Source organism: Lynx rufus, unplaced genomic scaffold (genome assembly GCF_022079265.1).
Source record: "Lynx rufus isolate CCGP_SWC_20201006 ecotype Redwood Valley unplaced genomic scaffold, mLynRuf1.p SCAF_5, whole genome shotgun sequence".
NCBI classification, from domain to species: Eukaryota; Metazoa; Chordata; class Mammalia; order Carnivora; family Felidae; genus Lynx; species Lynx rufus.
This window is the reverse complement of record NW_025814867.1, coordinates 60,568,730-60,857,087: the sequence shown is the minus strand read 5'-3', so window position 1 is coordinate 60,857,087 and position 288,358 is coordinate 60,568,730. Positions and strand designations below refer to the sequence as shown.

The 288,358-nt window shown below is 38.1% G+C and overlaps 3 protein-coding genes, 1 non-coding gene and 1 pseudogene across 8 annotated transcripts; 3 read left to right on the top strand and 2 right to left on the bottom strand.

The window, feature by feature from the left end:
- Positions 1-1,780: 1,780 nt before the first annotated feature.
- SERPINI1 (serpin family I member 1) lies at positions 1,781-74,266 on the bottom strand. 3 transcript variants are annotated; one of them, XM_047098720.1, is made up of 10 exons: positions 73,779-74,266; positions 31,558-31,625; positions 28,445-28,711; positions 26,943-27,173; positions 24,799-24,993; positions 22,672-22,876; positions 16,841-16,938; positions 3,815-3,901; positions 2,334-2,423; positions 1,781-2,099 (listed from the first exon to the last, which is right to left on the bottom strand). In XM_047098720.1, the coding sequence occupies exons 3-10, from the start codon at positions 28,692-28,694 to the stop codon at positions 2,023-2,025; spliced, it is 1,233 nt and encodes a 410-aa protein (XP_046954676.1). In that variant the 5' UTR covers positions 28,695-28,711; positions 31,558-31,625; positions 73,779-74,266; the 3' UTR covers positions 1,781-2,022. The 3 variants fall into 3 exon arrangements, with proteins under 3 accessions (XP_046954676.1, XP_046954675.1, XP_046954677.1); XM_047098719.1 differs by lacking the exon at positions 31,558-31,625; XM_047098721.1 differs by lacking the exons at positions 31,558-31,625; positions 73,779-74,266 and adding an exon at positions 31,669-31,690.
- Positions 37,284-37,434, top strand: LOC124527459 (uncharacterized; annotated as a pseudogene).
- Positions 74,267-74,700: 434 nt separating the features above from the next.
- PDCD10 (programmed cell death 10) lies at positions 74,701-122,133 on the top strand. Its single transcript, XM_047098722.1, has 8 exons — positions 74,701-74,803; positions 94,481-94,689; positions 104,107-104,160; positions 110,113-110,230; positions 110,865-110,991; positions 118,590-118,668; positions 118,975-119,057; positions 121,652-122,133. The coding sequence occupies exons 2-8, from the start codon at positions 94,594-94,596 to the stop codon at positions 121,731-121,733; spliced, it is 639 nt and encodes a 212-aa protein (XP_046954678.1). The 5' UTR covers positions 74,701-74,803; positions 94,481-94,593; the 3' UTR covers positions 121,734-122,133.
- A 21,659-nt stretch (positions 122,134-143,792) lies between these two features.
- Positions 143,793-283,145, top strand: WDR49 (WD repeat domain 49). Of its 3 annotated transcripts, XM_047100105.1 has the most exons (19): positions 143,793-144,536; positions 165,699-166,139; positions 172,071-172,247; positions 173,078-173,252; positions 183,992-184,159; positions 186,962-187,110; positions 203,886-204,119; positions 224,091-224,255; positions 227,901-228,022; positions 235,102-235,128; positions 239,506-239,636; positions 241,764-241,862; positions 243,724-243,888; positions 245,891-246,078; positions 246,872-247,069; positions 251,480-251,661; positions 260,667-260,776; positions 263,233-263,379; positions 282,991-283,145. In XM_047100105.1, exons 1-19 carry the CDS (start codon positions 144,375-144,377, stop codon positions 283,119-283,121), a joined length of 3,171 nt encoding a protein of 1,056 aa, XP_046956061.1. In that variant the 5' UTR covers positions 143,793-144,374; the 3' UTR covers positions 283,122-283,145. The 3 variants fall into 3 exon arrangements, 2 of the variants coding, with proteins under 2 accessions (XP_046956061.1, XP_046956062.1); XM_047100106.1 differs by lacking the exon at positions 235,102-235,128 and having other exon boundaries at positions 227,901-228,016; XR_006965763.1 differs by lacking the exons at positions 143,793-144,536; positions 165,699-166,139; positions 172,071-172,247; ... (13 more) ...; positions 260,667-260,776; positions 263,233-263,379 and adding an exon at positions 281,077-281,117.
- Positions 275,057-275,163, bottom strand: LOC124527346 (U6 spliceosomal RNA). The gene has a single exon (XR_006965810.1). It is a non-coding gene; the product is annotated as a U6 spliceosomal RNA (small nuclear RNA).
- Positions 283,146-288,358: the final 5,213 nt, after the last annotated feature.

Genomic DNA, 288,358 nt, shown 5'->3' with positions numbered 1-288,358 from the left:
CATAAGCTGTAAAAGATTCAGTGTTAAGCATTGTATCCTTGGGTATTCATAAATTTTTTGTGGGCACTGCCTATAAATGTCTCCATATTGTTAAAGAATATATTTCAAGTGTTCTAATATGCAGAGGAGGCCTGCATTTTTCCATTGTATGTACATGAAAAAAGAAGCTTTAGAGTAAAACCATTGTTTTCTCTTTTTGTGTAAGTGCATTGCATTTTTAATGGAGACTACTATCCCACCCCCTGAATCTCTCCAAGCTGTATGAATATTACACAGTTTTTGTGTTTCCATATATAAAAGTACGAAACGTGCAAACCTTATGTTAAGTGGAGTTTTGATACTAATCTGAGTCCATGTACCAAAAGCAGTCACATCACCTGGGAGCTTGTCAGAAATGCAGAATGTCAGGTCACACCCCAGACCTTCTAAATGAGAATCTGCATTTTTAATAAGATCCCCAGGTTACTCCCTTACACATAAAGTTTGAAAAGCACTAATACTTTAGGATACTTAATTGATTGATCTAATTTTCTATAAATATACTGTCTCTAAATTACTATGTAAGTATTCCATGTGTATCCTTTTTTTTTTTTTTTTGAGGGGGGGCGCAATATTTAAGATCTGGTGTATAACAAAATCACCACGGGGAATCTGTTAAAAACAGATTTTCAAGTTTTTCCCCAGAGTTTAGAACTCGGTAGGTCTAGGGTCAAGCCTGGTTTCCCCAAACCATTACTTCCTTGAACAGAATTAAAGTTAATGATAATATCAATTCTTGTTGATGGCTCCAAATCATAGCAAAATACCTAACACACAAGTAAGTCACATGCCAATTGTTTCTGTGAAGTTTGGAAACTGTTTAAAACTTTTTCTACAACCATTAATCACAGAATCAAAAATTTGGTGTTCCATTCATGGAACGTGATGAAATCATCTCCCCCAGCTCCTTCCCCCACCCATCCAAGGAATACCATTATCTCAGTCAAAGGATAACTAAGTAATTTACTGGAGACATAAGAAGTGGGCATAGCCCCCACTGGAATCTTCTTGTACTAGAAAATAAGACCAATATACTCTGCTAATATATTCTGCTAAAATAAGGCTAATATATTCTGCTAAGCACTTACCATGACTCTCCAGAGGTCCCAAATACCAATGCATCCAAGAGCCATGAGAGAAACCCAGAATGTGATACCCCAATTATAGACATTCAAGTTCAAAACATAAAATCCTTCCACATAGAATACACAAGAACATCTCTGTGGGCAGCATTCAGCCCTTGACCTACCAGTTTCCAGTATCTATACTAGCGTGGTTTTTCTAGTTAATTTTCTGGTGACCTACCAAAGGGAACATTTTTATTATTAATATGCCCATGTGGTTTATTTTGGGAACTTTGTTGAAATTTGGATGTGACTTGCAGCAGCAAAACATGGTGATATACCAGGTTTCTGACATAGTAAATACACTATAGCTATAATCTGGGGGTTTGCATAGCCCTATTTTTTTCCACCAAATTTTGTCATAGAGCCTACAGAAGATATTCAGTTTATACTCTTTTATACTACACTATGCACCATCTTCAGAGAAATAACAATTAGAATTTTTGTGGAGAACCTGTCTTCATCTGACTTGTTATCGCTTATTATGGTGGTGTTAATTTACTTTGGCTCTTTGCTTTTGCATGATTATGAAAGATTTCAGATGTCCACAAAATCAGTTCCCAAGTTTTACCTAGAAGTATCCTTATACTACAATTTATAAAATGAAAACAGAGCTGTTCACATGATCAATATGTACTTTTATTTTAAATAACAGCACAACAAACACAGTGACACCACAGGACCATCACCTCAATGAGACTGATAACATTCCTTGACAAGTTGGCTTATAATTTACATACACTGTTTTTATCTGGAGCTATTTTTAAATAGTATCATAAGATATACTGTAAAACACGAATCTTAACTGTACCAGTTGCACACATAATGTGTTTGGTTACTATTTTACATATGAAATGATTCAAAGTTCCTCAAAATCATGTCCACTGGTGTTCATTGTTTCAGGATGCATGACCCGGCCCATGAATAGGACTGTACCTGCATTGGGTTGGAAGTGAACAGAACAGGGTGTGAACAAAAGAGTGGGATATTTACTTTCCTTCTTGCTTATAATTAGCAGTGTTCTCAAAATAAAAATATAAATAATTCTCTTTAAAACAAATTGAACATGAGAAATTATCTGATACATAATGTGGTAAAAATGCTCTCAATTTTTTAAAAATTATCTCTCTTTGGCCTATAGATACAATTCGGTGCTCATAACAGACTTACCTGTTCTCCTGTTCCTGATAAGAAAGAAAAATGGATGGTCGACAATAACTTGAGGATACAGCACAGCCATCCTACTAATTGCAATCATTCCTACAGTGCAGGGAGAAAGTAATTACATGTCTGTGGATGTGCAGAGACTAATGAGTAATTTCTCCAAACCATCTATGTTTAATGCAAAGGCAACAATTTACAGGAAAACAAGATTTTAAAGACTTAGAGGAAAAATTGTAAAGGTGCTAACATTTCTATTTGATCTTTAAACACACCATACACACACATACAGTTTCCTATCTCCACTCCACCAAAATACCAGAAAAAGTTATTCTGCCTGTTATTCTGTTTCAGATGAAGACACATAGCTTTATTAAAATGACCTTTGAATTAAGGAAAGGGGGAGAATTAACAAACACCCCAGACAAAAAAACCAAGTTTCTTTATATCCTCGAATCATTATTTCTTTTGTCTAAAATGGGGATTTTCACGTGGGAAGTCATCAGGCTTTTAGTAAGTGGCTAGAACGGCAGTGATTAAATGGAATATACAGCAGGAAGGGAGGCATGATGTTTCCTACAGCTGGGAAACCGAATTCCCCTGAGATCCTTATTATGGGATAATCGCGTTATACTTGCTACAGGGTGATTGGTTGTCAGGAAAAGGTCAAGATCAAACTGTGTAAGATCTTAAACTTTCTTGATGCCTAAGACTACCGTGTTTCTATTTCTTCCTGAAAACAGTTTTAACTGGTGATATCCTTTAGGTGGACAAATTTACGGAGAAGTTAAAAAATGATATATTACATTTTGCCAAAGGAAGGCAAAATCCTACTAAAATTTGAACATAGCTATTGAACATGAGATTGAAACAAATCCAAAAACAAAAAAACAAAAACAAAAACAAATGGGAAAAAATTCAATGGAGAAATCATTCTCCTTTAACTAGGGAAATCAGAACATTGAAAACAATCAAGGACATTTAACATTTCGCTGGGAACACATGATGTAGGTCTACATTTTCAAATTATTTATATAGAAGTATTTTATGAACATCATTGAGTTACAATTACTTAAAATAATTTATTACACCTTGTTTATGGATGTGCTTTTAAAAAATCAAGGCTGTTAACAAAATGAAGAACTAGTTTCCACAAATGTTTAGGTAGGAAGAAAAGTGTTTAAATGGGCAGCAAGAAAATATTTAAAATATCGAAAGAGGCAGCACAGCAGGGAAATGTCTTCTACAGAGCTGTCAATGTCCCCCTGCCTCTCCTTAGAGGTGGGAGTTCTCCAGTATCAGGGCAATGGAGGACGTGTGTACTTCATACTCTGTTTAGAAAACTCAGCATTAGCTTGACTTCTGAGTTAGAGCAGAGTCAGTTTTTTTTAGCTTGGGTCTAAAAATGACCCCCACCCCCTACCCAAGATGATTTTAAAAATACACATCTAAAAAAGACAAGAAGATTTTAGAAAACTCTATCTTGGCACCTGAGGCAGCAGCAGCTTCTGAGCCTTCTTCATTAACCTCTATGAAGGACTTGTGAATTGCTTTGGAAAGAAAAATCTCTTTGTTATCTGCAAAACAAAAAACAAAAAAAAAAAAAAAAAGAGAGAAGAGAAGCATTTCTTCAGTATCAGAAAGAGGGAAGCATCTTACCCTTTATTTAAACAGATCTGGGAAATATAAGTGACTTAAGATACTGATGTAAAACATAAGAGATCATGTTGTAAGATTATATTATGATTTCAGAGAAGCCTTTTCAGATTTGTCCTTATTTTATATTCTCTTGTTCGTGCTTCCCTTCATTTATTTGTATTGGTAATTTCCCCAATGTTTATGTCTTATATTGCCAGAGGAAGCAGGAATGTGGCTCTGTTTTTAATAGCAACTTCAAATTAGTTCATAATTCAAGATAAAACATCTCACACATTACACTCTAATCTGAAATTTTAAAGCACAAAATGAAAACAGGTAGAAATCCAGATATAGCTAGAATAATAAATGTTTAAAAATCTAATCTCTAATTATGGTGATAATAGAAATATCCTTGGCAAAGAAAAGCAAAATTGACTTCTAGATTGTACAAACATGAATATGTAAAAAAGTTACTTCCCATTCCAGTTAATTGGTTTATCTGAGGATTCACAAACATGCTTTATCCTAAAGTCAGAGGAAACAACACATTTTCAGCATTAAGAGGGCTGTTTTTCCCTTTAGGTTGTATTTCTAGTTATGCTTACTTTTAAATTAATGGCTGTTATGCGCTCAGTTGTGTTCTCTCAAAATTCATCTGTTGAAGTTCTAGCCCCTAAGACTTCAGACTAGAGTGTATTTAGAGATGGAGTCTTAAATGAAAATGAGTTTATTAGGGTGGGCCCTAATCCAATATGACTTATGTCCTTGTAAGAAGAGGAAATTTGGACACAGATAGAGAAGACCATGCATGATGGCTAATTTTATGTGTCAACTCAGCTGGGCCAAGGTATTGGGTCAAACATTATTCTGGATGTTTCTGTACAGATGTGGGGTTTTGTTTTGGTTTGTTTTTTTGTGGATGAGATTAACATTTGAATTGGTGGACTTTGAGTAAAGCAGGTTGTCCTTGTGATGTGGGTGGCCTCTTCCAATCAGCTGAAGGCTTTAGAAGAACAAAGACGAAGTCTTGGGACTTTTCGCTGAATCTCTAGCCTGCCAGTCCACCCTGAAGATTTTAAATTTCCAAAGTCACCACAAGTATACAAGCCAATTCCTTAGTGAATCTCTCAGTTTCTGTCTCTTTCTCTGTATAGATACAGATAGTTCTCTCTCCACACACACACACACACACACACACACACACACATCCTGTTGGTCCTATTTATCTGGAGAACATTAATACAATATGAGAAGACAGCCACCTATAAGCCAAGGAGAGAGGCCTGAGAAGAAACCAACCCTGAAGACATCTTGATCTCAGATGTCCAGCCTCCAGAACTGTGAGAACACAAAGGTCTGTTTGAACCCATGCAGTCTGTGGGACTTTGTTATGGCAGTCCCAGCTTTCAGACTTGGGTTTCCAACTTTTGTCCCCAAAGTTAAAACAAAATGAACGAAACATAGCTCAAATACATAAAAAGGAAAGTAGCATAAGGAAGCAAGATAAAAGATTACTCAAGTTTCTGCCACTCCCCTCACCCCCTTTTTCCATTCTGAGAGGTCTAATTCAAATTTAAGATAACCTTGTTGCTGATGCAGTAAAAGCACAGGGGATTTCCCATTAGGCTGTTTAGTAAGACTTTGTAAGTGACCAAGTCCTACCTACAACAGACATTTTCCTTTCTAGTTTTCAAAAACCCATAATTATCTTACACTGATAGGGAATAATGTTCAACAATATTTTTGGTACATCTTTCACACAGCACCTGCTTATTTTGAATCAGCCCCAAGACAACTGAGTGCCAACTCTGAATATATTTTTAATAGGGATATTACTTCCTCAGCTCATATTTAGTATTAAGATATAAACACTGCATTATGAAATAGTCTCACATATTATGATATTTTCTCCTAGAATGCACTTGGTAACTAGAAGAAAAATAAAAAGCAATAGACTTTTACATTAAACAATTAAGTATAATTAGCTCCCTCAAATCCAGAAGACTCATTTTTTTCCCCAACAAATAGAAAGAACAATACAAACTGCATTAAGCAACTAGTCAGATATATTTAGCTGACAAAACAAATACATGAATTCCAAGAGAGTAAAACCTATTAACTATTTACTAGTTAACTGATGCTATATTATTTTCAGATTCTGCTGCCCATTTTCTTCAGTTTGCCAGTTAAGGTAGGGTCATGCATCAAGAGGCGGTATGATGGCCCTGGATGTAAAAGTGAGACAACGTAGTTCCTAAAGGGTGATGGGTGTTCACACTGCCAGCTAAGCCCTCTTTAAATATTCGGAGGGGCATTTTCAACAACACCAAATGATACGGTAGCCGCATCAATTTGCACAGAGGAAACTGCCTCCTAGCTCTTGAGTCTGATCTTTTGACTGCACTAGATACCTTGAAAGAAGGAATTTCATCCCTTTCACTCTGGTTTCTGCCACAAGGGTCTTCTCCTCCAGTCACCTAACCTCTTATATGCCCTCATTTACCCACCCAGAATGGTAGGGAGATGGAGAGGAGGCACCATGGCAGAAAGATCAAGAAGGCAAGGATGCTGAGGGTTCTTCCTACAGAGTGAGTCACTTAAAAGATAATGAAGTGGACAGACCTTTAACAAGATTCACAAAGAAGAGAGATTACCCAAATGAACAATATTAAGGCAAAAAAGAACACGTCCTAAGATAGAGAAGAGAATTTTTAAAAATCACAAAAAATAGTTTGTACAATTTTCTGCAGATAAATGTGAATCAACTTTATGAGGTGTAATTTATTTACCATGAACTATATATATTAACAACACAATAATTACAATACAGGAAAACAAAAATATATTTTACGAAACAACACCATATTTGGTAAGTTTTGATATATCTTTGAACCCCTCTCCACAAATAAGATACAGAATATTTCTATCTCCCCTAAAAGATTCTTGTGCTTCTTTATGCAGATAGTTTTGAAAATAAAGAGACTTGTCAGCAACTGGACAATTTTATAGGAATATATAAATTATAAAACTGAACAAAGAAAAAAATAGAATATCTGAATAATCCAGTAACCATTAAGATAGTTGAATAAGTAGACAAAAATTTCTCCCTCCTCAAAATTAAAGACTCCAAGCCTGGATGGTTTTCTAAGTGATTTTACCAATCCTCCAAAGAACAGATAGGCTTCTCTGTTATAAAACCATTTGAAACTCTAGAAAGAGAATAAAAGCAATCTAAGTCATCTATGGATAGTTTTACCTTGATATAAAAATTGAACCAGGGCAGTCTAAGGAAAGAAAATCATGGGCCAAACTCACCTGTTAACATAGAGATAAACGTTTTTTTGCTTGTTTGTTTTTTTAATCAGAACATTAAACCCAGCAACATATGCAAATACTTTTTTCAAATGAGGTTTCAAGGGATGTCCTAGTGTGTAATGACACAGTGGTTGAGAACTGCCCTAACTGACCCCATTTCACATTAGGGCTTCCTCCAGGATGATCTTATCAAATAGAAACCAGTTTATGCCACTACTACCCGACTGAAAACCCTTTCTCCCCACTCCTGCTCGCTCTGCCTCCTGCCTTGCCTTTGGCATATTGTGTACCCACGAACCTCGGGGTGCAATATGAGGGTCTCCAGGAGATTGCCTTTGTGCCGTTCATTTAGCATGCTTCTCGCCATGCTCTGTGCTCCAGATTATTTGCATAGCAATAATCTAAACATACCATACTTGATCCCTTCTGTGTCTTTGTTTCCCCAGAAACTCCCTTACCCCTGTATAGTCAGATACCTAATCTACTTCTAAAGCTCAGCTTTGAGCCCTGTTGGGCTTTTCTGCTCTCCTCTGACTGCTATTCATCACTAAGGTAGAACTAACCACTCTTTCCCACTGAACCCAGCGTCTTATTCTACTGAAGCCTTTATATTTGCAATATTTCTCTCTTCCTGAACTGTCAAATCCCTTAAGGCAAGGATTGTGTCATTGCTCTTGATGTCCCTGGCTTCTGACGTTTCGTGGGCCTAGTGACTGAACTAACGTTAAGAAAAGAGAGTTTCCTGGTAATGTGTGAGTTTCCAGTACTTAACCTAGCACTAACAGGAATTTAGTAATCGTTGAATGAAAGGGACTAGCTATTTCCTACTATAATAAGACTTTGGATACGTCACTCTATGGCCGTCATGGCCACAATTCTGTTCACAAGCATGGCTATAAAGTTTATTCTTTTTTTTTTTTTTTTTTTTTTTTTTAGCGTTTTATTTATTTTTGAGACAGAGAGAGACAGAGCATGAACAGGGGAGGGTCAGCGAGAGGGAGACACAGAATCTGAAACAGGCTCCAGGCTCTGAGCTGTCAGCACAGAGCCCGACGCGGGGCTCAAACTCACGGACCGCGAGATCATGACCTGAGCCGAAGTCGGCCGCTCAACCGACTGAGCCACCCAGGCGCCCCTAAAGTTTATTCTTGTAATAGATAAAACATATGACATTCATCCAAAGTGGATGCTCTAGGAAAATTGATGGACAACAGCACTAGACAGGGAGAGAATGCAAGGACCACACGCAGACTAAAAACTTAAAAATCCAGTCGTGGAGAAGGAGCTAAGGGAACGGGATCCAACAGGCCGGTGGCCTCATATATATTTCAAAGACAGCAAAATAAAGATTGAATCCCATGTTCCAACTCCAAAGGACAGCAAATGTCTGCAGATGTACGTGAGACCTCAGGACACTTAACTTTCAGAAACACACTGCCTCATGAGATATACCAGTGGGAGAAAAAGTAACAGATAAATCACAGCACAAATAGCGGGGGGGGGGGGGGGGGAATAAAATGAAACTTTCTTCTCTCGGGACACACTGCAAGCAGCCACCTTAAAATATAAGCCGAAAGTGGTTTCAACAAGAATGGGACTTGCCACCACCCTGTCTGGTCATGCAGGCACCTACTAGGCAAGTTCATGGCTTCTTATGCTTGCCTCCAATATTGCTCATCCTCATGTAATGAGGTGTCAATCAAGGCCGTCTTTCTCGCTAGGCCATATGCCATACACCTATTCCTTCAGGGCCTAGACCTCGCTGTCCAATTTATCTCCTACTTGCCATGCTTTGCACACTGCCAGGCACCAAGTAGGCACTCGGATATTTGGTGAATCAAAATGTGAGGGGGATTAAGGAGATTTACACTGATGAGCCCGTCTTACTGACTAGAGAAAGTTCACTGTTCTCCAGAAAAGGAAAATAAATAAATCAAAGGCAAACAAAGCTACACGCAAAAAAACATTGCGTGTGCTGGCCCCAAGCAGTCCTCCCCTTCTGGCCGCAGCAGACATTGCTGCCAAATAACTAGTCCTGCTTTCCTCTGGGCAGCGTGGAGCCGGGCTTTTCACAAAGGAGAAGATGGGAAAGGGGCCAGCAAGCCCTAGGTTTACCAGAGAAAAGCTGGGCAATAATTCAAGTTCTTCTGCAGAAAGCAGGGCAAAATACTAAGGCATTCATTCAGTCACTGAGCAAATATTTATCAAGTACTCTGTTCATAGGAGATATTGTGCAGGAAACCAAAGCTCTAAGTATCTGTGATTAACATAATGTTGGCAGGATGGCCATCATGCGAGTGGATGCCACTAGCTCCCTTGTGGCACTGTTCCTAAACACAGCCAATTTAAATAGCTTTCTGCGTCACCAAGGACATGCTTAAAATAACAAAATGAAGAGCGTTCCATAACAGAACCCGAGAATATCAAAAGCGTCTCTGTACTTGAGTCGCTAAAATATTTTTAGCTTCAGCCCCACCTATGAACTTTAGAAAGGTTCGTAGAATTTGAGTTCCTCCAAGGTAGGAAGAGTGTTTGTTTTTCTGGAGAAGTTTTGTTATAGACCAGCAAATATTCATTCATCTGTCCATTCGTTCGTTCATTCAGGTATTAAGCACCTCCCATGTGCCATTGTGGATACGCTGGATATACTATAGTAAACTAAAAAGTTCCTTCCTAATGGGAGGAAAGCAGACATGAAATAACAATGACAATAAAAAAGCAAATCAATAAATGGCCACAATTTCAGGGTGTGGTGAGTGTTCCTAAGAAACAAGATGAGGTGAAGTGTTGGCTGGTGACGGGGGCAGGCAAGGGGAGCTACTTGACTCAAGGTGTTGGGAAAGGCCATCTGAGAAGGTGGATTTGACTGAGACCTAAAGTATACAAAGGAGCCTGCCACGGGAACACCTGAAGGCAGTTTTCGGCCGAGGGAAAAGCTAGCGCAGAGGCAGATAGGAGCCAGGTGTGTTCAAGGACCCAGAAGAAGGCCTGTGTGGCTGGAGCACAGAGAGTGAGGAGGGCCAGACGTTTGAGAGAAGCCTCTACGCCTGGAGTGAGGCGGGCCCATCATCACTTCCTACCCAGCCAGCATCTGTCCTGCTCTCCACACCATGCTGGGCTCTGAGGACAGAAAGTCATCTATGCCACAGTCCTTGCTTCTGAGGAGCTCCGAGGACAGAGACAGGTATGTGAACAGACAATCTAAGGAAAAGGTAGAACCTGTGATAGCACATTGCACGATGACAGGCCAGATGAGGGAAAGTGAACCATTTGGAAGGGAGAGACGTCAGGGAAAGCTTCTTGGAGGCGGCGCCATTTGGGCTGGTTCTTGAAGGTAAGCAGAAAAGAGCCAGAGAATGGGGCAAGGACATCCCTAGCAGAGGATTATATCGCAAATGAGACAAGCCTCGGCAAAGACTTGAAGTCCAATTGGATCCTGGGCAATGAGGAGGCGGGGCATGGCAGGGGATGCGCCTGATTTTAAGAGCTTGAACCACGAGTCTGGAGAGCCTGGGCTTCATCCAGAAGTAACAGGGCACTACTGCTTTGATTTTAGGAGATAATCTACGGCAGGAGCTGTAAAGCGTGAATCAGATGAGCAAACAGCTACGGGCAGAAGTTCAAGTTAGCTAGCTGTTACAACAGTTCAGGCAAAAAAGTAGGAGGCAGAGTGGAGGTAGGGCACCGGAAGACAGTTGCAGCCCTCTGGCTTACAGGTGCAAGGAGAAGAAGAACAAACAAGGGCAGGATGTAAGAGTCAGTCCCGCATAAATCTCAGCACTTGAGTCTGACCGGAATGTGGCTTTTGCTGTGTCTTCTTAATTCCTTTACTTTATTGGCTCCTTTATTAAAGCTCGTACTTTGTGCTGAAGGATTTAGTACTCTCTTTCTCCTTCCCCTTCCACCTTCCAAGAGGATTATCTATTAATCCAAATGCTGACAGTCATTCATTTCCATTACAAAAATAGCCCTACTCTATAACAGGATCCTCACTGCCACTAGATGAGCATTTTAAATCGAGCCTGAGAAGAAAATGATTCTCAGCACTCTCTAGATTCCATGTTTATTGTATGAGTCTTTACTGTGTTTTATGTTAATGGAGTTTAGCGTCAAAAGCAATGGACATCAAATTGAGATTAAAAAAAAATAAGCACAGTAAATACACAGCATTTCATCTTATTCATTTCTTCTTTCAGTGAGTACTAGCCAGAAAGCACAGAACTGCGTGCTTCCTAAACACACACAAGGATCAATTTGGAGAGGTTTAAATTCTAGCAGAGGATATCCAATGCATAAGTAATGATAATCTGAGATCGGGTATGTTATGCAGCATAAGGAAAAGTGCAGAATACTGTAGAATTTATGAAGGAGCAATTACTTCTGGTTGGTGCAATCACGTGGCTTGATGAAGTTGGCGATATCGAAGCTAAAGATCCGTTCGAGATCTATTTCAGGTGGGAGAGACGTTACAATGATGGGGCCCTGGGGAGATGTGAGGTGCAGAGCCAGCGGTCAGTTTGGCTGGCGAAAGCTGTATGTAAGGACTCCGTCGGAGTTAAGGTTGGAGGGAGCTGAGGTCTGAATGCCTTGCCAAGCAGCGGACAGTGCACTGCAGACTGAACAAGGAAGGCTCCGAACAGGAGCTGAGATGATCTGAGAGCGGGCTTTAAGGTGATTAATCCTGGCAGTGGTAGATAAGACAGATTAGAAGGAAGAGATTGCAAATCGTTTAGGAGGCTATTGAAATAGTCTGGGGCAGTGGTCATGAGAGTCTGAAATAAAGGTGGATGCCATGGAATAGAAAATGAAAGAGTGGATTCAAGAGGTCTTAGCAAAGGACTCTCAAGTCACTGCATCTTTCCAGAAGGAAGAGAATGTGGAGCAGGGGTTTTTGTTTTGTTTTTGTTTTTTTGTTCCACTGCTAAATCATATTTGCTATCTTTAAAGAAAGATACAATTTCATTGCATAAGTTAAGAATTGGTAGTATCACAATAGTACTGAATTGTTTTCTGGGTGCTTTTGAACTTACGAATTCTACTAATAATGCTATTTTTAAAAGTTTTCCCCAGTTTTCAATATAGCATTTTAATTGAAGATGTTGTGCATACACAAGGCAAAATCCTAAATGGTATACAGTGGTACATGAAACAACATCTCCTTTTTCATCTAAGAGCCTCTGTCCTGTATTCCAGAGGTAACCATTGCTATCATCTTCTAAGACATTATTAAAAAATGTTCAACGCAGGGCGCCTGGGTGGCGCAGTCGGTTAAGCGTCCGACTTCAGCCAGGTCACGATCTCACGGTTCGGGAGTTCGAGCCCCGCGTCGGGCTCTGGGCTGATGGCTCAGAGCCTGGAGCCTGTTTCCGATTCTGTGTCTCCCTCTCTCTCTGCCCCTCGCCCGTTCATGCTCTGTCTCTCTCTGTCCCAAAAATAAATAAACGTTGAAAAAAAAAATTAAAAAAAAAATAAATAAAAAATGTTCAACGCATTTAAAAACTGAAATACATACCTATATTCTCCTCCTCCATTTTTTTTTTAAATTATTATTTTAGAGGGAATGCACAGACATAAGAGTGAGAGCAGGAGAGAGGGGCCGAGGGAGAGAGAGCCTGTTGCAGGGCTTGATCCCATGACCCCAGCACCTTGACCTGAGCCAAAAATCAAGAGATAGTCACTCAACCATCTGAGCCACCCAGGCACCCCATCCTCCTCCATCTTTTGAACCAATATGCTCCCAGTCTGCCCATTGACTTTCTTTTCCCTCTCTGCTTTCCCAATGGTTTCTCTGCTATGGGGTTTCTTGACATTTGGGACTGGATTATTCTTTGTTGTGGGTCTGTCCTGTGCAGCATAGATCACTGGGATGTAGATGCATCCCTGGCCATCTATTGGATAGATGCCAATAGCACTGCCCAGGTGTAACAATCCACAAGGTCTCCGGTTATCGCCAAATGTTCCCTGGGGGACAGAATTGTCCTGGCTGAGAACCAGTGCTCCAATAAAGCATTTCTACCACTCTTCCTTTTATTAAATCCACTCTTTATGTCTTTCTCCCCACAAGTCTGCATCCGTTTTCAGAGTAGGTATTTCTTAATCATTGTTTCATTTTTATGACATAGTACCGTGCTCACACCATCTACCTCACAAAGAGTTATTAAATGAAATGAATAGACATGGCATTGAATGTAATTAATGTTGTATATCTTAAACACCATGAAATTCTCACCATGAAATTCATTAAGGCAGAAAGTAATAATCAAATACACGTTAATAATTTTCCTGGGTATGTGCAGGGGTTACTGTCACAGACACTTTAATTTTTTTTTTTTTTTTTTTAATTTGAGAGAGAGAGAGCATGTGCACATGTGCAATAGTGGGGAAGGGGCAGAGGGAGAAGGAAAGAGAATCTCAAGCAGACTCCATGCCCAGCAGGGAGCCTGACATGGGGCTCCATTTCACCAACCACAAGATCACAACCTGAGCCAAAACCAAGTGTCAGACGCTCAACCAACTGAGCCACCCAGGTGCCCTGTCATAGACACTTTAATCATCAGGGTTTTCATGTCATTTGGAGAGGAAAAAAACTGGACACCTGAAAAGGACACCAACCATGTAGGGCAGAGCATATGGCGCCCAAGTGAACAAAGCAGGGAATAAACACTATCAAATTCAGTAAAAGCGGAGGGACAAGTTTTATAGTTGTGTCAGTAAATAGTTTTTGAAAGAATGATTCATAAATTGATGTGGATGTGTGTGAGAAAGAGAATGAGAGAGAGGGAGAGGGAGAGAAAGAGAAAGGATATATTGGTTGGGGTGGGTTGACATGCTGAGTCTACCAAGGTTCTGGCAAAACTAAGGAGTTAAGAATAAAGAGTTCCCACTGAAAGCTTGAGAAGTTGACTTTAGACCTTTCATCACGTTATCCTGAAGACTCGAACGGGGTAGTGTTTGAGGATGGCCAATCCTGGATTTCTTACTGATGTTTTAAGGAGTTAAGTGTTCCGAGAAATGTAATATGTAAGGTGGCCCTGAAGAAACCTCTTCTCTCCTTCCCTCCCTTGTTTTATCCTTTAGTGGACATCTGCTGTGTGCCAACTGTGTGTCAGCCATGTGCCAGGTAGTGGGAATGCAGCCTCTGTTAAATTCTGACTGAGGTTTGGTCAAAGGAACAGAGACTTCACATAGAAACTATGTGAACTCCGAGAGATCCGAGTGTGATTTCAAATTTCTGAACCATCTGCATTCATAATACATATTTATTCTCTATTGTCTCTGTACATACTAAAGGCAATTAAATATTACATCATAAACCTCCCAGATTTGCCAACATTTTAAGCTACACTGACCACAATAATTAATTTGCCACTGCAGTGCTACTCCCTCAGGACCGAGAAGCAGCAGATACTCTTATGTGTGTGAAGTAACTGCCTTGATGTTTGGGTGAGACAGTGAGGAATCTCTAATAAAACAGAAAATAGAGCCATGGTAGGAAAGCGGAATGTAATTATCCAGCTGGAATTTGGCCAGTGTGTTGTACAGATTCTCTCAATTCCTAAGGAAGGGAGCACAAGAAGTTTAAATGATACTATGCTTGAGCCACAGATATATTTCTGACTCAAACACAAAAGTGTCCATTAGCTTGTGAGTCTCCCCCAGTCCTACCTCATTCACAATCCCACTGAAGAGTTCAGAGCCCTAGGAGCGTGAATGTAAGCCAAGAAAACCTTTACTCGGGCAAAATTCACATTTCTCTGATGTGGACAGGAACATTTATATAGTAGACAGCTAGAAAAGCTCTACTGGTGTTTTGAGATGTAGGCTCTCTAATCGGGTAGAAGTTGTGGTATCAGATACGTCAACATCATCTCATTGCTGAGTGCTGCTTAGAAAACAATCCGTCCAATTCTAAATCTGGGAGGCAAGGCCTTTTTGACTATAAACTCTTTGAGAATTTCCTGAAATCTATGAACCTATCTCCACTCTCTCTTTTTCTGCATGTGTGTGTGTACACACTTATATGCAATTTCAGGGGTAGAGGCATCCACTTCACTGAATTCAATCCATGGATCCTCATACTCCTCATAGAAGCTCTTATTTGGTCGGCTTGATTTTCTATAGGATGCTACTTCAGGAGAGGAAAACTAAATTCTCTCCCGAACACATAAACTGCTAAGGAAACTTCTATTGTCTCAGCTCTCTCTGGTTGGAGAATTGGGTCCAATAGATTACATATAAAGAGGACTTACACACTGAGGTTTTTTGTTTGTTTTTTTTTTAATCTTGATTATGTCCCTATCTATCTATCTATCTATCTATCTATCTATGATAGTTTCCATATTCCACAGAAATGATAGAACAACGTTATACAAACTAAGTCTTAAACTCACAGGTACCTTATTTCAATGATAAGTGTCTTGGGGTTAGCTGCTTAAAATATTTCCAAAAGGATTTTACATGTTCTAAGTAGTTAATGTTGCTAATATGTTAATGATTTTTACCTTGAACAAATTAGGGCATCTGCATCAAATAATTCAACTGGGTTTTCCCCCACCTTGGGATACTTAAAATAAATTACCCGATATGCCAGGTATATTTTGAAGCTACTACAAAACCACTGGTTTCTTATTGAAGACTAAAGATAATCTTTACATCATCCCACTAGGTGTTCTTTTAAAAAGCGTTGGGGCACCTGGGTGGCTCAGCTGGTTAAGCATCTGACTTCAGCTCAGGTCATGTTCTCACGGTTTGTGGGTTTGAGCCCCACATCGGGCTCTGTGCCGACAGCTCAGAGCCTGCAGTCAGCTTCAGATTCTGCGTCTCCCTCTCTCTCTGTTCCTCCCCCGTTCATGCTCTGTCTCTCAAAAAAAAATAAACACTAAAAACAATTTTTTAAAGTGTTTAGTTCTTGTTTAGTTCTTACAGCAGGCATGGGTTTGTCCTTTCTTCCTTCTTTCTTTTCTATATGATTTACTGTAACTGAACATATTGAGATACTAAATCACCATGTTTATTGATTATCTACTTTACAGGGCATTGTGACAGGTAGGATGGGGAATTTAAAGATATATAAGACAGGTCTTCTGGAGAATATCCATTATTGAATATAAGACACGGACCAGAATAATATAAACAATGTTATGACCATGATTTATAGTTTAGGGTATCGAAGGTAAATGTATTCGTTACATTTATTTGGCAAACGATAACTTTATTTTACTTCAGAACTCCATAGTAAATAGAGGGTTCAACATCATCACTTTTTTTTTTTTTTCAACGTTTTTTATTTATTTTTGGGACAGAGAGAGACAGAGCATGAACGGGGGAGGGGCACAGAGAGAGGGAGACACAGAATCTTAAACAGGCTCCAGGCTCCGAGCCATCAGCCCAGAGCCCGACGCGGGCTCGAACTCACGGACCGCGAGATCGTGACCTGGCTGAAGTCGGACGCTTAACCGACTGCGCCACCCAGGCGCCCCTTCATCATCACTTTTTAAAGCTTTTATGAAATAATGACATTAAAAAACAAACAACAAAAAAAAAAACTGGTGTTTATTTCCTACCAGACAGAGCTGTCAAATTTGCATTTTTGATGAAAACCTCAGTTATTCCAAGGGCCTTCAAAACATCTTTTAAGTCAATTTCCTGTTCCACGGTGAACCTGGAGGACAAACACATAGGGGGAAAAGCATTTAGTTACAGCATTTTTAAAGTATTTAGTTACAGTATCCTGTTAATCTGGCCCAAGAGCAAAATGTTAGATATGTTGATTTGAACAGCAAATTATGCTAAAACTGGCTTTTGACTGCAAGTATTGACTGTGCTTCAGTCAAAATACTTTCAGTATTTGACTGTGCTTATAAAAAGAGGAGTTATCAGAATAGTATTAAATTATTAAGTAGGAAAACTATTTGATGAGGACTGTAATAGATACGGTGGAATAAATGTTTTGAGATCAAGAATGTAAAACTTGTAAATGAGTAGCTTTCAAAATCCTTTGACCTAGTAATATATTTGACTTTTTTAAGCTGTCAATGGCTAACCAAACATTTGCCCAAGGCATTTGATTCTCTTTTTAGCATCCTGCTCAATTCCCTGTGTGTGGAGACAGCCAATCGCAGTACAATGGATACATTTAGCATTTCAACTCCATACACTCAGAGAAAGGAAATATAAAAGCTATTGTGTTAAAAATATATATCCTCATGGTTATATTATCCTCTAGGACATAAGCCTGTTTTTCCTGGTAGCATCACAGAAAGACGTTCATCAATGAAAGTAAGCTAAATATTACATTTTAAAAACTATATACTTTAAAAATTATATTAGAGATTTTTTAAGCAAAATAATTTTAATCTTAATTTTCTGTTCTGATGGACTTTATGAATTCTTATACGTAGAAGTGCGTCACATTTGCGAGAAGAAATAAAACATCTCTTAAAACTGAAATAAAAATGAGTACCGTGGTCATGAATAGAATATTAATTTAAAAAATGGTTTCCATAGAAAGTTTGATTGGTCCTAATGTGGAGTCTCTCCCCAAACGATGAAATGTGTCACCCATCTTTCTAGCATAAAACAAGGCTGCATTAACACATGAATGCAGTTCTTGGAAAGCAAAGGTTTTTATTACTTTTTTAGAACAAGTGAAAACGACTAGTTAGAACCAAACGTTTCTTTTTTTTCTAAGGTGTTGGCTCTTGATCAGTAAAGATCATAAATGTCAGTTTTTGTCCTTTAAAAAGCCAAGTCTGTGACAGTCACCAAACGTTACATTAGCATCACTTCTGATGTCTGGTGACAAGGGAATGACTGCTGTCAACAAGACTCAGACATCAAGAGGTATCATCAGGGGAAAATAGTTTTAGCGGGTTCATGTTTATGGGGAAAATATGACAAATAGACAAATAAATGTATAGCAAACATATTAAACCAAGTACTGAATTTTATCTGTATCTTATACTCTAACTTGGACTTAACATTGTTCCTTTTGTTTCCTTCAAAGAGCAGGTGTTGGTTGTGAAAGTAGAGAAGGGGGATGAGTTGGGAAATACGAAATGGCTCAAAGAATACATTCAATTGCTTGATTAAGATGTTTTGTGTGTCTGCTTTACTTTTATTATTCATTGATTGATTGCTTATATGAAGATTATTACCAAGAACTATTCCAAGATTATAACAGATTAATTTAAATATCACCAAAGCCCTTGGAGGCAGGTATTATTATCATCCTCAGCTAATAGAAGAAGAAACTGAGGAGCAGAAAGATGAGATAATGTGACCAGGGTCATCCAGCTAACAAATGGCAGAGCAGGGATCTGGGCGGTACTCTGTGTGTCCTGATGCACCTAAAATAGGAAAGTGAAGGAAGAGATCAGGAGAGGATTCTTTGTACTTCTTAAAAGCAACCTGGTTTTTGTCACATTTCTGAGGTTTGCTGTTTCGGGTGAGGATGGTAATTCAGCCAGATTGAATTCGGGCAAGCTCCTTAATTTCTGAGCCTCGGTTTTGCAGTGTAGGAAATGGCCTTAGTAATTCCTGCATCATAGTATTGTTGAGGGGACTGAATGAGGTCTCTGGAAGTCTTAGCATGGTGCTGGCACGTAGGAGGCATGCAATAAAGGGCAGATAGTGTTGATAGCACTTGTGATAATGCCATTATGTATAACATTCACATTATTATAGACGTTAAGGTGTTTATATTTGCACTTCAGTAGTGGTGGAGTAATTTCATCAAATAGCTGTTGAATCCATGCTGCTTTAACTGTAAATTAGTCAAGTCTCTGTATCTAGTATCTTTTTTATTTTAATATCTGTAGTATCTGGCATAGGGCAATACACACAGGGTGAAGTGAAAAAAGTTTAGGTGCATTGAGTGTTCCAAGTTGAAGACAGGATGTAAACAATTTCCATTTCTCATCTTTGTTTCCTTATCAAGCTATTGAAACATAGCTATTATCCATTTACTATCCCTTTCTTCTTAATATAGACCAATATTCATATAAATAATCATTGTCATCTCCCATACACTGAGGGCTCCCAGACACTATGCAAATCCTGTTATTTATGGTATCTCATTTAATCATCCTAATGATAATCTCACAGAATCCCATGAGATTATGCATTGTTGTCTCTTTTCTACAGAAGAACAAACTGAAGTTTAGCCCTAATCACACAGCTAGTAGGTGGTAGAATGAGGATATGAGCTAAATTCTGTTTGACCGCAAGGCCCCCTACCACTAATAACTAGAATTCCAACAATGGCTATTTAAAAACAATCAACCTACAGACAGATTTTTATATTTCACCCACTGAATTTAAAAAGAAAAAGCCACAACATTGCTCTTTTAAACCCAAAAGGCATGCGCATTTTAATAACGTAATCATGCATTTGCAAATTTCTGAGTAAGTTGAAGAGGTATGTAGGAGGCAGAAGCATTGGAGACTGAGCTGTGTAGAGCTAGTGTTAGGAAAGAATAAATATATGTTACATATAATGAGATTTAGAAAATTTATAGGCCATTAAGAAACTAATCAAGAAAACTTCTGTAGAAAAACCTATAAAAAGCACTCGCATTAAAGAACAAAATCAGATGGGTTATATATGAGTTTTCTTTTACAAACATCAAACTAAAGTGCTGTATTTCTAAGGCAATCATTTCAAAATAACAGGATGGTCTCTGTTGACAAAATAGAAAACCACTTCATGTCCATTGATTTCAAGCACTCTGATCAAAAATGACAAATCTGAGGGGCGCCGGGATGGCTCAGTCAGTTGAGCCTCAGACTCTTGGTTTTGGCTCAGGTCCCGATCTCATAGTTTGGGGGATCAAGCCCCATGCTGGGCCCTGTGCTGACAGCGTGCAGCCTGCTTGGGATTCTCTCTCTCCCTGTGTCCTTGCCCCTCGTCCACTCACACACGCACTCTCTCTCTCTCCCTTTCTCTCTCTCAAAATAAATAAATAAACTTTTAAAAAATGACAAATCTGAGACTACAAAAGAGTGGAAAGATATGACAGCCAGGTACATCTGCATTCCAAGTATTCCAAGATATTTGAATTTCATTTTATTTTTTTTTTTTTAATTTTTTTTTCCAACGTTTTTATTTATTTTTGGGACAGAGAGAGACAGAGCATGAACGGGGGAGGGGCAGAGAGAGAGGGAGACACAGAATCGGAAACAGGCTCCAGGCTCCGAGCCATCAGCCCAGAGCCTGACGCGGGGCTCGAACCCACGGACCGCGAGATCGTGACCTGGCTGAAGTCGGACGCTTAACCGACTGCGCCACCCAGGCGCCCCTTGAATTTCATTTTAGAAAAATCTTTTGTACCTTATATAATGAAGAAGGTAATGTTCATCAGAGCAAGGTTTTTAAAAAATCCTACTGAAAGAAAAGTATATATAAAGCTACCTATAGATTAACACAAGGTGAATACTAGGAGTTAAAATGTACACTGAAAAATAAATAATAATAGTGATAATAGATAATAATTATATGATGCTTAGAATATAAGCATCTGTGCCAGGCATTATTCTCAAGTGCTTATTAGATATCTTACATATAATATATATATATATAAATATATATATATATATTAGCCAAACTATTTTTGCTAGCATGAATAAATTGCAAGAATATTTGGTAATCTCATTTAAATCTTAGAAATGTATGACCATGCATAAACCTTTTGGTATTTCACTAGATTTGGTTATATCATATAGGTGGAAAATTTTTACCCTCTCCTGAATAGGGTTTTGTATTTTCGATAAAAACACAATTTCAATTCAGCATTTGATTCCTGTAGGACTTATTGTTAAGGGGGGAAAATAATAAAAATGCAAAAGTAGTTGCCCATTCTCCTCTTTAAAATACCATACACCTTTATACCCTTTAAGAAAAGCATTTAAAACCTGTAAGTATGCAATCTAATATAATGGAAAATAAAAGTACCTGTCAAGCAGGACAAGAATATGGTCAAATTACAGAAATGCAAAGTTGTGTTTTCAAAGTAATATCTCCACGTGAATAAAACTATACAAACGATTTAAAACAGACACTTGAGTAAACCTAGAAAATGGCTACCAGAAAATTTTTACGTTTGCTAAAATGAGGGCACAAAAATCATCACCTTCATTGAACATTTGATGGATCATTTCCCATTGATTATTACCTACATATAAGTATTTGAAAACCGTCAATTTCTTAAAAAAGGAAACCACATTCATCTTATCTAGCGATTTAACCTCTCTCTCTATGCATTAACCATGCAGAGGAAGAGTTCATAGAACTTCTGGAGAAATGGATGCATGGTAATTAACTGTGCCTAGTTTAGTATCAGGCATTAATATGAGCAAGCAAGCTAAAGTATTCCATAATTGAAGAGTATCTCTTAGAAAATGAAAATTTAATTTTCTTCTGCCACGTTCAATTTCTCAGTGGACAGGACCTGGAGGCCACATTTTCTAGTGAATATGGCTGAATTAGGATTTGTGATAGTTATTAAGCATTCATTTAGAATTCTGTTAAAATACCCCTAAATAACTTTGCATCCTCACAGAATTGAAGCATTTGGAGATGCTGCACTTAATTCATGGAATTTAATAAGGGAAGCATTAACACTGTCCTGAATTTCTCATATTATCAAGAAGAAGTTCTTTAAAAATATAAGGAAAAATACACATCAATATCAGGCAAAGAAGCATGGGAAGGGCATTTTAGGCCAATGCAAAAACATGCAAAGAGACCCAGAGGCAGGCCAAGAGCAGGTTATCTGTAGCCTAACGACAACCACGTGGATAGTACATGCCACAAAACGTTTGTTGTGGTGTGTGGCCAGAGGCAGCATTGAGAAGAACATCGGGGCCCTGCATAGATTTTATTATTTAAGCCACAGGGAGAATTTTAAGCCTCTTCTTGCTTATTTATGGTTGCATCTTGGCACCCAGCACGGCAACGTGCTTGTGCTTCTCCCAACAATGTCGGAGATTATTTTCTCTCCAGCTATAATCAACTTTAAATATTAATGAAATACAGAAGACTGCCAATGCAAATGATATTCAGAGACAATCTATTGAGAAATCTTCTAAAATGAAGCTAAGAATATTGACCAGGATCTGAAACTAGGTCTTGGTAAACAGCACTGAATGAATCACTAAGTGAGCTTGTGTCTGGGGGCAGGACCTCCTGAATACAAAAGAATAGTTTAAAGAAAAAAAAGGAGAAGGAAGCGCAGGTGAGGAGGGGAAGAGGAGGGAAGAGTGAAGGGGTGTTGAAGAGAGTAGCTAAGACTTAAAATTCAAAAAAAAGTGGCAAGGGTTTTTTTCTGATTCAGAACCTCCATTGCTATCTCTCCCTCTGAGATGTATCAGAGGGGGTCACACAGAAGCCTCTCACCTGGGCAGGTACACTTCCACTTTCTGCTTCTTCACAGAGTTTGCCCATTCTTCAATCAGCTGTGCTTTGACCAATGGCTCCAGAGTGGCCAGTGGAACTTCCTGTCTGGACAACACCAACATCATACTGATCTCCTCTCCCTCATATGGTATTTCTAGGACTTGGTAGATACCACCAGCTTCATTGGAGCCATCACTAAATTCTCCTAAAAGGAAAAGAAAGGTGATTAAAGGCCCATATCAAAGTTCAAATAGGGGTGCCTGGGTGGCGCAGTCGGTTAAGCCTCCGACTTCAGCCAGGTCACGACCTCGCGGTCCGTGAGTTCGAGCCCCGCGTCAGGCTCTGGGCTGATGGCTCGGAGCCTGGAGCCTGTTTCCGATTCTGTGTCTCCCTCTCTCTCTGCCCCTCCCCCGTTCATGCTCTGTCTCTCTCTGTCCCAAAAATAAATAAAAAACGTTGAAAAAAAAATTAAAAAAAAAAAAAAAAGTTCAAATAAAAGTTTTAATTTGTAATAACTTTCTTCCAAAATAGTATATAGAATATAAGAAACGCAGACATCTGAGGAAAGGACGGTTTAAAAAAAAGAAAAAAATAGGCCCTGAAGTTCAAGTGACTCTTCGGCCCTGAAGAAATTATTTTATTTTAGAATCCCCAGAATTACATCACATTTGTCATAATATGTTCTCTAGACTTACTTTTTATTTTTAAATGAGACACTTCAAATGAATATATACTTAAGGGATATTTTTAGAAACAACAATAAGTCCTGGGTAAAAAAATGAAGCCCAGGATCCAAGTTAGATGAAATCCACCTGATTTCTAAGAAGGGAAAAATTAACCATATAATGCCTGGGACTGTATTATCACCATAGCTAAAAGTCTTGGGGCCAGAGTAGCATAGTCCAGATGAAATCTATTACATTCTACAGTAGTTATCTAGTGTATTTGTAGTGCTTAAGACCTCCAAACTAGGTAATTAGGTTAATTAGGTAATTGCCTTTGTGTTCTAATAACTCAGCTAAATTCACCAGGCTTCCATAAAAAAATAAAGAAATCTTTAAAACAAATAGTCCCACCACCACCTTAAAATTTCCCTCATTTTCAAAAAGAAAATGTAATGCTTTTGTTATAAATATTTTCCTATAACTGATCTAGGTCCTTTAGACATCCCGTTAAACACTTTGGTTAAATGTTTGGTTCTTATTTTGACTGTTAATTTGATTAACTATGATTATAGTCTTTTAATTTTACACCATACTTTTAAATAGCATGAACTATTAGTTCCAATATGTACTTGGCTTACAATTACATTTCTGCTATGATAACAAATTATTACAGTTCAATATAGTGTGTAAGAAGGATTAACATCCTAACCTTCTGAAAAGTCCAATGAAATATCTTTTTTTTCTAACTTATTTTCTTAACATTTATTTATTTGAGACAGAGACAGAGAGCATGAGCGAGGGAGGGGCAGAGAGAGAGGGAGACACAGAATCCTAAGCAGGCTCTAGGCTCTGAGCCATCAGCACAGAGCCCAATGTGGGGCTCAAACTCATAAACCATGAGATCATGACCTGAGCCGAAGTCAGATGCCCAACTGGCTGAGCCACCCAGGCGCTCCAGTCCAATGAAATATCTTTGAAAATAATGCCAAGGATATTGAGTTGTATCACATTTCATAGACTCACAATAAATGAAACTATAAATGAATAATTATGTCATACACAAGTCTGAAAGCAAAATTTTAAAGAAATGTTTATAATTCAAATAGTGGTGAGGAATCCAAAGCAAGAGCAGAGTGGAACATATGAGTCACTGACAACCACCCCAAAGCCAATGGCTTTTTGGAGTAACTCAGAATGTTCTTACACAGGTCAGGTGTCTGCATATGAATAAAGCCACTCTGTGGGTGTAATCAACTTTATAAGTTAAAGAAACATATTGGAAAACTGTCAGTGCATATAATATTCACTCAGGATCTAATTAGAGAGGTTTGAAAATGGAGCCAAGGAAATTGAATTGTAGTCCAAATAAGATTGACATTTGTGTAATAAATATTTCATGTTCTTTCTTAAAAAGCTGTTAATATACAGAAAGACAAGAAAAATAAAAGCCAAAAGATCTTACCATAATAAAATTCTCCTTGTTGATACATCATTGGAATTTGGACTTCACTTTCATCATCTTTAGTGAAGGAAAAGGTTCTAGTATTTTCAGGTCTAAATTGTGACTTCCAGTTCCCCTTGAAATAGACAGCATTGATGAGTGCCAAATGAGTGCCAGCATCAAAATCCCTTGGGGATACCAAATCTTTCAAGAGATCTGTGCAGGAAAAAGTGGAGAGATGAAAATTCATATTAAATCTGAAGGTGAAAGGAGACCAAAAGATTACCAAACTACCGTCTGATAGAGTAATCCAGAAAAACTGTATACCATTACCAAATTTATAATAAAAATTGAAAGTGTCTTGCATTTGGGATGCGTGGGTGGCTCAGTCAGTTAAGCATCTGACTCTTGATTTCCGCTCAGGTGATGATCTCATGGTTCATGAGTTTGAGCCCCTCGTCAGAATCTGCACTGCCAGCAGAGCCTGGGACTCTTTCTGTCTCTCTCTGCCCCTCCCCTGCTCTCTCTCTCTTTCTCAAAATAAATAAATAAACATTAAAAAAAGAAGGAAGTATCTTGCTTTCAAAGGAAAAATGTTAAGCAAGCAAACGAGCGCGCGTGCATGCGCGCACACACACAGCGCGCGCGCACACACACACACACACACACAGTTACAGATTAAGGGATCTAAAACATTCACACCACCTAAAATAAAACTGGTAGGATCCTGACACTTGAAGAAACTATGGAACCACATACAACAGAATCTCAGGTTTTACCACTTTCTAGTTGCAGTGATGCATGTAAAACTCTTAACATAGAGTAAGCACTCAATGATCATTTCAGAGTTCATTCTTAAATAACATACACGATTAAAATGTCATCCAATTCAAAATTTCCCCCCATAAACACTGGATATCTTTCTACCAAATATAACAACTGCATTCAACTAGGTGAAAACAGATGAGTGAAAACCTATCATTTCTATCATTTGAAATGTTCCTTTAGAAATCTATTTGCAAAAACATTGGGTTTTTGTTGATAGCTGAAAATGTTTAAAAAGAGTTTGGAAATAGCTTTTAATAATCCGATCTATTCCAAATGTATTATTATTCTTGACTTATTCTTTGAATGTTAAAATACAAACATAAGTTTCTTTTATCCTACATTTTAATGTCATAGTTGAAAAAGATAGGACCAAAATTTATATTCTCTCATTTTATTAATCATAGAACTTCTTTAGGTCCTTACAAAGGTGCCTCCGAATTTTGGGCATAATAGGACATAGGGCACATGGTCAGGGTTTTTGTTGTTCCCACATAAAATTTATTAGATTGATATTATTTGGGGGGTTTTGACAGTAGGAATTAATCTAATGAACATCTGTAATCTCCTTTCAGTTTGGTCTCATTTTTTTAAATTCTAATTTCAATTATGTTGGTGGTAAAATTAGAAAATAAAATGACAAAATATGAAACATTTGGAAAGCTTAAATACATTTTTAAAGTATAGATTAGAAATATTATGTTATTATTTTGAAGATTATTTTTCAAGTAATCTGTACACCCAACGTGGGGCTCAAACTCACAACCCCAAGATCAAGAGTCACATGCTCTACCAGCTGAGCCAGCCAGATGCTCTAAGATTAGAAACAAATATTAAAATAAACTTATCGCTTTCTACTTCTCCATTTATTTGGGTTTAAAATGGGCCGCTCTTTTAAAAAGAAATCCTATAGTTCTGTCATTTAAAAGCCAAACCCTGATTTTTAGCTCTCTCTTATTTTCTATTTTAAATATATTGTTAAGAGGGCCACCAACTGCCATCCTAACTGCTCTCTAACTCATTAAATAAGTTAGCTCAAACAAAGTTCCACACAGTGGTTAAGATTACCACACAGAGGAAACCCGTTATTGGGGAACACAGATTTCAGACTGATATATCAATAGTGCCAAAATTCTTTACATGCCAAAAGATTTAAGTTCTTTCATAAAAGCTTATTCATATGTAATGCTTCTAAAAAGACTATAATCTATACGAAATAATCATCAGATACTCAACTAAATGCTATCCTTCAAAAATTCAAATGGAGTGAGGGGGCAAGTAATTTCAGAAGTAAAAGACAGTTTAAACTATTAGACAAAGAAAGGAACCAAATGACATACTATTTGTGTTATTCTCCACCCACTTATTGATATGGTTGGCCACAGCTATATTTTGACTGAAGTCCACATGATTTACTTCTGCATGAAAATACTTTTTCAGCATTTGCAAAAATTCCTCATTGACATGAAATCCATTTTGCACAAAGAGGGAATTGGCAATTTTCATCACATACTGGCTCTCTTTAGCAGTTACCATGTTAGAAAAATCCTTCAAGAAGGAAAATTCGTCACCTGAAAAATGACAAAGGATAAGTTTATTAGTGGAACAAACACAGTGAACGATCACGGGGAGTGGAGAAGCACTGAAACACAGCAAGGGAGATTGATGGAACTTGGAGCCCAAGGGAAGAGCACTAACTTGTTCCCTACAGACATGATTAGAAGACTCCGGTATTTGTGCTACTTCCAGATTTTCAAATTAACTTTTAGTATTATCAACTGGCATTAGTTTTCACTTTCATTGATACCTTGGTAGAATCTATAGATTTTTGGGGGTTATTTCCTTTCAAAGTACTTAGGTTTATTTTCATTACATTGGTCTTCATTTTATAATTGTCAGGAAAAAGGATTAAGTTTAATTACCTAGTTTAAAAATTAAAATAGTCCTTGAAACTTTACTTTCACTAGACTTTTTTTTACCTAATAACGAGAAAAATCTATTCGAAATTAGTGAGTTCTCAACTTTTTAATGAGTCAGTTCTCATGCATATTAAAAACATTAAAATAAAAATCATACATCCTGTCAAAGTGATTTCAAAACAGCTTTTGGCTAAGAACTTTCCCCAATACATAACATTTTCATAACAATAAAACATTTCAAGGAATTCTTGATGCTCCTTTAAAAATGAAGACGCAATTGGTTTTAAGCAAAAATTTCTTTTAAATTTTTTTTTTTTTTAACGTTTATTTATTTTTGAGACAGAGAGAGACACAGCATGAACGGGGGAGGGTCAGAGAGAGAGGGAGACACAGAATCGGAAGCAGGCTCCAGGCTCTGAGCCATCAGCCCAGAGCCCGATGCGGGGCTCGAACTCGCTGACCGCGAGATCGTGACCTGAGCTGAAGTCGGACGCTCAACGGACTGAGCCACCCAGGCGCCCCTAAGCAAAAATTTCTGATATTCTTAGAGAATGATGTTGCTTTTCTTTATAGCAGTTCTCATAGTTATAAATTTTCACTTATTCAGGTGATAATTGATTAATATACGTCTCTCCCTCTGGACTGGAAACTCATTAAGAATCATGTGTGCTTTTATTTATCACAATGAGGCTTATTGAAATAATACTAATAAAATATACAATTTCCTTAGATTAACTCAGCTAAAGGTGGAGCCAGGAATTAATACTTTTCTTGGGTTCCCTAATGGTTCTCCTAGCCATATCGTCTCAGTGACATCACTTTCTCACATCATGTAAATACTGCAGCCTGTAGCATAAGACAGCATAACTGAGTTGACAGTTAAAGTCAAACCACCTTGAAAATGTAAACCTAAGCACACTCACCATCTTTCAGGCTGTCATATCCCATCGAATGACGGATTTCTTTCAGGGTAGATCCTTGGGCCCCAAGTTCCATCATTCCCATAGCGAAGGTAACACTCAGTGGAGAGAAAAGAATATTTTCATCTTCCCCAGTGGCTCGAAGATGGTTATACATATTCACTGACAACTCGGCAATGGTTTCATCAGGGAAAGTGGCCCCTAAAGCCAAACTTTGCAGAACCAGCAAAGACAAGAGTCCGAGGAAAGCCATGATGGGAGAGTTCAAACCTGAAAAACAGTAGTTTGTGTATTAATCATTAATTATCTCTGAGAAATGGAGTGAAAGGTAAAATAAGTAATAATTATTTCTTGGCAAAGCTATAAAGCAAACCAGGTTTTTAAATGTACACAGTATTAATATCTCATAACAAAACCCCCTTAAAGGATATGCTGGAAGATGCTATTTTTAAAAAGGCAATTCATAGTCAAATGAATAAATAATATTGCTAAGTTCTGAGGATTTTCTAGGAACAAGGTATTTCCTGGTCCCCACTGTGTACAAGAGTGTATACAGATGCATATATAACAAGGTATTATAGACCATGTTTGATGAGGCTGATTTATCAATTTTTCATATCTTCACCATATATATTTTGGTCATGATTTTGAAACAGTTTACTCTAGCTTACACTAAACTACACAGGTCCAGAAAAAAACTAATGAAAACCAAAAGATATGTACAAGGTTTAAGATGAACTAGTGAAGTCAGGTATTTGAAAATAACGCTTTACCCATTTACTTACTACAATTTATAAAATTAATGCACCATGCAACTGGGTTGTCAACCGGCAGGAAAAGATCAGACACACACCTGCCACGGGCCCCAGTTTATTCAGCCCAGGCTGCAGAGCCCACAGGAAGTGGTAACCCAGAGAAAAAGCAGGGTCAGCACATCCTTATGCACTTTCCCTTTGTACATTGGCTTCTATGAGGCGGCTACGCCCAGTGACAGTCTCGGGGCAGAGGAGCCTTCTACAATACTGTCCTTTTGTACTCAGGTTGATATTACCATTTCAACTTATACAAACTGATGCTTCTATTTAAATGAGTATTTCTAAATATGAGGCTTCTCTGGTTCTTGAACCATATTCTCTCTGGAAGAGAGAGTGTCAGTGCCCAGACAGCTCTAGATAATATTTCTGCCCCTTGGCACTCCAGTATTCCAGCAGCCCTGTCTCTCCACAAACAGCACACAGTGACAAGCACACACTGGGGACAGAATTTCCTCCTTCCTTGTGTTCTCCCGCTTTGTCACTGCAGGCATCTAAAAGCCGAACTGCCTACTCGGACAATCAAGTAGCTTCCTTGTTCACGATCTTAAAAAAAAAAAAAAAAAAAAAAAAAATCACTAAAACAGCATGTAAAGTGATACTGAGCAAACACATTTAGAAAATTGTGTTTCAGTTCGCATGGAGCATTAACAGTCCCCTTTACTCAGTTAACGGATGCGCACACATTCACCTAAGACTGGTGTGCTTCTGCCAAGCTTCCGAGTCACAACGACCTCATCCCTCCTGCGGTGTTTGAATTCCAACTTCAGAGAACTGCCTACTTAGTTTGTAAGTCCTTCACGTTTCAGGGCTCAGTTTTAGGTATCAGTTTTTTGTCTGAGAAATCCCGAGCACTGCCGCCACCCCTCCACTTTTGTGTGAAGGTTTAGATCACTCTCCTTTGCTTAGGAAGGTAAGGTTCAGCCTGTATGTAAATATGGACTCTCAAAACCCACGCTGTGGGAGACACGATGGCTGCCCGTGGGAGACACGATGGCTGCCCGTGGGAGATCAAGTGCACTGCTGTAGAACAGCGGCCAGGGGTGCGTGTGGTGCAGGGACTGAAGCCAGGGGCAGAGAACGCAGCTCCCCTGCTAGCCTACGAACTTGGGCCATCAACGGCAGGCTGCTGTGGCATCCTTTCTTCCTTCTGTACTCTAGGGAACTCAAAGAAAAGGTGGAAGTAGAATAGGGGAGCTTGAAGCTCTAGATCTGGATGGAAATTTAGCAGGTACCTCTCTTAGTTGAAAGAGACCTTAAGACATATATGGTATTTAATACGTGGGAGGTATTACCATTCAGTAGAACTTGGAAATATAAGTCAGACTCAAAGGTCTGCTCTTAAACCTAACACTATACTGCTGTCTGATATACCCTGCAAAGACCCAAACCTGGGCCTCATTACTCTCATTGAATGTTATCGAGTATAAGGCCAAGAAGTTGAAGTCACTATACGGTAGTGGTATCTGTCATCCAATAGCACAGCTATTTGGAAACCAATGCATTTAACATGAGTATCAAATTTTAGGTTAATAAACATTTTTCTTCATATAAAACAAAACCAACCTATTGCCAACCAACAAGCATTCCAGCAAACAAGGCCACGTCTATTATGTTCATAAGCATTTTTATTTCCAAGTGAATGTACCATGAGATAAATAAGCTAACACATGATGTATGATCTTTGGCAAATCACATGCCTTCTCTCAGTCTTAGCTTCCTCTTTCATGAAATTAAGATGCCAATCCCTACTCCACACTAGTATTGAAGAAATAAATGAGATAGTGTGTGTTTGAAGCACTCATTTTAAGCTACAAGTTATATTAATAATAGCATTATCATTAGAGAATATGTTTCCTAGGTTTGTATATTTGCTAAGTCAAGGAAAAGGCTTTAGAGCCAAAATGAGTATTTTATCATTCCTGCTCGCCCATCTAATGCAGCACAATTAGCCATTCATTCAGCCAAGATCAAAAGAGCACCATGAAGTTACCAAAATTTATAAGCACGGGATCTTGTCCTCAAGGAACTCCCATCATTGTACAAAAGCATATAATCAGTTATAGTCCTTACCTTTTTTTTTTTTTTTTTCAACGTTTATTTATTTTTGGGACAGAGAGAGACAGAGCATGAACGGGGGAGGGGCAGAGAGAGAGGGAGACACAGAATCGGAAACAGGCTCCAGGCTCTGAGCCATCAGCCCAGAGCCCGACGCGGGGCTCGAACTCACAGACCGTGAGATCGTGACCTGGCTGAAGTCGGACGCTTAACCGACTGCGCCACCCAGGCGCCCCAAGTCCTTACCTTTTTAATGAAAGAGATTCTTTTAAGAATCAGGAGAAGGGTAAATAACCTCTTCAGAAAATGCACACCTGTGGATAACAGAACATTATTTTCACTGACCAGGATACTCACTGGCCTCAGGAACCCCTGGTCTACATGGCAGATGGGCCAGATGCAGAAAGAAGCAGTGTTTGGTGGACCTGTGGCTCTGCGGTGTATCCTTATGGGGGGAAAGAGATGTCAAAACCACTAATGTATCTCTAGGCTTCTGGAGGTGTCCTGGAAAGAACAACCATATGTCTGTGAGAGAGGGCTCTTCCCAGGGCAGTGAGCGGCAGCCACTGATTTACATGCGGCTTAAATCAGGAAACTCTTTAGTAAATATTTAAAGAACTCTGTTCTGGAAACACACATTTTATCTATAGTTAAGTGATCTTTCCTTCTTTTAAAGGCAAAATTTCCAGGGTGCAAGAAAAATGACGTCTGTTAGACTGGCCCAGTCTTTCTGATCCTACTTACCCTAACCCTGGTCACTGGCCCTTTCCTGTCTGGTGCCTCTGAACTACTCTTTCTGAGGATTTTTTTTTTTTTTTCTGGGGAGAAGGGAAGATTTTCTTCCCTTCTTCTACCTTCTCAGTGGGGAGTGTTCTCCATGGATCTATTCTTGGCTCTCTTCTCTTCTGTGTAACGTTCTTCTCCTGTCTGCTGGTGAACTTCTCTCAAAGCAAAGATATTTCAACTATTATCCCTATTCATATTATTCCCAAGTAAGTAAAAGTCTAGCCCTGGCTTTATTTTTAATCTTAATTTGTGATGTGCATTGCAAATTATCTTGGGATTGTCTTAGCCTTTGACTCTGGCAGGCACTTCTAATTCAAGGTGGCTCAAACAGGACTCTGTCTTATCAACCAAAACCATTCTTTTCTTTTCTTTCTTTCTTCCTTCCTTTTTTTAATTTTTTAAAAAAATTTTAATGTTTATTTACTTTTGAGAGAGAGAGAGAGAGCATGAACAGAGGAGGGGCAGAGATAGAGAGAGGGAGACATAGAATCTGAAGCAGGCTCCAGGCCCCGAGCTGTCAGCACAGAGCCCAGTGCAGGTCAAACCCAAGAACCATGAGATCATACCTCAGCCAAAGTCGGCCGCTTAACCAACTGAGTCACCCAGGTCCCTTTCTTCCTTCTTTCCTTCTTTCCTTCTTTCCTTCCTTCCTTCCTTCCTTCCTTCCTTCCTCCCTCCCTCCCTCCCTCCCTCCCTCCCTCCCTCCCTCTCTCTCTCTCTTTCTTTCTTTCTTTCTTTCTTTCTTTCTTTCTACATCAAAGTCTTTGACTCCTTTCAATCTCCCTTTTCCTTATGTTCAATGAGCTGTCAATACTTACTCCATACTGCATTCCCGACACTTCTATCCATTATCCCATAACCATTCCCATGGCCATGGTGGCAGTTCCTCTTAATGCATTCTCAAGGACCCACCATTTTCAGCCATTCTCTGAAGTCTAGGTTACTGCCCTCTTTAATCCAACGTATGCATTGCCTCCAGATGAATTGTTTTGATTGTACCATTATGAACAGGTATACTTACAAAATTTTACAAAATCTTACGCTCTTCCTCACGCCCATTAGAGTAAAGCCCAAAATCTTTAGTCTCACTGTAGTGTGATCCAACATGTTTCTACCCACTATTCCCCTTTCAGGGATCCTGCAATTCTTGCCAGACTCCCTTTTGCAATACATATCCCAGAATTTCTCCCTCCTGTTGCTGGCTTGTGTAGTTCTTTCTGGAACTACTTCAACCTGGTTCCATATGTTCATATCCTAACCACTCCTCAAGGTTCTGCTCTACTTCCATTTCCTTCATGAACACCCTCCTGATTCTTAAGTTACAACAACAATTTCCCCCTCCTCTGAAATGTTGGCACATTTCATCTCTACCTCTCCAATAGCACATACCACTGCTTCCTTCCATTACAGATAATTCTGTACACGAGCCATCTCTTTTCCTGGGTTTTCTGAAGGCACAGATGTCAGTGCATTCATCTTTGTATATCTTAAAAGAATCAGAATAAGTACTTAATGATTTACACATAGTAGGTACCAAATATTTGTTGAACTAACATAGCTTGAGATGTAAAGGCTCACAAATGCTGCACGAGAAGGAAAAGCAGGAGTAGCTGCTGCTTCTAAATTCTCAAAGCTAATTTAATCTTAGTCCACAGGTAGTAGCTCATTTCCATTTTTTATTCCCTTTGATAAAGTGTTTCCTTATTGAGTCGGAGACGGTCTTTCCAGACTGACAAAGTGGCACTGTCACCAATGCTGGCATAATGCAATGGCTGGACACGGGATGCATTAACAAACAAGTGCACCACCTTGAAAAATCACCAAAGGTGCTACCCAAATGTTACTGTATTAACATTAGTCTACAAAATGCCGGGGCCCCACCATTAATCATAATAATCAACACATTCTAAAACAAATTACTCTTACATGGAGCATTACTTCATAGATTCATTATTTTCAAGCTACTGAATAAAATGCCTTTACATAAAAACAAGGGGCTGCAGTGCCGGAATAGTAGTTGATTGTGCTGTTGCTAGAAAAGGCAGAAGTAGTTGAGCTATGAATAAATTACCATTAACTCTTGCATCTCTCCTTTATGGTACTAGTGGCCGGATAGGTTGTGGCCCATGCATGTGTGCATTTTGCTTTAGAAAACACTGCGTTCGAACAGGTCAGGGAATTAAATCTTATAATTGAGGGATGAGTGATCACAGAGCTGAAAGCTAGCACAGTAAGAAAGACTTAAAAAAAATCTTTCTTAGTAGTTAATGGTATTTATAGAAAGATGGATTATTCATAAATACAACTTGTTGCCTTTTTTGGATAACCCAATTATTTGAAATAAAAAAAATGGTTTCATAATTGCGAACTGAGAAAAACTGAAAGTATTCTTTAGATGGTGAAAAGAATTGCTGAGGAAGATCCTTTCTCCAACAAAAAAACAGCCACAGAAAATAACTAAGGAAGGGGTGCCTGGGTGGCTCAGTTGGTTAAGTGTCCGACTTAGGCTTAGGTCATGATTTCACGGTTTCTGGGTTTGAGCCCCACGTTGGCTCTGTGCTGACAGCTCAGAGCCTGGAGCCTGCTTCAGATCCTGTGTCTTCCTCTTTCTGACCCTCCCCCACTCACACTCTATTTCTCTCTCTCCAAAATAAACATTTAAAAAAAAGGAAGAAGAGAAAGAAAGAAAGAAAGAAAGAAAGGAAGAAAAGAACTAAGGAAAAAATATCTAAAGCAAAGAACACGATCTTGAAGCACTCTGGCCTATTAATTCTCATATTTTTGCATGTAGTTATTTTTTAAATGTTTTTATTTATTTATTTTGAGAGGGAGAGAGAGAGAGAGAGCATGAGCAGGGGAGGGGCAGAGAGAGAGAGAGGGAGAGAGAGAATCCCAAGCAGGCTCCATGCCCAGAGTTGGCGCTGGATGTGTGGAGATTGATCCTACAACCATGAGATCATGACCTGAGCAGAAATCAAGAGTAGGATGCTTAACCAATGAGCCATCCAGGCACCCCACATGTAGTTATATTACACTGGGATAGGGGCAAAACAGTTTTATAAAAATAATGCCTCTTACAATTACATAAAAGAATGAATGTATCAGTCACATATAAGAATAAATATTTCATCATGAAAAGAAGACCGTTCTTCAAAGTGGATATGTTTGAATTCATGGTTTCACTAATTTTTTTTTTTCTTTTCTCCCCCCTCCCACCATCCCCCCCGGCAGGGTTAGCACTGGGTGTTTGGAAACCACTGCTCTAAGTTTGGTTAGTTCTAGTTCACTTGGTGGAATTTGGAACGGAAATTTGGAATTGTTCTCTGATTCACTAAGAGAAAGGGCTGACCTAGATCAGCAGCAATGAAGCTGGAAAATTTGTCAAAGAATTTGTCACACACAAAAAAAGGAGTCATTACCTTGTGAAACAATCCATATTTTACCAACCTATAATGTAGCAAATTTCCTCAACTGTAACATGCGTAATGTTCGTCTCCACCCCCAATGTTAACTCTTCTGAAATTAGAATAAATCTTATAATCAATGTCCAAAGAAACCAGCCAGTCCTCAGATGCAAAGCTGTGCCACTGTGGTCATTTCCTGCCTAAGTGTCATCGCCTGAATAAGTGTAAACTTTCAGCTACTTTTTTATCCTTGTTTTCTCAGTCGACATGTTTTCTTTGGTGGTGCCTCCCACAGTTGAGTTTTTGCTTAAACCTGGAGGCAGAATTATCTTCAGTAGCACTGTACTGTATGGCAGAAAAGGAGCCACGGAGGCAGAGAACAGAGAAGAGGATGTAGATTTACTATAAGTGATGCAAGCATTTACCACTCGAGAAATGAACTGACTGATTTTCTTGTGAAACAGCAGCCAAACGTTTTACAAAGGATTCACGAATATAAGACCCATGTAAGTAAATGATTTGTGCAAGTGGATATATCTCTTGTCCTCGGGATATGTACAAAAGAACAGTCTGTCGGATGCCAAGCAGCACAATTAGAGGCAGAAGAATGTGCCAAATCTCTCAATATAAATCATAGTATTTTCAAAGCCAGGAAAGGTTAATGACACATGCATACTTTGTGGAGGACTGTTGCTCAAGTGCTAGGCTGTCAATAGCTTCCTGATAACTTTCAAATTAGTTGTATAGATGTGTGGAGGGGTGTGGGGTAGACTAGTCAAATAATCAAAAGGAAATGGAGAGAGCACACCAGCAATTTTTGAAATGCCTTAAGATTATATTTTCAATCACAAAGGTCTACAAGTTTTGATCAGAAAATGCATTATGAAGAGTATCATCTCATGTGCCTCATAAATGATGGCCAGAAGTGATTCAGAACAATGAAAAGAAGGCTCTGACTGAAAAATCTTGCTTATTAAGGGCATAATATGCTAGGGTATAAATAAACATACTTCATTGTGCTATTTTTAAAAAAGAACTGTATAATTTTCTCCTTAAAATGTTCTTTCTCCCAAGAAAGATGTTATTAAAGATGTATTTTAAAACCAAGAGATCAGAACCAAGGAAATAAAGGAATGCAGGAGGTTTAATTCTTTAATCACAACATTTATGAAATTATGATCCTTCCATCCTTTTCTTTCTTTTGCTTCTCACCCCAGCTATCTAGCCCACCGTGATTCTTTCCATACTCTCTTACATTTTGCCAAAAAAAAAAAATCACATCTTTATGTTTTTTCCTGTTCTACTGAATCAAGCAAAAAGGAAAGCTTATCAGGTATCTCAGAAATAAGGAGAAAATGGCCAGGTAAAATCAAAGGGGCAGAACTATGGAGAGAGTAAGCTACAGATACATAATTTACCAGAAAAAAATTATGAAAGACTTGAAAATGGACCAACATGATTACTGGATGTCTTCAGTGAAAAACTATGGATTATCTAGAACATACCTTCCAGGGTATCTGACTATGAGTTTGGAACCCTTCATCTTCTTTGAACAATGTTACAGCTCTCTAAGATAAAGATAATTGATAGGGATGCAAAGAATTCTTATCTATAAAAAATACTTAGTGTACATGTATGATTGAATGCAATTGATTATTGCCCTGTGGATATTGACTAGTTTTGTATCTACAATGCAAATGTGTTTCAGTATTCCTCATGAGTTTATATATTCATCTGCCTTTTGGATTCTCTAATGAATTGGTTATAATAGCCTCCTGAGTCATCGCTTCTCGGCCTTGTGGCTAAGATCAAGTGTAGTATCTGTTCTTATCAGTTTAATAGCTTCCTGAGTCTCTCATTAGTTAATGAGCTACAGAAAATCTGTGATATTTTTTCATTTTACATTTGTTTGAGAGTCAAGATTATAACCCTTAAAAAATAATGATAATTTTACTAATTTTAAAAATCCTTGCAGTTGGAAATTTTTCTTTCCAAAAATATTTATTTTCACGGGATACTCCAACAATCAAAGTGGGAAGGAACTGGAACATTAGTCTTTTATTATTGAATATTCCATAATTATTGGTTGAATTAGTACTATATCAGTGGTACCCCAGAATGATTTAGTAGAACTCTGTGGCTTGGAATTACTGATCACATAGCAGCTGGCACTGAGCGGCTGTGCAACAGGCCTAAAGTTCTTGGGTATTTTGCATGCATCCAAATAGAAGGTTAGGCCTGGAAGAGTCTATGGTGGCCTGCTCATTTAGGGACTAACTAACCCTGGAAATGTTGAGAAACAACCAAGGGAAAATGTGCTAAAACTCCCCAGAATTTGTAAAGTGCTTTGGTATATATGAACATATTAAGTCTGAATTCCTCGGCATCAGGAGGAGGCTAACTGGAATGAAGATGAACTGTGACTTAGAAGATTTCCTTTCCTTAAAGAAGATGTGGTATATACATATATATTGGAGTATTACGTGGCAATCAAAAAGAATGAAATCTTGCCATTTGCAACTATGTGGATGGAACTGGAGGGTATTATGTTAAGTGAAATTGGTCAGTCAAAGACAAATATCATATGACTTTATTTACGCATATGAGGAATTTAAGATACAAAACAGATGAAAATAAGGGAAGGGAAGCAAAAATAATATAAAAACAGGGAGGGGACAAAACGTAAGAGACTCTTAAATATAGAGAACAAATAGAGGGTTGCTGGAGGGGTTGTGGGAGGGGGGATGGGCTAAATGCGTAAGGGGCATTAAGGAATCTATTCCTGAAATCATTGTTGCACCATGTACTAACTAACTTGGATGTAAATTAAAAAATAAATAAATTAAAACAAAACAAAACAAAAGAAAAAGAAAAAGTGTCCACACAAAAACTTTAAAAATAAATAAATAAATAGCGAGCAGATATTTTGAGGAAAAAAAAAAAAAATTCCTTTCTTTGCGGATGCCCAAGGCTTCCAAAGAGTTTTGGAGTTTTTTGGTGCCAAACATCCTCTAACTAGTAGGAGGTAAGGGTTATAAACTTTCAAGAACACTTCACAACAAAGATAACCTCTTGGGAAACTGTTTAGCTCCATAAATCAATGATGAGTAAATGAGACTCTGGTCAAATATTTTCCCATGTTAGGCCATAAGAAATTTCTAAAATCCAAAAACCAAAATACTCAATTACTCTGTGTCCTTCAGAAAGTTAGAAAAATGCAGTCCAGCAGAACTTTCTGCAATGACATAAATGTTACATATGTGTACTTGTTCAATGAGGTAGCCATTTGCTACCTGTGGCTATTGGGTACTTGTAGTGTGGCCAATACAACTGAAAACCAAGTATTTTAAGTTTAATTTTAATTTCAATAGCCACATACGGCTAGTGGGTATCATATTTGACAACGCAGAGCTAGAGGTAGGCCAAATAGATTTACTCTTCATAACATGGGTTCTTGACCAAATAGCCTATAACACAAGTGCTTAAAACAAACAGAAAAATTAGTAGAATGAACTCCAAAAACCATGTCTCCTTACATAAGATATTTTGTTTATAAACATACTCCTTTTCTTCAAGAGATCTCAATTAATAAAGAGGCTCCATTGAGAATTCCAAAGGCTTTTGATTAAAGTGGGTGACTACTGGGACAAGCAAAGTCGATGCCAACAAGCACCAGTGAGCTGGCAGATCCCAGCCCTCCTGGAAATGTGACTTGGGCTTTCCATAAAGTGGTAATGAATAATTCTGTTTGGCACAAGCAGGGAGACTTTGTCCTTGCCAGTGAATGACTTCCTTTGGAATATTGTCAGGAGAGCTAGACAAGTGACACACAAGCCCTAAGGCAAGATTCAGGCAGTCGTTTCAGAGAGATGGGTTAAAACGTCATCATCAATCAAGGTCATGTGTGGCTCAAGGCCATTTTGAAACTAAGCCAGGCATTAATGGTCTTAGCTTACCCATTAATACTTTAAGAAATCCCTACTGATTGCTCTCCCCCAGCCTATGGGCTTAGCTGTTTAAAAGACTGCAGAATGTTCCTGCTGGAAACACCTTGACCAGACCCTCATTTTATAGGTGAGGAAATGGGGTTATTTGTACTGAACAACTTCTTACATACAAAGGATGTTTAATGAGCTATGAGAGAGGCTAAAAAACATACAAATTTGAAATGTGAATGCAATCTCTAGAATTCAATTCACTCATTCATTCAGTCAGTGGTTCAAAAAATACTTATTCTTGATAACTGCATGCCAGGTCCTGTGCAAAATGCTAGGGATACAGAAGATAACAGGAAGATACAAAATATATGCTTTTGTGGTATTTCCCTTCATGTATTAGGTATACATTCTTTAAAGAGATCTCCAGCTTTTAATTCAGAGCTTTAAAAATATTGGATTTTCTAATTCCCCCTATGAAAATGTTGCTTATGTAATAAAGTTTTTACAAGCGGGCTATGCCCCTGAAAATCTGAAAATACTCAGCTGTAAGGGTGCTTCTCAACTGTTTTGCTAATGGAGGGAGTATGAGCCTCACTCACCCTCCAATCATTCACTAATGCTTGAGTGTATCCTGAAGGGCTGGGAAATGAGGTAAAACATCTGGAGAAATTATGTCAAGAAAAAATTCTCACAGAAAGACTTTCAGAGTGTTTAAAGCCAGTTTTAAACTGGTCTGGATAATGCACAGTCAGAACTATAAATACAGTATGGTAATGCGATGACACCCTAATAGAGGACAGTAGTTAGGGCTGTTAGCCACACCCACCACAGTATCCCAGATACAAGGTATTTACATTTGTATTTATACCAAATTATATTTGGGTTATATTTAGCGTTCCTGCCTTGTCTTTCTTTTACACATTCTCTGTCTCTCCCCTTTATTTTACTATTTTAGCTTGAAGAGCCCTCACAGCTGGTGTTGGGTTTCACCTTCGGCTTTTACCTCTTGCCTTATTTCATAAGATCATGTGTGAGGGTTTGAGGACATCCCTAAATTCTTCTGAGGTGAAATGCTTAGGTTCACTTTGCCTCAGGTCTGTTGAGACCACACAAAGCTGTTTTCTTATCTTGGCTAATAAGTATAATATTCTCAAGACCCGAGTGCTCTGGTAGTAAAATGGCATAAGTTCATGGGTTTCTGACACCGAGATGATTGCAGAAGGATATTAATATTAGGTTGAATTTTGTGAAATTGCCATTTTTATAAGTCAAAGTGGTCAAATAATGGCACCTTCATATGCTTCAACCTACTATCTCGTGAGAATTTGCTGTGCTGCAGGCTGAAGGTTAGAACTTTCATTTGCTGTTTCACTACTTTTTATTTCATGCAGTTATTTCAGTATTTTGAAAAGTCACAATATCTCACACTTTTAAAATGCATACTAGTTGAGAAGCTGGAAAATATTTATTATAATCTTTCTCTTAGAATTCTTTCACCTTGTGTTAGAAATGCTAGAAACTGACACAAACACCAACCTAAATTAGGTGACTCTTTCTTGAAAAGAAAAAACAAACAAACAAAAAATACTTGTGGCTTACTTACTGTACCCTGGGGAAATTAAGTTACAGGCATTGTTTTCTAGACAGTCTTTTGCAGGACTACAGAGCATGGGGAAAATGAAAGTGAGAATGTGTCAAAAACTAATTTTACTGCTTTGTTTTTTAATACTCCTATAAACTAAAAATACAAAATTACTCTGATATTGATGAATGTATTAATGCTGCCTGAAAATATCCACCTGTTAACTCTATTTATAAACCTGTCACACACACTGTGTGTGGGGGATTTCTAAAAGAAAGTTTGGTTTCCTCTTCCTGTTCATCACTGTCAGTGTCTGAAAAAGCAACTTGTAATTTTTGTTGCCTGGGCCAACAAGGGAAACATTAAGTAGATATAAAAAGGCTCCATGAAAGTATTCTGGTTACATCTCCCTGTAAATTTCAGAACCACATTTACAATATAGTAATAGCTGTAGGAAGTGTGTAGAAAGATGATTAAGGAAATCAGCCAATGTTAATGTTGAATAGGCAAAAAAAAAAAAAAAAAAAAAGATAAGCAAATGAGAGAGAGAGGAGAAGAAGAAGTTTGGGGTGACAGTGTACTTCTCCTCCACAAAGCAGAGTTTAAAGCAATCTAAATAACAATCAACCCTTATCATTTTCAGAGATCTGGAGAGACATGGATTTGTTTTCTTCTGCATCTTCTAAGTTTCACGGTTCTCACTGACTGGAAATGGTCCTTTTTATCAAACTCCTTCCTTATACAGCAGCTCAAGGCTTTCCCCATGGTTGGGCAGGTCAAATGGGAGGGATATTTTTTGGATCTTATATTGGTCACCAGTGCCCACTGCCCTGGCACACCGTGAGAGCATGTTGCTCTCCTCAGTCAACCACTGAACGAAAGATCGCACAAGAGTCATGGTGAAATGCAGGCAGGGATGTCTACTTTTCATTTTCCTAACTAGGGAGCTGCTTCTTACATATCCTAAACATTATTGAAAGTTAAAGCCAGTTGTGTCAGAGAAATTTCAGAGAATATTTTTAGGACTCCAAGATATGTGTCAGGGTCTATCTTGCAGACAACTTGCCTATACATAAATTAGAATAAAATGAAATTGTTCTCTTAAGTTAACTTTTTAAAAAATACATACAGATAATTGGCCCTGCAGAGAATGAATGAACGATGGGCATCAGGTTGGTTTGAGCCTCACAGATTTTACAGTGGAATAGATCTACAGATCTATATTTTAAATATACAGTTATAGTCCCAGTAAGAAAAACAATGAGAGTCAAAGTTCAACTTGAGTTAAGCTCAAGAGAATCTACTCAGATAGGAGGGATATGCTGTCATATTTTCTCATTTCTAGTGTTGCTTGAGAGTCTACATGTGAGTGTCTGGGATCTTGAAGGCTAGGGAATTGTTAATACGCTTTAAGAATATGATAGGAATATCTCAGTTTCAAATTAAAAGAGAAATTCTTCCTATAAAACAGATCATCTGACATCAGTTTTCTCCCCAGAGACCAATTACTTCATGGAATTCTAGAGCTGAAATAATGTAACGGGCTAGTCATCTATACATAATAAACAAATCATGGCTAATCCTCATAATAAGCTGGAAGGTAACCCCATTTTACAGATTAAAAAGCTCAAATTCAGTGAGTTTAAGATATTTTACCATGTTCACATGGCTTACTAAGGAGTGAAAAGGGGATCTGAGCTTTCATCTGAAGGCTTCAAATCTCATGCTATTTTTACTGTGCCACGCTGCCCCAGGTGGATAGGACTTAGAGGTCACTTGGTCCACTTCTCATATTGAATGCAGGAATTCCACAAAACCAACTCTGCTTAAATTCCTTGTGTGTGTGTGAGCTTTGTGTTTGTGTGTGTATGGGTGTGGAGGGGGGAGGAGGGACCTCTGAGTTTTTTATTGGATTCCATGCTAGCAAGGTATCTTGTAGTTTAGATGAAATCTCACCGCCTTTAACATACAGATCCTATGTTTGCCTATTTGCCTATTGCTACATTTAACATACATTGCTATGTTTGCCTATTGCCTGTTGCTACAACAGGCTTTAAGTAAAAAATATATTAATTAGGGTCTTACCCTGCTATAGAGTACATTATAATACTTTAACTTTTTTAACTAGAGAAAGTTAAATTGGTAAAACCTTCACAGACAACAAAATTCAAAAGTTATGAAAAGGCTTATAGTGAAGATCTTCTATCTCCTATCCCCTCGTTTGCCAATTTCTCTTGGTGGAACCAACAAATGTCATCATCCAGAGATATCTTATATATGTACAGTATATACATTTCATCTTTTGTTATAGAAGTAATAACATAATATGCATCATATACACAGTGGTGTGCAACCTCACTTTTTCATTTAGCAATACATTTTGCAAACTATTTGCTATCATTACATAAAAGGCTTCCTCATTGTTTTTTTGTTTTGTTTTGTTTTTTAGCAGCTGCACAGCATTTTACTGTATGGATTGCCATAAAATACTTAATTAGTCTCCTACCAATGGGAATTTAGATTATTATAATCTTTTGCTATTACAAATAATGAGATAATGAGTAATCTCAGAAATATATCATTTCACAGGTGTGCAATGATCTCTGCAGGGTAAATTCCTCGAAGTTAAGCTGCTAGGTCAAAAAACACAAGTACTTGTAATTTTGATAAATATTGCCTACTGACCCTACATTGAAATTACACCATTAAAAGCCCTAGAAAGAAATAAGGAAGACCTATACAGAAGAAAAATTGAAATATTGCTAAAAACTAGACACAAAAAAGACTAGAATGTTTCATCTCCTATGTAATCTTCCTAAAATAAGGACAGGTGAACATGTTGAATGACACCATAGGGGTACAGTCAACAAGATCCAGGTGGTAGGAAACTCCACAGGACAACTTCAGTTTCAACAAATAAAATGCAGGAATAAAGGCCAGTGAGAGCTGGGGAGGCAGGAAGCCAGTGGCTTCAAAGAGTCTTGAGAGACATAGCCACAGGTTGCTATGCCTGACCTTTATTTGGATGCTGGGTGAAACAAGCAAACTTTAAAAATCACGTATGGTATTATGAGACAATGTGGGAAATGACTAAGATCAATGGAAATGGACATCTTCTCCATAGATAGCAATATTCAATACCATAAAGATTTCAGTTCTCCCTACACTACTGTATGCATTTAGTGTAATTTCAGTAAAAATAGCAACCTTTAAAAATTAGACAAGCCATTCTAAAGTTCACATAGAAAAAACTAAGCAAGAATAGCAAAAGAAAAAAAATTCTGGGGAAAAAATAATACCGATGAAATACTAAAATGCATTTAAAAACTATAATAATTAGAAGAGGGTGGTGAGAAATATAATTTGGTATATGATAAAACTTGGCATGTCCAATCGGTGGGGTAGGAGATTATTGAGTACATGCTAAGAACAGAATATCCATATATTAAAAAATAAAGAAGATGAGTACTTTGTACTTTAAATTAAAATAAATTTCAGATGGGTCAAACTTTAAAAGTGAAAATTGAAGCTTTAAAATTCCAGGGAGAAATCCTGGGAACACAGAAACGACCCAGGAGCCATTAAAGAAATGATTAATATGACTGTAGGGAAAATTAAAAAATCTGTACAGCAAAAACCACAGAGTAAAGTCAAAGGGAAGTGACAAACTGAAAAATCTTAAATTACAGATAAAAAGATAATTTTCCTACCTTATACAAGACCTCTATAAATCTAGAAAATCAACAAAAATCCTATAGGAAATTAGGCAAAGGACATGAATAGATCTTTCACTAAAATGATACTTAAAAAGCTCTTAACCACATAATAATGTGGTCAAACTTTTTGATAATTATTAAAACTACACCAAGGTACCATTAGTTACATATCAGAATGATGAAAGTAATATTAAGGCCTAAATTCTTAATTATTTAAGAATGACTCTAAGGCCATCTGACTTGTAGAAAAAAAATGACTGGGGCAAAAAAGCAATAACGTCTTAGAAGTTATAGAACACTCCTGTAATCTTTAGGCTTGTGTTATGGTTCTAACTTATGCAAAGGTCACAACATCAGATGATCTCTCTAATCCAGAATGTAATGGAAAAACTAGAACAAATAAAATCTTTAAGTTTTAAAAAAGAGTCAAAAATAAAAATCCATAAAGATACACATTTTGTATTAAAACTTGTACACTTGACTCAGAGGGGCATGCCGTGGACCCTACTTCAGAATATTTACTTTGATTTTATATACAGTCCCAACATAAATTTTTGTTTTGATTTGGTTTCCCATCTTTAGCAATTACAAGAAAGAAAAAAAAAAAAAGAGGGAGAGAGAAAGGTTGCTGGAGACAGGCATACTGACTTTAGGAAGAAGCCACAAAAAATGTTGGTCTACAGCAAATGAAAAACTATGTAGATCTGATATAAAGACTTAAAGCCTAGGACGACTTACTATAGGCACATTTCCTATGAGAATCATGGTATTACTGCAGCATCCAGTGTTAGATATTCATGAGGATGCCCTTCAGCCGTCTCAAAAATAATTCTTACTCTGCTCAGGACATATGGAAGGATGCATGTAATATATGTTAGATAAACTACCCATAAGCCATTGGAAACAAAATATTGGGATATTTACCAAGATATGTTTCATTTGTCTAGAAAGCTCAATTGTGCAAATTCCTCCTTGGACACAGCTAAGTGTGATCACTCTAGTTTAAAAGACAAGTAATAAATTGTCACTGGTATGCTTTTGTGCTTTTGTTTTTTACCCACAAGTCAGCTTTTCCAAGCCTCCATAATTCTGAATTGAATAATACCTAACTTACCTTGTAATTACTTAAGGAATAGTTTTGTGGGTTTATGACCTTACTGCAGAACATGTCATATTTCAAAATTACTTGCCTTAATGTAATTATGTTAATGAAGTGAGATTATGTTCATATTTGAATCTGCATGGCTTCATAATGGCAGCAGTCGGCATCATCTGTTGACAGCTCTCCTCAGTGTCTGAGGCAGGGAGGCTCTCTGGTCAATTTTCTTTTTGGTTGTGGTTTTCTTTGATGTTCTTCACTTTTTAGCAATGAACACGGATGGCATTTTAAAACTCAATTTTTTGACGATGAAGTGACTAGGCAACAAAAGGTGTCCTCAGAGGGGTGAGTTACTTTAAGATTGAGAATCTAGTATGATTAGATAGTGTGTGCGTAGCCTCTAAGGATCATTAATATCATTAATGTGAGGCAAAAGTCCCAGACTAAATGGCTTCTTGGGAAGTGTAATTTATTCAGAATGACATGACTTTAAAATGTTTTTATAACCCAATATTTAAAAAAAGGATAATTAAACTATTTCTCTAAATCAGCACTTCTCAGTGTGTGGTCTGGGGACTTCTACCATCATAATTTCCTAGGACATGATGAAAACACAGGGTAGGGGCCACATCACCAACCTCTTGAATCAGAAATTCTAGACCCGGGCCCTAGTATTTTTAAGAGATCTGTCAGGGGATTGTTTGATGTACTCAAGGGTAGATACCAACTAGGATATACCTGTAGGTAGAACTGAGGTAAAAACAATGCAATGGTGGTGTGAGAGAACAGGGGAGGAGGAAATAGTGAGTGCTAATTAAAACGAGGCACTTCACAAACCAGCTCATTTATTCCTTTACAGTGTGGTGGGCAGTGATGTTTACATTTGTTTCTAGGATGATGGCTGAATGTTGACCTGTTTCCCAGATTGTAAGCTCGATGAGGACACAATCACATCTGTCTCCCTCAGGACTATCTGGGCCTAGAGCATGGCTTGGCCTGTCTGACCTCCATATATGCTGAATGAATGATTTACGTATATTACCTGTATTCACGGATGAACAAATTGAGACTTGGAGACGGTAGGTAGCCTAAGACCACCCAGTTGGTAGTGAGCAGAGACTCAGGGCTGGTACCAGAGCCCAGGCTGCTTTCCCTAGACAGCCCGCCTTGTCATAAGGCATTCGTAAATATCCTGGGCATGGGCGGGGGGGGGGGGGGGTGGGGACCACTCAGCAAAAGGGAATAAGAGAGAGAGAGGGTGACAGGGAGTATTGCAGTTTGAAGGAAAAAGATTAGGCAGGTTTCCCTGAGTAGGTGATTTCTGGACATGGGCTTTAAGGAAGAGCCATGCCCCTGATAACTGGAGTCCGAGGCCAGGGATTATTAGCAAGAGCCTGAAGAAGGAGTGTGTCTTTAGTTCCAAGATCAGCCAACCCCGATGGAATAGAGAGAGTGAAGCGGGGAGTGGGTGAAAGCCTAATCAGAGTGGGGAGGAATGCAAAAAGACAGCCCCTTTGAAGAACAGAGAAATCTGGCAGTAGCTGGATGGAGACCACAGTTGGAAGAGGGTCTTCTTTGTTTGCCTGTTTGAAGTACCAAACAGGACGCTTGTCTCCTAGTAGACATGCACTGAGAGAAGGCGGATTGATGATTCAGGAGAGGGCATTTCAGGAGTTAGGTATTGTGAGGAGAGAGGATGAGAACCTGTGCACAGGAAGGGGGTGGCCTTACATCGAAGCACAGATAATTCATCTATAGATACAGGAGAAAAGGCAAAGTATGTGGGTACAGATGCTTTCAGGTGCGGAGCTGTGGTAGCAGGAGAATGTGAATTTTTTTTTTTAAGTTTATTTACTTAGAGAGACAGAGAGAGAGAGAGCACGTGAGAGAGAAAGAGGGGGAATGCAGAGAGAGAGGGAGAGAGAATCCCAAGCAGACGCTACAATGTCAGCACAGAGCCTGACGCAGGATGAGATCGCACAAACCGTGAGTTCAAGACCCGCGCAGAGATCAAGAGTGAGATGCATAACGGACTGAGCCACCCAGGTGCCCAGACTGTGAAAGTTTTTTTAATGGGTTCCCTTTTCTCCACGAAATAGGATGCAAGGTCATTAGCTAAGAACAAGCCAGGGAGCAGGTGCCAGAGAACCTGCCTGCAGTACATTTTTCACTGCATTTACTCGTGTGTAAGCACTGTACTTGGTAGATCTGCTTAAACATATGGAAATATCTTACGCACGTACTCTTGCCAAAGCAGTGTTACTCATCTTTGGTTAGAATTAGCTTGGAAAGTAAACCGTGCAAGTAATGAATTTTGAAAAATAAATTAATACAGATTGAAAACCTTCTTCTCTGCTCCCACTTGTACTGTAAATTTATTCTCTCAAAATTATTTCGTGTTCTGAATGTCATTGAGGAATTTAGTAGATTGCTGAGCTGCACCCCAGAAGTGGGTTTCCAACCGTAATTTAATTGGAAGGGTTGTAACTAACTTTCACCATATGGGACTGCCAGATGTAATCAATGCAATACAAGTTTGAAGAAAACATTATTGAGTGTGTCTAAGCACATTTTATAAGCAATGAAAGCTATCATTTATGCAACAGAAATCACTCTAATGTCTTATGAAATTAGGGCATCAGTAGAATGCATAACTGTTAGAGGGTTAATGTAGATCAAGTAATTTCGGCTGAAAGCACACTATTTAAAGACAAACATAAGTCGGATAATACAGGTACTACTCACCACTCCTCCAATCTACCAAGTCAACTAATTTATAAGGCTAGCATGGCCTAAAGTTTTTATACTAATACAAATGATGATACAGGTGGAAGCTGATTCAGCTGGGAACTTAATTTTTTTTTTTTTTTTTAATGGAGAATCTGGGCAAATTCCTCCCCATTAAGTAGAGGCCCGCAAAGATTTTAATCTGGGGCCAAGGTATGGTTTAACAAACTGAAAGTGCCACCACTGAACTTGTAGCTTATTATTTGGACTCTTCAAGACTTACAGGTGTTGCAACCCTTGGGGCACCTGGGCGGCTGAGTTGGTTGAGCTTGTGACTTTGGCTCAGGTCATGATCTCGTGTTCCTTGAGTTTGATCCCCAGGCAGGGCTCTCTGCTGTCAGCACACAACCTGCTCCAGACCCTCCCTGCCCCTCCCTGCCTTTCTCCATGCCCCTCCCTGGCTTTCATTCTCTCTCTCAAAAATGAAATAAACATTGAAAGAAAAAAAAAGTTGTTGCAACTCAGTGGCTAATCGTGCAATGAATAAACTTATAACAAAACTGTGATCCCGAAAGTCTATTGTTCGCATATCTGAAGGCAGGCTTAGAACAAAAATATCACACCTGAGTAAACCATTTAGGCAGCATTGTTTTCTCCCCCTCCAGGTTAGGCTGAAGAGGGCTCTTGTACAACCAAAGAGTTCATCTGCACTAATTGTGTATCAGGAGTAACTATTGTACTAGCATTAAATCTTGCTCAAATACAGATGCGTATATCCCATATGCTACCAAAACAATGGCATTCCAAAGCTAAGGATTCAAGACTACCCACATTCAGAGAATAATCATCTGGTCTTATTCTCCCTGGACTTGGCCACTGTTATTGGCAGAATTGTTATGAATAAAACTTAAGAGTTAACACCTTAAATCATCCTGATGTTGAACTCGTCCCCTGCACAGGCTGATAAAAACACATGTGTGAAACCAACAAAGGAAAGGCAAATTCAGATCCTTTGAACTGTGTAATCTTTGGTCAGATTAGATAAATTCAGAAGAGATGTTCCATTTCAATAATCCATAGACTTTAAGCAGATTAAGGATTATGAAGCAGTCAAGATCACACCTGAGCATATAAGCGTACACGCACACACACGTGCGCACACGCACACACACACCACACCTGCACCATTTGGAGCAAGGCTACCAGAACTGAAGAATCTCCTGCTGCCAGCTTATGAATTTGAGCTGAGGCAGTATGTTCAACCCAGGGGCACAGTGTGGGAGGATTGGAGGCTGGCTTCTTCTCTGGCCGGTTGCCTTCCACCGCCCTGGTGCCAGGACAAGTTGTGATGAGTTCCGAAGCCAGGTTGGAGCATCTTCTCTTGACTTCAGTTATCTAGCTGGTGGCTGGCCCTTCTCCTACCAGACCCATTATGACTTTAGTAAGACATGATTGATGGCACCACAAAGAGGAAATGATGAGGCTAGCCAGCTGGACCACAGAGATATTCGGGCAGCAAGATTAATTTAAGCTTGCCAGTTGAAGCAGGATGTAAGTAGATTCTAAAACAATTCCCAGAGCACAGTTAATATGAAGAAAATAAAGTTTACTTTTAAACAGTCTGTAAGTGGCCTTTCACTGGTGGATGTGCACTGAATGTTTGCAGAGAAATAATAAACAGGACCTCAAGGATGCTGGACTTCAAGGCCAATTCTGTTGTCCTTGCTGCGATCTTTGGCGGCTGAGTTACTACCGTTCCTGCTTAGAATGCTATTCCTAGCCCTTTTCACCTGGTTAACTTCCATTTCTCTTTCATAACTCACTGCAATGAAGTCAGCCCCCAAAAGTTATTTACACATTTGTGTGTACGGTTCTCAGTGCAGTGTTTTGACTGGAAGATTCTAAACAAATGTTTGTCGAATGAAAGACGGTAATAGAGAAATAGCCACATTTATGGAATATGAATAAAAAGAAACTGGATGGAGCGTGAGAAGACTTGAACTTGAGTTCTAACTCCACCACTCACTAAGCAGCAAATCTTTTACTCTTGCTGTTTCCAAGTCTATTAAGTGGGAATACTAATGCCTTCTCCATCTTCTTTGTTAAGCAGTTATGAGAACAAAGGGGCTATAGTGAGAAAAACCAGATCTAACAGAACACCTGGCTCCATAATGGGTAGCCTTGGGCAAATCACTGAAATGGGTGGCATGTATTTCCTATGTCAAGTGTGGATCAAAAAACTTCCCTATCTTAGGCTTCTTTTATAAAGGGACATTCAAATACCAGAAAGTGCTGTGGCCTTTTTAAAATTTATTTTTTTAATGTATTTTTTAAAATGTTTACTCATTTTTGAGAGACAGAGAGAGAACACAAGCAGGGGAGAAGCAGAGAGAGAGGGAGACACAGAATATGAAGCAGGCTCCAGGCTCTGAGCTGTCAGTCAGCACAGAGCCTGATATGGGGCTCAAACTCACTGACCGTGAGATCATGACCTGAGCTGAAGTGGGACACAGCTGACTGAGCCACCCAGATGCCTCTTTAAAATTTATGTTTAAAAATATTTTTTAATTTTGAAATAATTTTAGACTTACCAAAGACATTGGAAAAAAAGAGTTCCCATGTACCCTTTACCTACTTTCCCCGGATGTTACCATCTTACTTATAACTGATGCATGATCACCAAAACCAGGAAAATAACTTTGATATGTTACTTTTAGCTGATGTATAGACCTTATTCAAACTTTTTTCCAATTATTCCACTAATCTTCCCAGTCCTGGATTCTATCCAGGGTTTCACACTGCATTTAGCTGTCATGTCTCCTTTGTCTCCTTCAATTTTTTCAAACGTATCTTATGGGTAGATATAGTAAGACTGAAAATATCCTATTTCTCATCATGTTTTTGGCCACTAATTTTAATATCCACTGATTAACCTTATCTGCTACAATTAACACAGTGTTTGCCAAATGGTGGTTTTTCTACTTCCATTATTGTTTGTACATTCATTCCTTAATAGGAATTCTACTGCAAGAAAGAGGTATCCCTTTTCTCTCATTTACTTATTTATCCAAATTATTTATTTGTATCAGTATGGATCCATAGGTATTTATTTTATTCCATGGGTTATACAGTCCATTACTATCAGTACTGATTTGCTTTTCAAATTGTCCTAGATGTGCTATGGCCTTTTTTGATGGTTCAACTCACACAAATCAATGCCTTGCCGAAAATCAATCTACCCCAAGAAACGCCTGTTTGGAGACGTGGCATATGAGAAAAAATTAAAATGTATAGCTGTAAAAAAATGTCTGGAGTATCAAGGACACAGTGACCCAGACACCACCAGTTCCAAAAATGAAGACAAAAGACCTATAAGGATATAAGAAGTTCAGGGTACTGAATACCCTTTACATTTATACTCTGGCTGGAGATTTACCCATCTGGCAATTGGTAAGGGTGTTTAGGGACATTTATATCCCTCGTTCATCTGAATATACAGAGGCTGGAAAGAAGTATTACTTAGGAGTGTTTGGGTGGTTCAGTCGGTTAGGCATCTGACTCAGTTTCAGCTCAGGTCACCATCTCATGGTTTCATGAGTTGAAGCCCTGCATCAGGCTCCGTGCTGACAGTGCAGAGCCTGCTTGGGATTCTCTCTCTCCTCTCTCTCTGCCCCTCACCACTCATGCGGTCTCTCTCTCCAAAATAAATAAACTTAAAAAAAATTAATTAAAAGTTCAATAGCTATATCTTATGGTGTGTGTGTGTGAGAAAGAGAGAGAGAGAGAGAGAGAGAGAGATTGATTATAACCTATTTAGACTACTCTAATGAGAACTTTTTGAAAACAGCTAAAGCCAACCTTGAGTATGATTTATATAACATAAATCGCTGTGCAACAGACAGGTGATTGTTTGTTCATAAAATCAATTACTAATTCATCACACAGACTTATACTTTGAATGTTTAATATGTTCCTAACACTGTGCAAACACCACGGATATAAGCAACAATTAAATACTGTCTTCAGTGACCTTGAGTTCAGTGGAACTGAGGTCCTTTCAAAAAGCTGAAATGTTTCAGGTGGTCATAGAAAAAGCTTTTGGCTTCATTAGTAAAATGGGAGGGCTGGTCTTTGATCTTTAAGATTCTTTTCAGCATTAAATTCATTTGATACTGTGATTCACTAACTTGATTATTTAAAAATTGCGGTTTAATGTGCCTTTCTCTCAAAATATCCTAATCAGTAATAGATGCACTTTTCTATTTAATAAATCCTTTGTAGCTGTTTAAATACTTACTGAATCTCACAGAGCTGATCCCCTATGGGTGGAAAACCTCATTTACATACAGTCCCTGACTCTATTTTTCACACACAGGCTTAGACTTGTGACATAATGAAGAGTCAGCGGAGACTCAGAATACATTATTTTTAAAGTCAGAGGCAGACAGTTAGTTGCATATTGTGGTTACTTAGTTTTCTTCTTTTGATTAATGGAAATCAAATAGCTAATCTAAATAATTATAGTGGAAGGCTAGAAATTGCTTCCATGGCTATGACTGCCATATTAATTTGGGGCATTTGCTTATCTATCTCTTCCCAAATCAGAAAGACGCCTTATCTTATGACTGATGACCAGATACACTTATTTGGATGTTTAATTTAAAAACCATTAGAGGGGCATCTGGGTGGCTCAGTTGGTTAAGCATCCGACTTTGGCTCAGGTCATTGATCTCACAGTTCATGGGTTCAAGCCCCACATCGGACTCTGTGCTGACAGCTCAGAGCCTGGAGCCTGCTTTGGATTCTGTGCCTTTCTCGCTGCCCCTCCCCTGCTCAGGCTCTGTCTCTCACTCTCATAAAAATAAATAAACATGAAAAAAAATTCGAAAAACAGCAACACCTACTTCCTTTAATAGCTAATAATAGCTGGTACTATAATCTCAGAGGTTACAGAACAGAAAAGTAAAAAAACAGATAAAGACCAAGATATTTTCTAAAAAGTCACTTATGCCATCTCGAATTCACATTTTGTATTTACAATTTCAAATATGAACAGTGATATTGGTGTGCATTGTACAAGGTTCCAGTGCTAACCACAGGCTTCTCATAGTCCCTCTCTGCCAACATCTTAAACTAAAATAACAGCTCTTTCTACAAAGCATAGCAATATCACAACGAGCGCATTTGAAGGAATCTAAGGCTGTCATCTAATTTTTTTAAAACAAGAACTTATGTTCACATGTAAATTGATTTTAAAATATTGAATCTACCAGAGTCCTTGGTTACTTGCCTACTCCAAGACACAGGTGAAGATGTGCTGTAGATAAAAAAAATCTTAACTGCCTCTAAAAGGAGTTCAGCTTAGAGACATGGTCACAATGCCACATTCTTTCTTTCAGTGTCTTAATTAGGAAGTGCTTCCAAACTACTGTCCTGAAATATACCACGGATTAGAATGTATCATTTTCCCCTTTACAGATACACTTACGACATGTGGATGTGTGTGTTGGGGTGGGGGGGAGGCTATATGTGTAATGCTCATAGTGAGAGGTATGACCTAGTAACCTGCTAGACTTGGAAGATTAAAGTAAAAGTGGACGGAGGATTAGATTTGCTGATGGAATGTATTTTGAAAATATCAGCTCAGACAACAGAATGGCTCATTGTGCAGCCTGAGGCTACAGGGAAGTTATCAAAGATGTTTGTGGACCGCAGGAAAAGAAGAAAAGAAGTAACTCAGGAAGGCCAAGTCAAGTGGTCAGTCACAGGGAAAGAAAACATGCTAGGGGGCATCTAGGAAGCACACAACTACTGGGGCCTGGGGGTGGAGGCTGGGGACAGGACAAGGTCAGTTTAACCTTGAAGTCCATGGGTGGGCATGCACACAAGCAATGAAAGACTGAGAAATCCTAAAGTGGAAGGAAATGAAAGGATTTAGCTCTTCAAATCTGGGAGCACTATAAAGCAGCAGCAGGAAAATGACAGATGCTACAGCTTGTTCCAACTAAGCCAAATCATGAGGGTATGTTCAATTAACTTTGCTTCTCTATATAGAGGATAGCTTACCAGAAGTAGTTTGACTTCTAATGGGTTAATCTGGTCAGGGACACTCCCAGTGTGTCCCAAAGATGTGTAAATTCAGTTTTGCACTGTGGATTTTCTTTGTTTTACTTTTTATTTTTTAATGTTTATTTAGTTTTGAGAGACACAGAGAGAGCATGGGTGGGGGGAGGGGCAGAGAGAGGGGGAGACACAGAATCCAAAGCAGGCTCCAGGCTCTGCGCTGTCAGCACACAGCCCAACACAGGGCTTGAACCAACAAACCGTGAAATCATGACCTGAGCCGAAGTCGGATGCACAACCAACTGAGCCACCCAGGCGTCCCTGAACTGCGGATCTTAAAGCCAGGTCATAAACCTTAATGTTATTCTATGTTGACATTTAAAATATTCCAATTTGAACAGCCTCCATATAGTAAGGAGAGAACAGATTTATGCTAGAAACTGCAACTTATGAAAATATATGCTTCACAGAAGTAGGGCACTTTGAATTGGTTAAATATTTCAATTGCATAAATAATCCAAATGCTTGTAAACATTTTACAATTACAGACCAGTAGAGGGCTTTAAGAGGCACTTCTATCTATTCCAATTGCTGAAGTTGTGTCTCCGTAGCCGGGAGTCCGGCCGGGATGTGTGGTTCGTTGGTTGATGAATTCCCACTGTCCCAATTTCTGGGATTTGTGGACATCCTGTGGTGATTCTAACCTTCATCCCTCTCTTTTGCCTGGATTTCATGCCTAATTAACTGATATAAAAATGATTGCAGAGCTCACAAATGCTTAAACCGACATAAAACAAAGGTAAATGTGGCATAACGGAGTCTCTTCCGATCACTGTCATTGAAAGTATAAATAGTTCCCTTGAAAAAGGAGCTTTAAGGTTAATACATGATTTCCGAGAGAAAGAAATCTACTCTCCTGCCCTCCTACCCTCCCTCCCTTTTTAAAAAAAGTTATGGGTTAGCAACTGTCTTTAGAATTAAATCCAAGGTAATAGACCCAGAGGCATGCTCTATCAAGCACACATTCTGGTATTTCTCTCCAACAGAAAGACAGTAGCACCACTATAAAATCATTGCCATTCCATATATATGTGGTTCCACACATATGCAGTTATACACGTGCACGCACGCGCGCACACACACACACACACTTTTGACTAACGACGTAAACAGTCTTCTGACATACAGCCCTCATTTATCAGATATTATTCCAGTGACGTTGGTTCTAGGCAGGTGTTTCTTAATCTTTGCTTCAGCACATCTGAGGAATGGAATATATTCAAGAATAGCCAGTCTGTAATAGGCAATGGAGGCGAGGAGAGTGAAGTTTAGGTAGTTTGAAAAAAGCCTCGGAGGGTATTCTAATGCACCCACCTCACTGCCCCTCATTCTCAATCTTCATGTCATGAGAAAAGAACTTTGCAAAAGAGGAAACAGTTCATTCATTGAATCAATATTTATTAATTTTTACCAAGCACTTTTCTAGGTGTTGGGGATACAATAGTGAACAAAATAGACAAAGTATCTGCTTTCAGAAACTTACAATTTAGGAGCTCAGAATAGTTGTGTAAACTCACACCAAATGAAGATGAGATCTGGGAACAACCCATGTCGTATACCGTATTTCCAGAGGACTCTCCTATCACAACCTCGTCTGAACAATCTGGTTTTCTTCAAGCACAAACATCCAAAATAGACCGTTTTTCACTTTAAGCAGGTAGCATCTACTACGTTCTGGGCCCTCACAATGGTAAGCAGAGCAGACAAGGGCCCTGTGTCACGGAGTTTACACCAAACAAGTATATGTGCAAATATCTAATTGCAAACTGTCTTAAGTGCAATGAATAAAACATAATGTGCTATATGAAAGATTCATGGGGCCCACTTCATATTGGAGAGGGAATCAGGGGAGGCCTCTCTGGGCAAGGATCACTTAGGCTGAGGACTGAAGGATAAGTAAGAGTTAAAGAGAGAAGCAGTATTACAGACAGAGGGAAAATATGAAAGCCTGACGGCAGGAAAGAGCTTTGTGACTGTGAAGAATTAAAAGATATCGTGAACAAAAGGGAAAGAGGGGGCCGGCCTTAGTAGGCAGGGGCCAGATCATATAGGGCCCTGTTGGCAGCAAGGAAGCTGTATTTTCTCCTCAATGTAGAACCATTTAAGAAGCTAATATTTACAGAATGGATTATAGGGAGCACAGAGTAGAAGCCTAAGGACAAATTGAGTGGCTATTACAACAATGAATAGGTGAATCTGGGTGAAAGGAGATAGTAGCTGCATTGATGTAGGTAGAAAAGGAGCAGACAGATTCTGGATATTCTTATTAAGAGGGAGACTGGATAGGACATAGGTAACAGAAAGGAAGAATGACTACCAGGTTCTCCTAGACCAACTGGGTGGGTGAAGGTGCCCTTCTCCAGATGGAGAAGTTTGGATCAAAAACAGAGAGGGGTAAGAGAAGGTCATCAGGAATTTTGCTTTGGATAGATAAATCTGAAATACCCTCATGACATCCACTTTGGGAGTTAAGGAAGCTGTTAAATAAATAAGGTTAGAGTTCAGAGTACAGGTCAGGGACAGAGATATATTTGGGAATTGTCAGCATAGTTAAGACTGTCAAAATGGATGAGATTTCCTGAGGAGTGTGGGGGAGATGGCCTATGGCCAAGCTCTAGGAAAGTCTAATACATGTAAGGCGTGGGAGGATAAAGGGAGAAAATGATCATCCATGTGGGCCTGGCAGAAAAAAAGGGACACAAGGCATGTTTATTACTCACCTAGAAACAAAATTATATTTCAGTTTCTGTTGAAAAACACTTTCCCAGTTTGGAACAATACTATGTAGGTAGGCTGGCAGAGCCGCTGAATTCATTTGAATCATGTGAAGTGCCTCTGTCTCTCTCTGTCTCTCTCTCTGTCTCTCTCTCTCTCTCTCTCTTTTTTTTTCTGGTAGGTCAAAAAGAGTCAAATCTTGGCAATTTCATGAAGTTCAGCCTAGTACAAACACAATTTAGAACAAAATTTAAATCATGGGACAGTATACGGTACTAAAATGTTGCCCTTTCACATATGAAAAGTAATCTTTTGTTAACATTAGAGGCTCCTCTATTACCTTATATATGCTAAAGGTATTAAAACAAATCACACACACTAATGCTACATACCCTTTACCAATTAGTTCTACCCTGACAATCAAGCTGACAGCCCGAAAATACCATTGACAACCTATCACCATATTCTGACTGTTGATAACCCCAGTAATACCATTTCCTGGTAAGCACATTCAGCAGGAAAAGCACTTGCAATTTCACACATCTCCAATTTTCTGTCTGGCTTAAGCAAAATCTCTTCACTGAGTTGTCAAGACATGTGCCCTTCTCACAACGATGCTTTTTTTTTTTTTTTTTTTAGTTTTATATTTTTCCTCCCATTTGTATCACTGAGACAGCTTACGTCATTGAATTCTTTTTAATTTGTCTATACATACAAATTAAATAGTCAACAATTAAACAGTTTATTAAAAGTAAACAGGCTCTGAGTAGGGCATAAGGGCCTAACAAATAAAGTGACTTTCAGAGCAACAAATTTGGCTGAGTTGTGAAGCTTACTTCCTGGGTTCTAAGGTTTGCTGTTTTGGTAGGAATTCTGGATCCATTTGATAAATGAGATCTTCCTGTTAAAGGTTTTCATTTACAAGTTATTCTAAAGGGGAAAAAGAAGAAAACGTTTCTTAAAATATCAGCTGGTGTACTATTAAACAATACATACAGTGAAATAAACTTGTGGTTTTAAGCTGTCAGCCTTACAATCAAGTGCTTGTCTTCACTTGTATCAAGACAGCAATTACTCTGGTTTGTCAAATATGGTTACTGATTCTCAGCGATGGATTATTCATGCTAGTTAGCTAGCTGAACGTTATGTTTCTATGAGGGTAAAATACGTAATTATTATGTTTTGTGGCACTTAAGAATCAGATAGCAAACCAAAAACTAAAATTTTCCAATTAGGGTGACATAAAATGAAGGTGATATGAGCATAAACTAGAGCAACAACAAAAATTTCAAGACCGAAAAGAGAGGAAATGAGACAGTATTTTAAAGTTGACTTCTTCACTCTAAAAGCTAAAGGAAATTTTTACATAGTGATGTATCAACGTCTCAGTAAGCCATTACTTATAATATGAACCAAACTGAACGCAGATGAATAAATACAATCCCTTTAAGACAAACAGATTTAAATGCTTCCGTAGATTCCTAATTGTTACTATTTCTTTTAAAAATTTTTTTTTAATGTTTATTTATTTCTGAGGCAGAGAGAGACAGAGCATGAGTAGGGGAGGGGCAGAGAGACAGGGAGACACAGAATCCGAAGCAGGCTCCAGGCTCCCAGCTCCAAGCTGTCAGCACAGAGCCCGACACGGGGCTCGAACCCACAGCGAGATCACGACTGGAGCCAAAGTCGGTCGCTCAACTGACTAAGCCACCCAGGCGCCCCAATTGTTACTCTTTCTTTTAGGTTTCTAAACTCATATTTTAACGTGGTAAAAAAACATATTAAGAATTTTCCGTTGTAACCTTTTTTAAGTATATACAATTATTACTTTTTGAACTACAATTATTCTCTTATTGCTCGGACTCACAACCTTCACAGTCACTCTTCCTTAACCTCATTTCCCTAACCTTCACCATTTCCCTAACCTCATGCCAGGGTCACAAATTGAAATGTCTACAGAGGCCAGGGCACAATGTAAAGGACCCCAAGTAGCTCCACAGAAGACAAAAGAGATGGTGGGGATTGTGGAAAACTGGTATTCAAATACAGTAAACAGACACACACACAACTTACCTGTGGGCTGACCTCTGACTTGTTTCATCAACTCTGCACCTTAGCTAACACAGGGACAAAAACTGTTGATGGTGTACCCCAAATTTTCCCTGAAAATTTGATGTAGATCATCATTACTGCCACTCTGAGCCAGCATATTGCCTCCGCCTCTGCCTCTTCCCAAGTCCATTTTTCTTCTTTCCTTATTCTTCACTTTGTATGTTTATTTACTTGTTTCCCTTGAATCCACATTTGATACCAAGGCCATATTTTCTTTTCCAGATTGTTTTATGTAATTTAATTCTACACAATCAATACAAATAAGCTCATGGCTGTTAAATGTTCAGGGCGGATTACACCTTTGGCAATATAAATTACCCTTTTTCACCAGATTAAAGCCTTTGCCTTGAATTTGGTCTTGTTTTAAAAATATGGCCACCCTATATTTTTAAACTAATTTTTGTTTATTATTGCTTTACCATATTTTTACTTTAAACTGGTATCATTTTGTTTAGCTTTGTCTTTTTAAAAAACTAAATGGTTTGATTTTGTTTTTCACCCAGCATGGTAATTTCTACCTTTCAACAAAAGTCTAAATCCATTGGTAATTGTAATATATTTGTTTAACATTTTGTCATGCTTATCTTTTTTTTTTTTTTGCATTGATCACATTTCTTTCCTATGTTCTGAAATATATATTTTCTAGGAGTGTGAAGAATAAAACATTTACTGAATCCATGATTTATACAGTAAAGCATTTAATATGCTTTCTTATACAGCTTCCTCTGTGTTTTTGATTTGAGTATTTGATGCAGAATATTATTAACTTTTTTCTACCATAGGCAGAATCTTATAAAAATTTTAACATCTGGTCTTAAGACAATAGCAGCAACTATATACATGTCATTTATTCCATGATTTCATAGTCCTGGTCTTGAACTCTTGATTCTCATTATGTTGCAAGGAAATATGCACTTTTTTGTTGTTGGAGGTGATGGTGGTGGTGGTATAATTCTGTAGAAGTCTATTACCTTCCATTACTAAGTGTTGCAGAAAAGTCTGATGATAAGCTGATTTCCACTCCCTTCATTTTTGTTTGTTGTTCCTTAGGTTCCCTCTGCCCTTCATTTTAAAATAAAAACAAGCAACTTGAACAAAGTGTGGCCAGATCGTGGTCTCTGTTCATTAATTTCACCTGGTGTTCTGAGACAAAATTATATAAAATGAGGAGGATATTTCCTTCGATTTCATCTGCTAGTCTGGATTCCTTACAGTTCAATCTTCTGTAACTCTTCCCTTTTTTTTTTTTTCGATTTTATAATACATAGTTCACCTTTGAACAATGCGAGAGTTAGGGGCTCTGACCTTGGTGCAGTTGAAAATCTGTGTATAACTTTTGACTCCTCCAAAACTTACCTACTAATAGTCCACTGTTGACTGAAAGCCTTACTGATAAAGCCTTGCTGCTTTTTTGCAGCACTTCATAATTAATAATGGAAGGTAACAGATGAATGTATACAGAATTGTATATGTTCATGACTCAAAACTGGTTATCCAGCTAAGGTACGATTCAGTGTGCAGAAGAAAAAGCAATCTTCTCAGTCATACGTACCACCACCACCATCACCTCCAACAACAAAAAAGTGCATATTTCCTTGCAACATAATGAGAATCAAGAGTTCAAGACCAGGACTATGAAATCATGGAATAAATGACATGTATATAGTTGCTGCTATTGTCTTAAAACCAGATGTTAAAATTTTTATAAGATTCTGCCTATGGTAGAAAAAAGTTAATAATATTCTGCATCAAATACTCAAATCAAAAACACAGAGGGAAGGTCAATTAATACATACTGTGTGTGTGTGTGTGTGTGTGTGTGTATCATACTATATTCTTTCCATAAAGTAAGCTAGAGAAACTATTAAGAAAATCATAAGGAAAATAGATTTATGGTACAATACCAAAAAATTGGCACATAAGTACACCTATGCAGTTCAAACCTGTGTTGTTCAAGGCTCAACTGTATTCACTTACACTTTTATATGTACACTTTTAAAGTATACAATTTAGTGGTTTTTAATGTACTCATTAAGCTGTACCATCACCACTATTTAATTTTAGAACATTTCATTATCCCAGGAAGAAACCCCATAACCATTAGAAGTCACTCTACATTTCCCATGTCTCTTGGCATTAACCTATTCTCTGTCTTTATCGATTTGCCTATTCTGAATGTTTTATACAAAACATACCTTGTTGTGTCTTCCTTTTTCTGTATAGCCTACTGTTTTTAAGAGACATTCATGTTGTAGCATTTGTTATTCAATCCGTTTTATGGTCAAATAATATTCTACGTATGGCTATACATTTTGTTTATCCATTCATTGAGGGACAGTGGGCTGTTTCTGCTTTTTGACATTTTTTTTTTCTAAAGTAGGCTCCACACCCAATGTGGGGCTTGAACTCATGACCCTGAGATAAAGAGTCCCCATGCTCTATTAAGCCAGCCAGCTGCCCCTGCTTTCTGACTATTAATAACGCTGCTATGAACATTTGTGTACAAGTTTTTGTGTGGATTTTTTTTTTGTTCAATTTTATTAGGCATATGCCTAGAGTAGAATTACTAGGTCATAGGCTAGCTATATGGTTAACATTTTGAGTACTAGCCAAATTGTTTTCCAATGTGGCTGCACTATTTTATAATGCCAACATTATAAAGGTACAATTTTCTCCACATCCTAATACTTGTTATTGTCTTTTTTATTTTAGCTGTCTAATGGATGTGAAGTAATATCTCATTGTGGTTTTGATTTGCCTTTTTCTAGTGACCACTATTCTGTATCTTCCTGTGCTTATTAGGCATTTGTGTATCTTGTTTGGAGAAAGAAATTTCTACTCAATTCCTTTGCTTATTTTAATTGGGTTGTCTTTTATTTTTGAATTATAAAAAAGTGCTTTATGCCCTTTGGCTAGAAGTCTCTTCCCAAGTATTTGATTTGCAAATATTTAATCCCCTTCTATGATTTGTGTTCTCATTTTCTTGACTGTGTCCTTTGAAACACAAAAGTTTTTTTTTTTTAACTTTTTTTTTGAAACACAAAAGTTTTAAATTTGATGAAGTCTATATTTTCTTTTGTCACTTGTACTTTTGGTGTCATATCTAAGAAAACTAATACAAGGTGGTGACAATCTACTTCTATATTTTCTTGTAAGCATTTTATAATTTTAGCTCATTTGTTTAGGTCTGTGATCCATTTTGTGTCACATATTTTGTATATGGTGTGAGGTAGGGTCCAATTTCATTCTTTTGCATATGGATGTCCACTTGTTTCAGTATCATTTGTTGAAGACTGTCCTTACTCTTATCAAAAATCAATTGGCCATACATGTCAGGTTTGTTTCTGAACTCTCAATGCTACTCCACTAATAAATGTATGTTTAGGTACACTGCATTTTCACATAAGTTTTTTTTTTTTTTTCAACGTTTATTTATTTTTTTTGGGACAGAGAGAGACAGAGCATGAACGGGGGAGGGGCAGAGAGAGAGGGAGACACAGAATCGGAAACAGGCTCCAGGCTCTGAGCCATCAGCCCAGAGCCTGACGCGGGGCTCGAACTCACGGACCGCGAGATCGTGACCTGGCTGAAGTCGGACGCTTAATGGACTGCGCCACCCAGGCGCCCCTTCACATAAGTTTTAAGATCACCTTGTCAATTTTTCCAAGAAGATCTATTTTGATGCACTGGATTGGCAGATACATTTAGGAAATAAGCACCATCTTAACAATGTTTCAATCCATAAACATGAGATATCTTTCAATTTATTTAGGTCTTCTTTACTCTCTTTTAGTGATTTTTTTACATCGTTTTATGTTCTTGGTGTACAAGTCTTGTACTTCCTAAGTATTAGATTTTTTTGATGCTATTTTAATTGTATTATTTTTCTTAATTTTGTTTTTGGATGTTCATTGCTAGTATATAAACATACAATTGATATCTTTATCTTGGTCTTATATCATGCAACCTTGCTGAACTTATTTAGTTCTAATAGTTGTGTGTGTGTGTGTGTGTGTGTGTGTGTGTATTTCTTTGGGTTGTCTATATACAAGATCATTTCATCTGTGAATAGATAGATTTACTTCTTCCTTTCCAATCTGGAGGTTTTTTATTTTTCTCTTTCTTTGCCTGACTACCCTGGCTAGAACCTCTACACAATGTTGAATAGAAGGTGAGGGCAAACATCCTTATTATTCCTGATCTTGAAGTAATATTGAGTCTTTCGCCATTAAGAATGATGTTAGCTGTTGGGTTTTTGTATGTCTCTTACCAGGTTAGGAGATTCTTTTATTTTTTTACATTTATTTATTTTTGAGAGACAGAGACAGAGCACAAGTGGGGAAGGGGCAGAGAAAGGAGACACAGAACCTGAAGCAGGCTCCAGGCTCCAAGCCCTCAGCACAGAGCCTGATGTGGGGCTTGAACTCACAAACCGTGAGATCATGACTTGAGCCGAAGTCAGACGCCTAACCGACTGAGCCACCCAGGCACCCCAGGAGATTCTTTTCTATTCCTCGTTTGTTGAATGTTTTCAACATGAAAATGTGTTGGATTTTGTGAAATGTTTTTCTGTGTCTATTGGGATGATCATGTGCCTTTTATTCTATTGATATGGTGTATTATACTGGTTGATTTTCATGTTAAACTAACCTAGAATGAATTCCTAGAATAAATCCCACTTGATCATGGTGTATAATTTTTATTTGTTGCCAGATTTGATTTGCTAGTATTTTGTTGGGGGGATTTCTGAGTATATATTCACATTCTCTATTTATTCTTCTGCTTTGGTAGTTTGTCTTCTGGTAGCAATTTGCCCATTTCATCTAACTGTACCATATGATTGTTCATAGTATTCCTTAATAATCTTTTATTTCTATAAGATTGGTAGTGATGTCTCTTCTGTAGTATATTCCCTTTTAAATCTCATTTTCTTCTAAATTTCAATTAAGTATCTTAATTTCTTTCTTAATTGACTGGCATGGCTTCCTACAATATCCAATATGCTGTTCAGTCTTAATTGTATTTTAAAGTCTGGGCTTTACTTTTCCGTACATCAAGGTTGTTTCAGTTCTATATCAATCTTATTATCCCTATACAATATTTTGTGCAACACTTGAAAATTTGTTTACAATTAGATGACATCCTTCCCAGTTTCCTGAACATTTATTTTAGCATTAAGGAGTAGAGTTTAAAGTTCCTATTTGAATTACAAGTTATTGTTCACTTAATAAATCATAACAATATAAATCTAACATTTAATAAAATAACATTTATGAGCATGCCAGGTATTCTGCGATGCACTTTGTGTGAAATCTCATTATAGCAACATAAACAGCACTTGAGTCAAGTTACAGATTACAAAACCAAATTTGAACTCAGTTTTGACTGCAGAGTCCACTTTTTTTTTTTTTTTTAATTTTAGAAACAGCAGGGGAGAAAGGCAGAGGGAGAGAGAGAATCTTAAGCAGGCTTTACACTTAGTGTGGAGCCAGATGTGTGGCTCGATCCCACAATCCTGGGACCATGACCTGAGCTGAAATCAGGAGTCACTCAGACTAAGCTACCCAGGTGCCCCTGCAGAGCCCACATTCTTAACCAGTGGTTGACAGACTTTTTTTTTTTTTTTTTTTAAAGGGCCTGATAGGATATAGTTTAGGCTTTGGGCCATATGGTCTTTATCACAATGACTCAACTCTGCTGGTGTAGCAAGAAAGCAATCTTCATAATATGTAAATGATGGGCATAACTGTGTTTCATTTACCAAAATTTCATTTACCAAAAAGGTAGTGTGCCTATAGGCTGTAGTGTGCCACTCTGTGCTCTTAACCAACACACCACACTACCCTACGTCTTTCTCAAAGCCTTCCTTGACCGCCACATTAGCTCAATTTCCTCTTCTTCTGGACTTCTACCATAGTAGCTGTTGTAGTACCAGTCCTAAGTCCCATATCTTTGTTTTTATGTAAATGTGTCTCACGTCTTCTTTTGTTAACTTTATTGACAAAAGATCATGCCAAGGAAAAAGTGACTTTATACATTTTGTTGTATCTCTGTGAGGCACCAACCCCATGCTACAGATTGTGAAAGTAGCTTAGAAATTTACATATGACTGTATCTGAAGAGTTTTTTTTTTTAATGTTTATTTATTTATTTTGAGAGAAAGAGTGAGCACGAGCGGTGGGGAAGGGCAGAGAGAAAGGGAGGGAGAATCCCAAGTTGGTTCCGCCTCAGAGCAGAGCCTGATGTGCAGGGCTCAATCCCACGAACCGAACCGTGAGATCATGACCTGAGCCAAAATCAAGAATCAGATGCTTAACCGACACAGCCACCAGGTGCCCCGATGTGGAGAATTTTGACACAATAAAGCCACTCACCTGAAATCAAATGACAGAAATGTAAAAATTGAAAAATAAAGATATTGATAGAGAAATTCAGACAACTGCTATATAAGACTCTACAGTCAACATCTTTCCTTATGAGTTTTTTTAATGTAGAAAAACTATATATTTGTTTCCATTTTCTCAGTTTCAGTTCTTTCCTCAGACTTTCCTAACCTCAAGGAATCACAGTTTATGAAAACCATAAATCAAAGATGTGTCACTGTAAGAATTAGTCAAAATTTAGATAATAATTACTGTATGGATGTTGATGATATGTTTCACATTTTAGCAATGAGTAATAACATCATTTCCAGGATTAAAATCTTTTTTTTTTTAATGTTTATTTTTTTGAGAAAGAGAGAGAGAGTGTGTGCAAGCCCAGGAGGGGCAGAGAGAGAGGGAGACACAGAATCTGAAACAGGCTGCAGGCTCTGAGCTGTCAGCACAGAGCCTGATGCGGGCCTCAAACTTGGGAATGGCAAGATCATGACCTAGGCCATAGCTGAACGCTTAACCAACTGAGCCACCCAGACGCCTCCAGGATTAAAATCTTTTAGAGTGAGTTCCTCTCTATGAAACTGGCTTATTTTACTTTTTCAGGCAGCTAAACAAATCTTAAAAAAGAATCTAATATTTAATTGTTCTTTCATTTGTATTATATCTATATTCTCAAATACAGTCTATATGGAGGTTCATTGTTACCTTGAAATTTAAAGTAGATTTATAAGAGAATCATCCTTTCAGGTGTTATTACATCTGTGATAAAAAGTATAGGACAAGTATTAAGTGTTGTATGGGCCAGATGACCTTTTAACCAGAGATACCATCAGTCTGTGAGGAATGCCTTGGCCCAGAGACTTGAAGTTTGGTAGCTACAGAAATGAAAACGTGGTATAAGATGGTTAGCTTTTTCTAACCCAGGTGAAACAACAAATAAACAGTCGGCAGAGTTAGAATGAGAAGAAATACAATTTAAAGTTAACATGGTCTTAATTATGAGGCTACAGCTGAAACTATTGACTCATTACCCCCAAATTATTCTCAAGCTACTGTTTCCCTGCTTTATCCACCGCAAAGGCCAAAAGTCCTTGATACCTAAGCTTCTCTTAAAGCTAGAGGCATCCAGGGGCGCCTGGGTGGCTCGGTCGGTTAAGCATCTGACTTTGGCTCAGGTCATGATTTCACGGTCTGTGAGATGGAGCCCCACGTCGGGCTCTGTGCTGACAGCTCAGAGCCTGGAGCCCGCTTCGGATTCTGTGTCTCCCTCTCTCTGCCCCTCCCCTGTTCATGGTCTGTCTCTCTCTGTCTCAAAAATAAATAAACTTTAAAAAAAAAAGCTAGAGGCATCCACATGCCATATGCCAGTAGGTCCACATTGGACATTTGCAGGAACAGGTTGTTGGGAAAGCTTTTATTTCCTGACTAAAAGAGAAACACTCAATAGGTACAGCCATTCCTTATTCTTCCTGCCTTGAAGTAGAAGATGACATCTGGATCAGGAGGAACACCCTACGTGCAGCAAGTACGAGAAAAAGCATGAGCACAAAACTTTGACGACACTGAGTTTCTAAACAAAAAAGTGAACAACTACTTCCAGACCTCTTGTTCTAGAATAATAAATCCCTATTGTTTTATATTAATTGTACATAAAACTTGAAGCTGAAAGCATTTCTAGTCGATACGTACTGTAAAACTATTTTTTAAATTGTCAATTACTTTTGGGCCATATGAGTAAGAATTTGCTTTTTAATAATCTTGAAAATAAGATTTCTTTCTCCTTCAAAATACTTAACTTTATATTAGTAATTATTAACTAAATCTGTTCTTATAATTAAAAAACAAATAATTATGATTAGGCTTTTATAATTTTGGATTATTGGCATTTTATTTTATTATTTAATGTTTATTTTTGAGACAGAGAGAGAGAGACAGAGCATGAGTGGGGGAGGGGCAGAGAGAGAGGAGACACAGAATCCAAAGCAGGCTCCAAGGCTCTGAGCTGTCAGCACAGAGCCCTATGTGGGGCTCGAACCCACAAACCGCGAGATCATGACTTGAGCTGAAGTCGGACGCTTGACCAACTGAGCCACCCAGGCTCTCCAGCATTTTATTTTTAATACAATTTGTAAAAAGTTCCCTGACTTAGCAAAAACAAAAATTATACCATTGTTATGTGGCTGTCAGGATACTGGTATTATTAAAAGTTTATCCAGTATTAGATGTCAAGTGACTTATAAAATACAGTTTAACTTAGTTTGACCATAGAACAAGTGATTTGATATCTGTAAGCAATTTAAGATGCTTTGTACAGGTTTAACTGGAAGGCTGACTGTATCTTAAAAAACACTGATTGCTTCAATGATTTTTGATGGCTTTTTGAAGTACCCAACAATTAAAATTATACATTATAATAAAGTGTTTACAGCGCACTATTAAAAGATGGAAAAAGTAAAGTTAACTAACACTTCAAGTTACATACGGTTAAAGACCTCAAATAAAACTAGTTAGTTTTTCTTTTTTTTTTCAATATATGAAATTTATTGTCAAATTGGTTTCCATACTAGTTAGTTTCTCAAAGCAAATTTAAGTTATCAAGAAAATGACAGAAGCAATCCAATGTGGGTAACATATCAAAAGTATTCCAGTGAACTGTTGTGGGCCCACTCAAAAGAAGCCAAGACGGTGGGAGGGAAATGGACTTCAAGTTGTTAGGTACTCACTGAATTGCTAGATTGTGCCATAGAAATCACTTTGTGACCCTTCAGTTACTGTTATTGAGAACTCTGGTGTGAGATTTATCGGGGAAAAACAGTACACTTAGGAAAATGAGATTATTAAATCAAAGTAAATTCTAACTGCCTTCCTTCCCACACTAAATTAGAAGCTGGGAGGAGCTCAGAAGGCTCCTTTCCTAGGCTGAACCAGAAGGGGGTCTTGAAGCAGTGGCTGGAGTTGGAGGTACCATGTACATTTCAGTAGCTATGATGTACAGAAGGCTAGCATAGAGCCCTGTGAATGCCAAATTCAACCCTTCCCCTTGCTGGCTCAAAATGACAAATATCTATATAATTTAGGTTTAATAAGCCTGAATAAGGCCTCCCAATGCAACCATTTCACTAAAAATTGAACATTCAAGACCAGTTAAATTTGTTACGACAAAGCTTCATGTAACATTTATCTGTTTTTCTCTAAGTCTCTGTTTTTATGTATCAAGAAGAAAAGCCATAGACGGTGTGTGTATGAATGTGTGGGGAATGTTACTTAAAAGTACATCTTTAAGTCAGCAAAATTTTAGAGGCAAAGAGAGACAATGCCAAAAGGCATCCAATTAATAAATTTATATCTGAAGTACACGCCTATGCAATGTTGCAATTAATAGCAATGTTTGCTCTGTTCATTCACAATGTCACAATAGACATCAGTATTTATATTTAACTCTATATAAGCAACAGTTGTGGGCAAAGGGCTGCATTTGGTGCTAAAAGAGAGGTCCAAGAAACAATCCCTTTTTTAGTTGTATTTGTTTGTGAAAAATGTAAAATTATGTTTCTCTATAGGTAATCAAACATTTAAATAAATTGTTACCAAGGATAGACTTTACATAAGGCTCTTAAATAGAAAGGTAAATGAAACAGTTCTGAAGTTACTCAGCATCTGGTGAGGAAGTCAGTTACGAACTCAGCTAATTCTACACAAGGCACAATGTTAAGCATGAAGAGTCATGCCAAAGGAACATGAAGAAGGAAGGTTAATCATCAGTTCTAAGCAATTTGTATCTATTTGCATGCTAGCAAAGCTATGTTAAAAAGCAAATAAAAGGCAGTTAAATATGTTACTATTAAATTTACTACTAAAGAACTATTGACAACTAACTCAAATTCTCCAGGTTTTGGAGTAATAGAAGAAAAATCACATTTGAATTCTTCATTCTTACATTAATCAGATTAATCTGTTTCTGGAAGCTTAAATGCAAAAGACAACAAATGCCCAATTCCACATGTACTTAAACACAGTCTGACTTCCTTTCTTCTTGCTCCTTTTCTTGTTTTTTAACAAATGATTATAAAAATGGAAGAATAAATTCAGGTTTTATGGAATGAAATGTGTGTTTCATGGGTAAGCTTCAGCAAAGGTATTTTACTTAGGTCAAATTGCGTTGATCCATAGACTGACCTGGCTGGAAATGCAAACTTGGTTGTCACCAGTGGGAGAGCCCTTTCCCCTCATCCACATTCCCTATCTCTGGGATGAATTTAGAAATGGTACCACACAAAGTTGTACATCAGTCTTTGCAGCCCACACTGTCTGAATGAAATTGGGCTCAATGGACACTTCTGCAAAGGCCAACCAGCACAAAGACATTCTTAGAAAGGCTAATGTATAGTAATTATTCTGCGAGGTCAACTTAACCCTTGTCTATCAAAATGCAAAATGTCTCACTGTGTACATTAAAAAGTCTTAGCCAGTAGTTCTAATTCAGTAAGCGATTATAGGGCCACTACTTTATGCTGAGCATGACACAAGATGCTCAGAATGAGCAGGAGATAGAAAAGAAGTATGTGGTCTCTAGAAGCTAATAACCTACTTGGTTCAAACACACTTACCAAAATTTAAGGACTAAATTTTGAAGACGTTAGATTGAAAACAAAACAAAAACAAATTGTTACCATTGTATAATTAATCCTGATCCCCCAAAGCAGTAATTAACCTTTGAAGTTTGATGGAAGAAGGGGGAGGGGGATGCTCTTGCTCATCTTTAGTATCTGGTTCAAGTATCTCTGTTACTAAGGGGGAAAACACCTTTTGGGTTTTTACTTCTTTTTAATATTATGTCCAAATAATTCATTCACTTCAAAGTGAATATATACATAGTGGATCTTTTTTTGCTCTGCGTTAATAACCCACGATCACTCAATATCTAATGAATTATTGCCAGTCTGACTCCAGTTTAAAATGCAATATAGGAAACAAGGCTCTGTATCTCAGGGGTTAGAGCACTGGTCTTGTAAAATGCAATATAGGAAAGTATTGTCTCCCACAATGGGTATAGGCTTCCAGCAATGATTGGGGGGGAGAAAAGGCCATTAAATCACTTCTAGGCATTTAACAATACAGATCAAATCTCTTTTCTCTCTTGCTAAGGGCAGTTTCTCAAGCTGTTTATCAAACAGCATTTTTCATATCTACCTCCTTCTATAAATCAGCCTCCCAACACACCAAAACCATTTGATCTTGAACCTTTAAGTCTCGCTCTTTTGTGCTGCATGCATCAGTGAATCCTCCTGTTAGAGAAATCTATGCTACTCAATTATTTTCACTCAATAAACTTAGAGTCAGAATCCTGTATTTAAAAAAAGTTCAAAATATATTGCAATTCGAAATTAACCAAGTCTTTTGGCTAAAAAAAACAGTGATTTCCAGAGCACTATCCATTCCAGAGAGACATTCTGCACTCTGTTGGTTTTTCTTTCTCATCATATGCTCACTAATAGCCATATACAAATAGTAAAAATCAAGAGCAGAACAAATAATATGCTTTTTACCTAGGTAGTACTTTACATAAAATTATAAACTGTGACATGAACAATCATCTCAACACCAGTAACATACAGTCAAGAAGACTTCATATTATATGAGATTTAATGTGAACACCAATTTAAAATCTCTTGACACAAGTTCAAGGTAACAAATACCTAAGTACTATATATTGCTAACGATTTCTCCCTTATAAAAACATGGTCTTACTCCCAAATGATACAGGAACCCAATCTCTTTCACTGACATAATAAAAAGGATCCAAATCTTGGAAGCAGGAGAAAAATCCAGTACTTTAATACTACAAACTCAGCCATTCCTAATGAGACTCTATCCTTTATGATACCTCACAGCAGAAGACCTAGAAATAGTTGGGATTCAGAGTACATCTGAATTCCAACTGTTTCGATATTTTTTTTTCTATCCCATTTACTTGACTATTAACTGATTCCCAACCAAACTCTTTCAAAAGATCTTTTAATATAGGCTTTGAAAGAACTTCATTGCCAATATTACTATTAATTGTTATTATTACATGGAGTAAATATATCAGTGACAGCGGGTGTTCAGTTTCACAAAATCAATTAGTAGCAGAGACTAAGATTCTAAGACTAATTCAGAACAATCCACAGAATGACAAATAACAAGGGTAAAAACAATCTTTTCAAAGCCTCACTATATTCTAGTACTCATTTTTTTCTCCTAAAATCAGTTACGTAGTGTCTTTTCAGCTACGTGGATTAATAAACTCGCCTGTGATATATAGCAAAGATAAACTCAGATCCTTACCACGACTGCTAAGTTTAGTGGCTACTGTTGCTTTTTCTTTTTTCTAAGCTCTTTGCTGCTTCTAATACCTGATTTGCTTGGAGACAATCTAAAAGCGGCTGTTTTTCTAAGATCTGTCCGTGTATATATTTCTCTGGTGTATAAGAATGTGGCAGGGGGTGCTGGAGGGGAGGAGTAAATATACTGATAAGTCATTTAGGCTTATCAGTAGTAGCACTCAGTAGGATAGAACTTTAATCTATAAAGAGAATTCCTTCTGGCCATTTTTTTTTTTTTTTGAAAAAGGAACTGTGTGTGCTTTACAAAAATAAAATCCTGAAATACTAAGTAAATGAGGAAAGCATCAAAACCAGAAAACAGAAGATAATTACCCCACTGTATTGGCCCTAGTTAAAAAAAAAAAAAAAATCCAAATTATTCACCCAGACCCTGGAATACACAACTGTCACAATGAAAGCATTTCTAAGGAAAACGTGCTGCAATATGCTACTATGATTAAAAGCCGTGTAATCTGGAGAACCTTGGAAACAAAAAGAAAATGACTAGGAAAATAGCTATTTACATACTTTCTAAAAAGAAAGCCTGCAATTTTATCATAGTTGCACAAAGGTAGGTATGACTTTCACCTTTACCTAGTATTAAAACATATTTTCATCCACAGGTATTTAATAACAATCAGAGAAATTGTACATGGTTTAATACCAAGAATAAACTATTTTTTTTATGATACTATTACATGTGTTTTAAGCCTGAACCCATCACGACACACACTAAGGGTAACCATTTAGCACATACCCCCTTAACAGAAAAGATCCTCGTACAGCTTTTCTTGTACTTTAGTTTTTCAAATGCATAAATATTACCAGACCCAAATGAGAGAATAAGAAGCAGCAACGAAATACACCATATGTTCCCACTGTAGGCTGAGTCCTGGTCTTTGTTCCAATATTCTAGAGCCACTGGAAGGAAAGCTAAGTATCCATCCATTAAAACATTTTTACATTATCGCTGGCAAAGTTATACTTCTGATAGGTTTAGTCATCTTGATTATTCTGCCTGCATTCGCTTCCTTAATACAGATCTCTCTCAATTTTAGGAACCTGCAGTAAACCACCCTGGAAAACAGGTCGGTAGTAGGACAATCTGATAAAACGTAAGGGGTAGACACTGAAGAAGAATGCAAAGTTATTTTCCTAGTGAAAGAGTTCTGAAGTAATTCTATATCAATGACATTTTTTTTTTAACCAGCTACGCACCTACCCAGATACCATCAACCTCATCTTCAATTATCCGGGTTTCCCTAAATCCTAAGATCTCCCAAAACAGTTTTAATGGTGTAACTCACGCCAAAAACACTTAACCACGCCCTTTATACCCACAATCAAGCCACCTTTTGCTTTTTCCCCCCTTCAAAGTCCAAAATGTACGTATTTCATCTAAAAGGGTTCGCACCCGTTCCCTAACCCGAGTCAGAGACTACCTGTGCCTTGACAGAATTCCTATTGGAAGACGCTTTCTCCTGGGCAGTATGAGGACGCCCAGAAGAGGCACCCACGCTTACCTCCCACACACCTGCAACCCCTGGTGGGATGCTGGAGCTGATGCTCGGAGGACTGCGCTCCGCTCTGCTCGTGTTCCTGCTCTCGTCTCTCCCGGGAAACTACAGTCCAGACTGCGCCTCCGGCTGCTACAGTGAACTAAGCTCCGCCTCCCCCTCCTCTAGTTGGTGAATTCGGCAGCTGTTGCTCCTCCCCCTGCTGTTCCTGCTGCTGCCCCGGCTGGTGGCGGCGGGAAGCTGCTGCCCTAGTACCTTCCCGCTCCCTGCACTTCTGCAGCTGTTCTGCCCCTTCCCTTTCCCTGGGGACCCCTCTCTCCTCAGTCAGTGGCTTCACACCTGGAGCTGCCTCCCTGGCCCGGAAGCCTCCTCGAGGAGCCCAGGCTCACTCTACCCCTCCGCGACCCGCAGGTCTGGCCGCCTGGTGTCTTTGGGGCTCTACCGCTTTCGGGGAAGCTGCCCCTCCGGCCTGAGCGCATCCCCACAGAGCCCCCTCCCTGTCTGCCGGCGATTCCCGCGTTGCTTCCTCTCCCCCCGATGCAGCGCCCACAGCTCAGCCACCCCTCGTCCCCCACCTCAAGCTCTCTCCCCAACCCCCTTCCTTCCTCTGCTCCGCTAGCCCGCCCCCACAATGGGTGAGTCGCTGGCAGGGCCGACCCAGCACCCTGATTGGCGCAGGTGAGAGCTGACCCCTCCCTTCCCCCCGCTTTTCAAGCACCCTCTCTATCCGTCTCACCTCCTCCCGCAAAAGCAGGGAACTGTCCTTTTATTGGGTAGAAGTGTCCCCACCCATCGCCTTAGGCTCTACCGCACGGCCTGCCGGGAGTTGTAGTCTTGCTTGTGCAGGAATTGCAAGCGACGCCGGCGAGTGGGACTACGAGTCCCCATAGGCCCCTGCGCGACTCCGGCTGGGCAGGATTCCGGACAACGCCTGGTTCCTCTCGGGTCCTTCCGGCGTCGCCGGAGTGAATTGATCCGGGAGTTGAAGAGGGCTCCAAAGGTGGGAAGTGAAGTCAGTGCCTCAGTTGCCGGTAAGGTGTGGCTGTTCTTTCCCAGTCTCTGTAGCCCCGAGCGGAGCAGAAGAGGTCTGGGGTCACACAGGGGCCGTGGCTGAGGCACTTGGGCTTGGTTCTGGCAGGCGGAGCGGACGGGGCTGGGAACGGGGCCCTATGGGCGTAAGCGAGGTTACCCTACGCGAGTGGCGTAAAGCGGGTTTGTAAATGCTGCCTGCCCTGCTCGGGCCTTGAACGCCTCCAGGAAGTCTCCTCTAGGTGGGGGCGGGAGGGGAAGGGCGAGGTTGGCCTTTGGTGCCCCCGGAGAAGGGAGAAGGCGGATGTGTCTGGGGTGGGGTCCTCTGAAGGTGTGGCTTGGGGCGGGGACATGTGGCTGCTGTTTTCCCCCTGCTTTAGAAGTAGGATAGGGAAGGAGTGGAGGAGGGAAGGGGCGCTTGGGAGTCTGCTCTTGAGGTGACTCAGGTTATGCCCTTTGAAAGAAGAGAACTGTAGAAGGAAGAGTCAAATGTTGACAGAGACCTACGGATTCAGTTCTAGTTTCATGATGTGACCCCTCTAAGGAGGCAGTTTTGCCTCTGAGCAGAAAACCTTAACCCTCCTAGATATAAGTCCCAAGGTATCTTTACACCCGTTCTGTTTTCAAAGATACCGTTTCAAAGATGCAAATGAGAAACTGAAGGGATAAATGACGTGCCCAAGGTCACACACGTAGGGACAGATCTGATCTAATCCAGTTGTAATCCCGCTTCTGAATAGAGCTGCCGCACCAGAAAGAAAAGGGGTAGAGAGGTTGGTGGTCTTTTGAAATGAGTGGGGAAAATCGCAAAGTAATGCATTTTGTGCATTCTTAAGAAGCCCTTTGCGAAGTGAAGAGTTTTTTGAGTTGGAGCAATTCCTCAATAAAAGAAGGACACATTCTAACTTTTGGAAAAATAATGTTGAGTTTCAACTTACTTATTAGAAGTATATTAAGTGATGAACTGTACCGCCATTTTATTTTATTTTTTTAATGTTTACTTATTTTTAAGAGAGACAGAGCGAGTGGGGGAGGTGCAGAGAGAGGGGTACAGAATCCCAAGCAAGCTCTGAGCTGTGAACACAGAGCCCAACTGGAGGCTTGAACCTACGAACCCTGAGATCATGACCTTAGCTGAAACCAAGTCTGTCACTTAACCCACTGAGCCACCCAGGTGCCCCTGTACCACCATTTTAAACAGATAATGAGATAGGAGAATGTCGAAAAAATATATCCCACCCTTATAGTTACAAGGCATTCCTTTCCCTTCCTACTGTAGGACTGACTGTTTTTACTCTCATTTTGTAAAACTGACAACAGTAGTGTAGGAATTCTTTCAAAAAACTTATTTTACACTTTTTTTTCAAATAATAACAGCAACAAGAGAGTATAGTGTGCACATTATTAGAAAAGAATATACGTTGCATTTTTTGGAAGTAACATCACATTTTTGTTGATCTCCATTCCCCTTGATTTTCTTGACCCTGGTGTGTGTATGTGCACGTGCACGTGTGTAAAAACGTCAGGCACTTATTTTTCTTAGCATTACTTACGACTTTTAATTCATTCTATTTTATGTTAAAGAATGGGAAAATCTGACGTTTATATTTTGTATTAAGCAGAAAGCAGTATGCTTGTAACAGTCTTCTCCTTTATAATTGTTAGTGTGACCATGTATGAATGTTATTATTGGATAGTTCCTTAATAGACTTTTAGGTGTATGTTTTTTGACATCAGAATTTCTTTGTGATAAGTTTATATACAATACTTAGGTATCTAGCTAATAGTTAATCATGGTTTACTACTGTATATGTTAACCATTGAAACTGCTGATTTTTGAATGTACTTTGAAAATATTATCAACAGTGTTTGACTTTTGAATGCAGAAACATTTTATAGGATTAGAGGTATATTGTTCCCCGTATGACTGAAGTTAAGATGGTCTAGAAGTTAACATAACGTTTAAAATAAAGTGGAGGTTTGATACTATAGAATGAAGTTGGAAGTATAGGAATAACGTAGCACCATGAGTAATGCAGGACACAAGGAAAGGAAGATCAACTAAACAAGTAGAAAATTTATGTGGGGATAACTATGCTATATTGGAAGGATATGGTGGTAGTTTACATAGACTGTAAACTGAACATGAGTTAGTGATAGTAAAGCAAGAGTGTTAATATATTTTCTAGATGGCAGTGTAGATGTTTGTTTTTTGTTGGGGGAAGTGTGAAGTGAGTTCTCTAACTTTTGGCATGCAGCTATGAGGTTGGGGAATGAGCTTTTGACCCAAAAGTCAGAAAAATTTGGAAATAAGTAAAATTAATTTAATGCATTTGTTCAGTATGTGTTAATTTTTCTCCTTGTTTCAGTTCTGTCATTACTCGTCGTCTCTGACGTCCATTACAGTTTTGATATTTCATCTATATTGCAGTGATGGAATAATGTTTTTATTGCATTTATCCTCTTTCAGTCACGTGCTAAAATACTGTGGTCCTTTTGGATCTCTGCACATTGAAGTAGTTAGGGTTCACAGAGTTATGCGTTCACTTATGTTTTCATCGTAGTTTATAGTTCACAAGTGTCCACATTTGTTCTTATTTTTGTTTTCAAGAGCCTTGGTGTCAGCTTTTGGACATCATCTCTTACAGGACTTAGGATGTCTCCATGTGCATCTATTTTTAAGTATAGAAAGTCATGAGAACAGGACTCTGTATTATTCTATCCCCAGTAGGTAAAATAATTGAGTACCTGTTTATACAGAGAACGAAGAGTTTCAGATTGGTTACGTGAAAGGTCATTTAACTAGTGACTGGTGGGACTAAGGCATAATCCAGGTCTTTTGATTGTAGACCTTTATATTATAGAATAAAGACTCAGTGCCTGAAATTATTTATTTTACGTGATAAAGGGACTTAAAATTACTTAAATATTCAAATACCCTTATTCTCTTACTCTGTTTAATGCTGCAGTTTATCCTTTGCCTCCTTCCTAACTCTCCATCCTTGTATCCAGCCTTTCTTACTTATTGCACCTTTCAGTTTTTACATGTGTAAGTTCTTTCCTGACTTGGGAGCCTTTATACGTATGCCATCTCCCTGCTGGACTGCTCTTCCTCCCCTTCCCAGGTCTGGCCAACTCCTAGTTAATTTGCAGATCTCAGTTTAAATGTCATTCCTCTGGGGAACCTTTCCCAACCTTCTTTGACTCCTCCTTCCTAAAATTAGAACTTAACTATAGTAAGTTCCCACTGTATCTTCATCATACTCCATACTTCCCCTTTGTAGCATCATCACAGTAGGAACTCCATCGTTTCTGTAATTCATGTGATACATGTCTGTCTCCCTCATTAGACTATAAGCTACCTGGGTAGGGTCCTGTCATTTGTCACGTGCCTTACCTCACTACTTACACAGTATCTGGCACAAAGTAAGTTTTCGGTAAATACTCACTGAATGAACGCATAAATGATTGAATGAACGAGTGCATCCATGGACAGTGCCTCCAGCACTCTGCTGGGGACAAAAATACAGAAATAAGTAAAACAGACTTGCTTTCTACCTTTAGATGAAAGGACTTATGACAGAAGTTTTATAATACAAATTGTAGAAAGGGGCACCTGGATGGCTCAGTCAGTTAAGTGTCCGACTTCTGCTCAGGTCATGTCTCCCCGGTTCGGTTCGTGAGTTTGAGCTGAGCCCCGCGTCAGGCTCTGTGCTCACAGCTCAGAACCTGGAGCCTGCTTCAGATTCTGTGACTCCCTCTCTTTCTGCCCCACCCCCACTCGTGCTCTGTGTCTTTCTCTCTCAAAAATAAACATTAAAAAAATAAATTGTAGAAAGATGTTTGGTTTTTTTGGAGATCTCTAAAATCAGAATAGATCGTTTTCTATAGCAAAATGACAAAGGAGTCATATTCTGTTACAGCAAACTTTCTGTACAACAGAGCATTTTGGAGACCTTATCACTGTCCTGCTTTTTGCAGGCAACATTCATTATAACAAAATACAGACGTGGAGGAAACTAACTGACTTTTAATGGATTCTATGCTTCCCTAATGTGATCTCATTTTGTCCTCAGCAGAATCCATGCTGCTTTTTCCTTTGTTGTTTCATTTTGTTTTTTAACCATGGCATTTTCTTTTGAATTTTACTTTTAATATCACCTGCTTTAGACATGGTGACTTTGTAAAACTGAGTAGTGCTTGTTTCAAAGAAGTTTATATATTTTGGGCTTCTTGAAAATTTTCATATTTCCCTGGGTCTTAAGGTAATACCTTATTTACTTTAAACCTATATACTTATGAGAGTAAAAAGATCATTATTTTAAAAACATGCAAACTAAATTTCAGGGATAAATTTGTGTTAGGTTTTGGTCGTGAAAACAAATTTCCTAATCCTTTCAATACTATAATAATCTCAGAATAAATTCAGCAGCTCTGAGTTGCTGTAACCTTATATGCTTTTATGAATTTGCCAATTCCCTGTCCCACAAGATATTGTCAAAAAATGATTGCTGGTATTTGGCTTTAAAATTTGATGATGCTCTCAGTTTTTATTAATAAATATAAGTCTTTGATAAGTCCTGAACTGACTTTTTTAAAAAAGTCAGTTTTTATGTTATTTGAATCTTGGATTTAAAAACAATCATAATGGGGTGCCTGAGTGGCTCAGTTAGTTAAGCGTCCGACTTCGGCTCAGGTCATGATCTCATGGTTGGGGAGTTTGAGCCCCACATCAGGCTCTGGGCTGACAGCTCAGAGCCTGGAGCCCACTTCAGATTCTGTGTTTCCCTCTGTCTGCCCCTCCACTGCTTGCACTCTGTGTCTTGCATTGTCTCAAAAATAAATAACATTTAAAAAAATTTTTTTTAAATCATATTTACCTAGCATAACCAATATGTGGAGGATAAATCTGAAGTACTGCTTCTTACATGTTTTTAGATTGTTAAGGTCATGATAATAGGTAATGTTATGAAGAATATTAAGCTAGGGGTACTTGGGTGACTCAGCTGGTTAAGCATTCGCCTCTTGGTTCTGGCTCAGTTTGGTGAGTTCAGGGGCCATGTCGGGCTCTGCACTGGCAGCATAGAGCCTGCTTGGGATTCTCTCTCCCTCTCTCTGCCCTTCTCCCACTCCTATTGTCTCTGTTTCTCTCAAAATAAATAAACAGACTTAAAAAATTTTAAAAACAAAGAATAGTAAGCTAATTTCACAGTAAATAAGCTGTAAACGGGATTTAGAAGTTAAAGAGTGCGATTGTTAGTGTATATGGCTGCATTTGAAATGTTAATAGAAAGTTACAGTCTTAGGTACTGAATTTTTAGGGCACATCACAGTGTAACCAATGAAAGCACTTTTATTGCAGCAAGTAGAAATAATTTATTTGCAGAAAGGTAAACAATGTAGTTGATGGTCCATTTTTTTTTTTGTGGGAAGATGGAAAAATTTAGTTTTATAATTTTAGCTACAAAATTAATTTCATCTTCAATGTAATACAGCATTACAATCTTACAAGATCATTCATATTTTTGGTTTGAGTAACTTTACTACCCAAAGAGCGAGTTGAATCTATTCAGTCTCAGTCTCATTCTTTACTATAGTTGTTTAGAATCAAGTGTTACTATTTAAAAGGAAAAAGGGTGATTTTATCAGCAAGCTTATGAATTATTGGGAAACAACAGTAGAACATATTAAATGGTAGTCACTATTGTTTGCTGAGGCCAGTGCCTTGGAAATAAGTTTACCAGAAGTAAGTATGGATTACATAATAATACTTTGGTTCATTCATTTATCAAATATTTATTGAGTATATATTACATGTGAAATTGCTCTAAGTGTTTAGAATAAGCTGGAATATAATCTGATAGCACCATTTATTGAGCAGTAACTCAGTGCCAGGCATCAGACTAAGCATTTCACATGATATCACATAATCCTTGCAACAGTAGAAGTAGATGCGCTATTATCCCCAATATAAATGGGAAAACTAAAGTACAGAGAGGTTAAGCAACTTGCCCAAGGTTATATAATCAGTAACTGCTTAGAATTAGGATTTGAATCCAAGCTGCCTCACTCAAGAGACCCTATTTTAAATCATTGCCATAAAAATTATGTCAATGATTGAGCTCTATTGGAAGGCAGTTAGATTTAGAGTTGCAGTTACAGAGAACTTTTATATTAGATGGTAAGGTCAGTATGGCAGGCAAAAATTACTTATATTCAAACTTACTCTAAAAAAAATCTCTTAGGGAGTTACTTACACCTTGGAGACTAACATAACTTAAAGCAGCCAGTTTTATTTAGCCATGGAATAGATTTACTTTTTCCTTTGAGTAGTAGGTGAAGTATTTGACTAGTTATTCAGAGCCATGTTGGAAAAGTAGTATGTATAATATGGGCATCACAGTGTGGTGAGCTGCTCATTGTGAGAGGTACTGCAGCTGGGAGTCTGGCAGGGGAAATAGCAGATCCTTGTCTTTTCTGTCTTTCATTCTGGGGCTTATGTGTATGGAATGGAATTATGAACATCTATGTATTTCAATAGTTGTTTTTCTCTATTGTCTTCTTCAAAAAATGTTAAGCATGCACGTGGTGTTGAACTTGCTCGGTGAGTATGTGTATAACATGAGGCAGGTATACTCACGGAGGTTTGCAGAGCGGCAGCTCTACATGACGTATTTCTTTATTGTTCCTCTTCCCTGCCAGACACCACCCTCAAGGGCACAGACTTTTTCTGACTTCATCACCACATCTCCAACTAGCACTTGCTGACTTAGCCTGACTATGCCAAAGTACTGTACTAGCTGCTAGGAGATAGAGAAAGTAATAAATCTTCTCTTTAGGGGAAAGGGATGGAAAAACTGTTACGTGGGCATTTAGCCTTTCTAATATATATATTTTTTCTAATTTTTCCTTTTTATCTTTCACCCTTTCTTACCCCTTTTCTTATGTACTTTTTGCATGCATTAATTTGTTTGGTAATTTTGGGCCAGAGCTGATACAAAGGAGAAACAATTACACCTTCTCTAACTTAGCCATGTGGTCCCTGGTACTGAAACATGCCTTACTACCTTATTCAACCACCCTGTGTTCAGGATGAACCGGAACTCCAGTGGAGATGGGAGTTAAGGAATGACCAAACCCTAAGATGTCACACCCCTGCTGCCTCCTTAGACTTATATAAGGTTGCTACAACAAAAGCCAGTTGGGAGGGATAAATGAGTCAGACCTGACCTCTAGGCTGCAACTGCTCCCTATACTAGTTCATAGTGTTGCAGGGTTTAATTAATTTAATTCCAAAGCACTTTGAATTTTGCTGTGATCTTTTTGTTCAGAAATATATATGCTTTCTGGATGTCTTTGCCAATGGCAGTGTTGTCAAAACACCAGATTTCTGACGTCCTACCTTAAATTTGGTGTCCCTCCTTAAAAAATTAATTAATTTGGCAAAGGAAGGGTACAAGAGGAAGTATATATACAAGCAGATATCTTCGTTTCTTTTTGTGACTCCTAGCATTTGTATTGGAGATGAGTTAGGAGCTAAAAGTGAAGTTAAGTGTTATAAAGATAGAACCTTGTCTTTATTAGCTCCTAGTTTTAAGCACATGACCTACTCAGTTTGTTATCTGCAGCTAACAATTTTATCAACATGTGAGTGCCTTGTGGCAGTGTTTTGGTGGAAAGAAATTTGGTAAGGTAAGGTAAAGAAAATACACAATGTATTTGGTAGAGCCCCATAGGCAATTAAGAGTCTGTAAGATAAATCTTAGATAACTAAGATTATAAGTGATACAGAGCAGATAGGCCTAGCCCCTGTGGTACAGACTCCTTAAATTATACCTTCAAGCATAGAGAACATAGGAACAGTATGAGCATTTGAGTTTAGTTGAATTTCTAAGGTATTTTAAATGCATATTGGAGAAATTAAAATAGGAGATCACAAATACTGATAAAAAGGAAAATAGAAAGCTGTCCCTCAGACACTTGATGGCTACTCTGGGATTGTTTGATTCATGAGCCACTAGATTAAGAGCTTTATAAGCAAAAGATGAACATATTCAAGGGGACAACTTTGTTTCCTGCCCTACAACAAATGTTTCATTTATATTCAGACCAGGATTTAACGGAAACTTAGGCATTGGGATAGGAAAAAAATTGAGGATTGTCACAACTAAAGAGATGTGTATTTTTTCCCCCTAAATTAGTTTTGTAGAAATATCTTAGAAGCCAGTTGTTGCTACTTATATTGTTGTTCCCATTTCCCATTAGGTAACTCAAAGGTAACTAGCCCTTTGATTTTGTTGTCAGCTATTCATTATCCCATATAGGTTATGCCCTTTTATGAATTATCCTGAAGTCTTTGACTGCGTCTTAATTTTATTCCATTACCCAGTCCGCTTCAGTTTTCTTTTCTTTTTTTTTTTTAAATTTTTTTTTTAACTTTTATTTATTTTTGAGACAGAGAGAGACAGAGCATGAACGGGGGAGGGGCAGAGAGAGAGGGAGACACAGAATCGGAAGCAGGCTCCAGGCTCTGGGTCATCAGCCCAGAGCCCGACGCGGGGCTCGAACTCACGGACCGTGAGATCGTGACCTGAGCTGAAGTCGGACGCTTAACCGACTGAGCCACCCAGGCACCCCAGTTTTCTTTTATTAAGTTGGGCCACAGTTTTTATTAAGTTGGGCCACAGTTTTCTTTTATTAAGTTGATCTATTTACATTAAGAGAATGAAAAGTAATTTTAATGTAGGCTTGACAAGTAATGTTAAAATTTATTTATTGACCAAATTCTCTTAAGTGTTCTAATACTGTAACTTGCTTTGGATGACATGTAACCTTTTTTTCTGGTGGCCCAAGTAATTTATTTATGTCTCCGTTTTGGCAAATGAGGGAGAAAAAGTTTTAAAAATATGCTATGTAAAGTGGGCTGTATAACATTGTGATATCAATATGAGGTTGTCATTGTGTGTGCTATGCAGGTGTGGACTAGGCTGAGGTAAATGAGGGGCCTCGGGTACAAAATTTGAGGCACTTACTCTGTCATGCAAGTCAGAAGTAAATTTTGTGCTCTTAGGTGTGAGTTTGCCTCACCTTAGTTCCAGTCCACAGGACATGTCAGGTGCGTGAATTTTATCTAAGATACCAATCACAATATGAATTGAATGCATATTGTGTGTCAGCTACTGTATTAAGTGCTTCATATGCATTTAGTACTCTTAATAACCAGGAAGCTGAGTAGTTCAGTCAATATTTTCATTAATTTCTCACTGAATATAGAGAGATTAGTAAACAATAACACTCAGATCTTTGTTTTGAATTTGAGAGCTTTACCTACTGCTCTGTACTGTCCATCTGTGTGTAGAAATACGTAATTCTTGTCCATATAGATTTCTATATTAAACAATACTTCCCACACAAAAGAGACGATACTCTCGAAAATCTACAAGTGCTTTCACTGACACGAAACGGTTTAACTTGTAAGGTGAGTGAGTCAGAAGTCTCAGCAGCACCAAATTGAAGATCTCAAACTTCTGCTGCTTTGTACCACTTGGAGCGACTTTGAATCAGAGCCCCATTCCTGCTGGCTTCAGTCTTCACTCAGCGTGGAGTCTGGGGGTCTTGGCTGTAAGCAGATTGACCCATGGATGACATATGGAGCAGGGCAGGTTAGTCTAGAAGTAGTTCATTTGGCAGACTAACATAACCTGTATGATAAGCTGGAGTAGCTCAGTAGCATATTTGTTTAAAATGTCTGTCACTGTTTTGTTTCTTAATTAATGTTAACCTCTAAGGGCATTTCTTTCTAAGTTGTAAAATATAAAAATTGGACTAGATAATATATAATGGCTGGTATAGCTTTAAAATTTGAGGGTCTTAATATTTAAGTTTCTTAAATGCATAAGCATATGACAAGAGTAAGAGTAAATTTACTGGTGAGAGATTGAGAACTGAATTATGGGAAAATGTGGGCTTAGAAAGGCTTTTGCCAACACCTAACCCTTACTTCTGGGACCATTCCCCTTTGTTCTTCATAATGCCTTGTTTACCGTGCTTGTGTCCTGATAGTCTAGAGCAGTGGTTTTCCAACTGTGGAGAGTTGTTAAAGAGCTCCTCTGAGAGGGAGAGGCTGAGGGGTAGGAAGCTAGTTACTTCATATGTTTATTGGATGAATGAACAGTTTAGTGTGTTTTACCTCTCTTGATAAAATATTTTATTTGAAAAACAACAGTTCTGCTGTTGTTTTAAAGAGGCTTAGAATCACTTATCCTTCACTATTTATCTGGCTTTCAGGAGTCCTTGATTCTCCTGGCTAGATGATTGTGCAGGAGACCTGATTTCTAGAAAGAGATCTGTTATTTCATCTGAGATAAAAATGTAATAGTAATAGCTAATATTGAATAATTGCTATGTGCCATGCACTGTTCTAAACACTGTATCTAATAACTTGTTGAATCTTCACATCAGCCTTAACAGAGGGAGACTGTTATATTATCCCCTATCACAGATGAGAAAACTGTAGCTCAGACTAGTTAGATAACTTGCCCCAGGTCACTCCATCTAGTAAGTGGTAGATCCAGGAATGAATCTAAGCAAGTCTGGTTTCTAGAGTCACTGTGCTTATTACCCACCTCTCTAATGACAGTGCTATTAATGTTACCTAAGTATAATGGAAACAGTCCTAATCCTGTTTTCCTTTAGGTAGCATTGTGGATTTTGAAGTGTTTCTTAGAACCCCAATCCTCTATAGAAAAATAAATTGTAAGCTTTAAGGGACTGATTTTTAAGTGTATGTTTAGAACCAAGTCTGCTTATTAGTTATGGAACACCTCTGTATGACAGACATATAAGAATTAACAAAGAATGATAAAGGTAATAGAGTTAAATTTAGAGCACTTTTACATTTTGCATTTTTCCTTCATGGGTCATTGTATTCTAATTTGCCAGTGTTACCTGTTTTCAAAGACATCTTAGCTTTCAGGTGGTGTTTTAGTTGGAACCTCTCTTCTCAATTAATAGCTCATCAAATGCTTGTTTGGTCAGTCATGTTTACAGAGATATGAACACTTACCTTTTTGATCTTATTTTTAAGAAAACTGTAGCTGGAGTCCTTCAACTAGGTAGTGGTATCAGATACCTGGAAATTGTGTTATGATAGAGAGGGTGCCTTTAAAAATTTGATTGAAGTGATAATTCATTGTGGAATGCGTACTTTCTTTGAATAGTTATTTAAAAGTGCAAAAATATAGTATTTAGTAAATTACAGGTATTTATTATAGAGACTTTATGGTTTGATTTAGAAATTAATTCATCTTTTATTCTAACTATATCTCTTTCAAGTGTGCAGCTCAGCTTTTTTTTTTAAATTTTTTAATGTTCATTTATTTTTGGGAGAGAGACAGACAGACCATGAGTGGGGGAGGGGCAGAGAGCGAGGGAGACACAGAATCCAAAGTAGGCTCCAGGCTTTGAGCTGTCAGCAGAGAGTCCCACGCGGGGCTCGAACTCACAAACCGCGAGAATATGACCTGAGCCCAAGTCGGACACTTAACCGACTAAGCCACCCAGGCGCCCCACAGCTCAGCTTTTTAAAGAAACTAAAGCATGGAGAGGTAAAGTGACTTGCTCAGAGCTAAGATGGTTTATGATGATAGTACCAGAATTGGAGCCCTTGTTTTCAGATCGTAATACCTAAGGTCTTTTTTTCCATAGCTCTGAACAAATTCTCCATTGATATTTTGAAGATGTCCAGAAAAAATATTGATATATGTAAACAAATATGGTGGCAAAGTGTCATATGTTACCCTTACCATTAACAAGAGATTGTTTGGGGGCTTTAGGGTGGGTCAGGTGTACGACTTGAGTCCTAAGCATACGACTCTTAATTTCAACTCAGGTCATGATCTCACGGTGGTTCATGAGATTGAGCCCCACATCAGGCTCTGCACTAGTAGTGCACTATCCACATAGAGCCTGCTTGGGATTCTCTCTCTGCCTCCCCCTGCATGTGTGCACACGCGTACATGTGCATTCTCACTCTCTCTCAAAGTAAACACTAAAAACCAAACCAAAACAAAAGAGATTGTTTCTAGATGTCCCTAACTGCAAAATTCAGCAAAAACTGAACTGATCGTAGTACATGTTCAGGGAGGTTGAGTTCCACATAACCTTACTAAAAAAGCAAACTATATATGGAAGAGAGTGAATCCTAGACAATATAATTTGCAGAGGATGGAGAGAGATGTAGCTTTATCTTGAAGGCTTCAAGGTTATTTTGATCTAAGTAGGATCTTCTACTTAACCCTATTCCTCTGCCTCCCCTTTTCCTAGCTTTCTTCTCTAAACCTTTAGTCTCTCATTTAAAAGTGGTTACATTTTGAGGGGCGCCTGGGTGGCGCAGTCGGTTAAGCGTCCGACTTCAGCCAGGTCACGATCTCGCGGTCCGTGAGTTCGAGCCCCGCGTCGGGCTCTGGGCTGATGGCTCAGAGCCTGGAGCCTGTTTCCGATTCTGTGTCTCCCTCTCTCTCTGCCCCTCCCCCGTTCATGCTCTGTCTCTCTCTGTCCCAAAAATAAATAAACGTTGAAAAAAAAAAATTTAAAAAAAAAATAAAATAAAAGTGGTTACATTTTGAGATGAGAAGGCCCTAAACGATAGGTTGCGATATCAAAGACTCACCTTTTCAGCTGTGCAAAATGGCCAGACTGAGCTACACAGCCTTAAAATAAATCGAGTTTCTCCAGGAGCCTGATGGATATGATTCATGATGCCGGGTGCTTAAGAGAAAGCAAAGAGTTGTCAAGTATTTGAAACCTTGAATCAACCAGCTATTGGGGAGGATCTCTTTACTAGAATTTGTAAATAGTTTTTATAATCTGATAAAAAAAAAATTAGTTTCCTGGAGGGTATTATGTTGTGAAATTACACAGAGAAAGACAAAAATCATATGACTTCACTCATATGAGGACTTTAAGAGACAAAACAGATGAACATAAGAGAAGGGAAACAAAAATAATATACAAACAAGGAGGGGGACAAAACAGAAGAAACTCATAAATATGGAGAACAAACAGGGTTATGGGAGGGGTTGGGGGAGGGGGGGATGGGCTAAATGGGTAAGGGGCACTAAGGAAATCTACTCCTGAAATCATTGTTGCACTATATGCTAACTAATTTGGATGTAAATTTAAAAAAAAATAAAAAGAATTTTAGCTTCCCATGATATTAATTTTGAACCTCTGGTAGATCGCAGTAATAAAATTTTATTATCACTGAAATTTGGAGTTTCAAAGCATTTAAAATTATGTAGTTTTATCCCCTCTTTGTTTCTGCTGGGAAAACAAACCAGTGATTAAGTGAAACTTACACAAAGTCAGAACCAAAAAGAAGCCCTGTCTCAGGTACTTAGTTTTACCTGTGCCCCTTCCCTGAGTCTCGCCTTGGCAACTAGTTTTTCTGACTCTCTAGGCACTGTTCTTTCCATACCAGTGCTTTTCAGCCTGTCCTGTTCACGAAAATCATCTGGGTTGTCTACTCAAAACACAGCTTCCTGGACCCTTTCTTGGAGATTCTGATTGAGTCATCTTGGGAATGTTTTTAATAAGCACTGAAGTGACTGTGATGGCTTAGGTTGTCCAACATTTAGGAACTGCACCACTTATGCACCCTTGCCCTTAGAGAAAGTTTTGCTTTCTGCTAAAAGCTGATACTTTTTGGATCTTGCTCCTATGTAAAGCAAGGCTAATCTATGTTGGAAATTCTTGCACTTTGAGAATTTTGTGAACTATTAAGTTATATGCCAATTAAGTCCTATGGTCTAAAATACATCCTCTCACCCTTAATAAAAATGAGACATTAGAATTTATAATCTGCAACTGTTTTGTTTCTCTAGTTTGATTTGGTTTTCATGTAAATTTCTTTTGGAATTCTGATTTTAGTTGCAATCATCTGATGCTAATATTCTCTTAGCTTACTATACTAGGAAGAGCTTGGGATAGGGAGAAGTAGTGAAAACTGGTAAATGTGACTGGTAAATTAAAATCTTTGTTAATAGAATTAATTAGATTTCTTTGTATGTTTTGTTTTGGTAGGCTTGATATTTCAAAACTATTAGCAAGGCTGGTTTAACTTATAAATTGACCATCTCTTATTAATTTGTTCATTCAACATTTATTAATGTCTACTATGTATCTGCTGCACTAAGGTCTGTATTGGTAAAAAGAAATATATTTATAAGTGGTAACATAAACATGAATCTGCTTCTTGCTAGAATGAATAAATTTCTTTTAGCTAAGTGTTCATGAGGAGACTGGAGACCCAAGCAAAATAAATAAATAGAACTTTCCTCTTTAAGAAAGGAAATGAAAGGAATTATAAGAATTTAAGACCAGGTGAGGGGACTAAGTTCTGGAATTGCCTATAGAGAAAAACAAGGCAAATAGACCTGCCTACAAATGGTTTTGTTTGTTTTGTTTTGTTTTAGAGGAGTGCAAGCCAGGGAGAGGGGCAGAGAGAGAGAATCTCAAGCAGGCTCCACACTTAGCACAGAGCCGGATGTGGGGCTTGATCGATCCCACGACCCTGGGATCATGACCTGAACCAAAATCAATTCAGAGTCAGATGCTCAACTGACGGAGTCACCCAGTCACCCACTGCTCACAAATGTTTTTAAGTGTAGAATTTATTTAGGAGCTTTCTTTTTCTCCCTAAGAACTTTGTATTTCAGTTCCAGGGACTTCCATTTATCCACTCCTTATATTTGTGAGTAAATAACTTTAGCTCTAGAGTTATCTCATGCCCAGATGGATTAAAATGAGACTCTTTCAGGAACTGCTGATTCTGAACCTTGAGATCTTTCTGAGTGTAGTTCTTTAAATGAACAGACTCCTGTTGGTTCTTTGGGCAGGGCAGGGCAGGGCAGAAATCCTCTAAGACTAATCGTTTTGCAGTGGAATGGACAAGAACCTATTTTTGTTTTCTCCTCACTCTAAACAAATAATGGTCTTAAGTGCAGGGAGATATTTAATACTTATTCATTGTGTGTTAGAGATTAACAGTGCTATTTTGATCACTCAAGGAAATGAGAAAATATAAATGAATAGGTTGCTTATATTCTATTTGTATTTGTAGCCCCATATCACAGAGGGTGTTTTTGAAGAAGAATTTGCTTAGAAGTATACCTTTTTGGGGCTCCTGGGTGGCTCAGTTAAGTGTCCCACTCTTGATCTCAGCTCAGGTCATAATCTCCTGTTCGTGATTATCAGGCCCCCAGTTGGGCTCGGTGCTGACAGCATGGAGTCTGCTTAGGATCTCTCTCTTCCTCTCTCTCTGCCCCCCGCCTATGCGTTCTTTCTTCCCTCTCTCTAAAAATAAATAAATACGCTTTTAAAAAAAATATACCTTTGTGTTACTGGTCTTGTAGTTCTGGTTCTTGGTTTTTTTGTTTGTTTTTTTTTTTTTTTTGTTTTGTGTGTGTGTGTGTGTGTGTGTGTGTGTGACTAATTCCTTGTGAAACAAAGCTTACTTTGAAATCAAAACTTTTCCCCCAATGCAACACATTCGAAATGGGAAACAAAGTAGTTGTTATGTTGCCACCATACCCACAATAAATTTTTATTTATTGTTAGCAATTACTACCATGGCAAGTCATTTTTTTTGAACTGTGGTTTCTACTGTACTAGATGGTGGATGTGGTGACTTCTTAAGGCCTTTCCAGGTTTGGGATTTGGAGTTATTAATCTTCAGTTGGCTATGCATACATGATCCGCACTCACCTCAGAAACCAGTAGCCACTAGAGAGCTGAAACTGTTAAGGTGCTGCCCAGCTGCTCAGGGCCTGACCACACCCACTGTGAAAGGAACATCCTTCTCAAAGGGGCAGGGTCTCAGCCCTCAGCCCGTGATCAGCTTAGTACCTTTGCTATTTGGGTAACAGGCTCTTTGTTGATGGGAGTAATTGCAGGTTGTTCATTGAACCTTTTCAAATAAAGAAGCCTGTAGAAGGAATGACAGCATTTTTTAACTTGTACTAAAAATGACAGAACAATTTAATATTTAAGAAACCTAATTGAAATTGTTGATTTTTAATCTCATGTAAACACTGATGAAACCATGAGTGGCCCCAGTTTGTGAATGTGTGTCTCCTCTTTAGCCACCTCTTTAACTCATAATATTGCTATAATACTTTCTTTGTGATGATAAATAGTAGCTATCGTACCACATAGTTAGTTTTAGAGGTGAGAAATACATACATGTGTTTTCTTAAGTTTGAATCATAAATATCTCAAGTGAAAATTTCCTGACATGGGACAATACTACTGATGAAACACAATGGAAAAAAATTCAATACAGCTGTTTACAAAAGGTAAAAAATTAAGTGTTTGAACAGATTTATTGGGGTAGATGGGTGGATGCCAGCAGGAATCCTGAAAGTGACTCTAGCCACTTTTACTGATCACTTCCATCTGCCTTTATATATGCAGGGATACACATATGTTCAAAAGAGAAAAATACAAAAATGATCCAATTGAGCCTACTTTAATTTTTCACTTCCTTTTTACTGAGATCATTAGACTCACCAGCTGTCAGCTCCTACAGGTAGTCCCCCCCCCCCCCCCAGTATACAAGTGACACTACTCTTTGTTACTCGTGAGCTCATCAAGAAATCGAATGATTTTGGGGAGTCTGGGTGGCTCAGTCAGTTAAGCTACTGAGTTCGGCTCAGGTCATGGTCTCACAGCTTATGAGTCCTGAGACCGCTCAGAGCCTAGAGCCCGTTTCAGATTCTGTGTCTCCCTCTCTCTCTGCCCCTCCCCACTTGCGCTCTGGCTTTCTCTCTCAAAGATAAACATTAAATTTTTTTTAAGAAATCAAATAATTTTTTTTTTAAGTTATTGTCCATGCTCAGGACATTTAAAACTTTTGACCACCTTCTCTTTGAAACACCTTGTTTCTGTGATAACTGGTTCTCTCTCCCAATTCTCCCATTGCAATATAGTATCCTAACTTCTCCCTTGTAATACTAATTGTTTTCTGGCTTTCCTTTCACTGGATAAGCTCCATGAGGTCAGAGATTGTCTTTTCTTGTTCACTGCTCTGTATTTAGTCCCAGGTCTAATACTGTATAGGTAATGAGATAACTCTTCAAGTGTTGGCCCTGTTCTGCTATTTCTCACTTGTTTTTTCATTGATACTGATGCCTTCAATTACTGTTTATACAGTGCATCCACTGTCCATCATTTTCATTTTGACCCTCCTTGCATTTCAGCCCCTCTTTTTTTGTTCCAAGTTTAATATGAAATAGTATTCACAATTTATTTTTATAATGTTACTTATTTTGAGAGAGCCTGCCTGAAAGTGGGGGAGGGGCAGGGAGAGACGGAAAGAGAGAGAATCCCAAGCAGGCTCACCACTGTCAGTGCAGAGCCCAACTGCAGGGTTCGAACTCAAGAACTGTGAGATCACGACCTGAGTCAAAATCAAGAGTTGGACGCGTAACTGACTGAGCCACCCAGGTGCCCCCACAATTTACTTCTAAAGTGGAAAAGTAGAATACCAAATTTATGTAGTTAAATAGAAACAACAGGGCCACAGTTGATATTTACCTACTTCCTCTTGTTACTTGCTCAGATCTGGTTGGTCTTTTATATAAATATACTAGATGTTTTAAGTTTTCCCTTCAGTTTGTGTTCCTCTGCTCTATCTTTAATGGTATGACCAAAGCAGTCTGCTTAAATAAATGATCTCATCAGGTAATGTTTTTCTGTTACCCTATGAGATAAAACTTAGGAATTAGCCTTTTTATTTTTATTTAGTTATTTGGTTCTGTGAAGTCAGGGAGCAGCTTTTAGCTCAAAAACGAAAAACTTCCTGTGTTTAGAACTACCAGAAACGGGACTAAACTGTTTCAGTAGGGGTTGCGTTCTGCTTCACTTGTAGGAATATGGAAGGATAGATAGGAAGCAGTTCTCAAATTGGACAAGTTATTAGAGCTTTTTGAAGCTATACATACTCCGGGCCTTTGATTTTATTTTTCAAACTGCTTAGGTCTTCCACAGTCTGGCCCAGATGAGTTTTTAATGATTAGGGTCACATCCTGATCACTCCCTACTGCATCTTATACACAGTAGGTGCTAAACATACATTTTTCAGTGAATGAATAACTTCTGGGCATTTTCCTGGGTAGATGAGCTGAGGTTCTTTGTTTCCTGCTCAAACTTAGTTCTTTTATGTGGAATTATCAGATCTGGATTGGAAGTATTATGATTAAGTCTTGTGCCCCTGCATGTGTGTTCTTGGTCAAGTCATTTACCATCTCAGAACCTGCTTTTCCATCTGTAAAATTAGAATGGCAGTTGCTGTAAGGTAAGTTAGTTACATTGTGAAGACTAAAAGCATGTGAAAAATGTTTTCTAATCTGAAAATGCTTTGTAAATGGTAGAAATTATTCAAAACTGATGGCTTTTAAATATATATTAATATATATTGTCTAAAATATGTCACTAATATTACTCTTTCACTTTACACTTAGGCTCATTTTTTAGCCTAGCAAAGAAAATAAATACAGTTGCTTTCTCTTAAAAACCAATATATTTCCTCAGCTCTTCGAGGCAAAATTTCCCTCTTAGATTGTTAAATTCTTAAAGTTTTTATTTATTTTGAGAGAGACAGAGAATCCCAAGCAGGCTTCGCACTGTCAGCATGGAGATCAATGCAGGGCTTGCGCTCATGAAACCATGGAATCATGACCAAAACCAACAGTTGGATGCCCAACCAACTGAGCTACCCAGGCACCCCAAATTCTCAGTATTTTATTTTGTTTATTTTTTATTTTTTCAATGTTTATCTATTTTTGAGAGACAGAGATGGAGTGTGAGCAGGGGAGGGGCAGAGAGAGAGGGAGACAGAGAATCTGAAGCAAGCTCCAGGCTCTGAGCTGTCAGCACAAGGCCTGTCTCTGGGCTCAAACTCATAAGCTGTGAGATCAGGACCTGAGCTGAATTCAGATGCTTAACCACCTGAGCCACCCAGGTGCTCCTCAGTATTTTAATTCCAAGCTATCAGGGTCTGTGGATCTCTGTACTTAAGTTTTTGTGCCAGATTTGGGGACCAAGATATGAAAAGTACCACTAGCAAAATTAAATAAACATTTTCCCCCCCAAATAGACCACATTTGATAGAATTTTCCCAGTTTTAAGATTTGTCTTAAATCTCTGGTGCTTGGCTGTGTTTAGGTGACAAAATCAATGAACTACTAGCAAAAAAATATTTTAATCTAAACACCTTAATTCCTTATTCTTAGTCCGTTAATGTGGTTCTCTATAGTTACAGCTTTATATTACATATAAATGTTATAATTATGTATTTTGTTGGTACTTCCTTGTATTTTTTGATTGTATGTAGTGGAATTAGATGCATGATTATTCCATGGTGCTTCAGAAAGCACTGTCTCAGTTGAAGATGAGTGGGTTCCTGAATCACAGCTTTGTGAATTAGTACCTAATAAGGGAAATTTGTTGTAAGAAAGGGCAAATTCTTGAGTCTGAGGAGGAAGAGATGTCTCACAGATCTGGGATACCTTCATAAGTAAGATATATTAACAAATCAGTTGTTCATAAGATAGGGACTGGGAAAGAAAGTTACTGGTATTTGTATAGTAAACCTGTGTTCATTCTTCCCTTTTAAACAGGTCAGTATATGTTTTGTGCCCTGTTTTATCACAAAAAAAGAGAAGAAATACTGCAGTGAATGAAGATTCCTCTGCATTTTAGCACTGCCTTTTCTACTGTAGTTGGCTTTTGAATGAGGATGACAATGGAAGAGATGAAGAATGAAGCTGAGACCACTTCCATGGTTTCTATGCCCCTCTATGCAGTCATGTATCCAGTGTTTAATGAGGTAAGTCGGTCAACATTTCCTCATATGGTCTCTGCAATTCTTGATGCCTGCTTCATTTATTCATTTATTCCTTCATGTAACAAGTGCATAAATTAGTTTCATCTATGTGTTAGACATTGTACCAGGACTGGACATAAAATAGAGGGAATGGGGCACCTGGATAGCTCAGTTGGTTAAGCATCCGACTTTGGCTTAGGTCATGATCTCACGATCTGTGAGTTCAGGCCCCGCATAGGGCTCTGTGCTGACAGCTCGGAGCCTGGAGCCTGCTTCAGATTCTGTGTCTCCCCCCTCTCTCTCTGCCCCTCCCTTGCTCATGCTCTGTCTCTCTCAGAAATAAACGTTAAAAAGAAATTTAAAAAAAAAAAAAAAAGTGGGGGAAGAAAAAACCTAGACATATTGCTTCCCATCTGGAAGTTTCACTATAGAGGGAAAGACAAATAGTGGACAAAATAATGCAAGTAATTATATAAATGGGGAAGTTGTGGTAAACAACAAAAAAACCCTGTTGTTACCTAGCAGGTGGGACCTGCTTTAGGGGTCAGGACCAGCCTCAGTGAAGATGAGACCTATACACTATGATAGAAAAGAGATAAATAAAAGGGTTAGACAGTTGAAGAGTTGGGGATAAGCACATTTTAGGTAGCAGAAGAACAGGCACAAAAATATCCTGATGATTAGTAGTGTTAAAACATTTCTACTGATAAAGGGAAGATACCATTGCTTTAGTATCTAAAGCAGATGTAGTTGCTTTTTTATTTGAGGAATTTTCTAGGAATTAATAATAGTACATTTGCACTTTTTCTTTTAATTTAATATTAATATGCTAAGATTTGTAGAGAATTACAGAGCTGGAAGTTCCTTACAGATAATTTAATCACCCTTCCTTTTAATCGTGAGCCAAGTTCCTATTACATAAAATTGCGTTCCTGTAATTACTTAGGACTAAGAGCTAGGACTCTCAATTTAGTGGCTTCAGCCTTTCTGTCCATTTAATTAAGGCGTTTTTTTGTTGTTGTTTGTTTTGGGTTGTTGTGGGGTTTTTTGCACTTAATTATAAAGCTGTCAACAGCATTAACCTTATTGTTTCTACTGTAACCTGGAAACCCTCACCATTTCCATGGACTTTTTATTCCTTTTTGTAAAGTATTTATATTAGAGTAAGATTCTGGGTTTCAAAGCCATTTCTCCCATATTATTAGTTTTATTGATCATGTATTTGATGCATTTATGGTCTTAAGTCTTAGGGACAATAGAGAACGATTCATCCTCTTCAACTTGGAAACCACAGACATAGTTGCCATTTCAGACATACACTTTGGAATTCCAAATGCTATTTGTCAAATAGTGTTATGTTCAGTGAGGATAAAAGAAAACTCAAAAACAGTGGCTTGGATACAAGTTATTTCTCTTGCAGAAAAAACTGTGGCAGTAAGTGGTCCAGTGCTAGTATTATTATGATTCAGTATCATAGTGCTTGGGCTGCTGATTCTCCATTCATCGTGTTCTAAGTTGTCTGGAAGGTACAAAAAAAATGGAGCAGGGGGTGAGGTGTTTTTTTCTAGCTGATTCAGCTTCCTTAAAGTAACCTTTTTGGAATTCCTGTACAAGACTTCCATTTACATCTCATTGGCAAGGACTTAGTCTTATGGCCACACCTACCTGCAAAGGATGTTGGGAAATTTAGAAGTTTTGTTACTAAAGAGGAAGCAATAGGAGGCATCTTTTGAAAAACGTGTCCCTATTACACTGGTACCATGGTAGCAATGGAGGTACTCTTTTAGGTCTGGTTATATACCCATCTCTGCAAGTATAACCGACACTCCAGTAAGTCCACCAATTTGTTCTAATACCTACCATTTATTACAAGACTACAGTTATTGTTAGAAGCAAATGCTTCAGTTCTGTTTAGTACATATTTACTAAATGTCAACCATTTATTTGCTGAGTAGCCTGCTAGGGCCTAGAGATGTAGAGAAGAAAAAGGCAATATACCTGTCCTCAGGAATTGTGGGGAGCACAGATGTTTAAGCAGATACATCATTTAATTATCCTTGTACCATGTAGGAGGTAAGAAGATAGTCACTGAGAGCTGTTGAGTAACCTTTGTTGATGATTAGTGTTTAATTTCTCAGGTACTTCGAGAAGCAGTATGGCAGTTCTACCCAGAGGTGCTCTCTCTTTCCTGGTCTATATAGCTACCCCTGTAGGCTTTTGGTCCAAGTTGTTTTGGGGCATTTCTATATTCATCCAGTATTTTGAGTCTTTACTTGAAGGAAGGGCAATGTGTATTGTAGAGCTTCTGTTTGACTCTCTAGTTAGTGAAGAGGAATTCGAGAAGCTTTTTTTTTCTAACAATTAGAGTGATCTTTTCCTACATATGGAAAATGGATTTTATTTGAATCTTCACTTTGGAAAATAGTTACATAGGATATGAGATTCTGGTAAAATGCACTATTGGGATTGATACTGATCCATCTTTTCTAATTTATTCATGTGTAAGAAAAATTAATTTGAAAGAAAAAGAAATGGCTATGAATGGACTGGTAAATCTTTTCCAGAAATAAAGGCAATGATTCTTGCCAGATGATATCTGAAAAAATATGTGGGTTAATGGGCCCAGAATTAGAACATGTTGCCAAATGATTCATAGTTGGTTCAAGAATTAGTTGTTAGAACTGAATTTGAAAATGAAATGGCAAGAGGTAGCCGACTGAGAGATACTATATCAAATTATCAGGGTCTAGTTCTCGAATTTATGATCTAACACCATGGTATCAAGCTTTGTATAAAAATTATTTGTCATGTTATTTAAACACAAGTATTCAGAGGGGCGCCTGGGTGGCTCAGTCGGTTGAGCGTCCGACTGCAACTCGGGTCATGATCTTACGGTTTGTGAGTTCGATCCCCGCGTCGGGCTCTGTGCTGACAGCTCGGAGCCTGGAGCCTGTTCCGGATTCTGTCTCCCTTTCTCTCTGCCCCTCCCCTGCTCACACTCCATCTCTGTCTCTCTCAAAAATAAACATTAAAAAATTAAAAAATAAACAAACAAGTATTCAGAAATAAAGTCTTTTAGAAATAGTGGTAGTAGGTCTCCTCTCTGATAGAGATATGAATGAAATCTGGGGCTTGATTTAGGAATGGCATAAAATAATTGTGCCTTTAAATGTGCAGTGTTTGGTTGGAAAGAATACAATACTGGCATTGTTCTCTGACATTCCAGTATATTAACGTAACATCCTAAATAAGATACCTAATCAGTTAAACATTAATATTTAACTATAGTTCAAACATAGATTTTTCCACAAGTCTACTAATGGGAAAATTAGAATCTAGTTTGGCTCTGTTTTTCTGTGCTATGAGGATTTAAAGATAAAATGGTTGTCGAATTAATCTTATAGAAAATAGTATCAGAGTAGAGATGAATGTTTTCCTCTGAAGCTAAAAGCTGCACTTAATTTTGTCCACAGTGTATTGTAAGTTTAAAAGCTGATGCATTCTCACCTTGACATTACATCTGTAGTAGTGACAGTGGTAATCTGGAAGTCATCTTGTAGAACAGAGTTTTAGATAGTAGGACATCCTTACACCTGGGAAATTTTAATACTGTTACTCCAGCTCACAAAGCAAAGTTATTTATGGTATTCTGGGAGTTTGATGCTTGCTAAACTTAATGAAGCTATGCCAAGACCACTGAGAAACGAGTAGGCTTCTTATTTAATCAGCTGCTGCAGAGTTCAGAGTCCCAAGTATATTGCATGTGTTGTAAATGTACTGTGTAATCGGTCTCCTGGTTGCATTATGAAATAATGAGTTTATAGAAGCCTCATGACAAGTCTTAGATCAGATTCTCAGGTACGGTATCACTGTCTACTGATTTTTGTGTATGGAGGAGGAGAGAGGTATAGTTCAGTTCTTCATTCCAGGAAAAGATACACCATGTATCATTTTTTCCTTTGACTTTTTATTTTATTATTTTTTTTTAATTTTTTTAATGTTTATTTATTTTTGAGAGACAGAGAGACAGAGAGTCAAAGTGCTAGCAGGGGAGGGACAGAGAGAGAGGGAGACAGAGAATCTGAAGCAAGCCCCAGGCTCCGAGCTGTCAGCACAGAGCCCGACATGGGGCTCGAACTCACGAACCGCGAGATGATGACCTGAGCATTAAGTTGGTTGCTTAACCGATTGAGCCACCTAGGTACCCCTTCCTATGACTTTGTAGAGGAATTGTTTTAAGGTGAAGTATAATTTTTTTTAATTGGAAGAAAAAAATCGAACTCCAAAATTTGAGCATGGTAAACATCTCGACAGTGAAGACCCGGTTTTACCTGAAATCCCACCATCCAGAGGTGACCATACTTGATATCGTGCATAAGAATTACCGTTCTACCTCTTACTTAGGCTGTATAATCTTATCTTCTTTTATTATTTATAAGATAATGATAACCAGTAACATGTTTATTTTTCATAACTCTGTGAAGTAAATGACTTCAAACATTGTAGTGCTAAGAATAGTACCAAGCATGCAGTGAAGTATTAGCTGTTATTCAGGAATCTTTCATGTAATTTTCTATAGACCATTCTTTTTTTTTTTTTTTTTTTTTTAATTTTTTTTTTCAACGTTTATTTATTTTTGGGACAGAGAGAGACAGAGCATGAACGGGCGAGGGGCAGAGAGAGAGGGAGACACAGAATCGGAAACAGGCTCCAGGCTCTGAGCCATCAGCCCAGAGCCCAACGCGGGGCTCGAACCCACGGACCGCGAGATCGTGACCTGGCTGAAGTCGGACGCTTAACCGACTGCGCCACCCAGGCGCCCCTATAGACCATTCTTAAGGAGACATTTTTGTAAAAGTTAGGTGGCTCTGCTTACCTTTTTTTGCTGGACAACTTGGCAACCCCAGGAATGGATCAATTTAGAAACGGTTAACTGCATTTATTATGTGTAAAACACATGACTGCATTTGTCTTCTGTGTGGCAGCACAGAAGTTAGTAGGTGGCCTCTTGATTCTATCTACTTTTGTCCTAGGGTTTGGTTTTTTGTTTGTTTGTTTGTTTGTTTGTTTTCTTTTTTTGACCTGGTTCACCTCATTTTCATTTGAGTCATAAGAAGTGTACCTTTTATACTGGTGTCCTGGCCCTGTTTGGTTCCTTAAAGAATAGGATCAGTAGTCTTTGTGGGGAAGGGAGAAAGATGTCAGCATGGGGGAAATCATGCTTGATTTTGAGGAAGCAAAATTTAAAAAAAGAAAAAAAGTCTTATGCAAGACCTGTAAAACTTGAGCAACCAAAGGGTTAAATGGATTTTTTTTCTTTTTTTTTTTTAATTATGGGTGTAAGAGACTGGGTTGATACGTAGAAAAGGAAGTATAGGAAAGAACTAATAACTTTTGGAGGGACCAATGTAATAAATGAGCTCTCTATGGAATCAAAATTATGTGTAACCTTTTGAAATATTTTCATGAACATTCTAAAGCAAAGTTTGCAGTTAGTACTAAGTGCTCTCAGAAGCTATCAAAAATAAGTTCCAGGAGGAGCTCACAAAACTGAGAGTAGGCAGGATGTGAGGTGAGCCTTGCTGTTAGCTTCACCCAGCCTATCATAACCCTCTAGGTAGGACTTGAGGCACTTGTCCTTATGTTTTTGGTGAAATGAGATATTATGTGCCCCTTTCTCTCGTGCTCATTTTTTTTTCCTTTACCCTTTTACTGGTGACATGGAAATCCTAGATGCCTCAGCCCCAAGGGAAGTCCCTCCTTGTCCAGATAGATATCCATTAATCAAGGTGTAATCATATTTTCCTCCTCCTTAGAATTCAAAATGTGGTGTGTGCACTATCAATTACAGCTAAGAAATGATGGATGTTGGCTCATTAAAGATACCCTAGCCAACAACTGTTATCTCAAAAGCTAGAAAAAAGCAACTGGGCTAATTAATGAAAGCATTGGAAACAAAATGGAAATTCTTTTCTGTTCTGAACTTACATACAGTGTTTACACCCCCATGTGTTACCAACCTGAAGAAATACATAAGTGGGAGAATAGCCAAGGAAGAAGATTTTAAGAGGATACCCTCTTTAGGACCATTCAGATCTCTCTTTCATAAAGACTTTTTTCCTACTTCAACTGATAGTGATCCCATCGGTGTCCGTGTAGTGGCTTACTTAAATTGATCTTCTGGGGTTCCAGGACTATAATCTATTTCTTTGTATCTGTTACACTGACCTCCTTACACATGGTAGAAACTCAGGAATTTGTTAGTTCTTAAGTAGTTGAAGAGGTTCAATGATAGGGGGACTGCCAGTCTGCAAAGGGTGAATTCAGGGAGGCTGGGTGGCATTAGTGGCTTGTGCATAGGTTTTGGAACCAGACAGAACTGTTATGAATTCTGCTCTGTACTTATAGCTACTGAACATTGGGTAAATTTATGCAAACTGAATTTCTGCCTTTTAAAATAGAGATGATGATCGCTAGTTACAGATTGTGAGGATGAGATACTCTATAAAAATACTGTATATAACAAAGTTCATTACAGGTGCTAAGTAAATGATAATTGTCATTAGGATACAACAGAACCTTACATTGTCATGAAAGGTAGGATGAACATGATTTTATAATCAAATCATCTATCACAAGTGAAAGATCTAAAAAGGAAGCACTTTTTATTCGGGAAGATAAAAACATATCTTGCTGCCTGAGTATTACAGGCTGAAATTATAAATAGATTCAAGAACAATTTAGATAAATTTATGGATGAGAGATTAAGTTCAATTCAAAAAATATATATGTGCCTGCATGCCTGGTATTCCCTGGGCAATGTGGATATCATATGAGTAATAAAGCCTAGTGGGTTTATTACAAGTTGTGTGGGTATATAATGTATCCCAAAATGACTCCCAGCAGAGTTCTGGTGAGGTGCTTCACAGCTCACAGATTTGATTTAGTATATACCTGACTTTTCCTTTTCTTTTCTAAGATACACTTATGTAAACTTAATCTAGAAATCCAGAGATGCTGATGTCTATCTTGGTACTTTTATTACTTCTTCACAGAATTTTCTGGGCCTCTTTTACTTGCCTTGACCCTTTCACATAACAACCAGTACAGAAAGAGATAATAATGCTGACACTTGAAGGTACACATCTGACTCAGACCTTTGACTTGCTGAAAGAGGTCAGAGTGTGGTGTAAACCCACATAAGGAAATGGTTCCTATCAGAGTGGAAAACATTCATCCTGTCTGCCTGCCTCTCCCTCCCTTGCACAAGAACTTGAGATGAGAAGAGCTGTATTGTTATTTTAATCTTAAGTAGTATTCATTATAATTAAATGAATTCCATGGAAGAAGTTTTCATTTTTGGAAGCATACTTTCTTTAATTTTATAAACTTACATAGTTGCTTCTTTGTTGTATTTGCCTATGTGGTTCCCTTGTATCTTCCCGGCGATGTTAGTTTTACAGGATTTGTAGAAGCCAAGCTAAATACTGAATTAAATGGTCTGTTATTTATTTTTGGAGATAAAGTATTTATCTTGGCAGATTTTGTTGTTTTTGCCTTATGTTTCAGGTGCATAACTTGTAGGGAGATAAGGTTCTTGGCATTTCTGTCTTGTTTAGAAAATAAAGTGTAGGCCATTCCTTAAATACATGTATGTATGTTTATATTGTTTATAAAGGCAAAGTTACATTTTATTGCCTCCAAGGATTGAAAGGAATATTTACTGCAAAATATGCTATGTTCATAAGGTTTTTGTCAAAATATTCCACTTGCATAAAAATCTATAAAAGTTACATTGTTTTTGAACATTTAATATTGTCCCCAGTAAAAAAATACATACTTTAGGATACTTAGGTGGCTCGGTCAGTTGAGTGTCCAACTTCAGCTCAAGTCATGGTCTTAGTTAGTGAGTTCGAGCTGCATATTGGGCTGCTTGCTGTGGGGGCGAAGCTACTTTAGTTCCTCTGTCCCCCTCTCTCTGCCCCTCCCCCACTTGTACTCTCTCTCAGATATGGACATTAATAATTTTTTTTAAATATAAAGCTTAAAAATATACACACACATATACACATATATATACACATTGAGTTTTACTGAGTTAATTGGCCCAATCCTTAGAGACCAAAGGAATATGAATTTAACCAAAGGTAGTTACTTTAAGCCTAGCAGCTAACTCTTCAACAAATGGCTTTTTTTTTTTTTTTTAACATTTATTTATTATTGAGAGAGCATGAGCATGGAAGGGGCAGAGAGAGAGGAGACACAGAATCCGAAGCAGGCTCCAGGCTCTGAGCTGTCAGCACAGAGCTCGATGCAGGGCTTGAACTAACAGACTGCAAGATCATGACCTGAGCCAAAGTCGGATGCTTAACCGACTGAGCCACCCAGGTGCCCCAGCAAATGGCGTTTTTTTTTTTTTTTTTAATGAAATTTTATTTATTTATTTATTTTTGGCTCACTGAAAAATGAATTCTATAAAGTATATGATAAGGACACTTACTTTTCATAATTGTAAACCTCACATTTTGATACTAAAATTAAAAGCTTTGGAATTCAACTTTTGAGACAGTATTTTAGGTAACCTTTTTTTTAATCCCGGTAACATAGAAGACAGATGATCCACAGTCTTTATTTAGTATCAAACCTTTTATCAGTGCTATTTTCTAATTAATAAAATATACTAACGTCAGCTTAATTCCTGGCTGAGGAATTGTAAAATAATTAAAAAGGAGTAAAATGCAAAGAATCTTAAATAAATGTTTTCTTGGTATTGATCATTTTATATTCGGTGCACACCCAACTTACCATGTACTTGCAATAGACTATTGAGAATTGATCTTGAATCCCATTTTCAATAATTGAAGTAAATATGTTTATTCTTTCTGTAGAGACTTAATATTATTTTGTATTCTATGCTTATTTTAAATCTACTTTTAGAGTAGAGCTTGTCTTCGTTTTTTCGTTTTTGTTTTTGTTATTTTGAGAGAGAGCAGGGAGAGGGAGAAAGAATCCTAAGCAGGCTCCATGCCCAGCAGGGAGCCCTATGCTGGACTTGATCTCAGGACCCTGAGTTCATGACCTGACTCAAAATAAGAGTCAGAAGTTCAACCAACTGAGCCACTCAGGTGCCCCGAGTGTGTTTTTCTTCTCTTCTCTTCTCTTCTCTTCTCTTCTCTTCTCTTCTCTTCTCTTCTCTTCTCAATGAAAAACTCCTATATATTCCTTAATTTCTCATGGTCTCTAATGAAAATTTTAGATAGCCTGTGTATTTGAAGAATTATGGTGATTTAGAATAATTAGCAAGTGTTTTTGTTAGTCAAATGATGGATGTATCAGTGTGATTACTATAGAGTGGAATATCAGAAATGTGCTTTTTCTAAGAAAATTGATATTAACAGTGATTTAAAATTTTTATTACAGCTAGAACGAGTAAACCTGTCTGCAGCTCAGACACTGAGAGCAGCTTTCATTAAGGTGAGGTGCACATAATTTATTATGATTAAAATGTATGTTACGTATAAACCTGAATATCATGTGATAATTGCCACTTTGTTTCCTTCTAGTGAAAACCTCTCAGCTATCTCAGGTCTGTTTTAGTGTACTCTTTAAAGCTTAAAACACTTCCAAAAAGTGAATTGACACAAATGCTGTTTCCTTAGCATTCATCTTTCTATCACTTTTATGCTTTTGAAACTAACTTCTTTGGAGTCTCTTCTCTTTAGCTTTAGAGTATATTTTCAATTTATTTTCCTGTTATTTGACTTGATAAAAGCCTTTTGGTGACTCAGTTAGTTGGGCGACAGACTTTGGCTCAGGTCATGATCTCACAGTTCGCGGGTTCAAGCCCTGCATCGGGCTCTGCACTGACAACTTGGAACCTGGAGCCTGCTTCGGTTTCTCGGTCTCCCTCACTCTCTGTTCCTCCCCTGCTCGGTCATGTTCTCTCTCTCTCTCTCTCTCTCTCTCTCAAAAATATCAAAAAAAAAAAAGCTTTTTGTAAAATTATAATTTGAAAATATGTTTTTCATATTGCTTACTTACAGAACCTAAGTATAAAACAGTATTTTTGATGGGAAAATAAGAACTGTGTGTAGGTCAGATTAAGGATACCTTTTCCTTATACGGTTGAGTCACTTAGAGTCAACTTTTTCATTGTCTCCAGATTTGGAGACATTTAATAATTACTAGCCACGTACTATTTAATAATTACTAGCCACGTGTTGCTGTTGAATACTTAAAATATGGTTGGTTCAAATTGAGTTGTACTCCAAGTATAAAATATACACCAGATTTTGAAGACTTAGTACAAGAAAAAGAATGTAAAATAACTCAGCAATAAGTATTTTATAGTAATTACATACTGAAATGGTAATATTTTGGTTGTACTCCTAAAATGATTTCATGTGTTTCTTTTTACTTTTCTAATGTGGCCACTAGGAAATTTAAAATTACAATGAATGACATTTGTTGCTTGAGTTATATTTCTGTTGGACATCCCTATCCTACATATTGGGTGCAGTCTTTCATATAAAACTTTATTCATCCCCCTTCCTTTCCCGGTACATATCAGGGTGCCCAAATCTTTAATTTTTATTTACTTTGTGTGTATTTGTTTCTGTCTGTAGCTAAGATAATTTATATTTCAGGTAAAGTATTTTAATGTTTAAATCTGGAAAAAAAATGTATAGTTAAGTTTTATTGGAATAAAACCATAATGCCATCCAGCTTGATTTCTTTTTATGACAAAGATTAGTTTATCGATACCACTCTTTTCTTTTTTTAATTTTTTTTTTTTAACGTTTATTTTTTTGAGACAGAGAGAGACAGAGCATGAACGGGGGAGGGTCAGAGAGAGGGAGAATCTGAAGCAGGCTCCAGGCTCTGAGCTGTCAGCACAGAGCCCGACGCGGGGCTCGAACTCACGGACCGCGAGATCATGACCTGAGCTGAAGTCGGCTGCCCAACCGACTGAGCCACCCAGGCGCCCCTATCGATACCACTCTTAACTGGTAGCATAGACTATGTCACTAGACATCTCTCCTACCTCACCATAAGAATTTACATTGTATGTATTAGATTAGAGCTATTTTGATGTGATTAATACTCTAAAATGCACTGCCTGTATATGTGTACATAGTAGCTTAATTAAAATATGTTCTGACAAATCATTGGGTTAATGAAGAAAATGAATCAAGTAACACCATCAGTGTTGTGTTTTTTTTTTTCTTTGAGTTTGGTGTGGTTTTGGAATGGCATATTTAGTCATTAGGGAGGCATGATGGAAACTGTTTTAAGCTGACTTTCAACCTATTTTCAGTGTGGCCAAAGAAGGGAAGGAAAGGCAACTTATTTCACAATATAGTATTGAGGGACGCCTGGGTGGCTCAGTCAGTGGAGCGTCCGACTTCGGTTCAGGTCATGATCTCACAGTCTGTGGGTTCGAGCCCCGCGTCGGGCTCTGTGCTGACAGCTCAGAGCCTGGAGCCTGCTTCTGATCCTGTGTCTTCCTCTCTCTCTGCCCCTCCCGCACTCTCACTTTGTCTCACTCTATCTCTCAAAAATAAATAAATGTAAAAAAAAAAACAACAAAAAACGACAATATAGTATTGATAAGGCAAAAGTCCATTTTTCAGCTTTTCTGATAGCAAGAACAGAGAGAAATTTCTCCTGCTCATCATAAAGAGGACTCTGTCTGAAGTAGTAGATGATATCCTCAATGTTATTTCTAAAAGAGACAAAATAATTTTGTTAAGCTTTTTCTTTTAATATACTTATATATAATCTGATGTTTTAACACTAAAGTACAATTTAAACTGTGTTTAAAGTATGTGGTTATGATAGATCTGGTTTACCATATGGATAAATTTTATTAGCTTTGGCACTGATTCTTAATTGGGGAAAGTGGAAGTTATTTTGAGAGGAAAACAAATTAGTTTGCCTTGATTTTATCATTATGATCATATTTAATTTGTTAATGTTTTAAATGTTTATTCATTTTTGAGAGAGAGAGAAAGACCCTCATTATGAGTGGGGAGGGGCAGGGGAAGGAGCAGAGAGAGGGAGACAAAGAATCCGAAGCAGGCTTCAGGCTCTGAGCTGTCAGCACAGAGCCCGAGGACGGGCTTGAACTCAAGAACTTTGAGATCATGACCTGAGTCAAAGTCAGATGCTTGATCGACTGAGCAAATTTAATTTGTTAAATTTCCAATGGAATTAAAAGGGCATGCCTTAAAAAGATGAAGATTTTGTGTTTTTAAAACTAGAACTTATTTGACAATTTTTTTAAGTTTATTAATTTTGAGAGAGGGGGAGAGGCAGAGAGAGAGAGAGAGAGAGAGAGAATGAATCCTGAGCAAGCTCCACACTGACAGTGCAGAGCCCTATGCAGAGCTCACACTTACAAACTGCAAGATTTGAGCCCAAATCAAGAGTCGGTTGCTTAACCGACTGAGCCACCCAGGCGCCCCTGAAAAAGATTTTAAAAGCCTCACTCACCCATATATCCCTATTAATATCCATAATATATATGCCTGTGTTTCCAGTTCTTTGACCACAACACAGTGTCATCAATCAAGGTTTAATATTTATTTGTATTATTATCACAAGAAAAAGGATTAAAATAGTTTCTCCCAAGATGAAATACTAATAAATACTATCTTTTAAGATACCTGTTCTCCTTGGTTCTTTTTCCTCTTGGAAAGTTCTGATAGGTTTTGCTGTTGAGAATCACTGAATCACAAGAGTGGATGTTACTGCCTTTGAGGATAGTTTCCTGTCATAGTTGGGTTCTTTATAAAAATTGGACAACCATAGAATGCAAGGTTGTATTCTGGGGCAGACCTGAAGATATAGATAGATAAAGTCACCAGTTTAAGCATAGATCTGTTTATTTTGTCAGTCAGAAGAATTGGGTAGATTTAAGGCATTTAAAATTAAAAGTAAGTAGCTTAATTAGGATTTCAGCCAGAAGATACTAAGACTGTAATTCCTAAGCTATGTGCCTAGGCACCCTGCGTCCCCACAGCAAACTCAGATGGGTGCCATGAGTTATGTTAAACATCTAAAGGAACATAGTGATGCTAAACATCTGTTAGACCCTGTGAACTATGCTAGCTTGAAGTAGTTTGCAATTCCAACATACTAGATTAAGCCCTATTCCTTTCAATGATGTCATATCTTTATGAGGTTGGAATTTTGGCCATTGCTGTGAGAAAAAGCAGGTACCACAAGAAAATCAATATACAACAGGAAGTGAGGGCAGGGTCCAATCTGATTCCAACATTTGAGAATTGTGCAGTGCCCAACAGGTGCATATATCTCAGTAGCAAGTAATCTTGGTTATTTAAGAATTAAAGAAAATATTCTTCTTTCAATTTATGTATTTCTTAAAGACGACTACATTGTTAGAAGAACACAAGTACTTATTAAGTTGTTTGAACCTAACTACTTAATACATAGCACTATTAAGGTATATTTCTTAGCACTAAGAACACTTAGATACTTCTGCAAGATTTCTGTAATGCTCCAGTTTGGGCAGTTTCCAGACCAACTTGATGTTGGAAACTTTATTCTCAGACTGTCAGCATTTAGTTCTTTTGGCACCGTATTATAACTTAATCAGAGAGAGATTGTCTTCCTGCTGAAACTTTTTGTGAGCAGATGGGGAATGCGCTCCTGCCTCCTAAAACAATGCATTATATAGGCAATTTAATGCTACTCAGAGAAGGAAAATAAACCACTGTTATCAAATACGGGCTTATTTACATAGTGTATATAATTTTGTGACAATTCACCAAATTAATGTTGATACCATCTTAACCCATATTTATACAATTTTTCTTCGAAAGGTAGTCTTGTGTTTTAAAAATAGATTCTATCTTACATATACTCATGGAAGGAAAAATCAAAACAGGTTATAAAGGGAGTGAATTCATAGGATACACTTTATTGTTATTAATCATCTATGAAAATGACTTCCTTAAGTAGCATACGACGGCAGTTAAAATGGTCCCAGGATTGATATAAATGTGCATATTTTCTTTTCCCATTCCATCCGAAAACCTTTCAGTGTTTGGTACTTGAAAAACAAGATGTTATAATGGAAAGAGCATAGGAACAGAAGAAAGCTAGATCTGCAGTGATACCAGAAAGGAATTGTAAAGGCAGAGGTTAAATGTGCTTGACACATAAGGAAGTAAATAGATCGCCATCCGATTATGATCATAAATGGTGTTTCTATCTGCCGTTTAATATTGGGCAAAAATGATAAGAAATGATCAGCACAATGATTCAACTTGACAGGCATCTTAAAACAAACTTAGAATGTCATTACAAAATTTTTAAAAATAGTAAAATGGGACAAAAATCACTGGGAAAGACCCAAATCAGAAAGTTAACTTTGATAAGCTCAGAACTCCTATGTTCAGTCCTGAAATGGCTGGAAGATTTTAGTGCCCTGGTGAATGTAAGTAACATAGAACCAATACAAACTCATTAGTGAGACAAGCTCAGGAGATAGCAAAAGGATGAAATGATGTTCTGTAAATTATCCTTGCTACAAATATTCTTGCTACAAAAGGAAATATTCTTGCTACAAAAATAAAATAGGAAATGAAAATCATTATGTGGGAAAGTAGTTAAGGGATTATATAGCTTAAATAAAACCTGCAAAGGGAACCCTGCTTTTTTGTTTCATTTTTGTTTTTCTTGACTTACTGTTCATTTAAATGCCAAGGATCTGCAAAGTACTGGTAACATAAGTATTACTTGATTCTCAAGTTGGAATATTAGCTAATGAGAAAAAAATCTAACTATCCTTAGTATATTTAAGCTACTGAAAAGAGTAATTGATGGATTATCAAAATATATATAACCTTTATTTCTATTTTTGTTACTAGTTTGATTGCAAGTGAGCGTAGAGGAGAAGTAGGAAGTGTTAAGTACTTTACGTTCAAATGGCAAAAGAGACCCTGGCTGTAACAAGAAACCTCGTGCATAAGCTCTGAGGAAACATAAGTGAATGCCATCAGGACATCTACTTTACAAAGGTTTCTGCCCTCATAAGTTGATCACTGAAAGAAATTCTCAGCAGGTTCTAAACGATTAAGTTTTGGCTTTAAAATGCTGACTGAGCTTCCGTATTTTAAAACCAGCTTTCTCGGGGCGCCTGGGTGGCGCAGTCGGTTAAGCGTCCGACTTCAGCCAGGTCACGATCTCGCGGTCCGTGAGTTCGAGCCCCGCGTCGGGCTCTGGGCTGATGGCTCAGAGCCTGGAGCCTGTTTCCGATTCTGTGTCTCCCTCTCTCTCTGCCCCTCGCCCGTTCATGCTCTGTCTCTCTCTGTCCCAAAAATAAATAAACGTTGAAAAAAAAAATTAAAAAAAATAAAAAATAAAAAAAAAATAAAACAAGCTTTCTCTTCTTTATAGGCTGAAAAAGAAAATCCAGGACTCACGCAAGACATCATTATGAAAATTTTAGAGAAAAAAAGTGTAGAAGTTAACTTCACAGAGTCCCTTCTTCGAATGGCAGCTGATGATGTAGAAGGTAGTCAGAGAGTCTTGTTTACTTTTCTTACAGTTGTTGAAAAGCATTTCCTCCAGATCTTTATTTGACAAAAGGGCCTCCCGCCCCTTCCCTTCTCCTTCCCTTCCTTATTGTGATGATAGTGGGGAAAAAAAATCAATGTAAATTATGTTTGTGTTTTAAGTGAGATTTCAAGAATGTGCTGAAGATATTAGTAGGTTGTTTGGGTTTTGATATATTAAATATAAAGGTTTTTATTAAACTCATCTACCCCATTGACAGATATCTGTTGCCATTGTATTTGTTATGAATGTCATAAGGTTTAAGGTTTCTGTGTCAAGTATAGCTTCAGAGGCCTGATAAACTTGACTGAGACGTTTGTTTAGTTATTTAAGATTCATGGGATTTCCGTTCATCCCAAAATGGAAAATGTTTGGTCTTTCATCTTCTGATACTTCACTTGTAGAGTGAAGACCCTAATACTATTTCCGAACTAAGTTGAATTTTAATGAATTTTGCTTTTGCAACCTTGTTTTTCCTAATCATCTGGCCTTTCTCTCCTCACTCTGCCACACCTCTTTAACCAATACTGGGAATTCTTGTACTTGAATTTGGCAGGGAATTGCATGATGCTTTTTATTATGTATTTTGTCAGAGTATATGATTGAACGACCAGAGCCAGAATTCCAGGACCTAAACGAAAAGGCACGAGCACTTAAACAAATTCTCAGTAAGATCCCAGATGAGATCAATGACCGAGTGAGGTTTCTGCAGACAATCAAGTAAGCAACTTTTGGCTTTGGTTCTTCTTTTCTTGAAAATACTTCAAAAGAACCACTAATTCTAGGTGTTTTATTTTGGTATGACATTAATATTAAATTGAAATGCTAATTTGAAATCAAACTTGAAATTTTTAAATGCTGTATTTTTTATTAACTTTTAAGCTGTTGTATTTGGCATTAGAATGTAATGTTTTTTAGAATGCTAATATAAAAAGTGAATGAAATGTACATAAACTGGAATGCAGTTTGAACTATAGAAAATAATTGAAAAATGTAAATGTCAGATTAAAGTGAATAGAGAAGTTGGATAAATTATAGTATCGGTAACAGAGGATACCAGTATTATTTTTGTTTCAGAAATGGCATAAGTCATTAAGATAAGTAATGTACTCTTAGGCTTGAATAGCATTTTTTAATATTTGCCAAATCGTAAACCTCCAAATCCTTACCTTTGGGATACAGGTTAAATTAGACTGAGAATATGCGTGGGGCCAGGAGGCTGACTGGTGAGCAGCAGCAAGAAGGATCATCCATGAGTAGTGGTTCTCAAACCAGGGGCACTTTCCTCAGGGGTGAAAGGGTGGGAGAATGAGGGGGAAACTCCAAACATGATTTCCGGATGAGTAAAGAGTCTCATAATTTTCTTCAGCCTGACTGGATATAAAATGAAGAAAATTGGGAATAACTAGAATGGCATTATTAGTGCAACCTTTTAGTGAAACCACAAGTAGAAAATGCTGACAAGGAAAGATTTTCAGGTTTTTGTTTTTTGTTTTTTTGTTTTTCTGGAAGACGCTGCATCATCATACATCCTATCTTTATTTAATTTATTTTTTTTTAATTTACACCCAAGTTAGCATGTAGTGCAACAGTGATTTCAGTAGTGGATTCCTTAATGCCCCTTACCCACTTAGCCCATCCCCCCTCCTACAACCCCTCCAGTAACTCTGTTCTCCATATTTAAGAGTCTCTTATGTTTTGTCCCCCTCCCTGTTTTTATGTTCTTTTTGCTTCCCTTCCCTTATGTTCATCTGTTTTGTCTCTTAAAGTCCTCATATGAGTGAAGTCATATGATTTTTGTCTTTATCTTACTGACCAATTTCACTTAGCATTAATACCCTCCAGTTCCAGCCACATAGTTGCAAATGGCAAGATTTCATTCTTTTTGATTGCCGAGAAATACTCCATTATATGTATGTATGTGTATGTATATATATATATATATATATATATATATATATATATATACATACACATACACACACACACACACACACACACACACACCACATCTTCTTCATCCATTCATCCATCGATGGATATTTGGGCTCTTTCCATACTTTGCCTATTGTCTATAGTGCTGCTCTAAACATGGGGGTGCGTGTGCCCCTTTGAAACAGCACACCTGTATCCCTTGGATAAATGCCTAGTAGTGCAATTGCTGGGTCATAGGGTAGTTCTATTTTTAGTTTTTTGAGGAACCTCCATACTGTTTTCCAGAATGGCTGCACCAGCTTGCATTCCCACCAACAATACAAAGAGATTCTCTTTCTCCGCATCCTCGCCAACATCTGTTGTTGCCTGAGTTGTTCATGTTAGCCATTCTGACAAGTGTGAGGTGGTATCTCATTGTGGTTTTGATTTGTAATTCCCTGATGATGAGTGACGTTGAGCATTTTTTCATGTGTCGGCCATCTGGATGTCTTCTTTGGAAAGGTGTCTGTTCACATACATCGTATCGTTGAAGAATATAAAGAGGTTCACTGAAAGTAAATAATAACATTCATCTCTTAGAAATAGTATTCTTTGCAATTCACATTACAAAATGCTGTTATAGCTGGTTTGGGCACCTATTTTGAGTGGTATGGGGAGAGGAGTATCCCATTTTAGAAAATAATGGTTCATGTTGGGCACCCAACCCAGCTATCAAGGAGCACTCCTCCTCTTTTAGGTCTTCTTTTCCACCCCCCCCCTTTTTTTTTAAACATTTTTTATTTTTGAGAGACTGAGAGATAGAACACGAATGGGGAGGGGCAGAGAGAGAGGGAGACAGAATCTGGAAGCAGGCTCCAAGCTCTGAGCTGTCAACATAGAGCTTCACACGGGGCTTAAACCCACCAACTGTGAGATCATGACCTGAGCCGAAGTCAGATGCTCAGTGGACTGAGCCCCCCAGGTGCCCCTCTTGTAGGTCTTCTAATTGAGAACCTGAAAGTATGAGAAAGATTTTTCATTGGGTAGCCAAATTTCATGTCACAGGAGCAAATACCAAGGTAGATATTTTACCCTTATAGGAAAGCCTCAACTTCCTTTAACTATTTTTAATATGTAAAAAAGGAAGACAGTCAACTGTGCATGAAATTTTATTTTTAGTCTAATAAAAAGTAAACATGTTTTAGCTCATAAAAGGATAAATTGCCAGTGATCTGAAGCACAGTTGTTTAAACAACTTATTTTGGCATTTTCAAAAAAATTTAATAAGATTTTAATGTGTTTTGATCATATATTTGCTTATAATCTCTGCTACGTTTCTATGAAAATATGACATTTTAAAAATAATATTTTCGGCAGATTTTGCCTCAGGTCATTGAAGGAGAAGCTTATAGAATCAGTGTCATCTTCATAGTAATAGCAGTCACTTAGAATAATGTATTCAGTGCTTTCTTAAGTGCTTTGTGTGTATTAACTTATTATAACACTGCCATAACAAGTGAAGAAATTAAGTAATTTTTCCAAGGTCACAGAGCTGGTAAGTTGGTAGATCTGGCTTTGAACCCAGGCAAACTCGCTCCATGGTCTTCTCTGCTGCTTCCCAATCCGAGATGCATAATGCTGATCTAATCTGGTGATTGAAAAAAAAAGTTTCTACCATTTGGAAGAGGTGTGATAAAGGACATCTTAATATAGAATTCCGGTAGGTAAGAGAGAGAACAGTGTTGTGGTTGAAGCTGGGGTAGATATGATAGGCCCAGAACCCTCATCCTGCTACTTTGACACCATCTTTCCCCTCTTTGGAGTCCCCAAAGCATCCCTGCTAAACCCACTGTGGCTGTGGAGAGAGAGGTTTGAAAAACACTTTGTAAACAACCACATTTTAATTGTAGGGAAATCGAGGTCAGGAGCCTAAGAGTCTTGTCCATAATCCTTGACAGAGGCCGAATCAGGGGCTTGTCTCTCATTTATCAGGCAGTATTAATATTTCAGTTCTGTTTTCTGGAGTGTGCCCAGCATGACTGAATTAAGAATATTGGCGATTCACATTTATTTCTTAACCGTTTGAGGAGGTATAATTGGCCATGGAAAGTTTGTGTTGATAATATGTATTATTTCTGAGACTAAAATTCAACCATGTATGAATTAATATAGATAGGTAAGGTGTAATTATTTGTATCACTGATATAGATTGATACATTTTGGTACATATCGTCCCCATGGTTAATTGTTTAACAAATTAGTGGATAAAATCACACCAAAATTAAAAAATGGCTTATCCTTCAGGTACAACATATTATGTAGTTACTGTTTTTTTCTTTAAAATATTTTACTTTTGTATATTTGAGGTAGTTTTATCTTCATTTATTTTAGCAATATTTTTCAATAAATCTGTATCAAATGTACTTGGTAAACCAAGTACTACATGTGATTTCATGGGTTATATTAAAGTAGAAAAAAGACTCCTGTCCACTAACAAATATCCAGGTATTTTTGTGTATGTTAGCAGACCTGGGTTTGAATTTCTATTCCAGTATTTAGCAGTGTGGCCTCAGTTAAATTGCTTATTAGCTTCTGTCTTTCTAGCTTCTGTCTGAAGATGAGGGTGACAGTTGCAAGAATTGAAAGAAATGACATACACAAAGTGCTTCACACAGAACTGCACATATGCTTACAGCACATGTTGCATTGTATTATAGGGCTTTTTTCCCCCTTTTCTCTATGGAGATGATTAGGAAAATGATCCGGCAAACAAATACGTTAAAAGTTCTTTTGATTAATGAATGTTTCTGTTTGACTACAGTTAAGCTTATACAAATATTTAATAAAATTAATTAATAGGGGTTTTTTAAAGTCTGATACATTCTAATGAATGACTAGTAGAGACTTGTACCTTAATAAAGCAGAAAGCCATGCGTTGATCTATTCACTCTTTATAATCTTCATTTGCATAATTATATGCTAAAATTCACGAGTTTGGTTTTCCAGATGGCTTCAGAATAGCCTTTCCAGAGTTGTCCAGTCTAGACCAAACTAAACATACAGCATAGGAATTTCCTTCCTTTAAAGTGTTCACATAAACATATGTTATATAAATTTGGGTGACATGATTAAAAGCTCTACTATTCCATGCAAGTTTTGGATAAGGTGTATGTTTATATTTCGTCTGATGCTTGTTGTCCTCTCTTTCAAGTGTATGTTTCCCCAAAATTGCCCTACTAAAAGCTACAAATTGCTAAAATTCCTTCCTATTGTAACTGTATTATATGTCCCTTTTCACAGAATCACTTAACTCTAGACTGTTTGTAATTACACTGGAGTTATTTTATCCTCAGGTTTTCTCCATTTCTTGATCTGTTACATTGTCTGAAGTATTTTTTAGGGCTGATTATTTTCTCTTGTTGGAAATGGACCCTTAACTACTAATACAGTTTAGCTTCCCTGGTGCAAACCTTAGTGCCTTAACTGAAAAAACTCTTCTGTGTACATACAGATGATGTAATATTTGACATAAATTGCCCAGATTGTTTTTAAATTTTTTTAATGTTTATTATTTTTGAGAATGAGACAGTGTGAGTGGAGGAGGAACAGAGAGAGAGAGGGAGACACAGAATCCAAAGCAGGCTCTGGGCTCACAGAGGTTGAACCCATGAACCGTGAGACCATGACTTGAGCCGAAGTCAGATGCTTAACTGACTGAGCCACCCAGGTGCCCCAACCACAGATTGTTTGTAGAGGAGGGCAGGCCTAGGGATAAACAGCCTTGATCATTCCATAGAATTCTTTATGAAACTCTATGGCCTAGTTCTAAGCTCTAGGTTCCCAAACACTGGATTCCAAATTTGGTTCATCAGCAAAATCACCTGGGGGCTTATTTTTTAAGTTTTCTTTTAAAATATAGATAGCTTCCCAATATTCATTAGTAAACCTGGGGCACTGCTATTCAGTAAACCCTTGCTTTATCTAAGAGGTGAGTGGGTGAGAACTCACTGCTCTTTTGACCTATAGAATCCAGCCATTGTCATTATATATGGAGCATATATTCATCTTGTTGATTAGCCCAGAAGACACATTCTTATTGTCCTTTTTTATTTTTATTTTTAAAAATTTTTATTTATTTTGAGAGAGAGAGAGAGAAATCACATGACAGGGGAGGGGCAGAGAGAGAAGGAGAGAGAAAATCCCAGGCAGGCTTCATGCTCAGCACAGAGTCCAACACGGGGCTTGAACTCACAAACCTTGAGATCATGACCTGAGCCGAAGTCACTTAACCGACTGAGCCACCCAGGCACCCCTAATCCCTTCTTTAAAGTAGAATATTAAAGTATTTACAAAGTTCTTCTGTATAAACACCTGTTTGATCACTCTAATTTGCTCCATTATGTTCTGTTTTAAATGGGCTCATTATGGATTTGAAGTACATTCCAAATATTTATTTTCTGAAATCATAATTTTTCTCATGTCATAGTCACGTGACATCACTTTATTAAGCAGTAATGAATTTATGCACATCATAGCAATACAGAAGGAGTCAACTTACTTGAAACCATAGATGAAAGGAACTGTTGTATGAGTTAAAACTGCTGTTCCTAAACTAGAGGCAAAGAGGAGGAAAAAATGAGTGGATAGATACCATTTCTATGTAAACTTCATTGTCCTACTTGCATATTTCATATTTTAATGTATCAGCCTGATATCAATGTTTGACATACAGGAGGTAATAAGTAAATATTTATTAAAATATTTTACTATTTCAGAATAGGCTAAAATACTTTCTTTATACCAAAATCCTGCATACTTGTAATTCTTAGTCGTCCCACTTGCTTATTTATGGGAAATCTATGAAACACATACAGAAATCTGGACACAGAGCTTTTTTGGTTTTTTTCTTTAGTAAAGCTGAAATGTTTTAGGTATGAAATACCTGAAATCTGACATTTGTGATTAAAAAGTCAGTAATAAAAGATTATCTTTGGGATGGTCTAGATTCATGTCTTACTAATTCATATCTTCACATTTACATTTGCATAGCAGAAGTTTAAGTTCAGTTTGACCAAAAATATTGCTATGAAGTTAGAAGATGAAAATTGAAAAGGGCATAGATATAAAAGACCAGAGTTTAGAAAAAAAAATGGTTTACGGATAAGAATAACATTCAACTCATGAGAATTACTGATTTCTTTATCTCCTTAAAAGCAGAGGAAGGCGGGGCGCCTGGGTGGCGCAGTGGGTTAAGCGTCCGACTTCAGCCAGGTCACGATCTCGCGGTCCGTGAGTTCGAGCCCCGCGTCAGGCTCTGGGCTGATGGCTCAGAGCCTGGAGCCTGTTTCCGATTCTGTGTCTCCCTCTCTCTGCCCCTCCCCCGTTCATGCTCTGTCTCTCTCTGTCCCAAAAATAAATAAACGTTGAAAAAAAAAAAAATTAAAAAAAAAAAAAAAAAAAGCAGAGGAAGGTGTTGATGCATATATAGTCCAGGGATGATAGCTGAAAAGGGTTAAAGTAGAAAAAATATTCTGATACTGCCTTTCTCAGAAATTTAAATGTATTTTCCAAGGGAAATAATTACAACAAAGGTTTGGAAGAGGAGGATAGGCAGTTGTTAGAAGGTAAATATATCTTAAGAGATGTATGGGGCACCTGGGTGGCTCAGTCGGTTAAGCGTCCGACTTCTGCTCAGGTCATGATCTCACAGTTCGTGAGTTCGAGCCCTCTCAGCTGTGCTGACAGCTCAGAGCCTGGAGCCTGCTTCGGATTCTGTGTCTCCCCCTCTCTCTACCCCTCCCCTGCTCACACTCTGTCTCTGTCTCTTAAAAATAAATAAACATTAAAAAAAATAATAAAAAAGAGAGAGTCTGAGAAGGAAATATTTCATTTTAAACATTCAGAGTATGAGGTATATGTAACTTGAAGTGCTGGTAAATATAGGAGGGAGTTGCATGTAGTGTAAAAATTTTATATAATTGTTCATGAGATAGCAAAAGTGAAGAAGATAGTAGCTTGAATTTAGCTACGTTAGCCAGAGAAAGGAAAAATCATAACTGGAAAAGATGAGAAGCAGAGATAATTCTTAAAAATTTGAGTAAGTAATGCTGAATGAAATGTTACTGATTTGGGAAGGTTGAAGTTGCAGAATAAACCTAGACCAAACTGTCAGCAGTGCAAGAGACGTCCGGGTCACAGAAGGGTACGGGCTAAAAGCTCCACTCAAACTACTAGTCGGATGTTTGCACATGATGCAGGATTAGTGTGGTCATTAACTGCGTGATTAGTAATCCTTAAAATATGTGTGTATATTTATATATATTATATACAATAAACATGCACAGAGACAAACCTCTTCCAAATGTAACTGATTTAAAGGAGATTCTTTTTTCCTTACCCAACAGGGATATAGCTAGTGCAATAAAAGAACTTCTTGATACAGTGAATAATGTCTTCAAGAAGTACCAATACCAGAACCGCAGGGTAAGTTTAGTAGAAGCTTTATAAGCTACCACCTTAGACGTTGCTTTATACTTAGTTGCTTTATTGAATTAAATACTAAGATGGTTTGATTATGGGAAATAGTTTTGTATCATTAACCACTGGTTTTGTCATTGAATTAAAATATGCTGTTACATATATTTAAGTAAATACTTCTGAAAATTCTAATCTGTAATATAAAGTCCATTCTGTATTCTGTGTAATCTTCCCGTCTTTGATTTTGGCTTTTGTGTTATTTCTCTTTTCTTATTTAATATTTTTTTTTCTTACTATGTTTAATGTCTATAGGCACTTGAACACCAAAAGAAAGAATTTGTAAAATACTCCAAAAGTTTCAGTGATACTTTGAAAACCTATTTTAAAGATGGCAAGTAAGTAGTGTCATTTATCATCCTTGTCTTTTAAAATTAAATTATGTAGTTTTATATAATACTAAAACCATGTAAATTATGCCCTTTTACCATATTGTTAATACTCGAGTTAACTAGTAACAAAGATAGACTGTTTATAAAAATAGCGTGTGGTTGATAATCCAGTCATAACTAGTTGAGAGCAGAAGGTGACAGACTTTTTCTGAAATAGGCCACATGGCAAGTATTTTGACTTGGGCTTGTCAGAACTATGTACTTTACCTCCACTGTTGCGGTACAAAAGCAGTCATAGTATGGGAGCAAGTGGCATTATGGCCATGTTCTAACAACACTTTATTTACAGACACTGAGATTTGAATTTTGTATAATTTGCACCTGTTACATAATATTTTTCTTCTTCTTTTTTAACCGTTTAAAAATACAAAAGTATTCTTAGCTTGCAAGCCATACAGAAACATGGGGAGTGAGATTGGCTTACTACCCTACTTTACCAGCCCCTGAGGCTGTGGTTCTTAAATTTTAGTAGCCTCAGAATCACCGGGAGGGCTTATTAAAGAACAGATTGTCCATTCTGTAGGTCTAGAATGCACCCAAGAATCTGCATTTCTAAGAAGTTTCCAGATGATACTGATGCTGCCAGGTCTGTTGAGAACTAAAGTTAAAGCAGTGGTTCTTAATGCACTTTGCATATTAGAATCACTTGGGTTCAGTTTTTAAAAATTCCAGTGCCGTGGTCTCAATTTCGGAGGTTCTGATTCAGTTAGCTTGGAATTAGGGTTTAAGTCTTTTTAAAAAGTATTCCAGGGGGTGCCTGCGTGGCTCAGTCAAGCATTCCGCCTGTATTTCAGCTCAGGTCGCGATCTCACAGTTTGTGAGATCGAGCCCCGTGTCGGACTCCGTGCTGACAGCATGGAGCCTACTTGGGATTCTCTCTTTCTCCCTCTCTCTCTGTACCCCTACCCCATTCTCTCTTGCTCTCAAAATAATTAAACTTAAAAAAAAAAAAAAAGTATTCCAGGTGATTTAAAAGTGCTGCAAAGGTTGTGACTAACTTGTGGAAGGAGGGAAGCTTTCAGGGTTCTTCTACGAGTAGTATACTAAAAAGGTAAATTGGGCGTTGTTTTTAAAGTCAGAAAAATCATCTAAGTAATGATTATTTCATTTATAACTGGCAGGGGCCTCTAACATTTTATCCTGCCATTTGAAATTTAAAGATCCCTAAATCCATGTCAAACCATTACAGTATTATAATAATATTTAAAAAAATAAAATACATTAGAATGGTCTGTTAATTTTCAGTTATTTTTTAACAGTTCAAGTAAGTTGAAATATTTACATTTACATTATAAATTAAAGATACTGAGCTACATTTTATTAATGGTTTTGTGTTATTCCCTACTACTGTTCAGATAGTCTAGGGGAAATGTTCCTTGACGACTTAGTTTAATAAGCTTGCAGGTGTGTTCTGAAAATAACCTTACATCTGTTTTTCCTTGGTCTCCACTGCTAAGCCCAAGTAACCAAAACACATTAAAAGAATAATTTACTTGATGGGATCATTATTTCTGATTCTAATTAAGAACTATCATGAAATAAGCACATTGAAAGGTTGAAATTCCTTTAGAGCCTAATTTTCATTAATCTGAAGTTACGTACTCTGCATATGGATTATTCAGGCTCCCTGCTACTACTATTTCTCCATTCAGTAGCTTCTTTAAATTATAATTATTTGCGTATGAATAACGTGCCACGAGTTTTGTACCTGCTTTCTCAAAACTGGAAACTGTTAACAGAACCTGATCTTTGAGCCATCTTTCAATAGAGGGATGTATTTGCATTAATTCCACTAATTCTTTCTGGTCCATCTTTTTTGAGAAATGTCTAGGATAAAGATACAAGTTTTAGCTATGATACTTAGAAACTGATAAGACCACACTATGGGACTAGGGCATCAGTTCTTTGTCCCAAAGATGGGCTGATAGAAGAAATGTGTGCAGCACAAAGTAATTTCTAAGAACATATTTTTATATCATCAGCTTTCAATATTGAAGCCACATGATTATTTTAAAAGTAGATTTATTTCAAAAGTAGTTTAGAATTCTCCTGGTTTTTTGTTTTGTTTTTTGTTTTTGAAAGAAGGTAAGAGAGATTGGGATAATTCAGATTTCGAGTAATTAACTTTTTTTCTTAAGTATCATGTCCATTGATATAGAGACTTTGAGGAGAAGATTCTATTCTGGTAACTTACATGAAATTGGAGCTGGAAACTACATTGAATCCTGTTTGGCCAGTTTGTTCAACCTAGCCATGAGATCTGGGTTTTGAGGCGCCACCTATCATTAGCAGCCCAACACCTTATTGCCAGCCAGAACCACTAGGGGGCAGTAATTCCTAGGATAGTTTCAAATGATGCAGGAGCATTCAGTACCAACTGGTATGAAGGATAAGATCCTCAGTACTAACTTGCCTTTCTTTTTTTCCCCCTAAATTGATTTCAGTGCTACTGTTAGCAGATGGTGTCAAGTATAAATATTTTTAAAGGATGATTTTTTTTTTTGGTAAAATTAATGCTTTTTTTTTTTTTTTTTAAACAGGGCAATAAATGTGTTCATAAGTGCCAACCGACTAATTCATCAAACCAACTTGATACTTCAGACCTTCAAAACTGTGGCCTGAAAGTTGTATATGTTAAGAGATGTACTTCTCAGTGGCAGTATTGAACTGCCTTTATCTGTAAATTTTAAAGTTTGACTGTATAAATTATCAGTCCCTCCTGAAGGGATTTAATCCAGGATGTTGAATGGGATTATTGCCATCTTACACCATATTTTTGTAAAATGTAGCTTAATCATAATCTCACACTGAAGATTTTGCATCACTTTTGCTATTATCATTCTTTTAAGAATTATAAGCCAAAAGAATTTACGCCTTAATGTGTCATTATATAACATTCCTTAAAAGAATTGTAAATATTGGTGTTTGTTTGACATTTTAACTTGAAAGCGATATGCTGCAAGATAATGTATTTAACAATATTTGGTGGCAAATATTCAATAAATAGTTTACATCTGTTAAACATTTCTTTACTTGAAAAAATACATATATATATATGTATATATATATATATATATATGAATATATATATATATGATCAGAAGACCAAGACAACTTGGTGTAATGTCTAAAGAACTTCTAACGGGAGCTTACTAGCAGTTTATCAGATAATAAAGCAACAAGAATTCTATTTTTTGGTCCTTAGTCACTCTGGGCAAACAGTAGCCAATGGAAATATTTTTGTTAGTTATTATATATGAGGTACTGAATATTTTTGCAACCTGTTTTAAGAAACTTATGAGAAAGAAATGGCAGTTTATAGTGTCTTCACACTGTAATGTCACTTCTTGAACTCTGTGACAATGTAAAGTTAAGTTTTTCTGGTATGCTGGGCCCTACCTAATAAGCTTTGTACCTTTTTTTTCCAAAAATAGCCACAACTAATAGTAATTTGGAGCTATACCAGTGCTAGTTGGTTTGGAATTGTCATGAGTTATAAATGTTATACACACTCTTTAAATATATAGAGCTTTGTTTCATCATAGAGAAGTTTTACGGAAATTATGTATCAGGTGATCATATTAAGTGATTTCATTTTTCAATTATGATAAAATAAAGGGAAACTCAGGATTTGTTTATCTTTTATAAAGATTTTAAATGTTAAGCTAAATTTCTGTTTGGCAATACAAATTTCTTTGCTATAATGCAATTTAGGTTTTTTTTTAACTTTTTTCTTTTCTAAAAATATAAAGAATTACTATCTTGGGCAACATAAGAGGATATCTTCCTATTAGATATGAACAGGAAATATATGGAAAGAAGCAAAAAAAAAAAATAGACAATTGGATGAAATCTCATCATTTATGGACATGTTACTGAATTGTTTTTTTTTTTTTTCAAAAGTTCATAGTAAAACAAGTGGAATTGGTGATTTTAATACTCTTTATTTTTGATATAAATTATTCACTCTTGGAAGTAGACAGATGGTTGTTTGCAAAATAGACTTGTGAATATATGAAGAAAAAATATACTGTTTTATCTTTTTCTGAGCAGCAGACTTTTATAACATAAACTAATACTATATTCCCTCCAGTTGTCCTGACCTCTTTAACGGAACTCACCAGTTACCAGCCATTCCCCAAATCATCTGTTTTTATAAGCCATCTGTCTTTCCATTTCACTGTCTAGTATCCCTGGCTTCCATTTACATGAAGTTTACCACAAAGTTTACTCAGAAGGGGGGTTTGTTCTCAGGATAATGCAGTTTCCTACATGATCCTAATGGGGCCGCGTTTGGGTCAGTGAGGAAAGGGCCAATATGGTCCTAGTCAGATTCATCTCCAGAGAACAGGGAAAAAAAGGAGGAGGAAAAAACATTTGCTGAGCACCCTTCTCTTTGCCAAGAATACTTTGCCAAGTATTCTAAATACATTCATTGAATTTAATTCTCTTAACAGTCCCATGATTTAGCTGTCTGCCTTGCAGTTAAGGAAACTGGCTACCGGCACTTAAAATTACAAAGCTAGTAACTGCTGGTGCAGGGATTTGAATTCAGTGTTTGCCTCCATGATCTTTCCACTGATCTGTACTTCATTCATTGCTGAAAATCCATCTGGCTTAGAATACTAATTCCCTAACACCACCTGACAAAACACTCCTCGTCCACAGGGAAATGGGAAAAATCAGGACAGTGTGAGAAGTTTTGAGAAGTTTTTCTCTTAAATCTAAATTTCTGCATTTTAGAGGCCCATTCTCTCTCTCCCCCTCCCTCCCTCTCTCTCTCTCTCTCTCTCTCTCTCTCTCGTATTATTCCTATGTTTTGGATGTTTAAAATGTTCCCTCTTCACACTTTTTTAAATATAATAGATGTTAGGGTTTTGTTTTTGTTTTTTTTTAAGTGATTGCAGTTTAAATAACTTTATTAGCCAAACATGAAGTTCACAACCCAGTATCACAATTCCTCCTAATTGTTTTTTTAACATTATTTTTCTATATGGAAATGATTTAAAATTTACCAAAAATTGGCAAGACTTAGAATGGTACGAAGAACATCAATACATCTTTTATCCAGATACACCTATTGTTTAGAGCTTACCATTTTTTAATCATTTGGTTGTTCATTTGCCCTCAACTCCCCTTTACTCTAGATCATTTCCATGTCTGCCTTTGTCTTTATGGCATTGATATGACATGTTTTTGAAGAATGCAGTCTTGGACCCCCCACCCCCCACCCTTTGTAGAATGTTCCTCATTTGGAGTTTCCTCATTAGATTCAGGTTATTCATTCTCAGAATACTCCATCGTTGAAACTGTGTCATCAGAGTATCACATCTAGAGTCACAGAGTGTCTATCTGCTATTGGTAATGTCAGTTTTGGTCACCTGGTCAAGGTGTTTTTCAGTTTCTCCAATACATAGTTACTATTTTTTACCTGGTTTCTACTAAACAATCTGAGGAAGACTCTTTTTTAAGTCTATGTTAACATCACCATATTCCACCAGGATTTAGCAGCCTTTGGTGATTTTTCCAACTCCAGCATCCTGTCCTCTACTGTAAGCAGGAGCCCTCCTCTGTCCCCATCCAGTCATTCATCTATGCTTATCTATGTGCAGTTTTACATTTACTATTGTTTTGGACTCCTGGTTGTCTATTTTTTCAGTGGCTTATAATTCATTACTTTGGTGCTTAAATCGTCTTAAATTTGCTCAATGGGAGATCCTTCAGTCTGGCTCCTATGCCCTTGTGGCATCCGTTTTAATTTTTTTTTTTTTTTTTAGCACATTTTCCTAAATAAAAGATGTTCTAGGATCTAGAATTAGCGGTTTCTTCAAGAAACTCCTGGGGAGTGATATTAGACACGTAGGTCTGGTTGCTAGGTGTCATCTGTTTCTAGGCCTGTTCAGACAGATTTAGGAAATGTGCCTATACATACATAAACGTAATATGAATGCACCATGTACATTTCACAGGTACTTCTATACACATCGTGTTTGATTTCAGAAATCATGAGTTCACACTGATAATTTCAGTTCCAGGCCATCCTCAGGGTTCTTTCTTGCTTTCTCCATTCCATATTTCTCTGTCTCTTTTTCTTCAGAATTTGGGCACCCCAAAAAGTTCATTTATTTACTCAGTCAATCCTGTAGTACATCTAAAATAGTACTGAGAATTGTTTTGCCCATGTCACTGTAAAAAACACTTAAAAGCTTGTTTGCAGTTCTCTGCCCACTTGTACTCTGCCCAATAATAAGGATCTATAATTACATTCTGTGTTCATAAATTACTTGGATTAATACTTTTCCCCTCTCTTACTGTGATTATGTTATTTATTTGAAATAAATCAGATTCATTTGTTTCAGTTTTTTTCCAGGTTTAAGGTTCCCCCAAACACACGCAACCGTACTTCATATCCTTGTTGATTTAGTTTTTAAAATATATGGGATACTAGCATGCTTCTAAAAGTTAGAACTATACCAAAGGTATACTGAGAAGTATTACGGTCTCATACCCCTTCTGCCCCATTCTCCAGCCCCTTCATAGGTATCCAACTTCACTGTGTCCCCCCATGATTCTTTTTATGAAGAAAAGTATGTTTTCTTACCTCCCCCCGCCCCCACCTTTTTTCTTACATTAAAGGTAGCCTGCATATAGAGAGACAAGCCCTTTGGCCCATGATGAACTTTCCTGGCACACAGGACTTGCAGTGCTAAAACTGGGAGGGCTGACAACTCTGTTTACTTGCTCTTTAAATTTTTTTTTGTTTAGTGTTTATTTTTCAGAGAGACAGAGACAGAATGCGAGTGGGTTAGGGGCAGAGTGAGGGAGACAGAATCTGAAGCAGGCTCCAAGCTCCGAGCCGTCAGCACAAAGCCCGACGCGGGGCTCAAACTCACGAGCTGTGAGATCATGACCTTAGCCGAAGTCGGCTGCTCAACCAACTGAGCCACCCAGGCGCCCCAGTTTACTTGCTCTTTAAAAAACAAAACAAAACAAAAACTGTATTGATGCATACTGTACGTATTATAAAATTCACATATATATCTTGAAAGAATAACTTTGTTGAGGTATAATGTCACAAAATTAACTCATTTTAAAGAGTTGTGCAACCTGACCAAACTTCAGTTTTAGGGACATTTTCATCAGTCCAGTAAACTTTATCATGCCTGGTTACAGTTACTCTATGTTCCCACCACACCCTGCCTTCTCTCCTGTTCCAGGCTACCACTAGCTACTTTCTTTGTCTAGACTTACATTTCATATAAATAGAATCCTACACTATTCTCTTTTGAGTCCGGCTTTCTTTTAATTAGTGTAATATTTTTACGTTCAACCATGTCATTGCATATGTCAGCATTTCTATCAGTATTCTTAATGCTAAATAGCATTCCATCCTATGGACTCATATTTTGTTTATTCTTTTAATAGTTAGTGGACATTTGAGTTGCTTCCTTTTTTGGCCCTGATGCACAAGTGCTGCCAAGATCGTTCATGTGCAAGTCTGTTTGTCTTTGGTTTTCATTTCTTTGGGGTAAATACCTGAGACTGGAATTGTTGGGTGTGCGATTAGTTTATATTTAACTTTTTAAGAAACCATCATACTGTTTTCTAAGTGGCTATAGTGTTTTACATTCCCACCAGCAATGTATGAGGGTTCCTATTTCTCCACATCCTTACCAATATTTGTTAATGACTAATTTTTATCACAGATGTTCTTGTAGATACAAAGTGTTATTTCATGTTTAAGTTTGCATTTCGCTAATGACAAAGTTGAGCATCTTTTCATTTGCTTATTAGTTATTTCACATATATGCTCTTACAGACTTTGCTTTTTCACCTAGCATGGCCTGAAGTCACTCTATGTAAATTCATAAAGATTATCTTTCTCTTTCTCTCTCTCTCTTTATCTCTATCTTTCTCTTTGTTGTGGCCTTGCATTCCATTGTGTGAGAGGTACATAGTTTTATCCAATCAATCTGCAATGCTTGGGCATTCAGGGAGTTGTCAGTATTTTGCAAAATTACAGATAATGTTACAGTGAATGATCTTACATATTTCTGTTTTGTTTGAAATATACCTTCAGGGTAGATTCCTAAAAGTGGGATTACTGAGTCAAAGGACATACGCATATGTACTTTCATTACGTATTGCCAAATTCTTTTCATAAAGGTTGTGGTAATTCACATTCTACCAGGAATGTTTGAGACTTTGTTCCCCCAAAACTTCACTAACAATATATTGTCAAGCTTTTGCATTTTTGCCAATCTGATGGGTGAAAAATGGTATCTCATTGTAGCTTTAATTTGCATTTCTCTCACTATGAGTGAACTTAAATATCTTTCGTGTTTAAGCACCATTTTTATATCTTTGTGATTTTGAATTTGCTCATGCATTTTTTTATCATACATTTTTTTTATTATTATGTAGACAAATTTAACAATTCCTTCATGAAACCATGTGGACTTGGTGCTTTTTTTGTGGAGTAATTCTTTGGCAATTTTATTTCTCATATGCAAATTGTTTTTGTAAGCTTTCTTTACAGGAGTCCGTTTGTTAAACCATATTTTTCTAAGAAAGTATTCTCTAGGTTTTCAGATGTATTTCATTTGAAGTAAGTGACATCTTTTATGTTTAATTTTTTTTCTCTGTATCAATAGCTATTTGTTGTTATTTCTTATTCTGTATATTTGCACTTTCTCTCCTTTATTTTCTTTATTAAACTAGGAAATATTTTGTCTATGTTGTTTTTATTTTTCCAGAACTCTATGCATTAATTTTCTGTGCACTACCTCTTTAATTTTGATTTAAAAAAATTTTTAATTTCTGCTCGTGTATTTATTCCCCCCCACCCCCACCCCCACCCCCGGGTTTGTTTTACTTTGTTGTTATTTCCCTAGCCCTTTCAGTTGGGAATGTAATTAATTTTTATTTTTTACTGATGTAGGTATTTAGTGCTATGAAATTTTCTCTGATCACTGCTTACAATGTATCCCACAGATTTATTTATTACCATTTTTCAGAAATTCTGTAATTTTTATTTCTATTCCCTATCTTGCCTAAGTTGTTTACTGCAATATCTTAATTTCGAAATGGAAGAGCCTTTTTGGTTGCATTTTTAATTTCTATTTTTATTGCACTGTGATCGGCAAGTATTGTTTGTAATAACTTTATAGTACCTGCTGATGTTTTCTTTGTGCCCTAATATATGATCAAATTTTTGCCTATCCATGTGAATGTTTCATGTATACTTGAGAAGATTGTATGTTCTCTATTATTAGGATGTACTATTCAATATATATACAAAAATTCACCTTATGTCGTTTAGTTCTTGTATATCCCTACTTTTTTTTATTCATTTGGCCTGTCTTGTACTGTGTGTTAAAGTCTCTATTAGTAGTGGTTTCTCTGTTTCTCCTTACATCCCTTGTAGTATTTTTTTTATATAGGTGATTGCTGTGTTGTTTCACACATAGATATTCATACCTGTTGCATCTTAAATGTGAAATGTGGATTTTAACATTATAAAGTGTTCGTTTTGTTTAGTGTAATGCCTTTTGAAATTGTCTTTTGGCCTTGAGTTAAACCCATTCACATTTATCGGTATGGTATGACTGTTATGTTTGGACTTACTCTGTCATATAACTTGTTACAATGTGTATGTGCATTATGGTATAATTCATATCTTTTCTACTTGGTGTACTCTCTTTGCTTTGGGGAAAAAAAAAGCTTCCTTTTGGCATTTAGGAAGGTTTCTATTTTGATTCTAGTCATGCCTTTGTTAATATTTTGTAGGATTTGTAATCCCTTGTTTTTTTTTAAACTCTTACTATGTGGGCATCAATTTTGGATCCTATCCTTTAATTCTCACCTATTAGTGAATGGGAGTCATTGTTCTTTTTGTACATTCCCCTTTTTCTCTCCTTTTTAATTGCATTTTTCTACTTTATCAAAACATAGATGGTCTAAATTCTACAATTAAATAGATGAAATGCTTCTGATGAGTCCTTTTGCCTAAGTATGCTCAACCACCTATTGGTTGCATGAAGCTCATCCTCTAGGTGTTTTGTTTTGTTTTTCATTACACAATTATATAGTATTACACCATACACTACCATTATAGTAGTATAGTAGTGTTATATTACACATTTATCTAGTATTCTCTGATTTTTTTGTATGTTGAACATTATTTTCCTTGTAGTGTTGATACTTAAAGGATATCTTGGTTGTGTAAAATATTCTTGGTCAACATTTTCTTTTCTTCAGTTTCTTGAAAATGTAGCTTCACTGTTGTCTTGCTTTATATGTTGCTGCTACACATTTTTTTTTGTTTGTTTATGTTGAAAAGTCTGATATCAGTCTAATTCTCTTGTCTTAATATTATTTCACTTTTGTTTTTGTTTTCAGCCTGGAAGCTCTGAGAATTTTCAGAGTCTATTAGTTTTATTAGGATATGTATCAGAGTTGACCATTCCAGGTTGATTTTCCTGGTACCTGATGTGCCCTTTCTGTGTAGATTGAGGTCTTCTTTTATTTCTGAAAAGTTTTCTTGGATTATAATTTTAAACATTAACCTTATTGCATTGTTTTTGTCCTTTGGGACATCAATTAAACATGTGGTGGGCCCTCTTTGCCTGTCTTCCATTTCAACTACTTTCTCTGTGTTTTTTTTAAACTTTCTTTCTTTAATTTTTAGTTGCATTTTTCCCCTTGATTTTCTTTGAGATCCTTTATTAAATTTTTATCCAAGTCTGCTTTCTCTTGGGCACCTTGTAATATAATCTTTTGGTATATATACATATATATTTTTTCTGTTTCTGCATTCAGTCAACTCTCATTTCTTTCTCCTTATTTTTGTGCATTTCTGTTCTTAGTACTTGTACTTATGATTCAGTCTCCTTTTTTCATATACCATACACTTATCTGATGATATTTTATTTAGTTGGGGTGTATTGGTACAGTTTTCTTTAGCTTCTTGGTTTCCTCTTTGGAGGGAGTGGGGATTTTCCGTAGCAGAAATGAATTGTGTTGATGTTGGGGAAAGAGAAAACTAGTGCACCTTGTTTCTTTATTATTATACGAGATACTTAATGTTCTCTTTGTATTTTGTTTCCTTCTCCTGTCTCATTCTTCTCTGGGTGCAATGCTTTACCAAAGCTTCCATTTCCATTCCTGCGTCTTCTGTGCAGCTAATGTTGGGAATCATCCATCATATGCCCACCTGGGTATACCCACCATATATCAAAATTCTGTGTTCAGAATTTTGTCATTTATGTTGTACTTTCTCTTTCTAGGGATGATTTTACTTTTGCTGTTCCTAACTCCTCTATTTCTACTCCTTTCCACAGAATCTTTTAAACTTCCCCTTACTTGCCCTATTCATTCATAGGCATGCCATCAGCAAAAGAGAAGTGAGAGTCTGTTGGAATTGTTCTTCTCTACTTACAGGTCATTTGACGGTTGCAGTGTTCTCTGTCTGCTAGTAATACTGAAGGTATAAGTCACCTAAGGTCTAACTTACTCTCCTTGTTGAATTTATCATTTTATTTAGGAGGTTGTGGGGATATACAGAATCAGACAGGCACCATTATTCTCCAAACCTGAAGTTTCCTTTCCAGTTTTAAATTTTGCCAGTTTGTGAAATCCAAACTTCCTGAGACCTATGGATTAAAAGATTGGGTCTTAGAGATAAATCATTCACTCTATTTTTCATTGGGGCAAATTCAGCAGAAAGCGGTGGGTTCTTTCTTCTCAGTTTTCCCTGTCCCCTTTGCCCATAAGTAGCACTAATAGAAAATAAGCTCTGTTTTTCTCTTTTCCCTAGTCTCGGTATTCTTGCTGTTAACTTGCAGGTTAACTTGGGATACAAATTTCTGTTCTGAGAAAGTTCTAAGTGGCATACTCATGTTGCTAAAATGGAATCCTTGTGGACTTTGAATTATTAAATAATGTGACTAAATTCAATGATTTTCCAGTCATCCAGTGAACTATGCATACCAATTGTGATAAAAGATATAATAGTATGCCTTTGGAGTAATACCTAGTGTTTTTAATGATGTCTAAGCCCACTGGCTGCTGCTGCCATAATACAGTACCATAAACTGCATGGTTTAGACAACAAAAATGTGTTTTCTCACATCTGGAGGCTGGAAATCTGAGATCAGGGTGCTGGCACGGTTAGGTTCTGGGGAGAACATTTTTTCTGGCTTGTTTCTTCCTGGCTGCCTTCTTACTGTGTTCTCACATGGCAGAGAGAGAGGAAGAGGGGAATGGGGAGAGGAAGAGGAAGCACCATCTGGTATCTTTTATAAGGGCACTGATCTCATCGTGAAGGCCCTACCCTCATGACTTCATCTAAACCTAATTATGTCCTAAAGGTCCCATCTCCAAATACCATCATATTAGGGCTGCAATGTAGGAATTGTGGATGGCACAATTCAGTGTATAGCTTCATTCCAGATACTGCCTGCTTGGAGTACGGAATTCAAGATTTATGTGGCAAGCAAAGTCTGGTACCTACGGTTGAATAGAATAGCATTCTTGGAAACAACAAAACTAAGTTCTACTGTTGATATTATGTGATAAGATGGATGCAAGTCCCACAAAGAATTGAGAAAGAAAGCACAGGAAATACCAGTCAAAAGAAATAGTGAATGCTCATTAATGAATTGCCATAAAACAGGGCAACACCACAGAGGAAAACAGTAAAAGATGAAGATGTAATACTAGTATACTAGTTATTCTGGAAAAGGTCCCATGAGGAAAAAAAAAAAAAAAAAAAACAACTGACTCAGACATAAGGATATAGAAAGTCCTTACTTCCAGGTTGTTACACTTTACTAGAAGACTATTGGTAAAGGGAAATTACATTGTAAGTTTTATTTTCATAAAACTTATGGGTGGAATAACTTCTTCTTACTGGCTGTGTAACCTTACATAAATTATAACTTCCTGAATTTAACTTTCCTCATCTATAAAATTTGGGACACATAAGAGATACCCCAAAATATACCCCCCCCCGCCATTTCTTTTACTCTAAGTTTACCTCCGTTGTATTTTGCCCTTGGCTCCCTCTCTGCTTTCTCTCCTCTAGAAGATGATGGGATGGAAGATGGGCAATAGGACTTTATATTAGTTAGATTTATTATAAGGAATTGCCTTATGTCATTATGGTGGCTGGCAAATCCCAAGATCTACAGGGTGAGTTGGCAGGCTAGAGACTCAGGAGAGTCAATGATTTAGTTCCAGGTCAAGTCTGAAGGCCTGAGAAGTGGGAGAACTTTGGTGCAGTGCCAGTCTGAGGACAGGGAAAAAACAAAAAACACAAAAAACTGATAACTGAGTTTGAAAGTCATCAGGTAGGACAGAATTCTCTCTTACTTAGGGGACAGTCAGACTTTTTCTTCTGGTCAGGCCTTCAACTGATTTAATGAGGCCCACCCACACGACAGAAGCAATAAGTTCTAGGCAATCTATGATTTAAATGTTAATCTCATCCAAAAATACTCACACAAAAGCACCCAAAATAATGTTTGATCAATTAGCTAGGCAATCCCTGATCTACTCAAGGTCACTCTGCAAGGAGGGAGGAAGTCCATGGGGGAAAATAAATTAGGACTACAGGGAAAATATCCTATAGGAGGAATCCAAACATTACCTTATAAATGTTCCAAAATCTTTTACTCAGCATGAATTAAGAGACTTGTTATTGTTTTGTAAAGATGCTAAATAAGAAAGCAAACAGTGCTTCAGAAAAGGTGTCTCTTCACCTGGGCACATTGCCTGGAAAGCTACAAATTAGCAGTAGGACATAATTCCAAAGGAATTTTGAAAAAGAAGAAATTACACAGATTGAATTCTAAACGGAATTAAGATTTCTGTGGTGGTGAAAACAGCTGAATACCGCTCTGCTTCTCCGACTTTCTTGATCGGCATTTGTATCTGACCCTTTTATGATGTTTATGCATTTCCCTTTCCTATTAAGCTTTTTCCAAAAATTGTTTGAGAGTTGTTATGATTTTGGACAGTTTGACATTTATATTCCAAGCAAAAGTGCTAAGCTTTTTCAAGCATGGATACTAAGGTCTTTGAGAAAATAAACCCAGTCATTTGCTACCACTGCAGGGAAAAAGCAGTCATCTTTCTAAATCAAATCGGCTATTCACAAACTTATTTAATACCTCATTGTACTCTGTAATTATCCTATGGTGTCTGGTTTTGCAAGTATGAATAGGAAGTTATTCTCTGCATACCAGTCTACTCGCTAACATCTTTTTTATCCTCTTTTTCCGGTGGTACTCACAAGTGCTAGATGAGGGACCTTGGTTTCCTCCAGATGCCTCTTCTGAAGGAAACTGCCCCACCATGGTCATTGCTGAAGGGAAAGGATCTTGGCTATTTCTGTCACTCTTCCTAGCTGTACTGATTGGAACAGGGCAGCAATTTTGTCCAAGGGCCAAAATTTCTGGTGATGGCCTTTGAGTAGCCAATCCATAGGTGGCTCTGTTCAAACGCGATGAGCTGGATCACTTCAGATTTTGCTCCAAATTCTAAACTGTGTAATTCTAAAACTTGATTGGCAGTGGGAGATTAAGCCAAAGGTATATAGTGAGGCGATAAAGCAAAAGGAACATACATGAGCCAACGTCAGGAGGAAGCAGAAACCATGGGTAAAGGTGAGGTGAAGCAAGTTGACCAGAGGGTAAGTTGTCAGTTTGTAGTGAACGAATGTAGAAATACAAAAAGAAACAGCCGTTGAGTTGCTCAAGTGACATTTAGGTGAACATTCAATTGATTGCTATTGAGATAAAATAATCCAATTCCCAGCCCTTGTTTGGTTCCTGAATGATCTTCATCAAACTTGGCAGTGCTGTAATTCCTTACTTCTGAGTGCCTAATATGTCTCTCTTTCTCTGGCTCTCTCTCTCTCTCCCCATCCTTCCTCTATATAACAAATCCCCATCACTTGGCTACCTAAGTGAGCTTGTTTTTTATAACCAAAATAGCCTGATTTACATTGCCTCATGGGTAGCTGTATTCGTGGAGTACTGATTATTAAGCACTCATATTTATTTCCCTAATGCTAAAACACTAGATTTATTCTCTTATTTTCCCTATTTCCCCCAATATATGCCCCCCCCCACTTTCTTTGCTGATAATTTACCACTAAAATGAAGGAAAGGGGAGAAAAAGGAAGTAGACTGTGTAATTAGGCATTCCTCTTTTTTCTGTTGGTCTGCACAGTTACCAGCTAGAAAGCTCCCCTGGCTAATCAGATTTTTCTTGTAATTTAGAAAAGAATGATCCCTAAAATTCTATAACTAGTTAATTGAAAATAGCTAGATTTGTTTTCCACTTTTTCTTTCCTAAGAGGAAAAAGAAGAAGAAGAAGAAGAAGAAGAAGAAGAAGAAGAAGAAGAAGAAAAACAGATACTTCTCTGTTCCCAGGTAAAAGGAAAAAAAAAAAAAAAAGAAATAACCTTTACCTATTCCTTTGCTGTCTTTGTGTTCAAAATACAAAAAGGCAGAGAAATCTGGGAAAATGATTTCACACCTAAGGAAACACACTCCAGCATTTATGGCCTGTTCTTGATCAGACATGTCACTTAGCTGGTTCTCAAAAACCTACGTCCAACAATTCCAAAAGCACACTTTAACCTTTTAACCTTGCACATGCACTAGTATTTCCAACAAGACAAATGTTATCTTCCTCGTTGTTTATATCTGTTATAGTTTATTAGGTTATAGGTAACAAAACTCTAAGTAGTGTTTAAATAAATAGTTGTTTTTTGTTTTTTTTTTTTAACATAAGAAATCTTGAAAAAAAAAACAGTTGCTGATGTTGGTTAAGGGGCTTAAGTATTAATTTTCTGACATTTTTGTTGTTTTTTCCCTTTGCTATTCCAGTCATCCTGTCAGCATACAGGGCAGGATGAAGAGAAGAGGGAGTACCTTTCCTGTTTTATTTAAAGCAAAAGACTTTCCAAGGTCCCAACAGGCTTCCACATATGGTTTCATTGTCCAGAACTGTGTCATTATGTCACACGGCCATTTCTGCCTGGAAGGGAATCTGGGAAGGCAAGCTGTCTTTCCTGGTGTTGGGCACAATGTTGTGTATGGAACGGGGTTCTACTAGCAAGGCAGACACCAGAAGGGGATGTTGGATAGGAAACCCAAATTGCTGGCAAGATAGCTAGGAGGAAAATGTTAATGGGTCCTTTAGTAGCCTTTCTGAGCCTCAGAGATGCCTTGGTATTTGACCTTTTGCAAACTTGCTCTCTCCACATTAATTCCAGGAATTATAAGGAGAATCCAACTAAGGAAACTGTTCAATCACCTATGCTTCACTGTTGCAAATGTTTATACTCAATAGCCAATAGTATGAGAAACAAGCAATATTATGAGATGCAGACTCCACTGGAGAATGGGCACTGTCATGGGTACCTGGGTGGCGAGGAGGGGTGCTGTGTGACTCCTGGATATAAAAGCTGAACTGACCCCAGAGCCAGTGGCTTCCATGAGGGAGGCTTGTCCTCATAAACTCAGCAGGACATCAGTGGTGCTTCACCTGCTTGAGCTCAAATTCTGAAATTTTCACTGTTAACTTTTAGCTTGAAAACATTTCAAAACTACATTAACTGTAAGAATAGTGCAATAATATCTATGTATGTGTGTGTTGATAGCTGTTATATAAGATCATTATTATTGAGTTTAGCACTGTAGGATAATCCTGTACTCATTTGTTTATCTCACCCTACTAGAGACAGGACCAATTTGGCTTTGTCACTTTATATCACCAGTGCTGAACGCTATGCTTGGCACATAGTATCAATGTATGAAAAGGAACGACTAAGCGAATAAAGAACTACATTTCAATTGTATTCTTTTCAAAGAATCCACTTGCCATTAAGTGTTAAAATCTCCACTGGCAATGTAAGAAGAGTTCCTGGTAGTTCAGGGTTCAGCATCGGTAAAAAAAAAAAAAAAAAAAAGTACTTACTGCCAGTATGAATGCAGTAATACCACCTAGAACATAGCATATTTTCTTTTGGGGGGGAGCCCCTATAGAGCATTCTTATACTTCCCCCTCTCCCCCTTTTTAAAACTAAGTACTGGAGGGGAGTTTTACAGATCATGTGATTTAGTCTTCTAATTCTACTCATGAAGATTCTGAAACCAAGAAGTTGAGTAACTTCCCCAAGTTCATGCAGCTGGTTATTGTCATAAATTTACATCATTTTTTTTCTCTTAGTTGAGACCTGACTCACTTCTCTAAATGTAGCATCCTGCTTGGTACATTTATCTGCCAGACCATTACCATCTTTGTATTTTCCCAAAAGGGAGCATGAACTCTTCTCTGAGCTAAGTGGCCTCCACCACACCACATGCACACACACACACACACACACACTCACACACACACACACTCACACCTGAGGTGACCATGAACACACATAATCAGCACTCCTATCATCTGCTCAACACATGTGTAACTCCCTGCCTCATTCAAGAGTATATTTGTAAAGCTTGTCTTTAAAGGACCTCATGTTTTTCAGACATTGGCAAAAATGAATCTTGAAAATTACAAAATCAAAATATGTTGAGTAAATTAAGATCCATTTTCTCTGACAGTATTTGGTCTAGGCAATGATTGCAAAACTCCATCTGCATTTTGTAAGATGACTTCTCTGTGAGCACACTTGGAACAGCTTGATTTAGGAGTGGCCTTCCGGTATTAATTTGACTATCCCTGCTCCTGCCGCAGAGAAATAGAGCCCCTTGGTCTTTAGGGCTCTTCATCAGAGCACCATGTTTGGGAGCACTGTGTTCTGCGGGAAATATTTATTGAGGCAGCGTTCTCTCTCAGGCTCACAGCTTTCAATCTTTTAAAGTACAGTTTGTCTCAGAACTTTGCTATAAGTTTTGAATTCCTTTTTATTGCCTTTTTCCCCTTTGCTTTCCTAGACAGAATTTCTTAGAGTAAACAAAGGTAAAACGGCAGCATTTTTCATAGTAGTTTGGATTTTTTTGTTTCTTTGTGTGTGTGATCAGTGGAAGATTGGCACAGGAAAAAAGAACGTATGAAATATATAATATACACTATGAATATATATGATTCATAATATGAAATATATGATATATATTATAATATACATAAAATAATATATATATTATATGACAATTCCTTTTTGTTTGAGCTCCTTTTAATTTATTAAACATTCATTTGGGGCACTGGGGTGGCTCATTCAGTTAAGCATCTGACTTTGGCTCAGGTCACGATCTCATGGTTCATGAGTTCAAGCCCCACATTGGGCTCTCTCCTGACAGCGTGGAGCCCACTTTGGATCCTCTCTGCCCACCCCCCCTCTGCCCTTCCCCTGCTTGCGTGCTCTCTCTCTCTCTCAAAATTAAATACACATTTAAAGAACACATTCGTTCAATAAATATTTATTTGATGCTTACTATGTGCCAAGCTAACTAGCTGTGCTAGGTACCTAATAAATATATTATTATAATGATTATATTTACATTTTACATTAGTTTATACATAATATACATAATAAGCATGGTAACATAAGCTGTCTTGTATTTTCATACCTCATTTGAATGTCAAAGCAGGTGTTTGAAGTGGTCATGTAGGAATTATTATCTTCACTTATGACCGTAGAAACTGAAGCCCAAAGAAAATATATGTCCAGAGTTATATGGATATGGTGAGGACTGCATGAAAATCGAGCTTTCCTGACTCTGACCTTGGATCTCTTGTCCCATAGTATTTTATCCCTTTTGGAGGTACTTTTATCTCCACATTTTGCCTCTGCCACCCCAGTTAGTGATCAGTGCCCACCCAAAGCACTGTGGCTGCCCATAGTCCTCCCTTGAGGTAATTTATAGGAGAAGCTCGCAGTCTTACACTCTTACATGTCTCCTCTCTCAATCTCTGTTTCTGTCTCTGTTGTATATGTGTATGTATATGTATATGTACACGTACATGTATATGTATATGTGTATATAGTATCTTGCCTGACACTAAACCACTCAGGCATTCAGATTGAATTAAAATGCACTTTGCTTCTAGAATAAAGTTTTTAATGCTTTATAAATAAAACATCTAATGCTGGGGATTCAGGCATTCAAATAGTCTAAGAAGGTCATGTTATGACAGACAGTTGTTATACTGCTTTGGTTATGGGAAAAAGTTATTTCTGTTATTATTAAAAATAGATTCAGACAGTACCAGATAGACGAAGTCTTCTTAGAGAAAACTTTGATAGTTGCCATTAGCAATCCTAAGGCAGAAAATGTTTTTCAAAGTGATAACCACCCCCCGCCACACACACACAATAATTACATTTAATAACTAATCTTGAAAAAATTGGTATGCCATTGTTCTCTCTGGGATTAATTTAGATGTAAGAACTTCCTAGAAGCAATGAAAATGATTATAGAATGTCAGCTTCAATACAAAATACCATACTGTGGATAATTTTCCTTCATTCTGTCTTCCAGTTACAATATTCCAATCCCTCCTACCTGGTCTCCCTGAATTTGCAGGGACTTTGCCTTCCTCTGACTATGTACCGATATTAGTGCTAATTCATGTGCAGAATTTATGATTTATATATAGCTTTGACCATATTATCTCATTTTAACCTTAAAACAATTCTGAGATAAACCATATTGCTATCTTTATTTTGAGTTATTACTCAGTTTGCTCAAGATCATAGGGTCTGAAAGTGAGAGAACCAAGACGTGACCCTGGTATTCTGACTCCAAATTCTAAACTCCTTTGACTTCATTACCTAGTATATGCTTTCCATCTCCTCACTTCTTATACCTCTCAGCTTTCAAACTGGATTTGAAATCACCCTGGTGTTTAACAGATTTCTCTGCACATGGCTTTATACTATGGAATACATAAAAGGATCTGGGTTTTCAATTCCAACTTCTCTACTTCTTTGCTGGGTGATCTTAGGTAAGTTATTTAATCCATCTAAGTCCCAGCTTATCCATCTATAAGATGATGACCATAATAGTGCCCATATCAAAGGATACCAAAGTAAATTAAATGAAATAATCGATGTGAAGTGTTAGCAGAGACCATATCATGGTATTACTACGTTATGCAATTTATAAGTTGTGTAAGGTTGGGCAAGATACTTAATCTTGTTCAGTTCCATCATTAAGAAAAAAAGAAATATTAAGTATCTTGCAGGCGTATAATGAGGTTTAAATAAAATAACATTTGTGAAAGTGCCTAACAGTCGTTGGAACTCAATAATTTTTCACTTTCAACCCACTTGCTTTCTGTCTTTCTTCAAAGAGAAAATCAATAAATGTTTACTGGATTTCCAGTCACTCCTTTCATGGCAATGATTTTATGACTATGTGTTAGTGGTTCTATACATGGATGCAAGTGTTCGATGTCAAGGTGACTTTGATAAACTGTTCTAAAGCTCCTTGTAGAATTAAACGCAGTGTCCTTTGAGAGAGGTAACATAAAGGAATTTGGTAACCTAGTTCAGAGTAATTGCCCAGAAAGTGGCTCCCCAGTGAAAGCTGTGCAGACAGCCAGCCCACATGTACTTTGGGCATGGACGCATTTCAAGGAGAAGGGTTTGTTAAACCAAAGAGGTGCTCAAAAGTGATTAGCTATTGGAAACACCCATTCAAATTTGCATAAAAACATTGAACCTGAGAATACTTTTAAGCAGTGATTTTCAATATCCCTTTCATTGGATCCTATGTGTCTACTGACACAAGAAAAGCACAGTGGTAGAATGCACCTTTTCAAGTGGTAGAAATACTTGTCAATAATTAGAATGTTCTTAATTTTACCTTTCACTTCCACATATTTTTTAATTTGGCTGCCACTGCCAAATTATAAATTTATAACATGCAATTTATTGCAAAATTATATATTTAGTTCTTTTAGGATATCATTATTTTGTGACTTCTCAGTGTTTAAATACTTGAACAGTCTGAGAAATGCTATTATGAAAATACGGTTTTGTTACTATGGACATTGTTCAGCAGATCAAGAGGCAAACATTATATTGCCTAAGAGTTCACTGAAGACCTGCTTTCTCCAAAGATAGGATTAATTTAAAACCAACCTTTTCCTATTATTTGTGTCTCTGAGCAACGGTGCGTGTGTCTCATTCATCGTTGCTTTTCTGGCACCTAGAGCAGTGTCTGGGATGGAATAGGGTTGCAACACATTTCCATCTTCCACAGAAACTGTATGTATAAAAAATGCTTTGTTGCAAAAGCACTTAACCGGTTTATTCTAAGTGCTTTGAAGATTCAATCTTTTGTTCCCCTCACTCATTTTATTTTTCATGGAATTTTGCTTCTGTTTCTGATTCAGTGTCACCCATTCCCAGGATCCTTCCCTGACATCTCAGAGCTATGGGTGAAGTTCACTTTCTGCCCATCCCATTTTACAAATGAGCACACATTGCTGTACTGCTGTGTGGCTTATGCGAAGCTCTGTGTTGGCAATGTAGGTCTCGAGCATTAGTGAGGTATCATCCTTGTTCTTAGAGAGTTAATGTAGTAGGAGACAGAGATACACAGACAACTAATTATACTGCAAGGCAGAAAGAAAAAGTGCTGTGCTTAAAGTATAAACAAAATGCTGTGGTTGCAGAGTGGAAGGAGTAATTAATTCAAACGGGGAGGATCAGGAACAAGGAAGGAAAGAAGCTAATATTGATTGAGGACTTAAAAGTTGCAGAAGGCAAGCCTAGTGCTTTCCCTCAGGCTCTGGCAGGAGGTTGTATTTAAACTGAGCTGTGGGGTGTTTGGCCGCTGGGCCATGTTGGGAAGGCATGGGTTCAAGAAACAAGGATACCAGGAGAAGACACCCTTCTGCTGTTCCCGTGCAACGGGGACTGGGACAGCCTTCACGTGGGATAGTCTGGTGGAAAACTGGGTTGGTAAGGGAAAGCTGGTTTCTGTCAAAATGAGGAGGTGCAGGGAGAATTTTAGGCAAAGATGAAGAATGTCGGTAAGGATAGGCTTCAGTGTGAGGGGAGGGCAAACTAAGGAAGGGGGATTGGAGGAAAGGCGAGGCCCACATGTACACTGGTGGGTATAAATTACGGGCTGGACCGGGGAGTCATGTAAGCACACTTAGGAGAGCGTGTTCAGTGGGGAGAATGATTCAGTCCCAAGGTTCCAAAGGAAGCACAGGCCAGTGGACGCTTCCGCTGGCTCTACCCTTTCACGTGTGAGCGCTCCACGGCGCTGGCGAGTGTTGGCGGGTCCCTACAGGGAAGGGGAGCAGGTGTCCCCTAGCTCACCAGCCTTCTCTCCTGACTCAAACTGTCTTCATCACTGCGCGTTCGCCCACAGAGCCCGGTATTGGAGGCGGCCTGGGGCAGGTTTTCACACAATCATAATTGATTCCCGGCAAGCAAGAAGGTAAATTTCAGCGGAGTCAAGAGGCCAGTTATGGATTTTACAGTGCTGTGGAAGTTTAACCTGAAAATTAACCACACAGTTACAAAGAAGGTTAAAGCCATTTAAGACTTTACGATCAAGAATTATTTCCCACGCCGTAATTTTACCTAACCAAACTGTGTCGATTGATTAACTTCTGCGGTAATTTATTAGCTGCTCGTTATACTTTCCTGTTTTGACTAATGAAAACGTTTAGAGCTGCATCTTGATGGCAGCTAAGTAGGCCAGGCAGTTTGTCTAAGAATAATTAGAGAATTTTGCATTGTTAGCCAGTGGGGTACCTACCTCTCCCGGTGCAGCTTCAGAGAATGGTTTTTCTGTTTCCTCAGCCTTCCCTCATTAGGGTCTCTTCCTGGATAAAGCCCAACTCTCCAGAACATCACTATAAAATCTTTTACAAACATTTATGAGACTGATCCAGCTGATCCAAACTATTATTAGTTTTCTAATTAGGATGGTAAAAAGAACTATTTTGTTCCTATTGAGACAGCTTAGGGGAATTTATAATATTAGGGCTTAAAGACATTTTCCTAGCTTAGGTGAAGGTCTAAATCAGGAAAGGCCAACCTGGGGTAAACACGCCCCCCCCTTTGTCCTTCTGTGCCCATGATACACATCTGTAATCTATAACGCCACTCCTTTCCTCTGAGCCTAGATATGACTTCAGAATCTTTCTGAACACAGCACAAGAAACAGCAAGAGGTTGGGATCGGCATGAAAGATGAACTAGCCAGGTAATTGCTCCTACAAGCCTATGAAACTCCCTCAGGTGCAGGGACCAGATCCAATTCAGGACACGACATACAGTAGGTTCTTAATAAATGGTCTTTGGAATGAACAGTGGACAGAGAGCTAGATGAATTAAATGGATGCATGAATGATATTTTTCCCCTCTAAAACTGGTGTAGGAATGCCTTTAGGATGCTTCCTTCTCTGTGTTCTTCGGAATGTACTGTGTATCACCATAGCCTTGTGAACACCAGCTCATAGAAAGGATAGAGCTGGAAGAGACCTGAGAAAATACCGAGTGACAACTTTTCAGTTTTGCAAAGGTGAACGAAAGGTGCAGAGAGGACATCCATCTACGGCGCAGTCTCTGAAGCCTGGGAGCCATCCCCCGTATTTTATACCTTATTATCTCTTGTGGCTTTTGGCATTTTCTTTTTCTCTTCACCTGTAAAGTAGGGAGAGTGATTTTGTCTATCTTGTCTGCTTTGCGGGGTTGTTGTAAAGCCAAACAAGCAAAAGAATGCAAATGCTTGGTGTAGTGCCTAGCATATGGTAAATACTCAAAATACTCAAAAATACTTCTTTTTTTCCCCTTTCTTTAATGGTAGCTGAACCAGTGATGATACTGTAAGTGGTTTTATTACAAAGCTTATCATGTGATGCTGTGGTTTTCCCCCCTTCTGTTCAATGAATTGATGAACATCCCCATTTTAGATACATAAAACTAAGACAAAGAGAAGATAGGAATGGATTCTTATTAATTAAGAATAAAAGGTTTCCTATATGGAAAACATAAAATTCCAGAATGTCATTCTCTTTGCTTTGGCTAATCTTATTATTTCATAATATATAACATGCTTCATAGAAATATATATTTATAAAACTTGCTTCTAAATAATAGAGCAATGAAGTTTAATTAAAAAGGAGGGAGATGAGCAGTGCCTGGGTGGCTCAGTCGGTTAAGCTTCTGACTTCAGCTCAGGTCATGATCTCAAAGTCTGCGGGCTTGAGCCCCATGCTGGGCTCTGTACTGACAGCTCAGAGCCTGGAGCCTGCTTTGGATTCCTTGGTTCCCTCTCTCTCTGCCCCTCCCTCACTCATGCTCTGTCTCTCTTTCTCAAAAATGAATAAACATTAAAAAAATAAAATAAGGGCCGCCTGGGTGGCTCAGTCGGTTAAGCAGCCGACTTCGGCTCAGGTCACGATCTCGCGGTCCGGGAGTTCGAGCCCCGCGTCGGACTCTGTGCTGGCAGCTCGGAGCCTGGAGCCTGTTTCGGGATTCTGCGTCTCCCTCTCTCTGACCCTCCCCTGTTCATACTCTGTCTCTCCCTGTCTCAAAAATAAATAAAACGTTAAAAAAATTAAAAAAAAAATAAAATAGAAAAGGAGGTAGCTGAATTGTCCTTTAAAAAAAAAAAAAACATTTACATCACACATTGAAACCTTGAGGTCAATAATTAGTTGTGTGGGCGGGGGGTGGGGAGCGGGGAGGGTTAGGTAAAGTTGTAGTTGGCTTCACTTTGGTTGCCAGGAAACACACAAAGGCAAGCAGGAGCAGATGAAACAAAGAATTGCACATTGCTGGTAAAGTGGCCTTCGGAGGCAAGCCCTCCGTTGGGACAGAAGTCTTGCAGCTGCAAGTCACACAAGAAAATGGAGTTTAAACCCCTGACATGCTAACGGAAGCAAGGTTAGCCAAAGAAGTTTTGAGAAGTTGCTTTTTTTAATGCGTTTCAAAGGAGATTTACAAGCTGCATTCTGTATTGGTTGGTATAAACATGGGGGGAAGCTTTATCCATTTTTAATCAAGCCAGATTAAACAGAATATAAGGAGGGGTGTTTTTAAAGGATTCGATTGTAGATTTTGAAAGTAAACTGTGGAATTAAAGACATGTGGGGGTTGAGGGCTTTTACTCCCTACCTTGAACATTTTGTCTCCTAATTGTCTGCCTTGAAATGTGCTTTCATTTTGGAATTCTGTTGCTAAATTGGGTTTGTTTTCAAAGGCACCTGTTGAATAAAACAACAAAGTATAGAAATAGTTGAAGGCAGCTGAAAAGAGGTGAAGCCATTATGAGTTACCAGAATGCACTTGAGTTGAACAAGGGGCCACAGCTGGGGTCAAAGAGCCCCAGGGGAACAGGAAGTGTGGCCACAGATGAAGACCACCACCCTGCCCTGCTTGAAAACCAGCTCTGTGTGGGCGACTTTCTCAAAATACAGAGTGCTTTTGAGGTAAGCCTTAATCTTAATTACTGGAGGGTTTAAATTGTTCATGAAGACTAGGATGAAACAGATTTTTCCCTTAAAATTGTTTATGTATTTAATGGTTAAGACCTTCGATGGTTAAGTGTCTGACTTGGGCTCAGATCTAGTGGTTCATGAGCTGGAGCCCCTCGTCTGGCTCTGTGCTGACAGCCTGGAGCCTGCTTTGGATTCTGTGTCTTCCTTTCTCTCTGCCCCTCCCCTGCTCACACTGTCTCTCTCTCCCAAAAGTAAATAAACATTAAAAACAAACAAACAGGGAATTGAAAAGAACTGATCAGGCTTGGATTTCACGCCAGAGTAACGTTAGTCCTCAGTTCTGTGGGCCAAAAAATATGATTTAGTTCAAAATTGCCGCTGTTGAATATCCTTGCCATCAATGAAGGATTAATTCTTGGACAAAATTTTTCTTAGAGATCACCATTGTTTTGGAAACCCAAAGGTTATGGTGTGAGTGGGGACCAAGGTGACTCCCAGCACAACTGTCCTTAGGAAGTCTGGAAATGCAAATAAGCAGTTTGTAAACATTCTCCCCTGCTTCACTCCAAGTGACTCCATTTTGGGGGGGGGGGCACTTAATTGTCCCAGGATCCGTGTGAGCGACAGTCTCCCACTTTTTTGGTAATTATCGGAACAATACCAATCGAAACAAAATGTAAAGTTTTCATTTTAATTCTACATATGAAATAGACCTTAGGAATTTTAACTCTAAATAAATAAGTTCCTTCTCTCTATCTTAGCTAATTAATTTGGAATTCTGCAGCTGTGCATTGTAACCCGCATACATCAAAATGATTTTTAGTTTCTCATGTGAGTACAAAGAAGTGCTCTTTCGTGCTGTGGAATTTAGGTAGACATGAGCCCTCCTCCTTTCTACTTCATTATGTTTGCTAAAATATGTTCTCAGGACTTCAGAAGATCCTCTGAGGGTGCTTGGGAGTATCCACATTAATTTGAGACAGACATGCAATATCTTGGAATACCACCTTGAAATTAATAAAGCATGATGAAATGTAACAATTATATCAGCCTGTAATTGGCATAAATTTTAATCTTCAGCTTTCTCCCCCCAAAAGAGTTGCTAACTACTGGAAAAGTCTGCTGTACCCTGTTTTGCATAACCAGTTAGATTCTACCTATAATGATAAATTAATGTCCCAATTATATCAATCATTTCTTTATAATATAATCCATCACATTTAGTAGGAAAGACATGCTCTGCCCTACACTTTCCTCATTTTAATTGTCATATATTTGCTATTCGTCCAACCCCATTTGCCTGAAAAGTTTCAGTGTTGCTCATGTCCAATGCCCCAAATGGATCTGGCATATTTTGATAGACATAGCAAACATTTTGACAGCTTGAGAACATTCAGAAAAACGTAACTCCAGATCATGACAGCTTTGACTCCGCCATGAACAGAAATATGGTGGTTTGTTCTGCTAGGACACAAAGAATCTGAATTCTAGGGTCTGTTAGGAGAGTCGACATCCTAAAGTTGATGTGTTCAAGCGTGAAACTGCTGCGGAAGGGTGGGAGTGGGTGTTCTCTTCAACCACTGATCAGCCTGGAGTGAAGCCAATGAAACAGGATAATCAGTCTCAAGATTTTTTTTTTTTTTTAACTTTAAATGTTTCAAAGATTGGATCACTTATCTTGAAATTACCAGTTGGAAAAGCAGGTATTACTGAGAGAGAAGAGATTGCAAGTGGAGCTTGCATGAACATAGAAAATCTAATGACAGTTTAAAAAAAAAAAGAAATTGAGCTTTGCATATACACTTTTCAGAGAAAATGAAGTCTGTCCATTTTTCACAGACTCAACAGACACAGAATGGAATAATCCAATGGCAAATGTGCAACAGGACTAAAAGGCCCTTGAGACAATCTGATTTCTAAACACAGCATGGATACTGAGAGAAAGATGATACACTTGATAATTTCACTGGAGTTCGGTCCATCTGTCATGAACGTTAGGCCCACAGGCCACACGTGTAGATTGCTGTAAAAGGACAAATTGCCCTAAGTGTCCTGCAACATGGAACTCTAAAGGTGGTGATTTGTAGTCCAACCATTAAAGACATGCTCTTGGAAATGCAAAGATTCTGTCACTAGATCTCTTTATCTCCTCTTTTTTTTGTACACAGATTGCTTATTTGGGGCTGAAGATTTGTCAGATATTAGATAAAGTCCATATCCTTAATTGAAAAATGGGGAGTTGGGTCTTTGAATTGCATATTGAATGTTTCACATGTATTTCCAAATGAAATACACACACCGTATACATCTTAGTAGTAACATTTAGGAATGAAGCAAGTAACGCTTACGTGTATTGTAAGGTGGTATAAATGACTCAGAGTCACTAACTGTAAGCTCTTTTATCAGATTTCTTGGATTTAAATCCCAGTTTTGGGGCGCCTGGGTGGCGCAGTCGGTTAAGCGTCCGACTTCAGCCAGGTCACGATCTCGCGGTCCGTGAGTTCGAGCCCCGCGTCGGGCTCTGGGCTGATGGCTCAGAGCCTGGAGCCTGTTTCCGATTCTGTGTCTCCCTCTCTCTCTGCCCCTCCCCCGTTCATGCTCTGTCTCTCTCTGTCCCAAAGATAAATAAACGTTAAAAAAAAAAAAAAAATTTAAATCCCAGTTTTGCCTCTTGGACAGTATGTCTTTGTGCAAATTACTTAACCCTTTGGGCCTTGGTTTCCTTTATTTCTAACGTGGGGGACAACAGATTTGTGGTGAAGATTAGATAAGCTGTTATCTGAAAAATACTTGGAAGAGTGCTTGACACAGAGTAAGTGCTCAATTAACATGGGTATTATGACATTGAATCACATGGCCTCTAACATTCTCCTGATTCTAACTCCTACATTTCCTAAAGATATTTGAACTTTGAATAACACAACTATGCTTTTACATTCCTTTTAGTTGCTGTAGGAAGTGGAAGCAGTGAGTTGCAAAGACAAATTCACATAGAAGTGGACAAAGGCATCATTCTTCACCTCTTATTTCACATTTTATTAGCATTTAAAAGATTTTAACTGATGTCTTGATCCTCATCTTTATTTTTTTTTAATTTTATTGTATTTTATTTTAAATCGATCCCCATCTTTAGAACAAAGAAATTACCTGGATAGAAGTACTAGAAATTTCATTTTCTTTCAAGTGATGGTGTCCAAAAAGTCATATATCAACCTGAATGGAATGAAACTTGTATTCTTCAAAGAATTGTAAAATGGTTGTTACTCAAACTTCCCTGTAGCACTTGCAATGCTTAGAGAAATGACATGGTCTCTGGATATTCATATTATTTTGATGTCCACCATATTTTACATTTTCTTAGATACTTCAAAAGCTATAGCTATTATGTAGAAAAAGATGGCTGTGGTTTGATGATTTTAGAGGAATGCAGATAAGTGAAAATTATGGTCCAAGGGAAATGGAATTTTGGAAAAGCCCCATTGAGACCTGTTATATATTGAGTTTCTTCAGAGTCTGGCTATGTAAATTTCTGAGTATTTCTTCCCTTGAATTCTACATTGTTGACCTCTACATGCCAGGACTTTCTGTTCTTCGGTCCTGGATGCCCTGCTGCCTGTTTGGCCTGGGACTATGGTTTGCCCACCCCTGCTGGACTCACTGGGTTGGGTCCCCACCTACCTCTGACAGCAGCTGTGTCTGTATATCATCTCCTGGAACTTCTGTTCTGGCCAAGGTTGTGGGCCCAGAATGAGGGACTGGCCCTATCCTGTCTATTCCATGCCGCTATTTGCCCCAGCCCTGCTAAATTTTTCGCTTAAATAGCTAGAAATGAAGTCTAAACTACATGCAAAAGATAAGCTATTTATGCTCAAAGCATAAAACATTGAGAAAAGCATAGCAAAAATCCTAGTAGAATTTTTAACATCCCCAGAGATGTTCAGGGAGGTTCTCAGAACAAACCTATCTCGGGGGTAAATGGAATGTGCACAGTACACTTGTGCTAACTTAGTCTCGAAACATCAGAGAAGTTCAGAAGGCAATTCCACAGTTCCTGAAAATTGTGCTTGAGATGTAATAAAACGATTAAATCCACAGAATTTATGTTATCCTTATTCTTGGTCGTCTTTATAAAATTCGCAAGAGTCTGCCTATAGACAGATTCTACAGCTGAGCCTATGAATGATGCTTCCTTGTTCCGACAGGACAAAGCTGAAGGCTCTGAGATCCTGCCAGGCAGTGTAGACTCTAAGGGAATATGGAAAGACGGATTAGGTCTTTCCTACCTTTGCTTTATTTGTCCTTTTTTTTTTTTATTATTTTTTTCTTTGTCTTTTTTTTTTAACATTGATTCATTTTTGAGAGACAAAGGGAGACAGAGCACAAGCAGGGGTGGGGCAGAGAGAGAGGGAGACACAGAATCTGAAGCAGGCTCCAGGCTCTGAGCCGTCAGCACGGAGCCCAATGTGGGGCTCGAACCATGAGATCATGACCTGAGCTGAAGGCAAACACTTAACTGACTGAGCCACCCAGGCACCCCTATTTGTCCTTCTTTCTAATCTGTCAAGATTTCTCCCTGTTCCATAAGGTCCCAGTCTTCTCTCAGCCTTTTCATTGCTCATTGTATCTTCACTATTAAGGTCCCCAAGTGGACAGGCCTTTTTGGACATATCTCATGTTCCAGAAGAATTCTTGTCTCTTGCTTCTTTCTTTTCCACTCCAGGCATTACTATCCTAAACACAAATAAAATCCCCCATCTTTGTTTCATTCCCTTTCCTTACAACTATTAGATTTTGCTTATCTCTGACAAAATAGGAGACAGTTCAGGAAGATCATTAAAAAAAAATTTAGGTAAAACTGATAGTTAAAAACTCTATATTATGTTATCCAGTAAAGTTCCACATTAGACAATTTATATTTTCATAGCGTGTGCACACTGTAAAATATATAATAGCTCATACACATTAGAGGTTTATTTCTTGCTCATATAAATTAGAAAGTAGATATTTCTAATTGGTGGGCAGCTCCAGGTAAGGATTCAGGTGCCCGGGCTCCTTCCATCTCTCACCATTTGTGATTGCCACGCATCAAGCCAGTAGCAGGAGTGAGAGCAAGAAGGGTCACATGTGGAAGGTTTTCATGGATCCCGGACACATCCCAACTGCAAGGGCAGCTGGAACACAGGTTATGTACACAGGTTGTGCCCAGAAAACAGTCTCATCCACCAATCCTTAGAGTTGGATGGTAGAAAAAGTTCTGTCTCTCCTAATAAACCAACATGCTTCCTTTCATAGATTAAGGAGAGTCATGTGCCTAACAATGTTTTGTGTTTTGCCTTAATTGCCAGGTTTGAATTTAGTGTTCAATTAATACCACTCTTCTTTTTTTTTTTTTTTAATTTTTTTTTCAACGTTTATTTATTTTTGGGACAGAGAGAGACAGAGCATGAATGGGGGAGGGGGCAGAGAGAGAGAGGGAGACACAGAATCGGAAACAGGCTCCAGGCTCCGAGCCATCAGCCCAGAGCCTGACGCGGGGCTCGAACTCACGGACCGCGAGATCGTGACCTGGCTGAAGTCGGACGCTTAACCGGCTGCGCCACCCAGGCGCCCCAATACCACTCTTCTTAATGTAGATTTTTCTGGAACAGTTATCTGCTATTTTCATTATATGACCCCTGTTCTTTTATCTTTGCTTTAATGGTCGAACCACCTATGTACCTTCATTGTAACTGAACTAAAACTCTTTCTGGAAATCAGTGGAGGTGAAAATGATGAATAAAAATTTAATATCTTTCAAGTATGATAAGATTTTATAAAGCACTTCTATAGGCATCATGTTATTTGATCCTCTCACCAGCCTGGAATGTAGGCAGGGTAGACATTTTTATTTCCCATTTACACAAAAGAAGAATGAAGCGCAAAAATATTTAACTGAATTACCTCGTGGGGCAGAGCCAGGACCCAGGGACAGATTGTCAACTTTCCAGCCCATTGTATGGCACGGCTCCCACTGGCCACAAGGCAACCTTGTGGGATGTTGTTGTAAGGAACAGGAATCCGATAGGATAAGGACTTGGTTAACAAACCAACCACGTTAAGTTAATAACACATAGGCGCTCAGCCCTCATAACTTGGGATTAACGTACAATCAACAAATAATCAATAATCAAATCAATGCAGAGAAAAGGTGGAAGAAAAAAAGGAAAAATAAGAATAAATTAGTACTTTATTATTATTTTTTTCCTTTCTAAAGACATCTTATGGGGCGCCTAGGTGGCTCAGTCAGCTAAGCATCTGACTCGATCTCGGGTCATGATCCCATGGTTCATAGGTTTGAGCCCCACATTGGGCTCTGTGCTGACAGCTCAGAGCCTGGAGCCTGTTTTGGATTCTGTGTGTGTGTGTGTCTCTCTCTCTGCCCCTCACCTGCTCACACTCTGTCTCTCTCTCTATCTCTCTCAAAAATAAATAAACATAAAGTTAAAAAAAATAAATAAAGGCATCTCAATGGAGGCTTATGAGAAGGTAAACAGGTAAAGCTTAATCTAGAACTCTGTTATATAGTACGTTGTACATTCAGCAGCCTCAGTCAATTCATGACCTGCTAAACAAAGGCAGTAGGTCAGAGCATTTCTTACCTCAACTCTCTTAGTGGAATCAAAAAACCCATTTTTGGTGGCAGCAGGAAATCAGTGAAGCTCAGGGGGGGTCTCCCCTACCGCTCCCCCAACATTAAGGTAATAACACAAAGCAAATCCAACACCACTGCAGCTGGTACAATTGGAAATGACTGACATTCTTTGGAGGTTTTGTTTGACTTGCTAGAATTCGTGGTTGAGGCTAGCAAACAATGTCATCACCAAAACAAAAGCAAGTAAAGTTGTTTGTCAACACACATGAAAAATCGGCCTTCTTAAACGCTGCTGACTTTGTGCCGAATTTTGTGATGAGTTCTAACAGCTTCATGCCCTCTCCCATTTCTCTGTGTGCTTTTGGAGCAGGTGCTTATAAAAATTGATCCAGGTCAGAGAGGGTGGTGAAGAATGCTTTAGCTGAACAAATATTTTAACCTTAAGCTTTGGCCAGGATTGGAGCAGAGAAGGCAACCAAGAAACTTGTTATAAAGGTGAGAGAAAAACAGTACGGTGCCTGTTGCTATTCATTTGTAGTGCATCAACTTAGCCAGACCTGTAGACCAAGGGCACGGCCTACTTTTTCAATTTTCTTGAGAATTAAAAAAGAAAAATAAAGCAGGCAACCGAAGAACTATAATGTGTGCCATTACTGCACATTTGTCATTCATTACCAAGTATATTACACTCAGTGATAACACAACCTACCACCCCAGGAAGTCTCTGGATTGTCCCTTGGTGATTTCCAACTTTTTCCCAAGGCTCTGCTTCACACTTCCACAAGCACCTCAGGGTCTTTTCCTCCCTCATCGTGTCTTACCACCATTTCATGGATATATGACCCCCATTAAATCTGGACTCTCTGGGCACTGACATTCTCTGCTGAGGACTACCAGGGGCACTGTTTTCCTCTACTCCTTCCCCTTCCACGTGTGCACATGTTCTTCTCTAATTCTCTCAACACTTCTGAGGCCAGGTTGCCCACATTGCTCCAGACCTGCGTTGTCCAATATGGCGGCCATGAGCCCCAGGTGGTTATTTAAATTAAAGTGAAAATTAAAAAAAGAAGAATTTAATAAAATGAAAGGTTCAGTTCTTCACAAGCACCAGCCATATTTAAAGTACTCAGTAGCCACAAGTGGTTAATAGCTATCATATTGGATAATTAAGTTTATACAATGTTTTTATCATTGCAGACAGTCCTATTGGGCAATGCTGTTTTGGACCCTTCTCATGGTATCCTACTAATTTGTTCCATTTCCTCGTTTCTGGTTACATTTATATGGCAAAGAGGTTACTCTTTCTGTAAACCTACCCGGAGGTTGAAAAAAATATTTTTCTTCAGAAAATAGAGCCTGGAGGCCAGAAAATATTTTCCTTCACTGTAGTCTCAGACCTATTTTTCTACATTCCTTCCCTGGGATGGTAAAGAATACGTAACATCTATTCCTTTCAGGGGAATCCTTATCTCCTCATCCGATCCCTTTCCACCTCCCCACAGGTAGTTAGTCTAGATTTATGGTTCCAACATATCAGTCACAAAATTATCCAGCACTGTAACATTACCCAAATTATTTAAGTCATGCTGGTCATATTTTAGTTATTTGAATGATTTAACAGTATTGCTATTTTAGGGCCTGTCAAATGCTGGTGTCAGCTTGGAATATTCCTGCCCCCTCCCTCACAATTTCCCAGCAAACTCATACTCATACTTCATATTTACATACTTCTCTCTCGAGAAAGTCTTCTCTCACCATCAAGCCTGGGTTATCACCTTCCGAGGTTTCTGTTCACCTCTTTTTGTAGGTTTCTGTATGTTCTTTTTGTTGTTTTAATTGCATATGCCCTGACTAAGTACAATGCTGTTATTTAAAACCAAGTAGAAGGATCAGGCAGGCAGAGAGAAGTCAGTGCAACATCAATAGATCCCAGAGGGTGGACACTATGGATGCAGATGAGATATCTGGAGAAGAGAGCAGAGTGTCTAAGACACATCTTAGGGAAATTTTTCGAGGAGGTAGAGAAACTGGAGTGGATACAATAAACAAAGAAGCAAGGTTATTTCCTGGAAGTTGAAAGGAGAGAAGCAAACAGAAAAAGAGAGTATAGCCAGTGAAATACAATTTCATTCATTTTTATGATTCCTATTTAACAGTCCCTTTATTATTAAAACAAAGGTAGGAGGAAAACATTATTCTCATTGTAAAAAGTTGAGTCACACATGAAATTGCCCTCTTACCACGGCCCACCCTCAGCCACTGCTCTGCCCCAAGTTAACTACTCTTGCGTTGCATCTTTCCAATGTATTTTTTATTCATTTCTGCCCATAAATGCACATCCCCATATCACATATAGTTCTATTCTTCATAACTATGCCTACATATTTTATGCATTCAAGGACAAAATGCCACACAAATAGCTCCTAATCATGTGAAAAGATATTCAGATTCATTAGGAATTTGATTTGAAATGCAAATAAAAAAAGAAGACATCTTTTTTCACTCATCAGCTTGGCAAAAATTCCCAATATATATTGTTGGCAAAGAATCAGGGAAATGGGTACTATTATTAAGACTGAATTGTCAAAGATTTTTTGGTAGGCCGTTTTCCAGAACATATCAAATGTAAAATGTATCCAATGTGTACTTTTTGAATGAGCAATTCCAATTCTATCAGCTATCCTAAATGAATTATGACATGCATAAAAAAAATCTATGTACAAGAATATTCATTGTAATTCATTTTAATATTGTCAGTAAGATGGACTATTTAAAATGGCCCAAATATTTGTCAATAAATGAGTAGATAAGGAAATTACAGTATACTCCTACTACTCAGCTATTAAAAAGAATAAGGCAAGCATATGACATTGTCAGGATTTACTGTTCAATGGAAAAAGGAAAATTGCAGAACCGTGCAAATCATATTCTAAAATGAAAAATGTGTGTGTTTCAATATGTATTGAGGTCTCAATCACGGAAAAATAGAATCTTACTTGTAGCAGGACAAGCATAGCAGATGACTTGTGGGCACCTTATCTATATCGTAATTCAGAGCAAAGATAAATGTCATTAAAATGTCAGCATATCTAATAACCTAAAAATTCCATGGTACTCTCCTAAATGTGTGTCTAACAACGCTGAATTTAAGCAATGCTGAATTTAAAAGTGACACCTTTTATAAATACTTCGAGCTTCTACTAAGTAATGTTTCTCCACCAGCTTCCTTTCCCTGAGTTTTAGCATTAAGAGACAGACTGTGGAGACCTATTTTATTGCCTTCATTTTACATGAGAGGAAACAAAAATCTAAAACAAAGGGATTTGTTTTTGTCCAGCTCCATTTGACTTGTGGGCAAAGCCAGAACATTGCTCAGTGTCTTCTGATATCCATTTCCGTCCCTTTTCTCATGGTGGACAACCCTAAACTTCGTTTAGAATTGTTTCGAATTTTCCAACATTATTTTACACAGTATTTTCCTATAACTTGACCATTGTTTATTACTATGATCTCCTTCTGAAATTTGCTGTTACTGGTAAAACAGATGAGCATCTCTTCTGCAATATGGAAGAGAACGGTAAAAATATTTTCATCCATTGTCTCGTTCTTGCAACAGGTATTTATTGAATGTCTGCCCTGTGGGATTTGAAAAGCACTTAGACCCTGACCTTCCTTCACAGAAGGGTATATGCCAACAAGTAAACTTGCAGTTGCTCTGTAATCATTCCGTGCTCTGGAAAGAACAGAACTGGGAGAGCATATGGCTCACATAGGGGAAGGGCCTCCTGGAAGGCTTCTTGGAGGAAGTAAAGTCAAAGCCACAATCTGAGAGAAGGGCATCACGCAGGCAGGTAAATGCAGGTTGGGAGGTTAGTTTTCTGGAAAGAGGATATGAAGTGCAGAGTTTGGTTGGGCAGAAGTAGCTGGTACTTTCAGGCATCCATTTACCTGTGTCTTTGTTAGTCACAAAATTTTAATTCTGTCCAGACTCGTGAGCCCTCGAATCATTGATATCATCCTGTAAATGAAAATTAAAACTAAAATTCACTGAAGCAAGCCAAAAAAAAAAAAAGGCAATATGAACCTTGGCTGGCAGACTAGTGTCTCCTGTTGTGCTGTTCAGTCTCTCATGAAAGTTGGTAGGTGAACATAGCAGACGATGATTTAAACTGATGCATCTGTTTTGAAATAGCATATCTAATCTTCTGCTCCAGAAGATGTTCACAAGGGTTGACAGCAAACGCTAATACATATTCATAACCAATAGGCTTCGTAACCAAGGGAAATTGAGGCAAGTGCAACAGAATGCAGCATGAGACAGCAGCATGTTAATTTTAAATTTAATTATAGAGATGGAGGAAAGAATGCATTTTGATAGTGCACACTCATTCAGCTGTCATGGAACATTACCCCCAAATCATGCCAAATATTTGACAAGAAGAAATAGTATTTTGGGTGAAATGCTTGATAAAACTAACAGGTTCTGGAGAAAATGAGACTCTGAAACCGTATTAGAAACTATTTTTCATGTAGAGAAAAAAAAAGCATTGCAGAATTTTAATGATAGGAAGTAAAAAAAAATAAAAAGGTTTCAAACTAAGGTAAGGTTTCTGGTCTATAGAATATTTTCAACATGCATAAATGCTAAATTCAGTTTGAAGAGCATGCCTCTTGTTGTCTTGTTCAAAGCTGATACCAAATGCTTCAAATAGTCTTTGGCGTGGAGCAGTTGCTTGATAATTATCTGTTGAATATGAATATGAATGAATACATAAACCTACCCCATGCTACTTTGTCTGATGTACAAGTTCAATATATATTTATTAATGACTAGATCAGTGGATGGATGGATGGATGGGTGGGTGGAAATATCCGCCTAAGCCAACTCACATTTTGTTTTTGTTTTTAATTTTTTTTAACGTTTATTTATTTTTGAGACAGAGAGAGACAGAGCATGAACAGGGGAGGGGCAGAGAGAGGAGGGAGACACAGAATCTGAAGCAGGCTCCAGGCTCTGAGCTGTCAGCACAGAGCCCAACGCAGGGCTCGAACTCACGGACCGTGAGATCATGACCTGAGCCGAAGTCGGCCGCTTAACCGACTGAGCCACCCAGGCGCCCCATGCCAACTCACATTTTGGCATTAATTCGCAGGATTCATTACTCACCAGTGAATGGTGGCAGTGAACTTTGGGTCAGTGACATGTTAACCCACTGCTAGCTTTGACATGGGAGAAAATACCTAGATTTCTGAGGAAATTGGATTGTCAGTCTCTCCATAGTTTTTAACTGGCACTTGTATTCTTACCTTGGGCAAATCCTTATTTACAGAGCAGGAGAAAAAGAGGAAAAAATTTCTTTCCCTATTTCATTAAAAAATATTGCTACGGGAAAAAGTTAAGGAAAAAATAAATATAAATAGCATTTCTAAAAGTTGGCAGAATTTAAAAGAAGGAAGCGTCTGCTTTAAAAATGTATTGCTTTGTTTTGCCAGCAAGTATGTGAACGTTTAGGCTTATTAGAACTTTTTTTTCAGCAGCCAATTGGTGAGTCTTAAGAGGAATGAGCTCAGTGGGGGTTTTGGGTATAGACAATCTCATACTTTACTGATGGAAATGTAAATTTGTTCAACTTTTTGGAGGAGGATGTGGCAAGATATATCAAATGCTTTAAGAATATTTAAATTCTGACCCAGCAATTATGTTTCCAGGAAATTTCCCTCAGGAAATAATTGGACAAATAAGCAAAGACATATGTGTTGGGATGTTTATTGCAGGACTGTTTATATAAAACAACAAAGCAGGGGCGCCTGGGTGGCGCAGTCGGTTAAGCGTCCGACTTCAGCCAGGTCACGATCTCGCGCTCCGTGAGTTCGAGCCCCGCGTCAGGCTCTGGGCTGATGGCTCGGAGCCTGGAGCCTGTTTCCGATTCTGTGTCTCCCTCTCTCTCTGCCCCTCCCCCGTTCATGCTCTGTATCTCTCTGTCCCAAAAATAAATAAACGTTGAAAAAAAAAAATTTTAAAACAACAAAGCATTGGGAACAATTGAAATTTTTACTACTGTGGGGCCATAAATTGTATATCTTCTCCATAGAATATTGTGCAGCTGTTAAAAATGATGGTAAAGACCAACCTATATTGCACAAGGCAACCTTCATGATATGCTGTAACGTGGAAAAGCAGCACACAAAGATACATATATCATGACACCATTTCAGAAATAATACACAGGTATTTCTATTTCTGCCCAGAAGAAAATCTGAGACGTTGATGGCATTATGGAGGATTTTAATTTTGGGGTTATTTATATTTTCTATTTTCTATAGTAAACATGAACTATTTTGTGCAAAAAAATGATTTTACAAATGTATTGGCACACTTACACGCTACTAATTGAAAGCACATGATCGCTTCTTAGTTTAAAGAAAGGCTGTCAAGTTTCTTACAAAGGGTATATTTTTGGAGGTTTGCACTTAGGTTTTAGTGCTTAGTTTTGACATAAGTTATAGTGAAATCCAAATCTTACAAATCTCAAAGGCTGGAGGAAGTTTTACAGAGTTCGTGCTTCTTTTTTTTTTTTTTTTTTTTTTTTATAAGAATAGCTTATGAGAACTGAGCGTATCTGCAGAAAATGCTTTCTAGGCAAAAGGAAAGGATTTTTCGAATATTCTTTGAAAGGTTTTCAGGCAGACAGGAAGATTTTCTAAATGTCTAAAGTTGTGCCCACTGAGATAATCAAGCAGACATCCTGAGTATGTTAGCTTTTTTGCAAGAAAAGTTGGAAGCAATACTGGGTTGTTTTTTTTTTAATTGCTCAATAGTTACATAGACATAGCGAAATAAATTTACAAGCATTATCTTAGAAGAGCTGAATGAGAATATGTTTTCTAATAGAGCAGACATTTTTCACGTTTATTATAAGAGAAGTTTCAAAAATATGGGGGTATTAATTTTTTACCTCAAAAAGAACCAGACAGATGGGGTGCCTGGGTGGCTCAGTTGGTTAAACATCCAACTCTTGCTTTTGGCTCAGGTTATGATCTCGCAGTTGGTGAGATCGAGCCCCTTGTTGGGCTCTGTGCACTGACAGTGAGAGTCCTGCTTGGGATTCTCTTCTCTCCCTCTCTCAGCTTCTCTCTCCTCTCCCCCACCCCAGAAAAAAAATAGAAATGAAAGGGTATACTTTCAAAATCTGTTAGGAGTTTTTGTTTGGAAAGTCTATATTCAAGTTGGAACAAATGTCTACCGGAAGAAGGTTTTATTAAAGCCATACTTTTTACTAAAGCCAAATTAAATTTTCAACTGAAGGGACTGACAGTTAATTATTTTAGGCTGTATGTTTTATAATGAAATCAAATTTCCTAAATTCTTTATATTTCCCTAGCTATACTAAATATATGCTTGTGAATTTAGGTTGATGTGGATGTGTCTTCAACAATAATAACTTAAAGTTGTAATAAAATTATTTAATGTAAAGAAGGCCTATGTGCAGATTATCTTATTGGACCTTCATACAAACCCTGAGAGATGTTATGACTGACTTGTGGGCCCACAAATATTAGGTAGTGAATTCAAGCATAATATTCAGATGTTAACTAAATTAGTATTAATTTAGATATATACGTATACTTAAACACATATACATGTATTTTTTTCCCCAAAATGACTCAAAGGTATGTTATTTTGCCACTGAGTACTGAATCTAATACAGATTGAGAGTTTAGAGCAACCAAATCATGGTATATGGAAGCTCATTTTTAGATTGAAGGATTATTTTATCTTTCTTCCTGTGGAGTTACCTTCTGCCAAGAAGCCCAGGATAGGAACCTGTGGCTCACCTAAAGTTCATAAAGTAGCAGTTGAAATGGCTCATGACGAGGTACAGGCTACAGTGAGTCACAATGACAAGATGTTGGTCTTGTATGCATGAAATGGTCTTGGGCTCTGGAAACGGGTAGGTAAACTTTACTTTCACTGGGCTCACTTGGAGCAGTGTTGTATTTGAGGAAGACCAACTGACACGGTGTATACAGTTGCTATATCGTATTAAGCCCCAAACTAGCATCTGCTACCCTGATGGCAATGGTCACAGAAACTGAGAACTTCGCATAATCCTGTTAGTAGAGTCTCCTTCACATAATCTTCGGGCCCGCTGAGAAGTCTCTTAGAAGCTAATTAGCAACTAGCCCCTCCTGATAGATCGGATCAGTTTACTAAAATTAGTAATTATGTACACCTCCAAATCCTTACACACACACACACACACACACACACACACACACACACACATCAACAAATGAATTTAGCTAAATCCTTAGAGAAGACTCATTGCTGGTGTGAAGTCCTTCTGTTCTTTAAACTATTTAGCAGGGAATTAACATTTCTTGGGTATAAATGTGTTGTACTCACATTAAATTATCCCATGTGGTCCACATAAAATATCAGCTAAGCCTGGTAACAACCCTAACAGTTAGTTATTATTATCTCTATTTATTTACTTTTAAATGTTTATTTATTTGAGAGCACACGTATGTGCATGTGTATGAGTGGGGGGGACGGGCAGAGAGAGAGAGAGAGAGAGAGAGAGAGAGAGAGAATCTCAAGCAGGCTCCACTCTGTCAGCACAGAGCCAGACACAGGCCTCATTCCCACACACCCATAAGATCATGACCTGAGCTGAAATCAAGAGTCAGTCACTCAAACGACTGAGCCACCCAGGCACCCCTTATTGTCCCTATTTAGAGGTACAGTAACTGAAGCTAAGGCTTAGACCTCCAATTGCACACCTACACTCTCCCTACCACAGTGTGCGATGAGTATAATATAATGGAATGAGTGAATTAATTCTAGTACCAGAAGATAAGTGGGAGCCACTGATAAAATGAGAATTAACTGTGAGGTTGAAGTTAATGCATATGTGCCTTTAAGTTTATATAAAAGATCACATACTTTCTTGTACATTTAATTTATTAAAGCTGGCATATAATAGAATTAATAAACATAAACCACATACTGATCAAGGCATAATGCTTCTTGAAACAAGTTGGGAATTTTTAATAGCAAATTCGTTTTTTTCTTTTTTTTAATTTAAAAAATTTTAATGTTTATTTTTTTATTTTTGAGAGAGAGAGAGAGAGACAGAGCACAAGTGGGAGAGGGACAAAGAGAGAGGAGACACAGAATCCAAAGCAGGCTCCAGGCTCTGAACTGTCAGCACAGAGCCCAACGTGGGGCTTGAACCCATGAACTGTGAGATTATGACCTGAGCCAAAGTCAGACACTTAACAGACTGAGACACCCAGGTGCCCCAATAAAAGCAAATTCCTAAATTTTAACCAAAGGTATGGCAAAAACTGGTTTTATTTTCAAACTTAAATCACTAAACAATCAATAATAGAGCTTCAGGTATATTATATAGTTGCTATTTTCATAAATTGGGAATATTCCTCAAATCTCCCAGTGCAGAGTGACATTATCAGTGTGTAGAAAATTATAAAGGTTATTGTGTATGTTACTTTGGGGAAGAAAGTTTGTCGTCTTGTTTATGGTCTAGTTGTAATTCCATATTTTAGAATATAAAAAAGACTCATTTTGGTATTTATCAATCAAAACAGTTTCCTGTTCTTAGAAATAAAAAAAATCACTAACTCATAGGAAGAAAATACTCTGAGATTCAGCTTTAAAATGTTTTAAACATAACATAATATAATAACATAAATATGCAGCCGATTGATGTCATTATAGAACAGTTTAAAATAAAACTTTTGGGGCGCCTGGGTGACGCAGTCTGTTAAGTGTCCGACTTCAGCCAGGTGACGATCTCGCGGTCCGGGAGTTCGAGCCCCGCGTCGGGCTCTGGGCTGATGGCTCAGAGCCTGGAGCCTGTTTCCGATTCTGTGTCTCCCTCTCTCTCTCTGCCCCTCCCCCGTTCATGCTCTGTCTCTCTGTGTCCCAAAAATAAATAAACGTTGAAAAAAAAATTTTTTTTTAAATAAAACTTTTGATCAACATTGACTTAGCTTTCAGAAACAGTTTGCAGTCTTGGCTCAAATGGAGTGGTTTTAGGATCAGATTTCTTTCTCCACACTTAAAATCTGGGTCACTGAAAATTTTCCACCTCTCTAAATGTTTGGGGCTAAAAATAATTTAACAAACAAAAGAATGATGGACTTCTGAGTAGTTCAAAGGGATGTATACCAATTATTTCTCAGAAAGTTAATTTAATTAAGTTAAAAGCCTAGACCAAAGTCTATTAAACACTTGACTACTTAGTTTTTGCTCACATGATACCTCACTTGATTTTTTTTTTATTAAGATGTTATATTTTTAGAGTAGTTTTAGGCTAACAACAAAATTAAGGGGAGAGTACAGAGATTACCTATATACTCCCTACCCTGAAACATGCATAGCCTCCCCCATTATCAACATCCCCAACCAGAGTGGTACATTTGTAACAGTTGATGAACCTACATTGACCTATCATAATCATCCAAAGTCCACAGTTTACATTAGGATTCACTCTCGGTGTTGTATATTCTGTGGGGATTGGACAAATGCATAATGATGTATATCCACCATTATGGTATCATTCAGAGTAGTTTCACTGCCCTGAAAATCCTCTATCTTCTGCCCATTCTTCCCTCCCCCACTCCTCCAACCCCTGGCAACCGCTGCTTTTTTTACTGTCTCTACAGTTTTGTTTTTTCCAGAATTTGATGTATTTGGAATCATACAATATGTAACCTTTTTCAGAGTGGCTTTTCTCATTTAGTACTATGCATTTCCAGGTCTTTTCATGACGTGATAGCTCATCTCTTTTTAGCGCTGAATAATATTCTATTCTCCAGACATGCCTCAGTTTATTTATCCATTCACCCATTGAAGGACATCAACTGGGTTGCTTCCAAATATTGGCAATTATGAATAAAGCTACTATAAACATCTGTGCAGTTTTTTGTGTGGACATAATTTTCAGTTCATTTGGGTTAAGACCAAGGAGTGTGATTGCTGGATCATATAATAAGAATGTGTTCAGCTTGGTAAGAAACCACCAAATGTCTTCCAAAGTGTCTGTCTGATGTTACATTCCCATCAGAAATGTATGAGAGTTCCTGTTCTAGATCCTTGCCGGCATTTGCTGCTTCAGTGTTCCAGATTTTGGCCATTCGAATAGGGTGTGTAGTAATACCTTGCTGTTTTAATTTTCATTTCCCTGATGATATATGATGTTCTTTTCATATGCTTATTTGCCATCTGTATCTGTATATCTTCTTTTGTGAATAATTCAGTAAGGTCTTTGGCCCATTTTTAAGTTGGGTTGTTTTCTTATTAAATTTTAAGAATTTTTAAGACATATTTTGGATGAGTTCTCTATCAGATATATCTTTTGAAAATATTTTCTCCAAGTCTATGGCCTTTCTTCTCATTCTTTACACATTGTATTTCACAGAGCAGAAGTTTTTAATTTTAATGAAGTCTATGAATTCTTTCTTTCATGGGTTATGACTTTGGTGTTGCATCTAAAAAGTCATCTCCAAACTGAAGGTCATATAACTTTATTTCTATGTTATCTTCTAGAGTTTTATAGTTTTGTGTCTTACATTTAGGTCTGCAATCCATTTTGAGTTAATTTTCCTGAAGGGTGTAAGGTCTGTGTCTAGATTCGTTTTTAATCATGTGGATGTCTGGTTATTCCAGCACCACTTGTTATAAGTATTATCTTTTCTCTATTGTATTGCCTTAGACCTTTTTCAAAGATCTATTGACTATTTTTATATGGGTCTATTTCTGAGCTCTCTGTTCCATTGATCTTTTTATCTGTTCTTATGCCAATAACGCACTATTTTGGTACTTACTGTAGCTTTATAGTAAGTCTTGAAGTCAGGTAGAGTTAGTCCTCCAACTTTGTTCTTGTCCTTTAATATTGTGTTAGCTCATCTGGGTATTTGGCTTCTCCATATAAACTTTAGAATCAGGTGGTTGATATCCACAAAATAATTTTCTGGTATTTTGATTGGAATTGCAAAGAATCTATAGATTATTTTTGGAATAATTGAGATCATAACAATATTGAATCTTCCTATCTTGGATCTTGGAATATCTCCATTTATTTATTTCTTCTTGATTTCATTGATTGGAGATTTGTAGTTTACCTTGTTTAGGTCTTATACATATTTTGTTAGATTTATATTCATCTCATTTTTCTGGTTACTGATATAAATGGTATTGTGTTTTTAATTTCAAATTCCACTTATTTGTTGTTGGTATATAGCAAAGCAATTGACTTTTATTTATTTTCCTTGTATCCTGCAGTCTTGCTGTAATGGCTTATTAGTTCCAGGAGTTTATTTGTTGGTTCTTTCAGGTTTTCTACATAGATGATTATGTCATCTGTGAACAAAGATAATTTTATTGATTCTTTTCTGATCTTTAAACCTTTTATTTCCTTTTCTTGTCTTATTGCCTTAGCTAGAACTTTCATTATGATGTTAAAAAGCAATTGTGAGATATCTTGTACCAGATCTTAGTAGGAAAGCTTCCAGTTTCTCACCATTGAGTGTGATGTCAGATGTCCATTTTTTTTTTTTTGCAGATATTCTTTAGTAAGTTGAGGAAGTTCCCCTCTATTCTTTGTTTACCAAGTGTTTTTATCATGAATGGCCATTGAATTTTGTCAAATGCTTTTTCTACATGTATTGATATATCAATTAATTTTAAAAACAATTTTATTGTAACTGATATTGCCATATCCACTTTGCAGATGGGGAGAGTAAGCCTCAGCACTGAAGTAACTTTCCAGCAGTTCCTACAATTACTGGTGGAATTAGGGTTAAATCTGCAATTACTTGACTTGCTCTACAATATGCTTCCTCCCAGAGCTTACTATCAATCCTGACTCTTTGACTCTAAGGTAGTAGGAAAAGTAGATTTCTCATCATGAATCTCACCAAACTAAACAACCTATTAAATAGTAAAATATATACTTATTTGAAATATTATTACTTCAAATAATAATAATAATAATAATAATATAGTATTGTTCTCTTTATTCACAGATTTTGTATTTGTGAGTTTGCCTACTTACTAAAATTTATTTGTAACCCCAAAAATGAATCCTGAAAACACTTTCATGGTCATTCACAGACATGTACAGAGTGGCAAAAGGTTTCTGCCTCCAATGTTCATATTCCAGGATGAGGTCAAACAACATAACACTCTACCTTTTTATTCTAGCACTCACACTGCAAACAAGCGTCCTACTTGAGGTCTACAAATACCAAGTTCATTTTGCATTTTTTGTTTTTGTTGGTTATTTCACTGTTTAAAATGGTCCCCAAGTGTGGTGGTAAGGTTCTGATTAGTGTTCCTAAGTACAAGAAGGCTATGATGTGGGGTCACCTGGGTGGCTCAGTCTGTTAAGCATCTGACTTTGGCTCAGGTCATAATCTTGCAGTTTGTGGGTTTGAGCCCCGTGTCGGGCTCTGTGCAGACAGCTGAGCCTGGAGCCTGCTTTGGATTCTATGTCTCCCTCTCTCTCTCTCTACCCCTCTCAGCTCATGTTCTCTCTCTCAAAAATAAACATTAAGAAGGCTGTGATGTGCCTTATGGAGAAAATACAGGTGTTAGATAAACTTTGTTCTATTGGTCATGAATTAAATATTAATAAGTTAACTTAATATGCTAAGTTAAGTGTCTTTCAACAGAAACACACAAAACAAATTATGAATTGATCAAGTGATGAAAATATTGTGACCAAAGGGTCATAGAAACATAACTCTGTATTTCGTCTCTGAACTATGGTTCAGTAGCTGCTAATTTAGTATTTGCAAAGACTTTATAGAGCATAAGTGCCACTCATCACAGAAATCAAACATATGTGCTTTTACTGTAATGGTGTACTTGTAATTTCACTGTAATGGTGTATTTACCAAAGTGGACTGCTTGCTTATGGATTAAAGTTTCACTGTGGTATAATTTCACTGGCTGTGCTAAACTCTGTTCATCTATCTTCTGTCAACCACTATACTAGTTTCCTACTGATGTTATAACAAATTAGCACAGACATAGTGGCTCAAGCCACAAGTTTATTATCTTACTTTGGAGGTCAGAAGTCCAAAGTGGGTTCGACAGGGCTAAAATCAGGATGTGTCAGAATTGTCTTCCTTCTGGAGTCTCTAATGGAAACTCTGTTTCACCTTTTCCTGCTGCTGGAGGTGCTTGCCTTCCTTGGAACATAGCCCCGCGTTACTCTGACTGCTGCTTCCATCATGATATCAAATAATTGACTCTCCTGCCTCCCTTTTCCAGTTATAAGGACATTGGTTATTGAGAATGTCAGCTTGTAGCCCTGTCAGTTATTTGCTCCCCAGCCCAAATTAACTTAAGTATAGTTATAAAGTAAAAGACAATTTTTTTTTAAGCTGGGAAGACTTGCTGATTAGGTCCACATTTGGGTGTGGTATGGTACAATGCCCTAGTACTTACGATGCTTTCACTATCATCTTGTTTTCATTCCTATTTCTAGCCCTCAGAACCATGTCAAACTATTTGCATGTCCAGAGAAGAGTTTATGCAAAGAATGACAGAGATTGTTGGTTGGGGCACAAAGGAAGAATATGGGGAGTTCTTTGACAAAGTGGATGTGGCCCAAGATGGCTTCATTAACTGGGACAAGTTGACTTCATTTATGCTGTTAGCACTTCATGAGAACGATGAACGAGCAAAGGCAACTGTGGTTCCCCAGTGGAAAGACCTTGAACTCCTTCCAACGAAACACAAGGACATCATTCAAAAAGTAATTTTCTTAAAAAGTTCAAGTCGATATCTGACCATCAGTAAAGAAGGTTTATTAGGAATCTGGGGAGAGAATTTAAAGCTCCAAGAAACATTTCCCATCACTTCAGATGCCACCAAGCTTAAACACCTGTGGGTGACAAGTATGGTTTCTCTGGAAAATATAAACAAGGTACCAAGTCTTTATAAATAAATTATTGCCTGTAAAAGGGGAAAAATGATAGGATGGGGCTCCTGATCAATATCAAGTATAACACCAGCAGGGACTGAGAGCTTCAGTCCCACTTTGTGCCTCTCATCTGATCTGGAGGGAATGCGAGTAGAGCCAGTGAGCTTCTCAATTTCCCAAACTGTTTTCTTCAGCTCCTTTAAAGGACACAGCTGACAGTGACTCAGATTCTTGGCTCTGTCCCAAATGTGGCCATGCTGCATTACTGGCTGGTAAGACGTTTCTGACTCCACAGTTTATGGTAGAATCATGGGTCTATATGAGGCGCTGAGAGGTTATTACAATGCATGGCACAACTCAGTGCAATCACAGGGAACTGCTTATCTGATTTTAACCACTGTTCAATTTCTTAATTCTGATGGGTAGGGCCCACTCAGTACAAATATCCTTATGCAACAGCCTATGAGCAAGATAATGTATTGAAAGGAAAATCAGTGTGTGAGGGAAGGATGAAGATAACTTAAAGATTCCATATTCTTAGTATTTTATATTAAGCAGATGATAAAATTCACTATGAAAATTAAAAAAAAAATATTTTAACATGTATTCAGTTTTGAGAGAGAGAGACAGAGCATGAGCAGGGGAGGGGCAGAGAGAGAGGAAGACACAGTATCTGAAGCAGGCTCCAGGCTCTGAGCTGTCAGCACAGAGCCCGACGCAGGGCACGAACCCATGGACTGTGAAATCATGACCTGAGCCGAAGTCGGATGCTTAACCAACTGAGCTACCCAGGTGTCTCTACTATGAAAACTTTTAAATGCACATACAAGCAGAGATAACAGTATTTTTTTTAATTTGTTTTATTTTTTATTTTTTTAAATTTACCTCCAAATTAGTTAGCATATAGTGCAACAATGATTTCAGGAGTAGATGCCTTAGTGCCCCTTACTCATTTATCCCATTCCTCCTCCCACAACCCCTCCCGTAACCCTCAGTTTGTTCTCCATATTTACCAGTCTCTTCTGTTTTGTCCCCCCTCCCTGTTTTTATGTTATTTTTGTTTCCCTTAAGTTCATCTGTTTTGTCTCTTAAAGTCCTCATATGAGTGAAGTCATATGATTTTTGTCTTTCTCTGACTAATTTTCACTTAGCATAATACCCTCCAGTTCCATCCACGTAGTTGCAAATGGCAAGATTTCATTCTTTTTGATTGCCGAGTAATACTCCATTGTATATATACCACATCTTTATCCATTCATCCATCAATGGACATTTGGGCTCTTTGGCTATTGTTGATAGTGCTGCTATAAACATGGGGGTGCATGTGTCCCTTTGAAACAGTGTACCTGTATCCCTTGGATAAATGCCTAGTAGTGCAATTGCTGGGTCATAGGTAGTTCTATTTTTAGTTTTTTGAGGAACCTCCATACTGTTTACCAGAGTGGCTGCACCAGCTTGCATTCCCAGAGATAACAGTATTAAGAACCAATATCTACCCTTTGCCATTTCCAGTTCACAGCCAGTCTAGTTAGATCTATATCTCCCCTCTTTGAAATCCAAAACATGCAATTGTTTAATCTGTAAATATTTCATAAAAAATCTCCTTTTTTTTTAGCATAACCATGATACCACGATCACATTTAATAACAATTACAATAATTCCTTATTCTCAAATATCCAGTCAAATACACATTTTCTTTTCTTGTAATTTTTTAATAGTTTGTTAATTCCTCATTTGATAGTTTATTTGAATCACAATCTGAGTAAGATCCAAACCATTGTGAATTGTTGATATGTCTCTTTTGATCTATGTGTTTTTCTCCACCCCTTCTTTATTATTGCATTGTTTTGTTATTGCTATTCTGTTTTTGTAAGAGAAACTGGTGTTTGTTCTTTAAAGTGTCTCAGTCTGGATTTTGCAGACTGTGTTTAGAGGGGGTGGTTTTACATGTCTCCTTGTTCCCCATATTTCCAGTAAATTGGTAGTCAAATCTAAAGCCTTGATCGGTTTCAAGATGGTTTGTTCTGGAATAGGTGTTCCTCAATCAGGAGGCACAAAATGCCTGGTCTCTCTCTTCTTGTGATGTTGACAGTTATAGCTGATTATTCCTTGATCTATCAATTTATTAGGGGTTGCAAGAGGATGACATTCTAATTCCATCATTTCTACTTTCTTCAACGTTTATTTATTTTTGGGACAGAGAGAGACAGAGCATGAACGGGGGAGGGGCAGAGAGAGAGGGAGACACAGAATCGGAAACAGGCTACAGGCTCTGAGCCATCAGCCCAGAGCCTGACGCGGGGCTCGAACTCACGGACCGCGAGATCGTGACCTGGCTGAGGTCGGACGCTTAACCGACTGCGCCACCCAGGCGCCCCTCTACTTTCTTTATAAGCTGGAATACCTCTATAAAAAGAAATTCCACCTGTCAAGTATTTAGTTATAATGTAGTACAAATCATAGAACAAAGGCAGGATGAATGGCGAATTCTTTACTTCTATTTGCCAGTATTCAAAATCCTCTAAAGACAAAAAATGAGCAACACTATCATTATTGTTATCAATATCATCACAAACTCATGAGTTTAAGCAATTTTATTTGCTTCAGTCCACCGAGTTGCTAACTCATCCTTAAAATTGTACCATCTTTATACACTGGAATGAATACAAGTCAGCTTCTGAGTCTTTTCTGCTATAACTGTGTTAGTCTTTGAAAGCTTCTTTGTTTTCTGGTGTGACAAGCTGTTCCAGGATCATCTTGCATATTTATTATGCCAGAGCCAGAATCCTCCATGTTTCCAAAAGCCCAGGGTTTTTGTAAGTGGGAAATGGTAGGCTCTACTGCCTTGAACGTAAAGAATCATCATCATCCTTAACTTCCAACGTGATGCACCCTGCTCTATTAATCTTCTCGAGATCACCGTGAAGTGGACATTGTTCCTACTTTAAGAATGAGAGACTATGGGGCGCCTGGGTGGCTCAGTCGGTTGAGCGTCCGACTTCGGCTCAGGTCACAATCTTGCGGTCCGTGAGTTCGAGCCCCGCGTCAGGCTCTGGGCTGATGGCCCAGAGCCTGGAGCCTGCTTCCGATTCTGTGTCTCCCTCTCTCTCTGCCCCTCCCCCGTTTATACTCTGTCTCTGTCTCAAAAATAAATAAATGTTAAAAAAAAAAAAAAAAGAATGAGAGACTAGGCAAGGAGAGGTTGTGGAATTTGCCCCAGGTCACACAGAATGCATGTTGTAAGATTTGTATACAGAGGCAGCTTGACTTCAGAACCTGTGTTTCAGAGTCTTTGCTGCCTCTAGAGTGGTAGCTGGACATCATCACATCCAGTCTCTTCTTGCTAAGGATCTGGTGTTAATGTTAACTATATGGGTTACAAGATGGTTCAAGCCCAGATTTTCTTTTATATCTGTGTGCAGCATTCTGTTATTATCATGCAATGTTTATGTTGTTATGTTGTGTAATGATTATGTCGCATTGTTTCCTCTTTCCAGGACTGATAACTAAATCTTAGCCTTTCCTTTGCACTTTTGCAACATAGAAGTTTAAAGAGGGTTGCTTTTTTCTTCTTTCCTCAAAGAGCTTTATTGAGATGTAATTATACAAAATGCACCGCACATACTAAAAATACCCAAGTTGACAGATTTTAATACATTTGTCTACTGTGAAAAATCAACAGTACAATGAAGATAATGAACATAATCGTCACGCTCAAAAATTTCCTTGTGCCCTTTTGTAATCTCCTGTCCAACCTCTCCCATCTCTCCTTGTCAGGTAGCCACTGATATGCTGTCACCATACAATAGTTAGCATTTTCTAGATTTGTATATAATTTACATCATATAGTGTATACTTGTTTTGGTCTGACTTCTTTAACTTGGCATGTCATTGGATATATCAGTTTATCTTTTTATTGTGTAATATTCCACTATGTGGATATAACATATCCTTACCAACATTTGGTATGATCAGGGTTTTCTTACCCACTTAATTTTGGCCATTTTAATAGGTTTGTATTTGATCTTATTGTGGTTTTAATTCACATTTCCCTAATGACTAATAATATTGAGCTTATTTTCATATACTGATTTGCTACCTGTATATCCTCTTTGGTGAAATGTCTGTTCAAATCTTTTGCCCATTTTGTTGTTGGTTTTATTTCACTGAGTTTTGAGAGTTCTTTATATATTCTGGATATATACATTTATCAGATGGATGATTTACAAATACTGTCTTACAGCACATGTTTTATCTTTGTATTTTCCTAACACTGCTTTTGGTAGTATCATTTTCAGATTGTTCATTACTAGTGCATAGAAAAAAATAGATTTTTAAAAATTATCTTATATCCTGCAACTACACTGAACTCATTTACTGGTTTTGATCATTTTTTGTTGCTGTTATTCTTTAGGATTTTCTGTGTTTACAATTATGTCATCTACTAACAAAGATAGTCTAACTTCTTCCTTTCCAAACTGGATGCTTTTATTTCTTTTTCTTGCCTACTTTCCCTTTCTGGAAATTGCAGTGTGGTATTGAATAGTAGTGGTGAGAGTGAACATCGTCATCATGTTCCTGATCTTAGGGAGAATACATTCAGTTTTCCACCATTAAGTATGATATCAGTTGTGGGTTCTTTGTATCAAGTTCAAGATGTTTTCTTCTATTCCTGGCTTGTTGAGCATTTTTATCATGAAAATGTGTTAGAATTGGTCAAATGCTTTTTTTGGATATATTGAGAGAATCATATAGATTTTGTCCTTTATTTTATTAATAGAGTGTGTTACGTTGATTGATATTTGTATGTTAAAGTAGGCTTGCTTTATGGTATAAATATCAGTTGGTCATGGTATGTAATGGTTTTTATATGTTGTTGGATTCTCTTTGCTATTGTTTAATTGACAATTTTTGCATCTATATTCATTAGGGTTCTTGATATGTAGTTTTCTTGTATGTTTTTGTGTAGTTTGGTGTTAAGATGGTATTGGCTTCATAAAATGATTTTGGAAAAGTTGCCTCCACTTTATGTATTTATTTATTTATTTATTGTTTGTTTTTTGAAGAGTTTGAGAAACATTGTTGTTAATTCTTTAAATGTTTGGTCGCATTTATTAGTGAAGCCATCTGGGCCTGGGATTTTCTTTGTGACAATGTTTTTGATTACAATTCAATTTTGTTGTTTTACTGATATGTTTGCTGAGATTTTCTATTTGGTCTTGAGTTAGTTTAGGTACTATTTTTGTTTTCAGAAATTTGGAATTTCATCTAGGTCGTCTACTTTGTTGGCATGCCATTGTTTATGATATTCTCTTATAATCTCCTTTTATTTTTATCAGGTCGATAGCAGAATACACTTTTATTTCTGATTTCAGTGATGTGTATTTTCACTCTTTTTTATCTTGGGTTAGTTTAGCTGAAGTTTGGTCAATTTTATCAACAAATGTATTGACACTTTTAAAAATAGTTTTGGGATTTTATCTAACTTGTGAAGGCTACTTACAGAGTTTTTATCAATTGATTTTTGTGAAAGACTCTGCTTACTTTATAAAGCATAATTTGTAAAGCTTCTGGTATGACTGTGTGATGCTCTAGACCTCTGTTTTTGTCTTTCCTTTGTGATTAATCATCTCATCTCCCATGGATGGATGAGGTTGGCAGTTTTGTGAAGTGGAGATACAGAGGAAAATATGTTCAAATGCCTTTAACAGGAAGAACTTTTTCTTGGCTAGAGTCCAAAGTTAGAATAAAGTCCACTTGTGCCGCCATGCTGTGCCTCTATAATACTGTTAGTGACCTGAAGGGAACAGTGTCTGATTTGGGGCTAAGAGTCGCATGTCTCCTTTGTATACTGATTTCACTAAATTCATCAGAAAAAATACTTTCTGTATTTCTGTATTTCTTGAACAAATATTTTCTATTTGTTACTTTAGATAGCAGTGGCTTTTACGAGTAAAGAGATTTGTTTCTATGATCTGCTGTCCAAAGGAGAATTTCCTTGTCAATATAAACTCCAAGGCCTGAAGGGAACACCGATTTGTATGGAATATTGGTATGACGTCCTTGATGCCAATGAATCGATTCTTTCTTTTGGGGACATAACTGGAAAGGTAAGCGAGGGAAGGAAAAGTTGAACACTATGGATTTAATCAGCAAACTGTAGCTCAACATAGAAATAGAATACAACGAGTGTGACCTCCTAATTGAGCTACACTACAAATTATAAAGCCACACCTGCTGGGCGTGGAAAAGAAGGATTAGGTCACAGTTCCCTTTCTTGCGTATGAAAAACAGTCTTCATGTGGTTTTCTTGTCTATGTATAGTCTCATTTTCCTTATTTAGAAAGAAATTGTAATTTTTTTTCACCAAACGATGCTTGATCTCGTAGGTCCCAGTTTTAATAAACATCAAATTTTAAATGCCCAAAATTATCTCTTATAACTCTTTCAAATTAATTATCCTGATTTTCATTTAAAAGCCTCCTCTGTACCAGCTCCCTGGGCAGTGCTTGTTTCCTGCATCACTTAACAAAGGGATAGATGCATTAGAGAGGGCAGCACAAAAACCCGGACATTGGATGCAATGACTCCTCTATCACATTCCACCTATCCGCTAAAAAATTATTATTTGTTGAATGCCCATGAACTCTGAAGTGGTCTAATTTGAACAATTTCCTTTCCTAATTGTGAAAGCTTTTCACTCTTTGTGTTTTTAATCACAAGTGTATCATAAAAGCAAATAATGAACTGCCCTTGGTAATTGCTTTACCAACATTATAGTTGTTTTGTCTTTTAGTATGACTGCCTGCATCCTTTAAATAATATTGAGGAAATTCCCATTAATTCAATACCTATTCCTTATTAATCTTAAAGAACATAGATTTTTTTTTCCAACAATGACCCTGCCCATTTTTGTTTTCCTTTCAATATCTCTCTCAAGGTTCAAGCAATTGTTTTCACGACGGCCTTGATTTCCCTGTTTGAGCGTCCTGCTAATGCACATGAAGACGAAGAAGCCACTGTGACTATTAACTGGGCAGAGCTGCTCTCTGGATATCACAAATGTTGCTATATATTACAGCATAATCTTCATCATGGAGATTGGGTCAGGCAAGGTACTCAATTTGAACAGTAATGAAAGAAATGGTCACCTTTGACGTCTACATTTACATTTTTCGTTGAAAATGTTTCCCATAAAATGTTAGTCTCACAACCAATAATTGGTTCTCTGGAAGTTTGGGCCTGGATTGTCAGCTATCTCCTGCACACTAACAGTTCTTTCTTTCTTTTCTTTCCTTCTAAAATTTCATGCAATTAGTTCAGGTGAACTGTGCATTGAAGACATCTCCAGAGAAGGGAAAAAATTATCATAGAATCCATTTAACTTCAACCCAACTCTGATCCTAAAAGTCTCATCTAGGGGCACCTGGGTGGCTCTGTCGGTTAAGCGTCCAACTTCGGCTCAGGTCGTGATCTCACGGTTCGTGGGTTCGAGCTCCTCATCCCGCTCTGTGCTGACAGCTCGGAGCCTGGAGCCTGCTTCAGATTCTGTGACTCCCTCTCTCTCTCTCTCTCTGCCCCTCCCCTGCTCGCACTCTGTCTCTGTCTCTCTCAAAAATAAATAAAACGTTAAAAAAATTTTGTTTCTAAGTCTCATCTAGCCACATCCATGGCTGCTTAGTGAAAGAATGCAACAAGTGCCCTCAAAACCACTCCTTTGTTTTCTTCATGTTTTCATGAAAGTATATTCTTTTGATTGTCTTCAAAAAGGATCTTTTTTTCCTGTTTGTTGATATAGTGACTGGGTTCGTCTGATCTACAGTACTTGGGTAGTATTTCTCTGTGTGACAGATTATGTCATAAAATAGCATCTATAGAAAGCCAGAAAATTCCTAATACCTTGTCGTCAATCAGTTTATTAGTTTCACAGTATATATAACTTATACAAAGTTTGCCTCTGGTCCAGGATCTACATGTGCAATATCTGTTCTGATATCTCTTGGGTCCTAGTATCTACTAGACTGTGGTAACTTTCTCACTTTTAAATTGCAACATTAAATTATGCCCATTGAAAGGAATGGAAACTAACAGTCTCTCTTTGACTATTATCTTATAGGTCTATTCCTAATATACTTTGAAGGAGAGATAGTCAAAATGGACCCAGCTCTTGGCCCTTTTAGTATTTTTGCCCTCTTTGGAGTTTAGAAGGTTGCAACTAATTCTTTAATTCATGGCCCACAATAGTAATATCCCACAAGATGGGAACTATAGGTTCTATATTTTTTTCTTCACTATAAATCGTATCACATCTTTGATACCTTCTGCCCATCCTTTAATTCTGGCATGATATTGAATGTGGGAAAGACAGAAGATGATATTTTTTGGTTATCTCCTCTGTGTTGCAGGCACAAAATTGTGTGTTATGTTTGTATAACATGGATATAAGAATCACAGTACTAGAAACTGCAGGGAGCTATTGCAGCTGCTTCCAAACAAGCATGGTAATTGAAATATACTAGACATGCAATGTTACATTAGGTTCAAGTGTACAACATAGTGATTCCACAACTCTGTACATTACCTTGTGTTCACCACAAGTGTAGCTATTTTCTGTCACCATACAACCTATTACAATATCACTGGCTATATTCCCCACACTGTACCTTTTATTCCTGTGATTTATTCATTCCATAACTGGAATCCTGTGTATCCCACTCCTCTTCATCAGTGTTGCCCATACCTCATCCCCAGCAACCATCAGTTTGCTTTCTGTCTTTATGGATGTTTCTGCTTTTTGTTTATGCATTCATTTTGTTTTTTAGATTCCACATAAAAGTGAAATTATAGGGTATTTGTCTTTCCCTATCTGATTTATTCCACTTATTATAATACCCTCTAGGTCCATCCATGTTGTTGCAAATTGGAAGCTCTCATTGTTTTTTATGGCTGAGTAGTATTCCATTGTGTGTGTGTATGAGTGCGTGTGTATATATGTATGTATATATGTATACCCGTGTATATATATATATGTATATATGTCACCTCTTCTTTATTTTCCATATCTGGGCTATTCTAAATAATGCTACCATAAACATAGAAGTGCATCTATTGTTTTGAATTAGTGTTTTTGGGTTTGGGGGGTAAATACCTAGTAGTAGAATTACCTGATCATGGTATTTCTATTTTAATTTTTTGAGGAAACTCCATCCTGTTTACCAATTTATATTCCCACTAACAGTGCATGAGGGTTCCTTTTTCTCCACGTCCTCACCAATATTTGTTGTTTCTGGTCTTTTTAATTCTAGCCATTTGATAGGTGTAAGGTGATATCTCATTGTGGTTTTGATTTGTATTTCCCTGATGATTAGTAATGTCAAGCATCGTTTCATGTGTCTGTTTGCCATCTGTGTGTCTTCTTTGGAAAAAAAATGTCTATTCATGTCTTCTGCCCATTTTTTAACTGGATTATTTTTGGGGTTTTTTCCTGTATTGAGTTGTATTAGTTCTTTATATATTTTGGATGCTAATCCCTTGTTGGATATATCATTTGAAAATACCTTTTTCTAGTCAGTAGATTGCCTTTTCATTTTGTTGATGGTTTCCTTTGCTGTGAAAAAGCTTTTTATTTTGGTGTAGGTCCAGTAGTTTATTTTTACAAGCATGTTATTTTAATACATAAAACAAACACCAGATAGACTATAGTAATAAAGTACTAGTTCTTAAAATCTACTTGTAGTAGGTTTCCTCAAGATTAGTGTATTATTTGAGTTCCATGACCTTAAATTACTATGAATAAATACAGAGAAGTAGCTAAAAGAATTTTGTTATTGAAAAGATTGGGGATATAACAAGTAAAGTTTTCAATTTGATATTATATTTTCTGAATATGAGTAGTATCTAAATACTCTCTTCACTTTCAGTGAGAGAATGAACAGTTTCCACTCTAGACCCTGTCATAGTTTCATTTAAACCTCTCTAAATTCAACTCTGCTGGTAATTGCTTATAAGCATTTGTCTGTTAAGTTGCAGGACAAGGAGTTTTCTGTAGGTTCAAGTGAAATCATTGCTCATCGTGTTTCCAAAACATCATTCTAATCTTTGGTTCCCTCATCTAGTGACAAAAGAACATGGAAACTTAGTTTAGTATCAACACTGTAATTCATGTTTATGAACTAAGCAATCCAACTTTGGAGTCTGGCCTCTGAATCACTGCAATTAGGAACTGGCTACAAAAACATTTTACATATGAAATAAATATCAAGGATGTTTACTATCTTATTAGGATTACATATTTCTTAGCTCTGTGAATCAAAACTCATTGTAATTAAGTGATTAATTTTTGGAAAAATAGCCGAAAAAATATATTTACATTAGTCAGTTTATTTAAATTGTGGACTCAATGTGTAAAGCAATCAACAATTATTTATTTGTCTTTTATGTGCTCTAAACTGTTTTAGGCCTTGGAGACTGTAGAAGAAAGATTAATTATAACCCTCAAGAAACTTAGTATAGGAATAAGAGTTAAAGACTCATGTAAAATAACTTATTAGAACATTGTACAATGGTACTGAAAATTAGCTACTAAACCACATAAATGAGATATTAACTCCCATAGTAATTCTTAAGCAGCAAACATTATGAGGAAAGCTTCAAGAGTAGTTGGTGCTACTCAAAGGATGGATAGGTGGAGGGAAAAAGAACACAGAGAACATGAGTAAAGGGAGACAAGCAGACACAATGAAGGGAAGAGAAATGGACATGAATAGATGAGAGGCTGAGTATTGAGCAAATACAAGTGAGTAGGTCTAATAGGGACATATGTTGGAAATCTTGGCAACTAGCCCTATTTACACTTGATAGAAAATGAAACAGTGAAGCATTGAAGGTTTTTGAGGATACTTGGAAGACCTAATATACACAACATTTAGGAATGGTTTCTTTGATAGTTCTGTTTGGCATAGGTTGGAGGACAAAGAAAGACACTGCAATCAGGCTGGCTAATTATAAGGCTTTTGATGATGAGAAAGTGGAAATGATAAAGCAAGCAAGGAAGGAGGGAAATAAGCAACCTTCTGAAACAGGAATCTTCAGGACTTGAGGTCTGAAAATTTGAAATGATGAGCCATTTTAGAATGTCCCACAAAGACATCAGTTTCCAGGTGGGGAATATTCTATTTGCAGATTGCAGATGCCCTGGTCCTACCCAGTGCTCATATTCTTCTCCATTCACCTTCTCAATGTGGACTACCTCTGAAGGATTCCCTTATTCTGGGATATTCCAGATCCTGCCACCAAAGCAGAGTCTTACTTGCCAGTTTTGACCCCGAAACTTCCCTTACCTTTACCAAACTCCTTATTTTGCTGTTTCTTGTAATTCATATGGACTTTGCCTTACATGATTTTCAGGGTTCTCAATTTGAGCTATGCTCCTGGCTTCTTAAAAATCTTGCTTTCAGGGACGCCTGGGTGGCTTGGTCAGTTAAGTGTCTGACTTCGGCTCAGGTCATGATCTCACGGTCCGTGAGTTCGAGCCCCGCGTTGGGCTCTGTGCTGACCGCTCAGAGCCTGGAGCCTGTTTCAGATTCTGTGTCTCCCTCTCTCTCTGCCCCTCCCCTGTTCATGCTCTGTCTCTCTCTGTCTCAAAAATAAATAAATGTTAAAAAAAAAATTGAAAAAAAAATCTTGCTTTCAGATGCAGCTCAATCTGTGAAGGAATCCTAAAAATTTCTGTACCTACATCACAACTTTTGTCCTGCCTGTCATAACTCTTTCAAACCAGAGGAAATTTGGATGTATCACATGCAAATCACATGTATACATAAACTGAAAGCTAAACGATCTTCTTAGGGCGTATGATAGGTTTTTTATTCTCCATAGTGTCTACTGTAACACATGGTACCATGTTTTGCCCTATTTTCCCTTTCTCACTGTTTTTAAGTAACTTACTTGTGATGTGCTTCAGTTTATTGGTGTGTGTGTGTGTGTGTGTGTGTGTGTGAGAGAGAGAGAGAGAGAGAGAGAGAGTGTGTGTGTTTACACTGCTTAGAATTCATTGAAATTCTTGGATATATGGGTCTATAGTTTTTATTAAATTTGGAAATTTTTCTATTGTTATTTTTCCCAAAATTGTCTGACCCCTTCCTTTTTTTTTTCTGGGGCTCCCATTATGTGTGTGAAGTATCTTAGATGTTTCATATTATCCTGAAATAAGCTTTTTTTTTTCTGGGGCTCCCATTATATGTGTGAAATATCTTAGATGTTTCATATTATCCTGAAATAAGCTTTATACATATTTATTCAGTCTTTTTAAAATTTATTTTAAATCACTATGTTTTAGTTTAGTTAGATTTTCTTTCTATGTCTTTGAGTTTCTGTTTCTTCTGAGATATTGCAGAATGGTTTCAGAGGATGGGGCTGCCTCTCTGGTTCACGTGGGCCAGATCGCCCCAACCTAGCTCTGAAGGGATGATGGCTCTGCAGAGAGTCATGGTGTAGCCACACCCAGCGGAGCCAGCACAGCGGTGGGACCCCCTCAGAGAGCTGCAGCATAGGTGGACAGCAGCACCAAGCCATGGGAATAGCATGGCCATTCCAGTGGATTTGGAAGGGAGAGCATCAAGCCAAAGAGAATTATTCTTGAGTGTTAAGGTTTCACAGAGTTTTCTTGGTTAGACTTTGTATTTACTTAGTATCTCGTACCCCTTTATTCTTTCCTATTTCTCCCCTTTGGAATGGGAATGCTTACCATATGCCTGTTCCACCACTTTTTTGGAAGCACACAACTTGTTTGATTTCTTGAGTTCACAGCTTGGAAAGAAATTTTCCCCAGGATGAATTGTATCCCAAGTCTTTGTATCTGATTTAGATGAGACTTTGAACTTAGACTTTAGAGTTGATGCTGGAATGAGTTAAGACTTTTGAGACTATTGGGATGTAATTTGCTTTCAAGAAGGACGTGGATAGGGGAGGGGCAGAATGTTAGGGACTAAATGTTTGTGTCCATTTCCAAATTCATATGTTGAAATCCTAAGCCCCATATGATGGTATTAGAAGGTAGTGCCTTTTGGGGCGCCTGGGCGACTCAATTGGTTGAGCAATCGACTTCAGCTCAGGTCACGATCTCACCATTCGTGAGTTCAAGCCCCATGTCGGGCTCTGTGCTGACAGCTCAGAGCCTGGATCCTGCTTCAGATTCTGTGACTTCCTCTCTCTCTGCCCCTCCCCCACTCATGCTCTGTCTCTCTCTGTCAGAAATAAATAAACATTAAAAAAAATTTAAAAAAAAAGAAGGTAGTGCCTTTCGGAGGTGGCTAGTATAGCTCTCATGAATAGAATTCATGCTCTTATAAGATACCTCAGAGAGTCTCTCACTTCTTTCCCATGTGAGGATGCAGCAAGAATTTGGCCACCTATGAACCAGGAAATGGGCCCTTACCAGACACTGAATCTGTTAGCGCCTTGATCTTGGACTTCCCAGTCTCCAAAACTGTGAAAAATAAATTTTTGTTGTTTAAGCTACCTGGTCTGTATATTTCATTAAAGCAGCCTGAATAGATTAAGACACTGGATAAATACTACTGAAAAATATTTCAAAAGGAAAGAGAGATACCAAAAGAAATCTTGCTCATTATTAGTAGATTTAAAAAAAAATAGGGGGCTTTTTATGGTTAAAAAAGTGATTGGGGTAAAAAAGATTGCAAATAGTATATAGTTTAATACTATGTGAATCAATATTGAGGAAAATGGATAGGGGAGAAGGCAATTTAAAAAGTATATAGAGTCTAGAAAGGTGAAGAGTTTATAACATTTTCTCTTATTTCAAATTTAATTTTTCTTAAAAATAATTTTTTTTAGCGTTTATTTATTATTGAGAGACAGAGAGAGACAGAGCATGAGCAGGGGAGGGGCAGGGGGAGACGCAGAATCTGAAGCAGGTTCCAGGCTCTGAGCTGTCAGCACAGAGTCCGACACGGGGCTCGAACTCACAAACTGCGAGATCATGACCTGAGCCAAAGTTGGACGCTTAACCGACGGAGCCACCCAGGAGCCCCTCTTATTTCAAATTTTAGATTTGAAGCCCAAAGTACCTGTGAAAGAAGGACCTAATTCAGTCCTAACCAATGAATGAATGCCTGTTCCCAGATTTAGCAGTAGCTATTAGAAGCTTAAATACAACTTTTTTTATTTGCAGCTCAGTTATTTCAGTATGAGGAGAAGGAAAGAAATATTAAAATAATGAAGCAGGGAGAGGAGGGCAGGAAGGAATAAAAAATAGAACAGTGGGCCTAATAGTGATCCCTGGTCCACAAGACTTAACCTGCCAGGAGCAAGCAACCAACAGTTGCTTTCATTTGATATATAATTTTTTTTTTTTTTTTACCCCAGCGACATGAATCGATACTGTTAGAACTCCTCAAGAAATATTTTTTGCTGATTTTATTCTTAGTGTGAGAAGAGAATATACAATTGGGGAAAGAAAGAAATAGATGAGCAAGTATGGTAATAATGTTTCATTGAAGCCAAGGATAAAATATTTATAAAACTGAAATGTCAAAGGAAAAACTTAGAGTCAGACATAAGAGTATTAACTTACTGCTTCATGATAAGGTTCAGATTTCTATTTTAAAACTTTGAAGGAGAAATATTTTCATCTTGTCTGAGTGGTTCTGTGTCACATTTTAATAGAAAAATAATTACATTCTGAAAATGCTTGTAAAGTACAGAGATTTTATGCAATAGGGGCAAGACATAAATGTCTTAAATCTGAGAGAAGTTTTCCTTTTTTGGTCCTAAGTAATTGTCTCCTCTTATAGACAATATCATTGGAAACCTTGGAAACCATAGACTGGCAGTATAGCTTTTGAAAAAGTGAGCACTAAATTGCCAATAATAAAAAAAAGCATTGATTTTTTTTTTTTATTACGTTGAAAGGTGTTTTGTCTCCTTTGTTTGGCCATGGCTGGAAGAAGGTACAAAACAGTTTGGACTGATAACAAAATCACTAATTGCTGCACTAATTAATAGAGGTGTGCCAGAGAATTGAGAATACAGCTACCAGGCTACATTTCCTTAGGAAGGAAGCCTTTATAATTGATAGAGATGAAGTTTGGAATAAGGGCTACATTTAGTCTCTTGTTGTTCTTTGTTCCACTGCTCTGCATCTAAATCAGTCCAGACAAAAAGAGGGTGCCTTCCTGAGTTAGCTAGAACACCGTGTCCTTCCTATCAGTTCTCTCACTGTGTTGAAAGCTGTCGAAATCAGCTTTGAGCTGGTAGCCTAGGTTTGAAGAGGTCTCTTCCTGCAGCCTGTTTAACAGCGTGTTGGGCGTTAAGTCCATTTGTATCATGGGCATGGGCGTCCAATCAGCATTTTGAAAAGTCATTAGATTAATTGCATTATTATTTTTTAATGTGCCCATCAGTACTGAGTTAGATGCATTTTGAGTTTTAAAAACGAAATAGGGTGATTCTTTCTGTCCTTCTTACAATGGTAGCTGGTCAGAATATAGGCGGCCATGTGGTGGTCTCAGAGAAAGGGACTCAAACTTCAAAATAAGAAATGCAACTGAAAACCAACTCTCTCAAGCAAGAGATCATCAAAGAAAGTTCAAGGTAGGGTGTTTTCCTAAAGCCGTATGACTCCTAAAGTAAAAAAGCTTGGAAAATGATAAGAGTTCTTAGAAATGGCCCCATTTTCTACTCTGCTACAGCTTGTACCTGTTGGCAGAGGATATCAGGTGGCCTCATTCTAGCTTATTTCAACTTCACCTAATGGCATTACTTACTTGGTTTTTAGGGATCACATTCCATTTTCAGATCACTTTCCTCACCTTAACTAATTGCCATTACACAGGGTCATCCTGACAGTACACCCACGAGAACAGAACAGGGATCAATGGCAGTTCGCTTAACGCCTTTTTTATGACTAAGTGGCAAAGAGCGGAAGCATGGAAAGTGAACATCTTAATGGACAGACATGATCAAGTTGTCTTTTTTCCCCCCTGAAAATAGCATCTAAAAGTAATTTAAAAAGTATTTTCCTCCACCAATCTTGAAACTCACTGAGAATATTAAAAACAAATCATTTATTTTATCAGCTCACCCCATTCCCTAGCTTGATATTTTAAAAACTTTCCCATCATAACCTATCATTTCCTTTCCTGTCTTCAAGAAGGGAGGAAAACATTTTTATTTATCAGATAATTTGATTTTAAGGAAATGGCTTTACCCTCACCTTTTACTTGGGCATTCTCAGGAGCTCTGGCATTCCACAGTCTAATCAGATACAAGTTATATCTTGGTCTAGAAATAAAGTGTGAATTGTTAAGCCTCCGATATGTAACACTACAGGCCCATAAATGTCACTTGGTAGCCTGCAGATTCAAATCTAAAAGCAGTCCTTCGAATACCAGAGCAGAACGTACTTTTTTATATGTTTTTTCTTTATAGCCTCAAAACTGAAGATGATAGTTCAATGTAATGTGGGAACACAAGGCAAAGTAATCTTCTGCACAGAAATACTTTATTTTGATTGTACCATAATGACATCGTGAAATTTCCATGGATTTGAAGATACAGCGTTTGTTATATACTCTAGATCAGATAGTATTGCTTCACTGAGTCAAGTTACAGTAACCCTTAGCATTTTCTGTAAACAAAAGGAATATTTTCAGTGAGGTTGCTTCCTAATGAGAACAGATGTCATCAAACTTAGACTGTTGGTACTTCCTGTAAAGAAGCAGCAGTGGTATAGCGGGTGCTCAGGGACCTTTATTGTCCTGACATTAATTGCTCCCTAGTGAGGTTCACCTTTGTAGAAGCTGATCACTTCTTTTTTTTAAATTTGTAATGCTTATTTATTTGAAGAGAGAAAGCCCATGCATGCACACGTGCGCGCGCACACACACACACACACACACACACACACACACACGAGTGGGTGAGGGGCAGAGAGAGGGAGAGAGAGAATCCCAAGCAGTCTCCATGCTGTCAGCACAGAGCCTCAATGGCACTTGATCTCAGGAACCATGAAATCATGACCTGAGCTGAAATCCAGAGTCACATGCTTAACCGACAGAGCCACCCAGGCGCCCCAGGAACTGATCCCTTTGTTCTCCCTTCCTTCTTCTCTCTTTTCTTTCTCTCTCTTTTTTTCTTTTTTGAAGGAAAGACAGGTGAGAGAAAATGATGGAGAGGAAACAAGGAGGAGATAAGAATACTGTTCCTGGAGGAACAGGATATTTGTTGTTTGGAGCCTGGGAGTCTGACAGGTCCTCCTGGCAAGAGGCAGCAAGATCCTTGCTTGGGGAATGGGATTTTGTTCCACGGTATCTGGTGCTGTGTCCCTGAGGACATAGGAACAGCCATTTTACCCAAGTCCCTGGCTGTGTTTGTGCCAGACGTTGAGCCCTGTCTAGGTCCAGTCATGACTTAAACGAACCATGGTTCGGGCACGGTTTGGACCTTGGAGAGCAGCAGAGGGTGTCTAAGCTTCTGTTTGCCTGCTTCAGATCCAGGAGGAAGAACCCAGGAATCTGGCCAATCACTCATCTTAAGACTCCAGAATCCCATATGATTATTGTGATTATGTTGTTTCCTGCCATGTGTGCCAACTTAAAAAAAAAATTTCAAGGTATCCTTAGATTGGGTAAAAGGTCAGAATGCAGACTTTGCTGTAACTTCCCACTGTAAATTCTGTAGTGGAGCGGGGAGGCATTAATGAGGTATTTTCTATGTATTGGGTTGTGTCCTCATAACCTGGGTTTAATTTTTGACTTTAGGTATTAAAACTGTTGAATTTTGCTCATGTTTTGTGAGAAACCAACTAAAGATCCATTTCTTTTTTTTTAATCAGTTACTTACAGTGCATCTTTAGATGCTATCATTTCCAGTACAACCAACAATACAAACACTGTGGTGCTGGCTTGGAGAGAGAAATCAAAAAAACCTCTTAAAATGACATCCTTCAATGTTGCCGAGGGCATTCATGCTTTTGATTACCACTCTCGGCTCAATTTAATTGGTATGTAAAATAAATCATGGTAACTCTGAGGGCCTCATAAATAGTCTGGGATATGTATTTGTATGCACGGGGCCTCTCCACCTTCTTGCTTTATTGCCAGAGAGACCAAGTTGAACAGCTCACATTTTATTGCCTGAGAATGTCTGATAATGATGCATTATGATGTGCGGCATGTATGAACTACATTGGGGTGGAAATATGAGGATGGGCCCCAATGCCTGAATTAGCGTTTTTATTAGAATTTGGGAGGGGATGTGAGATGATACAGAGAAAGAAGACGGTTTTGGTGCTGTGTCTGCTATTCTGCCATCTTTCTAACACCACCAAATGCTCAACCTCCTGCTGCTGCTGTTGCGGCTGCTGCTACTACTACCACCACCACCACCACTGCTGCTACTACGGCTACCACTACTACTATTACTACTACCACCACAACTACTACCACCACCACTACTACTACCACTACTACAATTATTACTACCACCACCACACTACTACTACTACAACCACCACCACTACAACTACTACGGCCACTACTACCACCACCACCACCACCACCACTACTACTACCACACTACTACCACTACTACTACTACTACAACCACCACCACTACAACTACTACGGCCACTACTACCACCACCACCACCACCACTACTACTACTACCACACTACTACCACTACTACTACAACCACCACCACTACAACTACTACGGCCACTACTACCACCACCACCACCACCACTACTACTACTACCACTACCACCACCACTACTACAACTACTACCACTACCACCACTGCTGCTACTACAGCTACCACTACTACTATTACTACTACCACCACCACACTACTACTACTACAAGCACCACCACTGCTACTACTAGTACTATCACCACTACTACAACCACTACTACTACCACCACTACTACTATTACTACTATCACCACTGCTACTACTACTACTACCACAACTACCACCATCACCACTACTACTACCACTACTACTACTACTACTACTACTACTACAACCACCACCACTACAACTACTACGGCCACTACTACTACTACCACCACCACCACCACTACTACTACCACTACTACTACTACTACTACAACCACCACCACTACAACTACTATGGCCACTACTACCACCACCACCACCACACTACTACTACTACTACCACAACTACCACCACCACCACTACTACCACCACTGCTACTACAACCACCACCACCACCACCACTATAACTACTACCACTACCACCACCATGCTACCAGTACTACAACCACCACCACTGCTACTACTACCACTACTACAACCACCACCACCACCACTACTACCACTACTACTACTACAACTACTACCACTACCACCACCACCACTACTACTGCCACTACTGCAATTACTACTACTACCACTACTACGACTACAACTACTACTACTACTATGGCTGCTGCTGCTTCTATAGCCACAACACACCTACACCAGAACTATGAAATATAGAAGGTTTTCACTGTTCAGAATGCAACCCCCACTGCTTTTTGAACATTTTCAGATTACCCTAGTTTTAGTTTAAAATGAGAGTTCTTTTTTTGATATGGAAGAGTATATTTTAGCTGAGGAAATAAGCTATAAAGTTTCAGGCACTAACTATTTAAAATATGTGATGTTTTGAAAGCTGATAATTTCATATGGTATATACATTAGTTCAAACACTATGAAAAAGTGAGGCACTAAAACTTAATAGGGTAGTTGTAGAGAATGGCCATACACGGCCTTTGGAATGGGTCATATTAATAGCCCTCATTTAACAATTATCACTCACATGAAGAGTATTGGTATCAGCTAGGAGGCTGAGTCTCTAAAATCCCTAATAATCATGGCTGACAATCACAGTAAAAGATACCTTGAATAAAAAAAAAAAAAAAAGATACCTTGAATAGAAACTCAGGAATATGCCAATATTCACCTTTCAAAGAGAATTGTAGATCTATCTGATTAGGTTGGGTTAGCGAATTGAGTTTGGAAGGATGCAAATATCAACTATTTCATTGATTCATCGATTGATTATTTCAACCCTACACACTGTCACTACTTTGTACCCGGCATAGTGCTGGAAAGAGAACAGTGAATAAGTTCAGCTCTACAGTCATCCCCAAAGAGATGAGAAAGAAGAGAAAAACAAAGAGTGCTCTACTGAGTTTCTACAGACCAGAAACACCACTGTTCCGCATGCTCTTGATGTCCTCCCTGAATAAAACAATTCATGTTCAAAAATATCTTGTTCTCTCAATAGAGAAGGTCAAAAATATAATTCTGCTGTTTGTGTGCTTGTAAATATTCAATTGTTTATATGGCAGTGGAAATAATTTGTTTCTATATCTTTTTCATTAATTTGGAAACTTTAAATATTGGTTTAGTTCTTTCTTACTCCTGGGATAACTAACTGTAACTTGGTGTATATTCCTAGGCTGTGCTAGCAGTAGAAGGAAAGCATGAGGACTGAGAAGCAGGAGTTTGTGGCCTCCTGGCTGGGCCATTGGCTGCCTCCTAAACGGGACTCTTGTCCTGTGGCCCCATGAATACTCGTTCCCCACGTCTCCTTCCATTTCCACCATTTCCGGTAATAGAACTCAGGCCCGTTAGTTTGCCATGATCTTCCTTTCTTCCAGGCAGGGTGCATTAGTGCTCAGAAAGCATTTAAGAACCTGCAGATGTGCGACATGCACTCATTTCAAAAAGAAAATGTTATGGGTTATTCATGTACTAAAAGCACTTTTTTTTTCTTTCTAATTCTGGTTAGCAACTGCTGGCATCAACAATAAAGTTTGCCTTTGGAACCCCTATGTTGTCTCTAAACCGGTTGGTGTCCTCTGGGGTCACTCAGCCAGTGTAATAGCTGTCCAATTCTTTGCTGCAAGAAAACAACTTTTCAGCTTCTCCAAAGATAAAGTAAGTGATATCGTACATTCCAAGTATTTACTTCTGCCTCCTGGGTTCCTCCCTAAATCTATCCTTGGTCCTGAATTCCTCTGGGGGATGGTGTAGATTTTTAAAATATACTGGCTAACTACTATGTCTTTGGAAATCTAAATTAGGAAAAGATATTTATGGTAACTTAAGCATAGTCCTGGGCAACTAGACAAAGTATTTCCTTAAAAAACTTTTCTAAATGATATACTCGTGGATTTAATCTTTATAGCTGCACTCTCAGAAGCTCACATCTGGAGAGTTTCCAAAGTTCTCACTAATGCAATAGAAAAAAAAAAAAATAGTGATGGGGAAATGTTGCTTGGTAATTGTAAGATGTGGAATAGGCACAGCTAATTAGTTATTTTTTTTATATTGAAGAAATTCGGTAAATTAGAAATTTAAGTTAACCTGAAGACTATCAAGTTCATTAAGTACATTTCGATTGTGTAAATCAGTCCATTTCCATTTGGTGATGTTGATGGGATATTTTTTAAATGTCAGACAAAAACATGGTACCAGAACCAGGCATCCAGGTTGAATCCTGACCACATTATTTACTACCCATACTCCCCTTAGGAAAATTTCTTAATCTCTAATAATCTTGTCATTTGTTTCTCTGTCGAACTTTCATTGTACATAATGCCTAATTTATAGATCCAGTTAACATGTGATAGATTTCAAGACACTTGGTTGTGAAGAGAAGAAGGGGCGCAGGGCTATAGGCTTATGGGAACAGGCCCCACCTGAGACTTTCAGTGAATCTGACTTTTTATTTTATTCTAAAGTGATACGTGTATATGTAAAATCTAAACAGAAGCTCATCTTCAACTCCTTAGCCTCATCCCACTCACAAGTCCTGCCAAATTTGTATATTTTGCTATAATACCTATTGTGTCAATCTTCTCCCAATTCTGGTTGATTCTACCATCCAAATAGGTTTATCAGCCTCACCTCTCCCTCTCTGCTGCCACTGCTCTTAGTTCAAACTCTCATTTTCTTTTACCCAAAATATAACAAAGATTTCCTAACATTTCTCCCTACATCCCGATGATCTGACTCCAGTCTGCCCTTTATCCTGCTAATGAAGCGGTTTGTAAAAAAAAAAAAAAAAAAAAAAGCTTTTTTAGCACTTTATCCAGTCCTCCGTCTAAATATCAACTCCAGAATTCTTAACCTTTCATACAAAGCCCTCTCCCAGTCTGTCAGCCCCACTTTATTTCCTGCCTTTCGCTTTCATTCACTTAAGGCTTCAGCCATATCCCAGTTGGCTGTTCCCACCCTGCTGCCTCAGGGCTCTGCAGCGTGCTCTTTCTTCTGCCTTTAGTTCCCTCTCCTTGATGATCAATTGACAAACGTCTTTTCACCCTCAGTCTCAGACTTTCTGGAGTCTTTCGCACAGACTTCGTGGTTTGCTTCTCCACACTCCAGTTGCACCTGTGTGTCTCTTATTGGAACATGTATCCTGTTGTTTCAAAATTAACTGTTAGTTTGCTTCCTTAAGCAGGGGGCGGTGTCTTTTTGGCTTGTATCCTTGGTATCCCTAGTGTCTGGGACCTTGTAGTGTTTGTTCTGTGGTTATTTGTTGACACCTTGAAGGGAAGACATGTTACTATGAATCTAGAGTACCAAAAAACTCAGACTGAAAATGTTACTGATGTCCTCATCACATTTAATTGTTTTATTTTTTGAGATCTTTGAGCACTTGGATATAACTTCCACTACTGTATTGAACGTAATGTGCTTTGTGTACTCAAAGGTTATACATGTATCTTTTCCTAGATTTTGAGTCCTTAAGAACAAAGGTTATTTGTTGAGTTCGTTTTTTTCTGTTTCCCAGGGCATAGCACATATTAATGTACTTAAACACATGTTAAATGGGACATATAAAATAGTGTAACTATCAATTAGCCGATGGGATCGATGAGGTTAAGGACTATTATATCTTTTTTGAATTGTGCCAAACACATAGTAACTCGTCCATACATCTTAAATGAATGAGTCTTTTTTTTTTAATTTTTTTTTTTAACGTTTATTTATTTTTGGGACAGAGAGAGACAGAGCATGAGCGGGGGAGGGGCAGAGAGAGAGGGAGACACAGAATCAGAAACAGGCTCCAGGCTCTGAGCCATCAGCCCAGAGCCCGACGCGGGGCTCGAACTCACGGACCGCGAGATCGTGACCTGGCTGAAGTCGGACGCTCAACCGACTGCGCCACCCAGGCGCCCCTGAATGAGTCTTTATCAAACATAAATACGAAACAAATAACAAGTATTTTATCATTACAGAATTCCATGAAAGTGTTGAGTGAAAGAAAAAAAAAAGCCCATCTTAGAGTGGGTTAGTAAACACTTTATTTGTCTTATTGAAGATTCTACCCTGGGAGACAGGATTTCAGGTTGTTCTGAAGAACTGCTCCAAAGTTTGTCTGTCTGTCTGTCTATTTATTTATTTATTTATTTATTTATTTATTTATTTATTATTTTTAAAATTTTTTCTTAACGTTTATTTATTTTTTTTAATTTTTTTTTAACGTTTATTTATTTTTGAGACACAGAGAGACATAGCATGAGTGGGGGAGGGTCAGAGAGAGAGGGAGACACAGAATCTGAAACAGGCTCCAGGCTCTGAGCGGTCAGCACAGAGCCCGATGCGGGGCTCGAACCCCCAGACCGCGAGGTCATAACCTGAGCCAAAGTCCGAGGCTTAACCGACTGAGCCACCCAGGCGCCCCCAAAGTTTGTCAATTTATAGGGGATTGTATACAAAACGAGGGGAAGGGTATACATGCTCACAAGCAGTTCTCCAAGGTATAATTGCGTGTCGCAAGGCAGACTTTGGTTGTAAAAATTAAGGTTTACTGATTTCCACACAGATGTGTGAAAGACCCCTTAGGTCATCTTAATACATTGTGTTTCTATCATATATGATTGTTCAAAAATACTGCCTGCATGCTTCTGCTTAACTGGTTTTCTGCTTCTTGTTTTTGGTTTCTCCTTGAGATCATTTGAGAGCCAGAGAAGGCTGACATCAGTTACCCACTGCGGTTTTAATGCACAAAGGGTTTTATAACTTTAAAAGCGAGTGAAAAAAAAAAAAAGTCGTCAGAGTCACAGTTGATTGTGTATAGGTATCATCAATGTTAAGACTACCTAGCCTCTCCCAAAGCTGTTTTATCATTCTATTTTTGCTTTGACTTCTAAACCATTACGTTGTAATAAAGCTTGTCATGCTGTCTTTTACATTAGTCTAAATCCATTTCACTTTGATAAAGGCATAGTAATCTTAGTCTTTACGTCTTTATAACAAACAACAGGGCTTTCTACTACCCGGTTAAGCCTTTGCTTCATTGCTATACAATTCTTTTGGATGTTTTATGGGACTAGGGTAAAGGAACAGGGCAAATGAAAGACAACATCTTTTTTTTTTCAAAGAGCCTTTGAATGAATCATACTTTTGTCAATGAGTTAGAGACTTTCAGACCAAAGCAATTTAGATCTAAATAATTTCTTCCAAAAATGATCTGAGACTTCAGGCGGTGGGTTTTTTTTGTTTTTTTGTTTTTTTTTTTGAAGACTGCTGTAGTACCATTTTCCAGTGATGATTAAATAAATTTATCCCTATAGAATTTGGTAAATTTGGTACCATACTAAATAATAGTCCATTTGCATTTTGCTTTAGACTCCTAAACTTCACTAATGACAGCACCCTGCTGGGGGTCAGTAACTTGGGGATTTGGAGGAGGAATTACCATGGGGAGTAAAGGGATTTTCAAAGCCTAGCAGAGATCTCTCTGCTGGAGGCCAGCATTGCAACCCGTGAGCCTGATTAGCCTCTTCTATTGCTCCTAACTCTTCTAGGCTCTTCACCTGATTTGCCCATCAGAATCATATCACTTTGGAACGTAATCCTTCATTTAAGGTTGTGATTTTTCTTGTTTTTTCTTCAAATTTTTATTTAAATTCTAGTTACATATAGTGTAATATTGGCTTCAGGAGTAGAATTTAGTGATTCATCACTTAAAACAGCCAGTGCATAACAGAACAAGTGCCCTCCTTAATACCCATCACCCATTTAGCCCATCCTCCACCCACCTCCCCTCTATCAACCCTCAGTTTGTTCTCAATAGCTAAGACTCTCTTATGGCTTGCTTTCTTCTCTTCCCCCCCCCCACTTCCCCTATGTTCATCTGTTTTGTTTTTCTAAATTCAACATATGAGCGAAATCATATGGTATTTGTCTTTCTCTGACTGACTTACTTTGCTTATCATAATACCCTCTAGCTCCATCCACATCACTGTAAATGGCAAGATTTCATTCTTTTTGATGGTTGAGTAATAGTCCATTGTATCTATATACCACATCTTCTTTATCCATTCATCAGTTGATGGGCACATTGGCTCTTTCCATAATTTGGCTATTCCTGATAATGCTGCTGTAAACATTAGGGTGCATGTGCCCCTTCAAATCAGTATTTTTGTATACTTTGGGTAAATACCTAGTATACTAATGCAATTGCTGGTTCATAGTATAGTTCTATTTTTAACTTCTTGAGGAAACTCATACTGTTTTTCACAGCGGCTGCACCAGTTTGCATTGCATTCCCAATAGTATAAGACGGTTCCCCTTTCTCCACATCCTCATCGACACCGGTTGTTTCTTGTGTTGTAAACTTTAGCCATTCTGACAGGTGTGAGGTGGTAGCTTATTGTAGTTTTGAATTGTCATTCCCTGATGGTGAGTGATGTTGAGTATCTTTTCATGTGTTTGTTAGCTATCTGGATGTCTTCTTTGGAAAAAATGTCTACTCATGTCTTCTGCCCATTTCTTCACTGGATTTTTTTGGAGGGGTGTTGAGTTTGATAAGTTCTTTACAGATCTTTGATTCCAACCCTTTGCAAATATCTTCTCCCATTCCACAGGCTGCCTTTTAGTTTTGTTGATTGTTACCTTTACTATTTCCTTTGTTCCTTATCTGGATGAAGTCCCAATAGCTCAGTTCTGCTTATGTTTCCCTTGCCTCCAGAGATGTGTCTGGTAAGAAGTTGCTCAGGCCAACGTCAAAGAGGTTGCTGCCTGTGTTCTCTAGGCTATTGATGGTTTCCTGTGTCACATATTGGTCTTTCATCCATTTTGAATTTATTTTTGTGTATGGTATAAGAAAATTTCATTCTTCTGCATGTTGCTGTCCAGTTTTTCCAACACCATTTGTTGAAGAGAGTGTCTTTGTTAATGGATATTCTTTTCTGCTTTGTCAAAGATTAGCTGACCATGTAGTTGGCCAGAAGTTGGGTCCACTTCTGGGGTTTTCTGTTCCATTGATCTATGTGTCTGTTTTTGTGCCAGTACCATACCGTTTTCATGATTGCAACTTCATAACATAGCTTGACGTTTGGAATTGTGATGCCTCCAGCTTTCTTTTTCTTTTTCAAGACTGCTGTAATTATTCAGGGTCTTTTGTGATTCCATAAAAATTTTAGGAATGTTTGTTTAAGGTTCTGATTTTTTTCAGACCCTGATTTCTACATTGTAGACCCAAAGTTGATAAGAAAAATACAAAGTGAGACTTTGTGTTATGATTATATCTTACCTGCTTGTCTTCCTTTTCCTTCTGTGTACTCTTCCTCCTCAACTTCCCTCTGTTCATCCAGAAACAAAGCCATTTTCATTTTGTTTAAACTACACAGGTAAAGGGGCGCCAGGGTGGCTCAGTCGGTTAAGCATCCGACTTCGGCTCAGGTCATGATCTCACGGTCCGTAAGTTCGAGCCCCACGTCGGGCTCTGTGCTGACAGCTCAGAGCCTGGAGCCTGCTTCAGATTCTGTGTCTCCCTCTCTCTCTGACCCTCCCCCATTCATGCTCTGTCTCTCTCTGTCTCAAAAATAAATAAACATTAAAAAAAATTAAAAAAAAAACTACACAGGTAAATAGGTTAATGCCCTTCCATAAAAATTATAAATGAGGAAAAATGTAGTGCAAAAAATGGATATTCCTTTTGTTTATTTCCCCTTCAAATCCATTTCTCTCCCAAGAAACAGCCATTATTAACCCTTGATGTATATCTTCTCATTTTTTTTGTTATACAGTTGGCCCTTAAATAGTGTGGGAGTTAGAGACACTTACCCCGCACATAGCCAAAACTTCACGTGTAACTTTTCACTCCTCAAATACTTAACTACCAGTAGCCTACTACTGTTGACTAGAAGTCTTACTGATAAGTAAGTTAATCATAAGTAGTTGATTAACACATATTTTGTATATTTTATGTATTATAGACTGTATTCTTACCACAAAGTAAGGTGGAGAAAAGGCAATGCTAAGGAAACATAAGGAAGAGTAAATACATTTGCAGTACTGTACTGAATTTATATAAAAAAAAAATCACATATAAGTGGGCCTGCAGAGTTCAAGCCCATGTTGTTCAAGAGTTGACTGTATTACATATTATGTATATATAATAATATAATATATTTTATTTTTATATATATATAGTTTATATATATATAAACTATATATATATTTTATACTATAAAAATATATATAAATATATATAAATATATATATATTTTATACTATATATAGTATCCTGTGTATATCCTGTGTATAAATACAAGGTAGTATTTATTATTAATTTTTATGTAAATGGTATCATACAAGACATATTTTTTCTGCAGCTTGGTTTTCCTTAAATAATAGCTCCTGGAGATCTTTCTGTGTGACTACACAGAGACCTGAATTTTTACTTGCTGCATAGTAATCCATAGTAATAGATAGTCATAACTTTATTATCAAGCACCTGTTGATTGTAAAAGATACTTCTAAGTTTTTACTGTTATAAACAATCTTTTTAAAATTTTTTTCTGTTTATTTTTGAGAGAGAAAGAGAGAGAGAGAGAGCATGTGTGAGCATGAGTGAGGGAGGGGCAGAGAGAGAAGGGGACAGAGGATCCAAACTGGGCTCTGTGCTGACAGCCTGATGGGGGGCTCAAACTCAGAAACCGGGAGATCACGACCTGAGCCCTGAGATCATGACCTGAGCCAAAGTGATAAGCTTAACCGACTGAACCACCCAGGTGCCCCAACCTTTATAAACTGTCTTACACACACACACACACACACACACACACACACACACACTTTAAAACACTCTATGTTAATTTCTTTGTGATAAGTTACTAATGTAAGTCCCTAGAATGAATGCTCTTGGGTCAACAGAGATGCATTCCTTAAATATTTTTTTTAAATATTGCTGATTTCGGGGCGCCTGGGTGGCTGTTGGTTAAGCATCCGACTTCAGCTCACATCATGATCTCACCAGTCAGAATTTGAGCCCTGCATTGGGCTCTGTGCTGATGGCTGAGAGCCTGGAGCCTGCTTCTGATTCTGTGTCTCCCTCTCTCTCTGCCCCTCCCCCACTTGTTCTATTTCTGTCTCTCTCTCTCAAAAATAAACATTAAATTTTTAAAAAAATAATCCTGATTTAGATCTAGAAACATTGTACTTGTCGATATACTCATCAGACATGTGTAAATATGCCTGTTTCTCCAATCGTGTCAATAATGGATGCTATTAATGTGTTCACTTTTTTGTGTGTGAATCTGATGGACAAAAACCTATGATGAGTTTCTTTTTCAGATTTCTTTTTACTTGTTTATTTTTGGGGGGTGTATTACCTGATCATGCCCTTCATCTTATTAGCTCTTGTCTTTTTCTTATTGATTTGTAGTAGTTTGAAAAATATTTTGATTTTCCTTTATTATAGATAATGCAATATTTCACTTGCTTCAAGCATATAAGAAATGATTTTCTTTATGGCTCTAGATTTTGCATCTAGCTTAGGAATGTCTTCCACACTTCCTATTTATAAAATATGAAATATCTCCTTTATTTTCTACCAATAGTTTTTCTGTTGTTGAATATATTTTGCATTTACCTTTGCAGTTTATCTAAAGTTTTTTTTCCTACAAATGGATATCCGAATTACTTTTTGAATAATTTGTCTCTCACTGGTTTGAAATGCTATTGTTATCATCATTTGAATTACTGTATGTATATGAATTTGTTTCTGGATGCTTTATTCTTTCTATCAGTCTACTTGTCTTTTCCTACATAATGCACTATCTATCCAGCATAACTATTGATACCTGGTAGGTCGTTTTCTACTTCTTCTTTCCCTTTTTCAGTTTTAACTGTCTTCTGCATTTTATCCCTCCAAGTACATTTTAGGATCAATATTCATGTTTCATGAAAAAAAATACACTAGTATTTGGGCTGAAATTTGATTGAATATGATGATATTTGACATCTTTAAAGTACTGAGAAACCACAGCCTCTGTTTCACCATTTATTCATTCTTTTAGCTGTCTTTCAGAAAAATTTCATGCCACGAATCTCTTTCCCATTCCTTGTTCAGGTTTTTTGTACGTATTTTAGCAAGTGTGACCGCCTTTAGGAGGTGTGGCCCCTGTCTATATAACCCATTCATTGAGTTTTTTATTTTAATGTAGTTTTTTTCTTCTAAAACATTTTTGTCAACTGTCTGGTAATTTGGGATAGTCTCTTGGTGCTTGCTCAAGAGATTTTGGGGATTTTGACTTCCAGCTCTTTCATTTCAACGTAATTATTATCTGTCCTTATGTAATGATTCCAGTATCTGGACTTTGAAAGATCTAAATCTGATATTGGCTATTCTGGTGATTCTTTCTCTTGGTGACTTGTTTCCTTTTTATGTTTTGTTATCTTTTATTGTCACCTCATTTGTCACTGTTGCTAAACTCTAGGCATTCTGAGGAACTAAACTGGAGATGCTTTCCTCCAGAAATTTCTATTTGTTTCTGAAGGTGGAAACGAGCAAGGATGCTGGCTACCACGTGCTCCCTTTCTCTTGTCCAGTTTAATGGAACAGTCTTGCCTCGGTGCCTGAACCTAGCGGATGGTCCAGGGCTTAAGCTCCTGGTTGTAGGAGCTTTTCCGTGTTAAGTTTGTTACTTTTTTCCTCTTTTTTCTTTTGGATCTGTGGAGATTGTTCCCACTCCTTGAAAACTCAGCAAGGCAGCAGAAATGATGTTCTGTTCAGAGCTGTGTTCCTTTGAAGCAGAAAGGCCCCCTACAAAAACCTAGACTGTAATGACACTTGAACCAGAGTTCTCTTGTTCCAGCTGGTTTTCATTTGTTTCTTTCAAAGCTGTGATTAGTATAGATCTCAAGAGAGAAGAAAGAAAGAGAGAGAGAGAGAGAGAGGAAGAAAGAAATTTGAAGTGTTTAAATTTACTTTGTAAAATAAGATAGGAATGGTGATCTTTGAAAAGCAAAATTAGAAAAAAAAATCTTTGAAGACTAAGAAAAATTCTGTTATGTGAGTAATGATAAGGGCAAAAAAATCAGTTTAATTGAGATTTTTTTCAACATCCCAAGTAAACTTTTGTTCTGAAAAAGGGAATCACCTGAAATAAAATGTTGGTATTAGTTAACTGTATTAAACTTGAGTTTATTAAATTTAAATTTATTAAGGCTGAACTAGGACATCAATGAGATTTTTGCAGAATAATTCACAGTGTTAGTTAGAAAGGTTTTGACTTTTTCTAGTTCAGCAATAGAATATACAAACCAACACCTAACAGAAATTTAAGTCTTAGAGCTGTAGATCTTCTCTCATTTTCATTGAAAAGAATGAAAAAAAAAAAAAACAAACAGAGAAGATAATGGTTATGGTAACAATTTAAAGATGATTAGCTCAAGAGAAGATTTTAATTTCCAGCCAATATTTTGGGTTTGACTTCAGTCCTGGGGGGGGGGAAAACTGGTAAAAATATTCCTTAAAGGAAACTCTGTTCTATGACTTTATGATAAAACATTATCTGAGGTATTCAGTAGAATACTTTTGCTTGCATATATCATGTCAAACAAAATAGCCTTTAAGGGTTCACTGGTGATGCTTTCGTGGATTATCCAGAGGCTTAAATTCTAAATAAATAAGCTTGTTAAAACATAAAGGACTATTCAGGAGACCCAATTCCATCAGGTCCTGTTATGCTATCGTCTGCAAGTAGGTTATCCATTTTTGTGGATTACCCTGGAGAGCTGAGCGGCTGTACTGCTGTCCTCAAAATCCCCTCGTGATACATACTCTCTTTCCCTTTTTCTTGTTTCATTTTATATCTATCCCCTACAGGACTGCAGGAGTTAGTAGCAAATGTTTGATGAAGCCAAACAGGTCTCACTTTGATAGTCATCTGAGTCTGTTTTCTACTTTTCTTTCCCTCACTTTTATATCATTATTGGGAAACTATAAACCTCTTTTGTCTCCTACTTTGAATTAAACTTGGAGGGGCGCCTGGGTGGCTCAGTCGGTTAAGCGTCCGACTTCAGCTCAGGTCATGATCTCACAGTTCCTGAGTTGAAGCTCTGTGTTGGGCTCTGTGCTGACAGCTCAGCCCGGAGCCTGCTTTTGATTCTGTTGTCTCCCTCTCTCTGCCCCTCCCACACTCACGCTTTTTCTCTCTCTGTCTCTCAAAAATGAATAAATGTTAAAAAAAAAATTAAAAGAAAAACTTGGAGATGTTGCCAGTATATAAATAATGCTGATTTGGTTTTAGAAAGTGCACTAAAAACAGATTCTTTATCTATCCGTACATCTATTCATGCATCCACCCATCCATGAAGTTACCCATTTACAAATCTAATAGAGGACGAAATAACAGTTTTATTTATTTATTTTCATATCTGTTTACTACAGTTTTACTATGTTTATGTGAAATGATGCTGTCTCTTGTAGGAAGCAGGGAAGAAAATTCTTCAGCAAAATTAGACTGAAAACATGGTGAGGTCCTACATTTCTTTGGTCTAGTCTTCAGAGTGCACCTTCTTAAATCTGTTTGAATTGTTGTTGTTTTGGAATGCACAGATAATAGGTTGAGCAACCTTGGTACATTCTAGACAGAATTGAGAGAATTTCAGAGCTGGCAGGGGTCCCTTTAGGAGAAAGGTGAGGAAATGAAAAGGTAACATTGCATACCTGAACTGCCAACTCGGAGTAGTATTAAAATGAGGGTCTAGGTGTCTGGTCTCAGCCCAGTGACTTCTTGTTCTAATGTATACAAATAACAAAATATTTGCTTTGATAATCCTGCATTATTAAATGGCCAACAGTTGAAACAAGGGGAAGTTTAGGCAGAAAAATATGTCCGCATCGTTACGTAAAAAGCTAAATGTTGTCATGCTATTAAATCATAAGCTCGGGTACTCATTCCTTTTAATATAAAAATGGAGATGAAATAGAAAGCTCCCAAACATGCCATTTCAAGGACTAGACTTAGGAAGGCTGAGTGTGGACGGACATCACAAGTTCTCAGCTATCATGATGAAAGCCGGATGTGCAGTTTAAATGAAAATTTGTGGAAAATATAAAATAAAAAAGCATCGATTGTTCAATTGTAAGTTTTAAGCTTAGATGTTTGTCAGTCTATCTATTTTTCCTACTGAGAATGACGAAAACCTCTCTAGGAAATCTGGAATGAAAATTGGGATTAAATATATGTCTTTCTGCACTGTGGCCTAATTCTATCCCTGAAGTCAATTTCAACGTAACAGAGAAGAACCCGGGCTTCTCAAATACTAACTAGATATTTAAGTTACATTTTGTCAAAGAATGTGATTAATAAAACTGAATTAACGTGAGATATTTTTGTGATTAAAAGCATAAAGACTGATGAGGAAAGAAGGGGAATATAGTTATCTGGTTTAAAGCTGGTTTAATATCACTGACTAAGCTGAGAGAAAGATTTCTTGTTCAAGGATATTAGCACTGACCTGAAAACCATGTAGAGAAGCAGTCAAGGTAGAATACAAAAGAAATGCTTGGGAAATTAAAAACGAACAAACAAAAACAAGAAAGCAAAACACAAATGCCTGAGCCCCATCCTCAGAGATTCTGATTTAATAGACCTGGCAGAAGGGCCCAAATAGGTCATTTCTAAGGTACCATTGGTGTTTCTAACGTCAAGATTAAGAACCATTTGTATAGAATGTGGTAGCGTAGAAAAACTGGAAAACATGGTATGTGACATGATTTCTAAGAGAATACTAGAACACTGTTTTGTGCAATGATGGTAATACATCAATATTGTTGCTTTGATTCTCAACAGAGAGAAAAATCAGAGAATTAAAGATGGGAGGGGACTTAAAGGGATCAAGGATCACTAATTAAGAGAGTTAAGGGATCTTCAGAGGAAGAAGAGAAATCAGAACAATAAAATTAATTTTAAGAACAAGTAATGAATATACACATTTTGATAAAAACATATTTCTAGTGTTGATTGCTAATAGCAAGAACTAACCTATCATAGACAAGAGGTTATCGCTCATCTATTTTTAATTTTTCATTTAATTTATGTAACTAAGTGTCAATAAAATATTAAAGGCAATATAAATTACTTGAACAACACAGTGGAAAATGATTCTGTGAAAATTATAGTCCATTAATACTGTTGAGTTATTATTAATCTATATTCAACTATGCCCCAGATTATTATCCTGACATGAAGTTAGTTTCTATTTTTTAGAAGGAAGTCTATACTAAACAAGACAGGATTCTGAACAATGAGGGTATAACGATTATAAGCAGTACGAGTGTTTGAGAATGATGGAGATGCGTCTAATCTTGTGGCTTTAACATTCAAAATAAGTTTATCAATTCTATTTTATTTAGAGCACATTGAAAAATATTTTCAAGTCTTTGTTATTATAGTATTTATATTTTTGAGGATACATATATTCTGGAGTATTGCCAGAATAGTTTAAATAGAAATAATTTAGTAATGTTTAGGAACCAGGATGGTTCTTTAATGAAAAATTCTTGCCACAGAACCAACTTACTTCATCAATATATATTCTTGGGGTTAGAAGGATTGGTAATGCTGTTTATCTGGCAGGGGTTGACTAGGTCATTTTAAGTTTGTTATAATTGTTGGTAGATGGAGAGATTACCCTATACAAGAAGCATAATTATTTCTATAAGATGTTTGAAAAGTTTCATAAAATGTCATAGATTTGCGATTGGGTGAATAACGATGCAGAAGTGAGGCAAGTTTTTATGGGGTTCTATATTCTTGGATTTTATCCTAGCTGATGAACTCCACCAATGAGCTGGATAAATAGTTATTAGCTGAGCCACAATGTTCAACAAATTTAAAAAAAATTTATTGAACATCTATTATGTCTCATGGGATATGTGGACAAATTAGGGAGGAATTGTCAATATAACTGAATTAGGATTCAAAACTATATTGTCATACTTGGAAACTTTGAACAAAAAGTAGGAAAATCCTAGTCTTAGCTTAAAGCATCAGATTTTTGAAGGCAGGATGGTAGACGTCTGGCTTGATTATTTGTTCGTGGGAGTAAGATTTAAGAGTTTTGCACAGAGCCTCAAGGTAAGCAAAATTCCTGATGGAGTGACTTAATCACGATACAAAAATAAGTGACTTGAAAGCGGTCACAGCACCTGTAACAGTGTAGAACACACCTGAAATACTGGATCCATTCTGAGGATTTATCTTGCATTTTGATGGGTAGAGAGACACTGTCTTAAATTGATAACGTGATAATTATTGTGTAAGTATATTCTTTTAAAGTATCACAACCAGTAGGGCCAGAAAAAAAAGTTTAGATTGGGAGGAATGAGAAGGGAGAAAGAGCATGTAAGCAATGCCTTTTCATTCAAAGGAGAGTCATTTGATCAATATGTGATATTTACACACACACACACACACACACACACACATACACATACACACACACACTGCTATTATTTGGTGTCATGGAGAAATCCATGACTCAGGAAGAGTTAAAGAAGGCTGTCTCCAAGTAATAAAAATTTAAAAGATAATTTTAAAAAGGCTGTCTCTGAGGAGTAGGGCTTGAGGTTTAGAGGGATGGGGGATGGGCTGCGAATAAAGCCCTCCAGTGCTATTGGATTTCACACCATCAACATATCCAACTATGGTTTCAAAAGTTGAAAAAATCTGAATGATGATCCTCCCCTGGAGAGAAAGTGCAAAGACTGAGAGAATCAAGAGGCTGCTATGGATCAGTGAGTTCTGATGTTAAGATGGTTGAAGGAACTGGGATCATTTACCATGGACAAGAAGTGTTAAGAAGAGGCTTATGATAAGAGACTCTTGCAAACTGAGGGTTGATGGGTGGTGGGAGGGAGGGAAGTGTAGGTGATGGGCATTGAAGAGGGCATCTTTTGGGATGAGCACTGGGTGTTGTATGGAAACCATTTTGACAATAAATTTCATATATTAAAAAAAAATAAAATAAAATAAAAAGAAGAGGCTTATGTAGATGTAGGAAAAGAGGGTAGAACCAGAAGGTAGAAGAGGATATCTTTGGGTGAATGTACATAGTAGATACCACAGGGACTTTTAACCAGCAGATTCTGAGTCTATACATATGTTTGGGAGATGCGCGTGTCTATACGCTCAAAGAAATTATATGAAAGATTATATATATATATATATATATGGGCATATGCATTTAGGAGGAGGGGATAGACCATCATTTTGAACAGATTTTATTTTCCCGAAAGATTATATGATTTAAAATAGGTTAAGGGACACCTGAGTGGCTCAGTCTCTCAAGCCTCTGACTCTCAATCTCAGCTCAGGTCATGATCTACAGTTCGTGAGTTTGAGCCCCACATCAGGCTCTGTGCAGATGGCTCAGAGCCTGCTTGGGGTTCTGTCTTTCCTCTCTGCCCCTCACCTGTTTGTGCTCTCTCTCTCTCTCTAAAGATAAAATAATGTACTTTAAAAATAAATAAATAAAATAAAATAGATTAAGAACTGGGTGTCTGGGTGGCTCAGTCAGTTAAGCGTCCAACTCTTGATTTCAGCTCAGGTCATCATCTCATGATTTGTGAGTTCAAGCCCTGCACTGGGCTCTGCACTGACAGTGTAGAGCCTGCTTGGGATTCTCGCTCTCTCCCTCTTTCTCTGTTTTTCCCCCACTTGTTCTCGCTCTCTCTCTCAAAACAAATAAACTTAAAAAAATAAAAATAAGTTAAGAACTACAGGGTTGCCTGTAAACACTCATTTAAACAGAGACCGTTTGTTATCAATAATTTAGAAATCTTACATCGGATAACACAGACTAGTTTATTTGAAAGAACCCTTTCTGCTCTTAGGTTCTAATATTTACACGATGAAAAAAAGAATAAAATACACTTAATAATAAAAGCATTTATTGAACACTTTTTACATGCTGGTTATCATACTAAATGCTTGACACGGGCTTTGGTTCAATCTTCACAGCATTGGATGAGTTAGGTACTACATCAAAACCTCAGACAGACAAATAAACTTGTTAGAGGTCACCGTAGAATAAGAGGCAGAACCAAGATGAGAACTCAAAAAGTCTAACTCTAGAGCTGGCCTGCTCGCATCTTTTGGAGGGACTTTTCACCGTCTTCACTGTGACTCTCCCTCACTGGCCTGCGTTAATGCTGTTCCATGAGTGAGAACAGCAGCATGTATACCTGCAAAGCTGCTCTTCCTGTTTTCTCCCGTGTTTGTCTCATTCTGTCTGCATGTCATTTTTGTGCCTTGTTTGTCTGTGTTTGAATAAGAATCTGATGTCTGTGGTTTATGTGAACTTGAGTTCACTTAATACCGAGTCTTTTACTTCACACGCATACACAATATATATGTATGTATATACTATGTAGGTAATATGCTATACTCTATAGTTATAAAAGAGGTTAATATGTACATATAATGTGTAACAACTATATAAAAAGTGTATATAATATTGCATATAGGAGAGAGAGAGAGACTCTGTATTACTTTTCATTTGCTATTGTAACAACTAACCACAAACTCAGTGGCTTAAAACAACACAGATGCATTTGTGTTCTGTAAGTTAGAATCCCAGCATAGGTCTCACTGGGCTAAAATCAAGGTGTTGGCAGGACTCTTCCTTTTTGGAAGCTCTGGGGGGAATTAGTTTCCTTGCCTTTTCTGGCTTCTTTGGCTCATGGCCCCCTTCCTCTATCTTCAAAACCAGCAATACTGGATGGAGTCCTTCTCATACCCCATCACTCTGCTCTCCCTTATGATTACACTGGACTCACCCATAGCATCCAGAGTAATCTCTCCATCTCAAAGTCCTTAATTTATTACACCTGGAAAATCCCTTTTGTCATGCAAAGCAACATATTCACACACTCCAGGATTAGGACATGGGCATTTGGGGGGACTATTATTTTTGCCTACTACAAGCACTTGCTAAATACAACATCCTTCTGGGGATTGAGACAAAACACAATTCTTCCATGCAGAAGATTACAAGTGAGGAGACATTTGGGGCGCTTGGGTGGCTCAGTCAGTTAAGTATCTAAGTGTTGATTTTGGCTCAGGTCATGACCACACGGTTGTGAGATTGAGCCCCACATTGGGCTTTGCTGTGGGCGTGGAGTCTGCTTAAGATTCTCTCTCTGTCTCTCTCTGTCTCTGTCTTCCTGTCTTCCTCTCTTCCTCCCCCCTCTCCCTTAGCCCCTCCCCCCACTTGAGTGTGCTCTCTCTCTCTCACTCTCTCTCTCTCATGTCATATGTGCCATATGTTACAGTATAAATAACTGTAACACTGTGGAGGAAACAACTATCTGCCCTGGGTTGAGAGTGAACTAGAAAAGATTTGGGCTAAAAGGCTACAATTATTCTTGACATGTTCATATGACTTTGTCACTTTTTAACCAGGTTTTGAGACTCTGGGATATTCAGCACCAGCTGCCCATCCAGAGGATAGCTTGTTCTTTCTCCAAAAGTCAGGACTTCAGATGTCTCTTCCACTTTGATGAAGCCCACGGACGACTCTTCATCTCATTTAATAACCAGCTCGGATTGTTGGCAATGGAAAGCGAGGCCGGCAAGAGGGTGAAGAGTCACAAGAAAGCAGTCACTTGTGTTCTTTACAATTCAGTCTTGAAGCAGGTAATGATGCTCCTCTGTCACTCTTCTGACACGTCCCCATGTCCAGAGGCTCATTTCCTTAATTCAGTGTAAGGCAACTGAGGACAAATAGAAAAAAAAAAACAACAAACAAAACGTGAGGAAGAAATGATTTAACAGCCATGTGCTTTTCTGCAATAATGTGTGTTCAGGTGGAATTGAAGGGTGATTTCGTGTCCAGCCCGTGACCACAGCAGCACAGATAGAGTTGTAAGGAATTAGGATAGTCCGACTAAAACAAACACAACGTGTAATATAATTGAGCTTCTGTTCGTCGCTCGCTAGTTTGGGTCTTGGTGCCAAATGCCAGTGAACCTGGCTGTAAAGTTCTCTTTTATGAGCACCATCCTCCTGGATCTCCGCGGAAAGTTCTGAAATATGCATGAAATGTAATTAGCAGAGATCCATTTTGCCAGGCATATTTTACACCAGCGGCTCACAGTGGCAGCCCGGAATGTATTCATAATAAAATGATTCAGTTAAATGTGGCGCCACTTGGTATGCAGCGCCAGCGGCGTCTGTCTCCCCGCTACTTTAATGACACTTTGCAGCCTTTGCTTACGGGATCGCCACCTGCATGTCAATGAGGACGCCCTTACTCCTCTGGAGCAAGGATGCCGCGCAGACCCCAGGCCTTCGGAGAGGACCAGCGTGCGGCGTCGTGGAGGGAGAGGCACCGGGGAAGTTTAGCCTGCTGCAGTGATCAGGCCTGATGGTAACTGCACAGCAGGAGCGGAGCAGAGAGCTGGTATCCAGCTTGCGGCCAATTAAACAATAACTCCAACCCGTCCTCCCTTCTCCTCCGCAGAAGCTTCTGCGCTCGTGCAGAAATGAGTGGTTCGGTTTTTGTGCAAGGGGTGGAAAGCCCTTTGTTGGTAATGAGTAGTGTGCCGTGTCAGTACTTTAAACACTCTGTTTTCTGGTTATTGTAGGAGATAAAAATCCTTTACAAAACAATCCATTTCGAATTCCATCTGCGGGGAACATTCTCCGGTAAATGTTTTACTGAAGTTTATGAAGGCAGCCAGTTAATTCGGCTCCCTGGTGGCCACTGAGAGATGTTATTTATTTCCAGGAGAACATTTTGCTAATTGAGATCTGCAAAATTAAAAAGCTAGGTCTGTATGTGGATGTTAAGATCTTATGTTGTCTCGCCATTAGATGAGCAATCTCCCAGGCGGAATTCAGGAAACGGGACACGAAGATGAGGAATCTCCCATTTGGGATGTGAAGACAAAGCCAAGATAGCGGAAATACAGGCAAATTTCAGGGAACAATAGAACACGCACATATGTGGTACGAAGCGGGAAGAATCACTGTACGGTTGAGTTGGGTGTTCACACCTCTACTTATTTTTGCTGTTAGCAGTATAAATAATTAAAAGCATTAATATGTATATAGAGCCCATAGAACCGTCCCTAGCATACGTGTTTCGGAACTATAGCGGCTAGGCTACAGAGAAACACTTTAATGTGGCATTACATTTATAATTATAAACATGTATTGCAGTCAAGAGCAAAGAAAACAAAGTCACCCACAGTCCCATCCCCCAGTGAGAATGTATCATTTCAGAGTAATTAGACCAAGCAAATAAAACAGTTTTGAACAAGTCCAGGTGTCAGGAATGAGGAGTCAGATTCCTACACTCCCGGCTCTTTCTTCCAGTAGCTCGGGGAGATTCAGGTCCAGACCATCTTGGTGTTCACTGCTAAGCAGGGGCTCAATTCAGGATTGAGGGATGGAAGAAGGGAAGGCAGACACATTACTAATTCACACCTTCAGGGTGGAATACAGTAAAACGCAGTAGAGATGAGAGCAAAGTGCTGTGTCCACGGCGGGTGGTCAGTTCTGCCTGGGGCTGGGCTGGGTGACAGAATAGAGCCCTGAAGTCTTAGAGTGGGACTCTGTAGAAGGGGAAGGAAGCAGTTGCAGACAGAAGACACAGCATGAGCTTTCAGAGAGCCTCCCGTACTCACAGGACATTTTTTTTTTTTTTCAACAGGGAGAGGATTTATTCTGGTGTTTGGAGGTACTTAGCAAATGTTGTGGGAGTTGAGGCAGTAAAGGGAGTTTACAGCCAGATTGTGAACGTCATTCACTGAATGTACCACAGCCTGGTCTTGGAAAAATAAAGCATGGACTTGAGTTTAAAACAGCAATTTTCGGGGTGCCTGGGGGGGGGGCTCATTTGGTCACATGTTCAGCTCTTGGTTTCAGCTCAGGTCATGATCCCAGGATGAGGGAATTGAGCCCCGCATCGGGCTCTGCGTCGAGCTCCATGCTGAGTATGGAGCCTGCTTGGGATTCTTTCTCTCCCCTTCTCTCTGCCCCTCCCTCCCTCCACTAAAATAAAAACTAAAAAATTAAAAAGAAAAAACCAGCAGTTTCACAGTGTGACCTCAGACCCCTGAGGGAGCTCAGATTCTTTCAGAGAATCTGCAAGATCAAAACTCTTTTCATCATAGTAGTAGTCATTCGCGTTTTTCATTATTGTCTCCTGAGTGTATACTGGGGTTTTCTAGAGGCTGCGTGAGGGGTGATGACATCATTGCTCTAATGGCTAAAAGAATATAAGCTTTTGTATTCTTGTGTTTTCACAGTTTCTCAGTTTAAATTTCTAATATGGTAAATACATAGTATATTTATCTTTGTCTCTGTCTCCCACATAAACTAAACCTGTTTGGATTCTTCAGTAATTTTTAAGAGCCTTAAGGGATCCCAAGATCCCTTTGAGAGAGAGAGAGAGAGAGAGAGAGAGAGAGAGAGAGAGAGCACACGCATGGGAGGGGCAGAGAGAGAGAGAGGAGAGAGAGAATCCCAAGCAGGCTCCACAATGTCAGGGAAGAGTTAGACAAGGCGCTCGGACCCATGAACTGTAAGATCATGACGTGAACCGAAATCAAGCATTGGACACTTAACCAACTGAGCCATCCAGGTGCCCCCAAGATCTAAAGGTTTTAGATCCGCTGAGTTAGATCAGAGTTCAGGGTCCAGCAGATAGATTAACATGTCTAAGCTTCAGTTGATTGACTCTTAAAAATGTATGTGTCTTGTGGCGAGGGTGTTGGGTGATGGAGGTGGGGAGCATAGATGTGAAATTGGCAACAGCACATATCTCTGCAGCATTGCTTTGCTATAGCCTGCCTCTTAGAAACAGCCAGCTTTATCAAGGCTCCCCCTGCCCCCTATACCTCTCAGGCTAAATGCTGGTGATTTACGACACTACTATTCTTAAACTTCTTGATATTCCTTAATCTTTGTTTTAACCATGTGCATGTGAAAGCAAGATGTTAGGAGGATTAGAATGGAGGAGGGGATCCTGAATTGGGCTTATCCAGGAACACCACTTTAGGAGAGGTAGTTATTGATCCTGCCCCTTCTCTCCTCACTTCCTGCTCATAAACATTCATCCCCAGAGCTCCTCTTGGTCCTCTCCGCTCCCAGAATCTGCAGGGACACCCCACACTTACCTCTCCCCTCTCTGAGTGTTGCTCACATTTCTAGTTGTTTCCAGTCAAACGCTTAACTAAACTCCCATTTTTCTCTCCTCCTTTGATTTTGATGTAAGGGGAAAGATCCTTCCATTCCACTTCTGTATCTCCCTACAACTCCTTAGACTCTCCCGAGCATCAAATACATCTCAATTGCTAGATTTGGTCAAATATCACCCTTTCTCATTCCAGGTTCAAAAGGAGTCCAGGCTTTTTCAGTCCACAGGAACTTGTTCTTTGGTTATCTGGTTTGGTGGGGTTTTTTGTTTTTTGTTTTGTTTTGTTTTGGTAGACTTTCTCTTTGTCTGAGTTTAATGAAAACCTCCCTTTCTGTTGTCATTTTAATATGTTGCCGAAGCTTTATTATTATTTCATTCTCTTTGGACTTCGGCAGAGACCTGACATAATCCCTGTATTAAAGCAACTGGGCGCAGCTCTGCGACTTTTCTTTATCCACCTGCCTTTTGGTATCCTTGTACCCTAATCTAAGAAAGTGATGTTATACCCTGCAAAATCTTTTAAAAGAAACCACATGCTTTACCTCACCCGGCAAAGCTTGCCCTCACAGCTCACAGCAGAACAAGTTGGGACAGGATGAAGGAGTCCCTGGAATGCTGAATTTTGAAAGAATCAAAGGAACTCAATATCCCCGAGGCAGTTCTAATGAACTGTCTTTGCACCGAGTTCTTAAATGGAGCTTTTATTAAAAACTCATGAGGTTAGGAAACTTAAAAAAAAATGTATTTGTAGGACTCCTATAAACTGGAATAGATAAAATTTCTGAGTGATCACTCTGGCTCTCATCCTAATGATGTGGGTTTATGTTGTTTTTGTAAAATATGGTGATGTTTCAGTTTATCTTGCATCTAGGACATATTTATAGTCAGACTAGATATTTAGGCATCATTGCATTTAGGCAGAGAACTATATTAACTATTTTTTATTATTTAAATAACTTAGCTTTGTAAAGCACTACATGCTTATTATTATAAGAAATTAAAACAATGCAGTAAGCTCAAATAAGGAACTAAGTATTGCTGAAATACCATCAATATGTTCTAAATATCTCTGTGTGCATAGAATATTTTATATAAATATGGTTCCGTAAGCTTCTTTTTTATTCTATAATATATTGGAATATATTTCCTTGTACCTAAGTGTATGTAGATCTACTAAATCATTTTTAAAAAGCAGCACAGTATCCCTATGTGTGTGTCATAATTTACTGATCCATTTGCCTTGATGAGAATTTTGCTATTATGAACTTTTTTGTGCATAAATATATTCACACTCATGACTTTATTTCTCTAGGGTAAAATCTTAGGAATGAATTCTAGGTTAAAATATACGTATATTAGATAATTTGATACACAAATTGCCTCCCAGAATCTTACCATTTTACCCAATCTCCAAGAGTAAGCATATTAATCACATGCATGGTTATGTAAAGAGACATGTCCGCGGCTGCCTGGCTGCCTCCAGCAGGACCCTCGAGATCATTGGTGGGGTTCCCATGTCTCAGCATGGGATGTTGACTTGGAAAATTTGAAGACTAGACCCTCTTCATATTAGCCAGAGTGGTGCTCTTTATCGAGGACCACCTCTTGTACTATCACAGCAAGGCATAATGCCAAATCATTCATTAAAAATGGGGCTGGAGCCTGGGTGGCTCAGTCGGTTAAGCATCCGACTTCAGCTCAGGTCATGATCTTGCGGTTCGTGGGTTTGAGCCCCACATCAGACTCTGTGCTGACAGCTCAGAGCCTGGAGTCTGCTTCTGATTCTGTGTCTCCCTGTCTCTCTGCCCCTCCTCCACTCGTGTTCTGTCTCTCTCTGTGTTTCAAAAATGAATAAACATTAAAAGTTTTTTCTTTTTTTAAATGGGGCTGGACTATAATTTTTTAGTGACAGTGTATCTCTTGTCCTCTCTTCTGCACACCATTTTTTGGGAATTGAGATATTTGAGAATCTAACCAATTCAATTGGTAGTTCCCTTGGTAATTGTAAATCTGAGCAAAGGGAAGTGGACAAGCTTGAGGGAAATTTATCTCCACCTTACAAGACATTATACCTCTTTAGTGCTTGTATTCAGGTCAAAGCCAATGAGTTTCTCTTTTGAACATAGCTGGATGAACACTGATGAAAACTTTCTCCTTGCCTGCCTTATTTGCTGGACTCCAAGTGACCTTCCTTTTATTGACACGGCTCTTCTTAAGTGGTCAGCTTGAGGCTGTACTTGGTTACATGTCAATCCTGAGGCCATGGGCTCTGGTCACCTGTTGGAGACATGGGGAGTACCCTCATCTTAAGGTTACACCAAATCATATATATACACACATATGCACATATGCATATTTAAATGTCATTAACCTGGAAAGAATGACACATTTCAATGTTACAAAACTCAAAAGGATGTTGATGAAAATTTCAGTGAAAATTTCCTCTTCTCCATCTCTACCCACTCTGTTTCCTTCCCTCGAGGCAACCAGTTTTGACTTTCAGGAACTACCTTTAACCGCTATTCTACTCATACACAAGGAAACATATATACTCACTTTTAAATATGGATAGATTTAATTCTTAATATTTAAGAATTGATGTTATTTTAAATGCTGTTTACACAAACGATAGCATATTGTATGCACAGAAACACTGTTCTGTACATTGATTTTTCACCTAACAATACAGCCTAAAGATCATCTTATCTCATTACCTAGAGTAGCCTCTTACTTTGTTACGGTTGCACAGTATTCCATTACATGGTTGTAGCAAAGTTTTTTCGTCAGCTTTTACGGACATTTTTTGATTTCAGTATTTTTATATTACAAATAATGTAGTAGTTTTCAACCTTGAACACACAGATTTTAGCACTAGTGAGGAAATATCTGTGGAATAAATTCCTAGAGCTGAAATTATGGAGTCAGAGAGTATTTATGTCAGTGACCTTGATGGATATCGTCAAATAGTCTCCATAAAAGCCACCCTTTCCTCAGCCTCTCTCAACATCACAGTCTCAGCCTTTTTTAAAAAAAGAATTTGTTTTTTTGAAGAACACTTTCAGGTTCACAGAAAAATTGAGTAGAAAGTACAAAGATACCCCCATATGCCCCCTGTCTTCCCACACTTATACCCTGCCCCACTATCCACACCCACCACTAGAGTGGTACATTTATTGCAAATGATGAACCTATATTGACACATCATTATCACCAAGTGTAACCACAGTTTACATTAGGGCCAATCTTGGTGTAGTACATTCTGAGAGTTTAGACAAATGTATAATCTCATGTATCAACCATTATAGCATACAGCTTTTTCAGATTGGCTTCTATCACTCAGTAATATGCATTTATGTTTTCTCTATGTATTTCAATGGCTTGAGCGATCTTTTTTTTTTTAATATTGAATGGTATTCCATTGTATAGATGTTCCACCGTTTATCCATTCACTTACTGAAGGACATCTTTTTTTTTTAATTTTAAAAAAAATTTTTTTTAACATTTATTTATTTTTGAGACAGAGAGAGACAGAGCATGAACGGGGGAGGGGCAGAGAGAGAGAGGGAGACACAGAATCTGAAAACAGGCTTCAGGCTCTGAGCAGTCAGCACAGAGCCTGACGCGGGGCTCGAACTCATGGACAATGAGATCGTGACCTGAGCCAAAGTAGGACGCTTAACCGACTGAGCCACCCAGGCGCCCCTTTTTAAATTTTTTTTAATGTTTATTTTTGAGAGAGAGAGAGGAGAGACAGAATGCAAGTGGGGGAGGGGCAGAGAGAGACAGAGACAGAATCTGAAATAGGCTCCAGGCTCTGAGTTGTCAGCACAGAGACCAACGCAGGGCTCAAACTCACGAACCATGAGATCGTGACCTGAGCCCAAGTTGGATGCTTAACCGACTGAGCCACCCTGGCGCCCCTTACTGAAGGACATCTTGGCTGCGTCCCTGTATTGGCTATTATGAATAAAGCTTCTGTAAACTTCTATGCATAGGCTTTTGTGTGGTCATGAGTTTTCAACTCCTTTGGGTAAATATCAAGAAACATGATTGGGAGCTTGTATGGTAAGAATATGCTTAGTTTTGTGCCTCCCAACATGGCTGTACCAGTTTGCTTTCACACAGGCAATAAGAATGAATGATCTTACTGCTTTACAGCCTCATCAGCATTTGATGTTGTCAGTGTTCCAGATTTAAGCCATTCTATTGGAACGCATAGTGTGTACAATAGATGTATAGTATCACATTATTATTTTACCTTGTATTTCCCCAATGCCATATAATGTGGAACATCTTTTCATATGCTTATTTGCCATTTGTTTATATTGTTTGGTTAGGTGTCTGTTAAGATCTTTGGCCCATTTTTTAATTGGATTGTTTTCTTGTTGAATTTTAAGAGTTTTTGTGTATTTTGTATATTCTGGGTAACAGTTCACTTCAACGTAAGTGTCTTTTGAAAATAATTTCTCCAAATCTGTGCCTTACCTTTTCATTCTCTTGACAGTGTCTTTTGCAGAGCAGAAAATTTTAAATTTAATGAAGTCCAGCTTATCCGTTTTTGTCTTTCATGGACCATACCTTCAACGTTTTATCTAAGAAGTCATTGCCAAACCCAAGATCATTTAAATCTTCTCCAATGTGTCTTCTTGGCGTTTTACAGTTTTGTGTTTTACGTTTTTAGGTCTGTGATCCATTGTGTTGGTTTTTGTGAAGGGCGTGAGGTCTGCGTCTAGATTCATCTTCTTACATATGGATGTCCAGTTATTCCTGCACCATTTGTTGGAAAGACTATCCTGTCTCCGTTATACTGCCTTGGTTTCTTTGGCAAAGATCAGTTGACCGCATTTATGTGCATCTATTTTGGGGCTCTTTTTTCTGTTCCATTGATCTAGTTGTCCATTTTTATGCCAGTATTATACTGTGTTGGTTATTGAAGCTTCATGGTAAATCATGAAGTTGGCAGTGTCAGTCTTCCAATTTTGTTCTTTTCCTATAATATTGTGTTAGCTCATTTGGGTCTTTGGTCTCTTTATACAAAGTTTAGAATCGGTTTGTCAATATCCACAAAATGACTTGCTGGGATTTTTATTTGCATTGCATGGAATATATTGGTTAAGTTGGGGAGAACTGAGATCTTCACAATATTGAGTTTTCCTATCCATAAAATATGGACTATCTCCATTTAGTTAGTTCTTTGATTTCATTTATCAGAGGTCTATAGTTTATGTCATATAGATCTTGTTCATTTTTTAAATTATACCTAAGTATTTAATTTCAGTAACTACGAATGTAAATGGCATTGCAGTTTTATTTTCAAATTCTACTTTTCATTGCTGCTTTATAGGAAAATGATTGACTTTTATATATTAACCTTGTATCCTGCTATCTTGCTGTAATCACTTTGGTTCTAGGAGTTTTTTATTTATGCTTTCGTATTTTCTACATAGAGGATCATGTCATCTGTTAACCAAGGCAATTTATTCCTTCTTTTCTAATCTTTATACCTTTTATTTCCTTTACTTGTCTTAGTGAGTTAGGTAAAGTTTCTAGATGATGTTGAAAAGGAGTGATAAGAGGGGATATGCTTGCCTTGTACCTCAGTATGGAAGCTTCGTGTTTCTCACCATTAAGTATGATATTAGCTCTATGTTTTTTGCAAGTACTCTATCAAGTGGAGGAAGTTTCCCTCTACTAGTAGTTTACAGATATATATATATATATATATATATATATATATATATATATATTTTTTTTGATAGAGACAGAGAAAGAGAACGAGGGGGAGCAGGGGAGGGGCAGAGGGAGAGGGTGAGAGAGAATCCTAAGCAGGCTCCCCCATCACAGAGCCTGACAACTGTGAGACCTTGATCTGAGCCGAAATCAAGAGCCAGTCACTTAACCACCTGAGACACCCGAGTACCCCAAGTTTACTGATAATTTTTATCATGAATAGGTATTGGATTTTGTCAGATGCTTTTTCTGCATCTATTAATATGATCACATGATGTTTCTTCCTATCAATGTGATGGTTTGCATTAATTGATTTTTAAATGTTGAAGCAGCCTTGCATACCTGGGATAAGTATCACTTGGTTACGCTATGTGACTTTTTTTATGCATTGTTGGATTTGGTTTGCTATTATTTTGTTAAGTATTGGTACATCTATGTTTATGAGACATATTGGTCTGTGGTTTTCTTTTCTGTAATGTCTTTGGTTTTGGTATTTTGTTTGGTTAGGGTGATGCTGGCCTCATAGAATGAGTCAGGAAGTATTCCCTCTGCTTCTATCCTCTGAACAAGACTATAGTAAATTGGTATCATTTCTTCCTTAAATTTTCATAGAATTCATCAATGAACCCATTCAGCCTGTGCTTTCTGTTTTGGAACATTATGTGTTTTTAACTTTTTTTAAGTTTATTTATTTATTTTGAGAGAGAGAGGCAGGGAGGGGCAGAGAGAGAATCCCAAGCAGGCTCTGCACTAACAGAGCGGAGCCTGATGCAGGGCTAGAACTTCATGAACCATGAGATCATGACGTGGTTATGAGTCAAGTGTGGTTAAGAGTCACTCTTAACCAACTGAGCCACCCAGGTGCTCCTGATTTAGAATATTATTAATTATACAGATTCATAGAGGTACATATACCCCAATGTTCATAGCAACCTTGTCAACAATAGCCAAACTATAGAAAGATTCCAATTGCCCATCGACTGATAAGTGAATAAAGAAGATGTAGTACATGTATACAATGGCATATTACTTGGCCATCAAAAATAATGAAATCTTGCCATTTGCAATGACATGGATGGAACTAGAGTGTATTACACTAACGAAATCAGAGACAGACGAATAAATACCATGCAATTTCAATCATGTGGAATTTAACAAAATAGATGAACATTTGGGAAGAGGGAAAAAGAGAGAGGGAAACAAATCATAAGAGACTCTTAACGATAGAGAACAAACTGAGGATTGATGAAGGGAGGTAGGTGGGGGATGGGCTAGATGGGGGATGGGCATTATTGAGGGCACGTATGATGATGAGCACTGAGTGTTGTTTGTAAGTGATGAATCACTGAATTCTACTGACACCAATATTGCACTGAGTGTTGACTAACTCGAATTTAAATAATTTTTTTAAAAAGGCACATTATGGGGCGCCTGGGTGGCGCAGTCGGTTAAGCGTCCGACTTCAGCCAGGTCACGATCTCGCGGTCCGTGAGTTCGAGCCCCGCGTCAGGCTCTGGGCTGATGGCTCAGAGCCTGGAGCCTGTTTCCGATTCTGTGTCTCCCTCTCTCTCTGCCCCTCCCTCGTTCATGCTCTGTCTCTCTCTGTCCCCCCCCAAAAAAATAAATATTGAAAAAAAAAATTAAAAAAAAAAAAGGCACATTATTAACTATTGATTTAATTTTTTTCACTGATATAAGCCTATTTGGACTTATGTCTATTTTTTTCTAATATGTCTATTTCTCGTGAGAATTTGGGAAGATTGTGTATTTAAATAAGTTGGCCCATTTTGTCTAGGTTGTCAAATTTGTAGGCATAGAGTTTTTATAGTATGTATTCCTCTATTATCCTTTTAATGTCTATGGGATCTTTAGTGATGTCCCCTCTTTCATTTCTGATATTAGTGATTTATGTCTTCTCTCTTCTTTTTTTTCTTACTTAGACTAGCTAAAGTCTTATCAGTTTTACTGATCTTTTCAATAAAGGTTTTGGTTTCACTGACTTTATTAATTTTTGGTTTTCAGTTTCATTGATTTCTGCTCTAATTTTAATTTTTTTCTTTTCTTCTGCTTACTTTTAATTGCATTAACTTTTCCAATATATGCATAAATTTTCCTCTAAGCATTGCTTTCTCTGCATCCTAAAATTTTTATTTGTGTTTTAATTTAGTTAATATTTTAAAAATTCTCTTGAGAGTTTCTTTGACCTATGTGTTATTTAGAAATGTGCCATTTAATCTCCAAGTATTAAGGGATTTTTCTAGTTACCTTTCTGTTGTTGATTTCTAGTTTAATTTCACTGTGGTCGAAGACCAGACATTGTATGATTTTTATTCTTTTAAATTTGTTTAAGGTGTGTTTTATGTCCCAAAATATGGGGCATATTATTTTGGTGAAAGTTCCATACAAGCTTGAGAAAAATATGTATTTTGTCATTGTTGTATGAGGTAGTTTATTTTATATTTGTATCCACTTGATTGATGATATTGTTGAGTTCAACTATATCATTACTGATTTTCTGCCTGCTGGTTCTGTCCCTTTCTGAAAGAGGAGTGTTGAAATCTTCAACTATAAAAGTGGATTAATGTATTTCTCCTTACAGTTCTACCAGTTTCGCCTCCTGTGGTTTGATGCAGTTTGTTAGAGTCACACACATTAAGGAATGTTATGTGTTCTTGGAGACTTGACCCTTTATTATTATTCCCGTCTTCATCCCTAATAACCTTCTTGCTCTAAAGTCTGCTTTGTCTGAAATCACTATAGCTACTCCCACGTCCTTTTCATTTGTGGTAGCATGGCATATCATTCTTTGTCCATTTTACTTTCAATCTCAATGTATTTTTATATTTAAATTGAGTTTCTTTTATACAACATATAGTTGGGTCTTGATTTTGTTATCCACTCTGACAATCTGGCTTGATTTGTTCATTTAGTGCATTTAGATTCAAAGTGATTATTGATATAGTTGGATAAATAGCTTTCACTTTGTCACTGTTTTCTATTGGTTGCCCTCGTTCTTTGTTCCTGTTTTAATCTTCTGTTCCTTTTCTATGGTTTTAATTGATTCTATTTCCTCTCTTTTTTAGCATATCAGTTACATTTTGCTTTTAGCTTTTGAAAAATGGTTGCTCTAGAGTTTTCAATGTACGTTTATAACAGATCCAAGTCCACATTCACATAACACTATATTACTTTACAAGTAGTTTTCATGCCTTATAATAACAAAATAATCTAATTCCTCCCTCTTTCCCCCTGTATCACTGTTGTCATTCATTTCCCTTATATATTAGCATATATCTCTATATAATCATGTATGTATACAGAAGCATACATAATTTAGTGCATTGTTGGTATTATTGTTTTGATTGTTAGATCAAATTAAGATCAATTAAGAACAAGAAAAATAAAAGTTTTTATTCTACCTTTACTTATTCTTTCTTTAATGTTTTTCCCTTTTGGTGTAGATCCAGTTTTCTGACTTTATTTTCTTTATCTTTAAAGATCTTCTTTTAACATAGTTTGAAGGTAGGCCTACTGGCAACAAATTCCTTTAGTTTTTGTTTGTTTGAGAAAGTCTACTTCTTTATTTTCAAGGTTATTTTCACGAGATACAGAATTCTAGGTTGGGAGGTTTATTCTCTCAACACTTTAAATATTTCACTTGACTCCCTTCTGGATTGTGTTTTCTAAGGAGAAGTCAATTGTAATTCTTATCTTTATTGTTCCTTTGAAGATAAGTTGTCTTTCTTATCTGGCTTCTCTTAAGATGTTACCTTTGACTTCACTAGGCCTAGGTGTTGCTATTTATTTATTTATTTATTTATTTATTTATTTTTATTTTTGTAGCATTTATTCTGCTTTGTGTCACATGAGTTTCCTGAATCTGTGGCTTGGTACCTGTCATTAATTTGCCAAAATTTTCAGTCATTACTGTTTCAGGTATTTCTTTGGTTCCTTTTTTTTCTTCTCCTACTTGTATTCACATTGTGTGAATATTATACCTTGGGTAGTTGCCCCACAGTTCTTGAATACTGTATTTTGTTTTTGTTTTCAGTCTTTGTCCTCTGCCTTTTCAGTTTTCAAGGTTTCTACTGATATATCCGGAAGCTCAGAGACTCTTTCCTCAGCCACATTTAGTCTGTTAGTAAGCACATGAAAGGCACACTTCCCTCCTGATCTGTAGCACCTCTTTCTGGTTCTTTCTAAGAATTTCCATCTCTCTGCTCATGTTACCCATCTGTTCTCACATGCTATCTTTACCCATTAGAGCCTTTAGCACGTTAATCATAGTTGTTTTAAATTTCCGATCTGATAATTCCAACATCCCTGCTGCCATGTCTGGGTGTGATGCTTGCTCTCTTTCTTCAAACTATGTTTTTTTTGCCTTTTAGAATGTTTTGTAGTGTTGCAGGATCTTTCACCACAATACCCAGGATTCGTTGTCTCTCCGCTTTGAAGAATTAAGAGGTGGACACAAAATGAGCAGCAGGCAAAAGTTTATTAGAGTATAAGATTACAAAGTTAGACTAGTTGGAAAGCTCTTTACAGATAGGGGATATTCAAAAGTGAATGCCCCCCCCCCCCCGCCCCAAGACACAAGGGTCTTGTTTTATAAGGTTTTGGTTAGCCCTCCCCTACTCTCCCCTTCACTTCCTCCTTGTTCCTTCTCAGGTTCTACCCTTATTGGCTGGATAACTCGAGGTGTTGAGTTGTCCATTCCTGATTGGCTAATTTCCATTGTATGAGGGGTGGCCTATAGCCATACCTAGGTCTTTCCTCCAATTCCTGAGGGAAACCTGAGGGACAGTAGGTGGGGGTCTGTTAGTTCTTAAGAGGAACATTGCACCTGAGGGGATTTGCTGTGGTCAGACACTCCCAGCATTGTTCCAAAATATGTGTTTTTCCCCACCCAGGGACCTCAGGCCCTAATCTTTCCCTCTCTGCCTACTGAATCGATCTTCTCCTCTCATATTAATATTTTCTTGATAGTGGGAAATATGGTGAAAGGAACTGCTGTAAATAGGCCTTTAGAAGTGTGGTGGTGAGGTGTGGGGGGCGGGGAAGGAGTCTATATTCCTAGAATTAGGTGTCAGTCTTTGTGAGCCTGTGCTTCTGGACATATGTGAGCTTCACATAGGCTTCCCAGTTGTTCCCCACCCTTATATCCCACAGGAAGGCTAGAGCCAGCTAGAATTTGGTATTTTCCTTCCTCAGGTCAGTTAAGTGCTGATAAACCCCCAGCAGGTGAGGCCCTGGTTAAGCAGTTTCCCTCGAGCACAGACCTTGTTAAGAGGAACAGAATTACTCTAATGTATTTTGAAATCTTTTCTTTGCTTCTGCCCCTGCCAGAAGCAGGAGGGGGTTTTTCTCCAAAATTACAGTAAAAACCTGGTCGATATCCTCAAAATAAAGCTCATAAAATTGTGGGGCCCCCCTATGACTGGCTCCCCCTGGAATTTTTAGCTCTCAGACTCGTCCACTTAGAGCCTCCAGCAATTCGTCAATTACGGTTCTTGTTTTTCTATCTCAGCACTGTTTCCCGTGGAGTTTCGGTTCACGAGTTCCTGCTCTGGTAAATTGTTATTTTGTCTATTTGCCTGTTGATATCTCCAGTTCTGGGGGATAGCAATTTGCCCTCATTTCTATTATTGATCCGGGAAGGGTTGTTGATTTTTGAATTTTGTTTGGCTTTTTACTTATTGTTAGGGTGGATGACTTCTGAGCAGGCAGAACTGGAACGTTGGAAGTCCAATCTCAACTACTTTTTGAAGTAGTGTTTTCTCAGCTATTTGTTTAGAATGAGGGAAGTGGTGAGGTTTTAGTCAGAGTTCCCAATACTTTGTATTGAGCAAGTGATTTTTAACTTCTTTAAACAAGAGTTTTCTTATCTATAAAATAGGGATTATAATACCTCCCTTGTAGATGTTCTGACAAAGGACAAAGGATATTCCATATAAACACACATGGAACAAAGCAGGAGTAAAAGCTAAGTAAATATTAGCCAAAAAAGAGAAAGTGGTATTTTTCTGTCACCTAGTTCCTGGGGATGCCTGGTGATTTGGAAAGTGTTTTGAATGCCTATGTGAAGTGGTCACAGCCTGCTGCCCCTCCCCTCACTCACACTGCCTAAGCCTACCTCCTTGCTAGTCCTTGAATGTGCCGAGGGCACTTTACCTCAGGGCCTTTGCATTGCTGTTTCCTTTGCCTGGAACTTTCTTCACTTAGGTATCTGTATGGCTTCCTCCTTTACCTCAGTCATGTCTTTCTTCAAATGATTCTTCAGGGAGGCTTTCTCTGAGCCCCCAGCTTTGCATTCACTCCCAGTGATTTCTTCCTCCTTCTCAGTTTTATTTTTCTCCATAATGCTTATCACCACTAGCCATATATTTTTATTTTATTTTGTTTTCTCATCTGGTTGCGTCTCTTCCTCCACTAAATGTAAGGGCAGGAATTGTTTACTGCTGAATCCCCAACACCTAAATCCCGGGTCTTCCATATTGTAGGGGTTCAGTAAACTCGAGGAATGAATTTGAAAGAGCAAATTACAAGTTACTCTACAAGAGGTAATAAATAAGATTTATAAATGGAGAATGGCTGCCTTAAAATATTTGAATCATCTTCCGTACCAGGACTTAGATATTATCATTCCCCTCGCCTCACTACTTACAGAGATATAACTTCTAAGAGATTTGATGCACAATAGAAATAAAGGAGGTAGCCTGCTTTATATTATGGGGCCTCAAACAGGACTGACTGAAAATAGAACTATAAACAGCAATTAAATCAAATGTCCTCATCCCTTGGTAGCCAGCGATATCTGCGGCTGTAATTTTTGATTTCCCTTCCTGCTTAGACCTAGGACTTGGAATGCATGGAGAGACAACTAAAATGCCTACTGCTTGTTGGAATATAAGAAGACAATTAAGGGACATGGATACAACCTCGTATCTCCTAGAATTGCCTCATTGGCTGTGACAGCTTCAGATGAGAGAGACGAAAAGACCCATATATTCCTAAATGGTTATTAGCTTGGGTACATAAGGTGGAGAACAAAGATTTGCTCTGAAACCCACTTGCGCTGGAGTGAAGTTCTTAGGGTAGTGTCATTTCTGCCCTGCATACTGCCGGGGCCCTGCTGCGTCCTCGTCGGTTGAGGTCTCATCTGATAAGAAGCAGACAGGAATGAACCAAAAACTTCATGCGATTTTGTATCATCAAAATCCGGCCTGTAAATATGATGCCAATACTTATTCCTGGGCTTTATTACTGAGAAAATCAGCTTGCTAAAAATAAAGTCCTTACCGTCCTGTAGTCAAACACTTCCTTCACCTGCCGAGTGATGTTAAGTGCACTCCTCTCTCACCAAACTTTGAAAGTCTTTTCGCCTGCCTTGCTATTCTTGTGTTCTGAGATTGTCATAGTGACAGCAGAGTCTGGTTAATCCTGGTAGGATGTTTGTGACACAGTCAGTCCTTGTTTTTCAGCACATTGTTTTCCTGGGGGTTGCAGACTGCCATAAAATGAAATCCGACTGGCTATATACTATTGCCATTATTGATTCTGATTTCATGAAAAATCATTAAATGAGCAGAGAAAGGTGCTGAAAACTGATGAATAGTGTTGGGGCTCAGCCAGGTGGGCAGCAGAGGGAGAGTTTTGCTGCAAGTAGCAAAGTGTGAAAGTTACTAATTCCTCATTGAATGTCTACAGCAGATAGAAGTGGTGTGGTTGCTGATTAGATGCTTTGTGACGCGGACGATGCCAGTCTCGGACAAGTAGGCAAGCCTTCTCCTTGAACGTGGTCACATTTTACTTTGCTTTTTTTGTTTTGTGTTGTTTTGTCCTTATCAGGGAATGCCCATCATTTAGTATGGAAATGCCTAACATGTAAGTGGTCAATAAATACTTTTTGAATAGAAATAATAAAACCCTTCACAACCTTTAACCTTTTCTTAAAACGCCATCAAAATTTTCAGTCATGCTTGGAAAATTGTATGTTTTCATGGTTTTGTTTTTGATGAATGCAATTGAAATTCCTAGGTAATTACGTGAAAAATTCACAAATCTGATCTAATTTGAAATTTCAATGTATATCTACAATCTGGCTTCTAAAATTGTAATTGTCTATATTTGCTGTCATGGTTGAAAGAAAGAAAGACATTAAATATTTTTGAACTACTTTGGATATGAAAAGTGATATCACCTAAAATAGAGAGTCAGACAAATAAAGCTTAACTAGAATAGTAACACTAGTTAACTTTTATGGCTTATTTATCGTATGCCATGCACTATGCTAAATGCTTTATAAATATTAGTTTAGTTAAACCTTTTAAAAATGGTTTGAGGCAGTTACTATGATTCTCCCTGGTTTATAAGTGAAGGAACTGAAGCTTAGAGAGGTTAAGTAATGAGCCCAAGGTCAAACAATTGACCTCCAAACTCAGGCATCCTAGGTTCAGACCTGGTGCTCTCGAACCCCATGCATATTGCACACAGCAAAGGAACAGAAACACAGTCAGTTAATATATCGAGTGGTAATTGAAGAGGTAGGTCACATTGTTTCAAGATTCAGGCCATTTGGGCTAGAAACCATGCTGTTGTTTCACAACGGTGATGAAATATTTAAGCTACTTTTGATTTCATGAGAGAAAATGTGTCGCATACATATAGTTTTACATCATTTAAGAAGTTGTTTGATTCAGAGTCGCAGTTTGTAATTTCAGGGGAAAAAGGCTGTAAGAGATCATGTGCTCACGATCAGTTCTTTGCTGAGCACAAATGTTGCTAAATGGTGGCCCTTTTTTTTTCCTGTCTCTTTTCTCCTTTTTACCTCTGAACTGCTGTTTCAGGTGAACATCTCTTGCCTGGACTATGACAGAAGTCCCCAGATGGTCTTCCTACACCCCCAGCTTGTTCTCCACATCGTTGCCAGGAGTACCTTCACAAACCGACCAACAAAAAATGCTGTATCACTCTCGCCCTCACCAAGAACAGTGATTGCTGCTGATTTTGACGCATACATTCCACCTGACAGTCTCTTGCAAGCTAAGGCCCCTACCTAGTCATTTATACACATGACTCATTATTCTCTAACATTGCTCTTTTCAAACATTTTAATTGCAGTTTAGCTGACATACAGTGTCATGTTAGTTTCAGGTGTGCAGTATAGGGTTTCAACGTTTCCACACATCACCTGGTGCTCATCACGGCAAGTGCACTCCTTAATCTCCATCACCTGTCTCACCCACCCTTCCACCCCCTTCCCCTCTGCTCACCATTGGGCTAGTCTCCCTGGTTAAGATCTCCAGCACAGCTCAGTAGGAATTTCAGTACCAGTCACCAGCTTGCTTCTTCACCTCGTATCCCACCGTCTATCTCCTCCTCTCCATACTCTGGCTCCATTACACATCGTATTGCTTCTCATGTGTAGAATACTGTCTAAGTTCTCTCTTCTAACCACACTCTTAATTATCTGGAATACTATGCTACAATAGAGAAGGCCTGATGATGTGTCTGTCACAGATAGCCCATGATTCAAACCTCATTATGTAGGCTTGGGAATGGTGCTTAGCTGATTAGAATCTCAATTTTGTCCCTAGTAGAATGAGGGCACTAACATTATTTACAGAGTTTTTAGAAAGATTAAGTGCGATAGGCAGTGTAAAGGGCTTGGCATCCAATAAATGCATGTTCCTATCTTCAATCCCACATTGACCATCCTCACCTTTTATTCCCCATCCCCCATCCCAGCGAGTGGATTTTGGGTTTTCCTCTCTGTGCCTCTGCAACAACCAGGGGAGAGACCTCTAAACCTGTAGTTTTGTTTGGCATTTGTCTGTGTCTTGTCTGTTCTGTCTACGCCAATAGTGCTCAACCCAGGGTGCACACTTCAGGAACCCGAGAAGCTCTTTAAAAAATGCCCCTTCCTTAGTTCAGTTACAGCAGAGTCTCTGATCTGGTATACAGGCATGGTTTGTAAAGTTCCTCGGGTGATTTTAGTGTTCAAGGCTAGGCTGCAGATTCCTTCAGAGCAGGGATTCATTAGTGATCCCTGATGCTCTCACGGAGCTGGGCACAGAGTGGACATTCAATGCTTGCCACCAAAATGAATGAATGCGTGCATGTGTGATGGCCAGCTCTCGAGGCCTTCTGAATATACATTTGATACATTTTAATAACCTATATACATTTGATACGTTTTAATAATTTGATATATTAATAGTCAAAATTTAATAGTTTGAATATACATTTGATACGTTTTAATAATTTGTTAAAATTAACTCCCCTCCCCCCGATAATGTTGGGTAGCACTTTCTTTTCTGAATGCTTAAACGGAAGCTGGTGCATAGTAAAATGCTTCTTTTCATATAGTAAATAGTGTGGGAGCACCGTGACTTAAAATCAGCTTTGTCACTTAAATGCAGAAGATTTTAAAGTTTATTTTCAATAGGACTCGATTTCAGTATGGCCTCTAGACAGTAAGCTGAATGGTGGGTAAAAGAAGTCCTATCTTTTCTGGTAAAGAGACTCATGACTGCATTACCTCAGTTCTAGCTGGAGAATTGAAATGTTATCAGCTTAACAAAGAGAAAGTGAGTATGTTACAAATGCGCCTCTAACGATGGCGGTGGGTGGATCTCAGTAGTGAAAATTCACAGATTAGATATTTTTATTGAAATAAAAATGGTGGCTTCTGGGACTATATTTAATTTCTTTACAATGTTGTTTTCTCTTAGGTAATCAGCTGTGATGAGGGGTCTACTGTTGCCTTCTGGATGATAGACACTGGGCAGAAAATCAAACAGTTTACTGGTTGCCATGGCAATGCAGAAATCAGCACTATGGCCCTTGATGCAAATGAGACACGGCTTTTGACTGGCAGCACAGATGGGACCGTAAAGGTGAGAACACAGTGATGCTTTCTATCCACATATGAGGAGGCTAAAATACTATGTGAAGAGACACAGCTATAGCTATATTTGTTTCTGCCTTTTTGGCCATGCAAGAGGAAAGACAAGACAAGATTAGAAGAGTTAAATAACCCATACCATCTAATAACAAAGCTGTTAGGGGGAAAAAAAAAAGCCTCAGTGGAAAAATGAATAAATGATTTCTCTGAATAAATTATTTAGAATAAAAACACAACTTGGCATACTTATTTCAGAAAGCCTTTCTCCAGTTCTGGATAGAGGACTACTTTGGGGAATAAGAAGTCTGAATAATTTTCCTATGCTTCAGCTAATGTCCCTAGTTTTCTTCTTAGTTTGTAAAATGAGAAATCAGTGCAACCAAGAAAACTTGTTAAAATGGCACAGATGCAAATTTGGGGGCAAATGAATATTTCAAAATCAACCCATGTTATAATTTGCACGTTTATGTGAAGGCAAGTGAGACGGTGAAGACGGATAGTAGAAAGAACAATCACTATCTTATTTATTATCATCCTAAACCTACAGTATTTAATACTTCCACTTTTATTATTTTATAGCTATTACTAATTTCTGTTGGGAGATGAGAGCTATTATACTTTGAAAAATGATCAAATTTTCATGCAAAGCTTAGATATTTGCTATCTGCAATCATGCCTACCAGTGAATCTTCTCTGCCCCCCTCAGCTCTGAGACTAATGACAATCTTTGATTGGAGATGGCTTGTGACACTTTGAGGCAACAGAAGGCAGTTTCCCAGAATAAGCTTTGAATAGTTCTCAACTTCTGTCATAACTGGAATGAGAAGGGTATTAATTAGGTGTATCTTCCATGGTGGGGTGTATGTTGCATGCCGGTAGCCTGCCAAGGGGTTAACGGAAGGTTATCTGGATATGTACGTGGAACATGATGGAAGTTGGAGTTCAGGGGATTCTAGGGTGGCACCTGTCAATGTGAAGGAGGTGCTATGGCAGGCTGCAATGAGAATTTCTGAAAATCAACAGAGCTGGGCCTCTGGGAAGGTTAACAGCATGAGGTTAGGGACTGAGAGCTTGGGCTTAAGTAATCTAGTTTACGGGACTACTGGAAAGGCGTTGGGAAGGTAATGGGACAATTCCAACCCCAATAGTCAAGGTGGAATAAACAAGAACAGCTGAAACTGGAGTATCAGGCAGGCTTAGGTAAAAGGAACAAGTGAGTATCCCACTTACTAGTCCCAGGGTATGAGACTGAACTGAGAACTGAAATGAATAGATGAGGTTTCTTTCACCCCTGTCTTGGAAAGTAACCAACTACACAGTCTAGAGTAGGGCAGACTTACAAACCTATGGGGTTGCTAAGAGCTTGCAGATAGTCCCAGCTAAAGGACTTAATAGGACTTGGGGACAGTCAGATCTTCGCGATACCTATGTGTGGGTGTTATTTTAGGTGGGCTTGGTAGGAGCCATGTTGAGAGGACAATGAAGTGACATGGGTGAAGAGCACCCTTCAACATTTCAGCTCAAGCCCTGCGTCTTAGAAGGCTTAATGTGAATTTAGTAGTATAATCACAGCTTTTGAAAGTACATTTATCTTTATCATAATAACAGAATTCTGAAATTTGGCAACCTCTATGTAGGATGCATAAATCAGAGTTGAGCTGCTCTGGACATATTCTATGAAGAGACAGGAATCAATGGCATTTTCCAATCTCATTTATAATTTAGAAAATCCAAAACCAGTACCTATGTCATCAAAGATTTAAAAGTATTGCCCTATTTATCATGGTTTTGAAGTGTCTGATTTTTAATTAGTGTTTTGAATAATTAATGTATGCATACAGTAAAACTTGAAATATCAAAGAGTTATACAGTGAAAAGAAAGTCTCTTTCTCACCTCCCATGTAGCTACCACTGTTAATGGTTTCTCACGCATCCTTCTAGCCCAGGAGCACCATTTGTTTCTCAGTGGCAACCCAGTATATACAAAGTTCCGCATTTTGCATATTGTCTTGGACCTTGACATTGTTATTAACAATGTAGTTAACTTTTATTGCATACTTACTAACAGCCAGGCACTGTTGTAAGCACTTTATACATACACACCCCTTTACACATGCACACCCCTACACTCCCCACATCTATATATCTATATAGTTGGTATTATTATTATGCCACTTTTACAGAGGAGGACACTAAAACCCAAGGAGATAAAGCAAATTGCTTAACGTTTCACAGCTGGTCCGGTTTGGGCAGAGCTTAGAAATATGGAAATGACGTGTTCGTCTTAATGGCTGCATTATATGCTACTGTATAGATATTCCATATTCTGATTGTTTAGCCCCTTATTTTTTGTTTTTTGTTTTTAAATTTTTTTTAATGTTTATTCATTTTTGAGAGACAGAGAGAGACAGAGCATGAGCAGGGAAGGGGCAGAGAGAGGGAGACACAGAATCTGAAACAGGCTCCAGGCTCTGAGCTGTCAGCACAGAGCCTGACGCGGGGCTCGAACTCACAGACCGCGAGATCATGACCTGAGCTGAAGTCGGACCCTCAACCGACTGAGCCACCCAGGCGCCTCTGTTCAGTCCCTTGTTAATGAGGAACTGGGTTGATTCAGGTCTTGAGCTTTTATAAACAGTGCCTCAAGAAGAGCCTTCAAAGCTGCCTGGGTGGCTCAGTCAGTTAAGCATCAGACTTCAGTTCAGGTCATGATCTCACGGTCCGTGAGTTTAAGCCCCACATCGGGCTCTCTGCTGTCAGCATGGAGCCTGCTTTGGATCCTCTGTCCCCCTCTCTCTCTGCCCCTCCTCTGCTCATTCTCTCAGTCTAAAAATAAATAAATGAACTTGAAAAAAAGAATCTTTAAAAAAAAAAAGAATAGCCTTTAAAACATGTCATTTCACACATCTAAGTGTCTCTGTGAGACAGTTTCCTAGAAGTTGAATTTTTAATTCAAAGGGTATATGCAATTTAATTTTCATACTGCCAGCTTGGTCTTTGTGTATGAGGCACCAGCAATGTTTCATAGCAGGGCTTAGTTTTAACTGCTGGTGATGTTCTGTTGTAAAGTGTCCCCATTGGGCCTGGGTCCTGACCCACTGCCTGAGGAAGTAAACTCAAGAGTTCTTCTCCTCTGTAGGACTGGGTCTGGCATCCACTAACAATAGGACATTTTACTGGGAGCAGATGGGAAACCTATACCTAAGGACTGTATTTCAGGCTCTGTATTAGATGCTTAATCCTCCAAATGTCCCAGAGGAGTAAGCTTCCTGTGTCATAAATGAGGAAACTGAAATTTAGAGCGATTTACTTAGAGAACCATGATCTCAACGCTCCAAAATGTAACTCTAAGTGATTTTGTAGTCTCCCCCTTAAAAATCCATGCTAACTAATAGCTTTTGAGTCAACCATTATTAGAATAGACGGGTAGGGTTACAAGTAGAATTATAAATATAATGGGTAAATTTAAATGGTGAGAGGATTTTCTTTAATTGTTGCATACCTTAAGTGAATCAACCCTAGTCCAGAATATAAACACAAAAGCTTAAACTAATCTGATTACCCTGTGTCGTTTTACTCACTGAAGAAGACATTTTCTTTTCTTGTCTCAAAGGTGATTTAAAATTTTCTCTTAAAGGTATGGGACTTCAATGGATACTGTCACCACACCCTAAATGTTGGGCAAGAGGGAGCTGTGGATATTTCACAGATTCTGGTTCTTAAGGAGACAATACTGGTTACAGGCTGGGAGAGGTATGAGACGCTTCATGCAAAACCGTGGGAAGGCAGAAAGAGAGTGTTTTTATTTGGATCAAAATCTACAAGATAAGACAACATAGAAACCTTGACTGATTCTGAGTCATTAACTTGCTGGTGACCTTGGTGAATGAATCTGTTTGGATTGACTGAGTGCTTAGGGCTAAAACATCACAAGATCATGGCATTAGAAGGCTTTCTTCTGGCTTTTGGAATCTTTTTCTTTAACCATTCCAGACAAGGCCCTAATACCCCTTCCTGAGTATTAACTCCAAAAGTTTCCTAAATTTTATAGTCCATAAATTCCTAAAGGAGAAATTATATTCTTTCAACTATCAAGGAAACTCATTTCTTCTTCTCTCGTTACTTATTTTAAATTGCAGCAAGGAGGGAGATAGGCTGCTGAATTGTGTTAGCACTTCCTTCGTATCAGGGCAGAGAGGGCTTTCGCAGCCCGCTTACTGTTCTCAAAGAGCAATTCTTCCATTTCATTAGAAGGAAAATTACTTTTCTTTCCTTTTCTCCTGAGAGAACTAAGGGATCATAAACAGGACCTTTTCTGTGGCATTGTATAAGCACTAGGAAAATTAAAGTGTGATATTTTCTGAAAAAATATTGTCCATAAATTCAACAGTTCACAAAATATGGCTCTAATAGGTAATTTGCCGCACATTTTCACTATGGAATTTTGATCTTCATGATTTGAAGCCAGGATTAAAATCAGATTTTATACCTAGAAAACTAACGGTATATAGTTGGGGATTTTTATCAATCACATGAAAGGCTTTTTCTTCTAATACAAATGTGCATGTGCAGATGAGAAAACATAATGCCACTTACAGCTTAGTTTTCAGGGGTAGTCTGACTATAAGGAAAGAAAGTATAATCCACGTTACTCCACTCGATATTAAGAATTAATTCAATAATCTTCGCCTTTGAAAGACAAGGCTTCTTCACATCTTGGGAACAGTCACGATCCACTAATGACTTATCTCTTAACAGACTTTTGCCTGATTATTCCTTTTGGGCTGTGGCAGTAAATAAGTTTAATTCTCAAATATTATGGTATGGTAGATGTAAAGTATATAGCTGATCCAACTTAAATTTTGAACATAACAAAAAAAATTAAAATTTATTAAGTGTAAGTCAAAACTTTGGAGGTACTGTTTTCTTAATTATAATTTTTAGATATCCATAGTTAGAAATTTGTATCAAAAGTAAGGTTTCTTTGATTGCTTGCGCAGGTCAGTTTTAAAAGATTAAATGAGTAGAGTCCTCTAAAAGTGGCCTAAAAGAACACCTGGGGTGCCTGGCTGGCTCAGTCCATAGAGCCTTGATATCTGAGTTGTGAGTTCAAGGCCCACACTGGGCATTGAACTTACTTAAAAAAAAAAAAAAAAAGTAGGCACCTGGGTGGCTCAGTCGGTTAAGTGTCTAACTCTTGATTTTGGCTCAGGTCATGATCTCACAGTTCCTGAGATTGAGCCCTATGTCAGGCTCTATGCTGACAGTGTGGAGACTGCTTGGGATTCTCTCTCTCTCTCTCTCTCTCTCTCTCTCTCTCTCTCTCTCTCTCTCCCTCTCCCTCTCCCTCTCCCCCCTCCACTCTCTCCCCCCCCACCCTGCTTGCATGCTTGTGCGTGTGTGCTCTCTCTTACTTTCTCTCAAAAATAAATGAATAAACTTAAAAAAAAAAGACAGAAAGAAAAAGGAACACTTGATGTTCTGATCTCTCTTGGCGGGTTACTTTTTTTTAATCTCAGAGAGGGAGATGTGGACAGACTGAGGTAGGAGGAACAGTTGCCACTCCCTCCATCTTTCCCCAGCTTTTTCATCTTCTGCAAGGTTGTCAAGACTTGGATCCCTTAGTTGGAACTGAAAGTTGAAGGACTGCATTCTCAATTGTGTTATTTCACTTTTATATTGGTAGATTTAAAAGTTTATTTCCTAAGTCAAAGGCCTTAGGTTAGGATACATTTTACCGGACTTTGACAGGTTCCTTTATATAAGGAGGTATTTAACAAAGGAGGCAAGTGGACACGTCAACTGTTGGGTTATAGTGGGGGGAGGATGGTCCATTGAGCCAACTCCTTGACAGTTTAGTGATTAGAGAAGAAACAACTGGATTATTGACAGCTTATTAAGCTTTCTCTTTTTTTAATGCTTATTTATTTATTTATTTATTTTGAGAGAGAGAGAGAGAGAGAGAGAGAGAGAGCAAGCAAGTGGTAGAGAGGGGCAGAGGGAGAGAGAGAATCTCAAGCAGACTCCACACTCAGCACAGATCCCAACACAGGGCTCAATCCCATGACCCAGGGATCATGGCCTGAGCCAAAATCAAGACTCAGATGCTCAACCGACTGAGCCACCCAGGCGCCCCATTAAGCTTTCTTTAAACCTAGAGAGAGGCGGCTCGAATTAAGCTGTAGCTTTAATTTTAGGCTCTATCTAACTAAAGAGATTGTTTTATAATCTTGCCCAGGATAGGATAGATATTACATTTATTGACTGAGGTACCTAAATTTGCATCTGATTTATTTTATTTATAGCGCTTTCTAGCATTAGGCCCTTTACATGTATTATCTGCCTTAGTCCTGAGCTTCATTTGAAAGGTAGGCAATATTTTGTAGATGTCTCAATCTCTATCTTCAGGTTTTAGCTCTCTAAGCTCACTTACCCATTTGCTTTCTGGACACGTCTGACTGCAATCTCAAATTCAACATATTGTAAACTGAATTTATTATTTGTTCCCCTCCTCACAATCTGCTTTGCTCTCGTGGCTTCAGAGCTTTGGTTACCAGCCAGAGACCTGAACATCCACCTTGGTTCTTCCTTCTCACTCAGCTTCACAACCAAGTAGTCTTACCTGTTTTATATTCTAAACATTTCTCAAACCTGTCCCTATTTCAACTACAACTGTATAATTCAGAGCGTCATTTCTACCTGATGAATGTCACAGCCCTTTTCTCTAGTGATACTGCCTTGTTCTTACGTTCTGCACATTTTAGCTATAATTATTTCTTTCTACAATGCATTCCATCGATGTCACTTCCTTGTTTAACACCTTTCAGAGTATCTATAAAATAATTTGAAGCCCCCTCTAGCCTGGGCCTATTCTTAGTTTCATTCTTACCCATTCTCACCTCAAATAGGAATGTGCTATCAGGGCACTCCAGGTAAACCATACTTTCCCACACCTCCTTGCCTTTATTCTCTCCCCTTCTCTAGAAATCCTTCCCCAAACATTGTTCATAGGGCTGACATTTATTCCTGCTTCAGGTCTTTGTTCATTTATCTTCTCCATCAGGACATCTCTTTTTACTCCCAGGGTGGAAATACGCCCCCTATTTGTCTGTGCTGTTTAGCTTCCTATATTTTATTTAACATCGGACTGGATTATAACATATAATGTGTGTGTGTGTGTGTGTGTGTGTGTGTGTGCGTGTGTGCACGCGTGTGCGTTTAGTGTCTGGTTCTTAGTAGATGCTCAATGATATGTGTTGAATGACTTAATTAATATTTATTAAGTAGACAGGGAATCTGAGAACTAGAGAGATTAATTATTCGTGGTCACACTCTGAATAAGAAGCAAGCAGGATAGTTATTCAAATCTATTCTCTCTTCATGATAAACCAGGAATCTAAGTATTACCAGTCCTTTTGTACAAGGGAGAAAATGAGGCTTGAAGAGGTTGGGTAGCCTGGTCAACGTTACAAAGTAGTAGACAGCTGAATTGGAACTCCATGTCAAAGTCCATACTCTTTCCACCATTCCTGAGTTACAAATGGAGTCATTAAATCCTAGAACAACTATATTCTCTTAAATAATCTGATTGAATAGGTTGGTTATGTCAATCAAAGCTAATGAATCAGTTTTGTGTGTTTGAAGAAACAAGAAACACATGTAAAAAACATGTATTATCAAATTAATACTTCAAAATTTTAGCTTACTCTTATTTTTCCTTTTTCCGTCCCACAAATATTTTTAAATGGCACCTTGGTCGAAAGTGCTGAGTTAGTAACTATGGTGGGCTGAATGTGAAGAAGCATGATTCTTGCTCTCAGGGGCATCACATTCTAACTGGGGAGTCAACTCACACAAGGCAGGATATGATAAATGCCATTGTGAAATGGTCCTAAGCAAAACCTGAATTGGAGAGCCTATGTTGGCTATCTAGAAATACATTTGTTAGGGGTGCCTGCCCTGCATGGCTCAGTTGGTTAAGCATCTGACTTCTGCTCAGGTCATGATCTCATGGCTTGTGAGTTTGAGCCCCGTGTCGGACTCTGTGCTGACAGGTCAGAGCTTGAAGCCTACTTGAGATTCTCTCTCTGCCCCTTCCCTGCTCATGCTCTGTTTGTCTCTCTCTCTCTCAAAAATAAATACATATTATGGGGCGCCTGGGTGGCGCAGTCGGTTAAGCGTCCGACTTCAGCCAGGTCACGATCTTGCGGTCTGTGAGTTCGAGCCCCGCGTCAGGCTCTGGGCTGATGGCTCAGAGCCTGGAGCCTGTTTCCGATTCTGTGTCTCCCTCTCTCTCTGCCCCTCCCCCGTTCATGCTCTGTCTCTCTCTGTCCCAAAAATAAATAAACGTTAAAAAATAAATAAATAAATAAATAAATAAATAAATAAATAAATAAATAAATATTAAAAAAATTTAGAAATACATTTGTTAATATCAAGAGAATATGTTAAATCTTTTAAAAAGAAGCCCCAAATTCAGAACTTCTAGAAACATGTTTCTTTTTAAAAAAAAATTTTTTTTTCAACGTTTATTTATTTTTGGGACAGAGAGAGACAGAGCATGAACGGGGGAGGGGCAGAGAGAGAGGGAGACACAGAATTGGAAACAGGCTCCAGGCTCTGAGCCATCAGCCCAGAGCCCGACGCGGGGCTCGAACTCCCGGACCGCGAGATCGTGACCTGTCTGAAGTCGGATGCTTAACCGACTGCGCCACCCAGGCGCCCCTAGAAACGTGTTTCTTACCATTTTAGGCAAAATATATTTAGAGACAAAGTTGTGAGTTGACATAGGGCCAATTAAATAATGCCCGGTTAAATATCCGGTCATATTTACATTGGTGAAATTATATGAATAGATGATCGATTAACTTTGCATTTGCATATAATATTTATAGTTCTGGCAACATCAAATAATCATAATAGTTCAAGATTTTATCTTGCCCTAAAGTTCTATGATTCTATACTTTTTAAAAATAGACTAAAGCTTTTAGTTTCTCCCACTTTATTTCTTTCCTTCCTGTTAAAGGAAAAACCTCTGTTTAAGAAGGTTTTATCTCTGTAAAATATCTAGACTCATACAAATATAAAAATAATATTTTGTACAATTTCAAGTAGTTCTGGAAATATTGATAGCATCTTTCACAAAGCTCTGTAAAAGTAGGTGCTCAATAAATAGCTGTTGATATCATTTGATTTAGAAAAGTATTTTTAAGGAAAATTAGATTAGGGATTTGAAGTTCCTCAACAATAAAACTTATCTATCAGGAGATATTAAATTCTTAATAATTGCTTTACTTTGGTACTATACTTCTATGTGACTCAATTGGTTTCTATTATTAGGATGAGAACCAGAATGAAAATTTCCAAAGTTTAACTTGCTCTGAATAACCATGTTGGAAGTCAGGAGGGGGCAGGTATGTTGGAAAATCACAAATAGCCCTCAAATCATATTTTGCGATGGTTTTAGTGTCCGAAATTTGACACCACAAATTTTAGGAAAAAGAATAAAAATGAACGGATTTATATCGAACACATTCTGAGATACTTCTTTTAAGCCTAAAAGGCAATGGACTGAACACGGATAGAGTCTTATAATAGGACTAACAACACATGAGCAATTAGCCTCTAAGGGAACAGATAGTTGGTTGTGTTTTTTTGTTCTCTCCATGACAACTTCTACAGGATAAGTTTTGGTAGAAGGTATTTTCCCAGCTCATTCATCCTAAAAGAGGTTTTTGGTGTTTTTTTTTTTCCCTCCAAATATTTTTTTTTCTTTTTTGTATTTTTTTGTTCTTGTCAGGTAAACTAATTTTGTTCTCACAGAATTGGTCATTATATCTACATTCTGAATGAGAGGTCTGATCGTCTTCACAGATGACACAGTGACTCAGGATCTCAGATGGGTATGGGATGAAACTAGTAAACTCCTTCAATGTCAAAAGAACAAATCTCTCAGACTCCTCAAATGCCTTAAAATTGGCTCATTCTGCACTTCAATTTAACTCCTGGCAAAAGTACAAACTTAAAAAAAAAAGCTATCTTTGAAATGGACAAAGTAAGAAATGCAGTGTGGATTCTTAAGGTATTTTAAGGATAACTGTCACTTCAATGGAAAGATTCAGGTTAGGTTTTAAGGGAAAGGTGGCAGCTAATTAGTTTCTCAACATTTTGACACACAAGGTCAAATACCAGAAGGGATAGTTTTTACACCATCTTGGGAAAAGCATTTTGTGCCTTTGGGTCGTACAACCTAAATATATGTAGTTAATATGGGTATCTTGGCAAAAAGACATTTGACATTGACTTTTGACTGAGAGGTAATAGAAGAGATATAGGATTGACTTCTTCCCTCTCACTCCCATTCTGCTCTCTCCATTCCCAAAAAGTAATCTCTTCAACCAAACTTATCAATAGGTAAAGAAAAAATTAAAAATATATGCATGTAAAGCTCTTATGAGATTCACGGCAATTTCAGAACTGCAGAATACCTTATTTATAATATCTTACCTTGCTAAGCCTCATAGTAATATTATTAAAAGAATATTAGTATTAAAATTATTGATTTTTTTAAAGAAAGAATAATTCATACATCAATTCTGCAAATATTTATTAAATGCCTATTATGTGCTAGGTACTAGTCTAAGCACTGGTGATACAGGAAAGAAAAAAAAAGTCCCCGCTCCCCTAGAGCTTATTTCTGGTAGCAGAGACAGTAAGTAAACAGACAAATAAATATAGACCACAATATCACATGATCATAAAGAGAAATGACGTAGGGTGAGGGATGAAAGACTCAACGGAGAGTCTTCTTTATTTTATCTTTTAATTTAAATCAAGTTTTATTCTGATTGGAAAACTCCAAGTAAGTAGTGCTACCCACTTCAAATTTTCTTTTATTTATTCAAATATGTGTAGCATACAGTATTAGATTAGTTTCAGGTGCACAATACAGTGGTTCGACAATTCTATGCATTACTCTGTACTCATCATGGTAAGTATACTCTTGATCCCCTGTACATATTTTACCCATCTGCCCCACCAATTTCTCCTTTGGAAACCACTAGTTTGCTCTCTATATTTAATAGCTTTTTGGGGTTTCTGTCTTTTTTTCCTTGTTCATTTATTTTGTTTCTTAACTTCTACATAGGAATGAAATCATAGGGTATTTGTCTTCCTCTGACTGGCTTATTTCACCTAGCGTTATACCCTCCAGATCCATCCATGTTGTTGCAAATGACAAGATTTCGTTCTTTTTTATGGCTGAGCAATATTTCATTTTATATGTTTATATATACATTTTTTTATACAGATCTTCTTTATCCATTTATTCATGGATGGACACTTGGATTGCTTCCATATTTTGGCTATTATAAATAATGCTGCAATAAAGATTGGGGTGCATATATCTTTTTGAATTAGTGTTCATTTTATTGAGTAAATACCGAGGAGTGGAATTATTGGATCATATGGTAATTCCATTTTTAAGTTTTTGAGGAACTGTCTCCACAGTGGCTGTACCATTTTACATTCTTACCAACAGTGCATGGTGGGGGGGGGGTCCTTTTTCTCTACATCCTCAGCAACACTGTTCTTTTACATGGTTTTAGCCATTCTGACAAGTGTGAGGTGATATATCATTGTGGTTTTGATGTGCATTTCCTTGATGATCAGTGACCTTTTCAGGTGTCTGTTGGCAATCCTTATGTCTTCTTGGGACAAAAGTCTATTCATATCCTCTGCCCATTTTAACTTGGAATTATTTGCCTTTTTGGTGTTGAGTTGTATAAGTTTTTTAAAATATATTTTGGATATTAACCCTCAAGGAAGAGTGTTTAGAGAGGGTAGTCACAAAAGACTTACTTAAGGAAGTGACATTTGGACAGAGAATTTTTCATTCACTTATTTGACAAATATCTATTGAACACTCAATATGAGTAGGTCACAATGCCTGCTATTGTGGTATTGTAGAGTAAGACAAGATTCCTTGTTTCTGAGAATTTGTAATCTAGCAGGGGAGTATAGCTATATAATATTCATTACATGTTATAAGTAAAATGTGAACAGTGTAAGATGTGTAAGATGAGATGAGAAGAAGGAAATATTTCTTTCAACTCTAGTTATTAAGGAAGTCTACCAGAACAAGATGAGTCTTAGATAATGAGTATATGGATGGATAGATGTGGGACTGTATGTGAAAGGAAATCCATAGAGAGATGGATGAGCACACCATGAATGAAAACGAAGCAGCTAGAAATGTGAAGGGTGCTTAGAGAACAGTAAAGATATCATTTGTGTTGAACAAGAAAGTGTGCTTCAGGGGCACCTGGGTGGCTCAGTCAGTTAAGCGTCTGACTTCAGGTCAGGTCATGATCTCACGGTTCGTGGGTTTGAGCCTCACGCCGGACCCTATGCTGACAGCTCAGAGCCTAGAGCCTGCTTCGGATTCTGTGTCTCCCACTCTCTCTGCCCCTCCCTGACTCGTGCTCTTTCTCTGTCTCTCAAAAATAAATAAACATATTTTTTTCTTAAATAAGAAAGTGTGCTTCAGAAGCTTAGCCTTTGAATACCTCTAGTAGTTCAAACAGTTCCTGTAATCATGACATTTATTTGAAGCCTTGTATTCTACTTAAAATTTTTTTTTCAATGTTTTATTTATTTTTGAGAGAGAGAGAGAGAGCGAGAGAGAGAGAGAGAGCACGAGCAGGGGAGGGGCAGAGAGAGAGGGAGACACGAATCCGAAGACAGGCTCCAGGCTCTGAGCTGTCAGCACAGAGCCCGACATGGGGCTCGAATCCAGGAACGATGAGATCATGACCTGACCTGAAGTCAGATGCTTAATGGACTGAGCCACCCAGGCGCCCTGGAGCCACCCAGACACCCCTCTACTTTTTAAATCCAGATTAATTTTGCATTCTATTACATAAATTCATTTATCCTTATTTTAAAATAAAAAATATTTCCCCCAAACTCTTTTACATAAAATTAACACTTAGGAAGGTGAGCCATATTTATCCTATGGCTCCCAGTAGCTCTGTCAAATATTTAGCTGGACATTCACATTTGACTTTGAATATCAAGGATACAGGAATAGAGAGAACTAATTCTAAAATTGTAGATTAGACCCAAAAAGTATTGGGCTTTGAATGTAGGCCCACACATTTAAAATTTGCCCTGTAGAGAATGGAAAACTAGTAAATTTTTTTTAAAGGGGCATTAGACTTATATTTGACCGGACTGTTCCCTCTGCGTATCGTGCCCTCCTCTTCCAAATACCAGCCATCTGTTATGGTCCAGCTCAAATATGACCCCTCACTCAGCTTTCTGTGCTTTCTATATCTGGACTTCCACAGCAATTGATCAGTACTTCCTTGGCATTTGCCACATTTCACTTTTCATTTTAGTCATTTTTATGCTCATGGCTCTATCCCCTGCAGCACCTGACTATGGACTTCCAGGTGGAAACCAGAAATGCCTGTAAAATGAATATATATTAAAAGTCCCCAATGGAATGATTAATCCAGAAAGGGTAGACTAAAGGCAATGAAATTGGTCAAGTGCCTGTTGCAATTATTCAACGATGAGGTTGTGACCACTGAACTAGGAAGCTGTCATTGGTTGTTTAAAATAAAAAGGAATGAGGGGCGCCTGGGTGGCTCAGTGGGTTGAGTGACCCACTTTGGCTCAGGTCATTATCTCATAGCTCGTGAGTTCGAGCCCCGCATCGGGCTCTGTGCTGACAGCTCGGAGCTTGGAGCCTGCTTCGGGTTCTGTGTCTCCCTCTCTCTGTGCCCCTAACCCCCTTGCATTCTGTCTCTGTCTCTCTCAAAAATAAATAAACATTAAAAAAAATTTTTTAAATGAAAAGAAATGAATATGGTGACATCTCACAGAGGTGGAATCTAAGCATTTGATGTGCCTAAGGAAGAGAAACACACAGGAAGCTGGGGTGCTGGTAACTGTTAACCAAAGTAGGGAATTTAGGATCCACACCTGGTGTGGAGGGAAGATGAAAAATTTGGATTTCTTGATATTTTGCTGATGGGAAATTATATGAAATTGTCAGCTGGCAAATGGAGCTTCTCAGCACTGGGAAAAGTTATGAATGTAGATAAATTGTAGAGCCATTTGTAGAGAAGCAAGATTGCAACTTACAGCGGTATGTGGATTCCCTGCACAAGCCCACTTGGGTAGAGAGAGAGTAACAGAGAAGTGACAGTAAGGAGCATCCATAGTAAAAGAAGGGGAGAAAGAATGGAAGGGGGGATAGAGAATAGGGAATGAAAGATCAGGAAGTCAGGAAGAGAAGTGGGATGTACTAGAAAGAAAAGAATTCTCAGGAGGAGAAAGCCACATCCTTCAGAGTGAGGAGCTGCTGTGATAGAGCAATTGGGAGACCTTTGGAGCGGTAGGAATAGAAGCAGGATTTCGGGTAGGTGAAGAGAGAGTGCGGGTGGAGACCCCAAGCCTGTGTTTGTAAATGCTCATTTGAGATGTGTATGCCTCTAGAAGGAGAGAGACTTAGTACAATCTGGTAGCCAGAACTTAAATCATCAAGTGGAAACAAGGTGGCATTGATGCCTCCACAATTTAATTTTCATGCTCCTCCCTTCTTTACTAGGCACCAGGCATTTCATTTTCTGCCCATCCTGGCCTGTCAAATTCACAGCAGTGCCCCAAGATATTGGCTTTTTTAAAACTATTATTTCTGTTCAAAATGTACCTGTCCAGAGTCCTATTCCCTTGGAGTGGCATTTTCTAAGTGGGTTTCACAAATGATAGCTCTTCGAAATGCTATATGAAAAAGGACTCTGTGGTCAGGTAAGTCTGGAAAATGCCACAGGGAATGTTAACATGTTAGCTCTTCTGGAATCTCTAATGAAAAGAAAGCTTACTGATTTTGTTCAAACTACCAAATATTATTTCTTCGCAGACTCATGTCATTTTTTATTGTTACTGTCAAATAAGTCTTTGTGGTTCCATGATACCCATATGGGGAGATGTTGTTTAGAGTCTTGGTGGTGGATAATTGATCTGATAAATGCATACATGTTTAATGTTAATGACTGTGAAAAGGTAATTAACTTTCTGGTATTAAATATTCATAATATACCAGAGAATTCAAAGAGAAATAAAAAAAAGTTTAGCGTAGGAAGTTCAGGATTGTGGATGACAAATGGATGTTGGCTACTCAATGTCTATATCACATTTGGTTTCACAGCTAAATTTTACTTCCTTTTTACTAGGGCTATTACTGTGTTCCGTCTACAAAACTTCAATCAATATTTCATCCAGCCTGAGAAATGGAAAGGTGGAATACAGCACTGTGATGATATCTTGTGTGCTGCATTTTTACCTCCACAAACTCTTGTTACAGGTTAATTGAACCTTCACTTGACAACCGGTGGTTGAAAGTTTGGTTTCTTTTGGCTCAGTCACTTTTAAAAAAGTCTTTTCAGAACTACAAAATGGACGACTTTCTTGAAGAATTGGCCTTTGCCCTTACAGCTACCCTTGGTCCTTATCTCTAGGGCAATATATTAGTGGCTACGCCTGTCAGCTCTTGAACATGGCTATCTGGCTTTCGATCCTGGTGCTACCACTTACCAATGCATCCTATCGAACACGTTATTTAAACTGTAATCATAGCCTTCTCTGGCTAACAATAATCTATCAATATCTTGGTTTAAAGTGAAGACTGAGTAAGATAATCTGTGTAAGGGCTTAATACAGTGCGTGACACACAGTAAGCTTATCAGTAAATGGTTAGCTTTTATTTTTATTGTCCTTTTCCCAGAAGCAGCATTAGGGATGATGGGAACGAATCACACTTCTCTGGCACTCAGATATTTCGTAATGGGAACGTACTAACCCTTTGACACAATGTAGCCTAAGTAATGTTGGTTAAATACTGACCTCACAAAATGTCTACAAATCCAAGCAAGCTCTTAAAAGGTTCCATGGGCATGCTTTGATGTGACAAATGAAAGAGGATCAGAAATCATTGTATCGTTTCTGGCCAAAGAAAACAAGTTATAAAAATAGATTGCACCATGAAATGATAGAGTCCATATATTGACAAGCTAATTTTTTTTAATAGAACCCAAAATGTCATCAATTAAGAGGAATGAAAACTTATAATAAAAAAGCCAGGAAGTCTGTGACATGTTACGATATGAGGCTTACAGCTCTGTGTACACTTAAATTTCCACTGTCTTCAGGACTTACCTGATTACTTTCCAGTAGGGCCAACTCTGCAGTTGAATTTGCTTGATAGCTGCTGAAAGTCCATCTCTGCAGGGAGAATGACATACCGAAATGTGATGGAGACAAATCAGCTATAAGGCTGCGTCTTTGTATTGTGAAAGTGTCATAAGAGGCCCTTATAATTGGTGGGTAGATGATTTCTCCATTCGTTATCGTCCCTTCAGTCCTATGTGAAAATGTTTGGTCAAGCACCTTACAACATAAGCCTTTCAAAATCATAGGAGAAGATGGATATTCCCCCATACAGCTAATCCATGCAAATCCATCATCCTTGGCCAAGATTTGAGTTACACAGGTTACCCCTTCCAGAACAATACAGAGTTTAGTATGTATCACTCTCTTTCTCCAAATCCCAAGAAAGACACCATTTGTACATCGCACTCAAACTTGGCTCTTCTGTTCTCCTCTTCACTTGACGTTGACTCTCTGCTCAGTAGGGAGCGCTCCTCACTGAGCCACTAAGAGCAGCAGTCTGGTCATGTATTGCTTCTCCCTGGGACAAGTTTGGTCATACTGAGTCTCACTATTTGGGCTTTTCTATATTGTCTGCGATGAGCAATAGGGAAGGACTTTCTATAGGGAAAATTTTAGAATTGGAGAAAGCATTATTAAGTAAAGAATATAGGAGGGAGGGAAGGAAAAGAAAACATGTCTGCGTGTACACACACACACACACACACACACAAGAAAAGGTGAATAGATGCAGGAAACAGAAACCTAGAATGATTTGATTTGCTTCCTTCACTCAATAAAAAAAGCATAATGATTATTAGGAATTGTACTTATAATATGCTAGGCACTATTCTAAGTACTTTCTGTTTTTCACAACAACCCTATGAAATAAATACAATTTTTAATCCAGTTTTATAGGTGAAGAAATTGTGGCATTAGGTAGAGTTAAATAACTTGCCCACATTTGCACAGCCAGTAGGTGGTAGAACGGGGAATCAAACTCAAGTTGTTTAATTACAAAGCCCTTATTCTGAATGACTGATTACTATAAAATAAAAAGATATGACGGTAATTTCTATCACAGTGAATACACAGGTGTGCTATGAGGAGGATAAGTTCTAAAGTTTAATCAAAGTACCGGTTATTCACTCGTGTTTCCAAAAATACAGAGTACCTACTATGTGCCAGACTCTGCATAAGGTACTAATGATAATGACTTCTCATTGCGGTTGCTCATATTTTCTAACTTTCTGACAATTTACATTCGCCATCCTGGCTCATACAGGAAGCTATGATGGAGAAATTATTCTGTGGAACAACAACACAGAAAACGCTCACTACGTCCTTCACCCTGATTACCAGAGGCTGCTAAAATCAAAATGGGGTGAGTGCAAGTTTGAAACTAAAATAAGGTGGCTGAATCAAACCACAGTAGGCTTAGCTGTTTATGCATGTACCTGATACAGCTTGCTCCTAAATTATAGATGATTGGCTATAAGCACAAGGGATTAGTGATACCGTTGTCTTGTCAAAGTGACTAAAAAGAACCTTGAGATTTCCTTGGCTTAGCAAATTCTCCATGGCGTGCTGTTTCTTGCCTTTATGCCACATCAGCTTTTCTGAATTACTGACAGCAGGGAGCAGGCCTCTCATTTCCATCTAGTTTAGTTTTTGCCTATAAACCTCACCAAATTGCCTTTGAGTGAAACTTGGTACCCCTCAGTAGGAAAATAGGAACTCGTGTTCGCTTGATAGGCCGCTCAGGCTCAGTCTAGAGCTTGTATTAAATATTATGCCACCTGGAAATCTTAAATTATTTCTTGCTTTAGAAACCTGTGAGGAGCATGAGACGGAAGTATATTGTATTTTATGGGAGTTTAGCAGAGCACATGAATATTTTATACTTAAGCAAAATGTCTTGACAATTGCCTTTCACATTTTATTTCAGTTTCCTTAGATACTGAAGATTTTTCCTTAGACTTATTTATTTAGGTAATGAATATGTCATTCCTCACAGCCCGGTGAGGTTCTATTGTCTCAATTGGATAAACTCACAGAGCTGAATGGGACCGTAGGAAAGGACAGGTCATCAGATAAAGCTTTTTGTGTGTGAAAACTGAGGGAGTAATTTGTTAAGAATAAGCCCTTAGGAGATTTAGGGCTTGCTTACCTGCAGCCACAAGGCTCTGGCCTGTTTTATGTGCCAAGACCTAAGCACCAGGGTTCATTTGAATCCTCCACGGAGAGGGTGCAGTTCTGCTTTTTCCTCTGCCTGCAGGAGAATGATGTCTTGCTGTTACGGCAAACCTAATTGTGGCTACAATGAAAACCACAGAGAGATAGATAAGAAAAATGGGTAATATCAGACTTCTAAAAGACAGAGGAGGCATTGCGATGGATGTCTTGCTTTGAAATTTTGAAGATATTCCTGTATAGATTTTTCATAACTATGCACACACTGTTCATAGATTCTGAATATTCCCAGTTCTTAGTGTGGCCTGGAGATGATGTCACGTGATAATTAAAGGACCACTGGGAATGCCCTCTCCAGGTTAATTCCCTAGCAAACAATACTGCTAAGAATGATCATTTAAATATATATTTTTTTAATTTTTTTTTTTAACGTTTATTTGTTTTTGAGACAGAGAGAGACAGAGCATGAACAGGGGAGGGGCAGAGAGAGAGGGAGACACAGAATCTGAAACGGGCTCCAGGCTCTGAGCTGTCAGCACAGAGCCCGACGCGGGGCTCGAACTCACTGATCGTGAGATCGTGACCTGAGCCAAAGTCGGCCGCTTAACCGACTGAGCCACCCAGGCGCCCCTCATTTAAATATATTTAAATAGTCATTATAGCTCATGTTCATTACATTATTTGCAAGATTAATATTAATGATTGATAAGCTGAAAATGCTATGATATTAGAATCACATTTGTCTGGAACCCATCAGGATTTCTAAGATGTTAACAGTGACAACGAAATGAAGTCCCTATTAATTCATATCAAGGGAAAACACATTAAGTGTGTATGTAATATGCAAAACAGAATGGAATCAAATGAGCCTTTCAAGTCGGTGTTGAAGAAGTGCATAGCGGAAGGTTCAAAGGATGTTGACTGGAAGCCTTTTGTGAGACTTGATAGACTCACCAGAGACCGTGAGGGAGGCGGGCCTCTTGTTTTGCATATGCATCTGTTTGAAGAGCAGATTCTCCTCGTGAAGACACCTAGCTTTGTATCCATCACAGATACAGAGCCTCAGAAGCTTCTCAGTGCTGGGAGGAGCCACTCTGCCTGCCCCAGTGCAAACCAGGCTACCCTGGGACCCTGCTCCTTTGAGACAAACACCACATACAATAATGCTGTTGTGAGGCTTTGCATCCTTGAAGCAAGAAAAAACACTGCACAGACAGGTAAAATATATATTTCGAGTTTGATCGTACATGGATATATTTGTAAACCATTGGAAAAGGGAGCAATGAAGACAGTTTATTCCTATCTAGGTCCTATAGAGCTTGACTTTGTGTAGCTAATAATCAGTGCTGGGTCATGGGAGGTCACAGGCCACAGCAAACAAGGTCAGGGTTCAGGAGGAAGGATCCAGGAGCAGGAACCAGACTACACCCGACGTTTGATTTATACAGTGCTGTATAGGTCAGGAGCAGAGTGGGAAAACTCTGGCAAACAATTAGATATGGGTGACAATCAGAATTACTGTTTTAGCCATGGCTTAAGGAAGTCTGGGAGGGTAGAGGGTACAGCAAGAAATATGCTTCAAATATATGAGCCAAGGCTCAGGTCTACATGTGCCAGAAGGATAGAGTCTGAGACTTTGCTGGCACCTAGTATCAAAATGGGCTAGGAGAAAATAGTAGGAATCTTGGAGATTAGGGCAATAGCAGAATTTGAAATAACTGCTGATCCTAGGTCAAGAGAGCTGCTTGCTTTTTTCTTAATTTTTTTTTTTTTTTTTTTTTTTTGTTAATGCTTTGGGTATCATTACCAGTTAGGCCTACTTTCCAGAATAAGTCAGAGTCCTGGTTTTTAGGATAGATTCCAGAGTACTTAGGATAGAGCTGTTGCTGAGCTGTATGCTAAGACTGTTGCCATCATATCACTTACTGTAATTGTTTGATATTATGTAAATGAAATAACCATTTGCTTAATTTCCACCTTGTTTTCAGTGCCTATGTTAGCATAGTGTTGACACAGCCTACATCTTCCCCAAATAAAAATCTGCTTTTGAGAATAATGCATCCTTTTTACCTTTTATCTAAAATTTATCTTTTTTCGTAATAGTAGGCAAATACATTTAATAATGTTAGGTATCTAGACATATAGGTATTATATGTTTGAAAAAATGAACATATCTGAGCTGTGTTTTCCATATTTATTTTCCCATATTCAGTTTGCAACTAGGAAATATGCATGATTTGCATATAAAAATTTGCACCATTAAAAAAATCAATAAAGGTATATCCTTATAGAATTTTAGACACCTGGCGGAGTATTCAGGATAGACTTTGACATGGTTAGATTCTAACACTCTCTATTTTCTAGAACTCACTTATAGTCACAAAATGAACTATTATCCTGAAATTGCTCTCATTTCCTCAACACTAATTCTTCTTAATGTTATCAGTATTCCCAAATTGTTTCCACTGAAGCGGCTACACGCCATTATTTCTACCTTAAACAGATATGATTGTTAATCGGCAGTACATTTGTGAAGTAAATTGAAAGTCATCTACAGATTTATCAAATAATAATAGGAACTTTGCCACAGAAGAATAATTTAGGTAGAGTGCTTCTACAAGGCATATGAAAATAGAAAATGAAAAGGTTAGTTCTAGGCCTGTGAACCAAAAGAGTATTCCATAAGGGGTTCTAATGAATTCTTGATGAAAAATGAAAAACAAGCTCATAAATAGAATCCTAAGCATGATGCCACATAGAGTAATTAATAACTATGCTGCTCTAACTAAATATATGCATCCAGCTCTGTGCAGGAGGAATTTTCCTTGTTTGATATATGTGTCCGCTGGGTTATTAAGAAAGATGAGTTTATGTAACTGGAGTATTATAACATCTTTGTAAATTTATTTGGAGTAACAAATGAAGTCTATCTAGCTTTAAAAACCCAGTTTTATCGAAATAATGAATGGAGGAAAAGGAACTCAATGTAATGGATCATCTTGCCTTTCCTATCTCATTTAATACTCCACCCAAACCAGTAAGGGTACCATAGGATTATGTCCATTTTATATTTGAGAGAGTGAAAGTGCTGGAAATTGGTATCAGGGCTGCCTACCTCTCCAACATCCTTATGCTTCCCACAGGGTGAGCCACTGAAGATATTTTTTCTCTGGTGTTTGTTGTCACATTTTCCTAATTAGGTGTTCTCTTATATGTTAGGAGGAGCTAACCTGGTCTCATGTGGAGGTTCTGGCTATGTCAGGTTCTGGGACACATTTAAGAAGCAACTTCTGGCTGAATTTTTGGCTCATGGTGGAGTTGGATCCATTATTATGTCTACTGATAAGTCAAACCAATACCTTGCCACAGGAGATCTGGATGGACAGTTGAAAATCTGGAATATAGAGGTAAATTGAAAGAATTCTCATGTTTATTATTTTCGATTGCCTTTGACGGCAGACAACTATGAGTTCGGTTTTGTCTGTGTCCTGGGTAAGGGAAGACATGATCAGCCTGAGTATTTTAATGGAAACATTTACATGCTTTAAGCAGAGAAATTTCTTCCATGATGTTTGGAGAAAACTAGATTTTTCTCAATATTGAAAATCTTCTGCTAATATGTTGTCAAGTCAGTCACCGAATTCAGAAACGCGGTATTGTCAGGTACTGCAGCATTGTTTGAGCATAAATAATTAGGACGTACCTTATTTGAAATGAGATTGTAAACCTCATTTAGAAAGAGTACTGGCCCTTCATCCAACATTATTGTCCTCTTGAATTGGTTTGGGATTTTTCTGTCACTGATAAACTGCTGAATTTTCTAATAATATTATAAAATCGTACAATTGCATAAAATTGTACAATTGTACAATACACATCTATATACACATGATAAAGTTCATCTCTATCAAATAACTGACTTCCCTGTTCACTTTTTCTTCTTGTCATTCTTTCTTTCTTCCTTTCTTTCAATGTCTCGAGTTAGGCAAATCGGTTAGAAACTTTTTTTTTTTTGAAACTTAATACCATTTTTCTGAACTCTTTATCATGAACTATTCTTTTGCATTTGGAGAATAGATTATTATTCCCAAGTGTCCTTTTTTTTCATTTCCGTATCAGATGTTTTAAGAAAAAGTGTTATGTCACTGGAAGAATTTAATATTTGGACTTTTTAGAATGCTGGCATTTCTTTTTATTCAGGAGTACTGTCTTAATTCCAGTAAGAGCAAAATCACACAGGCCCCAACTCTGATAAGATCATTCCGACCTCATGAAGCCCGGATAAGTTCCTTAGAGATGTGTAAGCCGGGCGGCCGCCTACTGATTATCTCCTCCTCTGCAGACTGCAGCATTTGTGTGACTGACGTCTTCGGTGCTCCTGTCTGGATCTTTGGTCAGGTAGAAATATTGCTTCTTTGTTATTCTAGTATTTACGTGACATGTAGTATGAAGTTGGGCTGATTTCTATTTGAATCTCATCGGCTGTTAATATTCATTAGCCATGAAAGAACTGACTTCCATTTCTAGAGCTGTAGCTCCAGGCGTCTCTTGTCCTGTTTACCAGTAACCATGACAGTTCCATCAAGTGGAAGACTCTGGAGACATGGAAAGATGGTGGCTGTATACAGCTCAAAATGTTCCAGGATTGCTGAGAAAAGTTTCTCCTCTAAAATAAATGAAGTTCTTCCATTTCAATGCTTAGTAAAAATACAATGTAGAAAAAATTACCATGTTGTTCTTAAACAGATAGAAGACAATGTCAATTAATAATCAAGGTAATAATGAAATATGGAAAATTTTAGAAAAAAACAAACCTTCTTATTCTATGTCTGATTTCCTCCTGTCAAAATAACAATAGCGAACATTTGCTGAGTTTTTCCTATGTGAGTGAGGTCTTGTTCTAGGTCTCCCATGAATTATCTCATGTAATTATAATTGCTCATCCAATGAGGGAGGAGCTCTCATGATTCCCATTTTACAAATGGGAAAACAGGTACAGAGTTTCAATAAATCTCCTGAGCCCACAGAGGCTAATAAGTAGTAGAATTTGGCTTTTAACTCAAGCTGGCTCATTTCAGAGCTCATGGTTTTAACCTCTTCCTCCTATGAAACTAAGCTCTCATGTATACCTGCCTACTAAGAGAAATGGAAGTTGCGGGGATGGTAGAAAGGAAATATTAATTGTCTCACATTTCTTTTATCCTTTCCATTTATTTTCATGGGAACTCTGTTCGTGTTTTCTTTGTGATTTGGGGTACAAAATTACAGACCTGTTTCTTTTTTTTTTTAATTTTTTTAAATGTTTATTTATTTTTGACAGAGAGAGAGAGAGAGAGACAGAGACAGAGACAGAGACAGAGCATGAGTGGGGGAGGGGCAGAGAGAGAGAGACACACACACAGACTCCGAAGCAGGCTCCAGGCTCTGAGCTGTCAGCACACAGCCCAACGCGGGGCTTGAACTCACAGTCCGTGAGATCGTGACCTGAGCTGAAGTCAGATGCTCAACTGACTGAGCCGCCCAGGCGCCCCAGACCTGTTTCAACCAGTACTATTGAAGCATGGTGACGTGAGGTCAGGCTGAAACCTTTATTTCTGTCTGGCTCACTGCCTGGGTTCTATCCTGCAGCCCCCATTGCCACTCATGCCATGAGAACACAGCAACTATCTTCATGCTGGAAGACAAAATATGTTGCTGCTCTGTTTTTCAATCAGTTTGATGATGTCAACCTGTCCCAAAAGAATTTTATCCAACCCTATGGGACACAAAGGGTGATGGTAAATCAGAAAATAATCTGGGATGGTGGGCCCATATTTGGCTGGGTAATATGGGAGCCCCAAGGTAACACTCAAGAGCTGTAGAGTGTCTTCTGCCCTGTACCCAAGGCAAGTGCTAGACTTTCCCCAGTCAGGAAAAAGAGCATCTGAGTGGGAACTCAAATGGGTATTGTGTGTAGGTGTGTGGTAAGTGAGACAGAGGAGCACAGCTGGCATTCTGAGCACAAAATGAGTTGGAAAGATGCTTCTGTAAGTGAGGAAGTTAATGCAGTGCTGAATTGCTGTATGCCATGCCTCATGGGCTCCGGAGAGATGAGGTAGAGGTTAGAACAACAGGTAAAGAAACAAAGCGTCCTCAAGTGGCTGATACCTGGAGTGTAGTTCTTTAGATGGGGCTGAAGCAAGAAATAGGCCCATTCTAGGTGTGGGTGCCATATTGTGCCCACCAAACAGAATCTGTGGCTAAATTTTATTTTGGTGAAGAAGCATGTGCTAGTAAAATTGTTCATTTTTATGCCTTTGATTTTTGTCCTTAGCTGTTTTATAAAGTCTTTGTATTTTGAAGGATTTTAGCCTCAAAAAGCCCGTGTAAAAATAGTTCGGTATTTTCCTTATGTTCAAGACAGGAAAAAGAGCCACCAGAGCTGGGATAGTCCTAGAAAGTAAAGGCTGGCAGACTTGGGGACAGCTGGATTTCCTGGTCTCTTCTGCTTGAGTTTTTTTTTTTTTTTTTGGTCATTGTTGTTTTTGTGTTTTGTTTTGTTTTGTTTTCCCTTGAGAGCTCACTTTGATCAAGCTGTCTTGAATATAGGTGCCGCTAGTCCCAAGGGGAAAGGGTAGGGTGAGAAGAAAAGAGAGGAGGGGGGAAGGGAAGACAATAAATTAGTTGATACTGGAAAATAGCAGTTTTGAATGTCCTTCTCATGGTGTGTAAGAAGAGGCACTCTTTTGGAGAAAGAACAGAAGGATATGGAAGGCAGATGGTAATGCATAGATAAGAAGGAGAAGAGACCCAATTAGTCAACATACTATGATTAGAACAGTTTTTGCTAAACAAACTTGATGTGTACAGTGTCATGACTTTTGCCTTACATTTGAATGTTACATTTGTGTTTCAGTTGAATTAATTCTGGCCTAGCAGTTCTAAAAATAGGAACAAAAACAACAATGTACTTTAATTTCCCACATTAAGACTTAATTTTCCAGTCACATGCAGTCTGATTAAAATATTTAAAATTTAGTGCCAGGTGATTGAATATATATCATGGATGCAGTTATTATTTTCAGAAGTGTAAATAACTTTTATAACGTACCTATGGATCTGTGGTTGGTTTTCAAGTTAGATTTTGGAAAGTAAAGGTGTGGTATGTCTATTTCTAGCACTGGAAAATGGGGTGGGGATGATGTTTTTGTGGAGATACACTTGTCCCAGGTGACTGTCAGATGATTGTATTATCGAAAGAAATTAGGGGTCACATGCATGCCTTCGGTGCCCCTCTTTGCACACTAACGGCAGTGGTATTGGGCAGAATGTGCTCATTGGCACCTCTCCTCCTGGTCCTGTGGGGGCCAGTGAGTTTGGTTGTGACTATTCACCCAGTGTGTAAAATTTGACTTAGTTGCTCATTTTTTTAAGTTTATTTATTTTGAGAGAGAGAGGGAATGTACATGAATGGGGGAGGGGCAGAGAGAGAGAGCGTGAAGGACAGAATCCCAAGCACGGGGCTCGATTTCATAAACTTGTGAGATCATGACCTGAGCTGCAATTAAGAGTTGGATGCTTAACCAACTGAGGCCCCCGGATGCCCAACTTGGTTGCTCATATTTAAACAATTAAAGATTTCATACCAGATCCAGATTTCTTGCTTCTCTTGAAAAAGAACATGTCAGTCCCTGAGAGTAACTATAAAATGGGTTCTCTGTAATTCACTGTCGTCCCACTTTTCCCATTGATGATGAGCACTGGGGCTGAACTTCATTTGCTACTTATCACCTTATATGAGGCTTGATTCATTCATTGGCATTATCTTCCCGGCCCCTGTAGCCATTTTACTATGCAATATCTGCTGACAAGTTATCAGTTTATAGGCCACACAGATATCCTGGGGATGCCTAATTCCCTCATATCACACATATCATGCATTCTGGTGTATATAATAGGAATTGACATAAGACAAGGAAATTGATTCTGTTTTTCAAATATAAAATAGAATGTCAATGAGAGCTTCTGCTAGGTGGAAACGTATTAAGACTTATAGCCAAATTTTGTGAAAACTAGCATGTAACATATTTTCTGGAAGGAAATGCTCAATAATTTGATTGGTTTTTGAGATATTTTTAGGAAGATGCAAAGAAAGCAGTTGTATGAAAAATTGACTGGTAATTTTTTGGTAAAAGTTTTGTTTTTCTTTTTGGTAAGCATACATCTTGCTATTCAAGAATTTAAAGTGGGAATGCCAGTTTTTTTGTAGTTCATTATCTTTTCAGAGAATGTTTGTTTCTTACAACACTTAGTCCCGTCTACATTTATTAAGGTTACGTGTAACAAATATCATATGATTTCACTCATATGTGGAATTTAAGAAATCAAACATGAACATAGGAGAAGGGAAGGAAAAATAAGATAAAAACAGAGAGGAAGGCAAACCATAAGAGACTTAAAATAGAGAACAAACTGAGGGTTGTTGGAGGGGTATTGGGTTGGGGGATGGGCTAACTGGGTGATGGGCATTAAGGAGGGCACTTGTTGGGATGAGCACTGGGTATTATATGCAGGAGATGAATCACTGGGTTCTACTCCTGAAACCAATACTACATTGTATGTTAACTAGCTTGAATTTAAATAAATAAATTTAAAAAATAAAGTTACATATATATGCCTCATCTCCCTTATAAAACTGTAATGACTTTGAAGAACCACACTTCATTAATTTTTTGTGTGTGTACCCAGGACTTCAGTTAATAAGTGTAGCACATAAACGTTCAAGAAAAATAAATGTCATAAAAATAAAATAATGGTCTGTTTTTTCAGGAAAAGCACTGGCAAATTGAAAACAGTTTTTCCCTTCCTAAAAGGGATACTAATGTAATGAAAAGTGAGAGTCAAGAAGAAAGCGTAAGAGAAATTTCTTTACTTTCTAAGGAGGAATCATGTTTAGACCTACCAGGACGTTCTCTACTTGATAAGAAAAACAAAGATGGCTCCACATACAAGTAAGTAATTTTAAGTGTCACCTGGATGCCAACTGGAGTCTAGATAAGACCTAAGTAAGATTGACCCAAACTTCCTTCTGTTCTACATGGAATATCCAATGACTGCTTCAAGGATGTGTGTGGTGGGGGGAGAATTTATATTTTCAGGATTATAGCTGGTTTGATTTCTTGTCTCCATTTCTATTCAGGATCTTCTAGTCTTCTGTTTCTGCTCCATCATCAATCTAATTGTGGAAATTAGCCCTTTTCCCCAAAAACGATACACCGTATGTGTGTATGTATGTACGTATCTATCTCAAAATGTATGTCAGATTTGCTCCTGGATTTGGTAACATGTACAGGGGTTTATATGACAGAGGTTCAAAGAGCTTACCTTTGAGTCTTAGATATGACTCTCCTTTTAACTCTTGCCTTTTCTTCATTTGTTCAGCCTTTTCTTCTCTTCACCCCGCTCTGCTAGATCCCATTCTTACACATTCCTCTTACTCTCTAATGCCAGGGAGTTTTACTGATTTCTTTTGTCTCCTACACTGTTGCTAACCCATGCCCTCGTAATTCCATCTTTCAGACTCAAAAACTATTGTTTTTGAAAGGCTGATTTTATTCATTGTATTTTCTTTGATACAGATGAAAGCAAAATTTTTACCATGTGCATATTACCTTTGGGGGGTTTATAGAAAAACTGCACAGAAAGTATAGAGAGTACATTCTCTACTCCCATCCCACATTAGTGTGGTTTGTCTGTTACAACTTATGCACCAATATTGATACTTTATGATTAGTAAATTACATAGTTTGCATTAAAGAGTTTGGGTGGGAGGTTCTTTAATGACTATTCTCAGGTACCTCTGCATTGCCTATTTCCAAATCAGCGCGTTCTTTGGCCAATCTCTTATGGCCTAGCCCCACTAACTGGGGTTACTTTCGGTAATACATATCCAGTGTTTTTCTGTTACAGTCTCTCACAATGGCAGGCCTCCCCACTTGCCCCACTTCTCCAGAGTCAACTTGAGCTTGGCCCATAGGAAGCTCACACCTTGTTGCCACACCCACGGCTCCCTGGCTGCCCCTTCTTTCCTTGTTCACATGGGTTGCTTCAGCCGCAGCTTTTTGCCTGTAGACTTTTGCAGGTATTAATGAGCCACTGATCCATTCTGTCTCTCTAATGGTTACCCCAGAGGGCATACACTAGACTTTTTGACTGGTCCATGGGAGGCGAAACTAGAACTGAAGGGGAAGCTTCCCTCCTGCCCCAGGGGAGCTGGATCAGTGCATACCTACAATGCTCCTCTCTTTCCGGCATCTTTGGTCTATTTATATCCTAGAGTGGTGGCTGGCCTGGGTGTCAGCAGGTTGGTTTCAGAGCTATCTCCTTGTTCTGCCCCAGAAATCTATCACCTCACTCTGGAAGATGAGAATACTTTTTGCCTCTTAACTAATTAATTATTTTGCTTTCAGACGTTTTGGACCTCGGTGGACAGGGAGAGAGAAGGGGAAAAAAAATCCCCTTAAACATCCTGTTACACTAAATTACACTTTGGTATTTGTTCTTCCATTTCCTTGAATTATGGTTTGCTGAAATGTCAAGTGGCATTTTACTTTCAGGCAGAAGGATCTTTTCAATTTAGAAATATAGCATGACCAATCCTGTACAATAATAGAATGCTGGGAATAGAAAGATTTTAGACACGATAAAAATGCCCTCACCCAGCCACCCAACACAATTTTACAGATAAGGAAATAAAGTTACCCCAGGGTAACACAGATAGATCATTGTTTCTCTTCCTGTCACACTCCTAGCAGAGTGAAGGCAACTGTTAGAACACATTCTTTTTTAAGAGTATTTCAGCTAATGTTCGAATTTTCTATTCCTATTGACACACTCAATTCTTCTTTTTTCCTTAATTCAAGTTTTCCTTAGAAGTTGTCAGCAGTAAAAAGCAGAGCTACCTCTATTCTACTTCATCTTTTCTAATGACAGTATGTAAAAAATACCCGAGATTTTTAAAATTTCTGCTCTAAGTCAGATGACTTGATTCAAACAAGTTTAAGACTTTATTGTAAGGAGATAGTACAGAATAAAGTCACTTTGGAGCTCTTGAACTAATTGAAAGAAAAGGGCTAAAAACATATCCTCAGAATTGGCAGGTGTCCTTCACTTCTCCCAAGAGCACAACCAGGGATCCTCCATGGAAAACATACAAGTGCGATGTAATTGGCAACTGGAAAATGTCCTCTGTGGCCTCCATCCAATACTAAAGAGATTGCAGGTTGTATTCTCCTTAAGGGAATATTATTCTGAAGAACATGCCTTATTCCTCAAAAGATTAGTAAATGCAAGGAGGGAATCATGCCAGTTCTTATCATATGCAAAACTATTTTTTTAAAAATAGGCGAGAGAATTTACGAGAACTAAGGAGAGAAAGAGCACATCCCGTGAGTCCGTAGGCAGGTGGGGGTATGTTCAGATGGAGGGGAGACGGTAAGAAAAATGGAGATGCAAAAAGGAAAAGCCAATAGAAAATGGGAGAAGCAGGAAAAATAAAGGGAAAAATCAGATGCTTTAAAGCTACATTCTCATCTTAACTCCTAAGATCCTGTCTCCAGGAGAAAAATCTTGGCATGTATTATCTTCTGGTTTATGCATAAATAGCAGGTTTCCATAACACTTAAGGTATTGTATAATATTATGTGTGAGAAGTAGGTAGGTGGTAAAATGTCATTTTCAATTTAAGTCCTGGGGAGATAAAGATGAATATAGAATTTAAGAGACTAATAGAAATTCCTAATGTTAACAGTTAATGCAGAGAAATGGAATTTTTCCTTCCTTAGATTCAGAAAAGAAGGAAAGAAGGAAAGAAATGAAAGGATAAAATAGGGAACAAAAACCACAGCAGACATGCATTTTTTCTTAATTAACGCATGTTTGATTTCTGGACCCACACAGAATATTCTTACCTAGAAAAGTTATAGACAAAATGAAGAATTCAGACAATATAACTTTAGAATATTTCTTTATTACAAAAATAATGCATGTCCTTTAGGAGAAATTTTGGATGTACAAATAAGCACAAAGGAAAAAGATAAAAAATTACCTGTAACAAAACTGTTGCTGGCACTTAGGCATTTCTAGCTCCAGGCATGTAAACAAATAAATAAAGGCACATTTTATGAAACTGGAGACTAGCATACCTAGCTTATAACCTGCTTTATCATTCAAAAAATCCACAGTGAAGGGGCTCTGGGGTGGGTCAGTTGGTTGAGCATCGAACTTTGGCTCAGGTCATGATCTCACGGCTCATGAGTTCGAGCCCCACATCAGGCTCTGTGCTGACAGCTCGGAGCCTGGAGCCTGCTTCGGATTCTGTCTCTCTGCCGTCTCTGCCCCTCCCCTGCTCACACTCTCTCTCAAACAGGAATAAACATTTTTAAAAAGTTGTTTTAAATAATAAAAAAAAAAATCCACAGTGATTACATTTCTGTATGAATTAATAGGAGCGTCCACAGACATCAACATTCGCCATGACTCCCTAGGAACTTATTATCTAGTTTTGTAACCATTTTTTTTTTTTTGAACACTTAGATTGTTAACAAACTTTAACCAGGGAAACATTTCTTCAAACGCTTTCATGCATACGTGTTAGAATACCCAACTGAATTCATCATTAGAATAAATTCTTTGAAATGAAGTTGCTGAGACCAAAGTTGCAAAGGCCTTTGGGTCCTCTTGCTAAATGGCTGTTCTGAGATGTGTGGGTTCCTCCAGGAGCAGTGTAGATGGTGTATAGTAACTGCCACCTGTGAACCAACACTGCGTGTGGTCATTGTCTTAAAACTGTTGCCGTGAGATCTCATCATTGGTTTAAATTGAATGTTTTGATTATTTGTGAGAGTGAACTTTTTTCCCCACATGTTTATTAACCTTTAATAATTTAATAATGAGTTTGTAAGAGGTATTAGACATCCACTAGACTGATTCCTAACACATCCTTAAGAGAAGCACATCCTGGAGTCTTTCTGAATAATTTCTGTGGGATGCACTCACCATCTTAAAGATGGCCTTCTCTGTTTTTTCAAAGTTGTTTTTTTTTTTTTTTGAGATATTGCCTCATGCTGGTCAGAGTGGCTAAAAGGAACAAATCAGGAGACTATAGATGCTGGCGAGGATATGGAGAAATGGGAACCCTCTTGCACTGTTGGTAGGAGTGCAAACTGGGGCAGCCACTGTGGAAAACAGTATGGAGATTCCTCAAAAAAATTAAAAATAGAACTACCCTATGACCCAGCAATAACACTGCTAGGGATCTACCCAAAGGATACAGGAGTGCTGATGTATAGGGGCACTTGTACCCCAATGTTTATAGCAGCACTTTCAACAATAGCCAAATTATGGAAAGAGCCCAAATGTCCATCAACTGATGAATGGGTAAAGAAGATGTGGTTTATATACATAATGGAATACTACCTGGCAATGAGAAATATTGAAAGCTGGCCATTTGCAGCAACGTGATGGAACTGGAGGGTATTATGTTAAGTGAAATAAGTCAGTCAGAGAAGGACAGATATCATATGTTTTCACTCATATGTGGATCTTGAGAAACTTTACAGAAGACCATGGGGGAAGGAAAGGGGGGGGAAAGTTACAGAGAGGGAGGGAGGCAAATCATAAGAGACTCTTAAGGACTGAGAACAAATCAAGGGTAGATGGGGGTGGGGGAGAGGGGAAAGTGGGTAATGGGCAGGGAGGAGGGCACTTGTTGGGATGAGCACTGAGTGTTGTATGGAAACCAATTTGACAATAAATTGTATTTAAAAAAAATAAAGTTTTTTTTAAGGTTACTTATTTTGAGAGAGACAGTAAAAGGGGGAAGGGTAGAGAGAGAGAGAGGGAGACAGAATCCACAGAGCCCGATGCAGGGCTCGAATCCACAAAACTGAGATACGACCTGAGCCAAATCTGAGAGCCAGATGCTTAACTGACTGAGCCATCCAGGCACCCCTGGCCTTCTCTGTTTTTGAACCACTCTTTATTATAGAATGATTCTAATGTTAAGTCAAATCTATTAATTTGTAAAAACTCTCTCTCTCCTTGATCTTCATTCTTACTCTAGGGCAACAAAGAGGAAGTCTACCTTCTACTATTTGACACATTTCACTGGCTCCCATTAAAAAAGTTACTTATGGGGAAAGGGTTAATTATCAGAAACCAGGATAAAAGAATCAGATGGGAAATGAAACAAATTTCCATTAATTTCTCCGTAAATTTCTATGAGACAGAAGGCACACTTAAAATTGATGTTTCTTAGACTTGAGAAAATATAATGATGTTCTAAATTCCTTACTATGGTTAAGAGAGAATTGATATTTAATATTATTTATATGCTGTTGATTACCTAATTATCCTGCCAATTGATCTTATGTGAGAAATTAAATTAGAAAATTTATGGACAGCTGTAAGACAAAATATACAAAACTTTTAAAGCTCATTTGAAATTAGGCCTTATATGACATAAAACACTTGGAGGATTGACAGTCTACTTTTGCCAACAATCTGTGGTAATAACTATCCTTTGCCCATGTATGACAAATGAAAGTCTACTCAGTTTTAAAATTTAAGTGATAAAAATACTACGACACCAAATTATAATTTTTGGAAGTGCCACATCTCCTTATTGTTTGTCTTATCATTTGATAGTTCCCAAGAGTATTAGAATTGTCCGTGAGGGGTGCTGGAACTCCTACTCTGAGTGGAAAATATTTTATTATTCTTGTTTAAAGTGACAACAGTCGGTACTTATGGAGCTCCTACCATATTTCAGGCACAGTTCTACTGTCTTTATGTGTTTCACTCATTTAATTGTCACTGTGATCTTTGGCATGGTAACAGTTACAGTGCCCATTTCATGACTAGGAAAGAAGGCAGGAAGACATTAAGTGATCTGCCCAGTGTCCACCCATCAGTAAAAAGGTGAACCAGAGATCCCCAAGCAGGCATTCTGCCTCTAGAGACATTGCACTTAGCCGCCCTTCCATATTGCCTGTCCAAGAAGCATCATGTGTCAAAAAGGAACAGTAATTGGATTCTGAGTCGAGCGATCAAATATTTTATCAAGTACGTGCTATGCTAAGCCACAACTCTAGTTGCTTTCACTTTCCTTCAATGCCTAGTAAGGCTCTTGGGGACTTGTCACATGTCATTCCTTCCTTCCATACCCTGAACCAAGAGACGGGAGATCAGTTAGAGCCTTTCTCAGAGAATTGATGGCAAGGCTGCCAGAGCCCCTGGTAGGCGCCCTTTTGGCATCACCATGTAAGGCTTTTTTGCAAAGTTTTAACTCTATCCAGGCTTTTTATTGCATTATTCTGCATTTTTGTCTTCTTCCAGTAGGAATATTGGAATTTTGAGAATATTCATCTCTTTCCAATTTTGTGTTTGCATTTTCATAGTAACCATCCCCCCAAATGTCAAATGTCTATGGAAAGGAAGCAGTATGTTGGGCTTTGAACATGACGTTGATTCTGCTGTCTCGTGGTTCATAGGACTGCCCTTTGGTTAGAGCTTTATCACTGTGGCTATGTTTCCTTGGCAGTCAATTCAGTAGTACAATTTGTTGTGAGTCCCAGGAGATTCTCTCTTAGTTTTTGCCTGCCCCTTTCCCTCTGTGGATTAAACTCTTTAGTGGAGATAGACAAAGTGATTTTAGTATCACTGGATGACAGCCAGGAAGCAAACGGCCTAAAAGTGGGAAAGAATTCAGAGTGTTTGGGGAAAATAAAGGTCTGGTATTATCTAGTGCCAAGATGGACCTCCTTACTTCTAGGCCTCCCTCAACATTTTGTACCTCAGTTTGTAACAGTAATACTTTTCTGGGGGGAAAAATATTCTAGATGTGATAACTACAAGGTATAACTGCACCACTCTCTACCCTTCCTGTACCCACCACCAACTTCTTATTGTTACAAGTTCTCTTACTGAAAATGACTGTCTCTGGATACTCTCACCGTTTCCAAGCCCAGATGGTGGCTAAATAATATTTCCAAGCCCAGATAGTGGCTAAATATCCCTCTTATTCAAGAGGGATAGCACATTTTGAGGGAGCTATTATAGCGTACTTTGGGGAAAACATGCCACCTGCCTTTAGTCTTTTCGATGCCAAGGATTTCCTTTAAAAATCTATAATTTTCAAATAATTTATGTTGATACTTCACCCAATCAAGGAAACAGAGCTTAAATCCCATTGTCATCCCCCCCGTAAGCATAGGCTATGCTTGGAGAGTAGTAAATGAAAAGGAAGAGAGTAGTATATGAAAAGGAAGAGAAAAGTAACTTTATAGGGCAGAAGCTTAGCAAACATAACCTTGGCCAATGATAAGGTTGACATCAGCAGTAATGTCAGCTTGATAGCATGTACCCTTGATAAGATGTAGTGAGAATAGATAGCACTTCATCTCCATTGTCTTCCTCCCCACAACCCATAACCCCAATCTAACCATAGGAAAAACATCAGACCAACACAAATTGAGGGACACTCTACAAAAAAGTCTGACAAGTATTCCTCAAAACTGTCAAGGTTATGAAAAACAAGGAAAGTCTGGGAAACTGCCATAGACCAGAGGAAGCTAAGGAGTCAGAAAGCTAAATATAATGTGATTTCTTAGGATTGAAAAAGGACATTAGGAAAAAAGTAGGAAAATCCTAATAAAATATTGAGTTTAGTTCATAGTAATGTACCAATATTGACTTCTTAATTGTGATAAATGGTGATATAAGATGTTAACAACAGGGAAATTGGGTGAGGGATATACCAGGACTCCGTACCGTCTTCACAACTTTTCTGTAAATCTAAAATTACTCTAAAATGAAAAGTTTATTTCTGTATAAAAAAAGCAATCAATAAATCGCTACTTAAAGCTGTATAAAGAGCACACAATATTAACTTTGAGATACATAGACTTAATTTCACTTGTATTGATATTTTAAACTCATGAGTTTGGGAAATACCGCCCAAATAGAGCAGAGGATAAGGAAGGAAGTGAACAGTTATTGAATACTGTTATTTATTAGGCACATCGCTGAATAGCCATCCATCTCCTCTCCTTTAAAACCACAGTAAGAATCTCATTGTGTAGAGCAGGAAATTGAGGCTGAGAGTATAGGAAACATCTCGAGGTTCTGCAGCTACTCAGGAGGCAGCAGAACTGAGAATAAAAGCTAGGGGCTGGGAGGGCAGTAACCATGAGGGCTAACAGACTCAAGGAGAGGAGGTGCAGGGAGAGGGCAGGCCGCAGGGCTCGCAGTAATTGTGCAAAAAATGGGTGTGTTTTCTGACCTGATGCCTCCAAGAGAAGAATAATGATTTTTGGCAACGCAACTTGTCACTACCAAGGTGAAGGTCTACACAGTGGATGCTAACTATATTTGAGACTGTTTCCTGTTTTCTGGTAGGAATTAGGGACAGCTAAATAATGATTACACTCCCTCTGTTTTACTGAGAAAAAAATTTTCCATGCAGTCAAGTTAATCTAAACTTTTCCTATAGATTCATATGATAAGCCTCAAAACTACTGAACTTTTTTTGCATTTTGGATATCGTAAGTGACGATTGAGGCCTCACATTGAATAAGTTATTGACACATACCACTGATTAGCCCATATAATTTGTACACAGGGCAAGAATAGTGTGTTTTTCTGTGAAATTTTCTTCTGGATAGTTTTTTCTCTGACCTGCCAGTTGCTATGGAAATCTTTGCTCAACTAGCCTCTTTGCCTTAACTTAGCTCTTACCCTTTTACATCATCACCTGGCTAGCAGACATTTTATTCAAAGATATGGCTTGATTAGTGTTAACAAATATCGCCCCTTAGGTCCACAGTATAAAGATTTTTTTCTTTTTTTCTTTTTTTTTCTTTTTTTGGTCTAAGTAAGGTATGTATTTAAAGCCTGAAAGTACCTGTTCATCCTTTGTGGTTGATATTGTATTTCATCATGTGTTATTTTCTTCCAGTGTCAGACCATCAGAAGTCATAAATTTAGGTATAAAATATAAGGAAAGAAATATCTTGAAGAAAAAAACACATAACCTTTACAAGGGAGAATTTATACAAAAATCATCCAGTAAGTAATCACTGTTGACATATTTTTATAGTGTTGTTATTTTATAGATTGGAAGACATACAACAAACAGCTACTCTATGTGCCAGGAATGCTGGTGTTTCTTCATAAAGGTAGGTGAAGTCCTGTGATCTCTATTTAACAAAGGAGAAAAGTGAGGCTCAGACACATCAGAGAGACTGTGACTTGTCCCAGGCTGCACAGCATACAAATGGCTGAAGTGTAAGGTCTAAGCCAGAAAACACACACACACAAAGTGCCCACTATAGTATCCAAAATAGAGTTGGCACAGAACGCTAATTCTGTCCCCTAAGTATTTAAGAGATGAAAATGAATAAAATATATTTTTGCCCTCAGGAAGCCCAAAGCTATACAGAACAATATTAGTTTGGTTTGGGCTAACCAGAAAAAGAATTATTTAAAAAGTAATTGAAACAAGAGTTGTTATCATACTGAAGGGTATTATTTAGAAGTGTAATGAGAATAATTTCGTAAAGCTCCACTATATGAAACTATTTCACTCACTATAAATCTTATTTCAACTTATGTCCAAGGGATAGACTTTGATAGAGTAAATACGTTGATTTTAGAATTTCTACTGAAGTTTTGTTGCCAAAACGTACATTGTTATTTAATATTAAATGCACATTTATAAACAAATCTATGCCATAGGCTTTTTGTCAGGATTACATGAGGTAATATGTATAAGGCATATTATACATACAACAGTACCTGGCATATTATAGAAACGTATACAATTTTATTGCTAATGTTACTCTTATTATTATTGCTATTATGCCTTGGAGCATGACCTTTGGAGTGAAACGTATTTGAGCTTATGTTGAAGGTCTGCCATTTACCAGCTATGTAAATTCCAGGCAAGTTATTACAATACCTTGGGCTGCGATTTCCTCATCTGTCAGAAGGGTGAACTGATACTTTACAGGTTGTGAAGATGTCTCCCTTGGTTCGATATAACATATTGATTCCCTGTGCAAAAGCATGAGCATCACCTGGAACTTACAAATGTACATTCTGGGGCCCCACCCCTACCCTAGTAAATCAGAAATGGGAGTGATATATACCACTTTATGTTTTTTTTAAATTTTTTTAAGTTTATTTATTTTGAGAGAGAGAGAGCATAAGCAGGGTAGGGATAGAGAGATCAGCACAGAGACTGACGCAGGACTTGAATCCACGAACTGCAAGATCATGACCTGAGCTGAAATCAAGAGTCGGAAGCTTAACCTACGGAGCCCCTAGCAGCTTATGTTTTTACAAGCTCTCCCGGTGATGGTGATGCCTGGCAAAATTTGAGAACTGCTGACATAGCACATGACTTGTCCTGTTATGCCCAGAATTCGTGATCCCCAAAGACCACCAGGGAGCCGAGTCCGATGCAAAAGCAAAAGAGCCTTTATTCGAGCTAGCTCGAGCTCAATCCCCTACCTGCACCAACGCAGCGGTGAGATACCAGGGAGAGAGCGAGTTTCAAAAGCACAAAGGTTTTATAGGGGTCTAGGGGCAGTTGGTGAGGTAATGGCTGTGGCCTTGGCCGATTGGCTGGGGAAGGGTCGGGGTCCTGTTAAGCAGGTCCCTGGGCGTGTTTTGATCAGGAAGTTTGAATGGGTGAGCTGGAGGTTACTCAAGGGGAGGAGGCGCGGTCTGAGGTTTGTGCGATTTTCTGGAAAAGCGGTCATGTCGGGGACATAGTCACTCAAGGTGGAGAACACAGAACAAGATGGAGTCGGCCGGCGTAGGCCCGCCCTTTCAGTCCCATAGCAAGTGCTAAATATGTATTAGCTCACTTTTCTTAGGTCCTGAACCACCATGATGACAAAAGCACAGTTCCTACCTTTGCAGTGCTAACAATCAAACAAACATAAAATCACATCTCAAGCGAAGCACTTCCCATTTATCCTGTGAAGCAAAACGAAAACTTTTCCCATTGTCCGAGACTTTGCTTTAAGGCACAGCAATAAAAGACCTTTCCTTTCTGTCGTCTCATTGTGTGCATCTTAAATACAATGGCACAGCTCTGGTTTACATGTTAGCGAAATTAAAAAGTACCTGCACATTCAAAATTTTAGATACGTTGTTGAACGGTGAAAACAAGATTCCGTCCCGCAAAAGATGCAGTTTTCTGGCAGATAAAAGAAACTGGAGCTCTTCCAAAATGGCAGAATACACACTTTCAAGGGAACATAGCAAAAGAGTCCAACTAAAAAAATAAATGAAAGGGGGGCCTCAAGTTCCTTTTGGTCCCTTTGAATACAAGGACCATGGATTCATCGTGAACAGCTGTGTTTGCCGGCATCGCTGATCACTGCAGCTGTACCAGCTGAGTAACAGGAAGGTTACATTTTAAAAAGTTAACTTGGAAATGTGCTAGCTCCTTCTGAGGCATTAATGATACTCTACTTTTTTCCTGCCCTCCCCTAAAACCCACTGTCGTCAAGGTGCATTCAGGTCATTAAGCATCGGAGCCCTGAAAGAGCTGCCTGAAGTGACGAAACCAGCTTTTCTTTGGGACCCTGAGAAATATTTCCGGGAAGAGCCAAAGGAGGAGTGTTCCCAAATTCCAGAGCCTCCATTGCTCTCCGAAAGTAAGTCCTCAGCCACCACACCCCTCCATCATCTGTCCCCATTCAACTCAATCACTTCAAAAAACAAAGTAGGAAAGCGTGGAAGTAACATGTTTGCCTTGTAGGTTGCAGTGAAAGGAAGCGTGGTTTGACTGCTAAGATTTATAGCTCAGCCGTTGATCTGTGCTCTCAAAAAGGGCAGCCAACAGGCTGGAATACATAAAAAGTGTATTTTTATTTTGTCAGTTGTCTGAAGTCAGTATGCCATGAATATGTATTTTGAGTCTGCCACGGATGAGAACCCCCTTCCCCAAATAATCTTCATTTTCAAAACTGATACCAGAGAAAGAGATATCCTAAGACCGCTTTCGAACCGGGTCTTTGACAATCTGGTTTTGTTCTTGGCATGTGGAACACTGTAAATAGAGGCTACTTAAAGTGCATTGTGTTCAAGACTTCCAGCTGCAGTGTTGGGCTAATATCATGAGAGGACAAGAAAGCTCAGCTTAGAAAATATAAGTGAGTAATCTCCGGAGATTCAGAAACAAGATGTGCAAAAGAAGGCTCTGATTTTCAGACTGTTACAGGCTTCCAAGTTCCTAAGGATTTGAAGAAGAGTTTCGGTACAGAAATCCTCCCCGCATAGAGGGGCCTTCCGGGAGTGCAGCCGGCGCAACCTGAATCTTAGTGAGGCACTCAGAAAGCATATGGACCCGGCGGGGAACTCATTTAAAATAATTAATGAAGTGCACATTTCCAACTTGTCACAGTCAGATGATCAGAACTATACTCAAACAATCTGAGATCTGTGGTCTCTAAATTTTTCAAATCTTCTGGGATGAGGGTTCAACATCATCCCTGAGAAATAATCACCCTTTAGGAGGGAGGAGGTTTTTTGTTGTTGTTGTTGTTGTTTTGTTTTGTTTTGTTTTTTATGTCCATGCTGGAGGAAGTTTAAGCTTCTTGTCTCTGCTTGGTTCCCTATGGAAAAGGAGAGCAGCTGGTCAACATTTTTTTTTTTTTTTTTAATTCTACTTGTAAGCAAGGGACAGCTGTCATTCCTCATTGCCATGGTTTCCAGTCTAATTGTTATCAGCTTCCTTTGCCTTTACTCAGAGTTTTTCTTTTCTAAACTTATAATCATTTATTTGGTCTCATGAGAGTCATCTAATGGCTTCTGCTCATTTCTTTTAAAACCATGAATCCATAAACTTTAGGGCTCTAAATAGCCATTTGTGCATCTGACAGAGCTTTCAATCTATCATCCTGCCTTTTTCCCCCCAGGATGATTCATCTTTTACAAATAAATATGGGGAGCATTTATCTTGTCCTTCTGAGTCACAGACAGATGAGAATCTGAGGAACAGACAGTAAGAAAAGATCCCCAGAGCCAGGACAAAGTGTAAAGACAGTAGAGACATAGAACATGAACACGGGAAGAAACCCAAGAGAGAGCAAGGGATCAGAACTGAGACAAGGGAAATAGAAGACAGAGAGTATGCAGATGCTGGGGGACAAGAAAGTGGGAGAGGGCAGCAGTGAGGGCAGCAAACACCTGTCCTCAGCAGTGCGAGGACCTGTTCCTGTGAGGAACCCTGTACATTCTGCAGCAGGCAGAATTCTCCTATGGGCAGGTGAATGTACGTGTGGGGAGTGGGGGGCAGGGAGGGGGGTGGATAGATGGCTGGATGGACATACCTAAAATACTCTAATAAGTTTTCAAAGAAAATTTTTTCTCCTGGATTTCACAACATAAATTTTTTTTCTGTAATTTCCACACAGTTTTTTTTAAAGATCTTTTCATCCCTCTTTTTTATTTTCTTCTTCAGCTTTTCATCCTTTGCTCTCTTTTCAGTACTTCCACTTATTTGCCTTCCCTATGAGTGAATTTTTTTTTTTTAAGTTCTATCAACTAAAGGGAGAGGCAGATGCAGACTTTGAGGACAACAGAATGCATGACTTGTGACACCATATTCTGTGGAAGCATCCAGGGTGAAGCCAGATTAACTGGGGGGGCATAGGAAGGAATGCAGAGAGGTGGTCACATCTGAGCTGGGACTTAGGGGAAGCAGGAGTCCAAAGGGTGAAGGAGGAGAAGGGCAAGTCAAGATGAAGGAAACAATGTAAGGAAATTCATCAGGGATGAAGTAGGGCAGAAGTCCACATGATCCTAGGTTGACTGCATTGGGTGACTTCAGATAGTGATACGTTGAGTTTGACACACATGAGTAGAGTTGAATTTCGAATGTGTTGAATTTGAGGGGTACCTGGGTGGCTTAGTCAGTTAAGCATCTGACTTGGGCCCAGGTGATGATCTCGTGGTTTGTGGGTTCGAGTCCTGCATCGGGCTCTGTGCTGACAGCTCAGAGACTGAAGCCTGCTTCAGATTCTGTGTCTTCCTCTCTGCCTGTCCCCCACTCATGCTCTGTCTCTTTCTCTGTCTCTCAAAAATAAATAAACATTAAAAAAAAAAAAGAAGGTGTTGAGTTTAAGCTACTGGTATGCTATTTAGAAATAAAGTTCTTGGGGCACCTAGGTGGCTCAGTCGGTTAAGCATCTGACTTCAGCTTAGGTCATGATCTCGCAGTCTGTGAGTTCGAGCCCTGTGTCGGGCTCTGTGCTGACAGCTCAGAGCCTGGAGCCTGTTTCAGATTATGTCTCCCTCTCTCTCTGCCCCTCCCCTGCTCATGCTCTGTCTCTCTCTGTCTCAAAAATAAATAAAAACATTAAATTTTTTTTAAAATAAAGTTGTTGAGGATGATGGAGGATTGTAACATGCTTTGTATAATATTATAGAGTCTTCAACTAGCAGATATAGAGATAATGTTTGTTCATTTGTGTGTGTAGCCTTTTCTGTGGTAGATATTGAATGCCTTCTCTGTGCTGGCCTCTGTGCTAGAGGCTGGAGACAGAGTCAACCTGTAGAGGCCCAGCCTTCAATGATCTTGAAGACTAGTTGTCAAAATAGATAAGGAAACAAATAATTGTGTTTTATACCAAGGACTATGACAGAAATATGCACTGGCCAGTGTGAGACCACATGGAGATTCATAGATGGTTCTTTTTTTTTTTTTTTTTTTTTGAGAAACTTGATTATGTTGAGCTGGATACTAAAAGTCAAGTTGCTATTAGATTAGTCAGGTAGGGAAAAAAAAAGGGGATGATATTTCTGGCAAAGGAGCAGCACATGCAAATGTAAGGTGGTGGGAGTGACATGGGTTGCTGCGGAAGCTACACATAGTCCCAAATGTCTGGGGGCTACACATAGTCCCAAATGGTTCTAGAAGGAGCATGGCAAGAATTAAGGCTAGATAGGTAAATAGGGCCAGATTCTGGAGTACCTAGTGTGCTGTGCTAAAGACCTTGGCATTTATTTTATCAGAAACGAGGATCCATTAGAATGTTTCAGTCAAATATTTTGAATTATTCCATTTTATCTCTACTATTAATTCTTCTGTTTTTATATCTCTTTGTATTATTCTTTTAGTGATTACTCAGAAGATTGCAATACTCTTTTCTGTGTCCTTTATCCCTCTTATGATAGCAGGCTCCCACCTGAGATTATATTCCTTCCATCTGAAGAATGTCCTGCAGTATTTCTTATAATGTGAGTCTGCTGGGGAGTCATTTTATGTGTCTTAAAAAGGCATTTATTTTATTTTGACTTCAGAAGGATATTTTCACTGGGTTTAAAACTCTAAATACCAGTGATTTTTTTTAATTCTGTTCAGCTCTTTAAAGATAGCATCTCATTGTTTCCTTGCTCCCATAATTCCTGATTAAAATTCAGTTTTTAATATGATTGTGGCTCCTGGGGCTACTGAGTGGCTCAGTCGGTTAAGCGTCCGACTTCGGCTCAGGTCATGATCTCATGGTTCGTGAGTTCGAGCCCCGTGTCGGACTCTGGGCTGACAGCTTGGAGCCTGGAGCCTGTTTCAGATTCTGTGTCTCCCTCTGTCTGCCCCTCTGCTGCTTGCATTCTGTCTCTTGCATTGTCTGAAACATAAATAAACATTAAAAAAATTTTTTTTAATTATGATTGTGGCTCCTTTGAGTGTAATATCTTTTTTTTTTTTTAACCTGGCTTCTTTAAAGATTTTTCTCTTTACCCTCAGTTTTCAGAAGTTTTATCATGATGGATATAAATATGCTTTTCTCACTATATTGCTTGGTGTTGATAGGAACTCTTGAATAAATCTTTCTTCAAGTTTGGACAATTCTTGGCCATTATCTTTTTGATTATAATTTCTTTCCAATTCTCACTCTCCTGTCCTTCTGGGATTGCATTTCTGTACATGTTAAACACTCCTTACATCATAAATGTTTCTTACATTCTTCTCTTCTTTCCATCTGATTTTCCTCTCTGAGCTTTATTTTGGGTACTTTATATTGACTTGTATTTGCATTACTAACCCTGTCCTTCACCAGTCTGCTGTTAAACTCATGTGATCAGGCCCCAATTTCAGATTTTACATACATATATTTTTTAGTTCTTCTCAATTGAAATTATTCACATTTTCATCCATTTTGTCCAAACTTTATCTCTTTTTCTTTAACATATTTATAATAGTAATTTTAAAGTCTGGCACTGCTAACCTCAATATCTGGATGATCTTGGGGTCTGCTTCTAATGTCTATTTTTTCTTCTTTGTTATTGGTCACATTTTCCTTCTTTGCAAGTCTAGTAATTTTGCATAATTTTAAATTGTATGACAGGAATTATGTGTAAAATATCTATAGATGCTGAAATTAATGTTATTTTCTCCCAGAGGTAGTTGACCCTTTCCTTAATTGGGCAGAGCACATGAAGGGTACATCATGTTGATTCAGTTACAAATTGAGCTTGGTCAGTGCTTGGTTACAGTCGACTTAGTCTACTTCTGATTTCAAATGTCTGTCTGTTTTAAGCCTCTCCTTTTATTGATATATTGTCTCCTAAGTACTGCAAGATTACAGGACACATTCCTCTCCAGTCCCATCCACAGTCTCCATCATCCTAGCACTTAAAAAATAGGGAACTTATAGGGAACTGACTATTGTGGAATTTCTCTAGATTCCAATATGTCAAACCTTAACCCACATTGTCATCAAAACTCGTCTCTTTGTCTATTGACAATCCTGTTTCTTAGCGATGCCCAGATGTGATAAATCCATAAAGAGAAGAAAATATTTGGCAATTTTAGCCCATCTAAGAGGGATTCTACTGCCTCTGGAATTTTAATTTGATAATCTTTGCTTCTGTCGCCCTCTGATAGCTTTGAAAATATTATTTCTGTAATTTACCTGTTTTTGTTGTTCTGTCTGGTGAAATGAAAAGGATGACCTACCACTAGCTATTAAACCTCTTCAGAAAAAGAGATTTCTGCTGAAATGTTTAAAACAGGAAAGTGACACGACCGGGTACGCATTTTACGACGCTTTCTGGAAACTGTAGTAGATGCATTATAATGGAGTTAGACTGAAGGCAGCATATTAGAGCAGTAGGAGCTTATTGTTTGTAGCCAGCTATCTGCTTTTGAATCTTTAGTTTGCCTTTCACTAGTTGTTTATATCTGGATAAATTACACAATCTACCAAGTCTCAGTTTTCACGTGTATAAAATGGGGCTAATCATACCTGATTTTGAAGTGGTGTGGGCTAACTTCAGCACAATGGCTAGCATATATGCTGCATTCATTAAATGGTATCTGTTATTATTTTGAAGCCATGGAGATCCTAGAAAGGAAGTAACTAATTTGAGACATGCTAAGGAGATTGAACTTAAAGGTTCAATGACAATAGGTAAGCACATGAATGACTTTCAGATTTCTAGCTTGGATAACTATGTCCGAGAGAGAGAGAGAGAGAGAGAGAGAGAGAGAGAGAGACTATTATTGAGAGAGGAAATACAGGAGGAGAAGATGGTTTAGAGTCAGTTTTCAAAATATGTTGTGATGGAGGTGGCTGGGACATGAACCGAAAAAAGCTAATATGTTTCCAAGAAACTGACTATAGTAGGAAAGAGATACAGAGAGGTAGCTGAAAAGCAAGTACAGGCAAGTTTCAGCATTCCTTTTATATTTAAGTTCATTTTCTTTTTCTGGTTGTAGATATAATCATGGGTATTATAGAAAATTGGCTAGTAGGAAGTAAAGAGAACTCTAAAGAACTTGGGAATAGCAGATCTAAAGAACAGCCACTCCCCCCTCAAGCCTGAGATAGACCAAGGAAGATGCCCATCCAAGCTAGGGCTGATACCTAGACCTTGTTTGAGAAGGCTTCTTCGTGTCACTGGATAGCAAGGTGGCAGAGCTGTCGCAGGTAGGACATAGCAAAAATCTCCCAGGGTGGCCATGGGAAACCATCCACGGGGAGGTGCTGCACCTCAGAACTCACTGCAAAGCCACCAAAGGAGTGCAGGGGAGGCTGTTCACAGGAGGAGTCACAGTGGTGGACCTCTGCTCACCTCTTGGGTTGTTACGGAAAGCCATTCACCGGGTGGTGCCAGGTGGGTGGCACTCTGCTGCAAAGCTTACCTGAAGGGTGACAAGGAAAGCTGCTGATTCTGGGCTCTGGAGAAGTCATCCATGCCTGCATCATAGGAGTCTGGAGGGGAAAAGCCACTGTGGGGCTTGGTACTGGGGGAGTCCATACTATAGGAGTCTAGTGCTGGAGAAAGTGCCCTGCAGGAGTATGGTGACAGGAGCACCCACTTGTAAGAGAAATCCACTTCTCCTCCAGTGTCCTGCTGGCATCCCCTATGATAGGGAGCAACATCACACCAGCTGGCAAAAGAAATATTTATAGGGCTCCAGTCCATTATCACAAAGCAAGCAGTGAAGAGTGGACTTGGAACTGAGGGCAATCCATTGGTAACTGGCCTATTATCATTTTACCTCTGTTTCTGTGCTTTCTCCCCCACGCCTGGCCCTTTACGTTATTTTCTATCTTTTGAAATTACAGTCATCATTCCTATGAAGTTATAAGGTGTTGGTGGCTATGGTTGTCTTTTGGGAGAATTTGCATTTATAAAGGGAATCAAACTTGGGAGACTCGAAGCAATAATGGTCTAAAGGCAACATTTTGAGCATACATTTGGCTTCAAACCAAGACTCTATCACTTGCTAGCTTTATGACTTTGAACAGGTCAATTAAACTCTCTGGGCCTTAGTTTCTTCAAATGAAAATGGCATCATATTAGTTACCATCCTCATGTTGCTGTGAACAGTAAGTGAAATCATTCAGGTGAAGCCTTTAGCATAGGGCCTGACACCTACTGAGAATTTGATACATGTTCTTTATTGATAATATTGGGTTGCCATTGTCCCATTGTTATTGCACTAGACATCTCTAAGTCCCTGTTTTCTTTATGCAGAATCTGTGGCACGGACTCTCTGGGCCCTACGCGAGCAGTGGCCATGTTATTTAGTTGTTCGTGTTGTTAATATTTCTAGGTGTCCTCTCCCTTGTTCAAATGGTGTTCAAATCATATTCCCAGGGCAGCTTATTCTTATGCTGATTTCTAAAATCAACCACTTTACTATAATAGTACCTATTTTTATCACTTTCATTTAAAATTGTTCTTTTTTTCAGGAGGATGCTGCTGAATTAAAAAAAAAAGTTACAATAAAAGAGCACTTAAAAGGAATCTCAATTACCGACATATCCCCCCTCCACAATTTCATTACAATGGTCTGCCTTAAATCTTTGTGCTGCATTTTCCACACACAACTGCCATCCCCGTAATTACAGTGTGTGGAAGGTTATTTGGCAATTGTATGATGAGGGGCATTTTGCCAGACTTACTATCAATATTCTAAACTACCACTTTGGAACTCGGGACAGTTTTCAAACACTTCATAATCTCCTGGTGACTTTTTTAGTCTTGCCTACTGGGTTTTTAATGTCCTGTTGTATTCTCTTTCTTTCCCTTTCAAGTTGAAACATCTTTCATACTCTCTCTTTAGCTTCCAAGCTCTTCCCTGTGGGTTCTCAAACAGCTTGAAACCCCTCTTTGATATGCCTTATTCAAAAACCTAGAAGTGACTTGGAAATGTCTCTGGGTCAGGTTTCACCAATAAATTCCCTAGAACCCATTTATACTGTATCTGTAAAATCTTTAAATTTTTCAATGTAGAGAGGATGCTCCATTGGCGATACCTCAGGTGAATTGTTTTTTTCTTGTTGTTGTTGTTTTGGCAAAGACAAAATGAACAGGACAATTAAAGAGATGATTTTATTGCAAGCTATTGCATAGGGAGAATATTTGTTAAAAGGAGTGTCTCAAAGGAAAGGAAAGGGGCCTGACCTGTTACAGAGACAGGTTAGTGAATCCATGAGTCTTACTAGACTTCTGGGGACAGGCACAGAGGGTCTTATCTCGCAGTAGGAGAGCAGAGTCCTCCTTTACTGTTATTTGTCTCCCAAACACAAAATAGTAGAGGAGTTTCTTAACTGTCTCTGCTTTCCGGGAAGGAGTACAGGGCTCAGGTAAAGTTCAATACTGTCAGTCCCTCTCTTTTGTTTAAGAGGAAGGAATAGGGGCGCCTGGGTGGCTCAGTCAGCTGAGCGTCTGACTTCGGCTCAGGTCATGATCTCGCGGTCTGTGAGTTCGAGCCCTGCAACGGGCTCTGTGCTGACAGCTCAGAGCCTGGAGCCTGCTTCGGATTCTGTGTCTCCCTCTCTCTCTGCTCCTCCCCCGCTCATGCTCTGTCTCTCTCTCAGAAATAAATAAACATTAAAAAAAATTAAAAAAAAAAAGAGGAAGGAATATGTCTCATCATGGAGCAACCCAGAGGTGATCATAAACCTCCTAGAGGCACAAAGCATGGTCTCAGAAGTGGTCCCTCAGGGATTCTCATTGGTGTTGCTCCTGCAAAACCAGTTGAGACATATGTTGCGAGTTGGTGACAAAGGTCAGTTGTTCTGGATCCTGAAGAGATCCTGAGAGAAAAGCATAGTGGCAGGCAGCGTAGAGTCTAGATAGGGATTTGGGCTGTCGGGTTTTAGTTCTCAGTTTTAGTCGGGTGTGAGAAGAACTGGGAAAGTTCATTTGGAGTATTGTAGTCAGATACTGAAGGGAACTGGAAAATTTGAAAATCTGTAAGAACCGACAATTTGTGCATGTTAACAGTCTCCAGTCCAATCTGCAGGTAGATTCCAAAACGTGTTTCCAAAGCAGGAGAGGAAGTCAATTAGAACTCTACCAGAGGGGGCGCCTGGGTGGGTCAGTTAAGCGTCCGGCTCTCTTGATTCTGGCTCAGGTCATGATCTCATGATTGTGAGATTAAAACCTGCATCAGGATCTGTGCTGACAGTACAGAGTCTGCTTGGGATTCTCTCTCTCCTTCTCTCTCTTGCCTCTCTCCTGCTTGTGTGCATGCATGCTATTTCATGATCTCTCTCTCTCCATCTCTCAAAATAAATAAATAAACATGAAAAAAGTATTCCACCAGATGAGACAGAATTTGTGTATCCATTGGCAGGATAACCTGCAATTTACAAAGAGGGACAAAATAGCTCAACAGTAGTGAACTCAGCAGCCAGACTCTGACAGCTCGGAAGGGTGTAGTAGAGGCAATGTGTGGTTTTCCATTGCAACACAAAATTCTCTGCATCGTTCTTAAACTATAGGGTGAAAATATACACACAGGCTTTTAGTAAAATCTAATTTACTATGTTTTTGCTTTAGAATATAATCTTAAATCTAGTACCAATAAAGAAAAAATCACTGATATTGTGAGAAATTTCTCACTGGAACAAATAATTAAAATACAAAAAGGAAGCATGACAGCGTGTATAGATATATTCACTTTAAGTAAGAAATGAGAGACCGTTACGTGTGCTGCACCTCAGGAAATTTTAAATAACTAAAGAATGGGCATAAAACAGGCATCTTAGAAGTGGAATTCCTTCTTATCATTTTATATCTTTATATGATAGCACTAAATTATCTTGAAAGTCAAACACACACACACACACACACACACACACACACACTCACACACACACCAAAATTTGGGTCCTACAAGACAGACATTGGTAATATGTGAAAAACATCTGTTAAAAGGTTCAACACATGCCCCACATATATCATCAGGGAAATACAAAGTGAAACAACAATGAGATACCACTCCTCACCTGTGAGAATGACCCAAATCTAGAACACTGACACTGCCAGATGCTGACGAGGGCATGGAGCAACAGGAAACTTTATTCATTGCTGGTGGGAATGCAAAATGGTACAGCCACTTTGGAAGACAGTTGGCAGTTTCTTACCAAAGGAAGCATACTCTTACCATTTAATCCAATAATCATGCTCCTTGGTGTTTAGCCAAAGGAGGTGAAAACTTACATACACACAAAAGCCTGCACATGGGTGTTTAAAGCAACTTTATTCATAATTGCCCAAACTTGGAGGCAACTAAGATGTTTTTCACTAAGTAAATGTCTAAATAAATTGAGGTACACCCAGATAATCGAATATTATTCAGCACTAAAAAGAAATGAGCTATTAAGCCATGAAAAGACACGGAGGAATCTTAAGTGAATGTTACTAAGTGAAAGAAGCCAATCTGAAAAGGTACATACAATGATTCCAACTACATGACATTCTGGGAAAGGCAAAACTATGGTAAAAAGATGAGTGGTTTCCAGAGAAGGGGAGATAAGACGAATGGGAGCAGAGGGTTTTCTAGGGCAGTGAAAATACTCTGTACGACATTATAGTGAGGGATATAGGTCATTACTCTTTTTTCCAAACCTATATAATGTACACCACAAATAGTGAACCCTTAGGTAAACTATGTACTTTGGGTGATTATGATGAGCCAATGTAGATTCATTTTCGGGGAAATATGTACCATTCTGGTGAGTGATGTTGATAAAGGGGGAGGCTATTCATGTATGGAGGCAGGGGATATATGGGAAATCTTTGTACCTTCTTTTCAATTTTGTTTTAAACCTAAAACTGCTCTTGGAAAATTGAGCCTTTATCCCTATGTAAACTAAAGTTCAAATACATTAAAATCTGAAATAAAAAAAAATTGAGTCTTAAAAAAAAAGTTCAACAGGTCCTGAACCACAGTCATTTAAGCATTATATGAAGACTGTTAAAGCATTTAGACCAATCCTCACCACCTTGCCAACAACCTTTTGCTTTGGTACCATATTGTTATTCATTGATGGCTAAAGTTGAATGACGGCGTGGCTGTACTGATCTAGAGTCTATATTCGGGAATTAGAAACTTGGTCAGCAGATAATAGCATGGGCACAGCCTGGGATCATGCTAGAAATGTAGCAGCACAGGCCCCAGCTCAGCTCTATTGACTCAGAATCTGCATTTTAACAAGATTTTTAGGTGATTCTCATGCACATCAAAGTTTGAGAAGTAGTTATCTAGAGGACTTAGAATAGGATGCAGGATGTGAACTAGAAGGTTTTCAGAATACTGTATATTCATCAACAAACAACAGCTGGTAATTGCAGTGCTATGTTTAGATCGCCATCAAGTCCTTTCTTGCCAGGATGCCTTTGTGAGCTTTGCCATTATTGCTTGTCTAATATGGTTGGTTGCCAATCAGGGGACAAGGGAAGGATCAGACGATAAAAGATTAACTTTGCTTTATTAGGTTCACTGAATCCTTTCATTTTATTGGAAATGTTTTAATAGCTTCATGACCACCACATCTTTCATTTTCATGACCTTTTTTTTTTTTTTAAAATATGGAACGCTTCACGAATTTGCGTGTCATCCTTGCACAGGGGGCATGCTAATCTTCTCTGTATGGTTCCGATTTTAGTATATGTGCTGCTGAAGCGAGCACTCATTTTCATGACGTTTAAAACACCTTTTGGGTATCATTATAACAAACCTTGTTGGACAGCCACCTATAAAATGAAGGGGTGAATGTATAAATGTCATATTTTCCCAGGTAGGAAATGGTAAATGTAAATGGTTACCCATAACATTAGATATTGATTTTTAAGAGCAGGGGCTGTGGTAAGTGGATGGATACATGGATACATGACATGGAGAACCACCTTTCTCAGGTCTGTAGAATGCAAGAATTCCAAAGTTTGAGAAGTGAGCCCCACCCTTTGCATTCCTGGAGGTATCTTCATTCATTTGTTCATTTATATATATATATATATATAATATGTATTTTATATATATATATTTATATAATATATATTTATTCATTTAAATTTGTTCATTTATTATATATGTATGTATGTATATATATATATATATATATATATATATACACACACACACACACACATTTAATATTTTCCATGTACCAGACACAATGCTGGGTACTATGAATATATGAGGTATAAAGGCAGACAAGATCTTTGCTTTTGTTGACTTTACCATCTAGGGGAAAGACAGACAATAAATAAGTAAATATAAGGAGATAAGATTGGATAACGATATTGTAAGAGGTAAGAGTCATGAAGAAAGCACAATAATGTGATAAGACATGACTAGGGGGCATCAGCAAAGGTTCCTCTGATTTTTTAGCTGAATCCTGAAAGAAAGCACTCCTACTAAATATTAGGGGTAGAATTTTCCAAGGAAATTATCCAGAAGTGTCAAACTATTGAGTTGGGAACAGGGTTGACATGTTCTGGGGGCAGAAAGAAAGTCGCTGTTGCTGGGGTAGTGTGAGAGAGATGGAGACTGGTACACAATGAGATTGAAGAGGCTAGGGATCCGATCATGTGGGGCCATGTAGCCTGCACAAGGAATTTGGATTTAGGTGTGAAGGGAAGCCTTTAGAGGCTAATGTACATTAACCGTTACTAGCCCTTCTAAACCAACTACTCTTCAAGATTCAAAGTAATTTGTTGAGGGCAAGAAGTGGGAGACTTGAGGTCCCATATAATACCTATTGTATTATTGAGATATTGAGAGTGCTTTAAGATCAGCTATATATTTGAATAAACACAAATTTTCTTCACATGGAATATCCCAACAGACTCTAGTCACAAACCATCAGAATCTTGACAAACCAGTCTGTCTCAATAGGAACACTTGACCCTTCACAATTGTCCTATAGTACACAATGCCCTTTATGGCAAATGTACCAGTCAGGTTTCAGGGAAGCAGAACCAGCAGGACCATATACTGAAATTTATGACAAGGAATTGGCCTATGGGACTGTGGGGGCTGATTTGGTTTGAGCAAATCCAAAATGAGTAGGACTGAGTCAGAAAGGGAAGATCATGGGCAGAGTGGGCACAGGTTAAAGCTGTTGTCCACAGGCAGCCAGGAAAGGTGAGTTTGAAACTCCATGGATACAGGAAGAAACTCTTGTCCATTGGTGGAATTTTTTCCCTGTCTTCGGGGAGCCCCAGCCTTGCTTTTAAGGCCTTCCAGCTGATTAAATCTGGCTCACCCAGATTATCCTGGATAATCTCTTTTACTTAAAGTCCATTGATTAGGGACTTTAATTATATCTGCAAAATCCCTTCAGAGAAATACCTAGATTAATGTTTGATTGAATAACTGGGAGCTTTAGCCTTGCCATTTAATACTTCACAAAAACAAGTTATCACAGCAAGGTTAAAGGCATTCTTTTATAATCTTAAATAAGTTCAATAAATGGTTAATGGTCTCTTAGATACATCACACATTCCATTGCAGACTCCCTCACATCATCATATGAAAACATTGTGCCGTAAACCTAGCAGATGTTGTTACTTTGAATACTAAGATGAATTGATTACCATTATCCATTTAGAAGGTGTTAGGTTAATGACATCATTTTTGCCAAATAAAAGAGTTTGCCAGTGAAGCCAAGAAGTTTTAATAGGCCTCATATGCAAAGACCCTTGTGAGTATTAATAGTTGCTGGAAGTTTTATTGTTCCCGGTTCCAGGAAGCCCCACTTGCAAGCAGGAATCATTTCCGGGTAAGCATTTCTGGTGTGTTTCCTAAAATAAATCTCAGAATAAAAGGACCCAACTCTACAAAACTTTAATAGTTTGCTGAGATTTATTTTCTCATCCCAAATAAATAGCTAGTTTTATGAATAATTATATATTTGTAACTTTATATTTTTTCTTTAAGAAAGCCCCCCCAACTTGTAAGCTTTGGGCCCAGGAAACGAGGATCCACCCTTGCATATGAATTTTTTATCACCTTTTTTTTAACTAAACAAAAAATGGGCAAGATTTTCTCTCAAGGCCCTATCAGTTAGTTATTGGTATAACTGTCCTGAAACCCAGTCAATTATGTAGAAATTCCTCATCTAGTTGAGAGACAAATCTCAATAAAACAGCGAGAGTTTATTTCAAAAGGAAATTTCTGGCTTTCATAGTGGATTTCAGGAGAGCTCTAAGGCATTCAGAATGTCTCATGATTCTCAAATGCTAATCCGCAGGCATACAGGGCAGAATCAATGACTAATATACAGAAATCCATATATCTTACACTGCTGGCATTAGACAAATGGAAAGTATTTTCATTTGTAGCTTTGCTTAAGAGATAGTCCAGGTTTATTCATTTTTGTGCTATTGCTAAAAACCAAAATATACACGGTCAAATATTAGAACATAAGAAAAATTATTCAGTGAGAAATCTCCCTCTCCTCTATCACACTGGTTTGTTCAGTTTCCGGTATCACTTATTTCTGGAATCCACTAATATGAGTTTCTTTTTTTTTTTAATTTATTTTAATTTTATTTTTTAAAATTTACATCCAAATTAGTTAGCATATAGTGCAACAATGATTTCAGGAGTAGATTCCTACTGCCCCTTACCCATTTAGCCGCCCCCCCCACACAACCCCTCCAGTAACCCTCAGTTTGTTCTCCATATTTATGAGTCTCTTCTGTTTTGTCCCCCTCCCTGTTTGTATATTATTTTTGTTTCCCTTCCCTTATGTTCATCTGTTTTGTCTCTTAAAGTCCTCATATGAGTGAAGTCATATGATTTTTGTCTTTCTCTGACTGACTAATTTCACTTAGCATTATACCCTCCAGCTCCACCCACATAGTTGCAAAAGGCAAGATTTCATTCTTTTTGATTGCTGAGTAATACTCCATTGTATATATATGCCACATTTTCTTTATCCATTCATCCATCGATGGATGTTTGGGCTCTTTCCATACTTTGGCTATTGTTGATAGTGCTGCTATAAACATGGGGGTGCATGTGTCCCTTCGAAACAGCACACCTATATCCCGTGGATAAATGCCTAGTAGTGCAATTGCTGGGTTGTAGGGTAGTTCTATGTTTAGTTTTTTGAGGAACCTCCATACTGTTTTCCAGAGTGGCTGCACCAGCTTGCATTCCCACCAACAGTGCAAAAGAGATCCTCTTTCTCCGCATCCTCGCCAACATCTGTTGTTGCCTGAGTTGTTCATGTTAGCCATTCTGACAGGTGTAAAGTGGTATCTCATTGTGGTTTTGATTTGTATTTCCCTGATGATGAGAGATGTTGAGCATTTTTTCATGTGTCGGTTGGCCATCTGGATGTCTTCTTTGGAGAAGTGTCTATTCATGTCTTTTGCCCATTTTTTCACTGGATTATTTGTTTTTTGGGTGTTGAGTTTGGTAAGTTCTTTATAGATTTTGGATGCTAACCCTTTATCTGATATGTCATTTGCAAATATCTTCTCCCATTCTGTCGGTTGCCTTTTAGTTTTGCTGATTGTTTCCTTTTCTGTGCAGAAGCAATATGAGTTTCAGTGTATCCTTTGAGGGTTTCTGTATGCACTGATGATTTTAGATTTTGACCTCTGCTTTCTCTGGGTTTTGATTTTCCTGGTATACTTTTCAAATCCTTCTATTTCAAATTTTTGGAGTCACTTCATTTTAGATGTGTGCTGGGTTTTGCTTTTGATCCAGCTAAAAAATAATTTTTATGATCATGATATTGAGCACATTTAAATTTGTCAATATATTATATATAAAAATATATATTATATATTGTTTGGTTTTATATTTCTCACACTCTTTTTTATGTCATTCATTGGTTATATGGGTTTTAAAGTTTTCACTGGATCTGTAATTTTTTCTTTGTTTTTATTTGGGGAGGGTATTATACATTCTAGTGGTAACTTTATACTCATAGGTTGGTATAACTCTTCTAGCCCTTCAGTTTTCTAGGACAGTAACCATTACATCCATGTTGACTAATGATAAAATGAGCATGTTTCTTCACTCCCCTCTTTCTCTTCTTTTTTTTTTTTTAATTTAATATTTATGTATTTTTGAGAGTGAGAGACAGAGTGTGAGCTGGGGAGGAGCAGAGAGAGAGGGAGACATAGAATCTGAAGCAGGCTCCAGGGTCTGAGCTGTCAGCATAGAGCCTGACACGGGGCTCAAACTCACAAACTGTGAGATCATGACCTGAGCTGAAGTCGGACCCTTGACGACTGAGCTACCCAGGTGCCCCTCTACCACACAATTTTATTCACCAATGTGATCTTTTTTTTGTGCCTCTTTTATTTTGTTAAATTTATTTATACTACTATTCCTTGACTTGTTGGTTTAAGTCCTTTGTCTCTTAGCTGTTGCTGATTTATCATGAATGAAGCTTCTCCCTAATCGTTCCAGTTTTTGTTAAATTGTATCATTTTGACATTGTCAGGCATGTGGCATTTACCGTCTGTTTTGTTATCCTACGCTTCATATTATTTTAATCTCACTTCTACATTTAAAAATATACAGCACTTTCCACTAAGTCTTTTTCTAAATTTTCCTCAGTCATCCATCAGTTTACTTTGTAGTAGTTTTCTCAAAAAGCTCTCTTAGAAACAATAGTCCCCGAATTTCCTGAATGTTGAAAATTTGCATTTTTAGATTTGTTGAAACTTTTGTATTTTTAGATTTGAGGCGCAGCTTGAGTGTGTATAATATCCACACTCCACACGTTCTTTCCTTGATTTTCTTGTTGGCGTTGCTCTCTCTTCCGGTATTGATCATTGCCGTGAAGATATCTAATGCAAGATACACATTTCTCTCCTTTTAAGCGACTTGATCATTTTGTCTGGCTGCCAAATGATTCTCTTTAAAGTCTAATAATTTGACGAAGATGTGCTTCGGTTTGACTTCTGATTCTGTTATTCCTGGTGCCACAGTATGTCCTTCCTGTGTATGTCAGATTGTCTCTAATTTAAGGAAAACTTTACACATAATACCTTCAAATATTTGTTCCATTTTGGTGTTCGTTCTGAAGGACTCATCTGATTGTTGTGTTGGTTGAATCTATTTCTTTTTCAGTGTCACTTTCCTCTCTCATTTCTCTTCTTTTCATTTTCACTTTATTATATTTGTTTGTCTCATTTGTAAACTCCATTTCCCATTATGTGACCACACACTTGTGAGTGAAAATCTCACTTGTGAGATTTTTCCTGAGCTCTGCCAGCTCACTTTCCTCACTTCCTGTTGTGACATTTCCGGAGCTCTTTCACTTCTGCTCTGTGATCTTCCTTTACAGAAATAAGTGCTTTTTCGAGTTTTAAAATATAGTTTGTGACAAAGCGCTTAGTAACAATATTTATCTGGCCAGTGTGGCAGCGTATTTCTGGAGGTAGTTTATATATTGATTCATTCTTCTCTTTTAAAATTTTTTTAATGTTTTTATTTATTTTTGAGATAGAGAGAGAGAGAGAGCAAGCAGGGGAGGGGCAGAGAGAGAGGGAGACACAGAATCTGAAGCAGCCTCCAGGCACTGAGCTATCAGCATAGAGACCGACCTGGAGTTCAAACCGTGAGATCATGACCTGAGCCAAAGTCAGACGCTCAACCAACTGAGCCACCCAGGTGCCCCTCTTCTGCCCTTTTTAAAGTTTGTTTTGTTTTGTTTCTAATTTTGCTTATAGTCCTTTGTGTCCACTCTATGCCATTTTTTTAAATTTCCTGTCTTAATAATTAGTTTTAATGAGTTGGATTTTTTTAGACCTGAAGTTTGTAGTAGGTCCCTAGGTGAGAGTTTGTGGTGGGGGATTGGAGTGGCCTTCAGTTTTTACAACTGACAGGCAAACTGCTTTTAGGAAAAAATGGCTCATGTGCATGATTCTTCATGTAGCCCTGCCTCATCTGTTTCTCTGAACCAAACAAGGTGTCGTGGAGGGCTTTTGCTTCCGGCCTTGTTCACCTCTGTTTGCATCCATAGATGTAAATGAAAGATAAAGCATTTGTACTGCAGGGTGAGCCCCTCGCCTTTAGTCAGTGTCTTTTTGCTAGAACTTTCTGAGATGCTGTGGCTGCTGGCCTTCTTACACTTTCAGACTCATCACCTTATCTCATGTAACAGCTCTTTGGCTGCCCTTGTTCCTGTTTTGCAGGCTGCAGGTTACCTCTATCTTTGGGCTTCACTCACGTGGAGTTTGTTTGCCAAATTATTATTTGTTTTCATTTTTCCTGGTTGTTCTAGTATAATATTCAAGAGAAAATGGGGAAGGATATTGACTTATACAATCATGTTTATATGGGAAGTGGAGAGGGTTTTTTTTGGTTTTTGTTTTTTGTTTTTTTCCCCCTAGTTCATATATGTAAAGATGGCAGTATACGGTGAAGTTGTTCAATGTTTATGTAGTTTATTTCATATTCCTCGGGGTTGCCATTTAAAGTATTCCTTTGTCCTGCTCCAACCTCATTCTCTCTCTCTTTTGAACCTTGGTCACATTGTACTGAATTATTCAGAATTACCTGAACGGTGGCTCTTGTTTCTCCACACTTTGGTTTGCTTTGTTCTCTCTCGTTGACATTTCCTTTCCCTCTTGCTAACCCTTCCTCACCTCCGTGGCCCTTCTTATCAATTAGAATCCTATCTGGACTTCAAAATCTGCCTCAAATAGTGTCTAATTCTTCAAGCTTTTCCTCTGATCTCTGCATATTGTTACAATCTCTTTATATGCTTAACCAAAATTTCTGTTGCTCCTATTTTCTCAGAACTGTAACTTATTGTACTTGATATTTTGGTCATTTGGGCACTGTGCCTGCTTTCTACCAGTTGGAAGAAGGCCTGCGACTGAGTCATATCTGTGCCTCATTTATGCCCAAGCATAGGACATTGTGCATAATATACATCCAGTAAGCATTTGTTGAAATGATAGAATTAAGCAAAAGGCCAAAATTATTTTCTCGAATGCATGGCACAATTTCCTCCTACATCTCACTGATGCATAAGACGGCCACTCATGGGGGATAATTTGGCTCTTTTTTTCTGAAGCCACAGATCCCTGTAGATCAAAGTATCTTATAAGGACGTGATTGCAGAAGAGCTTGTTTAGTGGTGCAGACAGTCAAATTGTGTTTTGATTGTTTTCATTGTCTTATTTCAATACAGAATAATCTGTTCTTGGCTTATTATGAGTCTTTGATAGCTGCTAAGTAGATGAAAAAGCAAAAATGGAAAACACAAGCTTCTTTAGTCTTCTACTGAGAGTGGTGGAAATCATCATGATATAAATACATTAATAGAACAAACTCTGTTAAAATTTAGCTTTTTAATTTAAACCGAAGTCAAAGAAATAGCAGGAACTTAAGAGAAAATCCCCCCAGATACACTCTTGGTGTTAGAAACATACAAATTTTCAGATGAATTCAAATGGGAATTTTCTCCCCACTATTTCATTTAATTGGGCCTCTTACCAAGTATAATTTACATGTTATTTTCTTCATCATTTTGTAGCTTTGAACGCTGTATTTGATGAGAAAAACCTGTTCCCCAAAGAAATTCTGGATCGTGAACGAAGAGCCAAGCAATTATATCAAGAAACAAGTAGTGAAGTGAAGATTAAAAGAAATAAGAAGCAATTATAATTGAAACAAAAATAAATATTTCATTGTCACATAAAATATGAATATAAAATGCAGAGAGGAACCAAGAATTCCGTGCCATTCTTTGACTTTATATTTAAAAAAAGATTTTTTAAATGTTTATTTATTTTTGAGAGAGAGATTAACAAAGTGTGAGCAGGGAAGGGGCAGAGAGAGACAGAGACACAGAATCTGAAGCAGACTCCAGGCTCAGAGCTGTCACCGCAGAGCCTGGTGCAGGGCTCGAACTCAAACTGTGAGACCATGAGTCAAACGCTCAACCAGCTGAGCCATCCAGCTGCCCCTCCTTGACTTTGTATTTAAACTTCAGAAAGTTTCGCCTTCAGACAATGTCTTAGTGCTGCTTTTATCCGTCACCTTTCACTTTCTGTGCCTTCTTAATAAAAGATAGATTGGACTACAGAGGGGCCAATATTAACTGGTATCATCTATTCCCAAGTGGTTTTATATAAAAATGTACATTTTCAGAGCAATGCATTCTAACCAGTTGCCCTTCTGGTTGCTTCTATAGGCAAATATTTTTGATCAATTATTATTATAAAAACCTGCCTTGAAGTTAAATATGGAAAGTACTAACACAGCGAATATCTACAAACTTAACTAAGAAAACCATTTCCACGTATTTACATACTTTCTAGTTTTTTGAAAATGATTCTGATAATGCAGTCAGACCATGTCAGTAGCAGCTACTCCTATTAATTCTTACAGACTTATATCCATTCTTCTGTGTACCGATTGAGAAATTACTGCATATGTTCTGCTTCTGTATTTTGTCTTACCATATTATTGAAGAGCATAGCACTACCAAAGAGGTAATAGTCTCAGAAAAAAGAATTGTTTTGAAGAGACTGGGGCTAGGTATAGGACTCACTCTATGTAGAAGCTCAAGTGGGAAATGTTTGGCTCTGAAAAACAATGCCTCGCTTTTTGGATCCATTTTTCTTTATAAATGTCATCATCTACCAGGTAACCAATATTCTTATGCTGCTTTATTTATTGTGTTCTGTAGGAGTAATTAATAAATTCATTCATATAACTTTAGTTACTACACATTTGCATTTTAAAGACTTCTTTCAAAACCATTTGTATTTTTTAGAAGAATTTTGTACTAACACACACAAGTAAAGGAAATAATTAATATATGAGGGGTCTATTCTGTTCAGTAACTGCAAAATTTCATTGTGTTTAAGCCTCACAGTAATCATATATCTATTATAAGGTTAAAATCTGAGATTTGGATTTGTTAGAAGAATGCCCAATTATCTATGGCAGAGTTGAGGTTGGAGCCTGGGTGTGTTTTACTCCAAAGAGTGTGGTTTTGCACTTCAACTTTCTGTTCACTCTCTTCTTGTCAGTATAAAGTCAGTGGACTGAACTTTAGCAATGGAGTTTCCAGAATCAGTGGAGCAAACGTTTTAGCTGGTGAGGAGGGAGGCAGAGGAAAGGTTTTCAGAAGACACTGCCTATTCCATTTACATTTAAGTGCATCCTGATCAGGCCCTGTGATGTCTATGTATACTGCTTTTCCCTCTCCTTGAATGACAACCACATGTGGGAAAGATTTAAAAGAAACATATATTTGAATGTATCAACCAACAAATGTTGGTGAATGTTATCAGAGTGATAAAGACTCTGGAAACCATGTTCCAGGGAAACAGGTAAAGAAATGGGGAAGTCTGGCATAAGAAAGAAAATTCATGGGACATATAACCTATTCTCAAATATTTCAAAGCTGCAATGAGGAAAGAGTAGAAGTAGAACCAATACACACAGTTTTAAGGAGGCAGATTCTAGAATTCTTTCCTGACACCTGCTAAAACAGGAAGGGATTTCTCGTCTTCCCTTCCCTTCCCATCTTGGTGGAGAGGAGTTGGCAGCAGGCTGGCTGCATGGCTGTGAAAGGAAGAAGGAGGAGCTGAGAGAAGTCATATGCTCACTGGATCCAAGAGTATGGGACTGGGGAGTGGGAGGAGTGTTTAGGTGGTGGAAAGGCAGAGAGGGTGAGTAGAGGAAATGGCCGGCACAGTTGGGAGGTTGGTTACACTGAGAAAATAAGCATTGAGTAAGTAAATGAATAAATTCGTGAATATATTAAGAATGAGAGGCAGGTGTCTCACTTTTATAGAGGTATTTATAAAATTTCAAAGGGGGGAAGCTAGAAAAAACCCTGAGATCATAGATTGGGTCTGAGATTCCAGTGTGAATTCATGGTTTGAGAGAGAGAGAGGGAGAGAGGGAGGGAGGGAGGAAGGAAGAAAAGAAGGAAGGAAGGAAAGGAAAAATAAAAAAAAAAAAAAGGAGGAAGGAAGGAAGAAATGTTTAAGAGTGATTAAGAAGCTATGTTTGCAGCTTGCTCGCAAATGATTCAGAAAATGCTAATTATAATTGTGTCTACACATACATACACCATATATATATAATACATGTATATAATATATGACTTTATGTATATATATATATATACACACATACATATATATAATATACATACATATATACATACATACATATATATACACACATATATACACACATATATATACATACATAAATATATATAATATAAAATGTTATATAATATATATGTATGTATGTATATATATGTATGTATGTATATACATATGTATGTATGTATATATGTATATATATATATATATATATAGGAGAGAGAGAGAAGGAGGGAAAGATTAGCTATATAGATTGAGCATACATATGTGGTAGAAGGCTAACAATTGGGAAAACAGAGAGAAAGAGAGAGGGAGATGGTAGTTCTTTTTATTATACCAGCAAATTTTCTGTAAATTTGGAAGTATTTCAAAGATTTTTTTTTTTTAGATGAAAAAGGTTGCCTTGGGAAAAAAAGATTTTTTGAGATGTTCCAGCAGAGGCTGAGTAACTCTCTCACAGGGATATTGCAGAAAATTCTTGCACTGGTCGGGAGGTTTGATTAGATAATCCATCATTTCAAACTTAGAGCATATGATTTATGAATCATAGATTGATGACAGTACAGTGGAGTGAAATTTGAGCCACATTTCTAGAAATTTAGAGGAATATTAAGATGTTAAAGAGAGGAAATATGGGTACCACGTACTTTGTGAAGGCTCTATTTTCCATTCATGCGCCCACCCATCCATCTGTTCATCCATTCATCCGCCTATCCAACCAATTATCTAAGATACATACAAGGGAGTGTTTTAGATACCAGGTATATACCTATAAATAGAATACACTTCTCTTACCATCAGGTTCCTGGAGTGAAACTACATAAAATGCAGTGATTTATTAAGCAAAGATTGAATGAGCCCACTAGTTTTTCTGGTATAAATTGGAAATTCTTTTGCTAGACATCTTTTGCTTTTTTTTTTTTTTTTTTTTACCCTTGTAGATGACTTTGTTTGAAACAATTAGTGAAATAGTCTGTTTCATATGGACATACCTTCTCTCTGTAGCCTACCACATGTGTAAGGCAATTGTGCTGTGTTAAAACCCTAATCCCATCTTTAATTAACTTCAGGGGCTCTTCCAGGAAAGGAAAAAGACATTTAGTTATTATGTCTCTTCTATCTTACAGCATCTAATTGTGCTAGGCAGGTAGCAGGGTCTCACCTATAAAATGTTAATAGAACTGAAGACTTTATAAGCTATTTCTGAAATTAACACTTAGATTCAATGATTTAAGATCCATTTTTTCTACAGTGAAAGGAACTTGTCACATTAAAATAGAATGTGCCAGAACTTTCAATAGGCTACTTTGTTTGTAATATGTAGGTTTATACTAAATATAATTTAACCTGTTATCTTTTCAGAACATTTTCCTCTTATCACATGATATATGGAGCAAACTGAGAGAGGAACAAAATGCCTGAAATTAACCCATGCTCAGATAGAATAATTAGCTTTTAAGTCCTATATTAATGAGAACATTTGCTTGTATGTTTTTAAAGTTGGGAATTAAATACAATTTTACTTTTAAAAAGCTACAAAATGCTAAGAAAGATAATGAGATTGAACCTATAACTTCTTGCTATTGTTTTTATTATACATATCCCCAGATTTATTTTGTACAGTGGAGGAGTGATGGCGCTCAAATTTAGACCAAGACACTTTGGCTCTCACTAATGAAATATTATATATATTATATATATATATTTATATATATTTCAAATATATATATAAATATTTGCTCATGCTCTAGGGGCAAAATAGAGTTGTAGAAGGAAGAGATTTATGAAAATATTTAAAAGGCCTGCAGTAATATTTTATGGACAATTGTGGTATCATTATTGTCAATTAAAAGAGCTTAAACCAGGGAGGAGAAATTCTTGGCCATTCTTTTTTACTCCTCAAGAGACAGGAAAATGTACAGTATGCTTGAACTGCTCTAACATAAGATCCTTACAGAAAGTTTCATTAAGTGATCTTACTAAGACAGAGTGTCTGTCTCTGTCATTGCAAGGAAAGCAATGACCTGTTCCTGGGTAAATCACATTATGATCTGAGTAATATGGAGAAATAATAACTTGGTAACTCAGGGTACTTGTGATGGATGTTTGCTAGTGTCACTCCAGGGGTAGAAAAACATTGATTGAATGAGAGTCTTTGGACATTCAGACATATTGTTTATGAATTACACAGTAAAACAAGAAGGATAGAGCTCTTGTGCTGCCTAACTCTGTTTTTGGAAAATTATCTCTAACAGTGTTAAGCTAAAGCTGGAAAGGAGTTCGCTTATGTTAGAGCAAGTGATATTAGAATATAACCCAAGACTTAGAAAATATTAAGAGATCCCTAGATGGACAATTAAGAATTTTAGTGAATTAGGACATTATGGCCTATAGCAATTATCACGCTTCCCATGGCTTTCCGTAAGCTCTAGCCCTGTCAGGACATTGAAAGAAGTTACTTCTCAGGTATTTACATCCATTTTATCTTGTTTTTATAAGGTTATCAGAAGTGACATTACATTTAGTTATCAATGGTGACTATTTGTTTAATTGCATCTGGAACAAATTTTCCATTTCTCTTCTCGGAGGCCACAGATGAATCAGTGTGTTTAATATCTGATTGCCATTGAGGTAATTGATTTGAACTAGAAGAATGAGATCACAATCTATTCAATTATGAATCCATTTTTTTTTATTAATGAACTACTGGTAGAGAAAATTACGTAAAAGTTTAAAGGCATGTAAAAGTAACACTGTTGTGTATTATCAAAT

Excerpts from the sequence above, each read along its gene's own strand:
- SERPINI1 (XM_047098720.1), bottom strand. The coding sequence starts at position 28,694 with ATGGCTTTCCTCGGACTCTTGTCTTTGCTGGTTCTGCAAAGTTTGGCT. Across the intron at positions 22,877-24,798 it reads ACAAGGAGAATTTTATTATG|GAGAATTTAGTGATGGCTCC; the intron begins GTAAGATCTTTT and ends TTTTCCTTTTAG. Across the intron at positions 16,939-22,671 it reads GTGGAAGTGTACCTGCCCAG|GTTCACCGTGGAACAGGAAA; the intron begins GTGAGAGGCTTC and ends TTTGTCCTCCAG.
- PDCD10 (XM_047098722.1), top strand. The coding sequence starts at position 94,594 with ATGAGGATGACAATGGAAGAGATGAAGAATGAAGCTGAGACCACTTCC. Across the intron at positions 110,231-110,864 it reads GGCAGCTGATGATGTAGAAG|AGTATATGATTGAACGACCA; the intron begins GTAGTCAGAGAG and ends GTATTTTGTCAG. Across the intron at positions 110,992-118,589 it reads AGGTTTCTGCAGACAATCAA|GGATATAGCTAGTGCAATAA; the intron begins GTAAGCAACTTT and ends CTTACCCAACAG.
- WDR49 (XM_047100105.1), top strand. The coding sequence starts at position 144,375 with ATGAGTTACCAGAATGCACTTGAGTTGAACAAGGGGCCACAGCTGGGG. Across the intron at positions 172,248-173,077 it reads TTGGGGACATAACTGGAAAG|GTTCAAGCAATTGTTTTCAC; the intron begins GTAAGCGAGGGA and ends ATCTCTCTCAAG. Across the intron at positions 224,256-227,900 it reads GCACAGATGGGACCGTAAAG|GTATGGGACTTCAATGGATA; the intron begins GTGAGAACACAG and ends TTTCTCTTAAAG.